The sequence below is a fragment of the Sminthopsis crassicaudata genome, chromosome 3, assembly GCF_048593235.1.
Source record: "Sminthopsis crassicaudata isolate SCR6 chromosome 3, ASM4859323v1, whole genome shotgun sequence".
Lineage (NCBI taxonomy): Eukaryota > Metazoa > Chordata > Mammalia > Dasyuromorphia > Dasyuridae > Sminthopsis > Sminthopsis crassicaudata.
Window position 1 is genome coordinate 172,549,755 of NC_133619.1, and position 273,963 is coordinate 172,823,717.

Sequence of the window (273,963 nt, forward strand, 5' to 3'; positions counted from 1 at the left end):
AATCTGCACTCACATCAAGGATGCTATTCCTGAATGCTAATCATTCATGTCAATTGAATGTGCCTTATGATAGCTATTTTATGTCTGCAGAAAAGAGATGTTTGTTACATTTTCTACATCTTTTGAATATGATCATATGGAAACCATCCTTATATCATGGACAGAAAAATACCTGATTTATTTAATTGAAATTCTGTTAAAAATTTTCACAGTAAATTTAGATTAAAATGTCAAAACCCAGTCCAGTTCAACCCATTAGGCATTTTAAAAGTACCTATTATGTATAAGGTACTATAATAGAAGTTGGTAATCCTAAGACAAAAGGAAAAAGTCACTGTCTTCAAGGAAATTATATTCTATGGAGAGAAGAAACAGTGGAAAGTGGGCAGAAAATAGTTATTCCTTCCACATTGCAGGGCTTAAGACTACAGTTCCATCCTCATCCCTTAGATCTAGAAAATCCACATAAATTCGAAACATTCATAACAGAGAAGTCTGAATTTTCCCTTCCCCCCAATGGGGTGTTTTACAATATTTTATTATAAAATTTGAGTTATTATTTGTCCATAGGCTCTGTGTCATCTGCTAGCCTTTGGGAGTTTGCAGCTTTCACAAAGCTCCCATTTAATTTCTTATGCTGACCTGTGGTACATAGAAACGGAGATGGGGAAAGTGAAATCTGGAAGGGATAGCTGAAGAATGAAGAGAACAAGGAGAATGTGATTCAATGAGTGAAGAGATTGCAAGGAGAATAGAAAGAGAGAGAGTGAAGGATGAGGAAAACACTGTTGCTAAATAAAAAGAGATTGCATTATCATTTGGGATAGGGAGGGAAGAGGATGTAATCTCATTTTTATTAGCTGTCTTTAGGGCAAAGTCAGAAAACCTAGGCTTATAGTTAAAAACCTGTGCACTTTCACACAGGTCTCTTAAATCTCCTTGGACCTCAGTTTTCCTACCTATAAAATGAGAGTGTACTCAATGGCCTCTTAGGTCACTTTATCTTTAGTCCTCTGATCTTATGAAATATTAGATGACTTTTGGGCTTGAATCTATGATACTATAACCAATCTCGTTACTCGATGGCTTCTCAGGTACTTTTCAGCTCTAAATCTGTTTCCTTCTACAAGATAGTGGTAAATAGAGAGTCTGAAAGAACAAGAGACTCAAATAGTTGGATTTTTAATTTTTTTTTTTGCAAAGGGGTTACTTTTAAAATGTTTTCTTTCACAGAAGAGCCATTGTATCAGCATAAACTCTGAAAGACAGGAACTAAAGGAGGATCAAACTTTTTGAGAAGAATTTCAAAAAAATTTCAAATAATAAACTGAAGCTTGTAAAAGGGGCCCTTTATTACTTTCTAAACTATTTAAAGAGAACAAAGTACAGTAGCTTTTCTGTATTCACACTGATTGTCTTTGAAAAGTTGTTTTTTGCTTCCTAGCTCTATTTTTTGGGGGTGGGGAGGAGTAAGCATATGGAATGGTTTTAAAATTGAGACCATTTCTCAAGGCTGTAGGAAAACCAGACTCTTTAGTTATAGGCATGTTTCAGATTGTAGAAGTTTACTGTAGAAAAGAAAATGAAAATTAAAGTTTATGTTCCTTCTTTTATTAATAATAATTACAATTAGCAATTATAGAATACTTTATAAATATCTCATTTTAGTCTCATACCACCCTGAGAAGGTAGGAGTCGTTATTATTCCCATTTTTCAGATGAGAAACTGAGCAAACAGAGGTTGTCTCTTGCCCAGAAACACACAGCTAATAAATGTCTGAGACTAGATTTAAATTTAAGACTTCCTGACTTCAGGCCCAATTCTCTATCCACTTGTAGCTGCCTCAGGTAAAATGTAAAGGTAGAAGGTAACATAGGCTGTTAATAGTAATCATCTCACCATCAGATAGTATTTCTTAATTTTTTTGGGGGGTGGGGTGGGGGAGGGGGTTGGGGGAGGAAGGGAAAAAATCTGAATAGAAGTAAGTGCAAGGAATAATGTTGTAAAAAAAATTACCCATGCATATGTACTGTCAAAAAAGTTATAATTATAAAATAAAATAAAAATTAAAAAAAATTTTTGGGGGGATGCACATTGTTTGTGTGTCAGAAAGTGCTTATAACAACAAAAAGTGTGTGTGTGTATGGATATAAATATAATATAGAGATGTATGTGTAATAGAGATGTATGTATAATAGGGTAGCTAGGTGGTACAGTAAAAGAGAGTGAGGAAGATAACCTCTTTATGAGCTCAAATCTAGCCTCAGGTACTAGCTGTGTGGAGCAAGTCAGTTAACCCTGTTTATCTCAATTTTCTCATCTATAAAATGAGGTAGAGGATATGGCAAATCACTCCAATATCTTTGCCTAGGAAACCCCAGATGGGATAACAACCACTCAGACCAGAATGAAAATGACTGAGCAAAAATATATCTAATAAAAATAAAAGAAATTCAACATAATCCACGAATGAAATTTCTAAAGTGAAATTGAGGATAGAACAATCATCTTATTATATATATATATATATATATATATATATATATATATATATATATATATATATATATATATATATATATATATATATATATATATATGTGTGTGTGTGTGTGTATATATATTTCCTTTCTTAAAGGATGCAAAAATTGAATGAGAATTTTCATTTTTGAAATTCTATAAAAGAAATCTATAATTTCTTGTCCAACTCATCTTATCTGGAAAATGGAGATTCCAGATTTTGATTTTTTAAAAATAAGCTCTATTCATTCTTTATGGAAAAACTTACAACTTCTATTATTGTTTGGTAGCCTTATCTGTAGTGCTGTTATTAATAGTGCTGCTCACCAGTGAATCATTCATTTATGCTCACAGAAACACTGGGTAGAATCTTAATGACTGAGTCTGGAGTTTCACCAACAAGACACAGAATCCATTACTAAATTGCCAGACAGAAGAGTAGTGTGGGAAGATTTACAACTTGAGATTCAAGATATAAATTATTATTGAAACTGCTGAATGCTTATTGCTAATGTACCAAAAAGAAAGCAAAAAAAGAGAAAAATTGTAAATTTGAACTATCCCTTCCAACATAGTTTCATTTTTAGTTTGGATTTAAGCAGCATATTAATAAATCTCCCAATTTAGCTTTGAATTAGAGGGCATATGTTTTACTTGTTCTTCACACTTAAAAAACAAAACAGCATGACATAGCCATAACATGGACTGAAGTGGAAGTTAAAAAAAACAAAAAACAAAAAAAAAACCCTTTAGGTTTTCAATTTTGTTGCTGATGCTGTGTGATCCTGGTCTAGTCATTTGACCTAAATTTTCTCATCTGTAAAATGTGGATAATATGCATACTTGCCAACAGCAGAGGAGATAACATATGAAGACTTCTATGTATATCTTATATAATACTGATATATACTACTCTAAGACTTGCAAAGCATTTTACTTATACAGGGTGTTCCAAAAGACTTTGTGTGGTTTAAAGCTTAAAACCAATTAAGACTTTTTTAGACCCTCTCTATTATCTCAATTGATTTTTGAAACCACCCAATTAAGTAAATACATGCGTGATTGCACATCTAATTAAGTTAGAGAAGCAGGCCTAGAATCAGGAAAGCTTCTCTTCTTGAATTCATATTCAACCTAAGATATTTACTAGCTGTGTGACTCAGCTTCTTCAGCTATAAAATGAGCTAGAGAAGGAAATGGCGATTTATAATATTGCCTCATGTGAAAATGTAGCTATTAAATTTTAGAAAATCTAATATCTTGAGTTATGATTTATTTGTATTATTCTTTTTATAATTTTCTCCCCCAAAAGCAACTGATAATAAAAGCCCACTCTACATAAAATCAGAACTTGGTACTCTAAAAACATGACATTTCTAGTTGTGATTCTTGTTTTTTTAATAGTATTTTTTCTAATTACATGTAAAGACAATTTTTGAATTTTATTTTTTTATAAAATTTTGTGTTCCAAATTTTTTCCTTCCATGATAATCAGTTTGCTATAAATTATATATGTGCAATCACAAAACATATTTCCATATGAGTCATATTGTGAAAGAAGTAACAGACCAAAAGGAAAAAGAAAAACAAGAACAAAAAACAAAGAAAGTGAAAATAGTATACTTCTATTTGCATTCAGACTCCATAGTTCTTTCTCTTGATATGGATGGCATTTTTCAACATGAGTCCTTTGGAATTGTGTTGCTGAGAAGAGTTAAGCCATTCATAGTTTGTCATTGTAAAATGTTGCTGATTGTGTATACAATGTTCTCCTGGTTATGCTTGCTCTACTTTGTATCAGTTCATGTAAGTATACTTGAATGATTTTTTCCTGGGTTAATAATATTAGAACTTGATAAGGGCCTTAGACTGTTTAGGCTTGAATGTGTTTTCCAACAAAAGGAAAATAGAAGTTTGTCTAGAATTTGCCACAGTTGGGATGAGGATTGTAGTCGGATGTAGGGGATATAGCATTGGACTTGCTCAGAAAGTCCGGATCCATATATTAGATCTGACATCCATTAGATATGACTTCCTCATCTATAACATGATCACAATAATACTTAACTAAGTATTGCACAGAGTTGGTAGGATTATTACAACATAGTTTATAAACTCTAAAATGAAATGTAAGTATGATTCACTATCTAAGCCAATTATCTAGTCTTTTGACTTTTTGATAACTAAGAAGTTTCCTTTCTGTGTTTAGCATCAAAATAATACCTATTAAGAACAAAAATTTACATGATTGCAATTCCTTTTTCTTTTGTACTGCTTCCAAAAGATTTTTAGATTAAATGCTTTTATATAAAAATTGGGCATAATAGCTGTGGCTAAATGATTTTTCTATAAAAGACAAAGTATTATATGAAGCTGAACAAATAAGAATGGCATGCTCTAGGAATCATGGGATCAAGAACCTTAGGAAATATCAAGTCTGATGGATGAGGAATCTAAGACCCAGATCAGCTGTGTGACCTAAGATGCCTCACAAAGAAGGGGCAGAGTAAGGCTTTAAACCAAAGTACTCTGACCTCAAATCCAATGTTCTTTCTAGCATGCTGGGCTGCCTTTATTTAGGGAGCTCCAAGAGTTTTATTCCATCTGGGAGTCTTCTTTTTTTTTTTTTTTTTCCCCTGAGGCTAGGGTTAAGTGACTTGCCCAGAGTCACACAGCTGGGAAATGTTAAGTGTCTGAGACCACATTTGAACTCCGATCCTCCTGAATTCAAGACTGGTGCTCTATCCACTGCGCCACCTAGCTGCCCCTGGGAGTCTTGACTTATCTTAAAATCCATACATGAGCATACCTTTATTTAGTACTTTCCATGTGCAAAGAACTTCCTTTGGGATAATGAGCCTGGTCTGATCCTTAGTCCATTTTTTTTCTGTGTGTTTTTTTTATTGGTTTCATTTCTGCTATCTACTGAAAAATACTTGTTTCCTTTGGGCAAGGATTCTTAGATTGAAAATGATCTAGATCTCTTAATTTGCTGCCGTTCATGCTTATAATTGAATATTGAATTCTAGATACATATTAGATCTAGAATCTGATATGCAGATACATTCTAGATACATAGTCTAGATCTAATTCTAAACACATGTAGAGTAGGTGAAGTGAAGAAGTACCATTTTGGGGTGTTCTAAGGTCTTTGATATTCCTATATTGCCTATGTATTTCACTAAAGATAGAAGTGGGATGGAAGATTCTAAAGGGACTAGTGTTTGTAATGTAGCAGACACATATTATTTTCATAACTCAACTCTCCACAACTGATTCCCTCTCTTCTCTGACTGCTTTTAACATCTCAATGCTCTTGTCATTGTTCCCTCAAATAAAGATAACAAAAGTACTCAATTTTAGTTTACACTATATCCCAACTGAAGGGTTACATGAAATGATTTTTAATCACACTTTAGGAAGATATTTGTCATTTAAAATTATTCCATTTATTGTGAATTATTAAATGAATATAGCAAATGAATTCAATACTAAGTCTTTCATACATGCATTCAGAGAAGATCCTTAAAATAGTAGTTGTTGTTTATCCTTTGTTCTTGAAGAGAGCCATGACATTAAATAATGCCATGACATGCAAGTGAATGGGATTTAAGTGAGGGAGGGTTGTGCAAGATCACCTGCCTCCCTTTCCTCTGCTGTCTGGATCCATTGGCAAGATCAAGACAACTGGAAGTGGTCCTTTACAAGATAGCATCATCATTGTCGATGTACTTAAGACCTGTTTTATGCTAGACACTGTGCTAAGCACTCGGTATACAAAACCAAATGCATAGATTCTGTTCTCCCTCACATTCTAATGGGACAGACATATATGACCTACATGTAAACAACTATGTACAATTGTTCAATCATTTTTTAATATTGTCGGACCTTTTGTCACCCCATTTGGGGTTTTCTTAGCAATGATACGATGGAATGCTTTGCCATTTCCTTCTCCAGCTCATTTTACAGATAGGGAAACTGAGGCAAAAAGGGTTAAATGACTTGCTTAGAGCGACACAGCTAGTAAGTATACTTAGCTGAGATCATGTTTGAACTTAGATTGCAGGCCAGTCATTCTGTACCCATTTTAACATTGCTCTCATGTTAAACACAAAAGATTTTTCTATTTGATCCTGGAGGTAAGAGGAGGACCCGAGTTCAAATCCAATATTCGACATTTACAACATATGTAATCCTGGGTAAGTCAAGTTACCCAAGTTGGACATGACTAAACAAACAAGGAAGAAAACAGCTTTCTGACTCTCCAGACAGACAAATCAATCTCTGACCCCTTCTTCCCAAAGATCTAAGTTGTCAAACATTTTTGTCTTCTGTGCTTTTCATTATATCTCTATTCACAACTGATTCTGCCTTTTACTTTGGGGTCATTGTGTAATCTTATCTTTCTTTTGTGTCCCTGTCTCACTTAGACTACTTAGAGGAACATCCACAATACCTCTTAACTTTCTGCTCCTTTGCCTTTATGTACTTCTCATACAATTTAAACTGTCCTGTATTTAGAATTACTTTTCATTGATGAAAAATTAATGAATATACCAGTTCAAAGTCAGTTGTCTTTTTGTACTTTCCATTTTTTTAGAACATAAAAATGGAAGAAACTGGGAGGTAATTTTTTTTTTTCCATATTTACTGACTGAAGTCAGAATTCCACTTTAAAAAAAAAAAAAACTTCCAATTCAGTGACTGCCTTTTATGTTCTTATAGATCTCTAGGGTTCAAGTCCAACCTCAAAAACATACTAGCTATGTGACTTTGAGCCAGTTATTTCTCTGTAGCAGCTACCTCAGGGCTATTTATTGTATGGGAATAGCTAGGTGGGAAAATGGAGAGATCTGGGTCTGAATTCAGGAAGACTCATTTTCCTGAGACAAAATCCTGCCTCAGACACTTACCAGCTGTGTGACCCTAAAAAAGTCATTTAAGGCTGTTTGACTCAATTTTTTAATAAAATGAGCTAGAGAAGAAAATGGGAAACCACTCCATTATCTTTGCCAAGACAAACCCTCAGTGGGTTCCCAAAGCTTTGGACATGACTGAAAATGACTAATAACATCAATTCAAATGAGATCTCTATGTGAATCTTAGCATTTGTCTGTTTGTCATGATTAGCCAAAGTCATCTAGGGACTCCCATTAACAAAGTAGGTTAGTACTTTCTTTTCAACTTTTCTTCTTAAAGAGTTATCTAGATCATTGAGAAGGAAGGTAAAGATTTCATTAAGTGGCTACTATGTGCCAAGCACTATGCTAAACCTTTCATAAACATTATCTCATTTGATCCTGAGGATAACCCTCAGAAAGTGAGGGCTATTATTATTCCTGTTTTACGACTGAGCAAACTGAGGCAGGCAGAAATTAAGTGATCTGCTCATATGTGCAAGGGACTAGATTTGAATTTCCTGACCCCACGCCCAGAACTATTCACTTTAGCCATTTAGATGTCTTTAAGAGCCCTGAGAAGTAAGGAACTTTCCCAGGGTTTCACTAATCATCATTTTCAATCTCTATCATCCTTTTTCCTTAGGTTCTTTAGGTACCCCAAGATTTTTTTTTACATATGCATGGGTAATTTTTTACAACATTATCCCTTGCACTTACTTCTGTTCAGATTTTTTCCCTTCCTCCCCCAACCCCCTCCCCCAGATGGCAGGCAGTCTTATACATGTTAAATATATTACAATATACTAGATACAAATTATGTGTGTAGTACCGAATTTCTTGTTGCACAGGAAGAATTGGATTCAGAAGGTAAAAATAACAGTTCACACTCATTTCCCAGTGTTCCTTTTCTGGATGTAGCTGATTCTGTCCATCATTGATCAATTGGAATTGGGTTAGCTCTTCTCTATGTTGAAGATATCCACTTCCATCAGAATACATCCTCGTACAGTATCATTGTTGAAGTGTACAATGATCTTCTGGTTCTGCTCGTTTCACTTAGCATCAGTTGATGTAAGTCTCTCCAAGCCTCTCTATATTCCTCCTGCTGCTCATTTCTTACAGAACAATAATATTCCATAACATTCATATACCATAATTTACCCAACCATTCTCCAATTGATGGACATCCATTCATCTTCCAGCTTCTAGCCACTACAAAAAGGGCTGCCACAAACATTTTGGCACATACAGGTCCCTTTCCCTTTTTTAGTATTTCCTTGGGATATAATCCCAGTAGTAGTATGGCTGGGTCAAAGGGTATGCACATTTTGATAACTTTTTGGGCATAATTCCAGATTGCTCTCCAGAATGGTTGGATTCTTTCACATAAATTTTGATTTTTAAAAAGTTTTTATTTTCTTTAAAATTCACTTAAATCTTTCTCTTTGATCCTTTTGCTCTCTGGACAGATGAAAAGTGAATTGGAATATATCTTGTGAACAGCTCTCTATTTGCTTGAAAAATGATGCTAAATGGTTCCCTCATCTTTCCTGTATTAAATGATCCTAAAAAAGAGATAAATGCTAAATAATAAATTGTCATGTCTTCATAAGATGGACATCTTTAGTTCCTGTTTTAGTATTTTCACTAGGGAGATAGTAGTGCTGAAGAAATTTTGGGAAGAAGAGGCCAAAGAATGTCTGGGAAGAAATCACGTATCCTAATTTTGTGGTGTTTGGGGGGGGGAATATAAACCTACTGCTGTTAGAGCTAAAACAAGATGTACACCAAGGTATCAAATTTAGAGTGTGCTGACAAGGCATGAAGGCAGGGCAGAAACAATATTAACTAACATTTACATAGCACTTTAGAAATATTAGTGGTAGCTAGATGATGTGATAGAGTCCTGGGCCTTGAGTTTAGAACATTCATCTTTCTGAGTTCAAATCTGACTTCAGATGCTTGTTATGTGACTTAACAAGTCATTTAACCTTTCTTGCCTCATCTGTAAAATGAACTGGAGGAATAAATGACAAACAACTCCAGGATCTTTGCCAAGAAAGCCTCAAATGGGGTCATAAAGAGTTAGACATCATTAAACAACAAGAAAAATTAGAAATATCATTATAGATATTTAGAGTTCAAGTCCAACCTCAGAAATATACCATCTGTGTGACACTGAGACTACTATTTCTCTCAGGTTCAGTTTACTCATCTTTAAAATGGGGATAATAGCAGCTATCTCAGGGATATTGTATAGGAATAGCTAGGTGGCAAAATGGGTAGACAGCTGGATCTGAATTCAGGAAGACTCATTTTCTGAGGTAAAATCTGGCCTCTGACATGAACTGTGTGACTCTAGAAAAGTCATTTAACTCTGTTAGTCTTAGTTTTTCATCTGCAAAATGAATTAGGGAGAAGAAAATAGAAAAACTATTCCAGTTTCTGCCAAAAAAAAAAAACCCAAAGGGGTCCCAAAACCATTGTACATGACTGAAAGTAACTAATAAGAGAGGTATGTACTATTATTAACACTTCCATTTTACAAATGAAGAAAATGAGGAAAATAGTGATAAAATGAGTCATACTGCTAATAATTGTCTGAGGTCATCTTGCTGATTGTAGATCCAGAATTCTATCCTCTGTACAATCCAGCTGCTTCTAGCAAAAGTTGATGCCTACTAGGATGAATTAAGAGTAGGAAAACTATCAGAGAAAAAGCTTCCTTCTATGTTACATATTCATCTTTCCACTCTTTACCCCTAAGCAGTAAACTTGGCTTTCTGCTAATGTCCCAGCTTCCCTATCTCCTCTACCTTACCTTAGTTGTGATAAATGACTTTGCTTTCTCTAGGTATAATCTTTAGGACTTGCCTCGAGAACACCAATTGCTCCTTACAACTCTGTCATTTTATCATAGAGGAGCAAGAAAGACCAGAATTTAATATCATGTAATGAGAAAAGAAAGCAGAGAAAACTACCTTTAAAAGAAGCATCTTTAAAACTTCATTAATTGGAACTATTCAGCCTATTCATTGCAACAAATATTAATTATTTTAATTGTAGAGTTTGGGTGAGTGATAACAGGTGAACCTATGCATTTATGGAAGGAGGGGGATTTTTGGAGATGAGATGCGATTCTGCTACTTAGGGAAATGGCATTTCCCATCTAAGTGTGTTCAGTCTACTTGGTGATGAGAGGGAAGTCAGGTGTCTGTCTACAGGGAGCTCCTAATTAGTGACCTAGGAATATTAAAGATACAGAAGAAGCTAATTTAACTGCTTAATGACTGATTTTATGTGTGGTACATTTCAGTGTATATTTTCATAGCTGCATTTCCAAATGAGAGTTTATAAGGTAAACAATGTCAGAGGAGTTTATTTTTCTGCATAATTTGAAGATGGCTTGCATTCTGAAAGGGTTGCATTACATTCTCCATCTGTTTCCTCCTGATTGTGTGTGGCTTACACCAAGGTTGTTATGATTGATTTATTTATTTGCAGCTTAGAAACCAATATGAAAATTCTAAGCTAACTTTTAGGGAAGGTAATTGAAGTGATAATTGTCATGTGTTTTTTGATAAGGGAAAATAATCATGATAGAACACAGAAATGGACCTTCAAGTGATTTCAATAACTCTTCTTTTACTTTGAAGTCTTTTAAAAGATTTAATTTGTTGGAGTTTTGATTCAGTTAATTCACTATTGTTCATATGAAAGCTGCCCAAAAGGATCCAGTTGTCAAGTTAGACAAGTGAGCCAAAGTGCTGTATGTGTAGCATGGGTTTAATGAGATGCTTCTTCCCACTCCCACCTATAAACTTTTTCTGAGTGAATTATATATTTTTGATACATATATGAACTATTAAGTATTCAGAAAATGAAACCTTCAAAGTAAATCTGGGTGTTTCTATCACCTAGCATTTATTAAATACCTACTAAGTGTCAGGTGGACAGTTAGGTAGCACAGTGGATACAGTGCTGACCTTGCAGTCAGGGAGAGCTAAGTTAAATCTTTCCTTGGTCACTAGCAGTGTGACCTGGGCAAGTTACTTAACCTGCCTTGCCTCAGTTTCCTCATTTATTAAACGCATTGGTGAAGGAAATGATAAACTACTTCAGCATCTTTGCCACGAAAATCCCAAATGGGGTCACAGAGTTGGACATGACTGAAACAACTCGGGAACAACCATGCCAGCAACAAAGCACTATGCTAAGTTCTAAGGATTCAAAGAAAGGCAAAAAATCCCAGACATTGTTATCAGGTAGCTCAGTGTCTTCCCATTGATATAGTAGAGATATACTGGAAAGCATCAGGTATGCAAAGAAGCTTTGGGAGTGGGTCATTCTTAAATTCTACGAGTCTAGTTTGTGAGTCAAGAAGAGATAAGTTTGGGGGCATTAAGGTGTATATAATGCTACACATGGAGTCAGGAAGTTCAGAGTTCAAATCCCATCTCAGAAATTTATTTAGCTCTGTGACTTGGGAAAGTCCCTCAGGCTCATTTTCCTCATCTATGAAACAGAGATAATAAAAGCACCTAGCTTTATAGGGTTGTTGCATTGATTAAATTATATATATATATATATATATATATATATATATATATATATATATATATATATATTTAAAAAATCAATTCATAGAATAGTTTCTTGGTTTCATGATGAATTCTAAATGAAAGTTAAGATGTTTTTTGTTTATTGGAAATCAAATTAAATAGGCTAATTTACAGTCAAATCTTATCTCATTCAAATGAAATACATATCCTTTTTTATTAAAGAAAAACAAGTTTGATTAGTAAGTAAATGTATTTTTTTTTTGAGGATTGCTTTTTAATTCATCTATGAGACTTGTGAGGTAGCAGGGAAGCATTGTGCATCATTAACATTCAGTGCTCTCTTAAACACCAACATGCCTGGGGACACAGTGGGGGTATTGGCAGAACTCTCTGCAAACCCGGGACATAGTTCAGCACATCTGAGTGGAAAGTGTTGCTTGCCAAGCAAAGCAGTGTTATCAGCTTCCTTTCTCCTCTACTCTAAAACAGACAGGGGGTAACAGACAGTATAGAATTTCCCGGTTTGCTTCAAGAAAGCCAGCATCCATTTCCCCTCCCTTCCTTCTGGTTGTAGTTTGTTTGAACTTGAAACTTCCTGAGATTTCATTAGGAAAAAAAAAAAAAAAAAAGAAGCTATACTTGAAAAGTGTATTTGCTTTCCACTGTCAGAGCTTGTCCATAAAGACCTACAGTCTCACTTGAGAACAAATCCTCCTTTAGGAAGGAAACCTCCTAGATTTAAAAACAAATCAGTAAAGAGAGAGGTACTTTTTTTTTTTTTTTCCAACAGCCCTTCCTCTTCTATTAATAATTTGCTTCTGTTCTCCTGGCCCCAGCACAGTGGTAGCCCTAGGGGAACACCGGATGGTGTAGTCACTGGAATGAGAAGCAAAGAGAACGAATATCAGCTTTAGATTTCTGCCTGGATGAATATTGATGTGTGAACTTGAGAACAAGAAACTCAAGCTTTTATTCTGGGATAGTAGCGTCCAAGAAGAACCAGGAGTGGGATGTGAATCAAGAGACACCACTGAAAGATAACTGATGTATGAAAGATATTTTGGGATCATCAGTTCCAGCTTTGGCAATGGATTCTCTTTTGATGTGGATTCTTCCCTTTCCTAGATTGCTGTCTAAAAATGCTTAGGTAACTATGGCTGTGAATGACATTGAGAAACCAATAGATATATTTGAACTTTGTTAGTAGGGTTTGTCCAAATCTGACCTGGTTCAGTGAGAAAGAAGTCTTTGACTTCTGGGTGATAGAAAGCAGTAAGTGTATTCAGATGAAAGAATCAATGGATTACTATCAGGTGTGAAGTGTGATTGCCACAGAAAGGACTGTTGTTATAACTTCGAAGTTATTTTTGCATGATTTGGTCAAATGGAGGCAATTACAGTATTTGTCTATCTCTCATTTTTGGAAAAGAAAAATATGAGGATCACTTTTTGAGGGGAAAACTAACAAGTAGCTAAAACAGCTAACTACATTTCCCCAATCACTGCTCCCTCCCTAAGTTTCTCCCCCTTTTTATTTTGTGTTTAAATGTCATAATTACTGAGATTACTGAAAAGGGAGGAAACTTTGTTGTCACCAGCACTGGAAATTTTTATTTGGATATTTCATGAACCCAGTCCTTGAAGAATCTTTCCCATTGAGTGACTCTGTGGAAAAGACAAACAAAAAAACCCGACTCATGTCTCAGCACGGGTCATCAAGAGAAGGCCAAGAGGGTCATCAGTACCGAATCTTAAGGAGAGTCAGTCAGGCTCTGCATGGTTTTTCATCAGCAATCCTTCGTCCTTTTCAAAAGAGAAACTGGAGAAACAGTTCAAGGCGTAGATGTTCTGGTGAGCTTATGAGTGTGTGTGTGTGTGTGTGTGTGTGTGTGTGTGTGTGTGTGTGTGTGTGTGTTGTTGCTATTCATGGGACTCTCAGGGTCAGATAATCAATTTTTGAATAGGTAAGAAAAAAGGGACCTCCTCACATCAGAGATATTTCAACAACTGGTTAATAAATAAATGTATACCATGTGCTAACATGAGAAAAGGAAGGAAAAATGATGGCTCTTTTATTGTGGGTGTTTCTTTAAGCCTAAGTGTTACTTTAAGATTTCTAGATTATCCCAAACCTGATTTCTGGTCACACATGTTTCTTTTGATATACTAACGAAATAATGTTACTGTGGTTTCTCTGATACTTGCAACTATACATTTGTTTGCTTCTGTGATTGAAATGTGGCTCGCCACAAATTAAGCTAAGTTCCTGTGATGGATAGGTATGTTTATACACAGACTCACAGACACACCCCTTCCCCCCTCACAAAAACCTTTGATTTATTTTGATTTGATTAAAGATGTTATTTATATTATACAAAGAGCTGTTCTACAGATGTCAGGGTGCTAATCTTAAAGTCAAATGCCCCCAGTATCTCGGTCTTACTCTGGTGTGAGGAGTCTGTTTCCCCTATGTGACATGTCAATAGCATGCCATGTATGTATATTATGACAATGTAATATGGATCAATATTGATGTCATTTAAAATTATATTTTATTCATGGGAGAATGTAGGAAGCAAAGAACTAAATATATATATATATATATATATATATATATATGTATATATATATATATGTATATATAGTCTTCATTGTATGAATTAGTTTACAATCAGAAGAGGTGGTACTGAAAATTTAACAATTCTTTTCATATTATTTAATTTTTTTAGTGCATTTAACAAATAATTTGGTTGTCTAAATTGATCCAAACAATGAATTTAATGGAATTGTTAAATTTCAGAAGAGATGATATTTTGATCTTTAATTATTGATCTAGGTACTATTTTTATTTGTTATTCCTTACTGGAGTGAGTGTTATTTTATAGATGAGCAAATCAGATCTATTGGTGAAGGTCACAGAGGGAGGACTCCTAATTGCTATGCCTGTTGTAATCTTTAGAGGCAGTACAAATCAGCTAGCTCTCCCTAAAGGAGAGTCCTGCATTTTCATCCTCAGGCATGTGATCCGAATCAAAGCTTTTCAACAGAATTTTGAAGGAATCCTCATTTGCAGAGCATCCTCTTTAATTAGATAACAGCATCTATTACTCTCCTAGCCACGGATAAAAATTAAATCATAGTTCAAGGAAGGGCTCATGTATGGAAAAGGTAATGTACCCTCTTTAAAATCAGATGAATTGATATCATGCTCTTAATTTGGCTCTTGGGTCTTAGATTTGTTTTTATCTTTGCTGCAGTAGCTAAATGTTGTGAGTTTGTGCTTGTCTTCCATATTGAATAATGCCCTTTAGGAGCAAAAAAGCTTTTCTCCATGATACTTTTTCTATAACTTAAACCAGCTGGTTAAAATCTGTTCCTTGAAAGGAGAAAAATAGCATGTTGGCAAGTGATAAATGAGACATTTGATTTTAGTTCATTGGAATTCCTTTTAATTTGATTTGATAAGGAATCCCCACTCAGTATATTTTAACAGAATGATGTTGAAGATAGGGATGTATTTTGCCACTAGCTTTCATCAAGATGCTGTGTTAGACTAGACTAGTCTAAATATTGTAGGATCTCTTGAGGAACTTCTTCCATCTGATTGTAATCTTTGCAACACTTGGGATATCTAATAAATTTTTTTTCCCTCTGGGTATGTGTGTGTGTGCACACATGTTTATCTATGTACAAACCTTTGTACTTGCATATGAGAGAGGAGCAGAACTTGGAGACACATGGAAAAATTATTCTAACAGATTTGCACTATATACAAAAAAGTTGGTAACATTCATTCCTAACTATATAAAATGCAATTATAATTTAGGCCAAGAATTAAAATCTTGGACCCAAGGATCAAGATTTCAGGTTGGTTGCTTTAATAATTAATTGAATATTAAATGTGGAAGAACATGAAATGAAAGGATTTCTTAAATAGTCTCTGTGATTACTCAATTCCAAATGTAAATTTTATGATCATTAGAAATAAATCCAAGTGGCTAATTGGTTGGGTTCCTTCAAAGTAGGACAGTTTTAAGATAATTTTAAATCCAGGGATAGATAAATAAAATGATCCTTCATTATTTTATAGCTTGTAATGCATAGCATTACTTTTAAGAGAGCTTCTGCATTTAGTATCTCATTTCCTTTTAATAATATTACCTTTTGGAAACTAGTGGTCTGTTTCTTTGATCATTTTTGTCAGATGAGTTTTTTGATGCTGTGCAAAGATCTCTCCTTAGATGTGAATTATTAAATTCTTATTGCTATCTGTTTCATTTCTTTAGGAAGTAACAGTTCATAAATACCTTCAGACTGGTCACCAGCATTTTTAGGAACTCTAGACCCCTTTCTTTACAAATGATTTTCCTGTCCTTCCTTTTTTTTTTTTTTTTTTTTTTTTGAAACCAAGACAGATGGAATCAAGGTTGCTTTCTTCATGTATTGCAACAGAATGCCCTAGAGTTGGACACTAAGATGATCACTGAATATTTTCTTAAAGCAAATAAGTTTTAAGAACATAGTCAGGGACAGTGAGGTGACACAGTGGATAAAGCACCAGCCCCTTAGGATAACCTGAGTTCAAGTCTGCCTTAGACACTAGCTGTGTAAGCTGGGAGAAATGTTTAACCCCCATTTGCTTCCAAAACCAAATGAAAAGAAACAAACAAACAAACAAACAAACAAACAAAAAAACCCACCCAAAGAACACACTCAGCAGGGGCAAATGAGAGTGGCAAGACTTATGAATATGCATTTTATTTATTTATTTATTTTTTAGCAGTCATCTCACCTTGTAAAGAGGATACCAAAATGGTGAGCATGGTTTTATACCTATGTCTATAAATATGTCTTATAAATATGTCTATTTGAGAGGATGACAAGGAGAAGGATTTCATGAAAAACTTAGCCCAAGGACTCTAATCAAAATCATCATCTCTGTTGACATGCAATGACTTTATTACAAATGTGGACCCTGGGGAAGAGCATTGCAAACTTTATTAGAATAGGTTTTAGAATTAAGAAATGAAATGTGTGCAACTCTTGGAACTGTCAGATGGGTAAATCATAAAAACTTTCCTTGAAAAGAAAATCAGAAGTTGTGGAATGTGGGCAATTTTGAATAGCATCATGAAAATATGACCAACTTAAGATAAAATATCTATGTAACATTGATCAATTCCATGTTACTTTCATTAGGTTGCTTCTAGCAAGGGTTCTATCTCATTTGTATGATACACTCTTTGTCTCTTAAAGCCTATGGACACATTCTGAGCATAACAATTTGTTGCCTTTCATGATCTATGAACTTAAATTCCACTGGCAAGATAAGATACCTCTGATGGCTGAAATGGTTTCTGGGCTCTTTTGGCTTCCTCATTTTGGAGGCTATTTTTAAGAAATGGAGACAGAATTCATGTTTTCTTTTGTTTGTAATGCTGCTATAATCTCACATATTGTCTTTTTATCTTTATTCCATCTCTGATGCTTACCACTTGTGTGACCTTAAACAAGCTACTTAACCCTTGTAGACCTCAGTTTTCTCTTGTGCAAATTGGGAGGTTATACTAGATGGTCTGCAGTCCCTTCCACATCTAAATCCCTGATCCTCTCCCTTCTAGAGTCATGGCTAGAATGGGTAGTCTGTGAACTTTGACAGACAAAATTTATATCTTCATTTTCATTCATCTTTGGCTACAGTTTGTCTTTAACTCCTAGTGCCTCCCATAGTATATAGCACATTTCATAAATTCTTGTTTAATTCAATCATATATAAATGAAATTAAGAAGACAGTAGGCATGAAATGAAAGAGATCTGATGGCTTTTTAGTAACAAGCTGTTTTCAATGGTGACCTTAGGGAAATAATCACATATATAATCTCTCTTCCTCTCCTTCCTCTTCCCCTCTTCTTTCTTCTCTTTCCTCCCCTTCTTCTCCCTGTCTCTCCTCGCCTGTACTTGCCCTTGTCCCTTCTTCCTCTTATCCCGCTCCCTATTACTGTCCCTCTTTCCCTCCTCTCTCTCTTCCTCTGTGTGTATTATATGTATATATACATATAAACATTTACATATATATATATATGCACTATATATGTGTATATACTATATATCACTATACAGCCTGGATACCTTAATTGAATTGAATGGATAGTTTTTTAAAAAACACACATTTTACATACTGATTTTTAGAAAAATAGCTAGTTGAGTTTAGAATATGTGTATGCATATACATGTGTATATATATCTATTTACACACATATATGTATATATTAGGTATATGTATGATTTAGTCTGGATATGTATATGCATACAGATCTGGATATTTTAGAGTGGTGATACAAGTGGACATAAAAGACCTAGACTCATCCTTGAATAGGAAGAAGCGTGACATCTGGAGGGCATTTGTGAAACTTCACACACTTTCAGGGATTTCTAACTGCACCCTCCCAACTTCACCCCAGAAGCCCATCTCTTTAACATCATTGCTTTCTGCCTAAAAATTATGAAACTCTACTCCTCTGAGAAATCATAATGACAAGGAATTCCAAGAATGATGGGAAAAGCTACAATCTTGGCCTATTACCAAGAGTGATTTACATGGGAGATATGTGACAAAACAAATTCAGGATTTAAATTAAATACTGCAAAAGGGGCATCTACACTTATGTAACATGAGAGATGATATGTATAGACCCAGATTATAACTCCAAGATATTGGAAATAATCAAAGACGAAAGCTTCCAGTATAGTTTGTGATTCTTCAATATTGTTGTCCTTCATTCTTGAATAGGATCAATGGCATCAGGAATGTGCTGTCTTGATTTGCAACAGATTCAGATTTAAGTGAGGGATAACTGTGCCAAATCATCAGTCTCTCACTCTCCTGCAAAGCCATCTGAGACCAGTGGCAAGATATAGATCAGAATGACTGGCGATGGGCCCTGCTCTTCTCTGTAGAATTTATGGAAAGACTCAGGTGATGATGATAATAAATATTTAATATTTATATTTATACGATGTTTTTATATATTTTATTTTATCACAACAATCTTGTAAAGTAGGTGCTATGATATCTCCATTTTATAGGTGAGAAATTTGAGGATGAGAGAGGTTCACACAGTAAATGTCTGAGATAAGAATCATATCCAGGTCTTCTGGACTCCATGGGCAGCATTCTATCCATGATACCACTACACTAATCTTTAAACTTCTATAGATTCAGTTATCTGTACTGATGATTCCAGGATCTATATATCTAGCTCTAATTTCACAATCCCATATTGCCAGTTATCTATTGGACATTTCAATCTAGATATGTTGATCTAGATCTCAAACTTGATATGTCCAAAGCAGAATTCATCTTTACCCCAACTCCCCCCTTTCTGTGTTGCTATTTTAAAATTAGTTTTTAATTGAAGTATTTTAAAAAACATTCCCTATTATTATTGGGGTTAGCAACATTCACTCATTTACTCATGTATGCAGTCTTGGTGTCTGTCATCCTCAATTCCTTAATCTCACCCACCTAATATAGGTAATCAATTGCCAAATCTTTTCTACTTCCGTAACATTTTTTTTTGTATATGTCTTTTACTCTAGCAGCTATAACTATGTTTTAGTCTCTTGTACCTCTTTCTGAATCTATTATAGCATTTTTATTGAAATCTATGCCCCAAATCTGTCTCCACTCAAATCCATCCTGTAAACTTCTGTGAACACGATCCAGTGTAATGACAATGTCTAATAATGTCACCTTTTTGTACAATAAATCCCTGTGACTTTTTATGACTTAGAAAATCAAGTATAAGCTTCCCACTTTAGTACTTAAAGCTCTTCATAATCTATACTATTGCTGTATTGCCTCTTCTCATACATAATTTTCCTTTATGGATTCTACAATTCACCTATATTGGTCCACTGGGATTTTGCTACACAGTGTTTCCTCATTTATCTTTAGACCTTTGCCTATCTGGCTTCCAGACCTAGAATGCTTCTTCCCCTCATCCTATTAGAATTCATGATTTCCTTCAAGATTTAATTCAAATGTCACCTTCTACAGGATACCCCTTTTCTCCAGCTGGTAAAGCTTTCACCTTTACTTTCTATCAACTCTTTATGTGTCTTGTATTGCCTATTTTCCATTTGCATAGAAACTCCTTGCAGTAAGTGGGCAGTTAGTAATTTGTGTCCCCTTTAGTTAACATCATGTCTGATCATTTAGAATAAATATCTGTATTGGTGAAATAATAATGCATATCAATAAAATGAATAGAAAATATCAATATGGTTTTTAATCTTTAGAGACTTCTGAAATATATTTTAATGGTATTTTATTTCCCCAAATATATGCAAAGATAATTTTCAGCATTCATCAATGCAAAACCTTTATGTTCCAAATTTTTCTCCCTCTCCTCTTTCCTCTCCCCCCTTAAAACAACAAGCAATCTGACAGAGGTTAAATGTGTACAATTTTTCTAAAGATTCTGAAATATCTTTTAAAGATATCATCAGCTTTCCATTTAGATAAGTCCTTTTTACACTTATTTTTTTTTATATTGGGTCTTCTTATTTTATCCAATCTAAAAGTATATCCGCATTCTCATTTACTAACCGCATAGCAATTTTGACATGGTCTTTCTGAGTATTTTGTTGCTCAGTAACCTGGTAGCCTCTCACTATCAAAAGTTCATTTTATATTGGTGCTAGACTTATAAAGTCTAGCAATGTGAAACAAATAGAAATGGAGCTACTATATTGTATGCATGTTGACCCAAGAAACCAAATTAACATTATGATCTGTTGAATTTTTATTTTGATAAATATTTTTAATTACATTTTTATCCAGCTTAGGCAGAAGTGTTGATAGCTATATTGGCCTGTGTGTTTTATGCATTTAGTGTAAAAGATCAATTGACTTCTCTACAACTCATAACTTCCTAACTCATGTGGTCTACTAGCCCCAGCATCCCCATTTTGGGGGATTACAGACAAGACCATAATGCACCATCATGCTTGTCTTTTGAACTTCATTTTCCAAGGTTATTCCTGATTTTGAGACTGTGTATATTGCCATATTTTTATGCAGTACTGATCCAACTGATGGGAAATATAAGATCTCTCTTCAGTGTTTTGAGACACAATGTGAACAACATTTCTTCCTAGGCAACTAAGATAATGGTACTGGTTCTGCTCTAAATTTCCCAATTCTCCCAAAATTTTTGTTCTGTTCATGTTCTATCATGTCTGATTCTTTGTGATCCCATTTGGGCTTTTCTTGGCTATTGGAGTGATTTGCTATTTATTTTTTCTTACTCATTTTACACATGAGGTAAACAGGGTTGTGACTTGCCCAGCTAGTAAGTAGCCGAGATCAGATTTGAAATCGGGTCTTTCTGATTCCTATAGCCAAAATGGATAGTCTTCCTTGGGAGATAGTATGTGATGTAGAAAATTTTCAGAGCTTACATTGTTATTTATACATGTTTTAGATTTCTAGCCTGTTCTCATTGCCTTAGCTCTTGAGTACAAGAAATAAAGCAAAATCCTTCCAAGTGTTCTGCCTTGCCCATTCATTTATAGTAGTATGTTTGATTTCCTGTGAAATACAGATTATTCAAATGTCAAAAGGACATTGAGTGGGTGATTTTCTTCACAATCAGGTAGAAGAACTTAGAATTGAACGTGAACACATAGAAGTAAAGCTGCAAGCTATACTTGCATATCTCAGTGATGGTGTATTCTGGGATCAAGTCAGTTCTGATTTATTCAAAGTTCCGTGAAACAAATCCATTCATCCTCCTTTCTAGGCAATATTTATTGGTTCTATCAGACTTTTATCCTCTGTTTAACCATTGGAAATAGAAAAGAAACAAGTAACCCAACCAAGAGGTACATTAGACACTATTGCCTGTTTTCTCTTTATTTGAAATAAATATGAAATAAATGAAATAAAAATTCAAAATAAAAATGATCCTTTCCTGAAGGTGATGTGTTAAGTGAAAGTTTCCCTTTTCTAACCATTGAGTTTTTAAAAGAGGTGGGGCCTGGGAGTCACACCTAATGTAATTCATGGGGTGTGCCAAGCTGAATACATCAATAAAACTGTAGATTGAGACAAAATTACCCTGAATTAAGGTTTGAGCCAAGCATTTCACAATGGGCTAGATGTTAAGTATATTTGGAGTATCATATGTCAATATTCTGGGTGGAGTGCAGAGGATGTTATCCTTTGAAAGAAAGATTAATTACTGTTGTAGTGTATGGTTTTCATTATTGGAGGAAAAGAAAGTGAAAAAAGTCAGCTGGTCCCACATGCAAATTGAGAGAGCAAAGTTCAGCCATAAATGAGCTAATAGGTAACCCAGGATAGGCTAGTGTGATTCTGGAGTAATTGTTTTCCTCTTCTGGTCCTGAGTCATGGAAGAAAGGAATATTATAAGAATTTCAGTTGCAGAAATGAAAAGATACTACTTTTATTCTGAATGGTGTTCATACTTGCTTTCAAAAGTTGAAGGTGAGTCTTTTTGTACAATTATTTTTATGAAAATTGTCAAACCTGTGCAAGTCTCATATTGAAGTGTTTTTGCATTGCCCAGGTTCCAGATGTAGGTGTGGTGTCCCTTTCTAAGCGGCTTGATATCTGCAGAAAGGATAATAAACATTTTGAGATATTGCTTTCATTGGTTGAAGATTCTTCTGGAAGTCACTGGTAATTTGCTCTCCGGAATTTTGACTAGCTCAGAATTTGGTAATAGTTACCTAAATTCTCAAGGTATCTTTAGCTCTTATCATTAAGTATAGGAAAGTGCATAATCTTCCTATAGATATTGATTTCACCGGTGGTCTCAGACATCAGAAAATAGCCACCTATTTCAGGCAGCACCAACCTGCCTATAAATGACTTAGAGATCTAATTTACTCTAAAGAAAAATGATATATTAATGTTCAGATTTATTTTGAAAATTATAGGTTATGGTATGATGGTTATTCCTTCTAGGAAAAAAAAAAGGATGTTTTGCTTAATGAAAAGATTTCCTATAGGAATTAAATTTCAGTTGACCCACAGCTCACATGTCAGTCAATCAGTGTACCAGCATTTATAGGTGCCTGCTGTGTGTCCATGTCTGTGCTAAAAGCTAGAGATATAAAGGGAGGCAAAAAATGGTCACTTTGACTCTGAAAGAGTTTGAGTCCTATCTAACCTCAAAGTACAGCTTGCTTAAGATTTTTCAGGGAAAAAAAAACTGTGTTTTTAATTTGCCAGCACACATGAACCACTTCTGTTTAACTACTGATCCACCGTAACTTCTCTCCATATAAGTGCTACCAGTTGTCATATCAACAGATATTTCAGGATACCTGAAAGAGCACTGGCCCTGGAATGACAGGACTTGGGTTCAAATTCTGCCTTTGATACTGATTGCCTTTATGACTTTGAGTTTCTTTGGGTCTCAATTTCCTCATCTTCCAAGTGAAAAGTTGGACTAGATTGCCTCTGAAATCTTTTGTAACTGTAGATCTATGAAATTAGTGATTCCAACTGAGACTGAATGGATACATTATATAATTAAATTTATGCAAATATGCCCATACATGGTTTCATGTTTTGCCCTATTGAAAATTTGGATATGCCTGCTTTTAAAAAAATGCTTTGTGCACTTAGAATATAATTAAATTTATGAAAACATCATCTATATATTATTTTTTGGCAAAAATTAGTTGTTTAAAGCATGGTCTGCTTGGAGAGGAGCTGAATAATGATCCCTTTTAAGGAGGGATTTTCTTCTAACTATTTGATGGCTAAGAATAATCCCCAAGGAAATCAGGAGCATCCTTTTATTAATAAAATCAGACTTGTGTAGATGGCATCTTTGGTGCTGTCCATTTAGTAGTTCTTTTTTTCTTTTTTCTCAATAGTATTTTATTTTTCTAAATACATATAATATAGTTTTCAACATTGATTTTTGTAAGACTATTTTCCAAAAATTTTCCCTCCCTCCCATACCTCCTCCCTTTTTTTCAAGACAGCAAGCAATCCGATAATAGGTTAAATATGTTTAATCCTCATTTGGTATCTTTCATAATCAATATGAGTGAACTTCTGGACACCAAATTTTGGAAACATGAATAAAAGTGGGAAATTTGATGTTTAATTAGTGTTTTCCTTAAAGGAGGTCAAAAGGAATAAGTCCATATTATTTTAATAAATTATTGTAAACATACTGTAGGCTGATGAAAAAAATGTTCATTTGTATCTAGCCTACACACAACACATTTCTTACTAGTTTTCTTGCTGATAAATGAAGGATACTTATTTATTATTCTAATTTCACATGTGAAGAGGTTGTTGACTTTTAGCTGTGATTTGGTCTGTGATTCTGAGGTCCTTTCCAGCTAAAGCAGCCTGCATCTGCTAGGAGGCATGGTTTGAATATTCATTCCTACACTCCAAAGAAAGATTCAGTGAAATAACCGTGAGGAGTTGAGTTTTGTGATACATTTTTTTAAAAAGAGCAATCAATTTTATTCTGAGCTGGGGAAAGTTTGGCATGGATCCCATGTTTTGCCATTACATTTACTGGGCTGGTATTTGCAAGGGAAAATAAATTATTACCTAACTTTACTGTACAGTTTAAGGTGCTAATTCCTACCACCATGGAGGTACCACTTACTATATTACATTCTTTTGCCAAAGGGCATTTTCAAAACTTTATGTCCAGCTTCTGCATGATAGCAGGGGATGGGGATGATATTCTGCAGGAAACTGTTTTATCAAGTCAAACTAAAAATCCAGTCTCTTCATTTTGCAAATGAGAAAACTATAAGGTCCAGAGAGGTTGTCATTTTTCTAAAGATTTCACATGTAAGACATGCTTCAGACTTCAGATTTAATACTCTTTTCATTTCTACTTAAAAAGTCTTAACAGTAAAACTTTAGTTTTTTTGTTTGGAGTCTGGGTGGACTTGAATTTGAGGCTTCTGTTGACACTGTTCATCCTGACAAGGAAGGAGTTGGCATGTGGGTGGTGTTATCCAATCCTGAGTATATCATAACATTGGGGTTATTAAATTGAATGATGGATTAAAAAAAAAAAAAAAGCTTAAATGTTGAAACCATGTGGATGAATTAGGACAAAACAATGCTTTGAATGGCTTGACATGTGAGAGAGGTCAGAGAGTGGCTGAGCGTATGAAAGACTGAATACAATCAAAAGTGGAAGAATTAGACCAAAAGGCCAGCAGTTCAGCTTGACTGGAGCGGAGGTACTGGTTAAAAGTGCAAGGACACACTCAAAATGGGGTGACTAAGACAATTTGGTGCCAGCAACAGCAGTGAAAGAGGAAAGACTATTTAGCAGGGGCATAAAATATGGACAGGACATTGGGATTGGAATTTAAGGGAATTAAGTATTGGCTCCATTTTTATCATCAACTGAATCCTTGAGCAATCTGCCTCTTCTCTCTGATTTGGTTTTTCAGTTTGTATGAATACTATCTTATTCTTATTCTGTCTGCTCAGAGTTAATACAATCATAGCCGTAGAAGTCTTTTTTTTTTTTTTTTTTTTATTGAGGGAAAGAGTGCTTAATTTTTGCTAACTGAAGATGGCATATGTTCTAAATACCATATGGAAAATGGTACATTCAAGGCTACCATTCCTTCTTGCCCTTTTCTTCTCTCAAAGAAATTAAAAACACACAAACATGTAACAAATTCATTTCAAATAATTATCTGAAAATTGTATTCATCTATATGAATTTCTTCTTTGGTAGTTTTTTAGGGACAAAATGTTTAGAAAACTGTTATCCCAAGGATGTGTGTATGGATCCTAAGATTTTTTTTCCAATTTTTGTTCAATCAGTCTTCAAAGAGTAGTAATAAGAATGCCAAAAACCTACAATGCTTACAGATGGTGATAGGAAAGCTTGGAAATGATCTGTGAAATTTGTAGAAAAGGGTAAGGTCTAACTTCATTCTTTGTCTTGCAAGATTTATTATGGGTATGTGTTGTTTTTGTAATGCTTATGATATGATTTCAAGTTGGTAAGGGTGGGAGGATTCTCTGAGCAAGGATGGGGTGATTTGAAAAAATATAGTCCATAGTGACAGATTATAGTAATAATATATTCTCTCATTCTAATAATTTTAACTCTTCCCAACATGGAAAAAGTATGTAATTAATAGCATATATTCTGTTATTTGGAGTTTATTTTTTTGTTTGTTTTATGACAAAAGTTCCCTTTCCCTACTCTCCAATTCTCCCCCCCCCCAAAAAAAATGTTCTCTTTGTTTCCCAGGACAAAAGAGTCACATAAAGAACTGCTACTGGAAAAATGGTCAAAGGCCATTATCTTTTTCTTCCCTTAAGTTAAAAATAGTTGCCTGGTAAAGAATTAAGACCGGGAGAAGAATAGGGAAGCAAAAATAAATATTGCTCTGAGTCTGTAAGCCTGGAATTAAGAAAGCCTTGTTTTGCAGTTCACAGTCCATGAGAGGTGAGTGGTATTCATAGTCTTGTTCTCTGATGATTCAAGGTAAGGAATGAAAGAACAGGAGGCAGTTGATGGATAACTGGACAAAATTTATGCCATTTTAATTTTACCAAATCATAAATTTTGGGATTACTCACAAAGGGCTGGTTTTTTGCTTTGTTTTTAATGTTATTGAAGTTGGTGGATGGGTATTGTTTGTGGGTTTGTTGTAAATATATTTTTAAAACACCTTTAATTTCCCTAAGAGAGTGAGAAAAGTTAGAATATAGAGACACAGAATAATGTATTTTTTAAATGAATTTTTTATTCTCTATAAGCATTCTTGCTCATTCGTGGAGTTGTTCAGAAGAAAAAATGCAAGGACCTGACAAAGGAATTAAAATACCTGGGTCCTAAACTCACTTCTAACAGTGTAGGGATGTGGTGGGGGCAAGAAGGAGGGCTGAGACACAAGGCTGCTTTACCAAGCTTGCTCATTTATAAAATTAGAACATCTTTTCTCTTTATCTCACAAGTTTCTTATGTGAACATTCACTCTTGATATATTCTCCAATTGTCCTTGATTTCTGTAATGTTCTCCCTTCTCCCAGCTCTGTCTACTAGCTTTCCTGGCTTCCTTTAAGTAACAACTAAAATCCCAATTGAGTGTGGGCCTGGAGTCAAGAAGCTCATCTGAAAGCATTTAAGTTCAGATCTGGCTTCAGACACTTTTTAGCTGTATGACTGTAATAAGTCATTTAACCCTGTTTGCCTCAGTTTCTTCATCTGTAAAATGAACTGAAGGGAAAAAATTTGGCAAACCTTGCCGGTATTTCTGCCCAAAAAACCCAATTATGGTCATGAAAAATTGGATATGACTGAACAACAAAATCCTATCATCTTTGGGGAAATCTTTCCCAACCTTTAATTCTAAATGCCTTTCTTGTTTTAATTATTTCCTATTTATCCTGTATGCAACTTGTTCATATATATTTATTTGCTTGCTCTCTCCCCCTTTAGACTGAGCTCCATGAGAGTAGTAACTGGCTTTTGCTTCTTTTTATATCATTAGGGCTCAGCATAGTGTCTGGCACATAGTAGGCACTTCATGAATATTTACTAACAAACCAGTGAATTGGGATAACATATAAGAGAGGACTTTGAAAACAATAAAATAATTGAAAAATATTTATAAAGATTGTAACTTCTCTCAGTGTGTTTGGTGAAATGCAAACTAGCCCAGCATACCTTCTTCCAGTGTGAGAGAAGTCTTTATGCTAAACTCTTCAATTCTGAATCCTACCATCAAGTCACCAGTTATTTGTGGATGAGTCTGTCACTACAGAGAAAGAACAGGATTAAGCTTGACAGTAAAAAGTTTTCTGATGACAGAGAAACCAAGTTAAGAAGAAAATGCCAGAAAATGACAATAGGAGGGGAAGAAAAAAATTATATTGTAGGAGGAAATGTATTCAATAGCAATACCCTATGCAGGGTGGAGACTCAATAAACAGCTGTTTATTTACTGGAAATTGGTCTCTGAGTAAATTATTTTATGAATAAAAATAATGAGTAACAGCTGATACACATTATACATACACATATATACATTATTTGCTATATGGGAGAGGCAAGTTCCAATTGGACAACTTGACACCGTCTCTATTCATTATCTGCTAGATTAACTGCTTTTCACATTAGTAAAAGCTAAATATTAGGTACCTTGAAATGTAATTTTCACATTCCTCCCCCCCCAAAAAAAATAATCAATCCCTCCTTAACTTATATGGCATATACAAAGAATTCAAAAGAGAAGCATTATCAAGAGCTCAGAATTAAATGTAAACATTCAAAATTCTCTGGTGTTCAAGAGCAGTTTCCTGTGTACAGTTTATGCTTGACCTCCCCCTTGTAATAAGCTGTCTTCATGGGGAAGTAAGTGTGAAAACTTGTATTTATTTTATCACTATCACCTTGTTACATTGGAAACTTTTCTGGCTAGATGATACCAATCAGCATTCATACAATCATTAATTTAGAGCTGAAAGGGACTCAGAGGTTACCTAGCCAAATATCTTCTTCTTAGGAAACTGAGATCCAGATTTGTCCAAGGTCATTCAGCAGCAGAACCAAGATTTAAACTGAAGACCCTTTGACTCTCAAGTAACTAAAAATCTAGTATTCTTCAGAACTGTAGAAAGTTGTTTTGTTTTTCCCTCAATGAGGAGTGGTGGAGATTAGATTTTTATTATTGTTCAGTTGTTTTAATCTTGTATGATTCTTAGTGATACCTTTTGGGGTTTTCTTGGCCAAAGATGTTGGAGTGAGTTTTCTATTTCCTTCTCCAGTTTATTTTCTAAATGAGAAAATAGAGGCAAACAATGATTTCTCCAGGATCACACAGCTCGTAAGTGTCTGAGACCAGATTTGAAGTCGGGAAACTAAGTCTTTCTGATCCCAAGCCCAGTGCTCTATCCAATGCCCCACTTAGCTGCCCCAAAGATGAGACTAGATGATCTCTTAGATTCTTTGATTCTAGGTATTATATGCAGAAAAACTGATGGTTTAAAGTCATATCTCACCACTTCCTTTAAGAGGCTTAGTTTCTCTACAAAGACATAGGGCAAGGTTAGTATGTCCATTCTTGTTTTTAAGAATTCTTGGAGCTTAAATGTAAGACCTTAATGGAAACACATTTCAAATATTCATTGTTGCATTTAGTTCCTAAGTCCTTCAGTTTCAGGTGGGAAAGATTCATTTTAGAACCTATTTTTTTCTAAGTCACTGGAGAAGGAACTGTTCTTTCAAGGTCAAAACAAAAATGGTATTAGGTTAACTAAACCAGCACCAACCCTCACACTGAACAGTGTTTGCCTCCAGAGGTGAAAAATGATAGGTCACTAAGCTCACATGAGAAAAGAGACCCTGGGTTTGAATAATGAAGAAGATTGATTTATGGGTTTGTTGAAAATATGCTTAAGCAATTGAAATTTTCTTTTCCTTTTCTTTTTCTTTTTTCCTCTTGCTATGAACCCTTTCTTTTCATGGCTTTTGTACATGGCTTGCAGTTTCACAGAATTGTCAAAGGAATAAGCTACAGACTGAGTCATCTCTCACTCAGTGGAAGAAATGAAACAATACACAAAGCCAAAAGGGACTGGTTTGCTTTCCCCTGTGGTGATCTGAGCTGTACTTGGGGCTGACAAACCTGCTGCCTAGGACAAAGCCTTTCACACAGTAGGTTCTTCATAAATGCTAGTTGGAGTGTATTAAGTTCAGAGACTGAAAGGGGAATTCAGTAAATAAGTCCTAAGTCTCAGTGAATTTTTAGGGTCTGTCATCAGACTGAAACCACCACAGAAGTGTAAAACAGTTCTTCTTGAAAAACACTTTATCCCTTTCCTGGATTTCTGACAAGTATCTGAATATAAACAAGGTCTATTGTGAAAAACTCACTTTTACCTAATGGAGACAAAGGAAAAACGAGGAAGGATAGGTTAAAGGGAAAGAGAAAACTAAAAGAATGGAAAGGCTGGGTGAGAAGGGCTGCTGGCTCCTGCTCAAAGCAGGTGTCAGAAGATCATATCCCTAGACAACAAGATGAATGTTTGGGTTGTTGCCAGCTCCCTGAATGGAGCAGGGAATCTGTCATTCTGACCTATTTATTTGGAGGATGGGTAATGGATTTCTCCCCCTCCTTAATAAAAACTGTTCTGACTGACCCTCCAAAATAAACCCAGTTTCCCTGACTTTAAGCTATAGGAGCAGCTAAGTGGCACCATGGATAGAGTTCTTATCCTGCGGCCAGGAGGACCTTCGTGAAAATCTGACCATAGACAGTAGCTGTGTGACTTTGCACAAGTCACTTAACTCCAATTGTCTTAAAAAATAAATTTATAAAAAAATTGATTCTATAGATCTATATAAAAATTGATAATGTAGTTACTTCCATATTATCTATTGCTAGACTATCCCGACTTGACCTTTGTGAAATGTTTTATCTGAGAATCATGTAAACATTAAGCAAATGTCCTGTACTTAAATTGTGTCCATTGGGGAAAAAAGGGGGTAGGGTAGAGAGATCCAATTGATTTTAATGTGCTTATAATTTTCTCTAGAAATGGGCATTTCAAAAATCCTTCTTTCTCCTTAACATTAGGAAAAGTCAGAAATCAAAGTAAAATATAAAGACTAAAAACATAATGTTAACTAGAATTAATTGGAAATTGATGTTTCCAATCAAAATGGCTTCTAACATTTCAGATTTCTAGCAGGCAAGATGTGTAAAGTATGGTATTACCTGCAAATAATGTACTATACCCTTTTACAAGAGTGGTGATTTAATTCTAACTCTGAAGACTATTTTCCAAGTATAAAATTTCCCAGAGCAGGTGGGTTTTTAGTCTTTTGGTAACCACATGCTGACTTGACACTTCTTAGTTTAGGAAAGCTGATATCACAGTCCAATTTATTTACAATTTCTGTTCATGGAGAGCACTAATAAGTTGTGGCTTTCTTTTGGTTTTCAGTTACAATTCCTATATTGTTTTAAAAGGGCATTTAGGACTAGAAGCTATGTAGGAGTGTGTGTGTGTGTGTGTGTGTGTGTGTGTGTGTGTGTATGTATTCTGTATTTAAATATGTATGCACTCTAGAACTGTACAATTATATCTGTTGCAGCATAAGGATGGCAGACATTGCTTTCATTTCAGTAAGTTCAGACAAATATTGATTGTATGACTTTGGACAAGTCACTTAACTTCTCATCTTGATAATTCTCTTGACTCTTATTAGAGAGCAGATGCTGACCTGAATTTTAAGAGTTTCATCACTGGGAGTTTCCTGTGTCAGTGAAACTACAGATGGTCTTTTAAAAAAAGATATAAATGTAATATCACTATTTTTGACAAACATATCAGAACTTCTGTGTTTGGGCATTGTCTTTTCATAAGTTACCTTATGAAGGTGGATATATTCTAATACTGTTGTCATTGCTCAGAAAATTCTAGGATTACTTCATTTGAAATAATTTTAATGCTTTGTCATGTTCTTTAGAACATCCTCAATGATGGCTTCCCTTGAGAGTATGTTAGATTTAAAAAAATGATCAGTGGTTACTCTGAAATAAACTTGGTTGACAATATTATACAGATGTGTAATTCTGATTCTGCCTAAAAAAGGAGGTATGGTTTCAAAGCGATAAGCTGTAGATTGTCTCTGAGTACACAGAAAGAAAATAACAAAAAGGGTTGGACAACCTGGAGACTGGAACAAAGATATAATCTCCCAGGTGAATGCTGTCAAGGATAGGACTAAAGGCTTTCTTTACCTAAAAATAAAAAGATTTATTATTTTTCAGTCACACTTAGCATGTTTTTCTTTATCTTTTTTAGGATATATGGCAGAAATGATCATTTGAGCCAGATAAATAATTGTTTTTAAGGGTTAGCATCTGTACATGAAAATAAGTGAGAATTGTCCTTCCCTTTCACATATTTGAATGGTTGCACACACTTTCTTGCTGTACTTGGTATGGTAACAAACTTTAACAAGTAGATGATTGTGAATAAGGTGATGTAGTCTATTCATGTGAAGAATAAAGATTTATTAGCTAGGGTTTTGACAGGAATAAGTATACAGAAGGATCTGGTCTCTAGAAGAATGAGAGAGAGTTTTAAGAGCCAAATTTGATCTAGAAAGAAAAGCAGAATTGGCTAAACTAAAGGAATAAAATCAGCTGGAAGAAAGTGGAAAGTATAAACAAATATGCAGGTAAATGGCCTTGGCTAAGAATTCACTGGATTCAATGCTTGGACAATTTCTCTCTAATACTAAGTCACTCAAATAAATGCTAGGCTATCTAGCTATAGTATGTTCCTCTGATTTCCTAACTTGTTAATAGCTAATAAAGTAGCTATTATGCTCAGTAAAACTATCTCAGATACGTATTATTCATGTGATAATCTATTATGGAGGTTTAGGAGTTCTGGAAAGTATAGTGACAAAGCAGAGCCCAGAAGTCCTTGGAGTTAGTGAAATCAGTGACAAAGTGGCTGCTTATACCAGGGCTTCTTAAACTTTTTTACTTACAATCCCTTTTTGCCTGACTAATTTTTACTCAAACCCAATTATATAGGTCTATAAAAAGGTATACAAATTAAAACATTTACTTATAATAATTATAAAGAAATTTATTTTAAAATAATTCTTTAGTAAATGCAATCTTATCATTTATTAAAGTATGTGACTTTGTTTACTCATAAAATGGATGTGCTTGTTTACTTTTACCTAAAGAATTAAATCTTGGAGAGTATTTAATATTGCAAGATGTTAAGCATATTCAGAAGCCCTTTATGTTGCCAAATTTTTCATGTTCAGTTACGTGATGCCATATGGGATTGTGATCTACAGTTTAAGAAGTTTTGGTTTATATTAACGCTACAAATTTTGGATAGCAACTCTCATGTTTCATCTTAATTCCTTACTGCTACAATTTTTTTATTGTTTCATATATGTATTTATACATATGTATATATTTGCATTGTGTATATCTGCTTGTTTCTGTCTGAATCAGTGCTTTCATCTGAGTAGGGGGATCCTGTGAGGAGGTTTTTCCTACCAGTGAAAATTAGTAAATCCCTTCTCTTGGAGAGTTGCCCAGGCTCAATGAAGGGTTCCGACTTCTCCAGGCTTCTCACCGTTAGTGTGTATCAGAAGCGATCTTCGAATCCTTGTCTTCTTGACTCCAAGGTCACCTCTCAGTCCATTAAACCATGCAGCCTCTTGTAGTACAAGTTTTATATCACTAACCTGGAGCAAAGAATAGTTAAATTTTTCTTTTCTATGATAAATTCTGTCTCACTGGGGAAATTCTTGCTTTAAAAATCCTTGTTCTTGTGATTCATCTCCATACCTATCTAGACATTTCCATGGTGATGGTTGCTAGAGAATCCTGGCTCTGGGAGAGAAGACATACAATCCAATAAAAACCAGAGCAAAGCTCTATTGAACTTTTTAAATCCTTTTTATAAGGAAGAGCATTTGTACATTTATTAGGAAAGAGTGATTTGTGGTGAAAGATTCTTTTTTACAAGTTAGGCCCACACTATGATAAAATCTGCCTTAATATTTATGGGGGATGGATTTTTAAATTATTTAATACTTCTACCAATAACATAAAAGCTCCCATATCTGATGGAGAGACAGACAAGTACAAAAAAAAAGAATTGAAATAAGGCAGAGATAAAAAAAATCTAGGCAAAGGATTATGGGAAACTAAATGGAGAAATCTGACCTAGTGATGAAAGGGACTGTCATTTAGCTTCCTAGAGGAAGTGGAACCTGAGTTTATTCTTGAAGGAAGTAACCTCTAATAAATCAGGGAAATGCATTCAGGCACAAGAGTCAATGTAAGCAAAAAACATGGAGATGAAGAGAAGAGAATGAGACAATAAATCAAAAAGGAGGCCAATCAGAATAGACATTAGAATGTTATGAATGGGAAATGTAGAAGATAAGGCTAGATAGATCAAATGGAGTTAAATTATGAGGGTTTTGCATTTTGGAGTTAGGAATTGGAATTTAAAAAGACAATAATGAAGAACAGAAGCATCTTTTGGGGTAGCAAAAAAATTTGTAAACAAAGTAGATTCCCATTGATGGAGAAATTAGATTAGAGAAGCAGAGAAGAGTTACAAAGGTTTGGAGTTACAAAGATTTGTTGTCTTATTTATTGTCTGTCTCTTGGCTAGTTTTAAAAATTCTTTGGACCTTGGTATTTGCACACACTAAAAATAAGCAAGTATGGCTAAATGATTTCTAAAGTGCCTTTTAGGACACATAAGTAGCACAATGGATAGAGTAGGGTACCTGGAGTCTGGAAAACTAATTCAAATCTGGCTTCAGACACTGTATTCCTTGAAAGTGTCACTTAACCCTGTTTTCTTACTTTTTGCAAAAATGAGCTGCAGAAGGAAAGAGCAAACTACTCCAGTAGTTTTGCCTAATGATCCTCTGAAATAACTCGGAAAAGTGTGGTACATGAATGGAATGTTATTGCATTGTGAGAGACAATGAGTCATGAAGACTTTTGAGAAGCTTGGGAAGACTTAGCTAAATTGATGTAAAAAGAAGTAAACAGAACCAGGAAAACAATATATGTGTCTAAAACAACAACTCAACAAAACTGAACACTGTGTTCCCACAGAAAAGGAAAAAATTCACTTCTCCTCTTCTTTGCAGAGATCAGGAATATTGCATATACTGGTCATTTTTTGTACCATGGCTAGTTTTGATAAATAGTCAGCCCCACCTTCCCTATTCTTTGCTACAAGTTATGGCCCACTGAATAGGGAAGAGAGGCAGAATATTCTCCAAAATAAACATGACATAAAACAAAAGATATCAAAATAGTTGAAGTTTTAAAAAACAATGATGAGTTTCAAGTAGAAGAGTGAAACAGTGATGGATGAGAGTTTTTTTCTTTTTTTCTCTCTTTAAAAAAAATATTCCTTGAATCAAATGACAGCGGACTGGGGAGCTTTTTGAGGCAAATGATGATTTGAACAAAACCATGAGAAATATTAGGTGGATGGAGTAAATATCTGAGTCTTACCCATTCTCAAAACACCTTCCTATATCTCTGTTCTTTTTTGTTGTTAAACTCCTTAAGAAGGACAATTAGTACAGAAGCCTCAATTTCCTTTCATCTTTCTCTCTCTCCTTAATTCTTGGTAGTTTAGCTTCTGACCTCATAACTCAACTGAAAGTATACTCTCAATTGTGGCCTTTTAACCTTTATCTTTTTTGATCTTCTCTGCTGCTTTTGACAGTGTTCGCTTCTTGACACTCTTTTCTGTTTTTGTGGCACTGCTCTTTCCTGGGTCTCCTATCTGCAATCAGTGTCCTTAGCTCTATGTTCTTCTGACCTCCTCAGAGTCCTCTATATTCCTTACCTAACAACTCTAGCAGAAATACCAAGAGCAGAACAGAGATATCTACACATTTGTCAATCTAACAATGCCTCTAATACTGTCAGTTATGAAGACTTGAGGAAAATTATGTGAGAATTTTGTTGCCCAGAGAAGTTCATCAATTTAGTGTCAGTTTCATGATGGCATCCTTGCCCAGATTCTGGACAGTGCTCTTGAGCTTTCCCAATCACCAGTGCAGTGAAACAAGTCTCAGTGCTTGCTCTCATGCTTTTTAGTATGACGTTTTTACCTTAAGTGAAGACAAACATGGTATCAATTCAACTACCACACTGATGGATGGTAATTTCTTCTATTTTTATTTTTTATTAAAGCTTTTTATTTTAAAAAACATATGCATAGATAATTTTTCAACATTAACCCTTGTAAAACCTTGTGTTCCGATTCCCCTCCCTTTACTTACACCCCAGATGGAAAGTAGTCAATATATGTTAAATGTGGTAGAAATATATGTTAAATCCAATTTATTTATAAATCCATATTTATACAATTATCTTGCTGTACAAAAAATCAGATTGAAAAAGGAGGGAAAATGAGAAAGAAAATAAAATTCAAGCAAACAACAACAAAAAAGTGAAAATGTAAATCACACTCAGTTTCTGTAGTCCTCTCTCTGAGTGTAGATGGCTCTTTTCATCACAAGATCATTGGAACTGGCCTGAATCATCTTGTTGTTGAGGAAAATCACATCTTCAACTTGCAAAGGGTACAAGCCAAGACTAAAGTTGAGGGAGTGTTAGTGTATGATTTTTTTTGTTTGCAGGTAATTGTACATTCAATGCAGCCTTCAAAGTTGAGATGCAACAGAGCATGGAGCATCCAAAAGAAAGTGTGAGAGAAAAGAAGCATTAGATTGCTTACCAAATTGAAGGTTTACAAATTAGTTCTGCTAACTGGGGCTCTGTCCTGGGGAGAAGAATCTCCCTCTATTTCACTTGATTTTATCAGCTTTCTTGGATTCAATTATTGTCTCTATGCTGATGATTCTCAAATCTATTTATCCAGCTCTAATTTCTGTATTCAACCCTATCCTCAGATCCCAAACTGTCTACTGAACATCTCAAATTGAATATTCCATAGACAACAAATTCAACTGAATCTCCAAAGTTGAACTCATTATTTTTCCATCTCAACTTCTCTCCTCTTCTTAAATTATCTATTACTATTGCAGGTACGGCTATCCTCTCTTTTATTAGGGTGTACAACCTAGGATTCACCTTCTATTCCTCCTATTCTTTTGCCTCCTCCATATCTAATATAGTGCCGAATCTTATTGATTTTTACTTTCACAACATCATTCATATTCTGCTTTGTTATATTCTTATATTTCCACTATCCTGGTGCAAACCTTGATCACCTCATGCCTAGACTATTCCAATAGTCTTCAGACTGGTTTTGTTGCCTCAAGTTCCTTCTCACTCTAAAATCCTACTTTGTACAGGTAATCTTTCCTGGTCCTCCTTCATTCTAGTGTCTGTCCTGTTGAGTATTTCAAATTTATCCTCTATATATACATATATATATATATATATAAGGATATATATGTATATATACATATATATATGTACATGTTATTTGCATCTTAGACTGTGAACTCGCTGAGAACTTGAACTATCTTTTGCTTTTTCATTGCTAATAACAATTCCTGGCACATAGTTGATATTCAATTTATTAACCAATGGATTGAGGAGGACAGTGCTCCCCAGGGTACATGCTGAAACTTTCTAAATTGCAGATCAGGGAAAACCTGTGGCTAAGGAGTCCCTCTACAGGAAGGGCTGATCTGAATCTAGAGAGAAGACTATGGAAACTGAATGTGGAACACAACATTGTATTTTCACATTTTTTGTTTTTATTGCTGTTTATTTGCTTGTTTTTTTTCTTTCTCATTTTCCCCCCTTTGATCTGATTTTTCTTGTGCAGCAAGATAAATGTGAAAATACATTTAGAAGATTTTCACATGTTTAACCTGTATTGGATTGCTTGCTGTATAGGAGATGGGGAAGGTGATAATAATATTTGGAAAAAAAATAAAGGAAGGACTACAAATAGATGCCACAATAGGCAGAAGCAAGGTGAAAACTCCAAGAGTCCAGGGACAGAAGTTATGGTTCAGGTCAGAAATGTTCCTTATGACCAGCAGATCAACAGAGTTCAAGGAGCAAATGAAGAAACATGTTCTAGGATGTCAGAAATTTCAAATACCAAATTAGCAGAGTCCAATTTTAACAACATCTGAAACAATTTGCCACACATCATGTCGAGGAACACTCATAGTTTTTATGCTCAAATATTACATGGTCTTTTCTGCTTTCCTTCCCTGAAGGATTCAGCTGGACAGCTCCTTGCTGCCACTGGCAGTACTTTATGGGCACTGGTCATATCTACATCACACAAAGTAACAATGACCTCAGTTCTAATTTTATTTGCACTACTGAAGACAATTTTTTTTCCAATTTGGTGATAGCTCTTAAAATAGCAGAGGAAATCTGGAAATTTTAGAGTAGTAATAACATATTACTTATGTAGTCCAAAAATACTCTTTCAAAACATCCTGATGTCACAAAATTGTCTAAAATTTGACAGATGTGGAAACTGAAGTGCCAAGAAGTTCATTGTCAAAAATTGTGTAGATAATTTACAGTTTTTTGTTGTCATTCAGTTGTATTTTACTCTTTGTGATCTAATTTGGGATGTTCTTGGCAAAGATATTGTAGTAGTTTGCCATTTCTTTTTCCAGCTCAAAGATGAAAACACTGAAGCAAGCAGAGTGAAGTGACTTGTTCAGGTACATCTTGTGTCCGAGGCTGGAGGCTGGATTTGAACTCTCGTCTTCCTGACTCCAGACCTGTCACTTGACCTATTGTGCCACCTACTTGCCCTAATTTATGGTGAAATTAGGTCCAGAGCCCAAGGTTCCTTATTCTCAATCCTTGGTTGGTTTTTGCTATGTTATGATGTATCTCTTGGTCTTCTAGGACCCTTCTGCCAAAACAGAACTTAATACAGAATTATAGAATTATAGAGTTGGAGGAAGTAAATTTATTATTATTATTATTTATTTATGGGGGTCATCTACTTTGTTTCAAATTCTTTTTTTTATAATAGCCTTTTATTTAAAAAAATTTCAAAAGAAATTCAAAGATCATTTTTAACATTCACCCTTGCAAATTTACTTTCTCCCTTCCCACCTCTCATCTCCCCTAAACAGCAAGTAATCCCAATATAAATTAAATATGTGCTATCCTTCTAAACCTATTTCCACAGTTATGCCGCACAAGGAAAATCAGATCAAAAGGGAAAAAATAAGGTAAAAAAACAAGCAAACAACAACAAAAAAGGTGAAAATACTACGTTGTGATCCATATTCAATCTCCATCGTCCTCTTTCTGGCTCTCTCCATGACAAGTCTATTGGAATTGGCCTGAATCACCTCATTGTTGAAAAGAGCCAAGTGGAAGGGAATCTTTTAAAAGATATTTGGTCCAATCCTCTCACTTTCTAGGAGGCCCAGAGGAGTAAAATGACCTGCTTCAAATCATAAAGCCCATTAATAATAGAATCAGTTGTAGAACCTAGGTCTTTCAAAAAGAAAAGACTCAGTCTATCCTGTGCCATCATCCCAACAATTCTGATGCCAGATGTGAACTAGTGCCACAATCCAGAAATTCTGTGGGGAAACTGATCACAACCACTTTTCTAAAAACCTGGCTTATTTTTGGCTCATAATTCTTTTTTTTTTTTTAACAGAGTGCTATGTAGATTTTGTGACTTGTGGCCACAGATGTCATCATTCATTTGCAAGGTCTGATGAAGTTCATAGAAATTTAATCATTTTTCTAACCAGACTTTGGTAACAGGTAAAAATGCTGTGGCAAATTCATTCATTTGGAATTAAAAAAAAAAAAAACAGACAGCAATCATTATAGTTACATGTGTGTTTCTCAGGTCTTTCTGTTAATAACATTCAACTACTTCTCCCCCGCCCCTCCACCCAAACATGGATGGCACAGATTTTTTTCTCATTTCATATTTGTTGAATTTCCTCCAAAAAAAGAAATTTAATTTTAACTTTTTAACAGTGATGTTTAGTGACTCCATCTTCCAGTAGCAATTTTTCTGAGGAGTATTCTTTGTTTTATATAGTAGAAAATCTCCTAAATGATGACAGATAAGGGTGAGGTAGCAATAAGTCTGGAAAATGGAAACAGGCTTGTGCCTTTTTAAAATTTTTAAAAATTGATTTTTTCCTTAAGGCAAAAACCCCAAAATGTCATTAATGACTTTTTTTTTCCCATTCCTAACTTCTATCTTTACCCCTCTAACAAAATTTTGGAGTTGGAGTCAACTATTTCTTTAACCATCTGTTTTAGGAAGTAAGGAAATAAGAAAACCCTTATTTTACAGTTGAGGAAGCTGAGTCGATCAGAAGTTAAGTGAGTTGCCCAGCTAGTAAGTGTCTGAGGCTAGATTTTAATTCAGGTCTTGCTGAATCCAGGTCCAATACTCTACCCACCAAAGATAGGTGCTTTAAAATTCTTTGTACTTTCAAAATTCTTTGGGACTGCTGACCATTAAATTAGAGAACTTCATGGTGACTTGCCAAACTTTAGAAGTGTTCTTTCACCATAAAAACCTGTACAATTTTTAAAATCCACTGTTTTTTACTTGGTCCAGGAATAGGGGCAGAAATGATGATAGACCAATCATATTGAGAGAGCAAAATGGTTGGCCTATAGGCTCCATTGTCATGCATATGACATAATGATAATTGGGTTATCCAGATGACACCATACTAGGTGAACTTAATGTCATGAGAGGATGTGGGAGAATCACTTAAGAATAGTAGGGCTGGATGAAATGTGATTGCTCTTATGAAGGTGTGTATACATAGAACCACTGGAGTATGTTCTGTTTTTTTCTGTACATTTATCATCTGTCTACTCTGTAACTTTAACAACATTGACATACACACAGGTTATTATATGTTTAAAAAAATTGTTGACTTGGGAGGGAGGAGGAAGGCCACTTCTCAGAAAAAGTCATTCTGTTGTCCAAAAAATGTCAATAATCCCATCCTTGGTTACTATTTTAGCCTGCCTGGGAATAAGAAAAGTAATTACACATGGAGCTGTGGTTAATGTAGAAAATCTAGGATCAAGTTCCTGCTAAGCCCTTTAGTTTCCAGGCTCCCTCACTGACCTGGTGTCAGGAAGTGCATAGGGAAATAGGAACAGAGCAAAAATGCTTATTGTTTAGTGAGATTAGATCTCTTGGATGGTGTGTCTGTTATTTCAATCAGGTAAGGGTGGTCTTCCTGTTTAGTTTGTAAAGAATGGGGAAAGGACATATTTGCATGTTGTGCAAATGTTATTGTGCATGTTATTGTGGTTTTGGAAGTTGCAAACAATTTGTGTTGATATAGAATGTGTTTATAGCAAAGAGAGTAGGTCCCTTAAATATGAGTCCAAAGGGAGATCATTCTCCAGGTTTCCACATGGTGGTCACTTTTGAGCTATGATGATTTATACTCCTAAGGACTGATCTTTTTGTTTTGAGAGAAGGAATGGTAATTCTGTCAGTATGAATATGTATCTAAGTGCTTTACAATTTGCTTCCTTGATGGCCTTCTTAACTATATGAAATGGTAAGCATTTTGAAGGCTAGACTGTATCAATGTTGATCTTTCTATCTCCAGTACTCAGCACAATGCCTTGCTCATAGTATGCCCATATTTAATAAATCTTTGTTAAATTGAATCAAATTGGTATTAAGTCAGTAAGTACTAATAATATATTAAGCACTATGCTAGTTGATGTAAGAATTAAGAATATGATGATGAGAAAGTTTGTCCCTTCAGGAAACTTTAATATTCTTATTGATAAGACAAAATTTATGAATGTGGAGCTAGCAACTCCACAAAATACTGCATAAAATAGCATATCAGTGCTAAGTCATGTGCTAGGCTCTCTGAGCATTTTATTCAGAGAAGAGAGAAATCAATGTTAGTTGTAGAAAATGAGGAAAGCATGGAGAAAAATAAACTTGATTTGATTTGAAGGACATATAGGATTTCAATAGATTGTTATAATTTAATAAATAATAATAACTAGCATTTTTAAAGTGCTTTAAGGTTTACAGTGGTCACTTTATATATTATCACATTTTATTCTTAAAATACTCCTGTGTAGGTGCTATTATCTCTCTTTTACAGATGAGGAAACTGAGATAGGCAATGAGTAATGATTTAAAGTTACTTAGTGTCTATGGCAGGATTAATCTTCAGATCTTCACAACCTGAAGACTGACACTCTTTTCTTCATTCCACCTGTCTAAAGAGAAAGATAATACTGGTCAAATGTTTGGTACATGGAGAAACAGGAATGTTGTGAAGTTTGTTTTAGTGGACAGTAGTGTGTACATCATTAGCACTTCATAAGTTTGGAAAGGTTGGTTGGGAATAGATTTTAGAAAACCTGAAATGTCAAGGTAAGGACTTTATCTTGAATATAAAAAAGAATCATTGAAGATTTTTTGAACAAGAGAGTAACTTAATGAAAATAATGTTTTTTTGATTATAGGTGGAGAAACCTGAGTATATTATTTTTGTTTTACTTAACTATTTTTATTGCTTATGAAGGAGAACAAGTGGTAGTAAAATTGGTGGGTAGGAAATTGCCTACGGTGTAAAAAATTTTAGGGAATGACTATGATGCAAACCTAAAAAGAATAAAAAATTATTTAAATACAAAAGAAATGTTTTAGGAGGTTGTCCTTTTGACAGTATAAAACAAAGAATGGAAAGGGAAGGTATTAGAGGGAAAAAGATCATTTGGAAGACAGGTGATCTTAATGTCTTTACCAACTCCTCTTTTCCTCTCTCCACCTGGCACATATCCCTTCCTTCACACACACACTCACACTTTCTGCTGTGTAGCTAGTACCTCCTTGTCATAAGGCTGCCTCTAAAGTTCTAAGTGAGGAAGTATATAAGACGTTTTGGTGATGGATTTTCAGTTTTGTTAAAGATTGGTTCTGGTGATTAGGTCTCTCTCTTTGTCACATTTGCAAAGGGTTTTCTTGTAGACAGAAAAGTGGGCCCTCCTTCTCTCATTCATAAATCCTTTAACTGTTTGGCTTAAATGACTGCGTGTAATGATGGACTCTCCACAAGGAAGAGAACATGATAAATAAGATACTGCCTAACAAATATGACTTGTTCATTTATTTGAAACAAGCATACTTTTATTCATCAAAACCTGCTCTGCCTGAATGCAACATTACTTGTACTGTTTATTACTAAACACAAGTGTGGCTGCAAAGACTGGCATGTGTTGGGCAGCCAGGAAAAAATTACAATATTAGGTCTATCTCTCAGATAATACTGCAGCTCTTTCCTTCAGGCACTGATACTGTTTACAACTGTATTCCAGCTTCATGGTCAGAATGTTCATTTAGTTTCCAGTTAAGGTTCCCTTCCCCCAGACAAATTTGATTTTTCGATATTGGCATGTTATGTATGGAATGACTGATAAAACCTTACAATGCTTCAGATTGTGCTGGACTGGAGCATTTCTTCTGTCTGCTGTGGCTAATGCTCCCTGCCTTGATTGTACTGATAAATACTGCTGTGATGTTTAAATGTCTGAACTCTTGATTAGAAATGAGAATAGAGGGAAAAATATTAATTTGCATTCTATTCTTTGACAAAATTCATAGAAATGTGAAAATTCTTATATCTTCCCATAACATCACAGGAATAGGGGATGCTTCTGAGCTATTCTAACCAGAGCCAATTTGGTCAGCTTTCATCAACAGTGGCTTTACTTCATCATTTGATTGGTGACATCTAAGTGGTTCTTTTTTCTTTTCATTTTTTAAAATTTCCGCATCAGTCATGTTCTGAAAGAAAAATCAGAACAAAAGGGAAAACCCCATAAGAAAGGAATAAAACAATGAAAATAGTGTGCTTCGATCTGCATTCAGACTCCATAGTTCTTTTTCTAGATGCGAATAGCATTTTCCATAATGAGTCCTTTGGAATTGTCTTGGATCATTGTATTATTGAGAAAAGCTAAGTCACTCATAGTTGATCATTGTACATTTCTAAAATCACCTATCTTCCAGTATTCTCCTGGTTCTGCTCATTTCACTCAACATCAATAGTAGATCTTTCTTCCATCATAGACTATTTCCTTTTCTGATCAATGTTCATTCTCCTAGGAATACAGAGAGGTAAAATACCTTTTTTTGACCCATACTTCTGAGTCTGGTAAAGAGATGATGGAAAGCTCTTTCATATCAACATTTGTTGACATTAGAGGTTTATATAAAAGGAGAATGATTCATCTCCCCAGTGAAGCCCAGCTTTCAAATTCCCATTCAATAACTTGTGTGAAATATATAGTTTTCACTTCTCTTATGAATTTATGTATTATTTCAGTATGTGTGAGCTTTGTGGAATCAGGAATATGCTATTTTTATATCCCTCACTGCCTTAGCACCTGTCCTAAACACATACAGGTACTTAGTAAATGTTTATTAAAGTTGAAACACTACACGTGATTCCAAGCCAGATGGGTCCCATGGCTTGCTAGCTGTTGTTGTGTTTGTTTTTTCCAAGTTTTAATGATGTCTTTTGTTTTTTTGTATGGTATAAATACAAAACCCTAGGGAGTCATTTTCTGATATACTTCTCCTCCTTCTGGGTTCTTCCTTGTAACAAATAACTAAACAAAGCAATCAACACAGTAAATATGTCCAGCAGAGTGCATGACAGTACTAATAATCTCCCCACCCCTTGATTTCTCTTCAGAGAAGAAGCAAATATATATATATATATTTCATTATCTGTTCTGGATCATGATCAGTCATTGCAATTTATGAAAGTCCAGTTGGCTTTTAGTGTGGTTTTATTTACATTAGGATAGTCATTTGGTATGTTTTTCACTTGGTTCCATTTACTTCATTCTGTATCTGTGTTCATACAACTTTTTCCATTCACCCTTGCCATCATGGACGTCTACTTGGTTTTGAAATTTTTGCTACCACAAAAACCAGCTGCTAGTTACTTTGGCCTTTGTGGAAGGGAAAATATGAAAAGAGGAACTTCTGTAAATGATTCTATGCTTTCACTACCCCCTAGGAGTATCTGCTACCTTTCTTCCATGTGGTTTTGCCTGAGGTCATGGAAGAGTGGTTTTGGCAAGTGCAAATTGTTTCTACTTTGAAATGGTGGGGATGAGAGTACAATAAAGTATAAGAGGAAGGGAGGGTGCTTCTTTAAATCTTTGCTTCCCTGTCTTTGCCTCTCATCTCTCAAGGAGATAAATTGCTTGCAGAAATCCCTCTTGCCCTTTCTTGGTTCCTGCATTTGTTGAATTTAGTCCCAAATTGGATTTAGCATCAGTAGTACAATTGATAAATAAATGGACCTCAGTGATTATGTGCTTATCAAACTTCTTGCAATTCAGTGCAAATACATTAGGATACCTATAGCTTCAATGAAAAATATCAATAGATGTAATTGGTGATTTTTCTTTTGCCATTTTATTCTTTATCCATTTTTATTTATTTAAAACTAAATACAAAATAAGAAAAAACAAAATAGTAACAGCAAAACAGAATTCCCATTTATCCTTTTAAAAATTCAAATAAAAAAAGACCTACAATGTAAACTATACTGATAAAGAAAATTTAGAAAGTAATCAAAGTTCAGGAAGAATGTCTACCATCCACTCAATTCTTAATTCTCCTCCATGAGCATTATTTAGGACCATTTTAGGTTAGCTTAAATAAAAATATCTATCTGTCCCTTTCTTCACATATGGCCACCATTCTGACTCAGAAGTTTGGTGGATAGAAGAGAAGGCCAAGAAAAACAGGTCTTCTTGCTATTTCTCACATGTGACATTCAATTTCCAGTCTCCTTGATATTGCATAACCTGTTCTTCTTGTCTGGGATATATTCTCTCCTCACTAGAATCCCTGGCTTTCTTCAAAGCTCTCAGATAAATTCCATCAGGCATTTCCTTATTAGCCCAGCTAGTTCTTCACTTTCTAATTTAAATTGCATCCTCACAATATATACTTTTTCTGTATGAGAGGCTACATGGTATAGTGTATTAAGAGCCAGCCTTATGCTAAAAAAAGCCCATGTTCAATTCTTACCTTTTAGCACATACTGACTATAACTCTGGTCAAGTCTCTTAACTCTGGGGGCTACAGATGACTCATTGGAACTACTCATCTGGAATCCACTGGTCACTCCTTTGACCAATTAAATAACAGATGTGGAGAATGTATATATACACATCAGAAGATATGGATTGTTAGTAACATAGGTATGTATAGATATATATGTGCATATGTCACTACACAAGTATATATATATGTATATATATATATATATATGTGTGTGTGTGTGTGTGTGTGTGTGTGTGTGTGTGTGTGTAAATACACAACACACTCATACATATATACTTATACAATATGTCCCCGATTAGAATGGACAAGGATAGTTTTGTATGTGATTTTGTATCCCCATTACTAGCACAGCGCCTGACATATTAATAACTAAGTGAATGCTTGTTGATTAATTTTAAAGGTAAACTTCTCTTAAATGCCAAACTAGATTCCTTGTTCACCAAAGGAAATGTGATATACAACACGATCTTTTTTTTTTTGTTAAATACACCCCACTGAAGCATGGTATGTCTACTTTGTCTCTGTTGGGTAGTAGAGAGAAGTGGGAGGTGGGAAGGATTGGACAATGGAATGCCTTAGCAGCAATAAGCACTTGGATGCTAAAAAGTGTTTTATACTAATAAGAAAATCTTTTTCCTGTTCTTTATATCTGCTTAAGAAATGAGCTGCAGTTAATTACATCTTTATAGAAATTGATGTTGATGGAATAGTATCATGACATGTCCCCTACCTATTCTTCTTCAGTATCTTCCCTTTGGGCTTCCTTATATTTCCACCCTGATTAGTGTTTGCTAAAGGCATACAGAGCTCTAAGATCATTTAGCCATAAGTCATAAGAGTTACGATAGTACTCCTCCCAAAATGGAAACAATTAGAGCATATCATACAGCATCATCATAAACATTATGAAAGATATTACTTAAATATGTGAATGAAATTAGGGGCCAACTATTTACTCCCTTCATTTTGAGACAAATAACACAAATTGGACTGTTACATAGCATCTTTCTGGGTAAAGCCATAGAATGAAGAATGCTTACCTAAATTAAATTCAGAGATAATTATTGTTCTAAATCATATTATATATGGCTTGCTAATTGTGTTTGTTTTACTTTGTATTAGTTCAGGCAGATTTTCTCTTGTTTTTCTGAGTTCCTCATGGAACTATGGGAAAGAAAGAAATGAACTGATGAAGAGCAAAATAAGCAAATAAGTGTTTACAATGATATAAATAAAAAGACCATTGAAAAGAAGGTGAAGTCAAAGAAATAGAAAATGAGTGAAGGTCCTGAATAAGACAAGGAAACATGTCTTCCCTCAGGACAAAAAAATAAAATGGAGGTTGGAATATTCTACCCATGGCTTGGAGGAGGTTTATCTCTACCTGCTTTTCTTGTCACAAGAAAGTTTTCAGCTTGAGGAATAGTGGAAATGAGCGATTTAAGACAAAAGGCAGGAATAAAATAAAACATTTAAAATTCAGAGGATGCATCTAGACTGCAGGGGTTTAGAAGAAAAACAGACATCCATTTCTGGAGCTCAGGAAAAACAGAAATAGAATGTAATATTTCAGCGCATACATCTAGGTTAGCTTTTAATGGTTTACAGAAAGGCTAGAAAGAGAAGGGAAAGTCATCTGGTCAACAATGAATAGATTCAAGAATTGATATTTAGTTGACCAACTGATGTGATAGATAAAAGGGACAAATGGGGTAGTTCTAAATTCTTTTGCTATGGCTTCTGCCACCACAATCCTAGACTTCTTCCTAAGGCCATTTTTAGTGCACATTTTTCAACACTTTCATGAAAATGACTTTTTGAGGCGAGCAGTAGAATCTTAAATCAAAAATTTTGTATTTCCAAAGACTGACACTCATAGAGTTGAAACCTGCTCACTGAATCACAGCTATTATGAGGAAGATCCATGACTCAAGCTGAGATCTTCTGACTAAAAATTCAATGTTCTTTCTTGTCTTCTCCTTGGATCATTTCAATAGCAAGTGATATGAGCAATTATCTTGTATTCATCCTTCAAACTATATTGCAACCAGATGCCAACTAGTGAAGAGATCATGGTGTTGAGGTTGGGGTCACAGATAGGTTTCATTGTCTCAAAAGAATTTGCAGGCTTGAACCCATTCCAAGTGAAGGGGCAAAGTTTATTGTAATTGTAACGCATTACAAGTGATCTAAATTCCAAGAGAATTTAGCAAAAAAACAAAAGCAAAGAGACATGTCTATCTAATTCTTCATGTTATAGGTATGCTAATTTTATGGCCATAAAATTAAGTAGGAAGAACCAAGGAGTAGTCTCTGGAATTTGGCTGTCATGACCACCAACCGTCAGTAATGCTTGTTGACATACAGATTGTTAGAACAATAGTATTCTTAGGTTGGGGAGGTGGGGGGCTTCAGGGTCAGAGAATCTAGAGCCAGGACTTTAGAATCAGATAGATTGTTATTCTTAGATGGGGTGTAGGGGTTCCCTGAGGCAAACTCCAAAGCCAGAAAATTTAGAAGTACTGACTTATTGTTAGAACAGAAGCCCCCTAAGGTCAAGGGTCCTCAAAATCATTGCTGTCTCCCCTAGAAGGTATATTACATCAATGGGATTTAGGGTCAGGAAGATCCCAATTCAACTATGACCTCAGATACAGCTATGTAACTTGAAGCCTCTATTTCCTCATTTGTAAAATTTTGAGGGATAATAATATTGTAGAACTCAAATGAGCTTGTAAAGTACTTTGTTTACCTTAAAGTATTATTTAAATACTAGTTGTTCTCTGAGGGGGTACCATGCTACACCTGTCAGATTGGCCAAAATTACAAGAAAAAATAATGATAAATGTTGGAGGGGAGGTAGGAAAACTAGGACACTGCATTATTGATGGAATTGTGAACTGATCCAACCATTCTGGAGAGCAATTTGAAATTATGCACAAAAGGCTATCAAAATGTACATATCCTTTGATCTAGCAAGCGTATCTACCCAAATAAATCACAAAAGAGGAAAAAGAACCCATATGTGCAAAAATGTTTGTGGCAGTCCTTTTTGTAGTGGAAGGAACTGGAAACTGAATGGATGCCTATCAATTGGTGAATGGCTGAATGAATTATGATATATGAATATAATGGAATTATTTTGTAAGAAATTATAAGCAGGCTGATTTCAGAAAAGCCTGGAAAAACTTACATGAACTGATGCTGAGTGAAGTGAGTAGAACCAAGAGAGCATTGCACATAGTAACAACAAAATTATATTGATCAATTCTGACAACTTGGCTTTTTTCAACAATGAGGTAATTTAAGGCAATTCCAATTGACTTGTGATGGAAGAAGCCATCTGCATTCAGAGAGAGAACTATGGAAACTGAATGTACTTTCACCTTTTTGTTGTTGTTGTTTGTTTTCTGATTTTTTCCCCCTTTTGATCTTATTTTCCTTGTACTGTTTAAGGAATATGGAAATATGGTTAGAAGAATTACTCCTGTTTACTCTGTATCTGATTACTTTCTGTATAGAAGAGGAGGAAAGGAGTGAGGAAGAAAAATTTGGAACTGCTAGGTAAATGTTGAAAACTATCTTTACATATATTTAGAAAAATAAAATACTATTAAATAGTTGTAGCTAGATTAAAATCACAAAAATATAGATTAAAAATAATTTTTAACATTCATTTAAAAAGAATTTTGAGCTCCATTTTTTTCCTTCCTTCTTTTATCTACTTCCTCCTAAAACAGTAAGAAATTTGATAAAAATTTTATTGTGCAATCATAAACATTGATTCTTGAATATATTTACTAATGACCAGGTGACTTTCCCTTCTTTTCCTTTTAGCCTGTTCTTTAAGAAGAATAAATTACAGCTTAAGTTAAATAATTTGCCTAATATCACACAGATAATTAGTGACTGAGTCAGGATTTGAACCCAGTATTCCTAATTCCAAATTAGTATTTTTATCTATAAATAATGTTGCGTTCCTTCTGTACTCCAATTTCTATTACATTTAAAATTAAGAAGTTGGGTTTGGTTACTTTTGAATTCTTCTACACTTTGTGCATCTGTGATCCTAATGAAAAACTTAGCTTCTGTTCTCTTTGAATCTGTGATTGAGTTTGGGGAGGTTTCAACCTACCTAATCATTCTCCAATGCTTTTCTTTTCCAATATTTCTCTATCTTTAACCAATAGCTCCCATGGTTATCAAAGAATTTTTGAAATTAAAAAGTTATTTAGCACAGATATGCAGAAGATGAAATTTTATCTTGTTCAAGTCATATTGGACTCCCCATGACCCCATGGATTTTGTCCATGCAATTTTCTTGGCAAAGATACTGGAATGGTTTGCCTTTTCCTTCTCCACTGTATCCCCATTTTACAGATGATAAATTGAGGCAAAAAGGTTATTATTTGCCCAGGATTACACAGCTAAAAAAGTGTCTGAGTCCAGATTTGAACTCAGATCTTCCTGATTCCAGGCCTGATGCTAAATCACCTTAGCTCTTCCTGATATTCTATCTAGCAATAGTTTAAAAGGTTTTCACAGTGGGAGATTTTTCTGTATAGTTTATCAACAAACTGAAAGACCAGGAAAAGAATAATAGGGATTCTGGGCTCTCAGATATATAAATCACATAATTTGCATTTTGCTGTATTTTCAAAATGGCAGGGCCAAAAGGAGGCACTTGGGCACTGGAGGCAAGATTTGAAGCTTGTCTCCCCTCACTTATGTTCTAAAATGGTAAACTCTATATATTATTATCAATGAGAGATTTTAATCCTTCAGTGTAAACCTCATTTAGCACAAATATAAAACAAATAAGAAAACTTTGCATAGTAGGGAACAGAATTAAAAAACATGTGTCTTCCCTATACCCCACCTCACCCTCCAAAATATTGCTCCTTTTTTGTTGGCCTACCTTGTGGTATCTTGGTCTCAGTTCTGGCCAGCAACATTTGCTCCTAAAGTTCTGAGGAAACTCACTCCTAAGAAAATAAGAGGCTTACAAGCTCCTTGACCTGCCAGTTCTAAAGGCTAGATAGTTATCACAGTTTGAAACTGGATTTCATTTCCTCTTTTTACTTCCCTTCCTGATTTTCAGGCCAGACACCATCTTTGCATGCTCTTAAAGCATGCTCTGGAGACAACGTGGCTTCCTACAACGTGAGGAATGACAAATAACTGTCTCAGGGGATTGGTAATGGGATGTGGTGCTTCTGGTTTCTGGTTCAGAATTTACCTTGGGGAATAGAAATGGTTTAGGGCACTTAGAACTGTCTGGCAGCCCCTGTGTTTCACGGGTAGTTGATTTTCATTTGGTGTCTATTGTTCAAATATCCACAGCATAAAAAACCATTACTGAAATTTATCGATTTAGGTGAAGGTGGAGTAACATTCCCATGCCATATGTACACTGTATTTGTGCATCATAATAGAGCAATTAATCACTCAAGAAACCCCAGACTGCCCACATCAGTGATGGGTTGTCACCTGATGAATGGAGCCGGAACTCTACATGTAGGAGACCAGGAGCAAACTTAGCCTTTGCCTGAGTATTTGTCTTTCTTTAAGCCATTGAAAGACACCTCCCACAGTTTCCATTTTACTTTAATATTGAGGGCATTATAGTTTATATTTTCCCCAACTTTGATTAAAAAAAATCATTTTTTAGTCTTCAAACTGGAATCTAAATTCCTCAGATAAGCTTTCATTCTGACCTTACTTTACCTATCCAATCTTAATTTTCCTCAATCAAAAAGTAAAATTGTGCCATTCTTAATCTGTATCAATCAGACTAATCCTTTTGCTATTCTCAAAGAACAGAATATTCCACTGGAGCTAGATATCTTTGCTCATACTTTTCTATTCATCTAGATTGCCTTTTCTTCCCTTTCTAGAATATTTTCTTTGAAAAGTCACCTCTTCCTTCGAATGTCACTCACATTCCATATCCTTGAAAATTTTCCTGATTCTTTCCATGTCTGCCATCCGCCAAAAGTAGTCTTTCCTTCTCATTGAACTTTACTTAGACTTTTTTCCCCCAAAGGTATTGCTCTTTCTGCCTTCTATGTATTTATACGTTTGTCTTCTCTTATACTAAGCTGTAATCTCCTTGAAGGCATGTTCTTTATGGATATCCAGTTGAATAAATATTTTGTACTGAATTGGAATGCTACCTCAGAAGTAGGAAAATGTAGGAAAATGCCCTCGTTGCCATCTGCAGAAATGAGAAAGATAACAAATGAAATGCCAAGAAAGCCTATCTGGTCCTACAGAGGACTTAGTTATTAAGAGCATGTGACTAGAAATTAAGAGTTTCTTTTCCTGGTTCTACCACCAATAATAGCATGCTCTTGTTTAAAGTAGGAATTAAATAAATGCTGGCAGAAAATGACTGCTTCAAATTCAATTTCCTAGCTTGTAAAATGAGATGGGAGTAGCTTGATGCAGTAGATAGATTATTGGACTTGAAGTCAAGACTCATTTTCCTGAATTCAAATCCAGTCTTAGATATTTACTAGAATATGACCCTAGGCAAGTCACTGAACCCCATTTGCCTTAGTTTTCTCATCTGTAAAATGAGCTAGAGAAGGAAATGACAAAAAAGTCCAGTATCTTTGCCAAGAAAACTCCTGGGGACACAAAGAGTTGGGCACTACTGAAAAATGACTAAAATAAAAATGGGAGGATTGGTCTAGCTAATTTTTAGGTCTGAAATTTATGATTCTCATATCTTCTTTATGGCTTTTAGCCCATGTGTACGTGGATAATGTGATTTTCAAGATTTAACAAATCAGGAAAAAAGACAAGGGATAGAGTTAGGAATTCTGAACTGAAATGAAACCAACAACCTTTGTTATGTTTACAATTTGACATTTTATTGTTTTTCAGTCATATTTGATAATTCATGACCCTGTATTAGTTTTTCTTAGGAAAATTGCTGGAGTGGTTTGCCATTCTAGGTTTTTTTTTTTTTTTTTTTTTTTTTTTTTTTTTTTTTTTTTTTTTACAAAAGGAGAAACTAAGGCAAATGGGGTTTAGTGATTTGCCCAGAATCACGTAGCCAGTAAATGTCTGAGGCCAGATTTGAACTCAAGTATTCCTGATGTCAGACCAGGCTATCTATTCCACTGCAGCATCACCTAGTCCTACTGTAGATTTAGATTTTCCTTGACTTTTCACTGCCTTAGCTACTGAAAGCTTATCCATACATATAATCAGATACCTTCTATTTTGTAAATTTGATTATTTTGGTAAAGTTACTGACAAAGTCAGTATTCTCTTGCCCTGAATGGCAGGGCAAGAAAAGCTGTCGGTTCTATGTTCTGTAAGAAGTGATTTTAAGCAAGGCTATATACTTAGTGTTCTGCTACCCAACTCTTCTGTCTTTAATGATGCAAGAAAAAAATTGAACTATAGCATAAAGCATCATTGACAGAAAGATGTCTCTTGAGCATTGTATAAGTCCTAAGTCACTGAATCAGTCATCTAGGCAGTTTTCTGTGCTTATAACTGTCCCCAATAGGGATGGAAGTAGCCATGATAATAAATGCTGCTGTTTTCTTCCCCTAAATCATCAAAATACTAGGGACTGTGAGATAAGTCTTGACATAATCCCACTGCAGATATCTCCAATTTTAAAATCACTATAGAATTTTTAACAGAATAGTAACATAAATTTCATTTAAAAAAAACAAAACATTGTAGCAAAAAGAAATAAAATTTTGGAGGTGTGATATTAAATTCTGACTGTACCAAGAGACAAAAACAGAATTCCTACTAAAAAAAAAAACATTTTCAAGATGATTTGGTCACATACTGTAAGGTTTTTTTGTTTGTTTTTTCTTTCTATTCCCTTTGCAAACAAGGAAATGAAGTGTTCAATCTGTCAAACACTGCTACCCTATGCTCATAAGCAACATATTATTTGTTGAACAGATTAGGCTTCTTTAGGTAAAACATGTCTTAAAATCATAGAATTGAATGGGATTTTAGTCATCAGTGTATCAATAGAACATAGGCTCCTTGAGAATAGGAATAGGTTTGTTTTCATCACTTCAAAGCAAGTCTTTATGTGTAGAGAACACTTAGTGTTGAATTGAATTAAATCTGGTCCATCTCTTAACCAAAAATCTCCTTTACAATGTCCCAAATAAGAAGTCATCCAGTTTTCTCTTAGACTACATCCAGAAGCAAGCCCTTCTACTTTTGGATAACTAATCATTTGAAAGTTTATCCTTTTGACAAGCCTAAATTAGCTTTTCAGTAACTCATCCACTAATCCTTGATTTGTCCTTGGGGGCAAACAAAACAAGTCTGAGTCCCCTTCTAGGGGAAAACTTTTTTAAAACTTGATTATAGCTATCACATTCTCTAGTCCTTTCTTTAAGCTAGATACCCCAAATCTCATGATTTCAATACATTATTTTTTTAAAAATCATTTTTGTGAATTCTGTAATCTTTTTCTTTCTGACTCTCTTTGAACCCATCTGGGGTTTTCTTGGCAAAGAAATGGTTTACTGTTTCCTTCTTTTGCTCATTTTACAGATGAGAAAACTGAGGCAAACAGGCAAGTGACTTCTCCAGGGTCACATAGCTAGTGTCTGTGGCCATATTTGAATTCAGGGAGATAATCTGAGTTTTTCTGACCTCAAAGCCTCAAAGTATGTATCCAATGTATCACTTAGCTTCTCTCACTTATCTTAATGGCAAGCTGTTTCATAATTCACTGTTGGGCTAGAAGTGAATATATTTTTGGATAAGCTGGCAGGAAGATGGCAAAGATTAACACTGGTTTGAAAAGCACATATCTTGTCTCTACTAGTAGGGAAGCCAGATCTTTGAAAAAAAAAAATAGAATTATGTTTGTCTTTGGAACAAAACTAGTAATATTATTATACTTGGTTTTTGATATGCAACAGAATGAATGGCTTTAAATGGGGGGGGTGGAATAGTGTCAAGTATTTTTATACATAAGGAGGCAGGTTTTGTGTTGGCCCTGATAAATCTAAGACTTCCTTGCTGTGGGATATATATCATAAAAGAAAGAATGTGGACTAGAAAAGTGGGAGGGCAAATACATTGTCTTAATTTAGCTTTTGCTCTTGTTTTTATTTGCATATCATTGGGAGTTTTTTTTTTGTTTTTGTTTTTGTTTTTGTTTTTTGCTCCATTTGATACACAGCCACTTTGTATAGTTTGTTTCATTTCAAAGTCCTCAATTTGTTTTGGGGGATACAAGATACCCAAATAAAGATTTATAAGAAGTTTCTAATCCTAAATCAGGTGGTTATCTTGTTATCTTGAACCACAAACTTAGTCTTAGATTTAAATAGTCAAAATAATAGATTGCAGAGTGTTCAGGATATTTATCTACTGCCCTTATCAATGTAGAGTAACTTGTAGCCATTGTTAGGAACTAAAGATATAGTAACCTGTCAAATAGAGGCTTTCTAGTCACTACACTTTGTAAATGAGTCAGTTGCCTAACAGATGGTCAATGAAGCTCAGAAGATATTTAGCAGCCATGAGACAAGTAGAGTGGAAATGTGGCAGCCACTGGGTAGTGATAGGGAGAGTGGGAAGGGAGAGAAAGGAAGAGACAGGGAGAGACAGAGCGAGACAGAACCACAGAGAGCGAGAGATGGAGAGAGAGCATATCATAAAGCAATGTGGTGATATCACCCAGCATATAAGCATAGGATTTGGAGTTATGATTTTGATGGGGAGCTAAATTGTAGATTGCTATGGTCCTTGTGTAGCTTTTCTGAAACCTTAAATATGAAAGAGCTTGTCCAAAGTGCCACAAGCACCATTCTTTAAGAAGAAAGAAGGAAAAAAGAGAAGGAGGAAGAAAGGAAGAAAAAGGGTGTATCTAGACAATGTGTGCTATTGCTGAACCCTAGGTAATCTAGTTATCAATCAATATTTATTAAGCATTTACTATGTGCCAGGTCAATGCCAACATCTGGAGATACAAAAAGAAACCAAACACAGCCTCTGCCTTCAAGCAGTTCACCTCTTAATGGGGGAGACAACATTCGACAGTATTCAAAGCAAACAATATAATAATATAAATTATTATTTATAATAATAGGATAAATAATAAATAGTAAAGAGAGAAGACACTGGAATTAAGAGTGGTTAGGAAAGGCTTTCTGTAGTAGGTAGGACTTTTAACTGAAATTACCTATGAAGCAGGGGCAGTTCAATAACACAGTGGACTTGGAATAAAGAAAACTCATCTTCATGAGTTTAAATCTGGCCTCCTTAAATAGCTGTATGACTTTGGGGCAAGTCACTGAACCCTATTTGCCTCAGTTTACCCATCTGTAAAATGAGAAGGAAAAGGCAGTATCTTTGCCAAGAAAACCCCAAGTGAGCTCATGTAGAGTTCTCTTTGACTAATCATTGACTATGTCCAAGATAGAAAAATTAAATGTGTATGTGTTTTAATTATAATGTGTGTGTGTGTGTGTGTGTGTGTGTGTGTGTTCAAATTAGTCTATTTCTTGACTCTAGGCATTTTGATTGGCTGCTTCACATGCCTGGAATGTTCCGTCTTCTAACATGGATTTTTCTCTGGCTACCCCAGCTTCTTCCAGAAGCTTTTCCCTGATCCCTGTAATGTGCCCTTCCCACCTAATTATTTGTTTTCTATATATCTTGTTTAGTAAATAGAAATTTGCTTGTTGCTTTTTACACTAGACTGTAAGCCACTAGTGGGAACTCAATGTTATCAGTGCAGATTGACACCTTCTATAATATATACAAGTTATAGGAATATATTTCATATAAACTAGTCTTGGTTTTTAAACCCCTTGAAGAAGATTTTAACACCTCTTTCAATTGCTACTGTCCACAAAACTGATAAAGGCAGTCCCTAAAAGAATATTTAATTTTCTGACTTCAGTGCTAAAGTTTAGGAAGAGAAAATAAATATTAAAAAGGTGGGGCAGGAGAAAGAAAAAAAATATGGATGGGGACAAAGATCAAATTGGACTTTTAGATACTAACCATGATAATAGTTTTCAGAGAACTTTGATTCACTAGCCAAAAGCCCCTTAAAAGCATTGATACTAATTCAAATCTTGCATCATCAGTGGAAAAAGGTAAGTTTTTTTTTCCCCCACTTGATGTCTATTTCATGTGGTTTCATAGAAGTGATAATACCCTGGGCATTTGAAATAGGAATGTTCCTGATTGTTGCCCACATGCTTTAGGAAGAATGAGGAAGATATTAACTGGTCTGAAGAAGAAATGGAAATGAAGATTTTTTTTTTTTAATGTGGAAGGAAAGCTGATGCTAAGTGTGCTCCCTCATTTATTACCTGGCTACAGAAGAGGGGATAATGAATTAGAAACAGCACTATTTCCTTTGCATTGCCTACTAGTTCTTTCCCCCAGCATTCATAAGACCTAGTTGGGAAAACAAGAAAAAGAAAATGGTTTGATCTGACTGGATTCAGCTCCTGTAGAAGATAAGATAGAACACATCTTTTAGGACATGCTGTCACTTTCAATGGTCAGAAAACTGGATGAGGAAGAAGCAAGGATCAAGAAGATAGTCTGGGGGGATGAGGAGTTTAGTTTCTGCTCTCTTAGTGGAGTAGTCCTTGCTGCTCCTCAAAGCAGGTAACATCACTTTGTTCTTCATTCCATCTAGGCTTCCTGGTCTTTAATGATAATAAAAGGGGAAATATTTTGAATCATGAGAAAGATATGGCACATAGAGAAGAGTCTAAGGAAGTTGTTCTCTTTCTGGATCTCCAGAATTTTTATTACTTTGCTGTATCTACTATCTTCTCTGCTCAGCTAGATTTGTCAAGCATAATCTCTCAAATCAACTGAGAGTTATAGATCACAATGAGAAACAAACATGGTACTTATTGTTTCCTCATGGTTATAGTGGACTAAGAGGAATTTGAGTTGATTCTATTCCTATCAGTTTCTCACCTCTTATTCATTATCCCATGTGCCCAATGGCTTCCTTTTCAGCACCAATTTCAGACTTAAGTCAAAGGTCCATTTCACCAGTGAGAACTTTTTGATGGTGAGGTATGGTGACATTCTGCCAGAAATCCTCACCACTTAGATCTTATCTTGCTACTATGGTGGTTCTTGTTCACTACACCTATTCCTATTGCCCTCCAATGAGACGACTTCAACTTAATTCAAATAGATCTCATCTGACTGCTGCATGTAAGGCGCTGGGTCCTGTCCTAGGTATATAAAGACAAAAATGAAACTATCCCTGCCCTGTCCTACTTAGAGCAAACAGAATGTATACATAGAAGTTAATTTGAAGAGGGAGAGAGTGGTTACACTGAGTGGATCAGAAAGGTAGCCTAGAATACATTTTGCAAGGAACCAAGGATTCTAAGAGGTAGAGGGAATTCTATCAACACTGTCTCCACCATGGTCTCATCCCATAACCTGAGGGGACCTATTATATTGCTGTACTGTTCACCCCTCCTATTTCTGATTGACTAAAAGGACAAGGTAACCATTTTTATGTTCACTTTAACCATAGTGTTACCAATACTATGTTACACCTGAAGTTTATTAAGGACGATACTTTACATTTACAAGTATGTTATGTTTTCCATAACAATCCTGTAAAGTTAGGCTTTTGAGGTAACATTGTACAGATGAGATGACTGAAGTGCAGACATACACACACATAAATTATCAGAAGCAAAATTTAAACCCAGAGCTTCTGTATTCAAAGTCCAATAAATTCCACAGAACTCCAAGTAAACTTGATCCTGCTCTGGTCCATTTACCTACCAGTTTGGGCTGGTTTTAAAGTCCAGTTCTATTCTTAGGCTGATGTCCAGGTGTTGCAATCTACAAAATTCATGCCCATCGGATTTGATTTTTCATCCACTTAATGGTGAAAGCACCAATCAGTGCTACTCTGTGGACAAGTCTCCTAAGAATTAAACCGTCACCTAAATAATATGGATGAAGCAATATTTTCCAGTGTATAGATGAGTAATGTTATGTGTAAGCAAATTGGAAGCTGCCTCCTGGGCAAAATGCATTATAGCTATTGCTCTCCTTAACCTGCCTCTTTCTAATCTGCTCCAACATTGAGCAAAAGAAATACCTTTGGAGAAAATGTCGAGTCAGTAATCTTTGGGGAAGAAAGCAGTCTGTTTTACTGTAGGTTTCCTGAACAGAGGCAGCGAGGAAATATGGCTTTACTTGAGAGGTTACCATTTGCTAAACGCAGGGCTCCTGCAGGGAGGTTTTTGACATCCAACAGCAAAAGATCCGGCAACGCTTGTCTAAAGGAGCATTTTTTCTGGTAGTATTTCAACAGTTAACGTGTCCATACGCTAAATAAATGAACTGCACTGAATATCGACTGGTTCTTCACGCCCCAAAGCAAAAATTAGCTCCTGATCTGAATGCCACTGACCCTTTCGAGGGAGCTCCGTCATGCTGGAAGGCACGCTTGCTTTTGTATGTAATTTGAAGAAAGGTATTGTATGCCCTGTGCTTGGCTTTGACTGAAAGATGGAGTTTTGCTCTCTCTTTGTGTGCTGAAGACAGGCTTACAGATAAATAGGTCACTGTCTGCCGAAATCCTCGAGCAAATTGAGTTGTGACAATATGACTTTAAGTCTGATCTCCCTGATGTACCGAGATATTGCAGAATTGTGGCTCTTCCTGAAGAGAAGTACAGGTGTGTCTGGCTCTTCTGTTTAGTTTGTTTGCTTCATTGTGTTTGCCTCGTTGTGCAGTTGTTTTGACGTATTTTATCAGGGCAATGAAAATGTAAGCTTAATGTCTAGAAAGGAGAAAGGAGAAAGTTTCACTTGGCTTTATTCTCTTTATTGGTAGAGTAAATAAAAATTCACTATATTGTTCAAATATCTGTATACTATATTTTTAAAAATGTAAGCTACATTCAAGTTGGAGATGATGAGATTGCTTGCCTGTTATTACAGATTGTGATTTTCTACATTTTTCAATATTCAGAAATTGCTATTCTTTTTCTCCAGTATTTCTGAACCCAAACCATTTCATTCTTCTTTTATTACTTATGTACAAGAAGGTTTGGGTTCCATTAGCTAGGATGTTGTCATTGTTTTGGCCCTACTTATACATATTTTAAAGCTCCAGCAGACACATTTCATGGTTGTTTTTAAATATAAAATTCAGTATCTATAAAATTATAATAGTGAGCATATAATAGTGGAGTTCCTTAAAGTTTTAAGAGAAACATTTCCATATGGAAAGAGAGAAAAAACAGAGGAAATATCTTTGCTATGGAGATTGCAGTTCACTTGTCCATGAAATCACAGATCATCCAGCAAGGTTTATAACAGAAATAATCTACTCTATAAGCTTTGCATGTTCTGTTTTTAGTTGCTCTTGGCTAGGTCAGAGCAATAGGTTTAATGAACTTCATTTGATGGCTGGGTTTCAGTATTTGGAGGTATTAGTTCTGGATTATTATATTTAAGTAAATTAGTTTAATTGATAGGGTTACTTTCTTTGCAATGGTTGATTAGCATCCCTACCTTAGACTTTAGTTCAGTGATTGTGTGTGTGTGTGTGTGTGTGTGTGTGTGTGTGTGTATGTGTATGCATTGCCCACTTGCTTACTATGAATGATTTATAAAGTGTCAGAGAATGTCAGAAGAAAAAGACAACAGAAGACCATACTGCTAAAGTTTAAAGAAAAGAAGTTGGGAAATTTGAGATTAGGAAATGGTGTATGTTTCCATTACCTATGCAGAGTCCAGTCAAAGCTGTAGACTTTTGTAGCACAAATGTTCCATTTACATGTAATCTAAATGCTGATCCCATTAATCCCTAATTCTGCCAACTACTGACAAATAATTCATGAAACAAGCACTTATGTGAATTTTAATGAACAAGCAAAGCCATAACCACAACCGGATACTATGAAATAAAGATTTTCCAGTTTCCAACTTAAAGATGATAAAATGGGGTAAACAGTGATTGGTGAGCAAATAAATTCTTTTAAAAGGTTAGATCCAAGACCTTGCTTCAGCAAATCATAATCTTACATAACATAAATGGAAGTGAATGATTTCATATTTGAAATCAGATTCTGACTCAAAATATCCTAGTCACTAGAGGATAAGGGGGTGGGGAAAAGCCATTTTAAAAAAAAGAGAAGAGTGGTTGAACAACAAAAAAAGGAATGAAATTTCAAACACATGCCTTGCTTTCTGGGATACTTAAGGGATTTATCATTCATACTGTAACTAGACTATGAAACTTTTTTGTTTTAGGGTATTTGGGAAAACAAATCCTCCATTTAGGATTTATTAGATGTGTATAGGACTTACTTAATATATTTTAGTGTTAATTCTTAACCAATATTCTTCAATTTTGCCATCTTTCATTTTATTAACCTATAGTTTATTTTTTGAAAGATTATCATGATATTGAATGAATATCCCAAGAGAATTTCTTATAATTAAAGAATGAATTTCCCTCCTACCTCTACAGAATCAATTTTCTGCTTTTCTCTTAAAATCCATATTTAAAAAGGGAAACATAATGGAGCTAATTAATAACAATAAATGTTTTCTTTGAATACATTTATTGTAGAGTAAGCTGAGTTGGGACAGAGAAAGTGTATTTTGTACTGGCATTCAAGGCTTTTTGTATAACAGGAGAATTAAAGATTGGAAACATCAGTGGTTTTTAAACATCTTTTGGCATGATTAGTAAGTAATGGTAAAGAAAATTGAAAAAAATCAATGTGATGTTATATTAGAAAGGTCAGGAATATATATGAATGTGAGCCATGAGGCATATAGTTGGAGGAGAAGGGAGGAAATTTGGACTAGGAGCCAAGTTCCAGTCTTGGTGTTGCTACTTACTCATTATGTGACATTAAGCAAATTATTTAGCTTTTGTGGGTTTCATTTTCTTTAGTCATCTTATTTTAAGATTGGGCTAGACCACAGGATCCCCAAAATCTTTCATCTCAAGAATTCTGATTCTGTGAAATTTTTCTTTTCATTAAAAAGAAGTATGACTAAGAAAATTTCACCTATGTCAGCAAACATGCAATCCATCAGTAGTTTCAGCCTTATTCCAAACAAGCCATTAAAATTGCTTTTATTTTTGTTTTTTTTCCCCAAAAGAAAATACTAATCTCACAAGTGAATCTTAGAAACTAAAACTTTCCCCTTAAAATATATTTTCATTTAAAAAGTGGTATTTTGATAAAAGTCTACTTGAGAAATATTTCTTCACTTATACTATAATCATAATTTAATACATAGGGCTTCCAAGTATGAATCCTACACCAAAACACTTGCCTGAAGACTTGCAAGTTTGAACCAAGTGCTTGTGATATTCTGACTTTGTGCTTACTGTATAAGGAAAGAGAAGCAAAAATTTATCAAACAAAATCAGTCTAAACAACTAGCCATATTTTTTTGGCTTAAATTATTTAGGTTTTTCCATTGATAATTGATGCCAATGAACAAGTGGATCTTCCATTCTATTCCCCATCTCACGTAGACCCATGAGCCACATTCAGACACCTCTACACACATATTTTATATTACACACTGTTGAATTTTTAGGAATCTTGTGTGATTTGGGCATAAACAATAGGAACCAAAAAGATGATGAAAAGTTCTATGTATACTCATAGCATCTAAAAGTACTAATTCTTCATTAATCTAATGTTATTTTCATAAAATCTTTTTTTTTCTCTAAACTGTCAAGGGCTGGAAGTGACTCTCATACCTTGTCTCTTTTATAATCAGTACCTTTGTTTAAAAGGTGCTAATTGTCCCAGCTGGGTATTGGATATGGCATCTTTGACCTCATCAGCACCATCATTTGTAGAAAGTCACTGAAGAGTAAAAAAGAAACAAAGAGAAAATGATACCTTCACATTATACCTTCATATTAAAGCTGACTTTAATTTCTGTTATGATGTGCCACTGGCTCATTGCTTAGGTTGTTTGGAAAAAATACTCAGTGCTTTAATTTACTCATGTAATTCATAATAATGGTATTTCTTGTCTTTCTCATATCTGTTAGGAAACATGGCTTGGTGTATCTTAAGAACATAAGCTTATTTGTAAGGTGACATTGTCCAGAAAAGACAGAGATTCTGAACTCAGGCACCTCTGTGTAAGCAGGTAGTCTAGATTTGTACACTGTGCTGATTCATTTGGTTTCTGGGACAAATTTTCAGGAATATTATGATACTTTACAGCATAATATGGTAGGGTCAAAGAGATCAGTGAAACATTGGAAAAGAGTCTTTTGACAACTGGCTCTCTAGCCAGGGAAGAATATTCAAAGCATTCCTAGACCTTCCAGTGATTTCCTGAAGAACACATTTTCTGGGGGTTCTAGTCACTCAGCATGGCAACCTAAACTTTAGCTTTATGCTTTTCTTTCTTTCCTTCTTCAATCAAATTTGAAATCATTTCGACATAGAGAAACATGAAAGTAGGGAAACATTTGATGATAGTCCATTCCAACAAATTAATGCTTCCTGTGTATGAGGGAAAACTCAAGTACTGACAGACTTAAATATAAAGTAAAAGAGGTAAAATTGAAAATTTAGCTTTGAAAACTGAAAGGGATCTTGAAGATCATAGAATAGAACTAGAAAGAAGTATCTTGGATTGCATTTAGTGCCAATCATTTTACAAATGAGGAAACCAGGATTCAGAGATTCAATGTATTCAGTGTCAGTTATTGAGTAGAGACCAATTTCAGCCCTAAGTCATCTGACTATCAATTTTGCTAGATGTTAGAGGACCTCTATGAAGTCCATTGGACCATATGGTAGAGGTGAAGAAAGTTTGATTCACACAGCCATTCACAGTAAAGTTGAAATGTGGTTCTAGCCTTACTAGTTGGAGGTAATAGAGTTCATCTGTTTAAAGTTTCAGAAATTCCTTATCCTTGAAAATTAAGGCCACCTTAAATTTTAGGATTTAGGATTATGCTCTACTTGGCTTAGTAAAAGATAATGCATGGCTCCTTTCAGTAGCCAGGTGAGCAGATACAATATTTCAGGTAAAATAGACAATGGCAAACATTATTGTATAATTGTGCTATCAGCCATGTGCCATAATGGGTAGGAGGTTGGATTTTCAGCCTGAGAGAGATATCGCTTATGTTTACTAAGTTTTTACTAAAGAATACAAAACCATGATCATGGGCAAATCAATTCTCTCATTCTCATTTTCTTCATTTGTAATGTTCACATTTGTTGTCGCAATAGTTGGGAATAAAAAAAATTTGCAATACTGATCTCATAAATTTATCGGGGGCCTCAGCTGAAATCCTGGACAGAAAACACTTTTCAGATTTCTAAAAGATCTATATGTTTTAGTTATTATACAAGTTATATTAGGCCCAAATGTTTTAATACATCTTTAAGATTTACTGTTAGCTAAGTGGTGGACATGGAGTCAGGAAGATGAGTTCAAATCCAGCCTTAGATACTAACCATGCGACCTTGGGATACTTAACCTCTACTTGCCTCAATTTCCTTCATTATGAAATGGGAATAATAAAGCACATATTTCCTAGGGTTGTTGTGAGGATTAAATGAGATAATATTTATTATTAGCATAGTGCCTGGAATATAGTAAATACTACATTAGTAATTTTTCCTTTCTCCATGCCTTAATATCTTAAAACTGCACTGATACTTTTGGGTCACCCTGAACTACTATTTTCAAACAAACTTTGTAGCAGTTTTTTTGAGAAAAGACAAATTTTAAGAGTCAAGTTAATAAAAATCTTAGAACTAAGAATGTATTCTTTGCCATTCCAAATACACTCCAGCCTATTTGCTTCCTTTAATTCAATTCTTAGTTTAGTTCATTGCTTATCTTCAGTATGTGTGTAAGCCTATAAGTAGATCTGGTATATGATATAATTATAAGGCAAAATTCTGGGAATATTTAATTTCCCACTATGTCTTCAGGAATCCTTGGCAAGAGGTGCTTGCTCTTAAGTGATAACTTCCCTCCAACCCTGGCCGGTGTGAAGGTCTTCTGAATTAGATTGAAAATGAAAATATGTGGTGTGAAAAAGAATTCATTTCTGCAAACTTTTATTAAAATATGCTTTAAAAAAGGTTTTTATTGATATTGCTTGTCTTTACAAACTATTTTTGTCAAAGTAATTTATACTACTATCCCTCTGAACTGAGTCCTAATCTAACAACAACAAAAAAAAAAAAAAACAAGTGAAAACATTCAGGACAATGATTCCATTTACTAGTGTATGCAGTATTCCCTATGGTGGCTAGTCTTTGACCTCTCTGCTATAAAGATGGAAATGGAGAAAGATTTGTCTCATTATTTGTTCTCCAAAATTATGTATACTTTTTATATTGACCAGAGCTTGTTTTCTCTGACTCTCAGTGATCATTTCATTTCCATTATTGTTGTGCTTGAAATTTGAATTTTTTCTCCCTGAAATCTGGATAGTTTGACAGCTTACAAAACATCCAAACTCATGTTAATAGTCCATCTGAAACCCTCTTCTTTCAGGTGATGCTCCATTAGTGTAGCCCAAGGGGAGTTTCTCAGGCTGTGAAACAAAGTTAACATCCCTTCCCCCTCTCCTCTTCTCTTTCTCTCCGTTCTTCCTTCCTTCTCCTCCCTCTATCCACCACCTTATCCCACCCCCACCCAGTGTTTAGGGATTGAAATAGATCCTGTGCTCTGTCTGGTCTGATTTTCAAAGGAACACTGGGTTTCAGTCAGGGTGCGTAAACTTTTCTGCTTTATTTCTTTGTCTGCCTCTTGTCCTTTCTCATCCTTTTATCCCTAAGGAATAGTAATCAGCCTCATGAGAGTATCTACAGGTATACTTTTCTTATTTAGATCCTGTCCTACATTCTTGCTGTGAATCTTCTGTTTTAGTAATAGGGAACATCTTCCCATAAAGTGTGCTAGGTGGCACATTTCTGTTTATTCACAGAAAGAAGGTATCAGGATGTCTTTCTAGTATTCAAAGTTTAGCAGAGAACACAATGAGAGAAGTAGGTGTTTCTTAATTGGATGCTAAGAAAAGGTGTTGAAAGAAGAAATAAAAACAGATTTGGTATCTTTCCTAGTGGGTCCTTGGTAAAAACAAATCCAAATGATTGACAAAACCCTAGATATTGCAGTACATTGACATGAAAGCAGGCTCCTTTCTCCAGTGACCTATAAACTTTAGCCAAGAGTGTGCATGCAGTTAATTGGACAGCATTCACATTGTGAGCTGGATTCTCTCAGGGTATGTTGACCTTTGAAGAAAGATGGCACACTTAAAAACTTTAAAAACTGCCTTGCCTTGCCAGGGTCACTGCTTAACATTTAGCAAGTTACAACTTGAACATACAGAATGATGTCTTAAGGGCTTGAAAGACTAAACAGCTTCCAGATGTACCTGGCTGACTCCTAGAGACTAGTTTACTCATCAGAGGAAGTTAGCTAATTGAAACTGTTCCCAAATCTGAAAATATGCTGGGTTATCCTCACATGAAGAGTTTTGACGGGAGAATTGTTTCAATAGAGGACTAATTTATAAAACTTGTCACTGAATTTCAGAGAGTCCCTTAGGTACCAATATCAGTTAATAAAATGCCTTCCAAGTAGACTGTGTGGTCAAAAGTACTCCTTCCTCTCCAATCTTCTGTGTCACGACTGGCATTGAGTCTAGGACATACCACATGCTTGAAAACAAGTGGAAGAATTTCCTTTTAGGAAGTAAGAGAGAAAGAAGTTTATCCATCCCTGAACTGGGAAGAAGCAACAGAAAGGTTTGGTTTTAGCTACAAAGGGAGAAGGAGTACATTGATTCTTATTTCTAAATGTATTAAGCATCTGTTCTATGCAATGCTCTGTATACTTCAGCTACAGATCCAGACAAAAATGAAATGAAGAAAAGTTCTTACACTACAAGGAGCTTCCATTATAGCAATGCATAGCTAAAGCTATTTCCTCACAGCAGTCCTGTGGAGGTATGATCTTTGTTTTATAGATTCTCATTTACAGAACTGAAGATCAGAGATAAGTGACATGCCTAAGAATATGCAGATCTCAGTGTAGATGAACTTAAACCCAGGTAGATCTATTAAAACAGCATGGCATAGGGGAAGACCCACCAAGTGGGCCAAGCATGATTGGTTCGTTTATTATGTATTATCTATCTTAACTACTTGTTCAAGATATACATAATTGATGGACTAAATGGACATCCATCCAAAGGCATGGCATACACTTGGCTTTTGGTAGTTGTCATCCATTTGATTGTTCCTATGTGGATTGTTAGGTTCTTTTCTTTTAAATGATCATCTCTCTTATTCTCATTGTTTTCTGATGCTTGATATAATCTGAACAAGTTCAGCAGCATCAGGAAGGACTTTATTATCTATAAGGAATCTAGTTTCTGTTTGATCTAAGTACAAGACATTTTCCACGACAAATGCTAACACCCTTGGCAAACACATACATAGCTTTTATAGATTGTTTGGAGTTAACAGAGGATCATGAAGATAATCATCTCTGTTGTGATTATCTCTATTAAGAATTCTTGCGTTATAATTTCTGCTTTGGGAGATTCTGAAATGCTTCAAGTGTTCATGAAGATATATAATTTTATTTTTTGTGCCGTTAAGTCTCTACCATATTCAATATTTCTTAAATTCTTGTAGAAAGTCTTTGAGATGTATGGGCTTGAGGTTTCTAACTTATTTTCAAGCTCTTATTCTTTTCCATGTCTTAATTCCAAACTATTTTCCAACATCTGCCTTCCACAGGAATTTAAAAATTCCATAACAAAAACTAATTTTGGACTGAGTTACCAGCATCTAGTTCCCATATGTATCCTGCTGTTTTTTCAATATCTCAATGAGATTTTTCTTGCTGCCTTCTTCAAGCCACCTAAAGAGACCTGCTGCTGTGTCTCTGTTGAGGTAACCATTTCACAATTATTCCCAACTGTGTGAGAGTCCATTATGCTGTGGTTGTGACAAGCCTTCCCCACTTTCACAGTGCAAAAATTAAGGACCCCCCCCAGCAGCAGAAAGCAACCTGTGCTTAGTCCTGTGGCACTTATAAAAACTATTAAGTCAAGCCAATAACATTTTAAAAATAAAATAGATGGCATTTGCCAGTGTGGGGAGCCTGGTAGGACCAGAGCCTTAGATGTTGGAATTATTCTTAGCAAGTATTTAGCACTCCCTGCCCGATTATGTGCTATTATTCCAAAATGTTCGTGTTAATAGATCTAGATATTTTAAAACATTTCTTTTTATATAGCATTTCCCAGACTAATTTGGTACACTTTGGACCTGAACTATATTAAAAGAAATTGCATATTCTGAAGTTGAGCTGAGAATTCACTGAGGATCAAAAGGGTAAGGGAAATTTTGGAATCAAGTAGAGGAAATGAGTCTATTTTCAAACTGAAGATTTGCTACAGGTAATGAGTACTTAGATACATAATTGAACAGTTTTATTATTTTAGGAAAAATATCTTTAATGTCAAAATTTTCTCCCATCACATCTATTTACAAAATATAAAATATCAGGGTTTTATAGAACCCATTTTGGAAAAAAAAAAAAAAAAGGTATTTTAAAGTTGAATTTAACCTTCTAATCCAATTTGTTAAACAAGTTTCTTTGGTGCTTCCTTGTTCCATGAGTAGCCTTGACTCACCTAGCTCATTAGCTCCACCTTTTGGAAAAATTAAATATTTTACTTTAATGCAGCAATGGCTTCATAATTTTTATCACTTCATAAAGATAGAAGTTGTTCTGACACAGGGAACTTGTGTATGAGAGCACTTAGTGTGGGGTCTACAATGGGATTTCAGTGCTGATTGCGAACTATTTCGCATGCTTATCAAAAAGTATTTTGTTTCTCCCAAAGTTAAATCCTGGCATTTCTGGAAAATGAACTTAAAAGCCTATGTTAAACTAGCCAACAGGGTAGGAATATCCTTGTGGGAGGTTGATTTGTAAAAATTTGATCTCTTAAAAAAATTCTCTTAAAGAAGACCCTTTAATTCAATCAGAGACTTTATAAACTTCCGTAAAGGAATCTAAATTGTACTAATTTGAGAAATGCCTTCCTTTTTTTAAACAACTCCCAGGAAATATTTTTTTAAGATTTCTGAATTTTTCTCACTGAATTAGGGTTCAACAGTTTCACATCACTTTAGGACATACTGTTTTCATAGTTTTGTTTTTAACCTGATGTTCTGAGATGAGAGCCCGTGGAAGGTAAATTTTCTCTAAACTGAATTCATACTAGTAGCATTTTCAAAAATACGAATTCCCCTTTATTCCACAAAGCATCTTTGGTATCAAACCATCCTCTTGTTTTTCTTTGTTGAACAGTTACTGATCAAGGCATCAAGCTATATATTAATGATTGTCCATCTAGAAAAGGCTCTGGCCCCCAACTTCACTGATTCTGTCTCTGAAGAAAATCAGTTCTTCTCTTGTGCTAATTTTGAATTAAATATGAAACAAGGGAGAATGATACAACAGGACAGAAGTTCTATTGACCTTGTATCTTTAAGATTCTTGGATATTTAAAATAAACCATTTTCAGCTACAATTAAATTTGACAAGAAAATAGCCTTTGTTGGTCTTCTTTCTTCATTCCCCAGTTCAAAAAGAGTGGACTCAATCCACAATCATTTGTTAAAACTAGACCATGAGCCAGGAACTTTGCTGGACCCTAGAGATACAAACACCAAAGTGATAGTGCCTGATTACTGGAAGCACACAGCATGTTCACAGATGCTTATACACATAAAGGATCTATACAAAATAAGTGAGTGTGGAAGGGGGCAGAGTACCAGCAGCTGGGCGAAACAGAAAAGGCCTGAGGTGGGGTCACTTGGGCTGAGCTTTAAAAGGGACCCCAGGATTCCAAGAGGTTGGGTTTGGAAGGGAGAGCAGTGATAGAAGAACAAAAGAATGGCCTCATGGTATGATGCAGGAGATAAAAGCCCACATATGGGATAGTAAATATGCCATTTTAGCTCAAGTTTTGAGTATGTGAGAGAAAATCGCATCTAATTAGCTTGGAAGCAAAGTAGATCCTGATTTCAGAGGACTTTACATGCTAAATAGAGGAGTTGGTATTTTTTGTTAAGGTCAGCAGGGAGTCTGTAAGGTTTCTTGAAGTGGGGCATGATTTGTTTAGACCTATATTTTAGGAATATGATTTGGGTAGCCGTGCAGAAAATTGATTGGAAAGGAGAGAGAGACTGGATGTAGGGAGACCAATTAAGAGGTTATTGCAGTAATCATTGTTATCTCTAAAAAGAGCTCCTCCTCATTGTCACAATCCATGATAAATCAGGAGGAAAAAATGGTTTGAATTATTAAGATAAATACACTGAATTGCAAAATTGAAGAATGGACTTCAAAGATTCTTAAATTTGTGGACACAACCTTATATGGAGTTGCATAACTGAATAAGGAGCAGTCACAATAAATCTGAAAGCAACAAAAGATGTCAAATATTCTGTCAAGATTTCATTTTTAATGTAAAAACATATAAGCAATCCATCTCTTTCATCTTCAATCATCCTTAATAAATGGTAAAATTTATTAGTATGCCAATGAATTCTTTTAAGACATATTTCAATTAATGTTTGATTTGTAATTAATTCTATTTTATGTACCTATATATTGGGGGTTGCATAAAAATTTCTTGGGCAAAAAGGAGTTGTGAGTGGAAGAAGTTTAAGAAATTTTATCTTGTTCTTAAAATACTTTCTAGGTTTATGACTTTCCCATTAAAATATAAGATTCTTGAGGTTTGGTACCATTTTCCCCCTTTTCTTTGCATCTCTAGAGCTTAGAACACTGCAGTCAGTCCACATTTATTAAGTGCTTACTCCATGCCAGGAACTAAACAAAGACAAACAGTCCCTGCCTCCATGGAGCTCATGAAGGGAAAAGACAACAGCAAGTGGAAGCTGCAGAGAAGGGTGAGAGGCAGTAGAAGAATTCAAGCAATAATGTAATAAATGAAAAATCTCGGAAGAGTTAACCTGTCGGAGGATATTTCCAAGTTATGGATTCCAAGGCTGGAGTGACCTTTCAAGATAAAGAGGTTTCTGGGGCATAGTAAAAAGGCTTTCATAACCTGGTTCTATAGACATTATAACTCAAAGAGATAAGGTGGACTCTTCTGGACTGTTGTCCCATGGACTACAATTCCCATAAGTTTATGTAGTGATGTTCTGGGGCCTGGTGATCTGATGACAGCTGCGGGTAATGAGTTTTTGAGCATGGTTGGGAAGATCCTTGAACAACAGACACATATTCCTGTATTTGAAGCTTATTAGATCTTGTTAGGAGCTTCTAGAGTTTGTGGAAATAGCCTCCCCAAAACTTTTCTAACCTCCATACCAAGATAAGGTGAAGGACATTTGCAGAGATTTCCATATTTTATTCCATATCTGATAGGTTGGAATTAGATTAAATTAGAAAGAATAGAAGTAGATATTGTTTGATTTTTTAAATAATCTGACATTCTAGTATTTTACTTCAAAATGTTCAGATTATTAACGAGTATCAAGTCATAAAGACAGTTTATGTTTTATCTGGTAATTAGGTGGCATTTTCCCCCTTGTCTGTCTGAAAGGAGTTTTAGATGAATATTTTAAGTCATTTCTTCTATCTAGAAAGAATTATACCAATATCTTAAATCCAAATTTCTGTTTACAAGCATAATATCTTGAGTGATATTACTTAATATGAATTAGGATTTGGGGCATCTAATAAACCTTAAATAATAGTGATGCCATTTGCTAACCAAACAAGTATATTTTCAACGTATTTCACTGTGTTTACCCTAAATGTTCTTAAAAATGCATTGTCTTCAGAATATCATTTGCTAGATGCCTGTGCCTTAATGTCAGAAAGTAATTTTAATGAGGGTATAAAAAAAATCAGAGCTGTCTTGAAACCATTCTTCTAAGAAATCCATGATATCCCATGAAACTGACAATGTCTGAGGTTTAACACTGGCAAAAGATAGGCACTTAATGGACACTTTATTCCTAACAGTCAATAAACATTTGTTAAGTACCTCAATGCTAATAACTGGAGATACCAAGAAAGGCAAAAGTTATCCCTGCTCATTAGCTAATGAGGCAACATGCAAACAACTATATACAGCATACATAGGAAATAATTGATGGAGAGTAAGTGCTAAAATTTAGAGCAATCTTTGATCATAACCTTGAACTCCTACTTTCATTGGTAGCTAGATATGAACTGGGAATTAAAATAACCAGAGTTTTGGGGAGCGTAATGTGTTCCTGCTGAAAGAGACTATAGCAAAACCCTTCTCTGTTTCCCCTGTTGCCAGCGTATTGTGGGTCAGTCCCTGCCAACAGGGTCAAGTTTTGCCTTGTGACCTTGGACTAGTTATTACATCAGCTCTCAGATTTCTAGCACAGTCACTGATTAAGTAGAAATGAATAGCCTCTATCCACTCTGTCTGTCTTGCACAAATGTTGGTCCCTGCCCTTTGAAAAAAATCTGACTGTCCTTGTACCACAATATTCAGTGAGGGAAAACATAATGACAACTGAAAATGAGAAGCAAACATTCTTAACAAAAATAAATGGAAAGAAAGACAAGAGTTTAATAAAATTTAAGATGAAAAAGAGTAGGTAGTTATTCTTTAGTGATACATACTTTTACTAATCCGTTTTTCATTTGTGTGCAGAGATTTAAAATAAAATCATGGCCATGGGGAGCAAGAGAGTCTGTGATCACTTCACTTTCTCCTCTGGGTAAAAGAGCACTTCTTGGTTTTGGAGACTGTCCTCAAGTTCCAAGGGAAGGGCTTATTCATTCTTCCAGGGGAAATCTAGGTGATCTTCAAGTTATGAGATTACTCATAAAACTAAATTATGACTCGATATCTTCGGTCACCCATGCCAACCAAGGTTTTTAACCTTCCTTTTTCTCGTGTATACAATGGGGATAATACTTGAGACACAGCCTAGCTGAGGCAAGGCAAATCCACTAAAAATGTTACTCTCCCTCCAGTCAGGATGTTTCAATCTGGTCTGTCTGCAATAAGGCTGGTTTGAAGGTGGAGAAGGACATTTCCTCAATGCTCTTTTACTTGCTCTCTGCCCTTGCTTCCTAGCTTCCCTGGCTGCTGGTTCTCAGCCATGCTGCTCTTCTGATACTCAGAATAGTGCTACCAAAATAGCTGATCTCATGTCCTCCAAAGCCTAGGCCAGGGTGGGATCATCCAGTCTGTAAGCCCTTTAAAGCCCATGAAATAATTTGGTTTGGCCCTGCCAAGGCAACCATGGATAATGGTGATCTGAAAGCTAAGTAAACAAACAACTTCCCATTGCTTGAGTTCTACGAGTTAATAATTATGTGGCCCATGAATGATGCTTTAAATGTCAAAATGACCTTTGGCAGAAAAAAGGTTCCCCCTTCGTGCAGTAGACCCTCTTCTCCACAGACTTATTGGTTTGTGGAAGCTTGTTGAATGATTAATATTACTTTCCTCATTGTCAATATTATTATTTTCTTTATGGACAGTATTAATCATATTCCTGACTTTTAGATATCATTGGAATGTTTTGTTTCAGAAAGTAATGACTGTCCTTCAGTAGGACTCCAGATCAGTTTATCCAGGATATCTGTGTTGTAATGACAGGAGACCAAAGTTTTAGAGAGAGATTAGATGTCCAGTGTCCCTTTCCACTCTAAGAGCGTCTCATTCTACCTAACCACTTATAATGAAAAAGGTACATGAATGAAACTGTTTCTGTCCATGATATCTCCTTTGATATTAGGGACTAGGTCTTAAGAATATCTTCTAGAATTCACTTTGACTAATATTGCATTCTTCTGTCTCACTGAAAATTTCAGCAGTCAAAATTTCAGGATCTGTTCTTCCTCTGATACATAACACCAAGTTCATCAACACCATCAACTTCCTGCATTTCCTCTGCTACAACCCAAAGAGCTTCCTCTGTGAGTTATCTGTTCACAGAGAGAAAAAATTGCGAAGGAAAAAGATGTCTCAAATAGGATTGAAATTAAATAACTGCAGACGTGAAAATTCAAGAAGATTGTTAATGTCAAATATTTGGGGAGAGAAAAGATGCTTATTACATAAAAAGTGGATGAATACCTCTAGTACAAAAAAAGGGAGAGGAATGAATAGAAGTCCTCTCCTGAGAGCCCTGTAACTCATAGCCTGTCATATAGTTATAACCAAATCATCCTAGAAAACTAGATGTAGGTTTTCATAAAATCATAGAAATGTGATCTCTACTCCATTGTTCAACATAACTGGCCATAAATTTGTTAAATAACCAGAGACCTAGATATTTCCATTTTGAACAGTTTTCTTAATCCACATACCTTCTCCTTTTGCAATATCTAGAGGTGAAAGAGGCCATTTTTTTCCTTCAATTTCTGCCTAACCTTAATCACTGATTGGGCTTTGTGTCAAACTAAAACCTGTTAAATAACTTAGTTTAAAAAGGTGAAGGTCTCTCATTGTATCCAGAACCATCTCCAGTCATTCTGATTTATATCTGGCCACAGGATCCAGACGGCTTAGAGGTGGGGGGGAGAGTTAGGCAGGTGACCTTGCACGGCCCTCCCTCACTTAAATCCTATTTACTTACATATCATGGTGTCACCTCCCTGATATCATAGATTCCTTTGAGAACAAAGGACAAATAACAACCCCCTATTCCAGCTTCTCCTCTCCAGACACTCCCATTGGTCTTTTGCTGACATACAATCTCTCCATAAGATATATTTGTCCTGCTCTATCCAATCTTATGTCTCTACTACGTATTTGCTCACTAGCAATATCACCTAAACTTTCCTGCTGTAGTCAGTGAAGTTTGTTTGCTGTTCTTACCTCTTCCTCATGCTACACTGCTCCAGGTTTTTATTCTTAATGTCCATTTTGCCTCCTCTCTGACTCCATCTTCCTAGATCCTTCCCATGTGTGCCACACAAAATCCTTTAATTTCCTAGATTTTAAAAAGTTTCCTTTTTTTTTTTTTAACAATAAGTTATTGTTTTGTGTATCATAATGGATAGAGATCCAGTCTTAAGTCTTGCCTGTGTATGTGATGCTGGGCAAGTCATTTAATCTCTAAGTGCTCTAGATAGCTATAAATTGCTATAAAAAACTGTAAATTACAGAGGAGGCACTATCTTGTATTGGGTTATGCTTTTTAAAAAATTTATGCAAGTATTCCATAACATAATAAAAAGAGATTATTGCACATGAAACTGCAAATCTATTAAGTGCAGTTTGCTATTCCTTTTATATAAAAAAGTTCTCATGTAAATTTCTTTTTTCTTCTCCCCCCTTTTTAAATCTCCCTTGTCCCCCTCTATATGGCTACTATTAAACATCCTGCATTGATTGGTAAAGGGAATTTCTTTGCTCTCAAGTTACCCACAATGAAACCACAGATCTAATAACATCCCCAGTTTTTCATGATTCTTAATTGTTCACTGTTTTGAGTTTTAAAACTGAATCCTTAGGTAATTAATGACTATACAGCTCTGGAGTTGAGGGCATGAGTTCAAATGCAGCCTCAGATACCAGCTGTATGTCCCTGGGAAAGTTACTTAACCCCAATTGCCTCCCCACTTCCAAAAAAAAAAAAACTACCATAAACTTTAAGTTGAAATAAAAATATCAGTAGGCAAAATGTCTAAAGGAAGTTAGTGGTTTGGAAAACCTTCTTCTAAAATTTCATTTCATGGGGCAGCTAGTTGGTGCAATGGGGATAGAGCACCAGCCCTGAAAGTAGGAGGACCTGAGTTCAAATCTTATCTCAGACACATAAAGAATCTAACAAAATTTAATTTCCTCCTGGTATACCTGCATTTTTAGAACCCTGTTCAAGCTGTACCTTCTTCCTGCAAACTTCTTTGATTTCTTGAGTTTCCTGAGTTCTGATTCAATGGCTATTGAATATCACAGCCTAGAATTTGTTCTCTCGTCTTTTCATGAACTTTAAGGTGTGTGTTCTCATCTAGTCTGCTGATTTCTTCAGGACAAATACCCTCTGCCTTGCTCCTCTTTTATCTCTTACACTTATGCGGTGTATAAGCAGGTGCTTATATAATACTTGCTGGAAGGCCCTACTATACCTTAGTTAATCTGTAAATTTAAGTAACCTGTGTGTTTTTTTGTTTTTTTGTTTTTTTCCTCCACTGGGTGCTAATGGGCTATTGAATCTCTTTAGAAGGCTCATTACCTTATAAAGATATTTTTTGAAGCCATGCCTTTCAACCTCTGGTAGCAGTGGTAGCAGTTGAAGTGTGGCAGATGGGTGCATTCTGGAAACAACCTCTCACATCCAGTGGGAGGGCAGCCACCCACTCCCGTCTCTAGATAAAGTCTGATTAGAGAGAGTAGGAGTAAATACTAATGGAAAAGTCATATTTCATAACATTGCCAGGAGGCAGCAGAGAAAAATTCCCATCAAGGGTGACACTAAGGTTATAGACAGTAAGAGATATATGAGAGGTCAGGGTGGAAAATCATACAAGAGATGGGAAAGTATTTCATGAATGCCCCTCCTGCCTTAAAGCACTTTAGATTTTGATGCGTTAAGTTGAAAGAAGGTATACATTTGACCTCTGTCTCTGGGAGCTCATTATTTATAGAGTTGTTTTAGTCACTGGCCATATAGTATTTGAGGGATTCTGTGAAATTCAGAAATGGAATACATAATATAGCGTCTTCTAATGCTGGTTATCTGTAGGGTAATCATCTTTATGATTTGATTTAAGAGTTTGAAATTAATTTGAATGTTGGAAAAAATGGATATTTCTCAGAAGAGCACAGGGACTTGATTTTCCAGGTGGCAAAGCTTGGTAGAGGTATCTGAGATACCATATCATTTTTTTTGATTTGTGATAGTTTTTGTCAGTTCATTATATGGTAAAGGGAGGAGGGAAAGCCATTTCTGTCAGCTTGAAAGAACTTTGTCCTTGAAAATAAAAATTAACAGGAATATACAAAATTCAACCAATTTGATAAAGTGTTTTTTAATTTTGAAAAAGGAGCGATCAGGGCTTCTTCAATTTGGAGCTATGCCCAAAGGGCCATCAAACTTCACATACTCTTTGATCTAGCAGAGTCTCTACTGGACCTGTATCCCAAAGAGATTATAAAAAAGGGAAAAGGACCTACATGTATAAAAATGTTTGTAACAGTCCTTTTTGTAGTGGCAATAAAGTGGAGATTGAGCAGATGCCCATCAGTTGGGGAATGGCTGAATAGGTTATGGTATATGAATGTTATGGAATATAATTTTTATAAGAAATAATTAACAGGATTATTTTTAAAAGGCTAGGAGAGACTTATATGAACTGATGCTCAAAATAAGTGAGAGAAGCAACAAGAAGATTATGCGATGATCAACTCTGAGGGACATGGCTCTTTTCAACAGTGAGGTGATTCAGGCCAATTCCAATAAACTTAAGAAGGAGAGAGCCATTTACATGCAGAGAGAAGTCGGTGGGGATTGAATGTGGATTACAACATGTGGATTTTCCCCTTTTTTGTTTTCTTTTTCATTTTTTCCCTTTTTGATCTGATTTTTCTTGTGTTGCATGATAAATGTGTAAATATGTATAGAAGAATTACACTTGGATTGCATATTGGATTGCTTGTTGTCTAAGGGAGAGGGTTGAGGGAAAGGAGATAGAAAAATATGAAGCACAAGATTTTGTGGCTGTGATGTTAAAAACTGTCTTTGCATATATTTTGAAAATAAAAAGCCAATTAAAAAAAAGATTCTTAAACTTTTTCCACTCATGATCCCTTTTTGCCCAAGAATTCTTGTGGGACTCCAGCCACTTTTATGTCAATTTCTAACAAAATTTCAGAGTTCAGAAAGTAATAGAATTAATTATCAGGAAAGGTCCCAAATCCTCAAAACTGCAGCCTTTTACCTCATCTGTTTGCCTATAATCTCTCTCCACTTTAGTCAGTCCTATATTCTGATTCATTCCTTTGTTACAGTCTTTAATAACTCTTCTCCTTCCCCCAATTGCCCATAGTATGAAAGTCAAGCTCCTCAGCTTGACTGTAGTTTGGTCCCCTCCCTTCTGATCCAATCTCTTTTCACCTCTTCAGAGCCTTCATGGTAAAGATCACATGCCACTTTCTTTATATATCTTTTCTCTTACACCTTTTGTCTGAACTCCTGTGGCATCTCTTGTCTATAAATATTTCATGTTTATAGACAAAATTGCAAATGCCTGTAGAGAGCTAATCTTATCAAATCTCTTATGTCTTTGCTCTTCTCAAAATAGATGGATATAAGATCTCAAAAAGGAGATATTGAATAAATGAACTTAACATAAAAAGACTAGCAGCAGGGAGTTCACCCTTCTATCCTTCATGGGAATCATTTCAATTTCAACTTCCTGGAGAGTGATTAATCTGAAGCTTAGACCCATCCTTGTGTTGAAATAAAAATGGAAAAGGCTACTCTCATCAGGTGGGTGTTTACCTCTGATTTTTATACTCGTAAAACCTTCAGTCTCCAGTGTGGGGAATCTTATGGAGAGGAATCTTTCTCCTTCTGACTTCAGATATTGGAGATCTGAATGTGTGTTCCCATAGATTATATACATAGCTAGTAAATGTTCAAATATTCCTAACTTGACAAGTGTCAGCCATTATATGAGTTTGGGATGATACTCTTGAGTACATTATGTTTTGAATAAACTTTGGTGCCCTGGAATGGGGCATCTAACCACAAAGCTCTAAGGTACATTATGAGTTCCAAATGACTGATCTACAAACAAGCTTTTGGAATGTAACCCATTTGTAAACTTTGAAACTCCATGCAAACAAGAATTACTTTTATTTTTGTAGGTGACTTCCTACATTGACTTCCAAGTTAAAGATTTGGATGACTTGTTCCATAATTTTTGGCTGTCGTAAGATGTTTACATTTTACAAACTGAAAAGAAATAGAAACACTGGATTTTAAAGATTAAAAAAAACAACACCCTAGTACTTGATTTTTTTTCCTGTCCTATAATTTGATAGTTTAGAGATATCAATGACAGAACATCATAAGAAACTTATGAATTGAATTCTTCAGCTTTTGTTTTTCAGAGAAGAAGATAGGGAAGTGACTTCTCTTTGCTAGACTTCCCTTCCCTCACTTCCAAAATAAATAGAAGGTTATTATTGAATTCATAACTTAACAAATAAAAAAATTGAGGGCATTAGATTAAGTCAGAGCTTCTTAAACTTTTTCTGCTCATAATCTCTTTTTGCCTGAGAAATTTTTACATGACCCCTGATTTATAGGTATATAAAATAGGCATACAAGTCAAACATTTACTGGTAATAAATCATAATTTTATGATCCTCATTCAGTTACAAAATGGAGTTATGCACTATAGTTGAAGAAGTTGGGGATTAAATGACCCCTAAAGTTTCTGTCAGTTCTCAAACACCATGAACTTCTTTTCCTACAATATAAACTAAAAAAATAAACTAAAATACCTTAATCACTGAGCAATGTGGCTGTTCTAGCAATGTGGCCTTGGTTAGAAGAATGTTATTCCTTGTCACCTGATAGGAAAAAGTAAAGAGATCCCCACTGACAGCTCCCCTAGGCTGAATTAACAATAGCAAGTAATCATTTTTCACTTGCAATGGGTCTACTAGATTTTTCTGGGTATTGAAAACAAACTGAAATCAAGTAAGAAAAATCTGGTTGTAACATCAAAGTTTCAAGGCTACTTAAAACTAAATAAGGAATATCAGCTTAGAACTTCATGGAAGCGTTTATAAAATAAAATTTTATAAACCACCCTCTTTCTCTTCCCCCCCAAAAATTCTAGATAGAAGAGAAAAACTAGATTGAAAATAAAGATTTTTAGGGAAAATATGATGAAATAATGCTGTTTTAAATGTTGACATAATGGAACAGACTGTGGAAAAAGGGATAACAATTTTTTGGCTTGGATTTATTGGCTTGATATTTTAAAATGTAGGCTCATGATTGAAGAATCATCTGTTTTATCCCTATGAATCCAAACATATATAAAACACAGCCTTCTAATTAAATACTATGGAAATAATAGATTTCTCTTTTTTAAAAGTTGTTTTCCATTATTGTAATGCGCAAAATTTGGCTTCAGAAGGCATGCATGAGCAATGGTGTGGGTCACAGATGTGCACTAAGGAAAAAAAAGAGAGAAATGAGATGAACAAGAAACGTGCAGAGTAAATAATAATGGAAAAAAATGCTGCTTTGTGTTGCTTATCTTAACATGTCTCCACAGTTAGATTATAAACATGTTAAGTGAGAGATATTCTTTTCTATATTTCTGTCTCCCAGGTACCAAGCAGTGCCTTACGTATAACCCAAAAAATTCTCAATAAAAGATTACTTGTCAGTCAATAAGGATTTGCACATGATAGTTACTTTGCTAAGGATTGGGAATTTAAAAAATAGTAGAAGATAGCCCCTGTTCCTAAGGAGTTTATAATACTAATGAATCTGCTATTTACCTTTTCCCCTCTTTTCAAAATTAATGCATTTATTTTAAGTGCTTCAGCCATATCTGTAGGCATATGACTTTCATTGCCATCATTAGGAATCTGAAAAAATGTCTTTATTCTTGTAAGTACATTCACTAGTAACTATAGCCAAGTTTTCTGTAATAAATTTTAAGACTTCAAGATTGTATTATGATTTTTTTCCTGTCACTTATGAGTTTTTCATGCTCTAATAACTCGTGTAAAATTTTAGGGTCATAATTCATTATGTCTCAAAAGTTACTAAACTATGCATAGCCTTTGATCTAACAATATATCTACTAGGTTTATATCCCCCCAAAAAAGTCAAAGAAAAAAGAAAAGGACCCATATGTACAAACGTATTTTTAATGGATCTTTTTGTAGTAGCCAAAATCTGGAAACTAAAGGGATGTCCATCAATTGGGCAATGGCCAAACATGTTATGTTATGGTAATATAATGGGATAATACTAATGTCTTGTAAAAATGATGAAAGAAACAGTTGTGTGTGTTTTTTTTTAATACCTACAAAGACATAGAGAATGAAATAAGCAGAACCAGAAGATTCTTTACATTGTAAAGATAAAGTGAAGAGCTCTAATCAGTACATTGATGAGCTGTGATTTCAAAAAAAAAACTGAGGTGAATTGCATTGTTGACTTGTTGAAGAGAAATGGATATAAAACAAATTTTTGAACATAGAAAATGTGGGAGTATGGTTTTGCTTGACTATGCATATTTATTACAAGGATTCCATTTTTTTTCTTTTTCTAATTGTGGGGAAGTGGGAGATAAAAACACATATATTTTTATTCTTTGAAAAAATTAAATTAAAAAAATTTAAAGACCATAGGATCATAAACCTAGAGCAGGAGGAAATCTCATAGGATCATCTAATCCATATCGACTTCCTTTTACACCTGAGGAAGAAGTTGAGAGAGATTAAAGTAAGAAGCATTGGGAGCAGAATTTGAACTCAGATTCTTCACCATAGTTATTTCTACTTCCTCTGTATCATCCTAGGCCTGAATCATCTTTACAAAGTGATTTTTAGTGAAATGTATAGCTCAAAAAACACCTAACCTTTTAAAGGAAAGATTCTGAAAGAAAAGTCATTACTTTGGGAAGGAGAATCTATTAATTACCACATGTATTTTTTGGTATGTGGTATGAACCTGATAGAATTCAGGATTTAAAATAAATGGCCTAAAACAACCACAAACCCTTAAACAGGTGTCTAGCTGATTAGGAAAACTATTCATTCCTTATTTTAAAATCCTGGTATCCTTTAAGACTCTGCTTAATTTTCTCTTTCTAAATGAAGCTTTTCCTGATCTCACCCAGTTAGCAGCATACCCATTCCCCCCAATTTTTTTTTTTTACTCTGTGTGTGTATGTATGTATGTGTATACATATATATATATATATGTCTGTATGTATGTGTATATGCATACATATACATATATTCTACATATGTAGAGCACAGAGTATGAAGACTTGTCTTCCTGAATTAAAATACAGCCTCAGACACTTAGCTGTGTGACCCTGGGCAAGTCACTTAATCCCATTTGCCTCAGTTTCCTCATCTGTAAAATAAGCTGATAAAGAAATGGCAAACCACTCTGTTATCTTTGCCAACAACCCCAGATGGGATCACAAAGAGTCAGTTATAATTTAAAAAGGTCTAAATAACAAAAACAAATTAGCATATACTTTTATGTATACATGTTGTCTCCTCCCCTAGAATATAAGCTTTCTGAGGCGAGGGTCTAATTTCACTTTGTCTTTTTATATGCTCAGTCACAGGACAGTGCTTCATACATAGTAAGGCTTAATAAATACTTATTGATTGATACCTATGTAAATTTAAAACATCTTTGTAGCTTAAATCAGATTTTTCAGTGTCCTGTAAAATTAACTATAAACATCTTTGCTTTCCATTTTAACTCTTTCAGTGACAGTTATTTACTGGATTGCTTGAGAGTATAATGGTACTTTGCTACAGGCTTAAAAAGTTAGGATGTTTGAAGCTGATTGATTTTGATAATATCCTCCTGTTTTGTTTTTCATTGATATTGTCTTTCTCTCCTTAATCATACCATGAGTCATAGTATAATAGCTCCTTAATAAAGATGGCAGCTCTACAACCACTGTAAGGCCTGAGGAATAATACTTGTTATTTTGATCACCATTTTTGCATTCTGGGCATATTTTAAACTTTTACTTTGTGGTACTTCAGTATTTACTCAATTGGTTTTGAATTTGGCACTTACTGATTTATAGTGTATTAACAATATAAAATTGTTTCCATTTATGAATATATTTTGTTGTATAATGATGTTCCTCTCAGAATATAAATACTACTTCCACTAGGCAAATTGCTGACTCCCACATAGTGCCCATCTCAATTTTTTTTTAAGCTTTTTGGTCAATACTGGGCAATCACACTAGAGGCAACCAGAATTAATGTTACTTCCATCAACTCTAGGAGACACTTTGTCCTTTAATCCCATCTTCCATTTTTGTTTTTAGTATATTCCAATGTTGCCTGTATTATGGAATGTGTCTGTATTTTCTGCTTTTTGGGAGACTGGTGAATTACTTGAGTTTGAGAATTTACAGGAGTAATAAAATTAAAGTTGATCTGGTGTCCATAGAAGTCTGATATCTGTAGCCCCTTGAAGACTTCCATGTAGCATAAGAAAGACATGAACCAGACCAGGTCAGAAACTTCCATCCTAATCAGCAGAGGGATAGGCTCCCCTGTAGTCTCTGATCTTTCTTCCTGGGCAAGATCCAGTCCCCCAAAACAAAATCCAGCAAAATCTGAAGAGTGTAGTGTGAGAAGCATAGCATAGTACCTCAGGCAAGAAAGCCCTTACTCCCTCATCATCTAACCTTTCAGCTCATACAAAGAATGGTTAACCTCTCTGAGTTTTCCTTTTTCTTAAATCAGATTTTTTTTTGATCACAAAATAACTTCCTTGTTTAGAATTCCCCATTAATTTCTGTGCTAAGACAGGAATGTTATTAAATTGCTTTATTATCTGTAATGTACTGTACTCAGACACAGAGACACACTGTGACTTGATGATGTCTTTCTTGAACCCTCTTATTAAATCAGTACGGCTAATTGACCCCATTTCCTGTTCTTGGAAATTTGACATGAGTTCAGTGAGACCCTGGAGATGTGAAAGGGGGATGGGATCTGTTACTTGTTATCCAAAGAACCCTTAAATTTGTAACCAATGCTTTTGTCTTCTTAGTTAACTTATTTTTTGTTTATCTTAACCAGATTCTTGCCCCCCATTTCAAATTCTCTTCTTTCCAGGGATTATTCAGAGCCCAATATAAAATGAAATTGATCAATTACTATTTAAAAAGAGGAAAAACACCCTTAAAAACTTGATTCCTAGTTTCTTTCAATGCTACTTGAAATGGTTTCTCGTTCTAAACTTTGAGTAAATAATTGAATTTTAGATTAAATAGTTCTATTCTGAAGCTGAATATGTTGAACCAACATACTTTTAATGACATTTGGGTGTTATTTTACTGTTAGATTTTTTTCAATGTTTCAGATTGTTGAATCATTCTTAATTCTGGGATAGACATGACAAAGGTGATTTAAATTATAATGATAAATAATAAAAATTACCCCCTTAAAGGATTACATGCTAAAATAATTATTTTTTTAAAAAATCCATCCTGCTGTATCTTTTTTCAGAAAAAAAAATTGAACAGCAATATGTCCTTTACATCATTGGGATCCAAACTGTAATAGAAAAGGATCCCTGCTCCTGAATACTGAGGAACAGCTAGGTTGTTTAGTGATTAAAACACTGGGATTGTAATCAGAAAGACTTTATGAGTTCAAATTTGGACTCAGATACTTATTAAACTGTGTGACCCTGAGCAAAAAAGCAAAAGCCTTAGTTCATCATCTATAAAATGAACTAGAGAAGGAAAGGGCAAATTACTCCAGTATTTTTGCCAAGAATATTCCAAATTGGGTCATGAAGAGTTGAACATGAAAGAAAAACTACTGAGCAAGTATAGTTATCCCTTCCACATTAGGGTGAGGGGCTTAGTGCCCCCACAATCTGGAAAAATTTACCTAAAATATTTTGGCCTTCCCTTCATACCAGAGAAGAAGTCTGAATTATTATGGTATTAAAGATAAAATACATTTATATTACACAATTATATATGTGTATCTATCTATCTATCTATCTATCTATCTATCTATCTATCTATCTATCTATATACACACACACACATATATATTATGCATTTTTGAGTTTCAAACCTTTTTTGCATCTTTTATTGGCCTTTGCATAGAGTATACAGCTTTGCAAAAGTCCCCCAAAATTTTCTTTTGATTCCTTATTACCAACCTGTGATATATCAATCTTGGTATGGAAGGGATAACTGGATACTGCTCACTAAGCTGGTTCTTGTTGCTGTTTTGCTTCCTTCTTGAAGGGTGGCTAAGAAAACAGAGAGGTGATGCCATAACATACAAGTGAATTGGATTGAAGTGATGAAGGGCTGTGCTAAAGTTCTCTAAGTTGATGATTTTGTATGGTTCAATTGATGTTATAAAAATCCAAATGGCCCTTGGCAGAAAAAAGGTTCCCTGCCCCTGTCTCTACAATTCCTCTCTTTCCTCTCTCCTTTATGAGTCTTGCAGATTAAAAACCTCTGCTCTAGACTCTAATTCTGTATTTCCCAGAAAAAGATACCAACACTAGCTTTTGGTCTGTTCTGGGCAAACCCAATGAAGAATTCTCAATTCCTTGACCATACAGTTTGAGTTCATAGGGTTATCATTCTAAAACCTAGGAAGCTATTTCATTTTATAGATAGAAAGTCCAGGGAAACTATACTTGCATCTGCAGTGGTCATTGTATTTAGACTAAGGTCACTTGCCTGTAATTAATAGATAATAGGCACCAAATCCTTTGACTCCAGAACCCACTTTTCCTCTGTCTATTTTATATTTGGCTATCATTTTTGGCTGTTAATTTACTTTGGCACCTACCTTAACAGATTATGATGGTAAAAGTTTCTGACCTTGAATCAAAAGGCCTCCAGCCTCTAAGAGCTGCAGAAGTAGGGGATACATAGTCTCATTTACCTATTTTAATGAGTTAGTAAAATGTAGTCACTCTTTCTTCTTCCCTGTGGAAAATAAAATCACTCTCATGGAAATCAACCTTATAAGATAATATCTTTTTTTTATTTATTAATTTAGACAGTGTTGTAGGGAAGGATCAAATGAGATAACTCCTGACCTTCATTTAATCTCCACTTTGATGTAGCTGTTGGAATTGCTTCATAATTGGATACTAGAGAAAGTGTGTAATCAGCAATTAAGCAGTTCCCATAGAACCCCTAGCAGAGGAATTTCCCTTCTAATTTAAGAGAAAGGGGTTGAGGGTGGGTACAAAATAATGGAGAGGACAGGAGAGTAAGAGAGGGAAAGAATGAGGGGGGTAGAGGAAAAGAGTGGGGTAAATAATAAATAAGAAAGGGGAGAAAGTGAGAAAGGGAAAGGAATATGGGGAATTAGAGAATGAGAGGGGGAAGAAATAATGGGGGAGAATAAGAGAAAAGGGGTGGGAATAAGAAAGGGAGGTAGAGAATTAGGGGTATGGATTAGGAGAGGGAGAATAGGAAAAAAGGGAGAATTAAAAAGAGAGAGGGTAGGAGGATAAGAGGAAAGAGGGAGAGAGGAAAAGAGAGAGAATAAGAATGAGTATTTACATAGAAAGGCTTTTCTTTTATTAAGAAAAATAGAGAGAAGGCTCCTGAAGTTTTGAGTCTCTGATGGCTATATCCCTCTTCTCACACATAACTCCACATGGTTATTAAAGCCTTGGGGAGATGCCAGGTTGTAGCTTCAGATCATTCAGACACAAAGGTTCCCCTGAGCTGGAAACTGAATTCCTTTTTTCCAGACACGTGACAATTCACCCTTAGGTGTTTTTAGACATGCGTGGCTCTGTGTGTGGTTGGCTAATCTGGACTTGGCATTTTATAGAGGATGAGGTAAAGTTTTCCATTAAATGACAGTGTGTGTGTGTTTTCTCTTTTCTCTTCAGATGAAATCATGCACCAAGATATCGCTCCTCTCTATGCTGCCGATATTGAAGATCAACTGAAAAAAGCAGTTTGCTTACCTGTCTGGTAAGTGTGGGAAAACCCACATTGGAGATCTGGTGGCCAAATGGGAGATGGGAGGGGAGAAAGGGGCAGCCTACTAAGAGTGTGAGTTCCTCAAGAGCCTTTCTGGTTATCCCAAGAGCTTAACATACTGCCTGCCATGTAGTAGATGCTTAATTGTTGCTTATTGACTACTAACTATATTTGTCACATCAAGAACTTTTGCTATTGGTTTTTCCATTTCTGACAACCCAACTTATGAGCATTCAGACCCAGTGCTTCATTAATTCCCAGTCAATCTATTCTGTAACCTCTGTAACTAGAATTTGTAACAGTAAAAAATGTACACAAACATCATTCCTGAAATTCAAGAAAGGAAGAGATCTAGAAACTTAATTTGGTTCTGATTAAGTTCTATTATAAAGACTGGGCAAGAGATGCAAACTCTTATTTTGTCTGATTCTATATCAAGATGGTAGGAAAAGCTTTGTCCAGGGAATTGGTGGTGGTGGGAACAAAACATAATGCACATCACAAAACATGCTGTCAAAGTAGAGGATAATTGGAAATGTAGTGCTTAATATACACCAGGCACATTTGATCCTTAGAACAACCCTGTGCGATAACTATTGTTATCTCCATTTTAGAGTTAAGGAATTTGAGACAAATGAAGGTTATTGACTTATCTGAGGTCACATAGCTAGTAAGGGTTAGATTTGAACTCAGATGTTCCTGACTCTAGCCCCAGAGCTCTATCTACTGTGTCATCTAGTTACCCTGAAAAAGAAGGGAAGAGGGACATGCAATTAAAGTCATTATCCAATTGGATTTTTTAATTCTATCTTAACTCAGCTTATGAATGTTGTCCCCATAACTCCTTAGTTCCTATAATGCCTCTGAGCCTTTCTGGCAGTGGCGCTCATATTTATCTGAGCAAAGTCAATAGGAGCTCATCTTATTCTCATGAGAAATATGGGAGGAACATTCTATTAAGTTAATCAACATGCATTAAGTACCTATTATGAGCCAGGCACTATGCTAACCAATGGTAGTACAAAGTGAGGCAAAAGACAGTTCCTGCTGCCAAGAAGCTCAGATTCTAACAGGTGAGACAATGTGAAAAAAATTGTGCAGAAACAACATGTAGACATAAATTGAAGGTCATCAATATAAGGATGGTACTATTGATGTCTAAAAAGTTAGAAACATAATTTCTGAGTAATTCATCATTTTATTAATTATGGCTAGTGAATAATTAATAAAAGGATGGTCATTTGGCCTCCTCTGATAAACCAAATGCCACTCATGGGGACCATCTTGGAAGATGGATGTTCCTAACAGGTGACAGTCAACTTTGATTAAAAAGTAATGAGAAAGTGAATATGATAATCAAATGTGGTCTTTTCTAATGAGGGGTTGGGGAACATGACTTTGAATATATCACTCTTATTCCTAAATCACCTTGCCCAGCCTTGAGCAATCTAGACATAAGGTCTACAGCTCCTTTCCCACCCATGCCTCAGGAAAAACACTGTGGCCTTCCCCAGTTGTGTGGTATCTGAACAAGATTGAGGAGAATGTTAAATCCAATCTTATATCAGTCCTATTCTTTAGAGGCTGATTTTGATCTGGTAGAGAAGGTGGAACTAGGAAGGGAAAAAATCTTGAATCTCTCCAATATTAATAATTGATTATTTAAAAATCATTTCTTTCAATGGTAAGTCTTCTGGTAAAAGGAAATCCTTTAAATTTCACTTTAAGGAAGCAAAGAATTAGAGAAAGAGTAGAATTCTAAACGTGGGGAAACAGCCAATGAAAACGTCTTCATTTGGGAGATGGAGCATCTTGTTTTAGGAACTGCTGAGGAACCATTGTCACTGGATTGTGCAGATGGCAGAGAGTGTGGAAAAGAGTAAGGTACAGGAAGATTGAAAAGCTAGGAAGAGGCCAGCTTGTAAAGGGCTTTAAAAGTCAGAGGATTTTGTATTTGAACTTCCGGGTGAAAGAGACCCTCTGGAGCTGACAGAATAAAGGGATGACATAATTAGCTCTGGCTCAAGGTTAGTGTGAGCCTTAGAGAGACTAATTTGATTGCTGAGTAGAGAATGAGGAGAAACTTGTGGTAGTATAGCCAACTACTAGGCTATTGCAGTGGTCCAGAGGTGATGGCTTAGACTTTAAAAAAAATTATTATTATATCTTTTTATTTACAAAAAATATACATGGGTAATTTTTTCAACATTGACCCTTGCAAACCCTTCTGTTCCCAAATTTTCCCCTCCTTCCCCCCACCTTCTCCCCTAGATGGCTGGCAGTCCATTACATATTAAATATGTTAAATCCAATATATGTATACCTATTATCTTGCTGCACAAGAAAAATCAGATCTAGAAAGAAAAAAAAAACACCTGAGAAGGCAAATAAATGCAAGCAAACAATAACAGAGTAAAAATGACCCGTTGTTGTTCACACTCAGTTCCCACAGTCCTCTCTCTGGGTGTAGACAGCTCTCTTCATTACTGGACAATTGGAACTGGTTTGAATCATCAGCCACATCCATCAGAATTTATATATAGTCTTGTTGCCATGTATAATGATCTCCTGGTCCTGCTCATTTCACTTAGCATCAGTTCATGTAAGTCTCTCCAAGCCTCTCTGAAATCATCCTGTTGGTTGTTTCTTACAGAACAATAATATTCCATAACATTCATATACCATTTCAGCCATTCTCCAATTGATGGACATCCATTTAGTTTCTAGTTTTTAGCCACTACAAAAAAAGCTGTTACAAACATTTTTGCACATGTAGGTCCTTTTCCCTCAAGTAAGATCTCTTTGAGACATAAGCCCAGGAGAAACACTGCTGGATCAAAGGGTATGCACAGTTTGATAACTTTTTGAGCATAGTTCCAAATTGCTCTTCAGAATGATTGGATCCATTCACACCTCCACCAATGATGTCCCAGTTTTCCACATCCCTGCCAACATTCATCATTATCTTTTCCTGTCATCTTAGCCAATCTGAGAGGTATGTAGTGGTATCTCAGAGTTGTCTTACTTTGTATTTCTCTGATCAATGGTGCTTTGAAGCACCTTTTCATATGACTAGAAATAGTTTCAATTTCTTCATCTGAAAATTGTCTGTACATATACTTTGACCATTTATCAATTGGAGAATGGCTTGATTTCTTAAAAATTTGAGTCAATTCTCTACATATTTTGGAACCTTTGAATATAAAAATGTTTTCCCAGTTTATTGCTTTCCTTCTAATCTTGTCTGCATTAGTTTTGTTTGTACAAAAACTTTTTAACTTAATATAATCAGAATTATCTATTTTGTGATCAATAGTGATCTCTAGTCCTTCTTTGGTCACAAATTCCTTCTCCTTCCACAGGTATGAGAGGTAAATTATCTTATGTTCTTCTAATTTATTTATAATATCATTTTTTATGTCTAGATCATGAACCCATTTTGACCTTAGCGTGGTATATGGTGTTAAGTGGGGGTCAGTGCCTTGTTTCTGCCAGACTAGTTTCCAATTTTCCCCAGCAGTTTTTGTCAAATAGTGAATTCTGATCCCAAAAGCTGGGGTCTTTGAGTTTGTCAGACACTAGATTGCTATAGTTATTGATTATTTTGTCCTGTGAACTTAACCTATTCCACTGATCAACTAGTCTTTTTCTTAGCCAGTACCAAATGGTTTTGATGACCACTGCTTTATAATATAGTTTTATATCTGGTACAGCTAGGCTAGATTAAATATAGGGATGAGAGAAAGTATTGAATCTAGGAAGAAACTTAGGTTTGGGGCCTGAATAACTGGGGGGTGGTGGTCATACTTTCAACTCTAAATGGGAAATTAGGAAGAGGGAAGGGGCTGAGGGAAAAATAACAAGCTCCACATTGAAGTTAAGATGTTTTTGGAATTTCTACTTTGAGATGTCCAATAAACAGATGGAAATGCAAAATTGGAGGTTAGGAGAAAGGTTAGGGTTGGATATTTTATAGATAAGGAAACTGAGGCAGACAGAGATTAAGGAACTTGCCCAGGATCGCATGGCTAGCAAGTTTCTGAAAAGAGATTTGACCTTAAGTCTTCCTAACTCTAGTTCTAGTGTTCTTTCAATTTTGATATCTGACTGAAAATTTCCAGATTATATGCCAAGAGGAGGTAATGCCTCAAAAGTTCAAGGATGTCTTCATTGTCCATACTACCTAGAGGAAGAGACTTCAATGGTCATATAGCTCAATGTCTCTGCCATTTTAAAAGATGCCATTTTAAAATGAGGCTCTGAGAAGTGAAGTAACCTAAGTAAGATGACACAGGTAGGGTTGTGATTTAAAACTAAATTAAAAACTAAAAGAGAGAGAGACAGAGACAGAGAAGGATTATAGAACCATAGATATTCTCAGATCCCATTGTCCTTTTTACCTTTTCCCTACCAGGGATGGCTGATACCTCTTGAACTGGAACTTTAGCCACCTTTCCACCACCTCTTCCTCCCTCCCTTCCATCCCACTAACTAGATATTAGATTCATATAACTAGTAGAGACCTGCAGCCTCCATTGTTACACAGTTGCTCCTGTTTATATCATGTTATGATCTCTTGTTTCCCAGCCTCTGGGAAAATGTTCATGCAATGAGGTTTTAAACGCCCTTCATTAGCAGAATACAATAAGAATATCTTCTCTAACAGCTCTGATAGCTGACTGTTAATGAATTGCTGTTTTATCTTGACTGATCCATCTGCCAAGAGTAAATGAGAAAAATATCCCTTTTTGTCCTTGATAGACGATTGAGGGCTGAGATGTAATTGTTTCAGCAGCTTGGGCTTCTGCCTTCCATTTTTTGTCACCCTCACTGCTTCTATTTTTCTTTGCCAATACAATGAGCCCTTCCTCCTCTCCCCAGCTGAATGATAGGAGTCAGTCTTACTCCCTTGTTCACATCTGTGAGGCACTAGAACCAAATTTTTACCCTCAACTAGAACACATTGGGCCCCACATCTCTACCCCTCTCTCTATAGTTAGAACTCTCCTAAGACTTAACTGTTCCTGCCTGGGATCTGCAATTATTCATACTACTTATAGGTGATTTTTGTTGTTTTTCAGTCATTTCAATGGTATATGACTCTTCTTGACCCCACTTAGAGTTTTCTTAGCAAATGTACTAGAATGATTTGCCATTTCCTTCTCCAGCTCATTTTACAGATGAGAAACTTAGGATTAAGTGACATAACTAGTATCTGAGGTCAGATTTGAATCTGGGAAGATGAGTCTTTCTGACTCCTGGCTAGTGCTCTAACCATTGGGCAGCCTAGTTGCTATGTAGGTAAAAACTTAGAACTAAATCTTAGAGCACCCATGTGTGGATCCTTGAAGTCCAGAGAGACCTGAGCATAAAGAAGCAATTCAAATCACAAACTGTAATAAATATATTAGAAGAGAATGCAAAAGAAAAAAAATACCAAAATATAAAGCAAAAATTAGACCCTGTCAGGAATAAGTTTGTCTAGAGGTGAGAACAACTTAATATTCAGATACTTGAAAGGGTAGCAATTAACTAATTTCTATCTATCACTGATAAAATAATAGAAAATGAGTGAGTATATAAACCACATGGATCAGTGATAAGTTACCATAGTGGATAGAGGTCTTACTCAGAGTTAGGAGGGACTAAGTTTGTGTTACCTGGGCCCATTCTGTCAAGGTGATGCTGTCCAAGTCACATCTATTTCAGGGCCCAAGGAGTTCTCTAAGACTATTTTAAAAACAATTGCCAATCTGCTTTTTTCCTTTTCTGAATTCTTTAGTTTTGCTAGCTATAAAATGGGAGTAATAATAGTACCTATCTCCCATTGAAATAATCATTGAATCATAGAGATAGTCAAGTGAGATAATTGTAAAGTGCTTAGCACAGTGCCTAGAATGTAATTGGTACTATCTAAATGTCTGTTCTTGTTGTTGTTGTTGTTGTTAGAGATGCAAAGGCGCATTGACATTTCACCAGTCTTCAGCTTAGTATCTATTTGTACGGAAAGTTTGTTAAAACTCTGGTTGAACTATGCAATCACATTATTATGTTACTTTTAATTTCTGGGCAGATGACATCAAGTCCTAGTGTTTTCTATACACATGGTTTATTAAAAGTGAACTTGCTACCTTTATATATGAATTCAAAAGCATTTATTAAGTACTTACTGTTTATCAAACACTGATACTTTTTTTCTGGGGGAAAAAATCATATGGTGCATGCACATACATAAAAAACCACTTTCCTTACAATGGTTTCTTTTATTTTCCCACTTAGAAATGCAGGGTTTTTTCACTTTAGTTCCACATCTGTTTGATCTGAGATAGACATTTTTTTCTTGAGCTTCTAATTAGATATATTTTCAAATCAATCTTTAGGTCATCACCCTATAAATATTTTTGAGCATCTGCTTTTTGTTACTGTGACAATCCCTGTTTCAAGGTGACTGACCCATGGATACCCTATTCCTTTCTTGATTTCAGGCCACTATTAAATAGAACCACATAAAATACATATTCTTTGATGTAAGTCTCTAAAATGTTTTAGAAAACAATATCAATGTAAGATGTATCTACTGCGATGCTATTGATGGTTAAATTCTGCAGTTATTACTACCTTAATTTAGTTTTTATGCAGCAGGTAATTTATTAAAGCATTTATTTGACTGAATTCCAGGAGCTCTGAGGAAGTTTCAAAACTAAGATTTAGAAATCTATTTAAAAAAAGGTCCACAAATAATTATAATGCAAAGTGTGTAAGGTACAATTAAGGGTAAAAACAGGTAAAGGCTGACTACTTTGGGATCTGAGAATCAATTAGTCAAGCAATAAGCCACCTATTATTTGCCAGGTAGGCTTTCTAAAAGTGGAATGTCAAGTGTCAGTAGGATTTCATAGACTCTAATGCATGAGTTAAGCAGGGGGAAGGGGGAAGGATATTTTGGACATAAAGCTAGTGAGGTAAGAGCAGATAACATATGCTGAGGAACAGTGAGCCATAAGTCAGTAAATGAGATGGGAGCCATACTATGATAAGTCTTGATAACTAGGCTAATAAATCTCAATTAGGAATAAATGAAGATTTTTGATCGGTGGAGATTGATGATCTGAACTATACATTACAAATATTACTACCTAGCAAAAGTGTGTGGCTTCCCCTGTTTTGCTAACCAATTCCAGCCTACTTGTTGATTAGGTAGTCATAAGAATTTAAGATTTAGGAACAGGTAATTTAAAAAATGGAGCTAAAATTCCAAACTTGGTCCTTTAATTGTAGTTACAGATCTCTGTAAATATCATGGTCCTATTTTTAATTAATTACTTAATATTTTTTATTATTTTTCTTGTGATTTTCCCTTAGACATTTCTTTGGTTTATGTGATTTTTAAAGCTATATTTTTGTTCTCCCTATCCTATGTATGCCTTCTTCCTTTTTATAAAGCATGTGGCCTAAAATTGCTTGTTCTTTTAAAATAACATTCTTTTCAGATTGTCATTTCCACAGAGATCTGTCAGGTTCTGTAATGTAGACCTGGTAGTATTCTACTAAATGTACTTGTCTAATTTTTTAACCCCCCACCCCCCAGGGTGTTCCATCCTTCTGGTTAATTCATCTCTGAGATTTGTATCTGGATATCACAGACAAGATGCAGTAAATCACTTTGTCCACAGAAATGAAATGTAATTCCTTAAGTTCCTCTTCTTTGGAGTGTTTTTCTGTAGTCTAAATCATGATAGTATAGGGACATAATGATTTCATTATATAATGAGAATCCTTGTCTTGCTGAGAGAAAAGAATCTAGCATGGAAGCTCTATGAAGGTGGTGACTGCCTTATTGAAATGTGATTTCCAATCTCTGTACACAGGAGACATTTAAGAGATATTTGATTGTATAAAATATTACAGACTTTGTGCTATATGTTACAATCTGTTTGTGGGGAGGGGTCAAAATGACTGGAACCTCTGTGTGAAACAGGACAGTGGCTTACAATAAGATTTTATTATGTTTATGCAATATGCCACCAAAAAAAAAATTGAAACTTTAAAAACTCATATTCCAAGTCTTGCATAACCCAATGAACGCTTATCCCTACAAATGGCTTACCTTGGGTAGCTATAAGTTTATTTCAATGGTATAGCCACTGATTAAACCAAAATTTGAAAAATTCATATTTTGAAAATGCCTTCAGACCAACATAGTGACCAACAAGGATCCTAGACTACTAAGTTCTTAGATAAACGATAAAGAAACATGCAACCCATATTTTGTGTGAGATGATAAACTTGGGTGCTGATTAAGTTGAAGATTTTTTGGACATGGCCAATTTGTTATTATGTAGATTTGTTAAAAGGTTTTTTTTTTCTTCTTTTTGTTTCTTCACTTTTTTTTCAAAGAAGGGAGAGATGTGAGAGGAAGGGAAAATAGATTTTTGTTTTGTTCAGCTAGGTTGTAAGTTTTATAAAAGAGTCTCATCACTTGATATTCAACTCTTTGTTTGTTTTTTTACTTTGATGATAATAGTGATATTTGAAAGCACTTTCAGATTTGCAAAGTGCTTTACATTTGAATATCACAACAACCCTATGAGGTAGGTGCTCTAAAGTATCACTACTCCCATTTTTCAGAAGAAAACATTTAGGCTCTGGGAAATGTCTTATATTAAGTTTTAGAGATAAGATTTGAACTTAGCTTTTCCTAACTCCAAGCCTAGCTTGGAAACACTGTGCTCTAATTTCCCCTTTCTTTCCCCCACCCCTTCCCCTAGATGGCAAGTAATCCAATGTATGTTAAACATTGTAAAAATATATATTAAATCCAATATAGCAAGCCTAGCTTTCTATCTTCTTTGTATGCTACTTCACCTTATTGCCTAGACTTTGCTCCAGTTGGCCTTTGCCTATTTTCTGAACATGAAATCCACCTTCAAAGGACAGAGATTTTGAGGGAAAGGGGGAAGAAAAAGATATACACCTAGAACGGTGAGGTGGTGCAGAATACAGAGCCTACTCATGTATAAAATGGGGATTAAAAAACCACCTATCCCCAGAATTGCTGTGATAATAAAATTATATAATATTTGTAAAATGATTTTTAAATGATAGGTAAAGGCTGACTACTTTGGGGTCCAAGAATCAATTAATTAATCAATAAGCCACCTATTATTTGCCAGGTAGGCTTTCTAAAAGTGGAGTGTCAAGAATCGGTAGGATTTATATAAATACTAGTTGTTATCTTTTTAAAAAAAGTAATTTAATCTTCATAGAACCATATTCAGTGGATATTCTACAAGTTAATAGGGATATAAAAAAATTGTGGGTTTTTTTGTTTTTTTTTTTTTTTAAGGCAGGAACCATGTCTTAAAAAAACAAACAAACAAACAAACAAAAAAAACCACCCAATTTTCTAATTCTTAGATCCAGCTTTTGAACCCAGGTCTTCTTACTGAAAACCAAACATTCATTCTACTACCCTACAGGGTTCAAATCTGTGGGAGACTATTTCCAAGTCTTCTTATGGCAGAGGTTCTTGACCTTTTGTCTATCATTGTCTCCATTGGCATTCCGGACTCCTCAGAAGATTTTTAAATGCATAAAGTAAAATATGATTGCAAAAGATACTGATGATATTGAAATAAAAATGAAATTTTTTCCTCCCCAAATGAAGGAAATCTAGCCACAAATTCCTTGGTGAATGAACCCCAAGCTGAGAATCCTAGTTCTCATTGCTTAGTGAATTTTCTGGCTGCCATGAGAGTTTTAGAAAGGTATTATTTCTCCCAAGATTACACAGTAATTTGTAAGAGCAGTTATTTGGATGTTTAAGTTGGGATATGTTTATTTATTCACTTTATGGACATACTCCTTGAGATATAAAAAATTAAAAAAAAACTAATTAAAAAACAGCTGTAGTATGGTAGGAAGAAATGTGGAGTCAGTGACATTGATGAATTTAAATCTCGCTAGAGATATGACCTTAGGGAGGTTGGAGTATCTCTCTTCCTCATATATAAAATAAAGATGATACTACTTACCTTAAACATATCATGAAAGAATTGTTGGGAGATTTTTATGTAAACTATACATATGTTGAATGTAATTATCATTCCTTAAAAAATAAAATTTTATTTCTCCAGTTCCTGTAAAGGTAATTTTTAATATTTATTTTAAACAAATTTAAAGTTCAAAAATTTTCTCTTCCTCCCTCATCTCTCCCTCCCTGAGAAGTAAGACAATTTATGCAGATTATATATGTTCAGTCATGCAAAACCTAATACCATGTTAGTCATATTGTAAAAGAAAATAAGAGAGCTAAAGGGGGGGGGAAACACATTAAAAAATGCGCAAAGTGAAAAATAATATGTTTAAGTCTGCATACAGATCCCATTAATTCTTTCTCTGAAGATGGATAGCATTTTTCATCATAAACTCTTTGGAGTTGTCTTAGATCATTGTATTGCTTTGAAAATACCTAAGTCATTCACAATTGATCACATAATATTTCTGTTACTATGCATAATATTCTCTTGTTCCTGCTCACTTCCCTTTACATTGTTTCACACAAATCTTTCCAGGTTTTTTTCTGAATTCTGCCCACTCCTCATATTTTATAGCACAGTAATATTCTATCACTATCATATGCCACAAATTCAGCCATTGAGCAATTAAGGGGCATTCTCTCACTTTCCAATTCTTTGTCACCACAAAAATAGCTGCAATAAATATTTTTGTACAAATAGGTCCTTTGCTCTTTTTTTTTTTTGGGGGGGGGAGAAGATTCTTTTTGGAATACAGACCCTTATAATGTTAAGTAGTTATCATTGCTATGGACTTTTCTAAGTCTCTCTAAAACTTATGGGACTTGGAGACTTGTTGGAAGATGTAAATGTGAACTATAGGAGATTATACAAATGTTGTGTGTAATTATTATCCTTATAACTAAAGGCCATCTTTTTTTTTTCCTGAGGCAATTGGGATTAAGTGACTTGCCCAGAGTCACACAGCTAGGAAGTAGTAAGTCTGAGTCACATTTGAATTCAGGTCCTCCTGACTTCAGGGCTACCCTAAAGGGCCTCTTCTAAATCTGTCTAAAATTTACCCTATTTATCAGCTTTTCTGGTTACCCAAACTGTGCGTGTGATGCTTTTAGGAGGACTAAAATGACTTTTATAGAAGGAACAATTTGAACGTCTAATGAAAACACAGTATTTTTGTTGATAGTAGAATGTGTTGATTGGTTGGAAAACTTGTAGTTATAAGAATGAAACTAAAGCTTTCTGTCTTAGGCATAGAAGTTTATGTTGGAGTTTAAGGAAAAGATGGAACAGCATCCTTGTTTGCATTTTTTAAAAGCATCCTATATATTCACAACAGATGAGTTATATACTCTCCCATACATCTCCCATTCAAGTCATTGGAGCTTGTTCAACATTGTCTGAAATTATTTGCTTTGCAACTAAGGATGACAAAACCTTTGGCAATATTATCTCAGAATTATTCAAAAGGTTTTTATTTTTTTTAGCATTACTTGGCATTAACTTTACTGTAAACTGCTTCACCCCTACCACAAATTATATAATTCTATAAAAAAAATCTATGAAGTATTTGCTTTATTTTGTCATGTCAATGAGGCTGTTTGAAGAGAGCCTTAGGCTTTTGAAATGACTCTTCACCTAAAAAATGTGTTGTAGTGGAAATGGAATCGATTCTGGAGGTCAGGGATACATCTTCAGTGCCCATTTTTTCTGCTTTACTATCTGTTTATCCTGGGGCAAAGCACTTAAGATTTCTGAGCCATATTGTTTTCATTTACAAAATAAGGCAATTTTTAACATTTCTTTCAGCTTTTCAATCCCCCTATTTTTGAATTTGGCACATCTAAGTTCTTAACAAAGCAAGTTAGAGAAACAGAACTTCTGACATAAAGTCCAAAACATACTAGTTATGGAAATGTTACTGGGAGGGTGAGTGCATCAGGGAGATCTTATGATTTTATAATGATTAAGTGAACATGATTAAGATTATTGGACATGAATCTTGCTTTAAAAGTGCATTGAGCATCACCCACTCAAAGTAAAAGCATTCCCACTGACTCTTTGGTAAGAAGACCCAGGAAACGTGACAATTGACTTGCTGAGATTCAGAAAGACAATTATAGGAGGATCTTCTATCTGTGGTCTTTAAGAGGAAGTTGACAAATGAGCCTGTATTCTTGTACTTCCTTTTAGCCTTTAGAAAACAGACTAGGATGCAGCAGAGCAGATTTAGTCCCTTTTGGAAGGTAGCCTATCTCATTCTTAAGGACTCAAAATGGCAGCCTTTGGGCATAGGCACATTGGAGATGTATGTGCTTGCAAAGCAGCCTGTGAAGTAGGAGAGAGATTGAGAGTGAATTTAACTATCTCATGAAATGATACCAGTTGAGTAGTGAAAGATATCCTGAAGACGCATATTGCAGAAGTAGATATGTACATGTCCGCTTCTCTCAAGAAGGGACAGATTTGAGAATTCCTAAGTTTTACTTGGATACCAGTCTTCTGAAAGTAGATTTTTCCCTAACTACATGCTTCTTGGAGAAAAATGAGACTTTCCAAGGTGATTCCTGAAGCCATATTAAAGAAGAGCTGTGGAATAGACTTGGACCTTCCCCCTTTTCACAAGTAAAACAGACAATCCAGTTGCAAAGGTATTGGGACTTTAATCAGTCCCCCCTAGATATTCTCATATTCTGGCAAGATTTTGCTATAGTATGGTATTAAGTCTTGGAAGAATTGTAAGACTATGTGAAAAGATATAACCAGAATTTCAGAATTTTCAAAGGTTACCAGAACAGCAACCCTATGTTCACTTCCCTTCTGGAGAAATTAATGGGTTATTCCAAAGTTTCTTAACTATTGAGATCACATAATTGAATATGGGAGTCACAAAGTTATTATTTATTATCAGTGAATTTTTTATTTGTATGCTTATTCTATACTCATATATCCAAAGTCACATAAAAATTTCTTAGATGAAAAGGGGTCATGAGTGGAAAAGTTTAAGAAACGCTGGACTATTTAATGTTTGACATTTTTTCTACCTGTGTATCTGTGGCCTTTTACATTTTTATGGAATGAAATATAAGTTGTCTCAAAGATGATTTAGCATGCTACCCTGAATCCATATTAGAGATTTAGGGTGCCCATTGACAAACATTAACATTTAAGGAAACATAGACATAGCCTATTACTATAAGTACATTATAAGATTTTCCTGGGGTGAATCTAAGTGGAGGCAGTGAAACAAAGATCCTCTTGGAATCAGCTCCCAGAGGTAGACCCAGTTCATGTGAGTCCAGAACCTTAGGAGGCCCTAAGCAACAAGTTATACCAAAAACATATATAACTCTGCAAGTTGGTTGCTTATTAAAGCTTTTATTTTATTTTATTTTATTTTATTTTATTTTATTTTATTTTATTATTATTATTTTTTTTTTTACTGTCCATAGACAAGGTTACTTGAGAGAGAGAAGGCCAGGATATATGATCTATCAGAAACACTCTAGCTTTGTAAATAATACTGCAGGATGAAAACTATGACCATGAAATAGCCAAAAAAGCAGAATCCTTCTATGGCCTCCATCGACAATGCATTTCTTCTGACTTCATTTGTTTTTCCCTTTGAAATAATCAACCAAGAGCACCTTAAACCACTGTTTGTGGTTGCAAAATGCTCAAATAAAATATTACTTAGATTATGTACAGATAAAAGTGAACAAGGGTTCCAAAAAATCAGAGAATTAGGAATTATAAATGAAGAATTAGTCAATGCACTTAAATTCTAGACTCAGCATAACACCCGATACATAGTAAATGTTTATTAAATGGCAGACTAAATGAGAATATTTATCCTTTCTCTTTCAATTAGGAATATAGATAATAATGATTAGACGCCAAAATGTTACCAGTTACAAATTGGAGAATAATTCAGCATATGATAATAAATAGTGGAAATCATAATAAGAATGATTGCATTAATAGTATACTTTATGATTTTAGCATATAATAAAACATCTTCTTAAAGGTGATAATGGAATTTCTACAGCTGAGAAGAAAAATCTGGAAGCCTGTGTGAGATAGTCATTATTCCCTACAATTAAATACCCAATTCTCTCTTTTATATTGTCTCTATTCCCACAGGTTAAGGAATCTTAATTAATATAATTAATTACAACTAATAATTAATAATTTTAAGGAACATCAGTTATCTCTTTTATAGTGTAACTTTACCAAAAGTGGTTTTGATATATTGCAAAATACTTATGTATTATGTAAATAAGAATTTAAATGGACAACATATAAAGGCCAAAAGGTGACAGCAAAAAATGTAGCAAATCAGAAATGCACAAAATATTTGTATAGTATTATATAATATTAACATATTTTATCTCTTAATACCATTATAATTCAGTCTTCTTTTCTGGAGTGAGTGGAGGACCAAATATTTTAATTAGATTTTCCATATCATGGCAGTACAGTACTCCACACCCCTGTGATGTGGAAGGGATAAGTGTAATTTATCTACAGGATTTGAATCAACTCTAAGGCCCCTTCCAACTTCAATATTCTGTGATCCCTTAAATGAATTGAAAAGAGCTTTTGTTTCTTTTCTTGTCTAGTTTTTTGAAGTCTCCTTGGCTTACGGACTTGCCTTATGCAGAATTTTTTTTATATTTTTCTAACTTTCATATTGAGCATCAATAGATGCTAAGGAACCAGGTTACTTGGTAGTTGAGCCAAGATGTCTGAAACTATACATAATGTAAAATCAATCAGGTTGACCAAAATTTCTGCATGCATAAGATAATCCTTTCTTATTGTGATTCATTACTTGGCAGAGTATACAGTGGGAGAATACAATAGTTTCATGATGTCCCATTTTTTCATACTGACATGAGGTTATTATTAATTCAAGTTTTTATATACAGTGATTAATTATTCCACATCCAGCAAATAGTTTTCTTTCATGAAAATGAATAATGAGGGAATTGTTTCCATATTTAAGCAATGCAGTGGGCTTTTTAAAAGGTATTAATGTTTTTGGATATAAAAGGCAAGATGGAATCTTGTTTACTCTAAGATTTTTTTTTAGTTCATATAAATATGGTTTCTAGACATAGGTATATTAGGAAAAATTAAGTCTAGTAATAGCAAGTAATATTTATAATTACGATCTCTACAAAATGTACTTTTAATAAAAATTGGACTTTTAATACATTTTAGTATAATTTTATTAGAGCATTTTTTATGTTATATTGTAACTTGTACATTTGACGGTTTAAGTTTTTCCAGCCACTGGCCTATAAACAGATACAAAGACAAATTTGTAAGGGGAAAGCACACAGGAAAATTTGAAAAAAGTCCATGATTTTGTATATATTTGACTTTAAAATTTCCTTAATTTTCTTTCTATAATTATACAGTCTCATATTTCTATCCATATAATTTCTCTCATTTCTGTTTCTTTGCAAGAATGGGAAACTTTTTTGAAAATTTTTCCTTTTATTACTGTATGTTTTAACTAAAGGGACTTTTGCTGTACTGACATATCCTTATTTCATTTTGGATTGTCATAGATCAGTCAAAACTTCTCAAGGAGTTATAGTCTTTAGTTCTTGAAATGATTAATTCTCAGCCACCACTATTTTAATCTCAGTGAGGGAAATAAGAGATCAGTGTTAGTCATTCTATTATTATTCTGATTAATTATCTTCAAACTTTGGTACTGTATTCCTTTAACAACAATAATAATAATTCTAAAAGATTCCTCAATGCTCGTATATTTAGTTACAAATTACATCCATTTGTTAAAAGGCTCATAGTTCTACATATTTTAAAACTTAGACAGAAATAGACATTTTTAAAAGGATAAGATTAAGATAAAACAACATTTGATCCTAGAATCAATAGGGAGCCATTCAATTTAGTTGAATAGTAGAGTATCATAGATTTTTGCTATTAAAATCATTTTGGCAGCTATTGATAGATGAATTGTGGAAAGAAGAGGCTTGTGGGAGGAAGAACAATGGGAAAGGCTCTTTCAGTAGTCTAGATGAAATGAAATGAAACCTATATTAATGGAGTGGCTATGTGAAAGATAAGTGGGAAGAGATGGTAGAGATGGGAAAGTACAAACAACTGATTGGATATGCAAGATGAAAGAATAAAGAAGACTTGAAAATAACAGAAGACAACACAAAGTTGTGAAACTGGGAAATTAGAAGGATAGTATTGTATTCAACATTAATTAGGGAAGTCTAAAAGAGAAAGTTTTAAGCAAAAGAAAATGAAATCTAAAATCTGTTGCAAGCCATCATTATCTATTCATCCTCTGTAACTGACTTCATTCCAATAGAAACAAAAAGGCAGTAGATAGTACATTTCCCCATCTTCTTTACTCTGAAGCATCAATGCTTCAGAGGAGGCTAACAACTGGCTAAACTGAAGGATTTGCTTGGGAATTTTTTCAATTACATCTTATAGATTTTGGCTTGAGGGTCTTCTAACAGTTAGGCTATAATTGTATGAAGAAACCAATTCCTGACTCGAGAGAAATTTGGAGCTTTCAAAAGAAGGAGAAGGTAGTATGGAACGTTGGGGGATGAATTGGATACAAACGCCATGATTGGATGTCATAAGAAAGGCATTTAGGCTAAATCATCTTTAAGTTCTCATTCATTGTGTTCTGAGCTTTAAAAGTTTTATCCGGTTCCTTTTATTTTCTGTTTATATATCTTAAAAGTCATCTAGTCAATGAAAATCCCATAAGCATTTATGGTAGGTATTAAAGACAGAAAAAATAGGCATCCCCTGCTGTCAAGGAGTTTATATTCTACTGGTGAAAAAAAGCATAAAGAGCATAGATTTGGAGATAGAAATTACCTTAGACATCATCAAGTCTATCCTCTTCATTTTACCCATGAGGAAATTGAGATCTCAAGAGAAATGACTTGCCCATTAAAAAGTGAGTGAAAAACTGGATTTGAACCTGTTTTTTTAAGGTCTAATTCTGTGCCCTTTCCAATCTACCACATGGTACCCAAATAAGTCCATAAATGATCTTTGTAAGACAAAGGTCATGAATAACCAGGGGGGTTGAGAAAGTTGCCTTTTAGCTTATATATATATATTTATATTACATATATTATATATTACAGTTTTAATTCCAAGTGGTTAAAAACAAGTAGTTGTTCTAAGTGAGTTCCTGAAATCAGCTTATTTACTGATCATCTTTTGCCTTTCTTGTGAAAGAATAAGGAAAAAAATTACTCTCCTTCCCCAATCTGATTTCAGCTTTTTTTTTTTTACTTGTTTGAATTCTGGGTGAACTGGAATTTGCTGTTTGTTTTGTTTCTTTGGTTCCTGATGAAAAGACTGAGAATGTACTCAAGACTAACAAGGAGGATTAAAGATCTATGCTTTTTGAAAAGCCTGGTGTCTTGAAATAGAAAAGGCAGCTATTTTTAACTGGGAAACCTTATTTAACTCTGTTGCTCAAGAACAGAAGGAGGCTACTGCTGTGTTCTCAGTCATTTGTGTCAGACAAACTACTTTTCCTAAATATGACTTTAAAATATAACTTCCTCAACATGACTGTTTGTAAAAGTCAGAGAGTTGGGAAAGGGAATGCAAAATTAGTACACTCTACCAAAGTAGAAGATAAAATACAAAAAATCTCCTTCCTCAGCTCCTCTGGGGTCAGTGGAAAGAATGGCAACTTGACATGATAATGTTTTTGTTGTTTTTTCCTGCTCAAGCACTTACATTTAGAGAAAATAATTCAATAAATATCTATTAAGGATTTATAGTACACAGGCACAATCCTAAATAATGGGAATATAACAATGAAAAATGGTTGTTCCCAGTCTCACATAGTGTATTATTTAGTGGGTTGGGAGGCCGAGAAGAAAAACATTTATAGAAATAAGTGGAATAGAAAGGAGAATGTGACTGGGGCTGGGGAGGGATCTTGCTAAAATACCACAAAAACGATAAAGGATCAGCTTCAACTAGAGTGTTATGTTAGATTTCATGGGGCAATTAGCACCTAAGCTAATTCTTGAGGGAAGACAGAGTTGCAGCATAGTGAAATGGAAAGTGATGAATCACAGGACATGGGTTCAAATTCTGGTCCTGCCACACTTTATATATCTTAACCTTTTGGGGCATTAGTTTAATCATATAAGGGGGACTTCTGAAGTCCCATTCAGCTCTAATTGGCAGAGAACTGCTAGATAATGCTAGGTTGGATAGGGCATTGGGTTTGGAATTAAGAAAACTTGAATTCAGATCTTGCTTCAGACATTTATTAACTGTTTTACCCTGAGCAAGTCACTTAATCCTGTTTGTTTCAGTTTTCTCATCTGTAAAATGATCTGGAGAAGAAGATGAATGGCAAACTTATCCCAGTATCTCTACCAATAAAAGTCCAAAAGGGGGTCATGAAGATTCAAACTCTAGTAAAATATCATCAAAATTAAGATACACCTGTGTAGGTCATATGATCCAAGCATGAGAAATGGTTTATACCAGTGGTATCAAACTTCAAATAGAAATGCAGGCCACCAAACTGTGTATATAGGGATCCCTGTAACCTGCATGAAGACTTAATTTTTAAAATGTAATATTATTTAGGGAGGGTTGTTTTTTATTTATTTTGTTAAATATTTCCCAATTACATTTTAATCTAGCTTGGGTCCATAGTGTTGCAGACCTGGCCTATCTTTGGCCCTTTTATTCAAAAGATCAGAAGAGAGCAGCAAAAGACAATCCTTCTAGTTTTGCTGGAATATAGAGCCTTGGATTTATTCATCCTGGTATTCTTATAGAAACAATTTTTTTTAAAATTGCTACCCTTGTTTCCATTTTCCTAATTACATTTAAGAGGCATGATGGACAGAGTCCTGTCCTTAAAGTCAAGAACATCTAAATGATAATCTGTCTCCCAGGGTTGTTGTGAACACCAAATGAGATAATCTGTCCACCATGTTTTGTAAATCTTAAAGCAAATATTAAAATGCTTATTCCTACCTTTTTGTGTATGTCATCTGGAAATATTAGTCAGCCATTTTTTGTGCATCCTTTTCTTTTTTTTTTTTTTTTTTTTTTTTTAGACAGCACCTCCTTTTCTTTATCATTGGAATTACTTGTGCTTGTTGCAAAATTCACCGTTTGAAAGGTCTCTTCTACATTTCTTTTTTTTATTATTATTATTCTTTCTTTCTTTTTTTTTTCCTGAGGCAATTGGGGTTAAGTGACTTGTTCAGGGTCACACAGCTAGGAAGTGTTAAGTGTCTGAGACCAGATTTGAACTTGGGTCCTCCTGACTTCAGGGCTGATACTCGACCCTCTGCACCACCTAGCTGCCCCTCTCTCCTGCCTTTCTTGAGCTAAATTTTCTTGGAAAAACTTAGGTAGTGAGATCCTGTCTCATCTCTGAAATAATACACTGTTCTAGAGCTTAGTGTTTGTCAGATGACTCAAATGTGTTAGCGACAAAGTAGAGTGGAATGCTTTGAGAAGTTCTCCCTCTTATTCAAAGTTTGTTTTCAAGTGGTGCCTAGATAGTTATTGGAGTGTTGAAAAAAGGAATTCTTGTATTTCTTGTACACTGGCCTCAAATGAGGTTCCTTTCAGCCTAAAGAGTTTGTGTTAATGAAATCAGGCATATAAATTTATCCAAGTTTATCCCAAAGTAGAGCTATAAGAAAGAGACCTTAGAAGCTATAATCTCCTCATTTTTACACAAAGGAAAATTGATTTCTCTCTAGCTTCTAGCATAGGGTGATAGTTATTAAATATTACATAAAATGTTATATTTTGTTATAGTATAAATTTTTCTTAAAATTTCTCTTTTTTAAATAATGGAAAACTACTTGGGAAAAGGAGGGGAATGAGATGCCAAAAGGAACAAATAGATAGGGAATACATTGGCATTTTGGAAGGAATTTAAGAGAGGGTTGGCAATACTGTGATACATTATAACTTTTTTTGTTTTCTTAAGATAAAATGTGTATAGCATTTTCACTCTGTTTGCATTTTGTTTTTCAGGTTTTTTTTACCTTCTTGATCCAATTTTTCTTGTGCAGCTAGATAAATCCAATATATGAATACATATCTATACAGTTAACATATATATTTAACATATTTTACATGTATTGGATTACCTGCTATCTAGGGGAGGCAGTAGGGGGAAATAGGGGAAAATTTGGAATAGAAGATTTTGCAAGGGTCAATGTTAAAAAAAATTACCCATGTATATGTTTTTTAAATAAAAAGTTTTAATAAAACTAAAAAATAAATGCACAAAATAAAGTATGTAAGATAACAAAGGGAAAGAAATGAAAAAAGAAAAATGCTATCCACCACCAAAGAGAGAACTAAAGAACTTTGTGTGGAGACTGAAGCATAATTTTATTACTTTATTTTACATGTGTAAAAGTCTTTTTTTTTTGCAACATTGAAATATATTTTGCATAACTTCATATATTTTCCATGCAAATGTGAAATATTTAACAAAAAGATAATTTTTTTTGCTGAGTTAATTGGGGTTAAGTGACTTGCCCAGGGTTACACAGCTAGGAAGTGTTAGGTGTTTGAGACCAGATTTGAACTCAGGTACTCCTGACTTCAAGGCTGGTGCCCTATCCACTGTGCCATCTAGCTGTACCAAGATAAATATTTTCAAAAGGAGAAATTGTGGGTGACAGGTAAATGTAAAGAGAAAAATAACTTCAATTAAAAGCTCCAGTATTAAACCTTTTAGCTTTGTCATTTATAAGCAAGTCATTTAATTAGAAAACTTCAAGGTTAAATTTATGATGATGCTCAGACTCATTATCCCACTAGTTGGGGGGGGGGAGAAGAAGGGAATTCCTTTCTTGAGTACAAATCATAGCCCTGCAGTGCCTTTAATAGATCTTTGGCCGTTGCTTGGTCAGTCTTCCAGTCAGTGAGTGACCTGTTGGAGTTTAGGGAAGATGGTCTCTGACAGGCATTCTACCTTTTGCTGGGCTGGTCCTCAAAGACTGACAACCATAGTTTTCTTTCCATTTGGCATCTCTTTATATATAGCAGAGGTCTCAGCTTAGTATTTTAGAGGAAAATTAGGAGAGTGTTTTCTTGGGCCAAATATTGAACCCCTTGAAAAGAAGTATTAGCTCTGTGGATGAACAGAAGATATCTTTTGAAAAGTACTACTCAATCTCTTGGAATGCTGTCACATTGGGAAGCTTGTATGAATGAGAGTTTGCTAGGATTTTTTTTGACAGTGGATACCATGTTCAAGACTATTTCTTATTGAAGTGAACTCAAGAAATAACATAGTTATCCCTTCCACTAGAGGATGTGGTGCCCCTGCAGCCTAGAAAATCCGTATAAAAAATTTTGACCCTCTCTTCATATCAGCACCGAAATGGGATATATCTTTATGGTATTAAAAGATAAAATATATCAGTATTATTCAATACTATATATATATTTTTTTTCATTTCTGAATTTTTAAACTTTCTGTGTCATCTGCTGGTCTTTGCATGTTATCTGCAGCTTCTACAAACCTCCCCCAAATTTCCATTTAATTTTGATGTCAATTTATCATATATGGAAACTGTGATGGAGATGATCAAGATGTGGAAAGGATAACTGTAATAGCTTTCCTAATGTTTCAGCATTTCTATTTTCATATCCAGATAAGAACACAAATAGCCAAGAAGCAGGAAAGAAATGCACCCAAAATGACCCATTATTACTCCCAGTGGATACAAAGAAAGCTCAGGAAAACTTGAGGAAAAAAATTTTATTATACCTTTTTATTTACAAGATATATGCACAGACAATTTTTCAGCATTGACAATTGCAAAACTTTTTGTTCCAACTTTTCCCTCCTTCCCCCAGATGGCAGATTGACTAATACATGTTAAATATATTAAAGTATAAGTTAAATACAATATATATATATATATACATGTCTATACAGTTATTTTGTTGTACAAAAAGAATCAGACTTTGAAACAGTGTACAATTAGTCTGTGAAGGAAATCAAAAATGCAGGCAGACAAAAATAGAGGGATTGGGAATTCTATGTAGTGGTTCATAGTCGTCTCCCAGAGTTCTTTGCTGGGTGTAGCTGGTTCAGTTCATTACTGCTCTATTGGAGCTGATTTGATTCATCTCATTGTTGAAGAGGGCCATGTCCATCAGAATTGATCATCGTATAGTATTGTTGTTGAAGTATATAATGATCCTCTTGGTCCTGTTCATTTCACTCAGTATCAGTTCATGTAAGTTTTTCCAGGCCTTTCTGAAATCATCCTGCTGGTCATTTCTTACAGAACAATAATATTCTATAATATTCATATACCACAATTTATTCAACCATTCTCCAATTGATGGACATCCACTCAGTTTCCAGTTTCTGGCCACTACAAAGAGGGCTGCCACAAATATTCTTGCACACACAAGTTCCTTTACCTTCTTTAAAGTCTCTTTAGGATATAATAACACTGCTGGATCAAAGGGTATGCATAATTTGATAACTTTTTGAGCATAGTTCCAAATCATTCTCCAGAATGGCTGGATGTATTCACACTTCTACCAACAATGTCCCAGTTTTCCCACATCCCCTCCAACATTCCGCATTATCTTTCCCTGTCATTCTAGCCAATCTGACAGATGTGCAGTATCTCAGAGTTGTCTTAATTTGTATTTCTCTGATTAATAATGACTTAGAGCATCTTTTCATATGGCTAGAAATAGTTTCAGTTTCTTTGTCTGAGAATTGTCTGTTCATATCCTTTGACCATTTATCAATTGGAGAATGGTTTGATTTCTTATAGAGTCAATTTTCTATATATTTTGGAAATGAGGCCTTTATCAGAACCTTTGACTGTAAAAATGTTTTCCCAGTTTATTGCTTCCCTTCTAATCTTGTCTGCATTAGTTTTGTTTGTACAAAAACTTTTCAATTTGATATAATCAAAATTTTTTATTTTGTGATCAATAATGATCTCTAGTTCTTCTTTGGTCATAAATTCCTTCCTCTTCCACAGGTCTGAGAGGTAAACTATCCTATGTTTTTCTAATTTATTTATTATCTCATTCTTTATGCCTAGGTCATGAACCCATTTTGATCTTATCTTGGTGTACGGTGTTAAGTGTGGGTCAGTGCCTAGTTTCTGCCATACTAATTTCCAATTTTCCCAGAAATTTTTGTCAAACAGTGAGTTCTTATCCCAAAAGCTAGGGTCTTTGGGTTTTTAAACACTAGATTACTAAAGTTATTGACTGTTTTGTCCTTTGAACCTAACCTATTCCACTGATCAATTAGTCTATTTTTTAGCCAATACCAAATAGTTTTTGGTATCCGCTGCTTTATAATATAATTTTAAATCTGGTACAGCTAGTTCACCTTCATTTGATTTTGTTTTCATTAATTCCCTTGAAATTCTTGACCTTTTGCTTCTTCATATGAACTTTGTTGTTATTTTTTCTAAGTCATTAAAATAGTTTCTTGGGAGTCTAATTGGTATAGCGCTAAATAAATAAATTAGTTTAGGTAGTATTGTCATCTTTATTATATTTGCTCACCCTATCCAAGAGCTTTTAATATTCTTCCAATTGCTTAGATCTGACTTTATTTGTGTGGAAAGTTTTGTAGTTTTGCTCATATAGTTTCTGATTTTCCCTTGGCAGATAGATTTCTAAATATTTTATATTATCAGTAGTTATTTTAAATAGAATTTCTCTTTGTAACTCTAACTGTTAGATTTTGTTAGTGATATATAAGAATGCTGATGACTCATGTGGGTTTATTTTGTATCCTGCAACTTTGCTAAAGGTGTGGATTATTTCTAATAGCTTTTTAGTAGAATCTCTGGGGTTCTCTAAATATACCATCATATCATCAGCAAAGAGTGATAATTTGATTTCCTCATTACCTACTCTAATTCCTTTAATCTCTTTCTCAACTCTTATTGCCAAAGGTAGCATTTCTAATACAATATTGAATAGTAATGGTGATAGTGGGCAACCTTGTTTCACTCCTGATCTTATTATTCCAGTTTATCCCCATTGATACTTATTGATGGTTTTAAACAGATGCTACTGATTATTTTAAGGAAAAGTCCATTTATTCCTATACTCTCAAGTGTTTTTTTAATAGGAATGGATGTTGAATTTTATCAAATGCTTTTTCAGCATCTATTGAGATGATCATATGGTTTTTGTTAATTTGGTTATTAATATGGTCAATTATACTAATAGTTTTCCTAATATTGAACCAGCCCTGCATTCCTGGTATAAATCCTACTTGATCATGATATATTATTCTGGGGATGATTTTCTGTAGTCTTTTTGCTAATATCTTATTTAAAATTTTAGCATCAATATTCATTAGGGAAATTGGTCTATAATTTTCTTTCTCTGTTTTCAACCTACCTGGTTTAGGTATCAGTACCATGTCTGCGTTATAAAAGGAATTTAGTAGGATTCCGTCATTCCCTATTTTTTCAAATACTTTATATAGCATTGGGGCTAATTGTTCTTTAAATGTTTGTTAGAATTCACATGTAAATCCATCTGGTCCTGGGGATTTTTTCTTAGGGAGTTGATTAATAGCTTGTTCTATTTCTTTTTCTAAAATGGGACTATTTAAGTGATTTACTTCCTTCTCTGTTAATCTAGGAAGCCAATGTTTTCGGAGGTAGTCATCCATTTCACTTAGATTATCAAATTTATTGGCATAAAGTTGGGCAAAGTAACTCCTTATGATTGCTCTAATTTCCTCTTCATTGGTGGAAAGTTTTCCCTTTTCATTTTTAAGACTAACAATTTGATTTTCCTCTTCCTTTTTCTAATCAAATTTACCAAAGATTTATCTATTTTGTTGTGTTTTTTTCATAAAACAACTTTTAGTTTCATTTATGAATTCAATAGTTTTTTTTTTTTACTTTCAATATTATTAATTTCTCCTTTTAATTTTAGCATTTCAAGTTTAGTGTTTGATTGGGTTTTTTAAAATTTGGTCTTTTTTTAACTTTTTAAGTTGCAAGCCCAATTCATTGATCTTCTCTTTCTCTATTTTATTCAACCCTTATTACCACTTTGGCTGCATCCCACAAATTTTGGCATGATGTCTTATTGTTGTCATTATCTTGAGTGAAATTGTGTCTATAATTTGCTGTTTCATCCAATCATTCTTTAAGATGAGATTATTTAGTTTCCAAATACTTTTTGGCCTATTTACACCTAACTTTTTGTTGAATGTAGTTTTTATTGCATTGTGATCTGAAAAGAAAGCCTTTACTATTTCTGCCTTCCTGCATTTAATTTTGAGGTCTTTATGTCCTAATATATGGTCTATTTTTGTATAGGTTCCATGAACTTCTGAGAAGAAAGTTTACTCCTTTCTGACACCATTCAGTTTTCTCCAAAGATCTATCATACTTAATTTTTCTAATATTCTATTTACCTCTTTAATTTCTTTCTTATGTGTTTTATCTAATTCTGAGAGTGCAAGGTTGAGATCTCCCACTATTATAGTTTTGCTGTTTATTTCTTCTTACAACTCTCTTAATTCTCCTTTAGCAAGTTAGATGCTATACCAGTTGGTGCATATATGTTTAATATTGATATTGCTTCATTGTCTATGCTAACCTTTAGCAAGATATAGTTTCCTTCCTTATCTCTTATAATTAGATCAACTTTTGCTTTTGCTTGATCTGAGATAAGAATGGCTACCCCTGCTTTTTTTGATTTCACCTGAAGCATAATAGTTTCTGCTCCAGCCTTTTACCTTTATTCTGTATGTATCTCCCTGCTTTAAATGTGTTTACTGTAAACAACATATTGTAGGGTTCTGACTTTTGATCCAGTCTGCTATCCACCTCCACTTTATGGGAGAGTTCATCCCATTCACATTTACAGTTAAAATTATTAATTCTGTATTTCCTGCCATCTTCTTATCCCCAGATTATGCTTTTGTTTTCCTTGCCCCCCCTTACCTCCTTTCCCAGTATTAAACTTATGGGCACCACTTGTGTCACACAGCTCTCCCTCTTTAGGATTCCTCCCTCCCCCCTTTGAATCCCTTATCCTTTCTTGTACCCTTCCCTTATTACTCTTTTCCTTTTCCCTTTTCCTCTCCCACTTTTTAATGGGGTGAAAGAAGTTTCTCTTTAAAACAAATATGTCAATTATTTTCTCTTTGAGCCAACTCTGATGAGAGTAATATTCACACAATGTTCCTTCCCCTCAGATATGATAGGTTTCCTTTGCCTTTTCATGGGATGTAGTTTCCCTCTTTATCCCCACTTTTCCCTTTTTCTGACACTTTCACCTTTCCCTTTCTACTTCCCTTTTTTATGTTATATCAGTAAAATCAAATTATACATGTACTCTTTATGTATATCCACAACAGAAATACAGTTCTCAAGAGTTCTTTTTACCTTTTTCTGCTTCTCTTGAGTCCTATGGTTGGAGATCAATTTTTTTGTTTAGATCTTTTTTTTTTTTTTTTTTCCTTAGAAACAAATGGAATTCATCTGTTTCATTAAATGATCATCTTCTTCCATGGAAGAAAATGCTCAGCTTAGCTGGGTAGCTTATTCTTGCCTGCATTCCAAGTACTTTTGCATTTCAGAATATCAGAATCCAGGCCCTTCAATTCCTTAATGTGGAAGCAGCCAGATCTTGAGTGATCCTTATTGTGGCACCTCAGTATTTGAATTTTTTTGTTCTGGCTGCTTGTAATTAGCCACAGTATTTCTTGGAGTTTTTATTTTAGGGTCTTTTTAAGAAGGTGTTCAATGAATTCTTTCAATGCCTATTTTACCTTCTGATTCTGTTACATCTGGTCAATTCTCTTTGATGATTTTCTCTAAAATAGTATCTACGCTCTTTTTTTCATCATAATTTTCAGGAAGTCCAATGATCCCCAGATTATTTCTCCTAGATCTATTTTCCAGGTCTGTTGTTTTTCCAAGCAGATATTTAACATTTTTTATAGTTTTCCACTTTTTTGGTTTTACTTGACTGATTCTTGATGTCTTAATGAATCATTCATTTCTATTTGTTCAGTTCTGATTTTTAATGAATTATTTTCTTCATTAGCTTTTTTACTTCTTTTTGTATATGTCCAATTGAACTTTCAAATGAATTGTTTTGCTCTATAGAATTTTTTTCCCATTTCACTAAATTTTTTCTTTACTGAGTTATTTTCTTTTTCCAATTCACAAATCCTGCTTTCCTGGGAGTTCTTTACCTTTTCCAATTCACAAATTATGTTTCCTTGCACTTCCTGTGAGTTATTTACTTTTTCCAATTCATATTTCAGGAAGTTGTTATTCTCTTGCATAACTTCTCTTTCCTTTCCCCATTTTTCTTCTAGTTCTTTTTTAAGCTTTTTTATAATTTCTTCAAGGAGAGCCTTTGTGTTGGGGACCAGGTTATATTCCCCTTTGGGATATTGTCTGGAGACTGTGCTATTAGTCTCCTTGGAATTGAAAACCTGCTCTTTTTCTGTATAGAAGCTATCAATCATCCTTTTGATTTTTTTATTCATTTTTTTAAAAAGCCTTTAGGTTCTTCCTTCAGGGCATGGAGGTTACCAGCTTCCTCTGCAGAGCAGGGATAAGTATATGGACAGTAGGTATCCTGTCACTGGGCTGTAAAGAGCAGCCAAGCTGCAAGAGTGCTGGAATTGACTAGGCCTGGGCATCACAGGCGGAGCTGGGGAAATGCCCTACAAGGAGCCCTGCTGTGAGGATTAGCAACTGCCTTGGGGCTAGAGGCTCAGCAGCTGAGAAAATTCTTTACCTATTCTGAAGTAAATAGACATCCCTCAAAAAAAAAAAAAAAATAACCACCAAAAACCTCAATAGCATATATGCTGCCCTTATTTTTTTTTTAAAAAGGATTTGGGTCTCGAGATAATTTTTTCTCTGCTGTTTCCAATCTGCTTGATTGGAATATACTGGATTTATTTTATTTTAACTGTTTTATATGGTCAATTTAATTTTTTTTCATTTTTAGGTGGACGGGGGCAAGATGGATGTCCAGTCATCACATTCCCAGATTACCCAGCTTTCAGCGAAATTCCAGAGAAAGAGTTTCAGAATGTCCTGACCTATCTTACCAGCATTCCCAGGTAGGTTTTTATTGCTTAGAATCCAGAATGTCAATGCCTTTCAATTAATGGTTTCATCTGCATGACGCAGGGAAAGCACGATAGATTGAGAGTTGAAGAACTTTGATTCAAATACTGACTTTATCATTTAATAGCTGTGTGTGATCTTGGACAGATTTTTGGGTTTCAATTTTCCCATCTCTAAAATCAGGACATGATGACCTCTTCATACTCTTCCAGAACAGTGTTTTAAGTTGATTCTTTCCCAAGAATTATCTCATTCAATTTCATGTCACCTCATCAGATTATCACCACTAGTACTGTTACCGTTTTGCCACTTAAAACCTTGAACAGTTTGAATAAGATGCAATATACGGGGCACTAAAGCCAAGCTATGCCCAAGGTTTCTTAAACTCCTCATGGAATTCTCTTTCCTCTGCCCCCAAATACCTCCAAAGCCCTGATTTTTCATGCTTTTATGCTTTATGTATAGTTTATATTACCTCAGTGATTTAGCACATCATGATATGACCTAAGTTGTCCTTCATAAAAATACTTTTCAACCTCCTTCATCCTTCATAAAATGTTGATGAGTGTTTAAATTAAAAGGAGGAATGTGAATACTAAAATTGTAATCCTTTTACATGAGTTGAAAGAAAACTAAAAGTTACTGTAAGTGTCTGATGAGTTTAAGGAGATGGAAATCAAATTTTATATCCAAGAAATTAACAGGACTACTTGTCTCAGTTCAAGTGAATGAGTGATTGAGTCATATACAGCTTTGTTATTCCGAAAGTGAATCCCAGTTCAGAATGTTTTTCTTTAGTCTCTGTCTAAGTACATAGAAGGGCAGGAGAACATGGAGAGCCACCCTCTTTTCTTCAGTTCAGAATTTTGTCATAAATACAGCTAATTGTCAAACCAGTTAAACAGGAGATGGCTCACCCACTCTTTGATGCTCTGTGTCACTGACTGCTAAGAGGCAGTAGTCTGTCATACAGTAAACTGAGATATTTGGAGTAAAATTTATTTTTGTCCTGTGGCAAGAAAAACAATGTCTTTTTGTTGGTTTATTTTTATATTTTTTAAAAAGTAGAATTATTGTGGTTTTTTTCCCTTGGGTTGCAAACAAAATAAGGTTAGTCTTTCAAGTTTCTCCCTGTCCTAAGAAATAACAAAAAAACAAGTTCTGTCAGTTACTTAAGATAACAAGTTTATTATGGTCTATAGCATTTTAAGTCCCTTGTGGGTTTCTTGGAGTGCACATTGGCCAATATGACCTACTTTCTAACTTGGGACACACTCTAGCACTCAACAGAAATATATAATATAGTGATTTCAAAAGTGCTTTGAAAGGAAGGGAGAGGTCAAGAAATAAGTAATCAGATTGCAAAATTGGAAAAAGTTTACTTTAAACAAACCTTCATGAATGTAACAGAATTTTAAATATAATTTAGAACAGAGATTCTTACAATTTTTTTCTTGGTATATCATAGATACTTGTTAGTCTGATAAAGCCTTAGGACTCCTCAGATTAATGTTTTTAAATTCATAAAACAAAAGATGTAGGATTACAAAAAAAATCAATTATATTGAAATAAGTTATCATATTATTTTTAAGCTTATATACCTAATTTAAGAATCCTTAATTAAGAAGGAGAGGTATAGGGCATAGTTAATAGTAGAAGAAATGTTCTTCTTTTTATGTGGTATAGTTTAAGCAGAGACTTTAAAATTAAAAAGCAAAGATGGAACATGAGGGCTCTTATATGATCTAGTTTAATTGGAATATGGCTGCATGATCAAATAGAGATGAGAAGATAGAATGAATTTAATTAACAGCAAATTTCAAAGTTAATTTGATCTAGAAGCCAATGGGATAACTCTAGAGTCATAGACTTAATTATTGATAGTGTTAGGTCAACAGTCCAGAAGATCTGAGTTCATACCCAACCTCAGACATTTCTTACCTGTGTAAACTTAGGCAAGCCACTTAACTTTTATTTTCCTTATATATAAAATGAGGGTGATAGTAGCACCCATCTACCTCCTACATTGTTGTGAGAATCAAATGAGATAATTTTAAAGCATTCATATAGGTTTACTATGTGTCACACACTTTGCACAGTGCCTGACACATAGTAAACACTATATGAATGTTGTATTATCTTTTGTTATTATTTTATTATTGTTATAGTAATGAATTGATAAGGTGACTCTGGCAGTGGTGAGTAGGACTTTTAAAAAATATTTTTCTTAATTATATATGAAACAATTTTAATATTCTTCTTTTTAAATTTTGAGTTTAAAATTCTCTCCTTCACTTCTCTTCTTTCTCCTTTCCTGAGATAGTAAGCAATTTAATATAGATTATACATGTACAATCATGCAGAGCATTTACATATTAGTCATGTTTTGAAAGAAAACATGGACCAAATAAAAAACTCCACAAAAAAGTGAAAATAATATGGTTTGATCTATATTCAGACTCCACCAACTCTTTCTTTGGAGGTGGTTGTTGTTTTACATCATGAGCCCTTGTGTGAGAATGAGTGTGTGTGTATGTGTGTGTGTGTGTGTGTGTGTGTGTATTGAATTATTGTATTATTGAGAATAACTAATCATTCACAATTGATCATCATATAGTATTGCTGTTACTGTGTATAATGTTCACCTGGTTTTGCTCTCTTCATTTTGCATCAGCTCATATCTTTCCAGGTTTTTCTGTCATTTCTTAGAAGTCACAATTATATTCACTATAATTACATAGTACAATTTGCTAGCCATGCCCTGATTGATTGACATCTTTGCTACCACAGAAAGAACTGTTATAATTTTTTAAATAAATAGTTCATTTTTCCTTCTATTTTAAATCTGTTTGGAATATACACTTAATAATGGTATTGCCAGATCAAAGGATAGGCACAGTTTTATAAGCCTTTTGGCATAATTCCAAATTGTAGCAGGAATATTTTGAAGTGGCCATAAGCCCAGCAAAAAAAAAAATTATAGTAGTCTGACCATGAAGTTACTACAAAGAGCTTGGATACAAAATGTTATTTATTTATTTTGTTTTAGAAGTGATTCGGTAAATTTAAGTCACACTACAGAAAAATAATTGACCCTGGCAAATAACTGACTAGACAAGGTTTTAAGAACAATATTTTCTCTCATTCTTTCCCTCTCTCCCTCTTACTCCTTCCCCTTCCCCCCTTTCCCCTTTTCCTTCTCCTCCCTTCCCTATTGCTCCCTTTTCCCCTCTTTCTCTTCCTCTCTTCTCTTCTGCATATATCTCTATCAGAGAAGGGAGAAATACTGTTCTTTTCATTTGGAAAAGTCTTCTAAACCAAGTAGTCTTCTCTGTAATGAAAGCATCTAGCAATTAGGTTCTTCTAAACAGAGTCTCCTGACTAAAATTCTTCCCAGAACCTCTTGTTGTAACAGTAAATTATTTTATGTGCTGCTCCATTTTGTGCCCCAATTGGTTTTCTTGGTTTATGATAGTACCAAAGCCTCTCTATTTGGAATCCAACTTGAAACAAGTCTCTGAATCTAGACATGCAACATATGGCAAAATGTATGATGTACTTAAAAAAAAATCATTATTATTTCATCAAATCACTTTACTTGTGAAGGAAATGGTGGAATCATCAGGATTCCTCTCAGAGGTATAGAACACATTGAAATTATTTTCATTGTTTTCCTTGAGTTGTATGGAATATTAAAATTATATGAAATAGGAAAGATTTTTAATATATTTCTTTTGGGACAATGTCATTCTTGCTACACACATGTTCTTTTATTTTTATTATTAGATGGAACCATTTGGATTCCTAGTTAGTGTGTTTCTAGAAATGTAAATTATCAGGAAGACACACACACAACCTTCCACAAAAAATTATATTTGGACTTTGCTTCATTTTCATTATCCTTGCTCAGTCTAACTCACTGTTTCTCAAACCATTTCATTCCATCTTCATAAAGCCCTTTTTTCTCCTATGCCACTCTAAAAACTTCAGGTGGGCAAGGGCCACATGGTGAAATAAACTGATTTATTGATTTCATGTAACCTACCACTTCCCAAAGCCATTGCCAAATAGTTGTTCAGAAATATGCAGCATTTCCCCTTTTAGGTCTTTTCACAACTGATACAGACTCCCATGTTATCCCAGCTTGAGGTAGTACTTTTAAGCCTAGGAGAACCTGATTTAGGGTTCTCCATTTCTTACCTGGTTGTGGCGTCAGATGGAGTAGTGACTTGATTGCATCAATCTTGTTTTACAGATAAGAGTAAATGAGACTAGATAAAGCCAAATTGGCAAGTATTACACTGACCCAAGGATAGAGATAGCACTGGGAACTTCATTCTTCTGTTTTTTTCCCCTTTAATCTGTCAAGTGTTTTTTTCAGTGCCAGCACTTGTCTTTGTGCTATAGATAGCCACAAAGGCCAGTGAAACCATTCCTGCTCTCAAGGAGCTTATTTAATTGAAAGTCAGCAACATGTACTCAGAGAAATAAACACAAAGCATACACAAACTTGTAAGGGAGGGAATCATTTATAAATATATATATATATATATGTATATGTGTATATACATATATATATATACATGTGACATATGTACATGTTGTATGATATATACCTAGAACCAACCCCTATAAATTATGGGTAGTAGTAATAATTTAATGACCTGTTTGAAAATCTGACGCATGAATAATAAGTTTCATTCTCTTGAAAGAAGAGACATGAAATATTCATTTAGATGGGTTATCTTTCATAAAACTTCCCTTTTTCTATTTAGTTTTTTTAAAGCAATGAGAGAATGGAGTAGGAAGCAAAGCACTTGGTATATTTTAATGATGGAGGGAAAAAAGAAGAGTTCCCCAAGTTGTTGGAGAACCTGGGATTCCAAGCTTCTGATTGAGAAAAAACAAAGTATACTGCCACCTGGTGGAACTAATTATTATAACCTATACTGTTTTCATGTATGTGAGTAATTTTTATAGTCAACTGGATGCAATAAATTATCCTTTAGGGGCCAGCTAAGGGAGCAAAGGTCTGGATATATGCTGTTATGTTTTCTAAATCTTGATGAGACTCTCTAGTATCAACAGAAATTGTTTTGTAACGTTAAAAAAGTACTTTAAGACTTTAAATATTATTTTTTTTAAATCTGAATTTAAATTTTAGATTTAAAAACCAAATAAATAAGGATTCTTCATGTAAAATAGAACCAAAATAAGAATTACACATAAAACTACAAATATAAAGTATGCAAAAATTTATTTTCCTTTTAAACATGTGATAAAGCAAACGTTCAAAACTCTTACTTGTCTGTTTCCTTAATGACATCTCTGTTCCCCTCTCTTTCCCCTTCTCCCTGCCATCCCCCTCTCTATTTGTCTCTCTTTTTTTCTTTCCCTTCTCTCCCTTCTTTCTCTGTCACTCACCCCTTTCCTCCCCAAATTCTTTCCTGTTGAAAAGAAAAAGAAACCCTTGCAGCAAATGTCCAGTCAAGTAAAACAAATTATCCCATTGTTCATATCTGAAAATATATCTTTCATACTGCACCTTGAATCCATCACCTCTTTTTCATCAGTGTATTAATCAGTTGTTTTTCTTTACAATTCTATTGTTATTTTGCTTAATTTTTTCTGGTTCTGTTTATTTTACATCAGTTCATATATAACTTTTTAAATTTTTCTGAAATTGTCTTTTTCATTGTTTCATGTGGCACAATAATATCTCATTACTGTAACATATCTTAATTTGTTTAGTCATTTCTCATTTGATGGGCACCTCTCCCTTTTGTTTGTAATTCTTTGCTCTGACAAAAAGAATTACTATGAATGTTTTTGTTCATATCTTGGTCCATTCTCTCTCTCTCTCTCTCTCTCTCTCTCTCTCTCTCTCTCTCTCTCTCTCTCTCTCTCTCTCTCTCTCTCTCTCTCTCTCTCTCTCTCTCTTTTTTTTGTTATCATCACTGAGAGATTAATTGCTGAGAATCACTTTGCCAATATGTCAGATGTCAAATTTGAACTTCTGTCTTAGATTAACTGTTTTTCTATACTTATTACCTTCCTAAGTATTATTGACATGTAGTCACATGAAAATAATTTTGTATAGAAACCATCATGTGGGAAGCAGGTCATCTTAAGCATAATTATATTTGGAGTTTTATTTTTCTTTCAAGTTAAGTACTAGTATTCCTCAAATAATCAGAAGATGAGATGAATACCCTAATCTAAAATGTAGTTGGATAGTTATGCATCCAAGGGAGAATGGAGATTGCATGTCTATTTTAAAAATGTGTATTTAAAATTCATATTCTCTCATTCTTTCTCCCTTTCCCTCTCCCTCTTCTTCTCTCTCTTTCCTCCCCCTCACTTTCTTCTCTTTCCTCTCCAATTCCTTTCCCTTTGAAAAGATAAGAAAAATGCATGTTTATTTAAAAATCACAGATTTGATGTACATTCTTTATAATGTAAATATCAATTATAAACCACTTTTCCCAAGGTATTTTTATTAAAAGAAACTAATTTTTTCATTCTTTACAAAGAATATATTTCAGCCATTAAAAATGAATGTTGGGTTCTAGTTTTAGCATTCCTACTTCTATAATCACATGCAAATGATAAAAGTACATATTTAAAACATCACTTCTGATTAGCAGCTGCAAGGTAATTAGGAAAGATTAAAGAGAATTAAAGAGGCAGATGATATGAAATTTTTAATCAGATGAATACTGTAGGTACGTATGTAAACGAAATTTTAGTCAAATGTATGATAATTATTGAGCACACTGCCTGGCACATAACAAGTGAATAATAAATATATTTTCATTTGTTCAGAGGAGCTAGGTGGCACACTAGATGGGAGTATTAAGCCTGGAGTTAGTAATATTTATCTTCTTGAGTTCAAATCTAACCTCAGACATTTACTCCCTGGGTGACTCTGGGCAAGTCACTTAACCTTGTTTATTTTCTCATGTGTAAAATAAGCTGGAGAAGGAAATGGAAAATCATTTTAGTTTCTTTGCCAGGAAAACACTAAATGGGATCACAAAGCCTCAGAAACAATTAACATGACTGAACAATAGCAACAAAAAGCTTCTAGGGTTTAGCACTGATCTAAGAAAATAAATGAAATCCACAGTGATAAGTGTAGACAAGTACCATCTCTCAAAGAGGCAATAGTAATAATCTGTTATTCAACTTCTAAGCATTCTCTCCTATTTCTGATCTTATGTCTTTCCATTCTTTCCTCTAACCCATACACTATTTTCTTTTTTTTCTAAATTGGAAGATAGCTCCCTTTATTAGGGGAAATGAGTGAAGATGACTTTTTTTGTGTGTGGGAAGAAGTTACCTGTAGGACTTTCCACTGAAATATGAATGCATTTCATTTGAACTATTTTGAACTTGGAGCTTGGCCAAGTATCATCAAATGTTAAGCTTTCTCTAGGGGATAGGGAGGACTTCAGATTTTTTTCCCAATAAATATTTTTTGAATTTCTTGAACAATGTCTTGTTAAGAATGACCCTCCCTCTTCACCCAATGGCAGATACTTCATGGCCTCAGGGACTGTCAATGAATAGAACAGGAAAGAAAAATACTGTGGGACCCTATGTCAGACCTAGAGAGGATAAGGCAACTGCTGCCCTTTAGCTTCCCACTGTCTGGAAAGGTAACTCTTCCAGTGAAGTCTCAAGAGCTAGGTTAACAATGCTATCTATCTGTTAGGTTCTTCAAACCCATCATTGCATCTATCTTCCTGGGTTCTTTAATAAGCAGCTACACAGTTTCCTTTTGGGGGAAAACCACAAGATTTCCTTCTCTTTTCCCTGCTTCCTAACAGCAACACAGTAACCTCTAAAAGTATCATAATGCTGTGGGAAAGCATCACTTCTGGAAATTATCTGTCTCTGATGTTTATCTATGTGATCTTGAGCCCACCAATTTACTTTAATAGGAATCAATTTCATATATATAATTTGCCACAATTGTACAGTGAAATAATTTGACTTTGAATATGAATTGAATGTGAAATTAAATGTTTATTGATCTGTAAAAACCTTTGTGTAAGTTAATTTATAATAATCTATAGGGGATCCACTGGCTCCTAGTAATAAAATTTAAAATACATATATGAGTTGGTGGATTTAGAAAAATATGAAAAGGAAAGACTTGGACTTAGGGTGATATTATTCATCTTCAGGGAAACAGAGGACTAGTATACAGAGTATAGTATTGCCTTACATAGATGAACAAATATATATACATATATATATATATGATTGTAGAAATCTATTGCATATGTTTGTATTTATGTATAAATATATCCCTGCTAAATTTTAATCTTCTTAGGGGAAATAACAACAGGGGAGGGGAAGTAAAAAGACCACAGCAGACAAAAAAAAAAAAAAAGAAAAAAGAAAAGAAAAAGAAAACCTAAAAGAAAACAAAGGAAAGATGGACACCTCTGACTACAATGTATAGTATTTGATGTATAGGTTTTCTTGAAATGGAAATTTGTTGTCTCATATTTTTAATCCTCTGCTATGTACCTGACAGGTTTTTTTTCTTTTCTTTTCTTTTCTTTTTTTTTTTTTTTTTTGGTTTTCCTTTTTCTATTTGTATTTAAATTTAAGTTTTAAATAAGTAAATATTTTAAAGACTATTTTTACATGGATATGGGTCGAATTAGGTGGTCTCTGAGAGTCATTCTACTTTTAGGTCAGTGATGTTAACTAAGGCAAGTTTTTAAAAGGAAATTGATTGTAAATCAGTAAAGGAAAAAAATAAAAAGAAGAAAGAAGGATATTAACATAATACAGAAAAGACATAAAGTTTACAGACTGTGAAAGTTAGTAAGGATTCATTTTGGTACTTACTGTTCACCAATTAGTAATCAAACTTTCTTCTGATTTCTTCTTCACTCCTACTTGACCTTCTTGCCAAGTTTTGTCCATTATGTAAGCAGAGTTTTAACTATTGTCTTGGGATCAGTTGGCAATACTTTTGGTGTCTCATCTTGCATGAAACTGGTCCTTAATGCTAGAGCCTGAGCCAGGTATTTATCCTGTAGTCCTCCAAGTCTGTCTGTATCAGAGTTAGATTGGAGATGGCCCTGAATGAAATTGGAGACCTTGGCATTTTTAAACTAAGGTTTTCAAATGGTCTCACTTTGGCTGAAGGCCAGGCCTGTATAGTGTTTAAAACTAGGTAGAAATTGAGGCAAATTATAAAAAGCAAAGAATTCTTGCCTTCAGGGAGTTTATATTTTATCAAGTAATACAATAGGCACATAACTAAGTATATTCAAAATACAAAGAAAGTAAATGTAAAATAACCCTAACACTTGGACAAAATCATAAAAGACTTCATGTAAAAAATGGAGTTGGAGCAGCATTTTTCAGGAAAAGAGATTCTGAGAAAGATAGGTAAACAAGAAGCGCTTTCTTAAACATGGGGGCAACCAGCCAGTACAAAGACACCAAGATAAGAAATAGAATGTCAAGTGTATAAGTAATAGCAAAAGAACAAGTTTGACTGGATTGTAGAATATGGGAAAGGGGAAAATATCTATGATTGGAAAAGGAGATTAGAATTGACTTTAAAAGCTGAACAAGTTTATATTCTATCTTAGAATATAACAACAGGCAACAGGGAGCTTCTTTTTATATAAAGGAGAGACATGATCAGATCTAGATTTCAGAAAAATTCCTTTGGCATCTGCATGTTAGAATTCACTGGTTAGAGGAAGATTTGAAAAGGGGAAGACCAATTAGAATAGTCCAAGCACGAGGTAATAAGGGATTGAATTCTTGGTCAAAATGGTAGCCATTTAAGTAGGAGATGATGAGGAAGATATTGTGGAGGTAGAAATGAATTTTGTAAATATTAATGATTCATCGTCCCTACCAGATCTGAGAAGAGTTACCCACAGCTACCACTTGTTTATGCTTTGGGGAAAAGTATGCCTCCCTTCACTTTCCTCTTCAAATATCATTTCTGCTTTCTTTGAAAGCTGTGTTCAGGTGCCACCTCCTACAAGAATATTGTCAATCCCTTCTAACAATTACTGTACGTATATGAATCTATGTACATTTTAACAGCTTCCTTCCCTGTCCCTGCCACTGTAGATGTAAGCTCCTTTAGGGTAGAGCCTTTCTCCCCAATTTTTTTCCTTTTTATTCTTAGCATCTTAGACATTATTTAACATGTAGTTACTATTTTTAAAATATTGGTTGAATTAAAATGATGACCAAAAAGATATAGTAGGAAGGTCAAACTTCGAATATTATGCTGGTCTGATCTCTACAAACAATGCACAAAATTTGCTATATGTGTGTGTGTGTACATATGCTGTACAAATATATATATAGCTTCCTATGTGCCCAAGTATTTTCTATGCACAGTCTTATTTTCCAGCCTATGCCAAGCTTCTGGGGCCATTACTCTCTCTAAGGAAACAGCTGTTTCTAAGCAGCAGCAGATTAAGGAAGCCCCAAGAGTCACAACACTACACAGACAGTTCTCATGGTGTGGGTAGGAAAGCCCTAAGTGAGATATATAAATTCTGAGCAAGTATCAAAGCCCAGAGTTAAAATTACTTTGCAGTTTGTACTAGATATTTAGGACATAGCAGATGTTGTTAGTTTCTTTTGCTTACCTTATATAGATTTTTTTAAAAGAAACAGCAATATTTATTACTGTTTCACATGCAGGTTGTTTGCCATTTCCAGGAATTATCCTTGAAGTAAAGAGGATGCACTTAGGTTCACAGCTCTAATTTCCAAGGAGGTATCTAGATAAATAGAAAAAAGGGATAGCTGATACTTGTTATAGGGATAGAGTCAGGAATTGGTTATATAATTTCATTAGTATAGGGAACTCCCAGATGAACATATTTCTATTAATGTAGGTTGGCACCTCCCCTTCAATTTAAGTATTAGCAAGTTTCTTGGAGTACTGAGAGGTTAAGTCACTTCTCCAGGATTACCCAGCCAATAACTTTGTTTTAGAGTCAGGACTCAAACCTAACTAGCACCAAGGCCAGCTCCCTATATAATCTGTTCCCCTCTTAATTGGTTGCCCTTTTCTATCTCAAGACTTCATTCCATGTTAATTTTAATATGATTTCATTAGATTGTCCCAATGATAGTCAAACTCACACTGACTGGTTTCAACTCCTCATCCTTCCTCATATTGTTTGGAACTGAGTTTCAAAGGGGTTAAGATTGGGCTCTTCTAGTAAGCATATCCTTCTAGCTTTGTATCTAACCTGCTTTGTTCCTTCTTCTTTCTTATGTGTATCTAGTAAAACATAACCTTTATTCTTATATTGTTCCATGTAGCTTAAGAAGAAAAAAATTATTGTATTTTAAGAACTACATAAAAGGGAAAATCTAGGTACCTTGTAAATGAAGGAATTGTAATGGAAATGAGTATGGATCTAATATACTATTAATCTAATAAAGAATAAGGGAGACTCCTAAAGGCTAGTCTAGGTTCAGAAATGACTATTGTACCCCCTTACTCCTAAGGCACTTCATAATAAGAATTATCTTGTTCTTTATAAGAATTCTATTAGATGAAAGTATGTTTACTTTTTTCCCTCAAGAGATTTTTTTCAGAATAATTTTAAGAAAACTATTTCAGTTTATGCAATAAAGGAAACTTCATGAAAATTGTAGTTGAAATAATTTATATTATTTCATAAATTTAATTCTTGAAAAGGAAACACTATCCTCATTTAGACTTTAAGAAGTTTCTTTGTTATTGGCAATTTACTTGCTATCTTCCTATGGATCAGCACATTTTCTCCTATCTCTTCATACTAGGAATCATAATTAAATCAATACTACCATTGCTTATGGAAAGGATATCTCATTTACCTCTCCCATAGGGCTATAGTGAATTATACTTGGTGCATAGGATTTAACAGATATTTTTCATTCATTAATTTAACATCTTTATATAGATATAAATTGCATAGCTACATATATTTTTGCTCTTGGAAAAATAAAGATAAATGAGAAATTTCCTTAAGCAAAATTTAGTTCTTTTTTTCTTTTTGGTGAGGCAATTGGGGTTAAGTGACTTGCCCAGGGTCAAGCTAGGAAGTGTTAAGTATCTGAGGCCAGATTCTAACTCAGGTCTTCCTGACTTCAGGGTTGGTGCTCTACTCTCTATTGTGCCACCTAGCTGCCCCCAAAATTTATTTTCTTGATGTAGCTTATTCTTTGTTGGATGTGAAAGTTGCTATAGATTCAAAGCAAGAGCTAAGCTTTGGAAATTAAATAGGACTTGAGGATTCATTGCATTCTCTTGGATTAAAATTCTAAAACTGGGATGATAGTAACAACTTTTTTTTTAACATATGAGAAAATAGAGGACTGAGAAGATTAAGTGACTTTTGTCCCTGATACCTCTTTCTGCCCAGGAAGAAATAATCATTTTTAAAATTAATTCTCCTCTTTTGTCAAAAACATTTCACCCTTATAACTCTTTTATTTAGGCAATCTTTTTTTATTCTCATCTGCAAATTATGTTAATATTTGCCTCTAAGCTTTCTCAATTGCTTTGTGTGTTTATATGTCTCCCCACAGCTGTCATTTAAACACACTGTTGGTTAAATTGCTAAAACACATCCCTCCTTAGAATATAAATTTAAAGTATAGGGTGCGATGGAAGCACATGCTTCTAAACAAATGCATAAATTACATAGTAGAGAGTCCAGGCAGGGTGCCTAAAGTCTGTGGCTTTGAAGGAGGCTGTTAGTAGGTTCTGTTGTAATCTGGCACTGCAGGAAGAAACAGGCAGGCAATCTGCTTGGTCCCAGCCCACAGTATTTCATCCTATTTCCACTGACTGGATTTTCCAAGTTATAGCCCTAGAACCTTTATGGTGAACTTTTTCCATCCCCTTTCATGTCTAGTGGAGTAAAAATAGGGCACAAATGTACTATCTTGGTCCCCCATTTTAGACATGGTAAAAGGAAATTGATTGTTTAGAGACCTTGTCGTTAGTTAATTGAAAGAACTGAAGACATTTAGATTGAAGAAATGAAGACTAAATCGAGGGTAGTAGAATATATAATGCCTGCTAGTATTTCCTAGGGTAGCTAGGCAGCACAGTGGCCAACCTGGAATCAGAAAGACTCAATTTCAAAATTCAAATATGGCCTGACATTTACTAGCAGTGTGACTCTAACTAAGTTACTTATCTCTATTTACCTCAGATTCATCATCTGAAATATGAATTGGAGAAAGAAATGGCATACTACTCCAATATCTTTGCCAGGAAAACTCCAAATGGGGCTATAAAGAATCAGACACAATTTAATAATGTATTTGAAAGACTGTCATCTGGAAGCCCTGTCATAGGACCTATTCATCTCAGCTACAAATGGCTGAACTTAGAGAACATGAGGTTTGTAGAAAGGCAAATAATAGAAAGGGAGAAATTCTTAACATTTAATCTTATGCAATAAAAGCTGGTTTATCACAGGATATGGGAAGTTGGTCCTCTTTAATAGTCCTCAGGAAGAGTTTGTAGAGGGGAATGTTGATCAGATATAGATTGAATGAGATTAACTCTAAGCTCCCTTTCTGTAGTATTCTATACAATATATGCAAATGATGGGATCATAGACTTATAGCTGGAAAGGACCTCGGTTATATTCTAGTTTCACCACATCATTTTGCTGATGAGGAACCTAAAGCTTAGAGAGATTGAACGAGTTATCACAGAGCTAGTAAGTATGTCTGGTGATATTTGAACCCAAATCTTCCTGATTCAAAAATCTAGACTTTAACTTGAATGGTTACTCCAGATTCTGAGATTATAAAAGAAATCTCTATGAAGCCAAGCAAATCCATGAGCAAGTAGAAAGGCTAAACCTAGAATGTTTTTTTGGTTTTTTTCATGCTCTTCCATGTGATATAAGAGGGAAGAGGGAGAATAATGGTTTTGGAGTCTAAAGGACTTGAATTAAAATCCAGACTGCTACTTGTTATCTGTGACTTTGGACATGTCTTGGAACCTCAGTTTCCTCTTCTACAAAATGGATAAGTTGAACTCAATAAGCTCCAAGACATCTTCCAGTTCATAATCATAAGTTGCTATTAGTTTTGAATAACAAAATGGTAGGTGGGCCTGAAGCATACGAGAAATAATGAAGTATAGATTTTGAAATTTACCTGAAAAAAATAAAAGGTACTATTTCTTGCTATTCTCATTGTTTCCTTTTTCAGATGTTTCATCCTTCTAGTTAACATTGATTCTAATCCTATCTCCTTGCTGGAGCCTTACTCTCTAATATGGAAACTCTCCAGTCATGAAATTTGTCAACTCAGCTACTATTTTTTGAGAGCCTTGTCAGTCTATTTTCTTGAGAGTTCTGGGAAGACAGAAGGCATTGGTGTGAGTTGAACATGAAGGGATAATAATTTTTTAATGATGAAGTTAAGGTATGACAGAAGAATGTACTGAAAGAAAGAGAAAAAAAATGGAATAATGCATATTATCTTCAAGAGGCAAGAAAAAGCTTTTACAGTGGAAGGAAAGAGAGGGAGGAGAAGGATGAGTGAGTGAACTAAGAATTGGCTTAAATAGAAAATAACATATTCAGTAGGGGTATAGAAATCTATCTTACTCTGCAGGAAAATAGGAGAGGAATGGGATATGGAAAGGAAAGGAGGGTGATAAAAGAGAGGGAATATTGGGGAAGGGAGTGGTCAGTAGTAAAACACTTTTAAGGAGGGACAGGGTGAAAGGAGAGAGAGAATAAATGGGGAAAAATACAATTAGCAATAGTAATTGTAAAAATAAATTTTTTCAAAGCAAGTTTCTCTGATGGAATATTATTGTTCTCTGGGAAATGATAAGCAGGATGTTCTCAGGAAAAAATAAATCTAGAAAGTCTTCCAAGAACAAAATGAAATCTACTATATAAAATAATAGCAATGTACTGAAATGACCAGTTGTAAATGACTTTGTCATGCTCAGTGACTCGGAACTACTCTGAAGGACTTATGATGAAAAATCCTATCCTCAGGGAAGAAACTGATCAAGTTTGAATCCAGATTGAAGCATTCTCTATTTCTCTTTCTAGCTCTATTTTTAAACAATTTTTCTTGAGAGTGTTTATTTTCATTAGAGTGGATCTGTTTTCTTTCATAACTAGCATAACTGTATATGTGGTTTCTTAATTGTGGATGGGGATAAGAAGGGAACCTAGAAGTAAAAAAAAAAATCTCAAACATATAAAAAATTTGTTTTCAATGTAACTGGGGAAAAATATTAAGTAAATAAAGTTTTAAAAGAGAGAAAGTTTTGGGGAGGTTTTTGTTGCTTTAGGTAGTTTGAACTCCCCCACCCTAACTTTGTCATGCACAGTGATGATAACTTTTCATCTAGTTGTAATGTAATTTTCTCTAAATTGTAATCATTCTCTTGGAGGAGCTCTCTTGGGGAGCTTCTGGAGGCAGCCTTGGCTTTAGTTCAGTTTCAATAATCATCTCAAATGCAGCCAGGAGTTAAAGTCCAAATCCTTTAGTCTCTTCCAAAATCTTATCTCCTTCACTTGGGACTCGGCCAGTTTTCTGGAGGCCTTCCTCTCTCCTTGGTTCCCAAGAGCTCTTGCTGCTAGTCCTTTGTCTCTTCCAGCTTCTGCCTGTTGTCCTCCCAATGTCTCCATCCAGCATAAAGATGGAAGTGGGAATGAATCTTGACTCTGAATCTCCTAGAGCTTCTAGTGGGCTTGTCCTTTTATATGCTCTTTTAAAGGTGTGAACTAGAGAACTGTTAAATACTATGTTAAATTAGACAATCCACTTAGCATTGTGTAAGAATCTTAACATTTAGTAATTAGTTTAGTTGGTTTAGCTCTACAGTTATATTGCTGAAAGTTTGGGAAAATTGTGGAGCTTTTTTTTTTCCAAGCAGCCAGGTTTTCACCAGATTCAAAAATGCTTTGATCTTATTTCAAGTAGGAAGAAAAAGGTACAAAGGAGCCTTTTCTTTTTTATCTTCTTTCTTTCTTTTTATTTTTCCAGTTTTAAAGTTAATCATTAAAATTACCTGGCTTGGTTGGTGGAATTGAACCCTCCTTTTGATTTTTTCATTATTACTCTTGGGAATTGGTAGTTGGATAATGATGACTGATGTTTTTGTTATCCAGATGAGTTAGAATTGACAATAACCATTTAGTTTCTTTTCTAAATTCTCCACCAAGAGTAAAAAACAGTTGAGATTTTTTTCCTAAGCCAGAAGAAAGGACTTAATAATACCAATGATAAAAATAAATTATAGAAAAATTGATTTTCTTGGCATTATATTGAAAGAGTACTAAAGCCTATATAATAACAGTGCTGGTAAAATCCACTAGTATAAAGGAAACTATTAGACTCAGCAACTATATTGTCATCTTTCTTCTCACCTGGAAAAATCTCTTAGTTACCACTTGAGGAAAAAGGAAAAAAGGAAACCTCCAAGTCAAAGATCACCCTTTGAAGAGAAACATAAAATATTAAAGACTATTTGAAAGGGCAGAATAATTGCATCCATGTCACTGCCACCTCAGCAGGGATTCTTTAAAAAAAAAAAGTGTGGGACTCACAAGCAGCTACTTAGGTTAAGTTCAAGTCACCCAACACTTCAGGGGCTAATTGAATTCTTCAGGTTAGTCTTGTTAAAGCTAAGTGCTATAATGAATAAAGGCTGGACTTCATTACGAGATTGCCTTATAATCACTACTGTAGCCATACCAGACTAGAGGATAATAATAAAAAAAATTAAAAAGTGGAAATATAATTTGTCTAATATTGTTGTTTGACTTCTAAGATTCCAAAGAAAAATTGTAGTATTAGATTCATTTAAAAAATACCAACATAGGGACAGATAGATAGATAGATCCACCAGTAAATAGTGGATAGAGCACCAGTGGATAGAATACCAGTCCTGAAGTCAGGAGGACCCGACTTCAAATCTGGTCTCAGGGCACTTAAGTATGACCCTGGGCAAGTCACTTAACTCTAATTGCCTCAGCAAAAAAAAAATGCCAACATAAACATTCTTCTAACATAAAGAAGCCTTTTACCCTTACATTTGTACTCTGGAGTCTACTTGAGATATAATATCTTCATTTGCATAGAAAATATAGTAATATATTAGATTCAAAAATTTAAAAAATAAGAACATACTTGATTCAAAAAAAACTTATTTGGAGTCTACTTTGAAAGAAAGAAACTTAAAATGCAGACATGGGAATCTTTTCCTACAGAAGAGAGGAGAACTAGAAACAGAATGAATTACAATTATTTCAATATCAGTCCTTGAAGATCATAGAGTCATAGATTAAGTCCTGGGAGGAACACTAGAAGCTAGTCAGTGCAAAATGTCATTTTATAGTTAATGTGACCAGGATAAAAGCTACTAAATATCTGATGATCTAGGACTTCTTGAGTAAGAATTCAATGCTCTCTGATGATACTATCTGACATTTATATTGCACTTAAGTGAGCTAACATAGAATCATAATGATTCTATGAGGGCATCTGTTCCTAGTTCACAAATCTGTTCCTAGTTCACAAATCCCCATCAGCCCCAATTCCCTCAAATATGTGGTTTTTCTAAAGTCATAGAGTAGTCAATTCAGAATTCAACCTCAAATCTTCCAAATTCTTTTAGCCACTCTATCATTTCTTCTGACACAGCTTATAGGACTTTCTATTAGGTGAATAGGAGAAAGAGATGGGGAAAGGGGGAATATCTAGAGTTTTGTAATTTGCCAGTTTTAGCTTCAAATAACCACGAGCAACCTGTCTGATCAGGTAGCAGCCAACTAAATAACTTGGCTTGCCAAATATGTGCAAATGGATAGCTTAAAAAGTAGATGGTTCTCTGTCCCCAATTCATTATTCTGGGAGAGGGCAATTGTTAAGAGAGGAAAGAAGACAGAAAAAGGCTGAGAAAATTACAGCTGAAAACCATAGTCAATGCTGATAACTCAAGGTATGTCAAGACACATAGATAAAAATATGAGTTTTTGGTGATTCCTCAATTTACTTGATTGTGTTATAATTTCAAAGGACCAATTTACTTTCTAGTAATTAATGAAGCAACAAAATGAATAGTGTTTTTTAAAAGTATATATTTTAGTCAGTGTAGGAATCTTAATATTTTTGAGGGTCATGATCTATTGAAGTGTGATATTTGTAAAAGCAGGTTTATTGTGTTTTCATTAGGGGGGAAATAAATATGTAGTGGATTCTGTTCGTGGAGAGATTGGATTTGATAATGACAGCAATTCTTCTAACTGTGATTCTGTCAGTCTAGGCTCTAGTCCTTAAAGTCTGTGTGACTTTGGACTCATTCTTCACCTTTCTCATCTATAAAATCAGGATAAATATACCTTATACTAGCTACTTCATAGAATAATTATGAAAAAAGTGTTTTATAAAACTTTAAAATATGAAATAGATGTCAGCTATAAATATGAATCTCTGCTTAACTATACCATTTAACATTTTATTAATGATTTTTTTAAAAAAGTGTAAAATAAAAATAATTACTGAAGTTGACTTTTGGTTTTATGTAGAAAATCTTGTGTATAGAAGTGGAGAGTTCTGAGTTTTGAATTAATGTTGAAAATGAGAATAGATTTATTAGGCCCCAACTGAAAAAGGATACCTCCATGGAAACAATTGTATCTCTTCATCTCTGCCTATGGATAACTCATTAGCAATAATGGAGCTTCTGTATGACTTTGAGAGGAAACAAGTTACAAGGCTTACTGGGAGACAGTTTTAGAATAATATATATATATATATATATATATATATTCACCACGAAGTTATTTATTAACCTGGAAAGATGCAGACGTTGGCTTGGGGAAGCTAAACTTACTGAATAATAATATAATGATTCTTAAAGTTGGTGAATTAAAGCAACTCTAGTAGAATAACCAGAAAAAATCTGAAATCATGAGCCAAGGTTTTCATGTCTAAAATTACCTCAATAACAATTGAGTAATGACTCAGCCCTTATTCAGGATAACCTTAGGAACATGGCTCATTATTTCTCCAAGGGTCATGTTCCTTTATATGCTCTACTCTCTCAGGCAGAAAGGCTCATAAAACTATTTATTTTTACTTAGCCTTTTAAAAGCACTTTATTTATACATGTTGTTTTGACCCAAAAAGATGCTTTTTGGCAAACACCTAAATATTCCAATTAAAAAAAACATTTCCCAAACATATGTAAGCCCAAAAAAAAGCCACTTTTCATTTCTGAGGTTTATCACTTATAAATGGAAAAAAGAATGTGCGATTTAACTTCAATAATACTGCCTCAATATTTTCTGCTATACTTGATTAAAGTTGCCTCCTTGTGTTTTATTTATAGCACTGCAATCAATTTGTATTTTCTTTAAGACCATTTAATAAGCTTAAAAAGTAGATGGTTTTCTGTCCCTGATTCATTACGCTGGGAGAGCACAATTGAAAAACATGTGTGTGTGTGTGTGTGTGTGTGTGTGTGTGTGTGTGTGTGTGTGTGTGTGTGTGTAGCAGCTCACTTTTCTAAAGATCTTGAAACCTCACTCATAAGACTTCTTGCCATATTCAGAGCTCTATTTTATTCCTTTTCCACTTAGGAATTTCAGTGAGGGACAATGTTTCCTAATAGTACTTTTTTCCTTCCCTTTGTCTTGCATATACTTGCACCTTCATGATTCCTGTTGCCCAGATTCTCTATAACAGTTCATATCTCCAGCTTCAATATCTCAAGAATATGGTTGGTTGACAAGGCCACCTCTTACCACATCAGGTATCCATACAAACCTAATAGAAATAGATAATAATTTTGCATGTCTAAATATCTGAGCAGCAGGGCCAAAGAAAAGCATCAAGATTAAGGGACCAGATGGGAGACATTGAGCTAGAGTGGAAAGACTATTAAATTTGGAGTTATATGACCTGGATTTAAATTCTGGTTGTGTCTTTTAAGGTCTCTTCTACATCTATGATTCTATGAAGCTAAGGATCCATGACTAGGTTCTCCATAATAGACAATACCACACAGTTCCATTCAAACTCTCTTGGAATCTAAGGGGGTAACCCTTTTGGAGAGAAATGTGCTTCTTCTACTTAATCATTCTAAGTCTTAAGGGTCCATACACTTTGCTTTCTACCTGCGCAGTCAACTACTGGGAGCTTCTGATGGTAATATGTGTCCTGTCTCAAGGCCTGCCTCCCCCCAACTGCCATTCTGAGATCTAGCCCAAGCTTCTATTTACTCCATAGTGCCTCTCTTCTAGTTACATTCCTTACACTCACTTCCAGCTTGGGAAAAAAATTCATATCAACTCCATTAATGATAAAAGAATGAGCAACTAAGGAAGAACTGTTAAGAAAAAAGAAAAAAATCCTGTCTACTCTAACACTTAAGTTCTAATGTAGTAACTACACAAAGCAATAGTTATATTCTACTATAAAGCTTCTTAAACTGTGGGTTATGACCTTATATGGGATTGTGTAACTAAATGGGGTAGTAAAATTATAATTTAGTAGTAAAATTATAATTTATTATCAGTAAATGTTTAATTTGTATATGTACTTTGTATACCTATATATTAGGAGTCATGTAAGAATTCCTCAGGCAAAAAGAGGTCATGAATAGAAGTTTAAGAAGCCCTGTATTAGTGGGGTCTAGTCACTATAGTTATTGAGGGAAATAAACACTCCTAGAATCATACTCAGGCCTCACACCTCTCATCTAAGTATATGAGACAGCCTCCTTCTCTCTGGGTTTGGCTCACTCCAATCTCTAGTGGTCTAGGCTCCCAAAGATAGGGAGCTGCTACATGGTTACCTTCAAATTTTCATGGGGCTAAAAGGAAATGTGTCTCCCTTATTCATCATTCTAAGCCTTCTCCCACCCCTATCACATTTTGATTTCTATTTACCCAATCAGTCACTTACAACAATCAACATTGTGTGGTCTTTGTACTCATAATAATGGCATGTATATGTTAAACATAAGCATTTATTTAGTAAGACAAAATAATATTAATATATTAATGCAGGTATGTAAATAGTAAAATACACTACAATATAAACATAAACCCAAATCATAGTTTCTAACCAATGCACTTAATAGCTAAAGTGAAGAGTGGGTGTACATATGAACTTGTCGTGGAAGTAAATGTAGAAGGAGAACTCAATGTCCTTTGGGTCTGCAGGTTTCATTGTTAATTAGATGATTCAGAAACATTAAGGCTACATCAAACTGCATCTCAGCTTCTTGTTTTGATTTTCACCACTCTGATACTAGGAAAATTCTCTTCTTTACTAGAAGATAACTTCAAATTAACTACTACTTTTTAAAATAAGTTTTTTTTCAAGATACATGCAAAGAATTTTCAACATTCACCCTTACAAAAACTTGTGTTATAATTTTTTTTCCCTTCTGTCTCCCCATTCCTCTTCCCTAGATCACAAGCAATCCACTACAGGTTAAATATTCTCTTGGTTCTACTCACTTGACTTAGTATCAGTTCATATAAGTCACTCCAAGCCTCTCTGAAATCATCCCGTTGGTCATTTCTTATAGAACAATATTCCATAACATTCATATACCATAATTTATTCAGCCATTTTCCAACTGATGGGCATCTACTCAGTTTCCAGTTTCTTGACATTACAAAAAGAGCCACTACAAACATTTTGCATATGTGGGTCCTTTTCCCTTTTTTAAAGATCTCTTTGGAATACAGACACTGCTGGATCAAAGGGTATATATAGTTTGATAACCTTTTCAGCCTAGTTCCAGTTGCCCTCCAGAATGGTTGGATCAGTTCACAACTCAACCAATAATGTTTTTGTGTCCCTTGGCAATCTGGTGAAACATGGGCTCCTCTAAATAATGATTACAAATTTAGAAAATACATAGGATTACAAAGAAAACAAGTTTTATTAAAATATTTAATTTTTTTCTCATCTAAATTTAGGTTGTTGTGGTTTAGTCATGTCTGACTTTTTGTGACTCTATTTGGGGGTTTACTTGGCAGGATACTAGAATATTTAGCCATTTTCTTCTCTAGCTCATTTTACAGATGAGGGAATTGAGATAAATAGTACTAAGTGATTTGCCCAAGGTCACACAACTAGTTAGTGTTTGAGGCTAGATTTGAATTCAGATCTTCCTCACTCCAGACCTAGAACTCCATCCACGGTGCCACCTAGTAGCTTCCTCCAAATTAATAAACTCTCCTAGAATCTAAAAATGGACCCAAGATTCAAAATCTTCCATCTAGTCTTGGCATATCATCTTGAGAGACAGTCACTTTGTGTTTCAATCAAAGTAGGTTCTCTCATGTCCTTTAGATGATTTTTCACTTCTGTCTTTGCACAGGCTGTATTTCCATAACTAAAATAGATTTCTTCCTTCCCTCCACTTCTTAGGATTCCTAGCTTTGAGGAAGCTTGTAGCTCAAGCACCATCTCTTATATATAATCTTTCCTGACTTCTCCAGCTGCTACTGCTTCCTATCTTGAAATTACCTTGAATTTACTTAATTTACATTTTGTATGTATGTTTATGTGCTTGTTGTTTATCTCAATAGGGAATAAACTCCTTGAGGGCAGTTCTATTTTATTTTTGTCTTTGTATCTCCAGCACAGTTCCTGTAGGATACATAGTAGGCACTTTATAACTGTTTTTTGGTTGACGATCCAGTAGAAAAGCACGTCGGCCCTAAAAGAATTTACAATTGGGTCAGATCGAATTCATCATGAAACAATAAGAGGAAATTTAAGTGCTAGTTATTATTATTCAATTGTGTGACAGTGTCCTTAAATGTATTGGGAGTTAGGATAAGGAAGAAAGTGTCCATATGAAACTATAAGTTTTAAAATAGGATTCTAAGCTCTCACCTGTTTTTTCTAACTACTTCTTATTCTCTTATTCTCAGTTTCAATGAGAAATAAGTTAATATGAAGACTTCTTGACTTTTTAGAGACCTGTTTACTTCTATTAATTCTCTAGAAAATTCTCCCTTAGAATCAAATGTCTTAATTTTAGCCACATAGTTTCTCTTCATGCCTGTATCCTATTTTGGGGATGGCAAGCATCTTTGACATTGCAGATCTCTCTACGGGATGGCAGAGAGGATCACTACCTCTTGCCTCTCCTCCTTTCTCCCCTCCCCCACATTTCCTGATTGCTAGCAAAATGGAGGGGAATGGCAATGCATACAAGTGGCCCCTTTTCTCAAATTTAGGAATTCTTCTATTTGGTGTCATGGCTTGAGGGAAGAATTTATATAAATATATATAATTTGTATAATATATAATATAATTATTACATATATATAATAAGTGAGACTCTAGAATATCAGAAAATAACAGTTAATAGATCTGGAGGATATTGATGAAGAAACTTGAATCATGAATTTAGTAATTTTGATGTAGTTCAAAGGATAGTTGGAAAATGTGAAGAAAAGCAAGTGGTCACTAAGTAAGGAAATAAGACAGTACTCCCAATTCAAGAGCCATCAGGGAAAGAAAATGAAAGATCAAAGATGTGCTCAGCCAGTTGTTAAGTTTTAAGCATGAGAATTTGCACTTTGGAAATCGGCAATTGCTATAAATCAGACCTTGTTTTATTATTTTATTGATTTTTAGACTTAGGAAAGTGATTGGGAAAATGGTGCAAATTGAATTTTTAAATGTATTGTGCATACATTTTGTTGTTGTTGAAGAAATGGTTGTTATGCCTTTGCCAGCACAATCCCAAGAGATCATTTACTTGACCTTCTTGTATATATACTTTGTCTGACTTGGCCTCTACTGAGTTATCGGTCAGTCCATCCCACTTCTCTCTAACCAGAAGACTTTTCACCATCACATAGTATTAACTTTGAGCCATCATGGCTGAAACAAGTTCATGAACATATGGAAATATGTTGGGTTGATGACAGACTAGACTATTGAACATACACTTTATAATCCACTACCAAGATCAAATCTGAGCATATTCAAAAGACTGGGTCCTCATTGTCCAGTCTCTTCATTATACTTTTACATCTACCTCTTGATTTCTGAGGACAATAGTTATTTTGTTTTTGTATCTGCCAGTGACTAGCACAGTTCTTGGTAGCTCATTGACTGTGAGTTTAAAATTAGTTGCCTTATCCCAAGTAGTGTTACTTAAAATTTTGACCCATTCTTTACCCTGAGATCAGATGTTTCTAAATATGTAACTTACTTCAGTTTTCCTTTTGTCTGTCCTTTTATCTATCCTGTGTCTCACAGCAGCACTTCAAATTTTGGAGGTAGAAAGGTAGAAGGAAATATTGGAGGTAGAGAGGTTAACATATGATAACCCAGCCCAGTACTCCACAAGCTACTGCTGTGACTTCTATATTGATTTCAATCAGCACATAGACATAGACATATATGTAGGTACACATACACACATTGTGAGATTCATTTGAATTGTAGTTATGGAAACAAGTGAAGTCATGAATAAACATAAAGCAGAAGATCAGCAAATAAAAAATTGAAAAAAATTTCCACATAATTAAGACATTTTATCAATGAAGCAAGTGTATTTTGATATTGGTCTCCACTTTGGATGGCCTTAAGTAGAATTTGGTAACTCATCACTTTGTAAGTGGATAGGGCTCTGACTTGGAGTTGGATTGGAGACCTTTACACGTAACTTGTGTGACTATAGAAACGTCTAAAGTTCCTTTGATACTTTTCCTATATGTGGATGTTTGTTAGAGGAACTTAAGTTGGAAGGACCATTTATCATCATTTTACAAATGAAGCATTTGCTGCCCACAGATACTGAGTAACTTTTCCTAGATCACACAAGAAAGCAAATGGCAGGATTAGGCTTTAAATCAGGGTCCCTGCATTGCAAACCTAGCATCCCTTCCACTACGCCACATTTCATCAAAACATGTTACCTATCTCTATTAAGATATGAAATCACAAGTCCTCAGAATTTAGAAAGAAGATGAACATGTTTGTGGCTGAAACATGATAACTTTGAAGAACATTAGTTCTGCGACCAAAGGACCTAAGTTTTTGTCCAAGTTCCAACCATTATTCTCAGATAAAGAAATTGTCTCTACCAACACAGGTTGATTTTTGTCTTTGTAACTAACTTAGAGAAGGGAGAGAAAACAAGCATTTATTAAGTGACTACTACATGCCAGGCACTGTGCTAAATACTTCTTACAAATATTTAATTGTCACAACAACTTTGTAAAGCAGGTCTTTTCATCATCCCCATAAAATAGTTGAGAAAACTGAAGTGAATAGACAGTAACTGACTTGTACAGAATCACACAGCTATTAAGCATTTGAGGCTGGTTTGATCCTCTTTACTCCAGGCCCAAGGTTCTCTCTATTGCACCCACTAAGTTGTCTTACAATTGCGTAGAACACTGCAGAGTTACGTGGCTTGACTGCTCCAGGGTCACAAAGATAGAAAGTGGACCAAAGTTTAGTTGACTCTGAAACCAGTTCTCTGTCTCCTGTTATAATGTCAGTCTAGGTAAATGTAAATTATTTTAAAGCCTGTCTTTAAGCTGTTTAAGTGTTGGAAGACAAGGTTTTGCAAAGATGAATGTTGAAAACTATCTTTGCATGTATTTGGTAAAATAAAAAGTTACTAAAATGGGGAAAAATAAAATGGAATAGAAATTTTAAGTGCTTTTAAAAGTTATTTAAGTGTCAGTTACTATTATCTTGCTAATAAAGCAGATGCTTGCACAGTTACATATAATGTATTATTTACAGCTTATTAGTTTAACTGGTCTCAAATTCAGCTCCAATATTGACTTATCTAAGTTTTAAAAAGAGGGAAAATGACAATAATAATAACTAGCATTATATATTATATGCCAGCATTGTACTAAGTGGTCTACAAATATTATCTTATTTGATCTGGCAAAGTCATTCCTATCACCACAGATTATATAGCTAGATCTTCAGCCAAACTTTTTTGCAAGTGTTAGTAACTTGGTTCAAAAGTAACTCAGTGAAATCCTGATTTGGGATAATATGGAAATACGGTTTACCTGATTTTACGTGTATACTATTTTACTTGCCTTTTCAATGGATGGAGGAGGTACTGGATGGAAGAAAAGAATGTGGATCTCAAAAAAAAAATTTTAATGAATGTGTAAAACAAATAAATGATGGATTAAAAAAAAAACTGAATCACAGCAAAAGGAAGAGAGAAAACCTGTTTGGATTAGCACCAGTCATCACAGTTAGAAAAACAGAAGCATATTGGCCATGTACAACAAAAGAAAGCAATTAATATTTTATATATGTAGTTTTCACCTTGCACCACAAGAGGGTAGTATTTACCCAAACAAAAATGAAATTTTCAACGGCCTTCCACCCTGTTTGTTTCCATTGTATTTTGGCATTTGCATTTTTCCCCCAGCTGTAATATATGATAAAAATAGTGATTTTTGAGGGAGATAGCACAGATGAGGCTGTTTGGTGAATCTCTAACCTCCTACCCTTACCCTTGTGCTCCTTTGGGGATGGAAATAAATAAAGGGCAGTCGGAGCCAGACATAATTTACATCATCTATATCTGGATCTCAGCTGCATTGTTTTTCAATTGTATATTCTGTATGGAGTTACTAGAGAAACCAGTTCTCGATGTAGACAAATTTCCATATTTTCCTATCCACAATAAAGCTATAATATAAGGAGATTTTGCCAAAGCAAAATGAACTGCCTTGTTATTGCCAGGGGCCTCTCAAGAGTTTCCTGGTCCTTCACATAGAGTAATGTACCACCCACCATAGTGCCCCACCCTTCATACTCCCCACGCTGAGGCTGGTCTCATGGTGATAACTTTACGCAGTTCAATTCAACTCAATAAAGGAAGAGCTAGGGATTCAAAAAAGAAGCAAAAAATAGCCCCTACCCTCAAGTAACTTAATATAGCTTATATCAATGCATCCGCATTTCCTAGACAATATCAAAGAATTGCAATCCATCTTCCCTACTCTCCTCTTTTAACTCCCCCAAGTCTTTCTCTCTGGCGGTAAAGAAGGCTGGGGAAAGAATCTTTCCTCATTGAATGACAATAGTATGAGATGGGAGAAAAGGAATGTGGCTTCTTTTTTTGCCCCCAGGGGAGAGACTGCCTAGCCTAGACTGCCAATGCCTTTCTTGAAGTTCATTCTTTGCTTTGTGTGGGGCTGCTGGGTTTGTATAGGAAAATGACCTGAAGATCTTTTCTGTTCATTTCCCAGAGGACTAAGGAATCCTTAGAGTTCCCCCAATTATTTCTTCTTCATTCTTTTCTTTTCAAGACTGGTCTGTCTGAAGCTGTAGTCAGTTATGTCCAAGTCTTTATGAACTCATTAGAGTTTCTTTCTCTATCCCTCTCCCTCTCTCTCCATCTTCCCCTTTCTCCCTTTTCTCCTCTTCCCTTCTCTCCCTCTCCTATTCTCTCCCTCTCTCTTCTTCCCCCCTCTTTCCTTCCCCCACCTTTTCTGGTAAAACAACCAGGATTAAGTGACATGCGCAGTAGCACAGCTAATAAATGTCAAGTGGCTGAGGGTGGATTTCAACTCAGGTCCTCCTGATCCCAGAGCCAGTGCTCTATCCACTGTGCTACCCCATTTTTTTCCATTTGGTTTTTTTTTTTTTTAAACAAAAGATGCTCTAGTGGTCTCCTTTTACAAATGAGAAAACAGAGGCAAGCAGGGTTAAGTGACTTGCCTAAGGTCATACAATTAGTAAGTATATGAGGCAAGATTTTAACTCAGGAAGATAAGCTTTCCTCCATACCTGGCATTCTATCCATTGTGCCACCTACTTATAATATAATGAAGACAAGAAAATATGAGGACTATAAAGAAATCTGGATAGACATATATGAAACAATTTAAAACAAAATAAAAAGAATCAGGATATAATATATACTGTGACAATGTATAAGGAAAAATGAACAGATGTTCCTGATAAAGGAGTGAATAAAATATTAAGGTGCTGTTGAAATTCATTTAAATTTATAAAATTTAGCAACCACCATTGCATTGATCTTCAATGATAAGTTTTTAATAAAAACATTTTTTTTCAAAGACAAAACTCTAATGAAGGGTCACTGACTATCTCCAGAATTAGATCTTTCCTTTATGTATTGCTTTAGTTGTTAGAAAATGTTTCCTTACACCAAACCTACATCTGCCTCTCTGTGACTTTTACTGTTGCTACTAATTATGTCCTCTGGGGCCAAGAAGAGCACATCTAATTCCCTTTTCTTAATGACAGCTCTTCAAATACTGACAGACAACTTTCATCTCCCAACTATGCTTTTTCTTATTTAAGACAAAATATTCGGAGAACATTTATAAAAGCTAAAAAAGCAGTTAACAAATAAAAAATAGAAAAAATTATTTTTGCATTTTTATAGTGACCTGTTCTCATTAATATCAGTGGAACTAGCACTTTTGTCTCTATTTCTTTCCTTTCTGTCCTTCCTAATTTTTTTTTCTTTAACTATCTTCTCCCAATGAAAGTGGGGAAGGAGCGGGAGGAAGGAGTGTCTCTGATACCAGAATATCATGGAATATGTAATCCAGAGTAGTTTCCCCAAAAGTATATGTTCCTGCTGTGAAGATTTCTGGAAATGTGGTACTTTTCCAAAGAATTACCTTAAAATTAATGTAAGAAGGACAAAATAAATGCAGGAAAAATTATTTTAAAAGAGATCTAGTTGAGATATAAAAAATGATCAATGAAACAAAGAACTAGACAGAATATGGGATCAGAGGTTGAAAGAAGAGTTAACTTTGGCTAGAAGGGAGTATAATTTAATGTGTGGAAGAAGAGATTTAAGAAAGGTCTTAAAGTATAATTTCAATTTTATTTCAATAAAGTAATCTTTTGAGTAATAAAAGGATGAGGGGAGATGAAGTTGGGTGCTTAAGGAGAGAGGAAAAAATTGGGAATGATTTATATAGAGACATGAAAGGAAGTCAAATAGAGAAAAATGATAGCATTGTTTCATGGTGGTAAGAACCCAGTTAAAGCAAAATGACATGTTTATAGTAAATCTAACTAGCATAGTTTTGTGATTTAATTTGTCAGTAGCCTACATGACATTATTAGCTTGGGAGCAAAATGTATGTTAATTTTTTGACTAAGTAACTGAAATGTGGAAGAGGAATGAGAGGATGGGTCTGCATTACAGAAGATGCCAAGGAAGGGGAGTGGTAACTTCAGAAGAATGTCATATTTCAGGGTAAAGAAGAAAATGAAAGATGTTAAGTGAGATTCTAGGAGTCATAACCTACTCTTCCCTCAAGAGTCCCTTCTGAGAGTGTTTTATTCTTTTTTTTTTAGTTATACTTTAATAGTATTTTATTTTATTAGTATTTTAATAGTATTTTATTAATAGTATTTTATTTTTCCAAATATGTGAAGACCAAGTTAGCACCCTGGATACTTTAGAATCAGCTGGAGTCCAGATAAGGAAAAGTCCTTGGTCTTAGGTGTAGAAGTGAATTGGATGACGCAGGATCTGTATGACCTCTCCTCTCCTTTTTTCTACCGCCCAAGATGACTCTGTCTTGTCTTACTCCACTCCTAATCCTCCCCACAATTCTTCTTATACACCAAAAGATTGAACTACCACAAAATAGTGGGAAAGGCCATTTTCCAAGCATATGCAAGTAGAGTATTGTCCAATCGGTAATTAGCCTTAAGTGGTTGGTTGTCCAACCTCAGTGCATCAACTCAGAGTTTCAGCCCTTTACACAAATATATGCAAAGATAGTTTTCAACATTCACCTCTGCAAAACTTTGTGTTACAAATTTTCTCCCTCCAGTAAGAAATTTCAGTAAGAAATCTGATACAGGTTAGTGTTTTATTTTCTTAACTGAGGATCCAAGTATTTTGGTGAATTAGGTAGAAAGAGAAAGTTCAGCATCAAACTGTTTTTTTGTTTTTGTTTTTGTTTTGTTTTTGTTTGTTTTTTTAGAGCAGAATAAATAGTGAGATTGATGAGTCTTTTTTTAAGGGCCCTTACAGAAAAACACTTAAAACCCTTAAAACTATTGGGAGAAGGGGATAGTCTTGTGGCCAAAAAAAAAAAAAAAAAAATCATTGCCAAGTAGAAACTCAGTCCGTATTTCATGATTGCACTAATGTGGTATCTTAGTTTTTCTGAACCTTTGCCCTTCGTGCAGTAGGAAAATTGATTAGAAGATCAGATTCATGAAACTGGTAAGAAGACAGTTACCCAGCCTGTCAAGAGGTTAAATTGTATGTTACCCAGTTGGGTTGTTAGACTAAAGATTAAATTAACCCTCAAAATGAAATGAGGACTGAATAGTTTATTGTCTTTGCAAAGTGGGGAGAGGAATGATAGTTTTTTTAGCTCTTGCTTACATATTCATTTTCATGAGCCAAAAATGAGGTAATCAGTCTCCAGTTCAGCTGTTGAAACAGCAAACTGTAGCCAGTCCCAAAGCCAGCTGTTGTAATGTGGAGGGCTACCAGTGTCTAGATCAGGAGGAAGATATGAAGTCTTCATGGAGCAACATATCAAGAAAGAGCTTCAGGGAAGATTTTGTGTGTGTGTGTGTGTGTGTGTGTGTGTGTATTTTTAGTTATTCACTCCCTGTTTCCTTCATTACTATAGCCCACACTACCAAGAGAAGCCTGGAGCTTTGATAAGACTAAGAGTGAATTCCTAGCACCCACCCTGGGAACATTTCTTTTCTGAAGCACCAAGAATTTTGAATACCCACCCTTTCCCTTAGGTATATGAGATCATCAGTTGCATGAAAGAAATGCAGAGAGAAGATACTGAATGGTTTCTGTGCAGAAGCTACAAGAAACAAAATCTAAAATTGCCAGCGTTGACCATCTTGGAAGTCCTTATCTAAGTGGCTATACACTCAATTCAATAATTATTTATTGGGTGCAAATGGGATACTAAGCTCAGTATGAGATACAAATCAGTATATATCATCCCTGCCCTTAGAGAGTTAACATTATCTTTGAATGTGATACTGTTAAATAAAAATATTATTTATTTAAAAGGCTATCATTTACAAAAAAGAGATTAAGAGAAATAGGATCAGAAGACCAGATTAACTGATTAAATATTAAATGGGCTATGGGCAAACAAACATTAACTCTTATAATTAAGTGATTGGGATGTGGCACAGTAAAAAGGTCACCAGACTTGGAATCAGAAGACCTGGATTCAAATCCTATTTGTTACTCACTAGCTTATTAGGAGGTGTTTTTCTACTTTTGGCATCAAATTCATCTAAAATAAAGATTTTTGGACTCAAATGATTTCTATGATACTTTTTTCTCTCTTTTTAAAAATCATACTTTTCTGTCTTTATCCTGAAATATGACATTCCCCTGAAATTACCACTCCCTTGCTTGGTACCCTTTGTAATGCTTGACCCATCCTCTCATCCCTCTTTCACATTTCAGTTAGTCAGAATTTAACACATAATGTTCTCCCTTCACATTTGTAGTTTTACTCATAAATCTCTCCTCTTTGAAGTTACATAATCTTATCACTCTTTCCAGATTCTTGTATCTTTCAATTACCCATCTCTAGGACAGGCTGCCATTTTTAAGTAGTAAATAGTATTTTATTTTTTCCAAATACATGTAAAGATAGTTTTCACCATTCATTTTTTATAAGATTTTGAGTTCCAAATTTTCCTCTCTCCCTTCAAACTCCCTCCCAAAGGAGCAAGCAGTCAGATACAGGCCATATATGTATGATCATGTTAAACATATTTTAATATTAATCATGTTTTGAAAGATGAAACAGAATAAAAGGGAAAAACATGGGGGAAAAAGTGAAAATAGTGTGCTTTAATCTGCATGTAGATTCCATAATTCTTTCTCTGGATATGGATAGCATTTTTTATCATGAGTCTTACACAAATTGTCTTAGATGATATTCAATATGATGGTATTACTGAGAAGATCTAAGTCTATCAAAATTGATCATTGCACAGTGTATAGTGTTGTCCTGGTTCTGCTCACTTCATTTTGCTTCAGTTTCTGCAGGCCTTTCCAAGTTTTTTCTGAAATCCACCTGCTTATTACTTCTTATAGTACTATATGTTTCATTATATTTATATATCACAACTTGTTTAGCAATTCCTCCCTTCATTTTCCTTTTTTTTTTTGCCATTTACTGTTCCTTTTAGTTTTATATTTATTATACTATCTATATTATGCTTATTATTATGAGCTGAATATATGAGGTCTTGTTGTTGAGTAATTTCAGTCATATCTGTTTATTCATGATTCCATTTGGGGTTTTCTTGGCAAAGCTAATATCCCTAAAATGTAATGTTAATATTATACCATAGTTTGTCCTGAAACAGAATGAATCTGAGAAAAACAAAATTCATGCTCAAACTACAAAGGACAATTGAAATAATAACTCAACATTCATAATAGTATTTTAAGGTTTGCAAAGCATTTCACTTATTACAAGGGTATTGCAAGAATCACCATCCCCATTTTGCAGATGATAAAATTGAGGCCCAATGATATGATATAGCATGTCCAGTCATAAAACTAAGAAGGTTAATATTAGCAATCAAATGCTGAATCTCACAAATATTTTAATCTCTCTCTTTGCTAATTCCAAGTGCAATTCTTTCCCTCTATACTGTACTTTCTTATAAGTGAAAAAAGCTGTAGTGAGCTTAAGAAAGGCTGAATTGTAGTTGTAAAGCTAGAAGGATTTTTACAAATCATCTATTTCCAATCCAGAGAGGTATTAAGGTGCAGAGCTGAGATATGAGCTTAGGTTCTTTGATTCCAAATTCAGTATTCTTTTTGTGATGTCACGACAGATTTTCATGTTCATAATGTTTACCTCATCTGAATAGCTGATCTCTGGTTCTGAATTTTGTTCTCTGCTAAGGTTTTCCACCTTGACTTTCCCATTGGTCCAAGGGAAACTAAATACGTTGTTCTTGTTTGGAAATCCCACTGTTTCCCTATTCAGAGTGCTGAGTTTACTGAGCTCTTTTAAGCCCCTTATTTGGGAAATGAGTCTTGAAGACTAGGAATTTTTAAAAAACCTAGACAATATGCAGATTTGTTTGACTTGACTATTTATTTGAGAGTTTAATGGATAGTGGTAGTAGAAGGAAAAAGAGAGAAGAGATAGAGGGAAAGAACATTTGGTATTTGTGAGGTTTGATAGCTTTCTTGAAATATTCAATTCATTTTCAGAAAACAGATGTAGTCAACCCTGTTCAACCAGCCCTTTTCATTTTCTAACAGATGGAACTTACTTTTTAGTTATTACCATAGGCTCCTTTCAGAAATGGTTGGCTAGGAATACAACAGAAGTTATCAACCACTTCCTCACTTCTCCCTGCCTTTCTTTTTACAAATAATGAAGCATGCAACCAGGAACAGGTAGGATTAATCTGTTATCCATATGGCATTACAGGTAATTAAAACTTAAGGTATAGATTTAACTTTAAAGAACCGGAAAGCTTTGGTACATGGATTCACCTATTTGGAGAGCAAGGAAAAAGGAAAATGTTATCACTGTTGATCTCAGCAGAATCAAGCAGTCACTATGGCTCTATTTTCAGTCTTGAGTGAAATATACATGGATTAGTCTCCTGATTTTCTTAGCAGCATCCAGCACTCCCTTCTTATCTTTACCTAACCAAAAGAAAAATCCTGAACCGCTTCGACATCCATGCCAGTGCTTAACTCAAACCTTCTGAAATGGAGAAATTCCTCATTTATTCCTTCCTTGATTCTCAAGATGTTTTGTCTCCAACATGAGGGGGAGAAAAAACAAAATTATCCTTTTAAAATTCACAACCCCTCTTCATCTGTAGCTCATGCCAAGCCAAGGGATTTTATTCGTGCTTGTAGGACTTCATTCTTTGTTGACAGAGATAGATACTGGTTAGAAATAATATATTTAAAATGTATACAGAAGAAAACAAAATGTTCAACAGGTGATCTAAACAGTGATTTTGTTACTACTTTATTAAGTAAAACATTGATTTTGATCGTGCATAATGTCTATAAATGAATTGAAAGCATTCTCAATGCCCCTGTTGGTGGGGAACAAGCAGAATTTCACAAACTTTGTTCAACAATGGATCACATCTTTACTATCTTACAATTGATTTATAGATTTTGACAATAAAAGATCCCATTATACTGTTTATTAATTACAATACCATATTCAACTTAGAACAACAAAATGCTGCTTTTTAGGCTCCTTCTCCTATCTTTACTTTGTTAGTCAAGATTCCTTGGAAGCTGTCACTACAGAAGAGCCTATTTAATACCCTCGGATAATAAACATTAGGCAGGGCATAACATAAAGATAGAGGCTCAGCTAAGTATTCTACTGTATGTTGGAGGAAACCATCACAGAGACTGAAGTTTGGGAGGTCTTTCAGATGCTCCTCTTTGCATATGATTTAGTGTATCAAATCCAGAAATATTTTAGAAAGTCTCAAAGAGATATGTAATTATTAAAAAAAAAAAAAGTTTGACCTATCCTAGTTACAGAGGAAAAATCAAATGGATAAAGATTGTGTATTGCCCTAGATTTCAATATAAATATAAATTGAAATCCTATAATGCTTATCAAATAGTATACATATCTGGTTTAGACATTATAGATGGACAAGGTTGGGCCTAGAATTTAAAGGAAGGAGAAAGATACATTGCTTTCAGAAAACTGTAAACTGGTTTTACCAATTCTGAGTTTTCCATGATAGTAAAAGCTTGTCTTTTCAAAATAACAATTTTTCTGTTATTATTGTGTATACCAATAAGACTTGAAAGGACTTTTATGTATTATGTTTTTTTATGTATTTAAATGCTTGTGTGTAGTAAGTTAATAATAAGAAAATCAAATTTGCATAAAATTTAAAATTTTTAATGTAAAATTAAAAAATAATTTAAATTTAAAGCATATATGTTAAAATAACTAGAGTATTTAAAATGTCATACAGAAAGAATATTTTCACTATTTCCCTACCCTAGGATTATTTCACCAAAGAAGATGAGACCCATTTACTAAATGGCATTAATAAAAGATCCCAGAGGATAGAAACCATATGTTTTTACATGATCTGTGTAATATTCAGAACAGCATATGCTAGAATAAGATTATATAATTTGGAGCTTTGAAGCAAGAGGTAAGGAATGCTAGTGAAATAAGGGATAGTAGAGATAATATTGTTCAATACCATCATCTTATAGATATCCTGAGACAAAATGATTTGTGGCAAAACTAGTCTAGAACCAAAGTTAGGTAATTTACCTAAATCCTAGGATTTTGTCCTTTCTTTCAAAATCTGCAATATGTGGCTTCTTTTTATACTCAACATTAGCCACTGATTGACTTTTTAAATTGTTTTAGTTGGTTATCATCAATCAAAACATTTGTTTACAAAATCATAATTGTCAGGTTTCAAGAATTTGAAGACAATCTGATGTCTTTAAATGTCTTTAAATGAGGCACAAAAAGCCTTTTATTCTCCCATAATCATGCTATCTTTCAATAGATCCTGAACTTTTTTTCCCAATTACTATCCAATGTGTTATGTTCACAAGACAAATCTATCCAAAGCTTTAATAAATAGTAATTTACTATTTAAAAAAAATTTAAGTGCTTATTTAAGCACTTAAGTTACCATATGAGATGCAATCAATTAACAAATATTTATTAAGCTGCTACTGTGTTCCAATTACTATAATAAGGAAAATTTAAAACAGTTAAATTGTTAAGTAGGGTATATCAGTCCTTTAGAATTCAGATTTAGATTTGATATAGATTTTGAGTTGGACTTCAAGGGGTAGATGGAATTTTAATAGGAGAGAGAAGTCCCAGGGAACAACGTATTCCTGAAGCCACTGAGGAGACTGTCCTGATGAGAACAGTGAGACTATATTTGATTCCCTTTGAATTAGGCTCTTGTCTAGCTAAGAGATGGGCTAGTTAGCAAATTAATTACAATCAGAATTTTCTTCTTAACCTTCCATTCCATACATTTTAAACAGTTCATTGGAGAATCATTTTAAAATGAAAAAAATCTAAAATAAAAATCTCAACAATTTATTGTAAAGCATTATTTTTCTCCTTGACTGAATAATTATTTTTCTCTATGAGAATATACTTCCATTATCTAACATTTTTCTCCTTTTTAGATTTTAAATGTATAGGTGCCCAAAGATGTATGATGAGTATTATAGGTATTTATTATAAAGATTTTTATAAAAGAAAAATGGAGGTTCACAGAGGCTGAATAGTTTCCAAGGCAAGATTTGAATCCAGTTGTCTCCTACCTCCAGTAATCTCTTCTTTGCTTCTCAAGAAAGTGAAAGTTTGCATAACAAAATAAATATTAGACCCTAATAACATACTAGCAATTTAGTGACTTTTTTCCAACAAGTATTTTCTTATAAGTGTACACGAATCCACTGAAACAACAAGAAAATTACACATTCTTGCAATATTAAAGTCAGTTGGCAAATAACCCCATTTTGCAAAGTAGAAGGACAAAGGTCTTGGAGAAAAATATTATTTTCAGTAACCTTGATTTGTTGAAGCAGTCCATAATTAGTAGAAATTAAAAATTATTAATTTAATCTAATATAGTAAATAAAGTTGGGGACTAAATGGCTATATATGAATAAAGAAAGGGGATCTATATTATATACTTCAACAACAACATTACATGAAGATCAATTCTGATGGACGTGGCCATCTTCAGCAATGAGATGAACCAAATCAGTTCCAATAGAGCAGTAAGGATCTGAACCACCCAGCGAAAGAACTCTGGGAGATGACTATGAACCACTACATAGAATTCCCAATCCCTCTATTTTTGTCCGCTTGCATTTTGGATTTCCTTCACAGGCTAATTGTACACTATTTCAAAGTCCAATTCTTTTTGTACAGCAAAACAACTGTTTAACTTATACTTTAACATATTTAACATGTATTGGTCAACCTGCCATTTGCGGGGGTGGGGGGAAGGAGGGGAAAAATTGAAACAAAAAATTTTGCAATTGTCAATGCTGAAAAATTATCCATTCATATATCTTGTAAATAAAAACTATAATTAAATTTTTAAAAAGAAAGGGGATCTAAAAATCATAGTTATCTATAACTAAAAGGGAAATCTGTTTTGCATTGTTTCACATGTATAATTGTTATCACATTGCTAACTTCTCAATGGGTGGTGGAAGGACAAGAGGGAGGGAAAGAATTTAGAACTCAAAGTTTTAAAAATAGAATGTTATAAGTGAATAATAACTTTTTAAAACTAAAAATATCAAAATCATAGTTATGCATATCCATAGAGTATGATTGCTCTATGTATTTAGAAATACACAAATATAAAATTAGGCATATGATATTTTGGGCATACAAAATGCTTCATCAACAAAACTAAGTAAAATCTGTTTAAAATTTTAAGGCCACTGTAGATTACCTGACTTAAGAAATTGTAGAGAAGGGGATAAAAGAGTGGATAAAAATAATTAAATAGGTGATTTTGTGAAAACTCTTTGTGAGAGACATGTATTTTTGAAAGAGAAGAAATAATTATTTCTTGGGAAGTGTCTGCTATACAAAACAAAATGTATCAATACATTTATTTATTTATTTGCTGAGGCAATTGGAGTTAAGTGACTTGCCCAAGGTAGTACATATATACATGTGTGTGTGTGTGTATATACATACATAATTATAGACAGCTAAGAAGTGTTAAGTATCTGAAGTCAGATTTGAATACATCATTGAATTTGATAGAATTACTTCATCTCGGAAGCTAGAAGAGACTTTAAAGAGTCTAATCTTCTCATTTTACAAATAAGGCATCTGAGATCCAGGAAGATCAAATGATTTGCCTAGATCATTAAGTCATACACACACGGGAAGGGCAGAAGTCAAAGTTTGGACCAGCTCTTCTAGCTCCACCTCCAGCATTCTTCCACTTATGTCATGTTTTCTCATCATTGCCTCATACTCGAAGTCTTACCAGTTTGTGTTCCATTTGGTGGGACCCTTGAGAACCTGAGTTCATGTGTTACAGTATAACCTAGATACAATATATGTGTGTAAATCCAATTTTCTTATTGCACATTAAGTATTAGATTCCGAAGGTATAAGTAACCTGGATAGATAGACAGTAGTGCAAACAGTTTATATTCAATTCCCAGTGTTCCTTCTCTGGGTATAGCCGTTTCTGTCCATCACTGATCAACTGGAAGTGAGTTGGATCTTCTTTACGTTGAAGATATCCACTTCCATCAGAATACATCTTCATACAGTATTATTGTTGAAGTGTATAGTGATCTTCTGGTTCTGGTCATTTCACTTAGCATCAGTTCATGCAAGTCTCTCCAAACCTCTCTGTATTCATCCTGCTGGTCATTTCTTACAGAGCAATAATATTCCATAACATTCATATACCATAATTTACCCACCCATTCTCCAATTGATGGACATCCATTCATTTTCCAGTTTCTAGCCACTACAAAAAGAGCTGCCACAAACATTTTGGCACATACAGGTCCCTTTCTCATCTTTAGTATTTCTTTGGGATATAAGCCCAGTAGTAGCACTGCTGGATCAAAGGGTATGCACAGTTTGATAACTTTTTGGGCATAGTTCCAAATTGCTCTCCAGAATGGCTGGATTCTTTCACAACTCCACGCATTAGTGTCCCAGTTTTCCCACATCCCCTCCAACATTCATCATTATTTTTTCCTGTCATCTTAGCTAATCTGACAGGTATGTAGTGGTATCTCAGAGTTGTCTTAATTTGCATTTCTCTGATCAGTAGTGATTTGGAACACTCTTTCATATGAATGGAAATAGTTTCAATTTCATCATCTGAGAATTGTCTGTTCATATCCTTTGACCATTTATCAATTGGAGAATGGCTTGATTTCTTATATAGTTTCCTATATATTTTGGAAATGAAGCCTTTATCAGAACCTTTAACTGTAAAAATATTTTCCCAATTTGTTACTTCCCTTCTAATCTTGTTTGCATTAGTTTTGTTTGTACAAAAGCTTTTTAATTTGATGTAATCAAAATCTTCTATTTTGTGATCAATAATGCTCTCTAGTTCTCCTTTGGTCATAAATTCCTTCCTTCTCCACAGGTCTGAGAAGTAGACTATCCTCTGTTCCTCTAATCTATTTATGATCTCATTCTTTATGCCTAAATCATGGACCCATCTTGATCTTATCTTGGTATATGGTGTTAAGTTTGAGTCCATATCTAATTTCTACCATACTAATTTCCAGTTTTCCCAAGTTTTTTTTCAAATAATGAAATCTTATCCCAAATGTTGATATCTTTAGGTTTGTCAAACACTAGATTGCTATAGTTGTACCCTATTTTGTCCTGTGTACCTAATCTGTTCCACTGATCGACTAGTCTATTTCTTAGCCAATACGAAATGGTTTTGGTGACTGCTGTTTTATAATATAGCTTTGGATCAGGTACAGCTAGACCACTTTCATCTGACTTTTTTTTTTCATTAATTCCCTTGAAATTCTCGATCTTTTATTCTTCCATATGAATTTTGTTGTTTTTTTTTCTAGGTCATTAAAATAGTTTTTGAGAGTCTGATTGGTATAGCACTAAATAAATAGATTAGTTTGGGGAGTATTGTCATCTTTATTATATTCGCTCAGCCTATCCACAAGCACTGAATGTCTTTCCAATTATTTAAATCTGACTTTATTTTTGTGGCAAGTATTTTGTAATTTTGCTCATATAATCCCTGACTTTTCTTTGGTAGATGGATTGCCAAATATTTTATACTCTCGACATTTGTTTTGAATGGAATTTCTCTTTGTATCTCTTGCTGTTGCATTTTATTGGTGATGTATAAAAATGCTGAGGATTTATGTGGATTTATTTTGTATCCAGCAACTTTGCTAAAGTTGTGAATTATTTCTAATAACTTTTTATTAGAATCTCTGGGCTTCTCTAAGTATACCATCATATCATCTGCAAAGAGTGACAGTTTGATTTCCTCATTACCTACTCTTATTCCTTTAATCTCTTTCTCGACTCTTATTGCCGAGGCTAGCATTTCTAATACAATATTGAATAGCAATGGTGATAGTGGGCAACCTTCTTTCACTCCTGATCTTACTGGGAAAGGTTCCAGTTTATCTCCATTACATATTATGCTTACTGATGGTCTTAAATATATGCTCCTGACTATTTTAAGGAATAGTCCATTTATTTCTATACTCTCAAGCATTTTTAGTAGGAATGGATGTTGTATTTTATCAAATGCTTTTTCTGCATCTATTGAGATGATCATATGATTTTTATTAATTTGATTATTAATATGGTCAATTATACTAATAGTTTTCCTAATATTAAACCAGCCCTGCATTCCTGGTATAAATCCTACTTGATCATAGTGTATTATCCTGGGGATGATTTTCTGAAGTCTTTTTGCTAATATCTTATTTAAGATTTTAGCATCAATATTCATTAAGGAGATTGGTCTATAGTTTTCTTTCTCTGTTTTCAACCTACCTGATTTAGGTATCAGTACCATGTCTGTGTCATATAAGGAGTTTGGTGTAGGACTCCTTCATCCCCTATTTTTTCAAATAGTTTATATAACATTGGGGCTAATTGTTCTTTAAATGTTTGGTAGAATTCACATGTAAATCCATCTGGTCCTGGGGATTTTTTCCTGGGGAGTTGATTAATAGCTTGTTCTATTTCTTTTTCTGAAATGGGACTACTTAAGCAAATATAGGAAGCCTATATTTTTGGAGATAGTCATCCATTTCATTTAAGTTATCAAATTTATTGGCATAAAGTTGGGCAAAGTAACTCCTTATTATTGCTCTAATTTCCTCTTCATTGGTGGAAAGATTCCCCTTTTTTATTTTTAAGACTAACAATTTGATTTTCCTCTTTCCTTTTTCTGATCAGATTTACCAAAGGTTTATCTATTTTATTGACTTTTTCATAAAACCAACTTAGTTTTATTTATTAATTCAATAGTTTTTTTTTACTTTCAATATTATTGATTTCTCCTTTTAATTTTAGAATTTCAAGTTTAGTTTTTGGTTAGGGATGGAAGTATCTTAAAGTAACTTTTCTTAATGAAAAATTAGAATTCTCCCCCCCCCCCAGTCTCATTATATATGTGACATAAAGAAACACCACCACCCCCCAAGTATTTTGATTTAGTTAGATAAAAGCTGGTTTATGAATCACAGGAATGATTATTTTGCTATTTAAAAAGAAAAGGGTATGAAGTTTATTTTTTGCTCAATAAACTGTCCTAATAATTGATCTGGTATATAAATCTGGCATAGACAACCATAGAAATATTAACTAGCAGGTGACAGAATTATTTTATTTTGTGTGTGTTTAAATTTACAGTTTAATAAATACTGTTACAAGATGATAGACCAAAATATTGTTTTTTGAATCAAACAAGAAATATTTTGCTGCTGATTAACTAAATTTTCACAAGCATTTAGGAGCCATCATCAAGTAATAGATGGAGATATATATATATATATATATATGTATGTATGTAAGTTATTGGTTCACTCTGCCCATCTGTTATATTATATTATATTTTACATATATAAGTATATATATTTGTATTATCCTTGTCATTAAATCTTATAGAAGAGATCTTTCTTGGAGATTCTCTATATGCATTTATCTGCTAGTGTTTGCTTCATATGCATCTCTGACCCAAATAGCCTAATTTGGGTGTAACCTTCCTCCATAATTCTTTTTTCTTACTTAAATCCAGCAATGCATCTCACTCAGATGTACTCCTCCAGATTCAGAAATTAGCAATTCAAGGCAGTCCATTCTGGGCTTGCCTGTCACGTTCCCTTCTGATTGGGATTGGCTGCCAGTCAGCTGCTGGCATTACCCAATTGGCTTGAATGTGGAATCACCCAACAGAGGCAGACCTTTTCATTTGTACTCGGTGACTGTAGCTCGTGCAGTTAAGCTGAGCTGAAGAGCAGAGGGCATCATTATACAAGAATTAAAGTGTCTGATCCCTCTCACAGATGTGGCTGTTTCAAAAATGCATATTCTGTGTCTTCTTTCGGACAGATGCTCGTGAGCCTTCCAAAGCCTTGGGTATTTTTTCCCAAAGTGATTGTAACAGCTTCATTGAGAGCAAATTTCTAACATGGAAGAACAAGGAAACCTCAGAGTCTAGGACTAATGTGATATTGGGATCATAAAACTTGTTTTGAAGGGGTTAAATAGCCAATGGACAGAGAAAGAGATTGCCATATTTTTCCCGATTGTGGAGTACCAGTATGTTTGGCTTCATGAGTGACAGTTTTACCAAGATCCTCAAAATGTGAGATGGTTGATACTGAGCTAAAAAAGGAAATGGATATTTGAGCTGTACAAAAATCTGTTTGTCTGTGGATAAGGACTGTTCCTGAACTGACTCAATGAGGCTGCATGGGAACCCTCTGGAAATGCTGCAGTCTTTTCGTGGGCATATTTTTCATGGAGTTATATGTTGCAATGCAGAATGGTAAAAGGTTTATTATATAAGAGGTGTCATTTTACTTTGAGGCTTTCTTAGAGATGTATTGAAAAAGGTTTGTCTTCCTGCCTAACTATAATAATAATAATGTGTCCTGTCTTCTTGTTTTAGTTTACAGGACACTGGAATTGGGTTTATCCTTGTCATAGATCGAAGACAAGACAAATGGACTTCTGTGAAAGCTTCTGTCCTTCGAATAGCAGTAAGTTCTAAAAGATTCCTAAAGGTTCTGTAGGCTGTGTTGGCTTGTATTGAAAGTGCCAGTCATTTTTTTTTCATGCAGGGCATTCTATTTTTTTTTATTTCTACTGCAGTAGTTTATTCTCCTACTTTAGCTCAGCAGATAAGGGCACAGAGCCATATACTCTGACAAGAACTTGCAACTTACACTCTGCAATACTGCTGAGGTAGTTAAGAAGATGAAATGTACATGAGCTGTAGGAAGTTAGGCAGTTATACAGTTTATGGACACTGTAGAAAGCTATTTTTTTTCCCCAAGCTATTTAGTGGCCCATTTTAACTCTTATTTTTCCTATACCTGTGAGTCCATTGGTGTCAGTAATTCCCTAAGCAGAAATGCCCTCCAGTAATGCAGCTCTGGCACTTGTCAGTAACTTGAGGTCCTAGAGAGCTGTTCAGGGGCACAGGAAAGATAAATGATAGACAAGTAGTATGGGTCAAAGATAGAACTTAAATAATAACCAAGTCTTCCTACTTCCAAGATAACTTTCTTTCCATTTTGTCATGATTGCCTTAGGGATCTATACAGATGGAGAATAATTTGAATTCACCTAGGCAACAGGGTAAATTGAGGAAAATAGGCAAATGCCTTTTTTAAATGATTATTTTCCTGACACTGCCAGAGTACCTTACCTGCAGAGTAAGTACTCAATAAAGGAATGAATTTAGTTTCTGGCTGGGGACAACTAAGTAAACTCAGAGAGATGAGAATATACTTTCTTTTTAAAGGCAGAAAGAGATGACCCAGCCTACCTTTGTAACTCGTTCCCATGTTCAATTACAGTGACAGCTACATATTTAGACTTATTGAAACTTTATTCCTTGCTGCTGCCTAGTATGGTTTCTTTCACCTAGTGAGCATTCAATTAATATTTGTGTGAACTAATGAATGATGAAGAACAATAGCAGGTCAGTTATTTGAATTGTTCTTTGTTGTTACTAAATAGATCTACAAAGATGAATAAAATTAGTAGAAAATATAAAAATTTTAATTGAATAGGAATTTTCTACTTCTCCTTCAAATAAACTTGTCATCAGAGTAAGAGAAGACAAATTTGAGAGATTTAAATTTTGCTTCTTTTTCCTTTATCTACCAACCTATTGAAGGAGTGGCTCTTATAGCAAAAAGAATGATCAGGCTGGATCTTAAATAAGAATAATAATAATTATTATGTATATAGCATTTTTAAGTTTTATAAAGCTCTGTGTGTGTATTTACTTATATGTGTATACTGAGACACACCCATGTATACACATATAAAATCTCATTTGAATAAGCAAGCGTAAACTATAATCCATCCTAGACCTGAATGCCTTTAAGTTATCCTAAAAACTTATGAACACCAGGTAAAATAATCAAAGTTCCTTTACCTTTCAGTTTGTCTTGTTTTCCAGTATTTGACTCCTGAATCTTTTTTGAGGGCTTCTTATTCTTTGAAAAATATGACATAATCTATATTTGCTTATCTCAGGGAAGGAAGAAGGAGGGAAGAAAGGACAGAGAGAAATTGGACCTCAAAACTTTCAAAAAAAAAAGTTTAAAAGTTATTTTAACATGTAACTGAGGAAAAAGTAAACTATATTAAAAAATAAAAATATAGTACCTCTAATTTAAGAGGTTTTGATGTAATGACACTCCTCTTGTTCAGCTTCTCTTTATAAACTTTGTCATTCAGTTTCCTTCAGCAGTCTGATGTGGTTAGATGTTATTCTAACCTGTTCATCTTTACCTAGAATTTCCTCAGGTTTCTTTCTTCCCTAACTTTTCTCCCTAGAGCTTCTTCACCAGTCTTTGGGGATTATTCTTCAAAGTAGCATTACTTTCCTATTCCAATGCTGCTTCCCAGTTTGGGAAGTAAACTTTGGTTTACAAAATATATCAGGCAGTGTTGAAAGGAGGTGATGTTCTTTATAATCAAATTTCATTTCTTTTTAATTAAAAAATTCAAAATAGAGATGCAAATATATTTTAAATTGTTTTGCATAGTTTAATTAATAAAATATTTTAACTTAAATATAGTTAAAATTCTTTAATATACATATAATATATATAAATCATATGCATACATATATGCATGTATCTATATTTGCTACCACTATCCTCATTAGATAATACTAGTACTGAGGTGATATTTAAATACCTATTTTTAAGTATTTTTCTGAATTCACTTTGTTAACTGGTTTCTTAGTATTAGGCCAGATGATAAATGAGAGAGAAAACAAACTGGCAAGTCAAGAATACCTGATTTTTATTCAATCAAAAACACTTACTAGCTGTCTGACCTTGAGTAATTAGCCTCTAGCTGTTTCAGTTTCCTCATCTGTAAAACAGGCATTTATAATATCTTCCTAAATTGTCATTAGAATGAAATGAGATAACAAATATAAAACCCTGGCAACCTTAAAGTATTATATAAATGTTCACTATAGTAAGTTATTGGGGCTGCCAGGTGATGTAGTAGATAAAGTTGGGTCCTAAAGTCAAGAAGACTCATCTTCCTGAGTTCAAATCTGGTCTCAGATACTTATTGGCAAAGTGACTAGACAAGTTATTTTATCCTGTTTATTTCAATTTATTCATTTATAAAATGGGATAGAGAAGGAATGATAAACTACCTTAAATATTTGTCTAGAAAAACCCCAAATTCGGTCAGGAAGAATTAGACACAGCTGAACAACATTGTAAACTATTATTATTTCCCTCTTCTCCAATCCGTATCTCTATGCATTGAAGTCTCTTCCAACTTGGATTGAAACTCTTCTATAAAGCTTTCTACAAATCCCTCCACATTGCACTCCCAAGTGAAACTGATCTCTTCCTCCTCAAATTTCTCCCATCTGTTTACCTGGAAAGCCATCTTCTTTGAATTGATCTCATTCTCTTTTGTATCCTAATTATATGTGTATAGATATCTCCTATTAAGTTCTTAAGAAGTGAAGGAACTATGTTATCTATCTCAGTATCCCCAGGGTCTTGCTACAAAAGTTGGTTTGTAAAATGATAATTAAATTAATGTCCTAGGGTAAATGGTAAAAGTATAAATGCAATCTCAATTATTCTTGATAGTTTAAGTCTGTTACAAGCTCTTTTAATTTCTACATTTTTACTTTCTTTTAATTCTAGACTTGTAGAATATGGGGCATATTACATTATTCTTCAACAACATGTAATTTCCTTAGTAGGAGTATTCTCCCGACATACTATATAGCAGGAATTCTTAACATGGTTTTTTTTTAAAATTATGATCCCCTTTTACACTCTGATGTTATACATTCCTCATGTAAATGCTTAAAATAAAGGAAATAAATTTTATTGAAAAACAGTTATAAAAGTATTTTTAAAATAATTTCATTGGCCCCAAGTTAAGAACCTTTTTTGATTAGTGCTTAAGTCCTTTGAGAAGGATGATAATAATGATGATGATGATGATAACAAACACTTATATAGAATTTGTGCTAAGCACTTTATCATTATTATTTAATTTGATGCTTACAACAACCCTAGAAGTTAGATGGGTGATTATATCATCCCCACTTTACAGATGAGGCAAATAGAGGCTAAATGACTTGCTCAGAATCACATAGCTAGTATATATGAGGTCAAATTTGAATCCGGATCTTCCCTACTTCAAGCTCAAAGTGTATTCTGTTGTGCCACTGAGCTGCATGTGCTATCCTTGCCTTATATTTTAAGCTCAAGCTAAGGGCAGTGCTTTTCATATACTGAGTTTAAATGCTTTTTTAAAATTTATTCATTCACTTAATGCAGACAACAGCTTTTCCCTAATTTAATATAAATGAAGGATAGAAAAAAAATATTATTATTTATTTTTAAATCTTTACTCTGTTCCAGGCAGAGTGCTATGTGCATGAATACAAAAATATGAGACACTTTTCTTGTCCTCAAAAACCTTCCATTGTCACAAAGGAAAACAATACATGTAGAAGAGTGATGGACAGGGTCTGAAAACTGATAGGATCAGTGAAAGGAACCATAAAGCAATTAAGTGACTCATCTTTTCTGGACATGTTTTATTTTTTTTATCATGGCTTTTTATTTTGTTAAATATTTCCTAATTAAATGAACAAAAAAAATTTTAACATTCATTCTTTAAAATTTTGACTTAAAATTCTCTCTGTTCTTTGTAACTTCCTCTTACTCCTTGAGAAAACAATTAATATAATGTCAATTATACATGTGCAATCAGACATACATGTTTCCATATTGGCATGTACACATAATTTCATCCCCCTTTAAATAGAAAGAAAGTGGAGAGGGAAAAATATGTTTCAATCTGCACTTAGGATTCATCTATAATCCTGGAGATAGCACTATTTGTCATCATGGTCCTTTGGAATTGTCTTAGATCATTGTCTTGGATCATTGTCTTGATCAGAGAAGCTAAATCTTTCACAGCTGATCATCCTTAAAATATAGCTTTTACCATGTACAATAGTCTCCTGGTGCTGCTCACTTTATCATTATTATTTAATTTGATGCATCACTTTGCATTATATAAATTGTATAAATCTTCCCAAGTTTTTCTGAAACTATTCTGCTTTTCAATGACTCATCTTTTTCATCAATAGTAAAGTTGATTTGATTCCTGTTCCTAGAAAGTGGACATCAAGGAATGGGGCCAACCAAAAAGGGGGGCTCAGCATGGGATGGAGATAGAAAACAACTTGGTTGGCCTTGATCTAAATTAGATATAGAGAAAAATCACTTACTAGAAAAGCAGTGTTCCAGACTGGGAAACCTGGGATTTGAGTTTGGGATGAAGAAGAATGGGATGAAGATAACCAGGGAAAAACTTGTATTAAAATTTTTGAGATCTGTTCCATATTTTTAAAAATGATCACTTTGTAGTGGTACTGATATTGTAGTCTCTCTGACAAGATATTCTATGATGAGAAGGCAGCTGAGTCATGGTGATATAGTTTTAAAAGGAAAACACAACCAGGAAAGGATTTTTTTTCCCTTAAAATAAATTTTATTAAGTATTTCTATCTAGATTGTAAGCTTATTTAAGTTAGAGGCTATCTTTTCTACTCACTTGCTAGCAGATTTACCCATGAATTAAATGTGGATGGTGGTAAAGAAACCTAGATAAAAGTGCAGGACTTCTTACTAGTGAGTCAGTGATACAGCTGTATCATCATTGTGGATAGTAATCACCTATCCAAAGGAAATTGGGCATAGCAAAAGGTTAATAAATGCTACAGTCATGTAGAAAACTGTAATTTGGGATAGAAACTGAGAAGTAAAACAAATGAAAAGCCCAAGAGACAGAGTTTCTGGGTAATTACTAATCAATTTATTAATTATGGATAGCAAATAATAAATTGAAGTCAGTGTTTCTCAGAAACCAGATCCAAATGTTGGTCACTTTAAATGTTTAAATACATTTGGAAATTGGGTTATCTCCAATGGATGGAAATCAACTCTAATTGGTTAAGAATAAGAAAATGAACATTATTATAAGAGGTGGGTTTATGCTAATGAGAAGCTGATGGAGGGTGGGGGGATGGACAAGACAGATCTTGTCACTTTTAGAGAAAGAGACTTGGCTCTACTCAGACCACTCCTGCCTGGGGCAGTGTAGACCACCTCAGTCCTACCTGAGTAAATTGGTGGAGTTGTAGTAATAATTCTACCTAAATAAAATGGTCTGGGTGAAGTGACTTCTTTGGGTAGGGTTAGACATGTCCTTGAGAGACTGGACTTTAAATAAGGGGAAGTAATTTTAAAAAATATCCTTGGGTCCAATATATAAAATTATTTATAATAAGAAAATAATCCTTTTTCTAACTAGGTATATCAGGGGGAGGATGGGAGAAGCGGTTATATTCAACAAAGAATCTTTGAAAAACTCAATTTTTCTACAGCCACAAAGAAAGCAGATCTGGCCTTGTTAGATTTCTAAAAGGATATTCACTGAATTTCTTCCTTAGAAAATCCATTCCCCAAACCTAAAAGTCAGTTTGCCTTATAGTGATGAAAAAAAAAAAAAAAAAAAAAACTTGGTGATAAATATTCTTAAGTTTATCAGTAAATATTTTTGGTAACTACAATGAAATTCAATACATAATGTGCTCTAATTTTAGAGTTATTTTTGGCATTATGGGTTGAATTGATAACAGAAGCTTCTATTGGGGGATACTTAGTATATTTGGTTTTGGGGGTTCTTAGGAATTTGACATCAAATTAACCAATAAGAGGCTCTGAGAACAAGAATTTAGAGTTACTAAAATCAGTAGTGTCTTTCATTCATTTTTCCTGGTCATGTTTCTAAAGTTTCTTGCTATCTCATCTATTTGTACCTGTACATCGAAGTCACAGGGTTGAAGTATAAATCTTGATTTAATTTGGAAATCTTATCAAGATCTTCATAGGATTTCCTTTTTTCTTTCCAAATAAATTTTTATATAAAATCTAGGAAACATAAATGAAGTTCTTACCTTTGGTGAAGCAAGATTTTACTGACTTCAGGTCCATTATATTAGTTGACTATATATAGAAATATAATGTAGAGTATTATATATCATATAATATAGAATATAATAGAATATAATTATAGAAATTTCTTGCTGCTGGATATATATTGTTTATTTTTCCATCTTAGGAATGATTATGGAAAATTTGGCTGAATTTGATTTATGGATTTAGAGCTAGGAGGGATCTTAAAACTATCTCCAGAGATTTTTAAACTATGGTCCATAAACTTTTTTTTAAATGTTTTTGGATAACTATTTCAATATAATTTGCATCTTTTAAATCTCTCTATATTTTATGCATATGAAAATATTATTCTGAACTTGTGTTCATAGGATTCACCAGTCAAAAGAAGCCATGAAACAAAAAGGGTTAAGAACCCCCAATCTAGTTCACTCTCATTTTATAGATGATGAAATTGATACTTAGGTTAACTAACTTTTTCAGTCATACAGATAATAAGTGTTATTTGAACTCAAATCCTTTGACTTGAAATCTATTGACATGGGCAATGTTTCTTAAACTATAGTGGGATTTATAAGAAATATTTTGTGAAAGTTCAAAAACTTTCAAAGAAGCTTGGTGGACTTTATGGATTACTATACAAGAGAAGTTCAATCTTAGATAGTGGTATGAAATTATATTTTTTAAAAGTGTATATTCCATATGTCAATTCTGTCTCAATTCAGTTCTTTTCTCTCTTACTGTAGATTACATTCATATTAGCAAATTGCATTTAGCACATTTAGAAGATGCCTTCTTTCTTAAAGGGTTAGTTTGATGATAAAAATATATTAACAAGGGAAGGGGGATAATAATATGCTCTCAAAGAACATTATATTCTCACCTCCACCTTACCCTCACCAACTTTGTGTCTGCCAATGAAGGCCTACATCCTAATTTCAGACTTAGAAGAAACTCTACGAGAATCTCTACTCAAAAGCAAATAATATAAATAGGGTTTCTATAGATAGAATGTGTTATATTGATCTTATTAATACCTAGAGAAAGCAAAACATAAAAAAAGACTGAAATGTTATTAAATTTTCAAACACACTGTCTTAATTTTATTTATCAATAGATAGACTAAATATTTTGTGGCTTTAGCAGTCAAAATTTAGTAAGTATATCATGAAGTTGCTACTGAGGGGGTGGGAATATGCTAGAAGATGAGTGAGCTCACCAGAAATGCAGCCAAAGCAGAAATTATTCTTGGTAACTGAATGCTAAACACAATTGTTGTATTCTATAAAAGGAATGCTAGTGTTGTCAGCACTCTAAATATTTGTACCCTGGCCTAAATCTTCATTACCTTAACTTGGTTATATCTCTGGTTTTGGTCTTGTTTGTTGTTGTTGTTGTTGTTGTTGTTTTTAATGAATGAAAAAGTCTATATTAAACACTTACTATTTCCCAGGCACTATGCTAAACTCTGGGTAAACAAAAATAAAAGGCATAACATTCCCTACTTTAAAGAATATTATATGTATGTGTGTGTTTAAATAGCTTGTATTGATTTTTTTTATTTTTATATTTCCCCTGCTTCCTGCTTCCCTCTTTCCCCCTGCTCCCACAGAGTCATAGTCATCTCTTATAATAATTTTTTGAAAAGTATGGGGATGGAGTGAAATTTCAGCAAAACTAATCAACATATTGGTAAAATGTGACATTATATATAGTGTTCCACATCTATGTAATACCACCTACCCATCGCTAACACTTTTTTAGATGTCTTCTCATATATCTCTTCTTTGGGACCAAGATTATTCTTTACACTTTTACAACCTTCATTTTTTTTTTTATTTTAGTGGTTCTTTCTATTTAATTTATTATAGCCACTGTGTACATTAATTTCCTTGCTCTGTTTACTTCACGTCTTATCAATCGTGTTCCCATACTTGTTTTTTCATTATAGTTATTGTTTCTTTTAGTATAGTAACAATATTACATGATATTAGTGCACTACAATTTGTGTAGCATTCTGTAATTTATGGGTAACTATTTTGTTTCTAGTTTCTTGCTGTTACCAAAAAGGCTACAAACATTTTGATGTTTATGGAGCTTTTCTTATTACAAATGACTTACTTTCTTATTATAAATTACAAATCTAAATATGTATGCCTGGTAATTGAATTTCTATGCCAAAGGATATATACATCTTAATCATTTTATTTGCATGATTCCAAATTGCTTTTCAGAACAAATAGTAATTCATAGCTCTACTAACACTATTAATATGCCTTTCTTTCCACAACCCCACTGACTTCCTTTCTTTGGCATTCTGTGTCACTTTAATGAGTGTGAAATAAGTCCTCAGGATCATTATTTGTTTTACATTTCTTTGATTTTTAGTGAATTAGAGTATTTTACTAGATTTTTCACTGTTTTCCAAACTCATTTCATCCTTTTCCACCTCTTTGCCTTTACTCATGGCATATCTTTGAAATTCTATCTGCCATCTTCCATTCAAGAGTAAAAAGTGGAATTTTCTTCCCCCCTAAACCACTCACTCTTTATCACTCTTTTTGTACTTCTCTTATATTCTCACACATATTTGTTCCCTACCATCTTTTCTTCCATACTATAAACACATTGAGTAAAAGGAATGTCTTATTTATTTTTGTTTCCCCAACACCTTCTCCATCCCAGATCAGTTGAATTTTCTAAATTTAAAAAAAAATGCAAAATCCTGACTTAGAAAATTAGAAAATATTTATAATGTTGCCAGCCACTGGTTTATCAAAAGATCTGCATAGAAAATAAAGTTGTTGATTTAATAATCCAGCTTTTTATTTTTTCTTGCCATTATCTAAAAATTTAGTTAAAGTAAGCTGCTTGGAACATTGAACATAGATCAGTGATGTCATATCTACTTAGGAAGAGAATAATAATAATGATTTAGCACTGTCTTTTCTCAGGAAGTTTGCTTTTTGAAACATGGCATCATTGCAGCCATTTAAGGTGTAATCATCTAGTGTGTCAATACTTTTATTTGTGGGCAGACATGATTCTGTATCACCTCACAAAATACGTCATTAACAATTCCTTTCCCTAAATAAATAGTGTTAGTTTTACAAATAAAGGTGTAAGTTTGCTCTTGATTCATTAAAAATGACCCAGAAATATTTTAAGTGTTCAGACATAAAACATGACTTTTGTGTTATGCACTGTGTACTTGGATCAAAATAACAAAACAGACAAAGCAGGCAAGAATTTTTCTCTTTACTGTTAATATTTTCTTTTCACTTGCTTGTTTTTGTAGTTTTTTTTTTCACTAAAAACTTTCACTTAAGGGTCTAGGTTTTAAATTTATGAATCTAATCAGTCCAGGGATAAACCAATGAATTTAGTCAGTCCAAAGATACTCACTAACTTGTATTTGGCATTGTGTGCATATTGGCTCCCAAAGAAAAGCATTTCATTTTTAACATTTTTTAATGTTAACTCTAAAACTTTAAAATTATTCTATCATGCATCTTTTATCTACATTTATGTATAGAATATATATGCTATACATACTGTATTAATATCTGATTGAGGTGAAAGTATGAATTGTGTTTTTATACTTTGTACTAGTATTACTTTAAGTTTTGTTTTCAGAAATAATTTACATGTTATCAATAACTGAATGTGATAAGGTCTAGATTTTGGGGTTCCAGTTCAGTCAGGGAGTTAAATGATAAGGTTAGTGGCAGGTTTGGAGTTCAGGGAACCAAATGAAAAGGTTTGGCTCCCTTAAATCCCCTTTAAGATTAGTGCAGGGTAAGGAGTTGTGGGAACCCCTGTGATGCAGAGATCCTTCATAAAGGAATTTATGAACCCAAAAAGCTAGACTGATAAAAAGAAGTTTATTATAGGTATTGGGAAGTCAGCCTTTGCTATGCATGAATAGAAAGGCTGAATTCCTTAATGGCAAGGTCCCAATAGGGGAATAAAGTCTTGTTAGGGAGGATATGTTATGAGGATAAAAAGAGGGTAACACTGAAAGAGAATATTCCAGCAGGAGAGTTTGCTGCTATGCCAGGAAGAGAGAGAGTTTACTTGGCATAGCATATTAGGTCCTCTGCAAAGATTGAGCCCCAAGTTGCCCTGTTTATAAGGAAATCTGAGACAGAAGTTTCAGTTGAATGAGATTCCCTCAATGCTGTCACTGCCCCCAAGCCTAGATGAGACCACTTACTGGGAGTCGTTTTGAGCCAACAATAGGAGTAGAAAATCTTGGAATTAAATACTTCAACTAGTCTCTCCAAGATAAACCACTTAATATCTTGATTCCTTGTGGCAGGTCTCCCAGAGAAGGATTCAAGGAGAATTTCTTGTTGAAGGAGTTTTCAGAGAGTTTCATCAAATGGAGGAATAATCTACTCAGTCTTTAGCTCAGATTTCTATGTAATATAAGACAACAGTAACTTTTCACTATGCTTTTTGAGCATAGCCAAATCAAACCCCTAAAACTTTTAGAATAAAGATTGATCACCCTGACAGTGAATTAGTTTGTTGTTGTTATTGGAGTTTTTTGTTTGTTTGTTTGTTTTGGTTTGGTTTGGTTTTTGGTGGCCATATCAACTAATATTAAAAAAAACCCTGAAACTTGATAAGTTAGGGTGGGGGTAGTTGGTGGTAATTGCCCCCAAGTTACCATTTAATAGGAGCTCCAATCAAATAATTTCATTTAAAAAGTATTTATTGAGAAAGTTACATTCACAGCATTGCTCTAGGTCACTTTAAAAGATGCTGAAAACCATATGAGAAATGGTTCTTGCATTCAGTGCCTTTATAATTTACATGAGAAAATAAGGTGCTTCATGAACATTTGAATAACAATACAAAGCAAAATATTAAAAACTGGATAAGTGGTACTAGTAGGAAAGTGAATTCTATAGGACTTTAGAGGAGGAAGAGATGATTGTCAATTGGAAAATTTGAGGAAGATTCAATTGGAGCCTTTCTGGGAAGAGTAAGGACCTGGTAGAAGTACAGAAGGACCAAAGGTATGAAGGCTTGAATGAATAAAATATGTAAATAGGTCAAATTGGAGGAAATATAGCTGAAACTACTGGTTAAAATGAGAATGTGGCAATTAGCTGTTAATTTTTTTTTTAATTTTTTCTGTTTCCTTTGTCACAGATAAGAGAGTTGTCTGAGTAAGGGAATCTTATTTTTGTTATTATTGTTGCCTTTGATGTTTTTTGCCTATATGTCTAGGATTGTACATTTCCATAAATGTATGGAAGGAAATATGTTTGAAGCAAAACAAAATGAAGGACATTTTAATTTGTGACCAAGGATTTGGGGAGGGAGTTGGTAAGCCTTTTTTTTTTTCCTTTTGGTAAAGTATTTTTACTTCTCTGTGCTTCTTGGCTCCAAAAGCACTTTCCTGCTTTAATTAGCAGAATTTTCCACATAGGCTGCCCTGATGCATAGGAACCCTTTGGGGAAACCTCAGATACTAATATCATGACGTCATCTACCAACCACGTTGTTGTCTTTTCTATTGCTCGTAGATTGAGACTGAACCTTATAGATTGGCTTTTCTATAGTAATTAAAGTTGCAATCAAATTATGCAGTTAATTGATTTCACTCGTAATTGTCATGTTCCTTAATTCTCTTGAAGAAATTGGGGAAGTAGGATAGAAGTGGGGTATTTTTCTTTGCCAGTCAGCTTTCAAGGAAGTGATCATTTCTTTAAGAAGAATTTCTTCATCCAACCCTGCTTTTGGCTACATCAAACATGCAAATACCTTGGGGATTGGGCTTGTTCAGTGAGGCAGCAGAAGAAGCAAAAGAGCGAGATAATGAGCTGAAATGGATTTCAGGTTTTCCCTGTTCTCTCTGTAGAAAATCAGTTTGTTGGCTTTTATGAATCCAAGTGGAGCCAGAAGGCATTCAGTCACAGTAAAACAATGAAATTTTTGCACTCCAAGAGGCATAGAACTTTCATTCTCACCATTACCACCCCCCACTCTTACCAAATCCTCCTCCCCCCCAATCCTAGCTTACCTTTGTGTGATTGGAAATGCTCAGCTAAACTACATTCATGTGAAAAACATGAGATTTTTTTATGGGACAATGAGCTTAATAGCTTCCCCCCTCAAAAAAAAAAAAAAAGTCAGTACTTGGCCCATTAATAAAAACTTAGGATTTATAATGAAGGAGGAAATAGTCTTCTGAACTCTGAACCAGACAGAGCCCACATAAGAGTACTGTATTCAATTTTAAGTGCTGTGTTTTAGCAGGGATGTCAATATACTAGAATATGTCCAGAGTGACTAGGATGCTGGTAAAACTTTAGGCCACATGAAAATCAGTGATAGAACCATGGTTATTTAGGCTCACAAAACAAAAGCATAAAAAAAGATGGGATAGTTCTTTTCAAATATTTGAAGAATTGTTGCTTAGAAGTATCAAACTTGTTTTCCTTAAACTAGTAGGTGTAACGTTATAGTATTTTCTGAGAAGTATATTTCAATTCAATATAAGAGAGAATTTCCAGAGATGTCTTAAAAAATAGAAGGGAGGCATTTAGGAAGACAATGAATTTTCCATCCCTGGGACACTTTAGAATGAAGGTTGTATGACCACTTGGTATGGCAATGGAAGATACAGCAGTTGATATAGATGCTTTCTAAAATCCTTTTTAATTTTAAAAGTTTACAATTCTACTCTTCTCTGTTGTTATTAAGAGAACTTATATATCTCTGTCTAGTGGTAATTTTGTATTTCAAAGTTGTATCCCTACAAACTAAAAAAAAGCTTTTCAGTCCATTTAATTTTCTAATAGATAACTGGTCACACTTGGAGTTGATATATAGATACTTCTAATAGTATCCACTAGTGAACTAAAGGACTCTGTGTCTTCTACTACAATATTTTAATGGACAGTGATCAAGAAAAACTTTTCTTGAGTTTATTGTATTCTGCTTACTATGCAGCCAATATGATGTATTTTCATTTGAATCACAAAAGTACAATATGACCGCTTACTCCAAATTACCTATTTGTATTGAGCCATGCAGAACTGTTGTTTAAACATGTAAATATCTGTGGTTGTTTGGTCATGTCAAGGTATCCAATTTTTCATGACTCCATTTGAATGTTTTTTTTTTTGTTTGTTTTTGGCAAAGATACAGAAGTGGTTTGCCTTTCCTTCTCCAGTTAATTTTATAGATGAGGAAATGGAAGCAAACAAGGTTAAGTGGCATAACTGGTAAGTGTCTGAGGTCAGATTTGAACTCAGAAAAATGAATCTTCATGATTCTAAGCCCAGTGCTCTATCCACTACACCTCCTAGCTGCCCCAAATATAAACATCAGCCCATTAAAATTAGTTTGCTCAAAATAACATCTAAATCATCTAATAATGAGGCTACTTAATATAATTTTTCTTTATTCAATTGTATGTTTACCACCCAAAACCTATAGTAAATTGTATGTCTCAGGCCTCTTTTGCTTAAACTAATGTTCCATTATTTATCCATGAGGAAATGTTTAATAAGCACTTAGTGTGAATCCATTGGGAAGCTACATGTTGCAATAAATAGAGTGCTAGGTCTGGAGTCAGGAATCCAGATTCATCTTCCTGAATTAAAATAAACTCTGGTCTAAGATACTTACTACTTGTGTGATCCTGAATAAGTCATTTACCTCTGTTTGCCTCAGTTTGCTCATCTGAGAAATGATCTGGAGAAGGAAAAAACAAATAACTTTGGCATTTATGTCAAGCAAACTCAAAATGGTGTCATGAATAGTTGGACATGACTGAATAACAACATGGATCAAATGCTGTGTTAGGGATTCTGGGGGAGGGGAACCAAAAAAGATACAACTTAAGTGCTTAGAAAATACTTTATGATATTTTCTGAATTGGTATTTTAAAAATTATTGTTGGAGTTTTAAATGTGCCCTAAAACTGCAGTAGCTTATATTGTTTACAAGCAATGTTTTCTTCTTATAGGCATCTTTCCCAGGGAACCTACAACTTGTCCTGGTTCTACGACCAACAGGATTTTTACAGCGGACTCTCTCAGACATAGCTTTCAAATTCAATAGAGATGAATTTAAAATGAAGGTACCTGTAAGTATTTCAATATTTGAGTTTTTCCCCTTAAAATGTGCTTGAGAGGAAAGGAATCTTTTCCTTCAACACCAATGGAAATTGCTTAAAGTATTAATTAACAATTATTATACATTGTTTTGAAAAGATTCTGGATACTTATTTTCCAAGGAGGATCCTAAGAATAACATAAAAGAGATTTGGAAAAGTGTTTGGAAATAGAACTGGAAAAAAAAAATGCTACCAAGTAAATACTACACAAAATCTTTATAAATAAAGGCATCTGACACTCTGGGATTTTTGTGAATAGTATGTTCTGTGTTTCTAGTATGAAAACAGCCTTAGAGTTAAATACCATAATATGTCTGGTATGGTAAACCTCATGAAAGCAAAAGCCTTTGCTTTAGATTTCCTATACATCATCATTTGGCATAATTTGAGTGGTTAGAGTTCATATTAATCAAATAGACAGATATCATTTCAAGGTACAAAGTTCCAGGTTCTTTAGAGTCTTCTATACTTCTTAGGCCCTATTGAGCAAGAACATTTTCATTTTTATAATCCTCATAATGAATAAAAAATCTTTTCTACCAGTAATTAGATTAAGCTCTGTTTAATATTTGACAAGTAAGCCACATCAAGAACTATTTTTACATGTGTACTTGTTCATGAGAAGGAACTGGTTTCCTTTACAAAATGACACTATTATGTCATATTAATTGGTAGTCAAGAGACAAGTCTCAAGTTATATTAACATTGAACTCACTGGCCTTTTTTTAACCTGCTGAGTCATCATTAAAATTTTTTTCTTTCTGGCTCATGTATAGATGTTACTTGAGACCCTGGTGACCAACAATTCACTTCCAAAATTTCCAGTGTATCTACAACTTTAGAAGGTGACACACTAGAAAGAAAATGATTAATAAATGGAATTGCTTCATGCTCATACTTAATTGTTGATAATGACTATTTTTATTAAGTATATACTGGGTGCTAGTGTTGACACAGAAAACTTAAGATTGGGATTCTAATTCATTGTTGATGAAACTGCAAACTAATCAAACATTTCTGGAGAGCAATATGGAATTATGCACAGAGAGTTATAAAACTAGATAAACCCTTTGATCCTGCAATACCATTATTAGTTCTGTTTTCCAGGGGAAAGAACTTCTATTTCTAAAATACTTATAGCAGAAAAAGAACTGGAAATCAAAAGGTTGCCCATCAGTTGGAGAATGCTTAAACAAGTTGTGGTATATAATTGTGATAGAACATTATTCTCCTGTAAGAAATGATAAGTAGATTGATTTTTATATAAACATGATTAGATTTACATGAAATGAGGAAGAGTGAAATGAACTGAACCAAGAGCATCTTGACAAAGTAACAGCAATATTGTTCTAAGAACAATTTAGCATGACTAAGTCATTTTGAGTATTATAAATGCTCAAATCAGCTAGAAAGGACGTATGAAAAAAAGATGCTATCCACATCCAGAGAAGGAATTGATAAATAGAAATATGCATAATGTGATTCTCTATCATGCTCACTTTTGCTCACACACACACATACACACTAGTAGCCTTCTCTAAGTAAGAGTGTGTGTGTGTGTGGGGGGGGAAGTGTTCAGCAGAGAACAAAAGAAAAATTTTAAGGTAGCACAGAAAAGCCAAGATAGCTTTAAAAATAATGTGTAGCATATATTATATAGTTTTTCTAATAAACAGTGTAAAATGGAAATTAATGGTTTTACATTGTATCATATTTTTATATTGTGCTAGTTGTCTTTTTTTCTTTTTGTATTTAAGTTCAAAATAAGTGAACAGTTTTAAGAAATCTAAAATAAAGGAATTTAGAAAAATTTCCACAAAAATGCATGAATGAGAAACAAAGGAAAGTTTCTTTGACTATTTTTCTCTGGGTTAAGTTTGCTTGAAGGACACTAAAGAATGGAGTAGAAGGACAAAAATGGAGGCTGACTAAATCTCTTTTAGAGAGTTCCATTCTTAAAATTAATGCATTTTCTTCTGATTTCCTAATATGAATTATGCTATTTTTAATCACAAGGAATAGTTAACAATAGCCAGGGTGGTAATACAGAACAGATGTGAAATAGAATTAAGGATCTATTTTGGAAGACTTGATATCTTACAGAGCAATGTTTTGTTTTGGTTTGATTTGGTTTTTTTATTTGAAATCTTGAGGTTTGATTAAATGGGAAAAAGAGAAAAAATTACACAGCAAAAACTGAAAATAAGCCATGGATAATTTGGTTCTGATTTTACTAATGAAAATCCTTCCTCTCTTAACTGTTTTTGTACAGAGAAATCATTTAAACATCACAATTTTAAATATTACATTTAAATACCACACATTTTTGATGTGTAGATTGGATATAAGTTCCTTGAGGACAGGAACTGTTCCAGTTTTGCATTTGTATCCTTAGCATGCTGCCTACTATATAGTAGATACTACTCTAGAATTGTAGATCTAGAACTGGAAGGGACCTCAAAAACTATTCACTCCAACTATCTAATATTACAGATGAGGAAACAGGTTAAAAGAAAATAGTTTTTCGCACAGATGATCCTTGTTGACTTGTTGAAATGTGAAAACTGCTAAAGCATTTGCTACATCTATTTTGCATTATTTAGCTCATATTTGGGGTGTTGTATAGATAATAATTGGTACCCGAAAAAATTGTACCATTTTCCTCTGCAAAGGGTATATGTAAATTGACCTTTTTCAAACTTAAGTTATTATTTTAATCTGTTTACTTTGCAACAATGAAGACATTTTCCATGATAGATTATTGTATCAGTTCTATAGATAGATGTTCTATTTGTGGGTTTTGCTTTGTTTTCTTTTTCTAGATCATAATGCTTAGTTCAGTACCAGAATTGCAGAGTTATATTGACAAAACACAGCTGACAGAAGATTTTGGTGGGACCTTGGACTATTGCCATAGCAGGTGGCTATCTCACCGCACAGTAAGTGACCTTTCTGATATGTTTTGGTGGTCTAGGGAGGAAAGGGTTTTTTCTTAATTACATGTTTACCATGTAGCCCCGCTTCTGTATCATGGTATTAACTTTTCCCAAACATGTTCATATTATTAATAAAAGTTTTACTTCCAAAAGAATGAGGAGATGGTCTCAATGGAACTTAGTCATCTTTAAAGAAATAACATGAGTAATATAACTTTGAGGAGTGGTTTTCTGCCAGGCTTACAGGCAAAAGGCATGTGTTGTTGTTTTGTGTGTGTGTGTGTGTGTGTGTGTGTGTGTGTGTGTGTGTATGTGTATGAGAGAGAGAGAGAGAGAGAGAGAGAGAGAGAGAGAGAATGAGAAGATTAGAGCTTAAGCACACGTGGTCATTCTGTTCCTAGCAGAGAGATGAGAGAGAGAAGTCAAGTACAGAATTTCTCTGAATTTTGATATATTATGTTAGAAGTGTGCGTGGTATGAATCTGGGAGGGAAAAAAAGCATGCAGTCAAGGAACGAATGGTGAAGGTACTTGTCTGTGAACATATTGTTGATCAGATTTTCCTTTTGGAATGAAGTGATGTTTAATTTGTTACTTATTATAAGATCTGTGTCTCATTTTAAAATAGAAGCCTTGTTGTGTGCATAGAATGTTTTATGATAGTCTTTTTATTTTCTTTATTTCAAAAGGCTATTGAAAATTTCGCCCTAATGGTTAAGCAAACAGCTCAAATGCTACAGTCCTTTGGGACAGAACTAGCCGAGACAGAATTACCTAATGATGTGCAATCAACTAACTCCATTCTTTCAGCACACACAGAGAAGAAAGGCAAAATGAAGGTAAGTGAAGGATGGGAAGGGGTAGGGCTTACTGAGGTTAAACACTAAAGGGCTCTGATCATTCAAAGAGAGCCATTCAAGAGGAAAGGAGCATGATTTTCTTGATTATATCAAGTATGAGGCTGAAACGTGTTTCAGAAAGCCACTGCTTATTAGCTTTCCACTCTTGGAGACTGAGGATTCATATTTATCTTTAACACAGAAAGCACACTTTTAAAATCTCTGATATAAAAAGGACAGCCTCAGTAGAATGTAGATTGAAACATGTTCTTGTGGTGGTATCAAATGGTAACAAATCCTTTGCATCAAGTAATGATGAAATCTGCAAAGAATTATATAGTAAGAATTACTTACAAATTCTTACAAAGAATTATAAGTAAGATTTGAAGAACTTTTTCCTCAAAAATGATTCATAGCGATAGTAACTGAGTCTATTGATTAATTTATGGACATCTAATGTTCACCAGTAAATTTTAAAGGTAATATTCCTATAGTACCTTAAGGTAGAGATAAGACTGGCAGGTAGGAGATGTGTTTTATGGCAATTTCAGAAATCCAAGGTTGCTTTCATCTCCCTTTGTTGTCTTCTTCCTATTTTGTATAAATTAATTTTTTGGCATAAGCTTACTGATATAACACTGGCTATGTTATTTGCTTTGAAATAGCAGTCATTGCTCTTGGTGTAGAGGCTTTTCTAAGGAAGATTCACTCATATATCACCAAATATGAAGCCATATCTAGCTTAAAGCAATATCTTACTCCACCTAGTAAGAAATTACTGAAGGCAGTGTGTTAGACAACCCAGATTCCTGCCCCCTTTTTTAACACTATGTGGTGTGTAATGGGTGAGTCAGTGTTAATAAATGAAAGTATTTCTTTTCAAGTATTTTGCATCAATAAAATCACAACCCAGGTTTAAAAGGTTGCTTGCATGAGCTCTACTTCACAGTATTGTTGTCAAGAAAGTACTTTGTAAATTTCAAAGCACTACATAAATGAGAACTGGTATTATCATCCAGATGTTTGCATAATTTCTTTCCCCCCCAATTTGTTTTTTAATGGAAATGTCGAGGGAAAATACTCCTTAGAGCTGAACTTGTGCTTAACTTCCTAGTAAATTTATGCTAGCTTTTGTTTGTTCACCAGAAAGAATTATGAGTGAGTTTTTATGCCAACCAGAGTTTCACATAGATTCCCAACAGACTTGGCTGATTTGCAATACCCAAGGGTCTTTCTAGACATGTAACTGTATTTTCTTTAGACTTGGATTCTTGTTCTAGCTTTGCCACTAAGAAGGAATAAAATAGTTTTTTATTAAGTACCTACTATGTGCAAGGTACTATGCTAAGTACTTCACAAATATTTCAGCCTCACAACCCATATAAAAGATAAGTTATTATTATCACTATTTTACAAGTAAGAAAACTACGGCAAACAAAAGATCAGTTCTTTTTGCCAGGGTCACAAAGTTAACTGAGGCTAGATTTGAACTCAGGTCTTCCTGACCAAGCCCAGTGCTTAACCAACTATGCCACGTAGCTGCTTAGCTAGTTGAATGACCTTGGTCAAGTAATGTTTTCTCCATAATAAAAATTTAAAGATTTCCTTAGATAATTTCTTTTAAAAATTTGTTTTATTTTTTTTTAATTATATTATTGATATGTATAGCCTGCAAACCACTAGGTGGTGCAGTGGATAGAAAACAGAGCTTGGAATCAGAAAGATTTATCTTCCTAAATTCAAATCTAGCCACAGACTAATTGTCTGACTTCACCTGTAAAATGAGCTGGAGAAGGAAATGGCAAACCACTCCAGTATCTTTACCAAGGAAATTCAAATGGAGTCACAAAGAGTTGTACAGTAGTGACAAAGACTGAAGAACAAAAAGAATCTGGCACATAGTAGGCACTTAATAAGTGCTTGTTGATTGATTGCTCTATAATATATTCCCAACTTTCCTCTTCACTTCTTGTATGATATTGAGCAATTCATCTTATTCCTCTGAGCTTGAAAGTTTCTGCATAAATAAATTGAAAAGTTAGGCCACTTGATCACTATAGTCTTTTCTGACTGAAAATTCAATGATTCCATAAAATTATTCAACTAGGTAATTTCTTTGTTAGTGTCAATACCACTAATATTGTCACAGTCCTTTATAATTTTTCCCTGCTTTCCATTCCATTCTTTAAATTGGCTCTTTCAGATTTGATTAGCTAATAGCTTAAGTTCTAATGATTAATTATATTTTAAATGCTGAATCTCTAAAACTCTGATGAACAAATTTGAATGAAATGATGTCTTTCCACAGGAAGATATGATGTTAGCATTAAAAGAGGGACACACTATCCTTGAAAGCATTAGAGAGCCACTGGCCAAGAATCCTGAGTACAATCTAAATCAAGATCAGCTTGACAATCAAACCACAGTGCAGAGGTGAGAGGAGCTGGGAAATGTTTATGGATGTTTTTCTTCCTTTTCTTTTTAAATAATTTTTATTTCAATTGACAAGTATTTAATCTCTTTTCTTTTTAACTCTTTTCTTGGATCAACTGGGGGTGGGGAATCTTATAACAAATATACATGGTCAAATTTTACTTAATTCAAGAGATTTTAGAAAGGTGTTCACATTTGCAAAGGAAACTAAATGCTGCTTGAGTAACCAGGTAGATAGAGGCCAAATTATACAGTGGCAAAGTGTAGCAAACTGGTTATGATCTGGAGAAATGGATTCTAGTCTCTGTGTTGAATGTATCTCTGAGTGACTGAGCAATTCACTGATTCTCTCTGAGCTTCAAGGCTTTCATTTGTAAAAAGAAGAGATTAGAAATTACTTCTAGCACTACAATCTATGCTTTTATGAAATTGTAGGCACATATCCCTCTGAATTCCAAAAGAAACATCCTTTTGTAATTCAGGATTTTCCTTGAAATGGAAACCACTAAATTATAAAACTGGGAGAATTATTTGTGATTCCAAACAACAATAAGAATAATGTCTTGGTTTACTGTCCTCCTGTTTCTTCCTCTTTCAAAGTATTTTTGCATTTACTTTCTCCTTTGAACTTATAGTATCCCTTTGGAGTAAGAGAATCATATTTTTTTTCAGTTAATAGAAAGGGAATCAATCACTTAGCAGATATTTCTAGGTGAGTTTCTAGGTCAGTAACCAACTCACATTTTTAAGTTAGATGTTTTAAATTGAAAAGCTACATGATGTATTAGACACTGGATCACTACATTTGATCTCCCAGCAATGCAACTGTAGGCAAATCATATAAGATAAATACTTTGGAAGCTATTAATTACTATTTATAAATTAGATTAGATTAGAGAAGTCAAACGTGTTCTAGCTGCAAAATCCCCAAATTTGGCCAGAACCCAGATTAAAATGTAATGGGAAAATTTTTAACAGAGTAAAATTTTAAAATATAATACAACATGAATAATGTTAATTTGTGGTTTTCTAAATCAGTCTGGAAATGCAGAGATCTATATCTTTTTGCTTTAAAATGAAAATGCTTTTGTACCCATATTTATAATTCATCCTTTTCATTATCACTCAGCATGAAATAAAACAAAAAACCAAAACCTTCATAGTAAACATGCATAATTTAGCAAAATAAATTCCCACATTGGGTATGTATTTTAAAGTCATCATCTCTCTGATGATGGTGAGTAACATTTGCCATCAGTTCTTTGGACTAATTATTTATCATTACCTTGACCAGAGTTCTCAGGCTTTCAAAGTTGTTTTTTCTACAAACTTGTCATAGTACAAATCCTTCTCCTTGTTCCAATCACTTTATTATGCATCAATTCATGAAGGTCTTCCCACTGTATTATGATATTGCTCTCCAAGTTCTTGGAACAAAGGTTCAAGGTCCTTCACCATATCATAACATGGTATAACACAATTTAAAATCATATAAATATAGTCTTATAATATGACATTATTTCTATGGTGCTTTAAGATTACAGTGCTTTACAAATATAATCTTACTTTTATTCTTAAAACAATACTGGAAAATAAGTGCTTATTATAATATTCTTTTTACAAGTGAGAAAATTAAGGCTAAGGGAATTATTTAGCTAATAAATTATATAGCTAATACTTCAGAGAGGCAGGATTTGAACACAGCTCCACCATGGTTTCAATGATTTCTAAAGTGACCAAGTTTTCATCTATGTAAATATATAAGTAATCTTATTAATCTGTTGCCAGCAGGGCCTAGAAGGGTTTTTTAAGTCTTAGATTTTTCTATGCCAGATCATTTGTATGCTTGTTCTGATTAGATTAGTTTCCCACAGTCATCAAAGTGGAGCCTAATGTCCTTTAAATAGAACCAAATGGTGGGTACCAGGGAAGAATGAAAACTGCTAACAGAGGGTTTTCCTGTGGTGTCCTAGAGACAATTCTTCCTAACCCAACAAGAGTCTATTAAGTACCTCACTTGATTAAGGCACTTTGTTAAATGTTAGGGATAAAAAATGCTTTCCTATGGGAACTTACATAATATTAAGGAGAATCTAGTATAACCAGAAATGTTTATACATAAAAACTTGAGAAAAGATATTAAGAAAGACTTGCTATAGAAAAAAACTGAATTTTGAAGGAAGCTAAGCATCCTCAGAAAAAAAAATTACATTCCAGACATAGAGGATGACCTGTATAAAGGCACACTGAGTCAAGAAAGCTATTTCTGACTTTAGGTAACAGGTGGAAGGAATATAGAGTATGTGAAGCAGAGGAATATGAAATATGTCAGGAAAAGTCATTCTGAGCTAGGTTGTGAAAGGAATTAAATGTCAAACTGAGGAGATTGCATTATCTTTAGGGCAATGGGAGAATACTAGAAGCTCCTTAATGCAGGATTAGTGGATGCTTTAGGAAGACTATTTTTGATAGCTATATGGAGGTTAGATGAGAGAAAGGAGAAGCTGAAAGCCAGCAGTCCAATTAGAAACAGCTTTCCAGTCCAGATGAAAGTGAATAGAGTTCAGTCATCCAGAGTAAAGGCTATGAGTGGCAAGAAGACAATTTCAAACATGAATGAAAAATGTTAAAGGAAGAGGGAAAATGAGAGAATGGCACTGGAAAAAATGTGAATTAGGGTGTCTAAGAGGATAGTGGTACCCTATACTTAAATAGACAAGTTAAGAAAAGAAATAATTATACTGGAAGATGGTGGAAGAAAGAATAAATTTGAATTTGGATGTGTTAAATATAGAATGCCTATAGGAAATTTATTGATTTTGAGCTCTTTAATCATTGATGATGCAGGCTAGAAATGAGAAGATGGAGCTGAATGAATATGTGTGTGTGTATTATATATACATATGTGGGAGGAGTTTGTGTGTATATAAATAGGAGATAGCACATGCTTAGGGGGCTTCATAAAGATTCATAAAGAAAAAAGAGAAGTTAGACAAATAGGAGAAAAACCAGAAGAACTAAAAGAAGAGAGAGTATACAGAAGGAAGAGGTGGTTAAGTAAGTCAATAAACATTTATTAAGTGCCTGCTATTCCCTAGTCATTGTGCTAAATTCTGGAGATTCAAAAAAAAGGGCAAAAGAAAGACTGTGAGATCACAGTATGATAGGAGACAGAATGTGAAGATAACAATGTGCAACCAAGATATATATGTAGGACAAATTAGAGATTATCTTGGAGAGAAGGCACTAATATTAAGAGAGATAAAGAAAATTTTCTTTCAGAAAGCAGAATTTTAAATTAGAGAAGCCAGAAAAGGCAGAGGTAGAGATAAAAAGAAAGATAATTCTAAGCATGGAGGACAGATTTAACAATGAAGTGAATATTTCTACTCTTGGAGAAAGCAGTTTCAATCAAGTGTTGAGATCAAGAGAGAGACTGCAAAGAACTGAGCAGTGAGTGGGAAGAGAGAAAAGTATTGGTCATGAGTATAGATAGTTTTGTGAGAGTGTGTGTGTGTGTGTGTGTGTGTGTGTGTGTGTGTGTATGTGTTTTCCTCCACCTGGGAATTTGATTGTAAAAGGGAAGTGAAAAGTGGGATAATAGTTTGAGGGAATGGTAAAATCAGGTGATGCCTTCTTCTGGATGGAGAAAATATTGGGCATATTTGTAGAAGAAAAGAGATAGAATGAGAAGACTGAAAATTAGAAAGGGAACAGAGATGATCAAAGGAGCTCTCAGAAGAAATAGAAGAGCATGGGACTAAGGGTACAAGGACAGAGGTTGACAATGGCATGAGGAAGGGCCCTTTTCTTTGTAAGAGAATGGAACAAAGAGAAAAAAATGTTAAAGGCATTATAGAGGCATTACAAAGTAAGATAAAGAATATATATGAGCTCTTTTCTCAGTAAAGTAGGAGGTATCTCAGCAGCAAAAAGGGCTGCTACAAACATTTTTGCATCTGTGGGACTCTTTCCCTCCTTTAAGATCTCTTTAGGATATAAACCCAGTATATCAAAGTGTATGCACAGTTTGATAACTTTTTGAGCATGGTTCCAAATTGCTCACCTGAATGGTTGGATCCATTCACAGTTCCACCAACAATATATCAATGTCCCAATTTTCCCACATCTCCTCCAATATCTGTCATTATTTTTTCATGTCATCTTAGCAAATCTGACACGTGTGTAGTGGTATCTCAAAGTTGCCTTAATTTGTATTTCTCTAATCAGTAGTAATTTGGAGCACCTTTTCATATGACTAGATATAGTTTCAATTTCTTCATCTGAAAATTGTCTGTTCATATCCTTTGACTATCAATTGGAGAATGGCTTGAATTCTTATAAATTTGAGTTAATTACATATTTTAGAAATGAGGCCTTTATCAGAGCCTTTAAATGTAAAAATGTTTTCCCAGTTTATTGCTTCTCTTCTAATCTTGTCTGTATTAGTTTTGTTTGTACAAAAATTTTATAACTTAACATAATTAAAATGATCTATTTTTGATCAATAATGATCTCTAATTCTTCTTTGGTTACAAATTATTTCCTCCTTCACAGATCTGAGAGGTAAACTATCCTATGTTCTTCTAATTTGTTTATAATAATATTCTTTATGTCTAGATCATAAACCCATTTCGACCTTATCTTGATGTATGGTGTTAGGTGTAGGTCAGTGCCTCATTTCTGCCATACTAGTTTTCAATTTTCCCCACAGTTTTTGTCAGATAGTGAATTCTTATCCCAAAGGCTGGGGTTTTACAAACACTAGATTGCTGTAGTCCTTGACTATTTTGTCCTATGAACCTAATCTATTCCACCGATCAGCTACTCTGTTTCTTAACCAATACCAAATGGTTTTGATGACCACTGCTTTATAATATAATTTTAGATCTGGTATAGCTAGGCCACCTTTATTTGCTTTCTCTCCCCCCCCCCATTAATTCCCTTGAAATTCTTGACCTTTTGTTCCTCCAAATGAATTTTGTTATTTTTTTTTAGGTCAGTAAAAGAGTTTCTTGAAAGTTTGATTGGCATAGCACTAAATAAATAGATTAGTTGAGGTAGTATTGTCATCTTTATTATATTTGCTTGACCTATCCAAGAGCACTTGATGTTTTTCCAGTTGTTTTTTGCGTAAAGTATTTTGTAGTTTTGTTATATAATTCCTGACTTTCCCTTGACAAATAGATTCCCAAATATTTTATACTATCTACAGCTATTTTAAATGGAATTTTTCTTTCTATCTCTTGCTATTGGATTTTGTTAGTGATATATAAGATTGCTGATGATTTATGTGGATTTATTTTGTATCCTGCAACTTTGCTGGATTGGTTTTTCATAAAACCAACTTTTATTTTTATTAATTCAATAGTTTTTTTTTTACTTTCAATTTTATTAATCTCTCCTTTTATTTTTAGAATTTCAAGTTTAGTATTGGGGCAGGGCTAATTTGTTATTTTTCTAGCTTTTTTAGTTGCAAGCCCAACTCATTGATTTTTTTTCTTTCTCTATTTTATGCAAGTAGGCATTTTGAGATATAAAATTTCCTTTTTATCTCTTTGGCTGCATCCCACAAATTTTAGTATGTTGTCTTATTATTGTCATTCTCTTGGATGAAATTATTGTGTCTATGATTTACTGTTTCACCCATTCATTCTTTAGGATGAGATTGTTTAGTTTCCAATTACTTTTTGGTCTATTTTCTCTTGGCCTTATATTGCATGTGATTTTTATTGCATCATGATCTGAAAAAAAATGCATTTACTATTTCTACCTTTCTGCATTTGATTTTGGTAGGTTTTTATGCCCAAATACATGGTCAATTTTTGTATAAGTTCCATGAATCTCTAAGAAAAAAGTAATCTCCTTTCTGCCTCCATTTAATTTTCTCCAAAGCTCTATCATACCTTTTCTTTTTTATTTATTTGTTTGTTTTTATTTACAAAATATATGCAAGGATAATTTTTCAACATTGACCCTTGCAAACCTTCTGTTCCAACTTTCTCCCTCCTTCCCCCCACCCCCTCCCCCAGATGGCAGGTAGTTCAATACGTGTTAAATATATTAAAGTATATGTTAAATCCAAAATATGTATACATACTTATATAATTATCTTACTGCACAAGAAAAATCTGATTTAGAAAAAGAAAAAAAAACCTGAGAAGGAAAACAAAAATGCAAGCAAATAATAACAGAAAAGAGTAGAAATGCTATATTGTGGTCCACACTCATTTCCCCTAGTTTTCTCTCTGGGTGTAGCTGATTCTCTTCATTACTGCACAATTGGAACTGGTTTGAATCATCTCATTGTTGAAGAGAGCCATGTTCATCACAGTTGATCACTGTATAATCTTGTTGTTCCCCTGGCTCTGCTCATTTTGTTTAGCATCAGTTCATGTAAGTCTCTCCAAGCTTCTCTGAAATCATCCTGCTGGTCATTTCTTACAGAACAATAATATTCCATAACATTAGTATACCACAATTTATTCAGCCATTCTTCAATGGATGGGCATTCATTCAATTTCTAGTTTCTAGCTACTACAAAAAGGGCTGCCACAAACATTTTTGCACATGTGGGTCCCTTTCCCTTCTTTAAGATCTCTTTGGGATATAAGCCCATTAGTAAGACTGCTGGATCAAAGAGTATGCACAGTTTGATAACTTTTTGAGCATAGTTCCAAATTGCTCTCTAGAATAGCTAGATCTGTAGATAGTTCCACCAACAATGTATCAGTGTCCCAGTTTTCCCACATCCCCTCCAACATTTGTTATTATCTTTTTCTGTCATTTTAGCCAATCTGAGAGGTGTGTAGTGCATATCTAACTTTTCGAACACTTTGTTTATCTCCTCCACTTTTCTTATTTATTTTGTGATTCGATTTATCCAGTTTTGAAAGAGCAAGGTTGAGATCTCCCACTAGTATAGTTTTTCTGTCTTTTTCCTTCTTGCATCTTCTTAACTTCTCCTCTAGGAATTTCCGTGCTATACCACTTGGTGCATATATGTTTAGTATTGATATTGCTTTCTTATTTCTGGTACCTTTTAGTAAGATATAGTTTCCTTCCTTATCTCTTTTAATTAGATATATCTTCGCTTTCACTTGATTTGATTTTTTCTTCACCTGAAGCATAAGTGCTTCTGCTGTAGCCCTTTATCTTCACTTTATATGTATCACTATGCTTTAAATGTGTTTCTTAAACAATATTTTGTGTTAATCCAGTCTTCTATGCACTTCCGTTTTATGGTGGTGTTTATTACATTCACAGTTAAAAAAAACTTATTCTGTGTTTGCTTCCATCTTATTTACCCTAGGTTTTTCTTTTCTCTTTCCTATTCCCTCTTCCCTCTCTCAAATAGTCTTTCCCCTTTAGAATCCCTCCCCCTTTTTTAAACCTTTCCTCTAATTCTTCTGTTTTCCTTTCTATTAGTCTTTCCCTTAGAAAGTGATCTTTAAAGTCTTTCCCAAATTGAAACCTATGTTGTTGTTTTGGATAAATTGTATTTTTTCAAATTATATGTACAAACAATTTTTGTCATTAATTTAAAAAAAAATTTTCTCCCTCACTCTCTTCTTCCTAAAATGGTAAGCAATTTTACATAGATTATGTATGTGTAATCATATAAAATATATTTCTATATTTCCTAGTTGTTAAGAAGAAACAGACCAAAAGGAAAAAAAAGAAAAATTAGAGAAGGTGAAAAATGTATGCTTTGATCTATATTCAGAATCCATCTGTTCTTTCTCTGGATGTGGTATCATTTTTCATTAATTAATCCTTTGTAATTGTTTTGGATCATTGTATTTCTAAGAAAAGATAGGTTGTCCATAGTTGATCATACAATGTGGCTGTTACTGTGAAGAATGTTCTTTTGGTTCTGTTCTTTTCATTTTGCATTGGTTTACTAAATCTATGTTATTTTGTGACTAAATTAAAACCTTAGGGGAACTCTCAGAAGCCATGTAATAAAAATAAAATAGTTGCCATTTATATGACAAGTCAAATATGTTATTTTGGTAGGATTTATTTCTCCTTGGTAAGGTCTTCTATCTCCTGATGTCAAATGAAAAGGAAAGCAAATGATTTACCTCTGAGGGACAATTTATCATGGTCTGATATGTATATATCTTAACCTTTCTCTTAGGCTTTTGGATCATCTGGGTGAAACAGAAGCTGCTTTTGATGAATTTTGGGCTAAACATCAGCAGAAACTTGAGCAGTGTCTACAGCTCCGGAATTTTGAACAGAACTTTAGAGAGGTGAGTGGTCACAAGACTCCAGTAAAACTTGAGGTATGCTCCTAAATATTGCAGTTGTCAAGCAATGATTGTCATCAGAAGGAGAAATCCTCTAAGTTCCTAGATTGTCCATCCATAAGCTTGACATTCTCTACACATTAGTAGGCAGTCTTCATGAGTCATTGTGCTCTCCCTACTCACAAACACACAAAAAATTATCCCTTCTGATAGTGACACCTTCCACACTTAGCTAGGCTAGTCCTAGCATAATAGATATATAGTCTGTTACAATGCCTTTAATCAATTTTCACTTTTTTAGGACTTGCAGAGGTAGGGCACTGCTGATATAGCCTTTAAGAGTCCTAAAGTTACAACAGAGTAGGTCTTTAGCAGGAGAATGGAATTAAAAAGAGCCAAAAAAAAAAAACCCTCCTATAATACAATGTAATACCTCATGTGATAAGACTGCTAGAAAGGGATATCAGGATTTAGAAGACAGAGCATATTTGATCAAACCAGAAAACCAGGGATGCTATATATGGACTGAGTACATGTTATATAGACAGTAAATTATTTAAGAATTCTAAGGAGGAAAGTAACAAAGGAAGGATTTATAAAAGAAGTGGGCAGAAGGAAGGAGAGAGAGAGAAGGAGAAGGAGAGGGAAGAAAGGAGGCAAGGAGGGAGAGATAGGAAGGGGAGAAAGGAGGAAAAAAAAGAAAAAAATTATAGGTCTTCAAAACTAAATCATAGTGGACAAATTTGCATAAGGCTTTAAAACCAATTTTGAATAAAAAATATCAGTTTTATTTGATGCTTATTAAAAACAATGTTAAATTTGGTAAGGAAAAAGAGAATATTAGAATTCAGTTGTGTTATTTTTTGGTTACCTTTTGAGAATACACTTATATAATATGTGTTGTAGACATATCAGCAATTTATATAATATGTGTTGTAGACATATCAGCAATTTTATTTCCTACAGGATACTCTTCATTTGTTAACATATATAATAGAGGTCTAATTCCTATTATTTGTGAGATCTTCTCCAGGCAAGAAGCAGAAAATAGCAAGACTAACCATTTACTAGCTCTGTGATGTTGGTTAAGTCCCCTAACTTCTCTGTTTTCTCATCTGTAAACCTGTTTCCTCATCTATAAAATAAAGGAGTTTGACTACATGGCCTCTAAGCTCCTTTCTGGTTCTAGATCTATGTTCCTCAGCTTTTATAACCACAACCCAGAGTGTTCATTGATAAAGATCTACAGAAAACATAAGATTAAGCAGCATCATTAGGTGACTAATTAGGTATCTAATATGACCAAAAACTAAAGCACCAGAAACTCAGAATTCAATTCACTGCCAAGCTCTGTGCTAGTTCCTGGGGATACAAAGACAGAAATAAACATTTCTATCCTCAGGGAGGGTACACAGGGAAGAAGCAGCACATACATATAATTCAAAACAAAGTATATACACAATGAATACAAAGTGAGGAAAAGCATCAGTAACTGTGGGGGAAAGAAGGGGTCAAGCTATGCCTTGTGAAAGGGGAGGTATTTGAGCTGAGCTTTGAAAGGAACCAGGGGTTCCAAGAGACTTTAAGTGAAGAATAGACTCATCCAGCATCCTTAATAAGTCCAAATGAAAATACAAAATGAAAACAAAAGTTGTTTGATTTAAAAGGAATGTCAGCTCAGAATTTTTACTTTAGCCCCTGATTTCATCCTTTAGCTGTCTCATGAATCACTACATTCTAGTGGCTAACTCTTGATTCTACTAAGTTTCCCATGCTTATCCCTACCACCAGAAATGCTTAAGTATTAAAAAGTCGAATCTCCTGGGGCTTAGAAGTGCTTAACAGCACTGCAGCAGGCTTTCATGTCTTTATCCCAAGAGGTTTTTTAAAACTCTGCCAGCTCCTTTGTTTGTTCTGCAGGATTGGGCAGATCTCAAGAGAAAACAAAATCATTCTCTCAGCATCTTAATCTAGCTTTTCTGTGCTTGTAAACTTTTCTTCATGAAGATAAAAAACAAAATGAAAATTGAGTTAATTAAAATATAACAGGTTCTAAAATCAACCTCATATTTTTGGTGACATCATGATGCAATGAATCTATAGACTTGGGTTTTATGCTCTGACCCCTTAGAAAGTCATGTGACTTAGAACATGGCACTGTTCTCCTATAAAATGAGAGTGATAATCATCCTTGTAGTGCCCATTTCACAGAGTTGTTTTTGTGAAACAAACTTTCTAAATTGATATGTAAATACTCTCTTGGATCAGTGATTGCAAGCAACAATCCATATCCATACCTATTTACTGAATACCTTCTCTGTGCTGCGCACCCTTATTGGTGTTTAATTGATATATGGGTAGTAAGTGACAGAGCCAGGATTTGAACACCTTTTGACTCCATATTCAGTTATCTTTCTAGTATACTGAACTAAATTCTTATTGTCACAGTTTTTTATTTTTTTTTAAATCTTCCTGTAATATATGAATGCACTACATAACCTTAGGAATATCACTTAACCTCAGTTCCCCATCTGTCAAATTTTTTTGTTCAATCGCATCTAACTCTTTGTGACCTCATTTGAGGTTTTTCTTGGAAGAGATACTGGAGTAGCTTGCCATTTTCTTCTCCAGCTCATTTTACAAATGAGGAAACCAAGGCAAACATGGTTGAGTGACTTGCCCGGGGTCACACCAGCTAATAAGTGTCTGAGGGCAAATATGAGCTTAGGAAGATGAGTCTTCCTCACTTCAGGCTAGGTGCTCTGTTTTCTTTATCAGCCTGCAGCACAGAAGGCAAGTAAATTAAATGGCCTCAAAGGAACCTTCCAATGTCATGTCTAAGTACATTCCTCTGCAAATAGTTTTTAAATCACTTTTTTTTGTTAAATAATAAATTTTTACTTAACTTTTTTCAGGTAAGAATTTTTGAAAAATCCTACCTTCTGGCACACTCACATTACTAGCTTGATCTTTTTTCAGCTTGATGACATGATATCACTAGGCAGATTTTGGATTCTTTTTCTTTGCCTTGATCTTTAAATATTATATCTTAATTTTCCACAGAAAGGAATGCCTTCATGTGAGTACTGCCAAATGTGTTGATAGTGGATGTTTCTCTATCCCAACCCTCATTGACAATGGTGTTGCTCTCTCTTCCCATTCCCTTCTCTTTCTCCTAGGTGAAAGCCATCCTAGACGTTGTATCAGAGAGGTTATCAGCCTTTACTGATGTGGGAAATAGTTATGCTCATGTGGAACACATGTTGAAAGACCTTACTAGCTTTGAAGAAAAATCCAATGTAAGTCATCTGATGTGTCAATTCCACAATTAACATTTACTATTTAAGTTGTAAGATGGTATCTAATTATTGGAAAAGGTTTCTTTCTAGTACCTAATGTCTCAAGTTCACTTAAGAGAGACAGAGATGCCTATGATATAGTCATTTGGCTTTCATGTTCATCATTTCTACAATGATACAGTAAGATTTTATAACTTAAAAGTTTTATTATAAAACCATAATTGTTATAAATATAATTAATGACAAGTTCATCTTGCCAGAGAAACTGAACAAGCTAGAAAATGGTTTGCTTTAAGTATTCTCCATCCATTCTGAATTCTTCATCCAGAGTTTTTCAACACTACTAAATTATCAATATAAAAACTTAGCAGTATCATGTGCAGTTATACATGATGATCCCTCTTACCTTTCTTAGATACAAATCTCGTTGAGCTACTGATTTTTTCAAGTTCCCTTTTTGCCATATAGGTTCCCTATATTTTGCTCTCATAGCTGTAGGGTGTTGTGTGTGTGTGTGTGTGTGTGTGTGTGTGTGTGTGTGTGTGTGTGTGTGTGTGAATAATTTTGTATTGATACATTTAAAATTTTTATTTATAAAGCATTGAGTGAGGAAAAAAAGAGGTTCCACCAGAACAATGTGGAAATACCCCAAATGAATGGATTTTTGGTGTTGTTCTAGCCTTTCCCATCATGGCTAGTTTGCTAGCCAGCTCCATGATTTGAGTAGTGTGTGAATAATTACAATAATAAGCAAAGAAAATAGCATCCTCATAACACCTTGGCCAATAACACCTTAATTACAGTGCTTTCCATTGCCCTGAAAATAGCTTCCAAGTTGCATATAACCCAACTAAGCCCCAATCAATTTTTAAATGATGTCTTTCTTTTTCAGGAAGCAGTAGAGAAGGCTAGGGCTTTGTCTTTTGGAAGGTAACCAGTTGATCCAAAGCAAGCATTATGCTGTGGACTCTATCTCACCAAAATGCAATGAACTCCAGCATCTCTGTGATGAATTTTCTAGCTGAAATGAGTAAAAGAAAGAATCTTCTCCATCAGTCACTGGAACTTCATAAGCTTCTTGAAAAGGTAGTTTTGGAAATGAAAGTCTCTCCTTGCCTTTCTCCACTGTGTTTCTCTTACTTTTAAAACAGCCAGTCATGTGATCCCATGTCTCCAGTTTCTTCCTCATCTGCGTGGTATCAATAATATTTCTCGAGGTTTCCTATAGTCCTTTATTTTTCTCTTGGGATCTAGCAAATGTGTTGGTATATTTTATGTGTCTGTATAATTTAGTTGTGTGTGTTTATGAAATCTGGTTGTGGCACCTGATAAAGAAATGGCAACTTACCCACCCATACTGATCTTTTATTCTATTTGATGTTTGGGCTTAGTTTATTTTTCTTTCAGTAGATATAACACTGAAGAAAATCCAATTAACTTCAAATTATGATTTTCCATTCTGGGGAATATATAATATGTAGTGGCAAAAGTATAAAGATTCAGTGTTTTGAGTCATATTTCTAAAACTGAAGTATTCCATGGGCTATGTGTTTATCAGAGAAGAATTGCTTTTAGCAAAAAAATGACAAGTTACACAATTTGGCAAATTTATAATTTATAAAAATGACAAATTTCACAATCTTCCAGTGCATTTCCTGATGTCTTCTTTTCTTTTACTTCTCCTGTGTTTTATGTATCTAGTCTATGAAATGGTGTGATGAAGGTATTTACTTGCTAGCTTCCCAGCCAGTGGACAAATGCCAATCCCAGGATGGAGCTGAGTCAGCCCTACAAGAGATCGAGAAGTTTTTAGACACTGGTGCAAAAAACAAAATCCAGGAGTTAAATAAAGTTTACAAAGAATATGAATGTATTCTCAATCCAGATCTAAAGGTAATATTAACATGTGACCATGGGTAAAATAAATTTTTGCGGATGGTTATTTTCATAATTAAAAAAAATTTTACCCTACTGAATAGAGATTTCCCAACTCTTAAAGTTTTAAAATTTAAATTACAATTAATTATGCATTTATTTTTAAATTTGGAACTTAAACACTACCAAAAAAACTATTTTTATACACATGACAGAACCACAAAAAAGTATATTATTTGAAATTGTCAAGCTTCCCTTCATACTGCTTGATTATGGATATGTATGTATATATATATATATATATATATATATATATATATATATACATACATACATATATGTGTATGAAATAAATTTTACCCATTATTTTCATAACTGTTCTATTCTAAACTTTTATTAAAAAAAAAAAAAAAACTTCAGATGTTATCAAATCCAGTCTTCTTCTCAATGGCCGATTGTCTTCTGCAACATTTCTGGATAGATCACTATCTAACCAGACTCTGCTTGAATGTTTCCAGTAATGGGAAGCTCACTACTTTATGAATTCCTCTTAACCCATTCTTGGTCAGCTCTATTTGGCAACAAAAATTCCTTACATTCATTCAAAATCTACCTCACAACAGCTTTTCCCTGGCTCTACTCTCTAAACTCAACACAGAATAAATTTCTCTTCTTCATAACAGTCCTTCAGATATTTAAAGGCTGTTTGTTTTGGCCCTTTTCTTCTCCAGAAGGAACAATATACAGTTATCAGCCCTTCATAACACAACATCATTTCCAGAACTCTCACTCTTTCCACCACAGTCCTCTATATGCACCTTGGTTATCAATGTATTTAATCAGGCATATCACCCTGAACTGAATCACAAGAATTACTACAGTGCTAATAGAAATGTTTAAAAATACAATTTTTAAGGAGTTTATTTTGGAGCAACTACTCTGCTTTCATGATCTAATTGTGATTTCTTTTTTCACTTTAATGAGACATTAATCCTTAGAATCCAATCATTAGAAAGCAAGTACATAAAGTTCATAATTGTTACACTCTCATTTCAGGAGCATGTACAAAAGGTATTTCAGAAACAAGAGAGCATGGAAGAAATGTTCCAGAAGAGACAGGTGAGCCTGAAGAAATTGGCTGCAAAGCAGACCCGGCCAGTGCAGCCAGTAGCACCAAGACCTGAAGCATTTACAAAATCTCCTTGCACTTCTCCAGGTAAACTATATAAGTACTGTTCATTCAATAAGTGTACTGAATCCCCAGTGTCACTTAAAGTGTATTGGGGTGCATGTGAGACAATAGAAAATATAAAGCAACATTGAAGCACTAGTCTCTGGTATCTGCCTGCTCTTTTCCATTGAAATAAGAGTTCTGCTGACACTTATTTCAAGTCAGTCAGTATTTATTAACACCTGCTATGTTTCAGGCACTGAGCTTGGATTCTAGGGATTTGAAGACAGGCATAAACAGTCCCTTTTCTCAAGGACCTCACATTTTAAACAATATTTAATCAATTTTGTACAAATGAAAAAACACATACTGGTTAATTTAGGGATAATCAGCTGAGGAAATGTACAAAACTCACAAGGTTTAGCTATAGCTTCACTTGTTTGGAATGAGTTAATCTTGACCTAAGAAAAAAGGACTTCTAGTTCTACCTATTCCATCCTTCCTTCCTTTGCCCTAGAATGCCTGATGGAAAATAAGCCAAGAACCTAAAGGCAACTAGGACCCTTCCTTCCCTATCATGTCTAAGATAGAATCTGGTTTAGAGGTCATAGAAGGAATCTGACCTTTCTCTTCCCCATCCTTCCATGTCAGTAATGGAACTGCTATAATCCCCAAATGCACAAATGTTCAATCATTAGTGGTGATCTTAGCTTAAACAGCAATAAATTAACAATAGCAAAGACATCAGTATTTCTGATTCACAGAATATGTTGGACATGTAGGAAAACTGGATGGGAAAATAGGACAGCAGGTACAGTTTATTAAGGTAGGTGGAAGGAAAAGGCCTGAGGATCCTAGTCCTCAAAGCTCTCCAATCAAATCATAGTTTCATGCATTGTTTTTCCATTCCAGGTCTTCGAAGAGGTTCTGAGAACTCTTCTGAAAGCAACATGCCAAGAAGAGGAAATTACAGAAGAGCAAAGGTAGTGAATGATGATTTTCCTTCAAAATTGTATTTTTCCACCTTCCCTCTCAACTTCTCTGGCTACAATTCCCCTGATATGTATTGTTTTATCTTAATAGAATATAAACTTCTAAGTATAAGATCTGACATATGTATGTATGCTCCTAGACTTACCACATTACTCAGCACATATTAATGGCTTTTCATTCATTCATTCATCCACCTTTAAACTCTTTTTATCTAGAAGTTAGTCTGCTCTGGAACTTCCTAATAAACTAAGTGGTTATCATAAGTAATGATAAATAATGATGATGATGATATAACAAATAATAATAGCAAGCCCCACTGAAGTTTGGATTTCCCTTACCTCAGGAAACTTCTTTTGCTTTGTTGAGATTTCTGGGTCCTTATTGCATTTTCATCCAGTCTGGTTCAAGGAACAATCAGTATTATTATAAAATCATGATAATACTTCCTCTTTTCAAAGCTACCAATCACCCAAATTTAGTCAATTTTCAATGAGATTTCATGACAGAGTTGCCTACTAACTAGTGGCTTTTTTTTCCATTCTAAGTAAAGAGAACATGAATATTCCAGATTTAATCATTTGGGAAGGAGAACAGTGAGCCATTGACACTGGTGTCTTTAAAAAAAAAATACAAGAAAAGCAAAAGCAATATGAAGACCCTTGTTAAATATCTTTTTGTTTAAATTTTATGTTGTTCCAGTTCCTATGTAATTCTTAGCACATAATAGACATTTTATAAATCCTTATTGGTTGATTTTTTTTCTTTTCCTAATGCAGAGTGAAATGAGTGATATACAACAGGGCAGAAGTGGCTCAATGATGGATGATGAAGAAAATCTGGCAATATTGCGAAGGTGGGTTTTGCTTCAGTCAGTACTGATTGCCTCTGAGTGGTTCCATATCCAGGAAGATCATAATCTTGGTCCCAGCAGAATTTCATAATTCTAAGTTGCTAAATCAAAAGAGAATTAAGACCTAGGTCTCTGAAGAGTGCTGACAAAACTTAGAGGCCAGTGTGGAAATGGAATACAAACAGCTAAGGTGGAGCCTCAGTCGAAGGTCTTACCCAATTAATGACCAAACTAAAAAGAGGGTAAAAAAAATAACACTTTATTACTCAATTCTGACAAGCAGACTGTTGTCTGGGACCCTTGATTTAAAAATTGCTTTATTTTTGTAACTTCTAGATCCATAATTTCCTTCCTATTTTTGCAACATTGATGTATATTCTTTGACTAATTCAGTAGTTTACCCATTCTCTGGCTTGGTGTTTTGCATTTGGCTAGATATCAAATCAACCTCTGTAAGAAGATATCTTGGATTGAAATTACCCTAAATTTTAGCCAGAATTCACAAGGACTAATAGGAAGCTCTTTCTGGAAAAGTCAGTAGTAAAGAATGGATTAATGGATAAAGTAATGTGCTTTTGCAGAAGTTGGTCCCACAAGGACCAGCTTCAAACAAAATACAATGAAGAAAATTTCCAAGAATCCAATACATTGCTACCAGATCTTGAGAGGAAAAAAGCCTAAATTTACAGAGGCCCTATTGGCATTCTTCTATAAGACATATAGTCTTTATATTAAGTTCTTAATAAGTTTTTAAAAAAATTTAAATAGTATTTTATTTTTCCAAATACATGCAAAGATAGTTTTCAACATTCACCTTTGCAAAACCTTGTGTTGCAAATCTTTCTCCCCCCTGCCTCAAGAGAGCAAGCAATGTGATATAGATTAAATATGTGCAATTATTCTAAACATTTATATTTCCATTTTCATCATTCTGAACAAGAAAAATCAGATCAAAAAGGGAAAAACATGAGATAAAAAAAAACCCAAGCAAACAACAAGGTGAAAATACTGTGCTTTGATCCACATTCAGTCTCCATAGTTGTCTTTCGGGATCTAAATAGCACTTTCTACCACAAATCCATTGGAATTGTCTTGAATCATCTCATTGTTGAAAAGAACCAAGTCCATCACAATTGATCATCATGTAATGTATACAATCTTCTTTTGGTTTTGCAGTTCTTAGTAATTTACAGATCTGCCAAGTTGATTTTGCTTTTGGGTTTTGGAGTGTTAGGCCCCAGTCCTCATGGTAGGCCTGTGAAAACTTTTGGAGAAGCCTCTAAAAATCAAAAGTTTTCTGTCCCTATGTTTCTAATTAAGCAAAAATCATAGATTTAAATTTAGAAAAGACCTCAGAGGTTGAGTCTATTCCTTATTTACAAGGAGGAAGCCTAGAAGTTTGTGGCTTAACTAAGAATTCACAGATAATAATTTGCAGAGCTGGGATTTGAACAATGGTTCTGTGATTCCAAATATAACACTTGTTCCATTTATCCATTCTGTTTCTGAATCCTTCAGATGGGATGGAGTTAGAGCTAAAGACTCCTCAGTATCCCCATGCAATTAGGAAATGGGAAGATTCCACAGATCTCCAAGGTTTAAGAGTCATGCATTGACATCATCCCTTCTGTTCCTGACCACTTGTCTCTTCACAATTTGGAAGCCTTTATGAACATTATGAACTACCTGCCTTAGGGCTCTCCTGCTGTTTAGGTATAGGATGGTCAAGGGCTTACCAGTCTTAGTCCTCAGACAACTGTCTTACATGTATTTTCAAAGGATATTCCTATAAGGAGTTAACATCTTTCCTTATTTCCAGGCATGTCATGAATGAGCTTATTGAAACAGAGAGAGCATATGTGGAAGAGCTGCTTTGTGTCCTTGAGGTAGGTATATGAGAAGGGAAGGGAAGGGAATATGTATATGTATCAAGTGTCCACATGTCCAAGAATTAAGGTAGGTTTAGAATTTTAGATAATGAAAATATGGCCTTTTTGTTTATTAGTTTTATCTTTTTGAATTAAGAAATTATGGAAATGGTTCCTATTCTGTATATCACATATATACCTCCAGGGTCAATCATAGATTAAATGTAAAGTACATTAGCTTTAGAAAAGACACTCCAGAAATGGTGGTACCATGCTCTCTCCTGATCTACTATTAGAAAAGGTTGAGACTGGTAGTTTGCTTGGGCTCAGAAGATCTGAACTGCAGAAGGGTTAAACCAATCAGGTGTCCATACTAAGTCTGGCACCAATTTAGCAAACCCTCTGGAAGTAAGAGACCACCAGGCTAGGTAAGTGGTGGCTCACTGGCCAAGAAAGGAGAGTTGAATCACTTCTTTATCCCCATTGCCACTTCCAGGGTTTCTTCCCTATTTTCATCACTCAGGAGCCCCTCTCCTTTTAAGATTCGTGCTATTCATGTCTACCACTCAATTAAATCCTGGTAGTTACTGTTTATAGCTTTACTTCTTAGACTTTTTCTATTCAAGACTTTTTTACCCAAGAAAGTTTTGACTCCAGTTATATAAAATAACTATACAAATCAAACATTTACTGATAATAAAGAAATTTATTTTAAAAACAATTCTTTAATATACATGTAATTTTACCGTTTATTAATTTGCCTGTTTATGAGGTAGGTGTGCTTATTTATTTTTACATAAAGGACTAAATCTTGGTAGAATATCACTGAGACCTTTCCTCCTTTGAGATTCATAGTATTTCTTTCTATCGCCCAATTAAATCCTGGTTGCCAAATTTTTCATGTCCCCCACATTGTTATGTCATCCCATGTGAGTCACAACCCACAGTTTAAAAAGCTTTGGTATATAGACCCCCCAGATCATTTTCCTTCTTTCCTCAATGAATTCAGTACTTGGCTCACAATTTTTTCTCTCTGCTTCAACATGCATTTTGACTTTCCCCTCAAAAATCCCAAACAGTTTCTTAACCTATTTATTTCACATGACCTTTACCTCCACATAAAGATAATCATATGCTTCATCTTGCCTTCACCCACAAATGTACTACTTCCATGTTCAAGAATTTTGAAATCCCCTTATCCAACCACAATTTATTATTTCACCTCTCCTCCTACCTCCTCTTACCAAACTTCTTTCTTTCACCATAGTGACTACCAATCCTTGACACCCCCTCCCCCAACCCTTAGTTCTCTCCAAGACATTTCCCCTGTACTAACCATTCTTTCCTCTTCTCCCCATCTTGACCTCTTGGTAAACTAATTCGACCCTACACTGTTATCTTTCTCTTTTATCTTCTGCAGGAAGCCTTTTTTATATTTCTCTTAATTTCAGTGCCTTCTCCATTTATTTCCTAGTTATCCTGTATATAGCTTTTTTGGTACACATTTGTTTGCTCATTGTCTCCCCATTAGATTGCCAGCTCTATGCAGAGAAGGACTGTCTTTTGCTTTTTATATATATATATATACCCATCACTTAACACAATGCCTGATACATTTTTAACCTAGATGAAAAAAGGAGATTCGATATCAAAAATAAAACAGAAAGCAAACAAAATAAAATATCTCATTATATTAACTCTTTGTTGACCATCTATACACATACCCCCAAATGACTTTGCACAGGTGGCCTAAGACTTGTTGATCTGTTTGCCAATTGAGTTTCATGAGTCAAATAACAACTGGAAGTAAGAGTCATTCATTCTCTTCTTTCTGCACCATAGGGATATGCTGCAGAGATGGATAATCCACTAATGATGCATCTCATTTCACCAGCCCTCCAAAATAAGAAGGATGTTCTATTTGGGAATATGGAGGAGATTTATCACTTCCATAACAGGTAAAGGGCATTGTTCTTCTGTGTTTGAGAAAGTACATTGTATCTTCTCCTTAAAGTAAGTAATGTATCTTAATGCACTTTTCCATTAAAAGGATTTGAAGTTCAAATCAGCTACCCTGGATCATATCATGTCCTGAATTTTTAAATTATGTATTGTTTTCTATTGAGAGATTACAAAGTTACAGAACCTAGTAATGGATGCATATCTATTTTGAAACATAGTCAACTAGAAGTGATTAAAATTTGAGGATGGTTCTGGATTTAAATGAAAATCCAAGAAGACAAGCACATTTTTAGTTGTTGAATGTCCAGTGGGTATTAATGACTGGTAGGATAGACAGACATTCCAGTGGTCTTGTATTATGTCTTGAGAAAAAAAAAAGTCATGTCACTACTAAACCATGCTGGCAATTCAGTAAGTGGGACTTGTCTTTCCCCAAATCATCATCCTTTCTTTCAGTCTTATTGGTAAGGAGAAATCCTCCTTCTCATTACCTTCTCAATTTGGCATTTTGGGGAAACTTTCAGTGTTAACAATAACAAAATCTATCAGCATGGATAATGTTTTTGACCCTATGGCACACAGATCAAGGGCCATCTGTTTTCCTGGACATGGCTAAAGAAGAACAAATTAATATGGGAAGTTTATTGCTTTTCTCTTTTTCTCCTCCTGGGGCTGGGTGTGGGATCTTTGTTCTGAGATGATCATTTTTGCCTCTTCCAGGTTTATGGGGAGTAGTATGGATAATTTCTTCAGCATTCCCTATCATAGGGGCATAATGTGTGTTTCTATATTTTCCTTCAGGGGATAAGAAAAGGACAGTTCAAAATAGAAGTTGTAGTGATAATAATCAGAGGATAAATTTATTGGAAATTATTTTATCCTGTGTAATGAAAAACAAATCATAGTTGAATCTTCCCCAGGAGTCAGCTGTGATGGCTGGAGTAGATGGATGCCCCACCTTGGGACTTGGGAAAGCCAACAGACCATGGGAATCTACATTACCCACCCTGCTCTAATATTTGGGAGGAGAGCTTTAAGGGAGTTTGGGGCTTTCTATTTCTTCATATCCTTTTTTCCCTTCTGTCATCTATATCTCACCCCATCCAGTTGTAGAGGATTTAACCCCAATTAACCCCAATTCTTGATATTTTACTTCCTAAAGACACAAGGCACCTTGTATTAGGAGGTAAATCAAGTGGATATGCTCCAGCTTACTCCTTGTTAGTCACTTCATAGATTCAGAGTATGCAGAAGTCACTGGTATATTTTAAATTATTACAATAAAGTTAAAGTTAATGATTTTTTTTCACATGAAGCTCAAATATGCTTTCTAATGACACTGATTACCCAGAACTCTATCCACTCTATCCAACCCAGCAGCCTCCAATTTGATCTGACAAGGTAGGGAGATTGCATGAGGCAATTCACTGAGTCCCAATATGGAGAAGGGGGCAGCTAAGTGGAATAGTAAATATAGTGCTGGGTCTTAGTTAAGACTAAGTTGAAATCTGGCCTCAAATATGTGTGACTCTGGACAAGGCGCCTAACCCTATTTGCCTCAGTTTCTTCATCTGTAAAATGAGCTGGAGAAATGGAGAAACCATTCCAGTATCTTTGCCAAGAAAACATCAAATGGGGTCAGGAAGAATCACATGCAACTGAAAACAACTGAAAAACAACATGAGTAATACGTTAAATTACCCTTGGGGTTTATGTTACATTTAATTTTTTGTTAAAAGGAATTTGTAGAACAAAGTGTAGAGAGAGGATCAAAGCATTTGGAGTAAGAAAACCTGAGTTTAAATCTCCTTTCTTATTAGCTGTGTATCTTTAGTCAAGTAATTTAAGCTTTATGGGACTCAAAATCCTTATCACTACAACTAAGAAAGTTAGGTTGTATCAATTCCCAAAGTCCTGTCCAATTTTCTATCCTAAGATACAAAGTCCCTGTCTCTTCATCTGCCACATGAGGGGACTGGCTTGAATAATTTTTGAGCAATCAGATTCTATGATTGTAAATTTCCTTCCACCTACATTTATAAATCAAAGATTTTGAAGGGAACTTTGCATGTCAACTAGATATATATTAAAAGAGGTCCAAAGGTGTAACCCATTTCTTTAGTCTACAAGTTCAGGCCCCTGGTTATTTAAGTCAGACAGGATTGCTACCATAATATATTTCTGTAACTTTTTTTTAATCATAAAAATATCTCAAAGATTTTTTTCAGAGGGAGGGATTGAAAAAGGTCTTCTGGGGGAAAAAGTAGTTATTGGAAATAGTTTCCTTTTTAGATTTTTTTTTTCCATAAAGTCTAATAAAAACTTCCTCTGTTTAGAATATTCCTGAGAGAACTTGAAAACTACATAGACTACCCAGAACTGGTAGGAAGGTGTTTTCTAGAAAGGGTATGTATGTATTATAAACCAGTAACAATAGATATGCTACCTCATACTGTGTTTTTTAACTTTCTATTTCTAGCTAAAATGACTAAATCATTGTGATCTTAATCCCCATTGGTTTTCCTCATTCTCACCACATAAATTGCAAGTCTGGTGAAAATGACCCTTTAAAGCTCATTTTAAAAAAAAATTGAAGGGGATAAAATAATATTCTTAATTCCTTTGCCATTGATCATGAGCAACTAATTTTCCTAAAAGGGAAACATTAATTTGTTGCAAAACTGAGTAGTTCCTATGAAACAAAGTAGCCAGTGATCAAAAGAAAAATATTGTTTGGGGGCCTGAAGGAACTGAGAATGTTAATCAGTTGGCCCAGTCTACTTCATGGAAAACTCTTGGTTACATTTTGAGGATTAAAAAACTCTGTTGAAAAAAGAAAGAAAGAAAATAAGTTGCTACTCTTGAAATATGTTTATCTCTGGAGAGCTGATATTTAAGTAAAATAAATGAATAAATGGTCTCTTTGCAGTTTGTTTTAAAACTTGCCCAAGAAAAAAAGAAAAAAGGCCAAATCCATTGAGTTAAATTTAAGCAAGGAAAAAGGTGTTCTGACTACAAACAGTATTGAAATTGCTAGAGACAAAGTTATCACATGACTTCCTTATTTATAAACTAATAGGTCATATAAATGACCTATGCCAGGCCAAAAAAGAACTTCCTAGAAGTATAAGACAAACTGCTATACCACATTTTACCAAAAGGCAGAGCAGTGGAATCAGAAGACTTGTATTCAAATCTATATCAGATACTGTGTGATGCTGAGCAAATCATTTAATTTCTTTGTGCCTTAGTTTCTCTTCTGTTCCCTTCTTTCTAGCTCTAAACTTATGATCCATGTCAGGTACATTTGATAGTATATTTGTCCTAAGTTGGATTTAAATGCCAAGGAAGCCATATGGCAAGTTTTTTTCAAGGACCATTCTATTTTCCTGTTTGCCTTCTCAGATAATGGTTATTAGAAATATTTTGTTTTGATTGTGTATATCATCCAGAAACAATTTTAGGGAATATTGACTGTTGTCATGGCTCAATTCTAACGGATAAAACATACCCAAACTACCTTGCTTGAAGTCAGTTTCATCTCCATGGTATCAGCTCCCACATACTGCAAAGTTTTAAATGATACAAATCATGCCAGTGTGGGGAAAAACCAGAGACTCCTTTGGAAAATGATCTTTCTTGTGCTCTTTAGCTGATCCAACTGATAACTTTTTTAATTCCTACATACAGATGGAAGATTTTCAGATTTATGAGAAGTATTGTCAAAATAAACCCAGATCAGAAAGTCTATGGAGGCAGTGCTCAGATTGTGTATTTTTCCAGGTATATTTCCATATGCTTCTTTGGGCTCATTTCATGTGCTGATTTAATTGGTCACTAATAATGACCATTGAATAATCCAATATTTCTGACTTCATCACAGGAATGCCAGAAAAAACTTGATCACAAACTCAGCTTGGATTCTTATTTGCTGAAACCTGTTCAAAGAATAACTAAGTATCAGTTGTTATTAAAGGTAGGAATGATGTTTGCAATTTTTTTTTATCAGTGGCCAATTTTTGACTTTGTTGTTGTTGTTGTTTGCTAAAAACTTAATAGAATAACATAGCCAAAATAATAAAAGTCAGAATAATTTAAGCTATAGGTTTACCATTTTGACCAAATGTGACCAACCTTTCAATGACAGTTCTACTTATGGAGAAAGTCCTAGCCACAGCTTTACTGCTTCCTGAAGAAAAAGACCATGTGGTTCCCTAAAACTCCCATATTGCTGGTGAAAGCAGCCTGTATTCTTTTTTTATTAAAGCTTTTTATTTACAAGATATATGCATGGGTAATTTTTCAGCAATGCCCCTTGCAAAACCTTCTGTTCCATCTTTTCCCCTCCTTCTCCCCACCCCCTCCCCCAGATGGAAGGTAGACCAATACATGTTAAATATGTTAAAGTATATGTTACATATCCATACAGTTATTTTGCTGCACAAGAAAAATCAGACTTAGAAATAAGGTAAAATTAACCTGAGAAAGAAATCAAAAATGCAAGCGGACAAAAACATATATATGGACTTTATTGTGTGTAAGGGAGATAGAATATATGTATGGCACCCCAGCTCAAGAAGCATGGAAGTGACAATGTAGGTAAGACTCTTTACTAGGTGGTAGAACTATAAAGACAAAACAAAGAACTCTCCATGTCCTCAAAGCATTTCTATTCTACTAGAGAGATACGTATATAAATATAAACATGATAAATTGAGGCGATAGAGATCACTAGCAAATAGGGGGATTCAGGAAATGGCTTCTTAGGAGAGAGCTCATAAACTGAACCTTAGGTGAAACTCAGGAATCTACCAAGCAGTGGAGCCATGTTTGTCTAGGCACAAGAAGCCCTCCTAATGATTCTAAAGGTCACTCTTTGGGAAGCATCTTAAAGGTAAAACATAGTTTGAATAATATTAATCAGAGCACAAGAAATTAGCCTCTTTTTTTCTGCAAGCATCTGGATGTATATTTCCCAAAGATACTGATATGTTTTTGGTGATGGTTGTATAATCCTAAGAACATTTATTTTTGTGCACCCTGCCCTTCAGGAAATGCTGAAATATAGTAAAAATTGTGAAGGAGCCGAAGATCTACAAGAAGCATTGACTTCTATCCTTGGAATTCTCAAAGCTGTCAATGATTCCATGCATCTGATTGCCATCACTGGCTATGATGTAAGTAACAGTCATTTAAGTGGAAGATGCTCTAATTGAAGAATGGAACCTAATCCCTGTCAAAGGGAACCGCCATTTACTTTCCTTCAATGATCTCATCAGTGTGATATTATGATATATGATAAAATGATATATTATATGACATATATTATGATAGAAGGCTGCAGAGTTTTAAGGTGAAAAGAAGTCATACTTCCAAAGTCCTAAATGACTTTCTCATATGCTAGGTGAGTTATGGCAGCCTTAGAAACTTATTTATATATTCTATGATTCACCTACTACATGAGAAGTATTACTGCATGGTATGTGATATAAAGTTGCCCTTAAAGCCAGAAATACCTGGATTCCAGTCCTACCGCTAATATAAACTTTCTGTATGACCTTGGAAGTCACTTAATTACTGAAAGCTCTATGCCAGTAGGACCAAAATCAAATAGCAAGGGAGATCCCTATCAGCAACATACCAATTTAGTTTTAAAATATGATGTTATCTAGTAACCAGATGGTATGATGGATCAAATGTCAGGCCTGGAGTTAGCAAGATTCATCTTCCTTAGTACAAATCCAGCCTCAATCCCTTACTAGCTGTGTGTCTCTGGGCAAGTCACTTAACTTTGCCTTAGTTTCCTCATCTGTAAAATGAGTTGGAGAAGGAAATGGAGTGTTTACTCCAGTATCTTTGCCAAGGAAACTTCATGAAAAGTCAGTACTGAATAGCCACAACTGAGTGACCATGCATTATTGTATTTTTATTTATTTTAGAAAATATTTCCCAATTATAATTTAATTGAGTTGGGGCTGCATGTTGGTAGCTCTGTTTCGGGCAGCTTTCTAAGACTATAAAGTTGCACAGAAGTTGCTAAGCCTCATCCAGGTGTTTCCTGTAAGATAGAAATCATAAGGGTCCAGACAACTCTTTTCTTGTAAAGAGAGCCAAAGCCAGCCTTGTATATAGGCTTCCCATCAACTTCAGTAAGTGGCATTAATCTGTGTACTATGGCACCTTCTAGCACTGAATACATTAAGAACCAACTCAGTTGTCATTTTGACGGAGCAATTTAGACCCCATTCACAGGAACTATTGTTTATTGTTGTTCAGGAGTGTCCAACTCTTCCTAATTCCATTTGAGGTTTTCTTGGCAAAAATACTAGAGTAGTTTGTCATTTCCTTTTCCAACTCATTTTATAGATGAGGAAATTGATCCAATCAGAGTTAAGGCTCTAAGGTTTGCCATATAGCAAGTAAGTGTCTGGATTCAAATTTGAACTCCAGAAGATGAGTCTTCCTAATTCCAGACCTGGCACTCTATTCACTATCATCACATAGCTGCCCTTGCTAGTAAATGTCTAAGGTTGGATTTGGTTCTGGTCTTCCAGATTCCTCACTCAGCATTTTGTTCACTCCAGAGTTTTATGTCTATAATTTTTAAAAATGTAATTTTAAAATATAATTGATTCTCTCTTTTTCTTTTTTAAGGGAAACTTAAATGAACTAGGCAAGCTCTTAATGCAAGGCTCCTTCAGTGTTTGGACAGATCACAAAAAGGGTCATGCCAAAGTGAAAGACCTGGCCCGATTTAAGCCAATGCAGAGACATCTGTTCCTCCATGAGAAAGCGGTTTTGTTCTGTAAAAAGAGGGAAGAGAACGGAGAAGGATATGAAAAAGCCCCTTCATACAGTTACAAGCAATCCTTAAATGTAAGTAAACATTTAGACTAAAGCAATGAAATTTTAGTTTTTGCCAAAAGTACTCCTCTCTATCTTTCAGTATGAAAAATCTAATCTACAAAGAAAAAAAAATATCAAGAATATATCTGATTATAATTTATCTGAATTCAAATCCAGTTTCAGATACCAACTAGTTGTATGTTTCCTCATCTATAAAATTGGAATTATAATAGCACCTACCTACCTTTCAGGATTATTGTGAGGACCAAATGAGTGCTTCACACATAGTCCTAGCACACAGTAGTTGCTTAATAATGCTTGTTTCTTGGTAACTAAAAAAAAATCTAGTTACCTCCAAGTCCCAAGGGTGTATAAGAATAGGACTTTAAAAAATGGTAGGGACTCTTTTAAGACCTGGAAGTGCTCTTTGGAATATTTTTAATAAAAATTGGTTTCCTGCATGTATTTATGCCTTTTCTTTGTGTCTTGTGTTTGCCAGATGACTGCTGTTGGAATAACAGAGAATGTTAAAGGGGATGTTAAGAAATTTGAAATCTGGTATAATGCAAGGGAAGAGGTTTACATAATACAGGTACGGGTGGCATGCCAATTACTATTTTTCAAACAAGGTTTTCATTTCCTTTGTTGTTACCGTGTAGAATTTTGTAATGTTTCCTTAGGCCTATGCACCCAAATTCAGCAAGATTAACCATGTCATTCTAATAGGAACTTGGCAGGACAAGGAAATGTGTTTGAGGTAGATGGAAAATGAAAATGTAGGCTGTAATCACTTTCCTAATGCAAGTCTGAGGAGATTCAACGTTGTATTAATAGCTGCCAGGAAAAAAAGCCTTAAAAAGAACGGACATTTTGCCTTTTTTGTAAAGTTACAAGTCTGTGAGCTAAAAGACACAGTGGGCATTTTAAAAAGGAATATATAAAAATAAAAAATGTTATTTGAACATGGAGTAAAAAAAATGAAAAATCAGCTTTAAGAAGACAGAAATCCTTGAGTTTTACTTGGGCTCCCTATTGCTCCCCAGATGAACCTGGTGAGGGGAACAGCTGACTCTATACAGTGTTTATCCTGATGTATCTTGGGCCAAATTATTCATTTCTGCACACTGCAACATGAAAACAATGGAACCACCCTTAGAAACTACATGACCATTTTTGAAAACGTCTAGACCTATTTTGTGACTGAATCCTGCAGTTTATTTATTCAAAATTAGGGTTTTTTTTAAACCCTGGAGGCTAGGGCTCCATGGTCAAAGAGTTATATGCTGCCTCCAACTCACAGATTCCTTCCCCACCTTCTTATTTACTCAGAATGTGACCTGCTTTGTAAACTCTTCAGGAGTCCCCAGGCCAGTATGCCTCTTTTTTTAGCACTAAGTCATGTTCCTCATCTTTTATCCAAACCAGCAACTCCAATATGGCTGTGCTATTATGATGGAAACCTAATTTAGTCTTTACATAATCTTTTCACCCCCGAGGAGAGAAAGCATAATTAAAGAGCCAGGGGAGGGGTATTATAATGTAATGCAATGCTGCTTTAGGTTCTTTTAGAACCTATAATTGGGCTACAAATGAAGAGGATGGATGTCCCCTTGAAGTGAGCTATGGCAACACCACAGGCAGAAGAAAGGAACAATAGTTACATCCAACTCTGCCTTTTCACTGACTGCCATCCTGTGTGTAGGTCCATCCCTCCCCGTATTAATTACAGAAGTCCCAGAGATGAATTCAATCAATGATGAGTCAACTATATGAGCTCAGTCTAAAAGGATCATGAAGACTTTGGGTTTCTAGATAAAGGCAAGTAGTAGCAATCACAAAAATTATTTCCTGTGTGTCCCAATCCTTCCTGATTCAAGCTGTCTGGGACTTCTGGAATTAATTGAGATAGGAATGGGAATCTTAATACCTTAACACCTGGAATACCCTCCCTCCTCACTTCCACATAGTAGAATGTCTTGGCTCAAGTAAAACCTCCTACATGAATTCTCTTAGCCCCTAAATAACTTCAAATTTACTTTGAATATATTTTTATTTACATATTTCTTCATAATAGAATGTAGGCTCTTTGAGAACAGGGATTGTTTAGTTTCTTTCTTTTTATCTTCAACTACCACAGTATTTGGTACATAAGTAATTAATGAATATTTGTTGAATCATTGATTTGACGAGTTTCTTGTACTAATCCCTCTCTTGACCAAATCTTCATGGCACAGGAGACTCCTTAAGGAGGCTGAATTCAGAGGATTATAAGAATAGAACCACAGAATTTTAGTAGAGGACAGGCTCTTGACTTCAGCTTCCCCAATGATTCATTTATCATGAGAGTAGTTTATGTAGAATATAAATACAATTAGAACTGAGACATTGTATGGACCCTGAGGGAGAGACCATGGAGTGATAAGGATTAGTTTGGAAATCAGGAACACCTGGATTCAATTCCCACCTATGACATATACTAACTGTGTGACTCTGAGAAATACAATTATGTTCTCATTTCCCAGTAACTCTTTTCAAAAACTATTAAAGAAGAGTAAAGATGCAACCTGTATTGGTAGAAAGTTCCTGCTCCAAAGAAATCACAGATCCAGTTTATTTTTTTTTAAATAAAATCCTTATTGAACTGCTGTTTTGAGGTGCAAAGTAAAGGTGTTCTAAAAATTCTTGAGCTTCACCACAATTTATTATTTTTTCTTCTTTTCCCCAGTAAGAAACTTGGATGAAAAGCAGTTGAATAATCTGTCCCGGGCCTATCAATTTCTAGCATTCATTTGAAATGAACAAAAGAGATGGTATCATTTCCTATAGGAAAAAAAAATACTAGCTAGTACCCTGGAATCAAACCACTAACTCAGACCGACCAGTCCTATCACACTCTTTTTAGTCTGGTGTGTGGCATTCCATTCAGATGACCTAAGAAGTACTAAAGTTACATCTTTGTGCATGGAGTTGGATGAATAAAATACACATTTATTGTACAAAGGAGATTCGTTGCTTGTTTGCTGACTTTTCACTTTTTTGGCAGGCTCCAACTCCTGAAATTAAAGCAACCTGGGTAAATGAAATCCGAAAAGTCTTAACCAGTCAGCTGCAGGCTTGTAGAGGTAAATAATTTTTTCTCCAGAATTCTGTACACCCAACTGATTTCTACTTAGAGGGAAAAAAATCTTTAAACTTCTACCTGTTTAAAAAAAAATGTCAAGCTCCAAAAGTCTTTCTTATATACAAATACATCCTGCCTTGTGTTTGTCCTTTCTTACAGAGGCTAGTCAGCACCGAGCATTGGAACAGACTCAGAGCCTGCCATTACCTACATCCTCTAACACAAGGTGGGTGGCCATAAATATAGCATGTGAAGCATGGTAGGCTTTTTGGCTCCAGAGTGTAGTCTCATTTTCTTTATCTGACACTTTCCCTCTTAGCCTCCTCCTTCTCTGAGGGGGTTGAATGGCTTCTAACATTGCTTCCAACTCCAAAAATGCCCCTAGTATTCTTTATACATTATACATGTACTATCTCTACACTGACAACACCCTTTGAATCTGATCTCTCTACTCACACAACAATTACCTTTAATACTTCATCTCAACTACATCATGACAGTCTCTGAATTGATCTCTCTACCTCCCCATCCATCTTATACACCATTTCCAGAATAACCAATTCTAGCAGCATCCAATTACCTCTGGAGTAAAATATAAAATGTGGCTTCTAAATCCCTATACAACCTTTTCTAATCTATCTATCCAGTCTAATTGAGCATTATTCCTGTTCCTGTTTTTTTTTGTGATTCAGCCTTTCTCTGTTCTACACTAACAGCTCTCCTTTTTATTCTTTTGCATTGCCCATTCCCTAGCATATACTTTCTCCTTATCTCTAACTGGGTTTTTCTTGGCAAAGATACTGGAATGTTTTGCCATTTTCTTCTTCAGCTCATTTTGTCGATGAAAAACTGAGGCAACTTGCCCAGAGTCACATAGCTTGTGAGAGTCTGAGACCAAATTTGAATTCATGTATATGAGTCTCCCTAACTCCAGGCCTGGTTCTTTAATGACTAGGCTACTTGATTTTCCCAAATGTCCACATTGTTATGTGTAACTATTTTATGTTTATGCTATGTGTATAGAGTATCCCAAAAGTTTCATTGTAGTTTTAAGCCATTAAAGCTTGAGCTATTTAATTGTATCTATTAGTTATTAAGGCTTAAAACTACAGTTAAAATTTTGGGATGCTATATATATTTTTATGTTTGTTTTCCTCACAAGAATGTATGATTCTTGCAAGTTAGAACTTGTTCATTCTTTGAACGAGCATAGTGTCTATTACTATAGCTACTTATAAATATTTGTTGATTACATACATGTTGGATTGATGTTATTCTGTCAGCTTACAAAGAAAAACATCTCTCTCCCCATATACCACCAATACCTTAAAAAAAGAAAAAGAAAGAAAAAACCTAGGCATCAACCTGGATTTTTGTATGTATCAAGCATTCATTGCCAACATCTAAATGGCAAATGATTAATTATAGGACTGCTACATGTTGTCACTTAATATTGGAAGATCAAATCACTTATATCTGCGTTTTAATTTCCTCACTGATAAAATACAAGATTTGGGGTTGACTTGATGACTTCTTAAGTCATCTTGAGCCAGTTCTATGGCTCAGTAGGGAGTGTTTGGGCTAGTGCCAGGCCCTATAAAGTTATCTTCCAACTATTCTGTATTTATCTTGTAAATTCTGACCCATCTATATTGTCACCCCCTAAGCTTCTTGAGGTAAAGACCATTTTTTGATTTTTCTTTGTATACCCAATGCCTATTAACATCTTATCTGGCATGTAATTGCTTAATAAATGATTCTTGATTGATTGATTAAGTTGTATATAAATAAAATGTAATTTTATATTCTAACTCATTTTCATTTGTTTTTTTTACTGGAACAAAATCATTTTCTATCACCTTGTTACAGGCCAGTGCCTTCAATGTTTTTAAACCTTTTTAAACCTTCTGACTTCCCATGCTAAAAAGAGGATGCTTGTGACAGAAACCACGCTTACTCTACAAACCAAAGCTTCAACCTTTGCAGCATTTATCCAAAAAAATAATGTTTCTTGAGAGGAGGAGGGAGACCCTATTAGCTAGTAGTATTTTTATGTACTTTATAAACAGAAGCATTCCCTCACTCAAAGCAGGGTTCAACAGGAAAATATTGCCAAGGTTGTAAAATAGAGAAGAATCAAGAACCTCCATATATACCAAGATCCCTGAAAAATTGTGAACGTGACTGTAAAATGATATCATTAAACATTGTTATTTGCTTCATCCCTTAGTCCCTCAAAAAACCAAACAAAGAACATTAAAAAATTAGAAGAAAGAAAAACTGATCCTGCAACCTTGGAGGGATATGTCAGTTCAGCATCAGTGCCGAAGAACCCAGACAAAAGCAAAGGTGAGGCTGCATGCATGCATTTTGTGGACTCACAGGTAGACAAACATCTATACCCAGTTACTGAATTAAATGTAACATATAAATTAGAAATTCACTCTTTTTTATTACAAGGTAGTGTTTATAAAGATAACTCTCAGGCTTCTATTGTTCCTGGTCTCCTTTTGTTAAGTCAATTAATATTGTCTTTTTTTCCCTCTCAGTAGTATTTTATTTCTTCAAATACAAGCAAATAATATTGCCTTTAACCCTATGACAGAAAGAAGCTTTCCTGAAACATGATGCTCCCCTGGAGACGGGTTTACAGTCCAGCTTGAATCTAGCCCTGATACTGCTTTGAGTATAGAGAGACATCTATGACAATAAGCTACAGTTCTCATTTTCCTCTAAATACATATCTGCTGTCTCTATTACTGTCTCCAAATGCTACCTCTGAGGTCTCTCTTTTCCTTGGAGTTTTTGTGTATTCTGTGTATATTCCCCATTTTCTTTGTCTTTCTTTTCCTTTATAGATGACACAGTAACTAGTTCTACCTCAGAGGGCTCTGCACTGTCCAAAAAGCGTTTTACACTGCAGGGTTTTGCTAACCTCAAAAGTCAGAAAGGTAAACACAACTCACTTTGGACTCTTTTTCACTTGTGTCCATCATTGTGATATTGTGTCATTGTATTTGTATGGCAACTCACTGGTGTGTTGTGTACAAATGTTGCTTTGTCTTCCCTGTTCTTGACTAGCATATGAGACTTAAAAAGAAGTTTTAAGCCCAATTACATATGCCCAAAGCATATCAACATTAAATAATAACTCACAATTTTTTTAAATTTTAACTTCTCCTTTGAGAAAGGAAAGTTTTTCCAAAGAAAACTTGCCCAGAAATTATTGCTGTCATTTTGCTTTTTGAAACGTAAATTCCTTTTTTCCCCTGTCATATCTTTTGTTAACCTTCCCTGCCATAATTGTTTTTTTTCTGAAAAATGTTGAGCCTCATGTTACAGTGTAGTCACATGGCTCTGTTTACTGGGAAATTTAACCCCTCTTGATTTTTTCCTGTGTATTCTGGGTAATGTAATTCTATACATATCCTTAGGTTATAGAGAGGCAAATAGCACTAGTGTTGCACGCTTGCCTTTGCAGAAACTCCATGTCCTGCTGCTAAGAGACAGAAGATGGCAGTAATCCTTCTACCAAGAGCAGGTTTCCATGGTGTTGATGTCTTCTCAGGGACAGCTAGCTGTTGTAGTAAACAGAGAGCTTTGTGACCCTGGGCAAGTCATATAACCCTATTTGTCTCAGTTTCCTCATGTATAAAAAGAGCTGGAGAAGGAAATGGCAAACCACTCCAGTATCTTTGCCAAGAAAACCCAAATGGGATCACAACCAAAATGACTCAACAATAACAAAGTTCCTCCTGAACAACAACAAAAAAATAGTAACAACTTAAAAATTCTATTAATCTTGCTTCCTTTTTAAAATTTTTTTCATTATTGAACCTTTTTATTTTCAAAACATATGCATAGATAATTTTCAATATTCATTTTTACAAAACCTTTTTCCTCCTTTTCCCCCTACCCCCTCTCTTTGATAGCAAATAATCCAATTTATGTTAAACATGTGCAGTTCTTCTATACCTATTTCCACAATTATCATGCTGCACAAGAAAGCTCAAATCAAAAAGGAATATTGAGAAAGAAAACAAAATGCATTGCTTCCTTTTGAAAACACAAATGTTTCATTTTTTTTACTCTATCTTATGAAGAATTATATCATATGGTTTCCATAAAATGTAGACTCATTTCCATGAGCTGCCTTCAGAAACTGTTTCATTTAAGAAAATATATTAGGCACTTGTTTTGTGCCAGGCACCAGGAGTACAAAATAGTCCCTGCTCTCAAGGAGCTTATACTGTGCTGAAAATCAACTCCTTCCTTTATAACTAGATTACATTTACTATGTTTACAATGTTTATTCTCATAACAGTTTTGCAATTACATCTATTTCTTGGAATCATTTTCCAGATCTTTCTCAATCCATAATTTAGATGCTCAGGGGTGTGACTATTTCATTGACCAAAACATATTGCAACCCCCTCTGCACCTTAGTAAATCTTTTTGAGATGCAGTAGTCAAGAAAATTAATCCCACAGAGGTAAACCTCTCTATAAACTCAGTGAGGCAAATGCACTGGCCCCTGCTTAGAAATCTTTCTTAGCTTAGTCAGACCTGCCACAGTGTATGCATCATTTTCTCTCCAGCAGAACCTTTAAGAATCGGGAGTGTCCTGTGCCATAGAGAAGCATCAGAGCAGGAAAAAATCAGAGCAGTGGAAAGAAAAGCCACAAGAAAATCTATATCCCACTCTAAAACAAACTCACTTATATTTCTCCCTCCTATTCTTCATTATCTCTCTTCTGTGTTTTTTTTCCTTTGCCTTTTCATCTTTCTGCAGCTTCTCCTACCAGTCCTGACAAAAAAGCTAAGCGACATGAAGTTAAGAGTGATCCAACTCCTTTTGGTTTAAGAGGTAGAGTGTTGCAACTTTTTGTACACAAAATGACAATCCACTTTCCAATCCCACCAGAAAAGCCTTTGGGGCACTTCAGAGATGCCATCTGTATTGCTGTTGGCTATTGATTTGTGTGAACTTAACACTTTCTTCCTTGTCAGAAAAAAACTTCACATGTTTATAACCATAAAGTTATGGTTATGTCATTCAAAAAATCATATGATAACAGTTCCATCAGGATCATCAGTCCTGTTATTAAGCCAAGTTTTTCTTTAGTACTTGAGTCTGGCCCATTCCTTTCCCAAAGTGAGACATTCTTAGCCTCCAGAGACTCTACAGGGTTCAGGCTGGTTCTTTCGACTTACTTCTGAGTAAAAAAACATCCCAGCTTTCCTAAGCACTTAAAACGAATTGTCACAAAAACACAAGCACTAGGGAAATATAAAAAAAAAATCCATTCAAATCCTTCTGTTTTCCCATGCATGTCTATTTATGATATAAATAATAATAACAATAAATTTATTAAATTAATTAAATGTTTATTTAATAATTTTTATTAAGTTATTTGGAAAAAAATTTTTATTCCAAGTATAAGGCTGGGATACACATTAACTATAAGCTTTATCACTTAGGCTTTTCTAACTAAGACATGAGCCCAGTCAGAGCCCTTCACATCCAATCTGCTTCTTCCATTTGTCCCTTAAAGAGATTTTTTTACAGAAATTAAAGCTGATGCATATCTATTTGGTTCCTTTATATAACATACTGTTTTATCAAAAAGTTCCCTAGAATAAATACATAAATCATAGGATTTTAGTGCTTTATAGCTAAAACTAATCCCAGGAATGTAGTATTGTTATATTCTTCCATATTTATTACTTTCTAGGGACTTTCGAATTTCAAGTTTTACATGTTTGTTTCCTTGCCTTCTCTATTTTAATGCAATAATAGTTTCCAGGGCCTGTTAAAGAATCTTTGTCCAGAGGACATTTGGCAGATATTTTCAAGCCCAGTAAAATAATGTGCTACAGCCAGGGGCTCTGCTTTAGGCCCAACCACTGTTTTTATCTTTGGCAAATGCTATCACACTCCTCTAGACTTTAGCATAAAAAAGATTAGTAACAATTTCAGCATCCAGTCCTCTTTGCCCAGGGTTTTATAGGTAGAGTGTTAGAAAGCACAATTAAGGAGGAATTGGCGGCTAGTGATAGATTTCCACTTAATATTTTGTCTAGGCATTTCAGAAATTGTTTCAGTTCCCAAAGGTAGAACCCCCCCAAAGCATGCTAAATTACAGTGAGAGTTAACATAGAAAAACTCACAATTCCTAGTTCTTTCACAGATGCAAGCTCAGTGGTAACACTGACCAGGGCCAGGTGGTTCAGCTCATCTAACTTGGCCCCCACAGCCCAGCACAGGAAAGGTAAAGTCCAAGACTGGCCTGGCCCTGACTTGCTCCCCAATCTTGCTGTAATTTAGAGTGAATCCTAATCTTGGTGTGCAATAGAACTGCACTGAAAATGGCTATGGCTCTTTCTGGCTATAACTAGTCTATTTAGAATGCTTCTTGCTGAGTTAAGACACTCTGCTGACTAATGGCAAACTGAAAGGAGAGAGAGTAAACAGGAATGAAGCTCCTTTTTCTCCCCATCTTATCTGTTTCCTCTTTACTTGCACAAAGTGGTCTTTTGACCCCTTTTTAAAGCCAGGCTTTTCACTGAGATTAAAAGCAATTGACATTTATGGGGTAAATTGAGCTTCAGTCAACTCTACCCCTACCACCTTTCCAAAAATATTTGTGTTTGGCTATTTTTAGTTGCTTGGATCCAGTGAAAATCAGGCTGCCCACCGTACTGGATTATAATTTGGGAAATGCATGCTGTGTATTCTGGTTGGGTCAGAACCAGAAAAGAAATTAGAATGGCTTTGTTCTCATTTCTGCTTGTCCCTAATCATAAGCAGCATGGCCCTGTGGACACAGTATGGCTTTTACTCCCATGTGAATTAAGCTTAAATTTGTTAACCAATAGAGTGTATTTTAAAAGGTTATTTGGATTTTTTAATGTCTATTCACATTAACAGTTTTACAGTCCTAAAACAAAATTGAAGTCTCAGCAACAAAAAGGAAATATCTAGATATATCTGTATGTGTATATATGCACATATATACACACACCTTTGTATATTGTCTATTTAGGGGTATGTTATCTCATTATAGAGGCAGAATAGTATGGTATTGCAATTCTCAAACTTTTTTGGCCTTTACATACCAACAAATTATCAAAGACCCAAAAAGCTTTTGTTTATTATATCCATTGCTATTTACTGTCTTTGAAATTTAAACTGATAAATTTTTAAAATATTTATTAATTCATTGAAAAATACTGCTAAACTCAATATATAGTAACATCATTAAACTATTATTTTTCCAAAAAACATTTAGTGGCTTTGTTTTACATGTTTTTGCAAATCTGGCTTAATAAAAGACAGCTATATTTAATTTATTGAATTTATCATAATATAGTGCTTTGGTCGAAACATATGAAGAAAATCTGATCTCAGATAAGTAGTTAAAAAAGAAGAGGTATATTCTAATAGGCAAATAGTATATTTGTCTGTGGACCACACTTTGAGAACTACTGGTGTAATTAATAGAAAACAGCTTTGGATTTAAGAGTTTCTGAGTTCAAGTTTTGTCTCTGACACATACCAGCTATATGATTCTGGATAAATCACTTAACCACTTATTGCCCAGGATATGCTGATTTTCCTTAGTAGTTTCCAACTTCAGTGAAATCACAGATCCAATCTGAAAAGAACTCCGCCCCCAAAAAAGCATAAATACTTTTTCTTCCTTTGATATTTTAAAAATTAATCTAGTGAATTAGAAAATTTGTTCTTTTTTTCCCCCTAATTCTGGATGATATGATGGTTTGTAAAAGCAGAGGCACCAAAAAAGTTCTTTTTTTTTTTAAGTGATCATCTCTGATGTGAGGCAGAAGTATAGTTATCTCAAGTGTTCCTAGTGAGTTCCCACTGGAGTGTTCACCAAAGCAGACTAATAGAGAAATACCTTTTGCTAGAGAAGAAATCTCCTTTCTTTCTTGTAGAGGGCAAGTACAATTTTGAAAGGTCTCCAGATAGATAGATAGTATGAAATGAAGAAGAGATCTGGAATTAATTGCTTTTCATTGTGTTTGCTTGGCAGATGGTAGCATTTGTCAACTTTCAATCCTTATTATTGCAGTATTTAATTTTACAACTAGACTTTGAACAGCTTATGCTAGGTATTTCTGAAATCTAAGGAAATAGTAGAATTCGGAAAATATATGATATATGGGCAAAAATTTTTGCCTTTAAATTCCAAAGTTTTGCTCATAAATGCTATTTACATATATCTATATATTAAATGTTATTTATATATATCTAGATATGGCACATCTTGGATCAAATATTTAAGATTTTCATATTATGGCTCTGACACTTTGTAGTTGCATGACCTTGGGCATATATCCCTTTATCCAAATGTTAGTTTTTTCATATGTAAAATAGAGATGATAATATTTGAACTACTTATTTCAAAAGTGGTTGTATGGAAAATATTGTGTATTACTTGAAGTCCTTGGAAATATGAGCTCATATTTATCTAACTTATTCAGGACTCTAAAATTCTGTATTTTTGCCTCAAAGTTGGTGCCTTTGATTAAGATATTAATTCTAATTAATTTCTTACTTCTTTATCAGGTTGGACTAAAAATTCCTATTCGCTTGATGCCTCTGAAGACAATGATGGCTGGTCAAGCACTGAGGAACCCCTCAATTCATCAGATGCAGAGGAAGAAGGTGGAGCAGGACCCAGGAAACTGGTGAGCCCTTTAAAGCATTTTCATTCTGACTATGACATGTTACAAGTGTATCCTGCTATATTTTGAAGATATTCTTCTTTTAAAAATTCACTTAAACCAGATTTCATCTTCTGAATCTGATCTCCTTATTGGCAATCTGGTAATCTCACAAATATCTAATCCTTCCTTCTGTGATTTGAGTCTAATTGGAAGTGTCCCCTCGTACTGAAAATCAGACTTTCTCAGTTCTCTTAGGAGTCTCTCTGCTAAATAATTATTTAAACAAAACCCCTCAATTCCATTATTTTGTAATGTTAATTACACTATTTTCTCTTATTGGGGAGAGGGAGGATAAATTAGAAGGTTCCTGAGTTTTTCTAAAGCAGGGAACATCTATACAAGCTCATGAAGTTGGTTTGGAGTAAAGTTGTGTAAAATTCATGAAAATATATGTACATTTTTTGTGTAGTAATGCGTTTGAACCAAAGAAGTCTTCAAATGTGACATTAGTGCCTCATGGCAAGAAATTATATAAACAACAGCTAACATTTACATAGTTCTTGCTCTGTGTCAGGCACTATACAAAGCCCTTTATAGTTATTATCTCATTTGATTATGTGATTGACATTCACAAGTAGGGGCAGATTCCATCCTCTTGCATTTCCTCATAGGGACTTCAACTTCCTCACCCCCACAAACTCCCCTTTATTCACCCCCATTCTAGGCACCTATAGAATTTACACCAAAAATTTTGACATTGCCTTATAGTGAGTTGTCATTGTTTCATGTTAAAAATCCAACCCTTATTCTACTGTCTATGAAGCCCAGAACCATGTCTCAAAGTCTGTTCTGTTTCTATACTCAGTCAGAGCTAGGTAAAGCTGTTCACAGCTACCTGATTGCTTCTCAGTATACACTAGTGTATATATATATATGTGTGTGTGTGTGTGTGTGTGTGTGTGTGTGTGTGTGTATAAGCATATATGTAAGTATATAATATATAATATAAGCATATAATATATATAAATATATATTATAAATTGTCAACAAAGCCCCATTAAAAAAGTTCATATTCAAAAGAACATTCCCAATACTAGAATTTTTTGTTGTTGCTACCCTTTGTTCATTCCTTTTTTATCCTTCTTTCCCAAACATTAGGCTCCTGGCAAATATACAGTTGTGGCTGACCATGATGAAAAAGGAGGTCCAGAATCCCTTGCTGTGAAAAGTGGAGATACAGTAGAATTGCTACAGGAGGGAGAAGAGGGACTTTGGTAAGGGAGAAAATCATCTGAGCTTCTTAGCTTTTTTAAGATTTATTTTTTAAATGCATGGAATAGAACCATTTGACAGACACCACCTTTCTTAGGTTTGTAAAGAACCTGACCACCAGCAAGGAAGGCTGGGTACCAGCCAACAACCTGTTAGCATTGATTAGCAACTCAAAATCAGCTCAGTCTTTGAGCAGCTCAGGTAAGACCATTGCCTATATATCCACGGTTGCCTGCTTTCCCATTCCCAAGTATGCATCCATCTATGTGTTTAAAAGCAAAGTTACAATATTTGTTTATTCTCCTAATCATTTTCCCTCTTCTTTAGAATCTGGCACGGGTTCCACCTTTCTGAGCTCCTCTTCAAGCTGCAGTGAGAGTTGCAATGCTACCTTCTCAGACATCAAGGGTTAACAACTAAGAGCTTACCTATTAAAATTCCTGAAATAAGAACACCACGTGCAAAATTCTGATGGCCAAATTGCAAGGGTGAAAATCATCACATACATCTGACAGTTTTGTCTTACTTGGAATTTCCTTAGTTTAGAGAAGGGAAAGTTTCTTTTAAAAATAAAAAGTAATCAGAAGATGACTCTGACAAACTGAAAATAATTTACTGGAAAAACTCTTTTGCTGTACATAGAACAACATAAGGTGCAAAGATAAAAGGAAATGATCTGCAGTGGAACACTCCAGAAGTTTCTCATCTCTAATTGTGATTCCAGAACCCACTCCCTAATGTATAATATTCCAGTTTTTACAGAAAGATACCCGTTCAATCAAGCCACATTGGAAGAAATGAACAGTGGAGAATGGCCTGGTAAAAACAAGGCTTTGTACAATGTATGACTAAGCAAACTTACTCTACTAATCACTCTCGATGAACATTTTTTCCAAGACATTTATGGGTTAATAGTATCTCATTATAAATAACTAGAAATCATGTTTTGGTCCAATTATTCTGCTTTTGTTTTCTTCTGAAAGAATGTGCATCCCTTTGAAGTTGGTTGCTAAAGAAATGAACAATTCATTGACCCAACAGCTTGGAGACAGGACTATTTTATCTTCTACAACTTTTTTTTTGAGGGAATTATTTGCTGGCCATTTTTTTTCTCTGTGTGTGGTATTTTGGCCTCTTACCAAGTTCTTTACCAAGAATCACTGTGTTTACAATGAAACAAAACACAATTTGATACCACCTTTGATACAGAACTATTTTTTGTTACTAAGGTTCACATTTAAACATATTTGTAAAAATTAAATGCTATCTTACCTGTCTATAACACCAAGACAAATTGATTTGGCTAAAGCTCTTTGGTTGTTGGTGAATGAAATTGGGCTGGTTTTGATTGCCAGAAGAAAATACAAACTATAAATATTCATCCTTTTTTCTACCAAAAAAAAAAGGTGTGGAGAAACTTTCCATTTTTTAAATAACTTCTCTACATTATATATCTTTTTTACTGTTTTTAAAGAAATGGTGAAGATGCAATTTATGCAGGCCATTAGCCCAAACAGTGCTTTTTCTTATAGCCTGAGATTCAGCCTTCAACTATGCAGGCTTAGACCTTAACTGGTCTATTCCAATCCAGAACTTTCCTCTTCTTAAGAAACAAAGGTTTGGCCATCCATGTAATGTTATTTTACAGTTCTATGAACATATCAATATTAATGCATAGAATTTTTTTTTGCTCAAAGCAGAAAACTGAAATGTCTTTGTGTGTGTTTCAGAAAAAAACCTCTTGTTCTACTGATTGTTGAAACACACTGTACCTGATTGGGGCAAATATTTTTTATATGTATGTATATATGTTAATGTTTGTATATATGTATATATAAATATTGATGTAAAGTATGTATTTATAGTCTCCTGCTGCTGAGAGTATGTCACTTTACAATCCATAAATACAAGTCTTCCTAATGTCCTAAAACATGAGATGGATCAAGGTTTTTGTTTTTTAGTCTGCCTCCCATATGCTCTATCCGAAGGAAATCACTCCACCTTTTCCATGGTCTGTGAATCTCTCCTTAGCCAGAAATCTCTTGCCTCAAGTGCGGTATTAAAAATGGAACATGGAAAGAGGCATGATGATGTTTCTTCAGGTTTGTAAATTATTTGTAAATGCCATGTAACATAATTTACTTGTCTATTGTTCAAATGCTTTCCTCAAGACCGACTTGCTATTTTGTGATTGCCTCATCTTAGCACTTTAAACCTCACATTTCATTCACTGTTACTTTTTTCTACTGCTAATGTAAATGGCGTACAAAATTAGAATTCTTTATTGTATGTATTATGGTTGAAATGTATGTATTATGGATGAATAAACCTCAGCAGCTCTTTGCTGTATGCATATCTCTCATTTTATAAAGAGAATCATAGCATTATCTATGTGTCTTATTATATCAGAGTACAATATGGTGGGGGGGTTTTTTCCCTCCCTCTTGAAGTATATAAATCTAATCTTAAATAGGATTGTTCAGCTTCCTTTGCTTTTTTGTCTTAAAGTTGTTGGTCTTTAGAAGGACTCAGCCTATCATTGTGTGACTGGAGAGATCATTTATCTGTTATGGTCTTTTAGTTGTAGTTACCTGAAGGTGACTTCACTTTCATCCACCACTAATGAAGAAAATGAGAGAACAATTTAAAATTGTGAAGGGATTTTATCATCTCATTTCTATGGAATGTGGTATTCTGGGTCATACATGGAAACATAAAACTGCACAATCTAACATGGTTATGTTGCTAAGGTGGAAGTATTATGCATCCTTATTACCATCTTCCTATTTACTTTACTCAACTTGTTCAAGAAATACTTAGCAAGAACCTACTAAGGTAAGTATTCTGTTAAATATTTGCAAAAAGAAAATTTAAAAATCCTTAAAACATTTCAAATAGAGACATTATATTATCCCTGTTTTCTGAAAGAAGAAACTATGACTCAGTAAGTTTAATTTATTTTCTCAAGAGCATAAATGAGGTTTCCATTTATGATGATGAAATTTATTATGATGAAAATGTGACTAGGACAGAGACTTGGAGCTGAAAACAACTCAGAGATGATCTAGTCTAACCCTCCTATATTGTGCTTATGAGGATGCCAAAGCTGATAGAGAGATTTGTGTGATTTGCCTAAAGTCACAAATCCACAAAGTATCAGAAATGGAATTAGAATTCATAAATCTTTCTACCAAGCCACCTCTATACAGAATATTTAATTTAATTAATCACTGAAATTACTATTGATCCAGGGATGGATATGAGTTTCTTAATTTCTTAAGAAATCTGCATGGGAGGTAAACAAGCATAAAAAAAATAACATGAGTTTTTCTTTTTCATTAAAGAAGTTTTTTCTTTTCTTTTTTTTAATTTTATTTATAATTTTTTGACATTATATATGCATGACTAATTTTTTTTATATAAGATTATCCCTTGTATTCATTTTTCCAAATTATCCCCTCCCTCCCTCTTCTCCCTCCCCTTGATGACAGGCAATCCCATATATTTTACATGTGTTACAATATAACCTAGATACAATATATGTGTGTAAATACCATTTAAAGAAGCTTTTTATTTTCAAAACATATGCAAGAATTACTTTTCAACATTGACTCTTGCAAAACCTCATGTTCCAATTTTTCCTCCCTTCTTCCCACCTCCTCCCCTAGATAAAAACATGAGTTTTTCTTAAATGATAATGGATATAAAGAGAAGGGAAGAAAACATGAAACAAAATGGAGATGGCATTATGGAGTATTGGGAAAAAAGTACTACAAAACTCCACTTATTAATTATCTTGCATTAACCTTTCTGGGATGCCATGTTCTCACCTTATTTAAATAAAGACATTGAATTAGATATCTCTAAAGTCCTTTCTGGTTGGAATAGTCTGAGTCTTTATTTTTACATTTTACTTCAAACTTTCAAAGATCTATGATTTTGTTTGGCTAACTCCCTTGCTCTATAAGGATTACAACTCCTCCACATTTTTCATGGGTTACTTTGGCCAAAAAAGTTCATCATCTAGTATCTTTCTGAACAAGCCAGGACTCCACAGTGTTTATGTTCCACTGGCATAACATTTTAGGACCCAGGGCCACCTCACCTTGATGAAAAATTAGGGTGAGCCAGGGTACTACATTTGGTTTTTTTTAATTAACAGAAATTAAACAAGTGTTGCAGTTGAAGGTTGTGGACTTGGAGACTAAGAAAGAAATCTTTGTAGGAAAGGATTTGAAAGTATTGGAAAAATTGGAATGCTGACATTTGCTAGCTTTTTGCAGGTAAACAAGTCCAACTGACCAGAAGGAAGGGGATGTGTGAATAACAGAAACCCCAGGTCATGGATCTCTGCTGGGAAGCTATTTTTAAAATAGCCCAAGCACACAGTGTGATGCCCTCCAAGCAACAGGATAGGATGGCAACCAGCTGCTCTCACTGCCTCATCTACTCTGGGAGATAAGCTCTTGAGCATCAGCCAATGACACTGGGCCTCTTCTGTTTGTTTGAGGATGCAAAAATGTGACAAAAACAACAAAACTTTTAAAAATGTTTTTCCTTGATACCAATTCGCAAATGACCTAAAAAGAATGGAGAATTTATTATGTGAAATAAAAGGCATTTTAAAACCAAAGTCTGAAGAAAATTTAATTTTCCATAAAGTTTGCTTTCAATATCTTATGGAAGCATGTAGACAATGGAAAAAAAGAGTATTTGCCTACATTCCTAGGTTCAAATCCTATCTGTGTGACCTTTAGCAAGTCTCAACCACTCTATGTTTCAATTTCCTTACTTATAACTAGACTAGATGGTCTCAGAGTTCCATTCAGTTCCAAATCTGTGATCTTATGAATCCTAGAACCTCAAAGACTATCTAGTCCAACCTGGGCTTGAACCAAAATTCCTTTTACAATAACCCTAAAAAGCAGTCTTCCAATCTCAGTTTGCATGCCTCTAGTGAGAGGACAGAAGTCTGTTGTTGTTCAATCCTTTCCAAATCTTTGTGATCTCTTTTGGGGGATTTCTTAGCAAAGATACTTTCCTTTTCAAGCTCATTTTACAGAAGAGAAAACTGAGGCAAACATAATTAAGTAACTTGCCCAAGGCCATATGGCTAGTAAATGTCTGAAGCTGGATTTGAACTTAGGAAGATGAGTCTTCCTGATCACATGTTGGACATTAATATGCCATCCAGTTGCCTAAAGATAGATGCATCTAAAACAGAAGACATTTTTGAACTACAACCTTTTGTTTGTTTTATTTTAAATTTAATTATTTAATATTTTCTCCAATTAACATTTAAAACAATTTTTTACATTTGTTTTTAAAATTTTTGAGCTCTAGATTCTCTCCCTTATCCTCCTCCTCGTCCCCATTAAGAAATCACATGCAAGTAATGAACTGAACCGGCTACACCCAGCAAAAGAACTCTGGGAGATGACTATGAACCACTACATAGAATTCCCAATCCCTCTATTTTTGCCCACCTGCATTTTTTATTTCCTTCACAGGCTAATTGTACACTATTTCAAAGTCCGATTCTTTTTGTACAGCAAAACAACTGTTTGGACATGTATACGTATATTGTATTTAATTTATACTTTAACATATCTGACATGTATTGGTTAACCTGCCATCTGGGGGGGGGGGGAACAAGAGGTTTGGCAATTGTCAATTGTAAAATTACCCATGCTTATATCTGGTAAATAAAAACTATAAAAAAAATCACATGTAAAATTATGCAAAACATTTCCATTAAAATCATGTTGTGAAAGAAAACATAGATCTCTCACTCTAATTTAAAAAAAAAAAAAACCTTTGAAAAAAATATAAAGTTAAAATGAGCGAGAGAGTATGCTTCAAGCTATATTCTGACATAATCTGTTCCTTCTCTTGGTATGTATAGGATTTTTCATCATGTCCTTTAGAGTAGTCATAGTTCATTGTACTGCTGAAAATAGCAAAATTATTTTCATCTAGTCATCCCAGAACATTGCTATTATTTTCTATACAATACATTTCACTTTGAATTCATGGGGGACTTTCCAGGTTTTTCTCCGAGAGCATTCTGTTCATCACTTCTCATAGAACAACAATAGTCCAATCACATACCACAATTTATTGAGCCATTCCGCAGTGATGGGCATCCTTTTAATTTCCAATCTTTTGCCCTAAGAAGAAAGCTGATACAAATATTTTAATACATAGAAGTCCTTTTCCTTTTTAAAAAAAAATCTCTTTGATAGTCATGCCTACTAGTGGTATTGTTAGATCAGAGGATATGCATGAGTTTATATAGCTTTTTGTACAGAGATCATTTCTTCTGATCATTTATCAATTGGGAAATAGCTCATATTGTTTTTATAAATTTGACTCATTTCCCTCTACGTTTGAAAAATAAGGCTTATCAGAGAAACTTACTTCAAAATTCTTTTTACATTTACTATTGCTAACTAAATTTTCCCCCATTCTATTCTCACTCTCCTTTTACCCTAATTCCTCCTCAAAAGTACTTTGCTACTGACTACTCCCTCTCCCAATATTCTCTTTCTTTTATCACCCTTCCTTCTTCCCATATCTTATTCCCTTACTATTTTCTCTTATTTATTTCTGTACCCATATTGAAAAATGTTATTTCCTCTTTGAGTCGGTCAATTTTGATGAAAGTAGGGTTACTCACCTTCTCCTCTCTCTCTTTTCTTTCACTGCAAAAGCTTTTTCTTGCCTATTTTTTATGGCAGAAAATTTACACCATTCCATTTTTCCCTTTCCCTTTCTCCCAGTACATTCCTCTTTTACCCCTTAATTTCATCATATAAAAAAAAAAGATATCCCTTCATATTCAACCCAAACCTGTGTTGTCTGTCTACATATACTCCTTCAAACTCCCATAAAAATCAAAAAATTTTGAGTTTCAAGTATCATTCTACCATGTAGAAATATAATTTTCTTATGAAAACTTTTTCCTGGTTACCTCCTCATGCTTCTCCTCAATCTTGTACTGAAAATCAAATTTTTGATTAACCTTTGGTCTTTTCATCAAAATGTTTGAAAATCCTCTATTTCATTGAATGAATATCTTTCCCCTAAAGGAGTATATTCATTTTAGCTGGGCAAGTGATTCTTGGTTGTAATCCTAGCTTCATTGTCTCAAAGTGTGGCTCAAATAACTGTGGACTTCTGATGAAAACTCCTATACATACCCAGAGAAGGAACAAGTTATGTCTGAATATATTCCAAGCCTACGGGTCCTAAGAAGCTGCTAAACCTTGTATTATCTTGACTATGGCTCCACTCACTTGAATTGTTTCTTTCCGGATGCTTGCAATATTTTCTCCTTGATCTGGGAGTTCCAGAATTTGGCTATAATATTTCTGAGAGTTTTCATTTTGGGAGGCAATCAGTGGATTCTTTCAATTTCTGTTTTACCTTCTGGTTCTAGAATATCTGGCAATTTTCCTTAATAATTTCTTAAAAGATAATGTCCATGCTCTTTTTTTGATTATGACTTTCAGTTAGACCAATAATTTTAAAATTCTCTCTCCTGGATCTATTTTCCAGGTCATTTTTTTTCCAATGAAATATTTCTCACTTTTTTCCTATTTTTATTTTCTTTTTGTTTTTGTTTTGCTTTAATTGTATCTTGATTTCTCATAAGGTCATTAGTTTTCATTTATTTAATCCTAATTTTTTAAGGAATTATTTTCCTTAGTGAGATTTTGCACCTCTTGTCATCATAGAACTCCAAGAGAATCTCTTTTATCCAAGTTCCCTTTATTGTATTGTAGATCAAACTAAACAAATTTCTTGGGGCAGCTAGGTGCAGTGAATAGAGCACCAACCCTGAATTCAGGAGGATCTGAGTTCAAATCTGGTCTCAGACACTTAACACTTTCTAGCTGTGTGATCCTGGGCAAATCACTTAACCCCAGCCTCAGGGGAAAAAAAAATTTCCTTTTTACACCAGAAAGTTTTTTATATTTTATCAATTTTTTTCATAAGATAAACATGCAAGATTCCTTGGATTATTGATATGCAAGAAAACAAGGAGTAATTCTTGTTTGTACTAATTGTAGTGCTAATTACTAATTGTAAGCATCAGAAAACTACAGGATGTCCTCAGAAAGAGATGTAAGCATCCAAAAGGAATTAGTTTAACAAGATACACAAGAAAAACCAAGTGGACAAAGAAGATGTGGTCATAAATTGTGATATATTTGATATGTGATAATATTTGAATGAGTAGCCCATTGAATTAGTCCAGCAATACATATATCTTACATAAGCCCTTGAAATGGACAAAGGTGATTAGAGAATTGAATAAAAGAGCAAACTATCACTTATTTGGGACACTGTGTTTCACTTTCAGCAATTTCAAACTGCTTCCTGAAATAGACCATCTTTTTAATGCAAATAGTCTCCCAGTAATCCTTGATAGCTGCAATTCATGGAGCACCATGATGTCCAAAGGATGAGAACTACAAATGATCCAAAGGCCAGTGGAGAAACTCAAGATTCTTATAAAGTAAGCCTAATACCAATGGTATTTGTATACAAAAGGTGATTTAAAAGACATAATTGAGGAGGGACTAAGTAACTAATTGGACAAGAGTTTGGTAAGATCATGGGATAGACAATGGGACACTGCTCAAGTACCAATGAAAAGTTTAAACACCTAAAGATCCTTTTGCACCTCCTCTTGGTTGATTCTCTTAGAAAGATTTCTTAGGGGCTTCATATAAAATGTAAAGATTAAAAGATATGGAGCAGTATTATGAAGAATAAAAAAACATGGAAGGGTTATATCTCCTTCCATGGAGAGAGTATCAGCACTTCCAAAGCTTCATTAACATATACTCCAGATGCAGGGGCAGATCCAAGATGGTGGAGAGCAGGCACAGCTTTCTGTGACCTCCTCTGATCTTCTCTCAAACCAACAGCAGATTCAGCTCTGAACTCGTTTTGGAGTGACAGAACCCAGAAATATTTGGAATACAACACATTTCCAAAAGAAGATACTTTGGAAGGACTTCAGGACAGGTATGTTTCAACTAGGCAGAGGGACAGTCTACTGAGCCCAGACCACAGCACAGAAAGCCTAGGGCAAGGTAGGGAGCCATATTGTTGCTACTTACACACACCGGGGAATCTTCTGTGAGGCTACTCTGTCCTGGTTGCAAGTGGGTGATTTAGCAGATTTGCTGTAAAATACCCAAAAGCCAATACAAAGGACAAATTGTAAGCCACAGAGCCCCAGAAGAACTTGGGACCTGGTTGCAATTACCCAAAGGCAATCAGAAACACTGGCTCCAGGGCAAACTAAAGCAGCTGTTACCTCTTTGCCTTAAGAGGAGATCTCAACTCTTTTAAAAAAAAAAAAAAAAAAAAAAAAAAACAGAAAGAACTCTGACCACAGACAACTTTTATGGAGAAAGAGAACAGACCTCAAACTCTGAGGTTCCTAAAGGAAAGTCATCTCCAAATGAAGGCCCAAAGGGGAAATATGAGCTGGTCCCCATTTCACAAGACTTTCTTGGAAGATTTCAAAAAGGATCTTAAAAGAGAGAAGAAAAACGGGGAAAGGAAGTGAGATCTTTGCAAGAGGGTATGTAAAAGGAAAAACAGGAATTATCTGAAGAAAACTTCTTTTAAAATAGATGAAATGGGAAAAGCAAATAACTCCCTACAAAATAGATTTGATGAAATGGAAAAAGCATATAACTCCTTACAAAGTAGACATGAAAAAGATACCAATTCATTGAAAAACAGAATTTGTAAAATGGAAAAAATTGCAATGAACAAAACAATTCAATTGGCCAAATACAAAAGTAGCTAAAAAAATGTGACTGAAGAAAATAATACACTTAAAATTAGAATTGAACAAATGGAAGTGAATGACTCAATAAAACTTCAAGAATCAAACAAAACCAAAAAAGTGAAAAAATAGGAAAAAAATATGAAATATCTCTTAGAAAAAAAATATATATATGTACCTGGAAAATAGATCTAGGAGAGACAATCTAAGGATTATTGGATTTCCTGAAAGCCATGATGAAAAAAAAGAACCTAAACATTATCTTTCAGGAAATCATAAAGGAAAACTGCCTTGATGTCCTAGAATCACAAGATAAAATAGCCATCGAAAGGATTCACCAATCACTTCCTGAAAGAGACCCCAAAATGAAAACTCCAAAGAATATCATGGCTAAATTTCAGAACTATTGGACTAAGAAAAAAGTATTACAAGCAGCCAGAAAGAAACGGTTCAAATATGGAGGAGCCACAATCAGGATTACCCAGGATCTAGCAGCTTCCACCTTAAAGGATTAAAGAACCTGTAATCTCATATTCCAAAAGGTAAAGGAACTTGTATTATAGCCAAGAATAAACTATCCAGCTAAATTGAGCATTATCTTTCAGGGAAGAAGATGGATATTCAATGATACAAGTAAATTTCATTTATTTCTGATGAAAAGACTAGAGCTGAACAAAAAAAATTTGATCTCTAAATACTGAACTCAAGAGAAGCATAAAAAAGTAAAAAGGAAAAAACTCTTGAGAACTAGATTTCTGTTATGGGTATACTTAGAGAGTACGAGTATAATTTGATTTTATTATGATAGTATGAAAAAGAAACTATAGGTAGAAAAGGTATTGTACTGCAAAAAGAGGGAAATAGAGGTATGTTAGGATTCTTACAAGGTGCTAAATAAGTGAAATTGAGGAGACAGTGGTTAAATCTAGTTTGGCATTGATTTAATCCTACAACAAATAAAGATTTCCTAGTGATATAATGATTGGGGTATACTCAGTGTGGAGCACATAAGGAGGAGCTGTCAGGGCCAGAAAGGACAAGCCCACTAGAAGCTCTTGGAGCCTCAGCCAGGATTCAGTTGAGGAGATTCAGAAGCCAGAGAAGTTCTCAGAACCAAAACTAGAGAAGGCCTCCAGAAAAACTAGCTGAGCCCCAAGTGAAGGAAGCAAGACTTTGAAAGAAATAATAAAGGATTTGGACTTTAACTCCTGGCTGCATTTGGGGATATTACTGAACTGAAATGAAGGCTGCTCCCAGAAGCCCCCCAGGAAACCTACTCCCAGAGAACCTTACATTTTAGAGAAGAATATTACAGAGGTAAAATAAGGGAAATTACATCTTATGAAAAGGCAAGGCAGACCTATTATAAGTAAGGGAAAGAAGGGAAAGGGATGAGCAAAAATCTTATTCTTACTCTCATCAGAATTTTACTGAATCTTACTCTCATCAGATTTGACTCTAAAAGAAAATATCAGGCATATTTGGTTTCACAAAGAAACTTTTCTCACTTTATAGGGAAGTGGGAGGGGAAAGAGGAAAAGAAAAGGGGAAGGCTAATAGAAGGGAACACAGAAGTAGTAGGGGAAAGGGGTAAGAAAGGGGAGAGGCTCTAAAGGAGGAGGGCTGTTTGACAGAGGTGGTAGACAAAAGCAATATGGGAGGGGAGAAGGGGGAAAGGAAAGAGAAAAAACATAACTTAGGGTAAATAAGATACCAGGAAATACAGAATTAGTTATTTTAACTGTGGATGTGATGAACTCTCCCATAAAGTAGCCTCATGTTTGATAAACTTTATTGGGACAAGAATTCACTGTTTGACAAAAACAGTTAGAAAAACTAGAAAGCAGTCTGACAAAAACATTCTGTATCAACCTTTCTCATTGTAAACCAAAATAAGCTCCAAATGCATACATGATTTAGACACAGGATGATATAATCAACAAATTAAAAGAATTTGCCTGTCAGATCTATGAATAGAAGAATTCATGATCAATAACAAGAAACATAGAGGTTCACAGGAGATAAAATGAACAATATGAAATAAAACTTAAAAGTTTTTATACAAACAAAACTATTAAGAGCTAAAATTTAGAAGAGAAGCATGAAATTGCAAGGAAAACAATCTTTGAACAAGTTTCTTTGATAAAGTAAGTCATTTCTAAGACACATAGGAAACTGAATTAAATTTATAAGAATAAAAGCTATTCCCTAATTGATAAATTATAAAAGCATATGACTAAGCCAGTTTCATAGGCCATCAATAGTCATATAAAAAAATACTCCAGATCATTAATAATTAGAGGAATGTTATTTAAAACAACTCTGAAGTACCACTTCCCATAAAAAGACTAGGAAAGTTGACTTAAAAAAAAAAGACAATCTTGGGACTGTGGGAAAACTAGTACATTGATGCACTGTTGATGGAACTGTGAACTGGTCCAGTCATTTTGCTAAGCAATTTGGATTTATGTACAGACAGTGCGAAAATCTTCCTGACTCCTGGCCCACTACTTTGCCACCTATTATCCATTATCTTTTTCCTACAGTCATTACTTATAGCATCCAGTGGTTGAATTTGGGCATATTCATGCTAAAAAAGATCACTAGTATAGAGGAATATTTTATTTAAATAAACAACTAGTTAAAATAAGTATTATATAAAGAAAAAAATGATGAGGATGTTATATGCAAAATGCTAAGGAGATATAGGGAGATAATAGTCTTTCTTGAGGGGATCAAAGGAGATAAGATTTAAATTAGGATTGAATTTGGCATATGAAAAAGGGGAAAGACCAGCCATTCAGATAGAGAAATAAATTTTCTCTTAGAACTTTGTATGTTCATAATAGTAACATGAGAGACTAGTTAATAGGAAAATTGCTGGTCTTGGCATCAGGAAAGATCTGACTTTGAAATTTATTGTTTTGAATTTTGAATTTAGGATCTGATGAATTATGAAGTTATTAACCCATTGTTTGAGAGCTAAATTGGCTAAAGTAGGATTGTTATTATATAGCTGGTTATCAACTAGCCCTCAAACGGAGGCCTGAATAATCAATGTGCCTGTTTTTTCCTTTCATAGCAAATTTCTATAATCTATTATCTGTAATTGGTTAATAGAAGTCATACAGATCAAGTATGTAATATTTTGCTGTTTTTTGATCTGAAAATATGAAGTAACTATATCTTGTAATTAGGCAAATGAATATTTGGCTTGGTCATCTATCTGTTGCTAGATGTATGTGTCTGAATGAAATAAGGTCCTTTAAGGATCTTATGTAAATGTAAAAACAATTAATACAACTGTCTCTAGGACCTGCTATTTTACTGATTATGGAAACTGAAGCTGAAATAATTTTTGTATGATTTAGAAAAGAGGATTTTAGTGTACTCAAGTTTTCTTAGAGGGCTGTGACTTAAGGAATATTTTGCTTCATCAATAGGAAAATCACTTTTATTTAAGCTTGTTACTGATATGGGAACAAAAAGCAATTTCTATGTCTGTGCTACAGGGGTTGTCCTATGCCCAGATAATACTATTCCTTTGGTATGGAAAAACATAAGAGTGAACTCCTCCTGTTCCCAAAATAACATTCCTTGGGGAGAATTGCTTTACACTAGTCCCTTATCTCTGGAGATCAATCAGCTTGTCTCTCATGGCAGGGTAGAAGATTCCAAAACCCTAGGTACTATAAGTGGTATGTATCCAAATCTGGAAGTAACTGAGGGTAGCTCTGGCAATTTCTTTTCTTTTCTTTTTTGCTGAGGCAATTGGGGTGAAGTGACTTGCCCAGGATCACACAGCTAGGAAGTATTAAGTGTCTGAAGCCAGATTTGAATTCAGGTCCTCCTGACTTAAGGGCTGGTGCTCTATGCACTGCTCTAGCAATTTCTTGATGAGCATACGTCAAGCAAACCTTTGGTAGTACTGTGGAGGCAGCACTCCCAAACTTGCTTTGCCCAGGAACTGAGTGGGCACCTATGCGCTATTCCTTTTACCTTGGCATTCAATGAAGTAAGAAAGATTGAATGAGAAAGAATTAAGTCAAGGATGTAACTGATGAATTCAAGACTAGAAATTTAGTCCTAGAGTTTTGGGTCATTCCTACTTTGGTGAGTAAATATTACTGGATAAGTTTACACCAGAGAAGTAGTGAAGGGAGTAACAGAATAGTTAGATGCCACTAGCAGAATGGCATGCATAACTCTAGAAAGATTATTAACAGGAAGAAGAAGGCAAAAGAGACCTATTGCTTTTCTGTCCAAAATATTGGATCTGGTGACTCAGGACTGGCCTGAATTCAGGCCTTCACAGCTATGGTCCCTCTAGTAGTACTCTTACAAAAGCATTCAACACTGTCTACACACACACACACACACACACACACACACACACACACACACACATACACCCATATACATACACAGAGACACAGACATGCATGTCTTATAATGTATATCTTTAAGTACAGTATAACATTTTGAAGTAGAAATAAAGGTGAGTAAAAGATGAAATCATTTTTAAAATAATATTTATTCATTAGTGGTATAAGATATATTTTTGCATTTCCCAAAATATTATTAATGATCTGTTAGAGCAATGTTGCTAAATATGCTTCATTAGGTTGAAAAGCCTTGCTATATCATATATTCATTTGGAGATTATCTTTGAGGTGTTGCTCTATATCTATTTCTTTTATATTATTATCTAATTTCCTCAGTATTTTTGATGAAATATGGAGTCCTACTTTAAATATAAAAGATCACATTGTAAATAATTTTTTTAAAAAGATAACTATCAAATCGATAGACAGGGAGGAATTCAAGAATAAACAAAGAAATAAGATATAATGCATAATTTAGATGACAAAAACATTTTTAATGTTTTTGCAAAGCTAATACAAGAAAGGAATTGTTAATTGGAAAGGGGGAAAAAATCCTTGAAGCAAAATTCTTTGATAAAGAGTACATTCTAAGCCTTACTGATTTTTTCTGCACTATTGGGGACTCTGTTCAGGAATTGATTCCCATTTATAAGAATAAGAGCTACTGATGAAATTGATAAATATTTTTCTCAGTGGAAGAAATCCAAACTATATACAATTACATGACAAATAATCCAAAAAGATGCAAATTAACTTCTACTTCTTATCCATCAAATTAGCAAAGTCAGCAATAAAAGAAAAATGATTAATGTTGGAGGGGCTTTGGGAAAATAGACACACTAATGTGGAAAATTTTGATAGATTGTGAATAGGTACAATCTTTATGGAAAGCAATTTGTAACTATGCCTCAGAAGTTACTAAATTGTTTGTATCATTTGGCCCAATGATACTATAAGTAGACCTATACCCCCCCAAAAAAAAAGTCAAAGAGGAAAACATTCTATATATACAAAAATACTTATAATAGTTCCTTTTTGTGATGTTAAAAAAAATAAAAATTAAGGGGATTCTCATCAATTGAGAAATGACTGGACAAAATATGGTGCAACAAAAGATCACAGGGACACATTTTTCGAGCCTTAGACAACTTAAGCAGTCTGCAGGAGAGGTGTGTATTACTTCCCAGAATACATTAGGAGCAATAGCAATGGGTTTTGGAGGAGGCCTAAAAGCAACAATTTTGGGAGCTCTTATCCCAGAGACCCAGTAGGCTAACTGGTCTGAAAAAAGAATATAGGGAGACCTTTGATGGGCCTCAGTGCATCTGGTGCTGATTGGCAATTCTACTACCCATAAGTCATCAAGTTGCAATTCCAGGGATGAGAGGAACACTTGTGATTGGTCATAAGGAAGCAGGGGCTTGGTCATAGTTTCAGGACCAAGTAGTACTTGTGGCTGCAAAGGAGCAGAGACCCTTCCTGGTTAAAGACCAAAGCACAGACCTACACAGAACATCTCTCCCAGGATAACACAACCTTGCAGGAAAATCAAAAAATTGCAAATATCAGATAGCACACACACACACACACACACACACACACACACACACACACAAAAGCCTGAAGCTTATTTAGCAAAGTCTTATCACTCCCAAGTGAGCAAAATCAACTTTAACATAAAGTTCAAAGTCAAGAAATAGGCTAAATAATGAGTTAACAATGACAAAAAGAACTTGAGTATTAAAAACTAATCAGGTAGGGGCACAGTTGATAGAGCACCAGCCTTGAATTCAGAAGGACCAGAGTTCAAATTTGATCTCAGACACTTAACACTTCCTAGCTGTGTGACCCTGGGCAAGTCACTTAACCCCAGACTAAAAAAAAAAAAAAAAAAACTAATCAGGTGTCAGGAAAGATAAAAACAAACTTTGACAAAGACAACAATGCAAAAATGCTGCATCAGAGACAGATGCTAATTGGATCTAAAAGCAACAAAAATTCCTGGAAGAGTTAAAGAAAAAGATAAGAGTAACAGAGGAAAAATTGGGGAAAGAAATGGGAGAATTGCAAGAAAATTATGAAAAGAGAATTAACAAATTGGTAAAAGAGGCACATGCACACACACTACTAAAGAAAACAAAAACTTAAATAGAATTGGCCTAATGGTAAAAGGAGGCCAAAAAAGAACTCATTTGAAAGCAGAACAGAATAAATTTTTAAAAAGGTACAAAATTCACTGAAGAAAAGAACTTCTTTAAAACTAGAACTAGTCAAATGGAGAAACAAAAATTGGACAACTGAAAGCTATTGACTCCATGAGACATAAAGAAACAACAAAATAATGCCAAACAGAAGAACAAAAACAAGGAAGAGAAAAAAAAGGAGAAAGAGGAGAAAAAGGAAAAGGATGAGGAGGAGGAAGAGAAGTAGGAGAGGGAAGAGTGAAATACCTCATGAAAAAAGTTGACCTAGAAACTAGATTGAAAAGAAATAATTTAAGAATTATTGTACGACATGAAGTATATGATTTTTTTTAAGAGCCTAGACACCGTATTTCAAGAAATTTTTTTTTAATCAGAATACATATTTTAAATGAATCTCATACATTGAGTGGTATAATGACTGAAAAGGATGATAAAATAGTAGAAGAAACCATTATATCTTAGATACAGAGAGTAAAATAGGAATTAAAATAATCCAATAATCATCTCCTATAAGATCCCAATATGGAAATTCCCACGAATGTTATAGCCAAATTCCATATCTCCGAGGTCAAAGAGAAAGTATTGCAATCATCCAGAAACGATTCGAATATGATGGACCCACAGTCAGGATCACATAAGATTTAGTGCCTTCCATGTAAAAGAAGTGGAGGGCTTCTAATATGATATTCCAGAAAGCAAAGGAGCTAAGATTACAATCAAGAATAACTTATCCAGCAAAAGTGAATGTAATCCTTGGGGGAGGGGGGAGTGAATATTTAATGAAATAGAGGACTTTTAAGCATTCTTGAAAATTTTGATTCTCAAGCAGAAGACTCGTGAGAAATGTAAAAAGGCAAACATGAAAGAGTAATCATAATGGAATACCATTGTGAAATAAGCAGGCAGATTTCAGAAAAAACTTGGAAAGACTTACATAAAACTGATACTGAGTGAAGTGAGCAGAACCAGAAGAAAGAACATTGTACAAACTAACAGAAACGTTGTACGATGATTAACTTTGATAGACTTTGCTCCTCTCAGTAACACAATAATCCAAGACATTTCCAAAAGACTCATGATGGAAAATATTATCCATATCCAGAAAAAGAACTATTTTTCTTTCTCACTGTTTTCCCTTTTTATTCTGAGTTATTCTTTCATAGCATGACCATGAAAATATGTTTAATATGATGGTACATGTGTAACCTTTATCAAATTGCTTGTCATTCTGGGGATGGGGGAATGGAAGGAGGGAGGGAAGGCATGAGGGAGAAAAAAATTGGGGGATTCAAAATCTCATAAAAATAAATGTTGAAAACTATCTTTATATGTAGTTGGAAAAAAATGCTCAATGAAATTAAACTCTTTACATTCTTATATTAAAAATATGATCTATGTTGTTAGAGCATTTGGAAGTCTACATAAACAGAGAGCACAGGTATGTGTCAATTATGTTGAGATGATCTAAAGATGAAAAAATGCATGGGAGAAGGGGAAAGGGAAAGATAGAATGGGGAATTTTTTTTCACATAAAAAAGGCAAGCAAAAAAGCTTTTATAGTGGAAGGGGAAATGGTAGGGGAGGATAGCAGGCAATGCTTGAACCTCATTCTCACTGGAATTGGTTCAAAGGGGGAAAAATATATTTCTCTGTGTGTGTGTGTGTGTGTGTGTTAAAACAGATTTGAAGAGGGACAAGATAGAGAGAGAAAGATAAAAGAAGATAAGAAATGAAATATAATTAGTATCAAAATTGTGAAAGTGAAAATTTTAACCCATAAAATGGAAGCAAATTGTAGAATGGATGAGAGACCAGAATCCAACAACATATTGTATACAGAAAACACACTTGAAACAGAAATACACAGAGAGTTAAATAAAGGACTAGAACAGAATCTGTTTCAGCTAAAATAGGAAAAGGTAGGGGTGGCAATAATCTCAAAGCAGAAGCAAAAATAGACCTAATTAAAAGAGATAATCAGGAAAAGTACATTTTACTAAAAAGCACTATAAACAGTGAAGTAATTTCCAAAACAAAAATTTATAAGTTTCTTTGATAAAGATCTCATTTCTCAAATATGTAAAGAAGTAGGTCAGAGAGGGTCTGGAGAAACTTATATGAACTGATGTAAAGTGAAATGAGCAGAACCAGGAAATCATTGTACATGGCAACAAGATTATATGATGATCAATTCTGACGGACGTGGCCATTTTCAACAATGAGACGATTCAAATCAGTTCCAGTTATGCAATGATAAAGAGAGCCATCTATACCCAGAGAAGGGACTGTGGGAACCAAGTGTGGGCTACAACATAACATTTTCACTCTTTTTGTTGTTATTTGTTTGCATTTTATTTTCTTTCCCAGTTTTTTTTCCTTCCTTCTTGATCTGATTTTTCTCATGCAGCAAGATAACTGTATAACTATATATACATATATTGGATTTAACATATATTTTAACATATTTAACATGTATTGGACTACCTGCCATCTAGGGGAGGGAATGGGGAGAAGGAGGAGATAATTTGGAACAGAAGGCTTTGCAAGGGTCAATGTTGGAAAAATTACCCATACATATGTTTTATAAATAAAAAGCTTTAATTAATAAAAAGAAAAAAGAAAAAGATCTCTGCTAGAGTGGAGGAAGAGAAGGAAAGGGACAAGACATGTGTCTGGATTTGAAATAAGAGTTCAATACCCTACCTTAAACCTCCACTCCTTCCAAACTTCCAATGACAGAAATCTGATTGCAGTGCTATGAATTGGCTGCCCAGAGGACCGAGAAACAGAGAATAAGATAGTACTTATGAGAATTCTAGGTCCTTAGAGGTGAATACTTTTGATTTCATTTGGACTAAGAAAAATAGTGATTTGCATTTGCACCTCCACATTAATGTTAGATAATATCTCCACATAATTTTATTAAGATCTTACCACTCTGAAGAAGTTGTGAGAACTAAGCTACTCAATATCTTAAGAGAATGTTGTGTTCTCAGAAGTGCAGCTCCCAATTCTGTGTTTGTAAAGCTCCCCTATCTCCCCAGCAGTCCTTTATCCTATACACACACACAACACGCTTTGAAGTGGAGAACTTTGGCCCAACAGTTCTGTCTGGAATGTCAACAGATACTCGCCTAACGTTGAGATCTTCATCATGGTTTCCACGTCCTACGTGATCTATTTTCTTGGCTTTACACTCGTGCTTCAGGAGTCTCTGACTGCAGGTATGTTGGGGGAGACATTTTTATTACTAATAAACTTATTTCTTTCTCTGCTTGCCATATAATTATTGAATGAAGGAGAGCCCACTACGAGAATCAAATTCTGGGCATTTGTCCCTCAGCACCTTCCAAAAGTTAATCTTTATTCTGTGTATTGATATCCACCCACTAGAAACATTTGCTTACAGGAATGTGTATCCAAATGTACCCACAGAGGAAAAACAAACAACCTTAAATGAAGTACTTTTTTTTTCCTTTTTAACTCTAAATGATGCAGCATACCTGATTAATTTGTGGCAATTTTTCAATGAGAAAACAGAACAAAATTGCAACAATCAAAAAAAAATCATCTGTTCTGGTGCCTTTTTCTGAGAAAACTGAGAAGTCAGTCCTAAACTGCCAAATATATAATGGAGAACAAATTAACCAATGGCTGTGTTCAGAGCTCCTGATCTTTCATCACCAGATCTGGAAAGAAAATAGGATTTGTCAATGCTGAGTGCCTAAGTCATGGTTCCTTTGGCGTGGAAACAACCCAGCATACTGACTTTCTTAAAATAGTGGGTTTTATATTTCTTTAAGTTTCATTAAAGGAAGCTCTAGAAATAATCACACAACCTTAAGGTATACAAAGTACTTTTTGTGTAAGAAACTAGGTCTGTGATTTCACGGATGTAAGAAACTTCTGAGTAAAGTCCCACTACAATGAAAGTCAGCAGTTCCAAGTTTGGTATTTGCATACTTCTGGTGCCAATAGGTGATAGAGCATTTATTTCTCATGGTGAAGTTGATACCTCAAATTTTACTTCCTTGAAAACAGCAAACACCAAGTCTTTGGTGTTTGCTGTTTTCAAGGAAGTAAAATTTGATACTAGTTAGAAGCTGTAGACAACATGTCTCATCAATGATAGCAAGTTAGTCAATAAATATCAATCAGCTTCTCTCTGCCAAACACTTTGCTGAGTGTCATAAGGGACAAAAAAGAAGTGTGGCATATAACACAAATAGCACTAGACACAGTATCGATTAGTAGGTAGTTTGAATTTTATCCAGGGTTTGCCATAATTAGAGTGATTTCATTTATCTTTCTGTGTCTTTATTTCTTTGTCTATAAAATTTAAAATTAAAATAAATATAAAATTTTATATATATATATATATATGTATATATATATTATAAAATTAAAGATTTCAACTTGATGTCTAAAATCTCCTTTCCTCTTCCTCTGATGACCTATAATTCTTTTGAAATAATATTTTATTTTTCCAATTAGTGGAAAGATAATTTTTACCATTTTGATTTCCCAAATTTCCCCCTCCCTCTTATCCTCCTTGAGATGATAAGCACTTTGATATAGGTTACACATGTGCAATTATGCAAAATATATTTCCAAGTTAGAGTGAGCTATATGAAGTCTTTTGTTCCTTTATCTTCAAAGAGCATTCTACCTAGTTGGGAAGACAAAGGGAGCACAGTCTCACTATACCATTGTATATCAGGAGGTATGTGAATTTAGCAAAAGAACAAAGCAGAGAAACAATGAACTTTAAAGAAAGTAGAAAAGCTCTCTAGTACACTTGGCCAAATGATGTGCTTTTCTATAAAAAAAAAATCCTATCAATGCCTCAAACAATTTTTCCAGCTTTAGTTCACATTGCTATGCCAACTAAAATAATTAGGAGCAACACAGTTTAGAGTACAAGTTCATTTGCAAAATAGACAATAGGATGAAAAATTATAAGAAATGATATCTCAAAAAACAATAAACAAGGAACTCTGAGAAAAACAAACGTGCAGAAAGCTTGGTGTACATGCTAAGTCAGAGTAGGTCAAGAGAGTCATAAATAAAACTAGAAGAACAACAAAGGACAAAACAGAAAAGTTCTGATAGCTTTAGAATAATGGGTTTAGAACTTTAGGGATCAGGTGCAACCCTCTCAGTTTACAAATGAGGGCATTGTGGCCCAAAGTTGTTGAATTATCCAGGATCACATGGGTAATTGAGGCAGGATTGGAACTCTGGTCTTCTTGACACCAGATCTAATATTCTCTCTTTTTTTATGCTGTGATGAATAGTGCTTAAGACATAGGAATTACACAATCAATATCTATCGATTGATTGAAAAAAACTGTTAAAATGTTTTTCTAGGCCTTCATTTGTAGGAGTTAGGTCCTGACTAGCCAAGGGGCAGTGTAAGGACATAGAACTTAGGAGTATCCTGCTGGAATGTTAGAGGGAGGTAAAAAGCAAACAAAATCTATTTTACCATTCTGAGGAAAGCTAACCCTGAGTCAACACTGGCTAATAAGGAACAAAACTGACCTGAACAGTACTTACTTATACACCAATGAAACTTTTGATTGCTTAGGGAAAGGGCAATAACAATAATATCTCACCTTTATATAGCTCTTTGGAGCTTGCATTTATTTATAAAGTGCTTTCTTTATTGTAATCCTGTGAGATATGGAATATGAAACAACTAAGTGATGTAATAGATAGAGCACTGGACCTGAAATTCAAATCCAGCCTGAGACACTGAGTGACCCTGGACAAGTCACTCAACCTGAGTTTACCTCAGTTAACTGAATTGTATAATGGATTTAATAATATCTTCTTTGCAGGGTTGTTATAAGACTCAAATGAGTTAATATTTTCTTAACAAAGTGTAGGTGCCATATTAATGCTCATTCTCATTTCACCTCCCTTATATAATCATTTTAGAAAATGAAGGAACTAGTCTCAGAAAAATCAAGTGACTTCCTCCCCATGTCACATGCTGAATTCAGTAGAATTAGAAACTTTCTTTAGTTTTTATTCATTTATTTCTTTAGCTTCTTCTCCCATCTAATTGGAAGGATAGAGTAGCAAACTCTTCCAAATGATTTTCTTTATACAGGGGAGAAACTGAACTTTGGAGTTCACTTTACCTACCCTGCCTCTGTAGTGTTTTTTTTCCAAATGCATAGAACAAGATACTGTCATATCAGGTTGTACACATGTACACACACACACACACACACACACACACACACACACCTCCTGCCCAGCTGTCTTTTTATTAATTGTATTCCCAGAACCTGGTGCATAGTGGGTGCTTAATGAATATTTATTGTATTAGATCAGATTCCAAAAAAAATGGTGATTTTTGCGTACTATAGGCACATTCCATAAATTTCTCCAGCATGTTGGTATAATAAGGAGGCAAGCCATTCATAGAATTTTCATTTCTCAGTCTTCCTAAATCAGGAGGAAGCCAATGATGTCTTGAAAAGAGAAAGAAGAGCTAACTCTTTCCTTGAAGAGTTGAGATCAGGCTCTCTGGAGAGAGAATGTATTGAAGAAAAATGTTCTTTTGAGGAAGCCAGGGAAATCTTCAAGAACAATGAAAGAACTGTAAGTGAATAATCATTCTGTTTAAATTATTTTTTTTGGCTTTTTTTCCTGCTTTTCTGTTTTGCTTAGTTTTATCTATTTACCATTGCGTAGATGCTAGAAGTTTGTCTTCGTGAAATTTTGATTATTATTTTAGTTCTCCATGTCTGGATATCAGAAAGAAAAGACTATTTAATACCTTTCCAACACACCCAACTCTACCTTGGCTGCAACAGTTTTTCCTGCAAGGAATTATTGTGTTTTACTTGATCATAAATAGAAGGCACATTTTGATTTACCAAATGAGATCCCACCCTGCAAGGCTGCAAACCAAAAATAACAAGTGTCACCAAAAGTGAGCACAAAAGATTCTGTGTATATATGAAAAATAAGTAACATTCAATTATGATAAGTAATGATGATAAGGAGCCTGGAGTGACCAGAATTTCCCAACCTTAGAAGTAGACCAAAACCAGGGGACTTCTGTTAGGGTAGAATTTTATGAGGAACTTTTACCATTATTTACAAATTTTCAAAACTATTTTCTATTTTTTTTTCTAATAGAGATATTTACATTTTAGAATGCATCTTTGTCCCTCAGGGAAAATGAACCTTTTCTTTGATGTTTGGTGGACAGAAAGAGTAATCCTATGGGATATAATAGCAAGATGTAGTAACTTCATAATCAGTTAATCCCCAACTCCCTAATTAGAAGATGGGTATAAATGTTGGGAATTTATTCAGCATTTGTCATCTTTGGACAGATTTCAGAAACCTTTCTTTGCTTGTTAGAAAAGTTAGTAACTATCTATAGTTTGGTATCCTTTTTGTAATGACAAAATAGACTATTTCTAAAGGGTGTTATATCTTGTACTAATACTAATACATTTTATAACACATGTTTACAATGGGTCAGCAGACTTTCTCTTAGTTATTTTTTTTTCCTGAGGCTATTGGGGTTAAGTAACTTGCCCAGGGTCACACAGCCAGGAGATATTAGTTGTTCTTTAATAAACATATGGGAATCTCCTAAATGTTAGCATGTCATTATCTGTTGAATCATAGCCATAAGTGATCATGATGCTCCTGGCAAAATAATCACATAAAAATGGCATTAAGAAATGTTTTTAAAGAAAACGTATTAATTAATTTGAAATCAATAGCCTTGTTTCTTATTATCCATATTGTTGATTTATTTTAGATTTGTTTCTTCATCAGCTGTGCTTTATGCTATGTAGGCATTCATACATATAGTGATTTTGTAAAGGAAAGAAATAGTTTCCTTTTCAAAGCTTTTATATAAAAGTTTTCTACATACACATATGCAATATTTTTATATCTATGATCTCATTAGTACCTTTGCTATTCCTAATTAACTCAGAAGAACTAGAACCAATAGTTAATAAAAGATAAATTTGGGTTCAATATAAGAGAATTTTTCTTAATAATTAGAGTATTACAAAATGGAATGAGATGCTTGGTATGATAATGAGTTTTTGTCACTTAATTTAAGGGTATTATAAATAGAATTCATGCATTGAGCAGGCATCAGAGTAGGTAATCTCTAAAATTTCTTTTGACTCCAGGATTCTGGTATTCTGTGATATATTTAGTAATTCTGTGGTATAGGGAAGGCAGATTTTTTTATTCTGGGTTTCTAGGTGAGATTGACAAACATCTACATATTCAATGACTCAATATCTCCCAGCTCCCTAGAGACAGAATTAGGACTAACCAGCCTTTCTCTTTCATGTGTTCTCTAGTAGACAACAAGGACTTGGGAGGAGCATTCAAATCAATTTAATAAATCATTATTAAGTGCCTACTCTGTAGAAGGTACTGTGCACTTAGACTGTATAGCTATAAAGGTGAATAACATACAGTTCTTACTCTCAAGGAGATTATAGTCTACTAAAATAGAAGATAAACTGTCCACTTACCTTCTGGAAAGCAATATACTTTACACACATGTGTGCACACCCACACACCCACAACACCCCTCTTTTCCATCTCTCTGTGCAAGAAAAACTTATTAATGTGTCAAAAATTATCCCTAAATCTCTATGGCAGCCAGTGTGAACAAAAATTCTTATGTGGCCAGACTAAGCATTTCTCTATGTAAAAATGATAATATCCAGTGGACCTCTCCCTTACAAGGTATCTTCTCTTCTTTTCTCAGAAACATTTTTGGATTCAATACACTGGTAAGTTGGTCAATGGAATGTCTTTATGTCTTACATCTCTCTCTTATCTACAACCTCCTTCTTAACGAATTCTCTCATGCTCCCTGTTTCTACAGATGAAAACCAGTGTGCTTCAAATCCCTGCCAGAATGGTGGAACCTGTGTTGACAACTTCCAGAACTACATATGCTTGTGCCTTATGGAGTTTGAGGGCAGGAACTGTGAAACAAGTCAGGCCTTATTACCCTAAATCATTGTCCCCTAGTATGCTCTTCCTTATTTACAGGCATTACCACCATGTACTGTCCCTTAGAAGGTTGCTTTCAGTGACCATTATAAGACAAGGACAGGATAAAGACTCTGCCAGATGGGGAAAGGAATTTCCTCTTCTGAGATACTAAAGCTAAAGCAAACAATTGTTTCCCATTTGTTCCTGTCAAAACACTGAGGTGTAGTGGGGAAAGAGGCTTTGACTTAAGGACTAGAGACTTGGATTTGAATCTTTTAACTAAATGGATGACAATTGTTAAATAATTTAATGGCTCTAAGACTCATCTGTTAAATGGGGAAAATAATAATTGTACTATGTAACTGGTTATAAGGATCAGATGAGGTATATAAAGTACTAAATAAGCATCGACTATTATTATTAATAGTATTATTATCAAGGGAAAAAGACATTATTGTAGATCATTATATCTGGATAAATCAGACTCTCTTCTATACATAGTGAGGTGGACAGTACCCCTCCCACAACCTAAACAATCCACATAAAAATTTTTGACCCTCTCTTTGAATCAAAGAATAAGTCAGATTTTTTTCTTTGTTTGTTTTATAGCACATTTACAGTACTTACTGTTAAAATTTGGGTTATGTTTTGGTCATAGGTTTTATCATCTGCTGGCCATTGCATATCATCTGTAGCTCCACAAAACTTTCCAAAATTCCCATTTAATTTCTCTTGCCAACCCATGATATCAAAACCACAAATGGGGAAAGTTGTGATGTAGAAGGGATAGTTGTATAAGCAATCTTTTCTCTAAAGAATCTCTTGAATCCCTCGGTCAAACTAGAACATTCAGATTTGGAGTCATCCACCTGTTGGAGAGCTGTAGCACACTAAGCTGATTCCCCACCTTGACACCCCTTTCCAGCTGTGCTCCCATGGCTAGGGAAATAATTTTGATCTCTTTCTAGTCAACTTACCATATGTCTGGATCTTACCTGGGCTTCATCAGTGCAAATAGTTCAGAGTGTGTTTGTAAATGTCTAACATTTGTTGGAAGGGGTAGAGTGGAAATAAGAGATACAAGACACACCTTGTGTGCTAAGTTTAGCTGGTATTATTAACATTTCATCCATTCCTTGTTAAGTCTAAACAAATAAAGCAATAAATTATGTCCTGATGAGTAGCCTTTGATGCTCTCTGAGATAATCAATGCTCACATTGAAAATTTAACAGCCAGCTCTTGACCAGCTGTGGTTGTAGTCAACAAATTCTCAGAGGATAATAACAGTAAATCAGTTCCTTAAAGGGAGATCCATGTACCTTTTGCCACAAAAGCTTTAGAAGTGACCAAGATTGCTTCTCTTTGACCCATAGTGGTGTTCTGAACTTACATATTCCCTTCATGTTCTCAGGCAAAGCCAGCCAGCTCATCTGTGACTTTGACAATGGGGGCTGTCACCAGTACTGCAATGACAACTCTGAAAGCATACGCTACTGCTATTGTGAGCGGGGCTATGCTCTGGCTCCAGATGGAGTAACCTGCAATCCAGTAGGTACGAATCCATTTTCAGCTTCCTCAGAGCGTTGTTTCTGCCATTCATCCCTTCACCTAGTCATATTCCCCTTATGAGCAGGTCACTTGCTGCTTTATCTATTAGAACCTAAGAAATGTCTTTGGGTCTGAAAATCTGAAAGGGAGCTGAAGCTGTAAATAAATGCAGGTAATTTTAGAGAGTTGTCTAGGGGCATGGAGATATAAAGTGACTACTCAGGATCACATAGTATGTGTCAGAAGCAAGATTTGAATCCAGGACCTTCCATCTCTGAGGCTGGACTACCTCTCACTTCCTTTGTCTTGCTTGAAATTTGGAACTTAGAATGACTGGACTTTTGAGGTTGATAAATACCAACAGCTGTCATGTCTTCTTGATGTCTGGCCTATCCTATCACCTCAGGAAGCCCAGCTCCCTGAACAACTCTCTGCTGTGTTGAATGATCTATTGTGATGCCATGAGAGTACCCCACTTGTCAAGTCATCACCCAAGCTTTTTGTCTCCTCTACCCGCTGCAAAAAAAGCCAGAGGTTCAACTTGGCAGAATTGGGTCTCAGAAGTACCAAGGCAGGATTTAGCAGATAGGTGGCAAAGTGAAGTGTTTAACATCAGAAAGACCCAAATTCAAATCCCACCTCTGATGTTTACTAGCTGAGTAACCCGAAGCAAGATGCTTAACTTCTCCCAGTTTCAGTTTCCTTATCTATCATATTGAGGTAAAAATAACACTTATTTACAGAAAAGGTTGCTGTGAGGATCAAATGAGATTTTATATATAAAAATGTGTTCACACATATACACACACACAATGCTTTGCAATCCAAAATGCTAGCTAGAAGTGGTATTATATTTTCTATAAATAATTATGACATGCTATAAAAATTAGAATTGGCATTTCAACTACGTTAAAGCTTAAATTGGCATTTTGGTAGGTTAAATGTGGCTAGCCTGCTCATCTAATATTCTAAGTTCCATGTAACAGATTAACACAAATCACTCATAGACCTTCACTGATGAGGTGAAAGGGCAAACCAATCCATCAGAATAGCACTATAATTTTATTGTACTAGTGATTATCTGTATCAAGTATTGTGCATTTCTCAGATTTCTGCCTAATTTAAAGATGTTTTATCAAAGTTTCAAGCATTGCTTTCTTAGGTAAAAAAGAAATAGTTTTCCTAGGGGAAAAAATGGTAGGGCCCAGACTCAGAGATTAGAGAGGAGCACTCCAACCACTTCTTACCCCGGTTTGGTTCTACCAAAAAATTCAATGGTGTCCCCAATACATTTCTACCAGCATTGCACCTGCCAAAGCTATCAGAACACAGCCAGCTCTAGTATCAAGAGACTGGCTCCAACAGGAGTGATAGCACAGGAATAGCTCTGTATCTTTCTACTACTCTCTCAATAAATCCTTGGTGCCATCACCTGTTGCCCTTTCCTCAAGCACAATAGAGGAAATAGTTCTTTCCTTCTGCTCCCCTAGGTTCTACTCACCATCCCTGCAAACCCAAAGCAAAATATATCCCTCCCTGGCCACCATTTCCCTATATACTTACATATATACATATATGGAGAGACAGAGGGAGGGAGAGAAAGAGAGAGAGAGGAGAGAGGGAGGGAGAAGGAGGGAAGGAGGGAGGGAGGGAGGGAAAGAGGAAGGGGGAGAGGGAGGAGGGAGGGAGAGGGAGAGGAGGGGAAGAGGGGGAGGGAGAGATTGCTTCATTAAAATATATCCTTGGGGCAGCTAGGTGATGTAGTAAGTAGAGCACCAGCCCTGAAGTCAGGGAGACCTGAGTTCAAATGTGGCTCAGACATTTAATACTCCCTAGCTGCGTGATCCTGGGCAAGGACTCATCTTTCTGAGTTCAAATTCAGCCTCAGACACTTGCTGGTTGTGTAATAAATACTAGGTAAGTCATTTCTTGCCTCAGTTTTGTCATCTGTGAAATCCAAAAAAAAAAAAAAAAAAAAAAAAAGATCCTCCAAAAGAGATCACAAAAAGTTAGATATGACCCCAAACTACCAAACAACAATAAATGTCATTGCTTCATTGTTTCATATAGTTGACTATCCCTGTGGAAGAATGCCAGTTTTGGAAAAGAGAAATAGAAGTATTCCTGAAGGCAGAATTGTAGGTGGTTATGCATGTCCTAAAGGAGAATGTCCATGGCAGGTAAGATCACTAATTTAATCCAAGATTTATTCCTTGATCTAAGACATCATTCCTCATTGCAAGCCCTTTTTATAGATTCCGTAGTGTTTGATTAATCAGGGGTTTGTTTTTTTTTATACAAAGCAAATAAATCTCTTTCTCCATCATTCCAACTCTATATCCTTTTGTATAAGTCCATGATCCCAAGTCCCATAATAAAATCAGGCATTTTATTCAGGGATGAGTCATTCTCCTAACTTGCCTTGCTATTACTTAACCTCCTCCCATCTATGGATCCATCCATAGTCTTCTTCTCTTTCCCTTTGTTTCCCTGTCTGCCTATCTCTCCCCCTCCTTTATTTCTTTATAAATTTTGGAGGGTGCTATGCTCTTCATAGTATATATGTAGTGTTGTCTAATTAACCCATTTCCGAAATGTGAGTGGGTTTTCAGAACCACAAGCCTTTCTCTCCCCTTTAATGCCTTGGTGTCTCTTCTTTCCTCTGTACCTCATTTGTATGACATAATTAGTATTTTGACCTTAACTCTGCCCCAATCTTTCTTTTGAGCTGCCCTATTGTTTATATCAATCTTCATATACTATAAATCTCCCATGTAAAAAGCAAATAAACAATTAATCCATTGATATGTTTTCCACAAAGGATCTCATTGAGGTGGTGATCAGTGGATTTTTTCTCTCTACTTTCCCCTCATGTTTACTCCAGGACAATTTCCTTGGATTATTTCTTTCACTATTGTGTCAAGGTTCTTTTTTGGTCATAACTTTCAGGCAGTCCAATTATTTTTATATTTTCTCTTCTTGAGCTATTCTCCAAATTTGTCATTTTTCTTAAGATATTTCACATTATGTTGCACTTTTTTATTCTTTATAATCTGTTTTGTTATTTCTTGGTCTCTCGTAGCTTCACTGGCTTCCCCTTGCTGAATTCTACTTTTCAAAGAGTTATTTTCATCTTTGAGATTCTGTATCTCTTTTTCTAGTTAACATTTTTTCTTAATCTTCTTGCTTTTCTTTCATTTATTTATTCATTTTTAATTTCTCTTCAATGTTTCTCATTTGATTTTTAAATTCTTTTTTGAGTTCTTCTATAAATTCTCTCTGGGCAGAGAGCCATTTCACATTCTTTGGGGTAGAAGCTTTTTTTACTTCAGTGTCCTCCTCTGACGATGAACCCCAGTCTTTCCTGTTCCCATAATATGTTTCTATGGTGGACTTCTTCCTTTTTTGCTGATTCATTTTTAAAATAAAAAGTATTAGTGTAAACCCCTCTAATCCTGGGACAGAGAGGATGGTGTCTCTGGCTTCACTTCAGCTCTTCTCTCTGACCAAGAACCCCAAATCACGAGCTCCACCCTCCAGCAAGTGCCTGCAGCATCATTTCCCCACTTACTCTGCACTCATAGGTGTGCTGCTTCCTTCTCATCCAGGGCCTAGTGTCAGCAGCACAGCTGGACTTGGTGATCCTAATTAGCCAAAATTTCCTCAATATTCCTGGATCAGACTTGGATTCCATAGTCAGGGAGGTAAAAGTTTCTGTGGTTCCTGCTGAGGCTTCAACCACACTCAGCTAGCCCCAGGGTTCCCCATTTGGTGTTTCTGTGGAGTTAGCCCAGCGGTGCTTACAGTTAACACCAGCTAATCCTGACCCTAAATTTTATCTTCCAGGATTGTATCAAGAGGATCCTCTTCTATCCCAGGTCTTCTTAATTTTTCATGAATCTATGTTTGCCTTGAAGTACAAATCTATTCTGTTTGTGGGAGAAATCGGGGAGAGCTTTAAATTTACCAACCTACTGCATCATCTTCTCAGAATCCTCCCTTTGGTCTTCTTTCAAGATAAGAATGGCCCTATAAAAAGACAGCACCCAATGGCCCTTTAATAATGTTTGTTATCTAACAAATGTTCATCTGCATGTTTGAACTCTAAGTTCATGGTTCTCTCTCTTTTTTTGGAAATAGTATTTTTCCCCAATTACATATAAAGATAGCTTTCAACATTCATTTTTTTTGAACTGCACTTTTAAAATTAATTTTTATAATTATAACATTTTCTTTGACAGTACATATGCATAGGTAATTTTTTTTTACAACATATCCCTTGTACTCCCTTCTGTTCTGAATTTTCCCCTCCTTCCCTCCACCCCCTCCCCCAGACGGCAGGCATTCCCATATATATTAAATATCTTATAGTATATCCTAGGTACAATATATATGTGCAGAACCACATTTTGTTGTTGTTGTTGTTGCAAAAGAAGGATTGTATTCACAAGGTAAAAATAATCTGGAAAGAGAAACAAAACAAAACAAAACACCAATGCTCTCAGTTTACACTCATTTCCCAGTGTTCCTTTTCTGGGTGTAGAACATTCATTTTTTATAAGATTTTTAAATTCCTTTTTTTTCCCCTTCCCTTCTTCCTACTTCCCAAGGCAGTTAGCAATTTATTACAAGTTATACATGTACAATTATGTTAAACATATTTCCGGGGCAACTAGGTGGCACAGTGGATAGAGCACCAGCCTTGAACTCAGAAGGACCCGAGTTCAAATCAGATACTTAACACTTCCTAGCTGTGTGATCCTGGGCAAGTCACTTAATCCCAGCCTAAAAAAAAAAAAAAAAAAAAAAAAAAAATTTCCATATTGGTCATGTTGTGAAAGAAAACAAAAAAGGAAAAAGCAATGAAAAACAAAAACAAATAAAAATAATATGCTTCAATCTACATTTAAACTTCATACTTCTTTCTCTGAATCTCATTTTCCAACATAAGTCTTTTGGAATTGTCTTGGATCTCTGTACTGCTGAGAAGAAGAACTAAGTCAATCATGAGTGATCATCACGCAATCTTGCTGTTACTGTGTTCAATATTCTGGTTCTGCTCACTTTATTCAGCATCAATTCACATAAGTCTTTTTGAAATATGCCTGCTCATCATTTCTCACAGCACAGTAAGTAGTACATTCAAATATTATTCAGCCATTCTCCAATTTCCAATTCTTTGCCATCTCTACAGAAAACCACTATATTTTTGTACATGTAGGTCCTTTTCCCTTTTATGATATTTTTGGGATACAGACCTAACAATGCTTTTGCTAAATCAAAGGGTATACTCAGTTTAATTGCCCTTTGACCATGATTCTAAATTGCTCTCTAGAACGGTTGGATTAATTCACAACTCCCCCAACAATGCATTAGTGTCCCAATTTTCCCACATCTCCAACATTTATCATTTTCCTTTTCTGTCATATTGGGCAATCTGATAGGTATAAAATGACACCTCATAACTGTTTTAAATTTCATTTCTTTAACGAGTAATGATTTAAAGCATTCTTTCATATGACTATAGATAGCTTTACTTTCTTTGTCTAAAAACTGCCTGTTCATATCCTTTAATCATTTGTCTATTGGGGAATGACTAGGATTCTTATAAATTTGTCTCACTTCTCTATATATGTGAGAAATGAGGCCAGAGATATTTGATGTAAAGATTTTTTAATCATCTTTCTCCTTTCCTTTTCATCTTGATTGCATTGGTTTTGTTTGTGCAAAACCTTTTTAATTTAATATAAACAAAATTATCCAGTTTGTATTTCATAATGTTCTCATCTCTTGTTTGGTCATAAATTCTTTCCTTCTCTATATATCTGACATGTAAACTATTCTTTGCTCTCCTAATTTACTTATGGTAGTACCTTTTATGTCTAAACCATATATCCATTTTGATCTTATTTTTGTATACATTGTGAGATGTTAGTCTATGCTTACTTTCTATCATATTCTTTTCCCAGAAGTTTTTGTTATATTAGCTTGGCCTACCCTTGAGCAATCTATATTCTTCCAAATGTTTAAATCTAACTTTATTTTCTATCCCATAATTTTCCTAAGTTTTTAGTTATTTCAAGTAGTCTCTTAATTGATTCTCGAGGATTCTTTAAGTATACCATATCATTTGCAAAGAGTGGGTTTTATTTCCTCATTGCCTATTCTAATTCCTTTGATTTATTTTTCTCCTCTTATTGCCAAAGCTAATATTTCTAGTACAATATTAAGAAATAATGTTGATAATGAGAATTCTTATTTCACTTCTGATGTTACTGGGAAGGTTTCTAGTTTATGCCCATTATAGTTAATACTTGCTGATGGTTTTAGATAGATGCTATTTATCATTTTAAGGAAAACTCCATTTATTCCTATGCTCTCTAGGGATTTTAATAGGAATAAATACTGTATTTTGCAAAAAAGCTTTTTCTGCATCTATTGAGATAATCATATGATTTCGATGGTTTCATTATTGATGTGATCAATTATGCTGATAGTTTTCTTAATATTAGATCAGGCCTGAAATCCTAGTATAAATCCAACTCACTCATATATGTTGTCCTAATGATAAATTGTGTAATCTCTTTGCTAATATTTTATTTAAAATGTTTACAATGATAATTCATTAGGGAAATTGATCTATCATTTTCTCTCTGTTTTTCTTTTCCTGGTTTAGGAAAAAGAACTTGGTAGGATTCCTTCAAATATTGGAATTAATTTTTCTTTAAATGTTTGGTAGATTCATTTATAAATCTATCTAGCCCTGCTGAATTTTCCTTAGGGAGTTCATTAATAGCTTTTCTAATTTCTTTTTCTTTTCTTTTTTTTTTTCATTTTCTTTTTTTAATGGGGCTAAATATTTAATTCTTCTGTTTATCTGGCCAATTTATATTTTATAAATAATCATCCATTTTACTCAGATTGTCAGATTTATTAAAATAGCTCCTAATTATTGCTTTAATTTCCTTTTCATTGGTGGTGAATTTACCCTTTTTATTTTTGATACTGGCAATTTTGTTTTCTTCTTTCTTTTTAATCAAATTAATCAAAGACTTATCCATTTTATTGGTTTGTTTTTCCCCATAAAATCAACTCTTACTTTTATTTATTCGTTCAATGGTTTTTCTTTTAATTTTATTATCTCTCCTTTGATTTTCAGAGTTTCTAATTCTGTATTTAATTGGAGATTTTTAATTTGCTCTTTTTTAAGCTTTTTAATTGTATTCCCAATTTATTGATTTGTTCTTTCTCTATTTTATTAATATAAGTATTTAGAAATATAAAATTTCCCATAACAACTGCTTTCACTGCATCCCATAAAATTTTGGCATGTTGTCTCATTATTATCAATCTCTAGGATGAAATTATTGATTTTCTTTGATTTGTTGTTTCCCACTCATTCTTTAGCTTTAGATCAACTTTCAATTTTTAATCTATCTTTCCACTACCCTTTTATTACATGCAATTTTTATTGCATCATGATCTCAAAAGGATACATTAAATATTTGTGCCTTTTTGCATTTAATTGTAAGTTTTTGTGTAGGTGCATGTGCTGGTGAGAAAAGATATATTCCTTTATATTCCCATTTATAGTTCCATTCAGAGGAGGGGAAGAAGAAAAAAAAAGAAGAGGACTGATAGAAGGAAGGGCAGATTGAGAAAAGCAGAGATCAGAAGCAAAACTCTGGTGATGAGAAATAGGATGAAAGAAGAGAGGATAACAGTATGAATGGGGGGAAAAAGGATGGAGGGAAATATACACTTAGTAATAATAGTTGTGAATGGAATGAGTTCTCCCATAAAATTGAAGTGGATAGTAGAGTGAATTAAAAATCTGAATCCTATAAACTTCAGCTGCACTAAAAAAAATAAAAATAAAAATAAATAGATAGATAAACAAACAAACAAATAAATAAATAAATAAATGAAATTATATTAAAAAAAAAATTCAGGGGTACAAATCCTGATCTCAAAGCAAAAAAGACAAAGCAAAAGCAAAAATAGATCTAATTTAAGGAAAGAAATTACATTTTGATAAAAGATACCATAGATAATGAAATAATATCACTAAACATATATGTGCCAAGTAATACAACATCCAAATTCTTAGAGAAATTAACTGAGTTGCAGAAAGAAATAGACAGCAAAATTATACTAGTGAGAGGAATCCCAACCTCCCTCTCACAGAGCTAGATAAAATAAATAAGAAGTTAAGGATTCGAAAATTTAAATATGAAAGAACTCTGGAGAAAATTAAATGGACATAGTAATTTTTTTCATTTTTCTTATTTTGTTCAACTGATTCTCGATGACTCATAAGGTCATTAGCTTTCATTTGCCTAATCCAAATTTTTAAGGAACTCTTTTGTTTTTTCAGTTAACTTTCATACCTCTTTTTCAATTTGGCCAATTCTACTTTTAAAAGAGTTGTTTTCTTCCGTGAATTTTTTCCCATTTGGCCAATTCTATTTTTTAAGGAGTTATTTTCTTCATTCGCTTTTTGGGATTTCTTTTTCAAGCTGTTGATTCTTTTTAAAAAATTCTTTTGCATAACTTATTTCTTTTCCCAATTTTTCTTTAACTTCTCTTACTTGATTTTTAAAATTATTCTTTGAGCTCTTCCGAGAGGACTTTTTGAACTTGATACCAATTAATATTTCCTTTTACAGCTTCAAATGTAAACAATTTGATAGTGGTGTTCTCTTTGGAATTTTTGTTTTGATTGTTTCCTGTCATCATAGTAGATTTTTATGGTCAGGGCTCTTTTTTTTTTTAAGTTAAGCTCTGTTTCTTGGCACAGAGGGAACAGTCCCAAACTTTCTTGCACTGGGGGCCAGGGGTTTGGTCACTGGCTTTCTGCATTAGGTCCTCTGGAATTGGCAGCTTGATCACTGCAGTAGGGTGGTCTAGCCTAGACACTCCTGTTGTGCCCTGAATCTTAGAATTGGCAGTTTATCTGCTTGTACTGGGACTAGAGGTCTCACCAGGACAAAAGGGGATCTTGTGTGTTGATCTGTGTTGTGGCTAAAAGCCTTCCACTGGCTTGCCTGGACACTGCCTGTATTGGGCTGCATTTCCCTTTTACCCAAGTGAGACAGATATTTCCTAAAGTCTTTCTAAGTTATCTCTGTCTTTTGATGGACTTTACCACTCTAAAATTCTTTTACAGGCTTGATTTAATGTTGTTTCCTTGGGGAACTGGGAAGAGTTCAGGCAACTTCCCAGCTTCTCTCTGCCATCTTGAATGGTTCTCATACTTGCGTAATCCTAATGGCATTTCCCTACTAGATTTTGTGATACCACATTCTCTTTTCCTAAAAATTCTAGATGGCAAATATTTGAGGTGAAAATGATTAAAATTAAGAAGAATTTGATAATTTAAAGATGCCCCTTGAAAACAGGGGGATTCTCTGGGATGACAAACCAGAGCTGAGAAAAGTTGGGTGTTGCAAAGTAATCACTATTGAAAAGGATATTCCATTTTTCTCTTTTCTTAGAAAAAGGGTCATTCTTCTTTCACAAAATAACTAATATGGAAGTATATTTACATGACTGCATATAACTTATGTCAAACTGCTTACTCTGTCAGAAAGGAGGAGAAAGAATTAAAATTAAAATTTATCTTTAAAAATTTAATAATAAAATTTATTTTTCAATTTAAATTTTTTAAATGAATGTTTAAAATTGTCCTTATTTGTAATTGGGAAATATATAAAATTATTTTAAAAAATTAAAAATACCCCCTTCTTCAAATGGGGCATAATTTTAATTTACTATAGTTTCTTCTTTACCTCAAAATCAAATTCATTCTAATGCCTGCATTTTGGGCATCTGTACTGATCTTGAACTTGTCTTTTTTCTTTTTTACTAATTTTATAATTATAACATTTTTTGACAGTACATATGCATAGGTAATTTTTTTTACATTATCCCTTGTACTCCCTTCCGTTGTGAATTTTTCCCCTCCTTCCCTCCACCCCCCCCTAGATGGCAGGCATTCCCACACACTTGTCTTTTTTCTAATCCATCTCACACTGGACAAAAAATGAAGCCTTTATGTCACCCTCAAAAAGAACCCTTTGATCACGTGTCCATAGTGACAAGAAAATGAGTTTAGATTCAAAGAACCATTTTGTTTCATCTTAATGCAATTTTTCATTTCAGATGGGCAGTTAATCGGCAAAATAAGTATTACTATAACGCCATCACATCTTATAGTTTGAGATAAACATGTAAAAAATTATTGCTTGTTATATCCGTCACCATCAAGACGATCTTTGGCTCTGCCCCAATTGAAGGTTCCTTTCATTACTTTTATTGCCTCCTTCTGGCCTTCTATGGCATAGATTTATAGCTAGAAGAAACTTTATAATTTTCTAGTTGGATGCCTTCTTTTTTTCAGAAAAGGTAACTGAGGCCTATGGAGGCCAAGTGTCTTGTTCAAGCTCAGCCATGTATGAAGTATCGAGAGCTAGAATTTAAATCTTTCTCATCTGATCCTCAATCATCTAATATTCTTTCCAAAACACCATAAGACTTCAGCATGGGCAACACATTTCTTTTCACCTTGGTCTACATTCTCCATCAGAATGAACCCATATGTGCATTTTATCCTCAGCTTTGTGAAAGATTTATTTCTACTGGGTCCAAGGAAAAATTGGGATCAAGCTCTGAATCAATGAGTTTTTGAACCAATTTAGGAGCATGTCAAATCTTTTTGCAGATCTGATGCTGATCTCTCCATTATCTCTACTACTTAAAATATTACTCTCATCTGTCAACCTTTCTGTGTGATGAAGACTTTCCCCCACACTTCCAAAGTTGTTCCTGACATCATTTTCTACCTCATTGAAATGAAAGCTGGCTATAGCTAGCCAGACATCCTAGGCTTCCATCTTTCACAGTTTGCTTTTATTGTTTACTGCCAACATGTATTTCCAGAAGACTATTCATTAATTCTGAGAAAGATCTGTTGCTTATGGCAGGGTTGATGCTAAATTAAAGTGTACTGTACAGAATTTGGACAAAATAGAGATTGATGGGGACAGCCATACAAATCAAGTCCCATTTTTTTCATAAAAAAAAAGCTAATAAACTCTAAGAGCATTCTAGAGGTTCCTAGGTAAGGAAAAAATAATATAATTTAAAAAAAATTTTTGGTCTTTGAGCAGGCTCTGATACTGATGAAAAATGAATTGCTGTGTGGTGGCACTCTGCTTACTGATACATGGGTCGTCTCTGCAGCTCACTGCTTTGATAAAGTATCTCGGTTTTGGGGAAGCCTAACAGTGGTTCTTGGTAGGTATTTCCATTATTTTTATTTGATATTTGTTTAAAATCTTAAATTAATTTTTAGTTTGCTGTAACAAGTAGGATTGTGTACACAATTCACTTTTAGTGATAATTACAGCATAATGGTGTTTACCTTATAAATATATGGATTAGGTAGTAGAACTGTCCATCTCTTGCTGCCTTCTTTAGGAATCAGATAGGATTAGCAGTAGAATCAACATGGTTCTAATTGTCAGCAATAATACTTTTAATTTTCTTGACATAATTAATTATACACAAAGAATATCACATCTATCACAGCATTCTAATGAAGCAGATAAGTCATAATAGTCCCATTTTATAGATAAGAAACTGGGATGCTTGGAATTTATATAGGAGTTCCCCACAATGTTTTATGTAATAACTGGAACAGATCTCCACTTAGTACCCCTAAGAAGTGTACTGTTTGTTCAGTGACAAAGGGGATCTAGTATTAAGTGATTTGAAGTGCAAGTAATGAGCTCAGATCCAAGAGGCCTTAGGTATAGGATTTAGGGATGCCAAGAGACAAGGTCGGTATGTCAAAGCAAGCAAGTAGGAAGGCCAGAGACTCTTGTTGCTTTAATACTGGTTTGAAGCTGCCTGGAAATTTATATTGCAGTGATTATTTGTTACATCAGCCCCTATAAGGACTTCTAGGGTTTAAAGTGCCAGCTGAATATTTATGGAAATTAGGCCCCTCTGACTGCTAGGTGGAGAGAGTGCTGGGCCTGCAGATAGGAAAAGTCATCTTGGGTTCAAATCTAGCCTCAGGTATTTACCAGGTAGATGACCCTGAGCAAATCACTTAACCCTATTTGTTTTGGTTCCTCATCTGTGAAATAAACTGGAGAAGTAAATGACAAACCATTCCAGTATTTTTGCCAAGAAAACCCCAAATGGGATCCCTAAGAGTTGGAACTGAAAATGATATAACAATAACTATACATGTGCAGTAATACAAAACATATCCATAATAGTCATGTTGCAAAAGAAAACACAAACAAAAAAGGGGAAAAAAAACAATTTAAGAAATTTTTTAAAAGTATGTTTCAATGTGCATTTAGACTCCATCAATTCTTTCTCTGAAGGTTGATAACACTTTTCATCAAAATCCTTTTTAGATCATTAATTACATTGCTAAGAATAGCTGTCATTCACATTTGATCCTTGTGCAATATTACTGTTAATGTGTACAACATTTTCCTGGTTCTTTTCACTTCACTTTGCCTTGCCAGGTTTTCTAAAACTATACTGCTTGTTATTTCTTATAGCACAATAATATATGATAAACTTTCAATAGAGAGGTAAAAAGATTCACTCCATTAAGAATCATTTTCCTTCCTTTTTGCTACTAACAGAACCTTGAAGATAGTTTGGGCAAAAATATATAAAAATGGTCAGATCAATAGCAGAGCCACTATTTAAAGATATTGTCTGTGCCCAAAAATTTTCATGATTTTTCTTTTCTTCTTTTTAATTAATCAATTAGATTTAAAAAGGTATTGTCTCCAAAAGGTTACCATTAAAGTGAGTACATATAATATGTAGGCATATGTGTATACACACACTAATATATATATATACATATATGTATATATTATTGCATGCATATATGGGTATATTTATATATATATATATATATACATCCTATACATAATTTATTTATATAAACAATTGTATACATATATATATATATATATGCATGTAAACATACAAAATATAAAGTATTTTTTAAATTATTTAAATAAATTTTATAAAATAAATATATATTTTATAACCATATAAAATATAAAGTATATTTTTAAATTATATAAATAAAATCCTGTTAGTACAGATCAGCTCATTAGATTACCCAGAAATAGGCATGTAGAAAGGCTTGAAGACAAAATTTGTCTACTTTGCATCTAAAGAATGAGCTAATTTTTTTTTTTTATTTCTTGCCTTCTGAACTGGGGAGAGGGATAAGGAGAGTAGTTGACAGACAAAATCTAGAACTGAAAATTTAAAAATTAATATTATTTGATTAATTTTTTTTGAAAGAATATATCAAAATTCTCCTGTGAGCTTTGGGCTGACTGTAAATACATATAAAAAGGCCCAGAATACAGTTAGGCAGATAGAAAAGATATTTGATTGAGTAAATATGATTTTCATGTGTATATGTATATATGAATAAGATATATTTGTATATGTATGTATGTATAAAATTAAGAATAGCGATGGGTGTTTAGGAAATAGGCTTGTGATTTTTTTAGGTTAGTGAGGGACCTCCCGTCAGTTTAAGTCAGCACCTTCTCTGCAAACTTATAGTGCGTAGAACACTGAGATATCAATCTAATGACTTGCTCAGTCACACATTCAGTACATATCTGAGGCCAGGACATGAATCTAGGCCTTCCTGGTTCTAGCTCTCTCTCCAGTACACCATAGCCTCTGAGCATATATAATTTTATGCAAAATATATACAAATTCAATTCAACAAGCATTTTAAATAGGATTTTTCTAATTACTTATAAAGATAATTTTTAACGTTCATGTTTATAAAATTTTGAATTCCAAAATTTTCTCTTTCCCTTCTTCTTCAAAGGGATTTGATTTGGTTTAGGTTATTTATGTGCAATCATGTAAAACATAAAATGCTTACTTTGTTCTAGAAATAAACATAAAATGATTTTGAGGGAGAGGGAATTTGATTAACTAATCATACAAAGGTATCTGAAACTTTTTCCCAGAAAAGAATATATAAAATTACTCTAATGTTCTCGAAAGAGATCCTTTCCAATTCATCCATTGTCTAAAACCTATTTAAGTTAAGGAATGTGTCAAGCTATAGAAATAGAGACTTCTGGCAGAGAAACTTATGAGGATGCTATAGCGGTCATTTTATTCTCTCCCAGGTAAGCATGAAATAAATAAAGAAGAAGGAACAGAACAAGAGAGTCACGTTGCTGAAATCATTGTTCACGAGCAGTACATTCGATCAAAAACCAACCATGATATTGCCCTGATACGTCTACAAAAGTCCGTAAACTTCACAGACTATGTGGTCCCCCTCTGCTTACCGGAGAAGAAATTCTCTGAAAACCAACTGACCCTTATCAGGTTTTCCTCAGTGACTGGCTGGGGCCGGCTCCTGGACATGGGGGCCACAGCTTTAGAGCTCATGAGGATCGAGGTACCCCGGGTAAAGACCCAGGACTGTCTCCAGGAAATGAAGAAAACATCCAAAACACCTGAAATTACCGAGAACATGTTCTGTGCAGGCTTCCTGAATGGAACAAAGGATTCCTGCAAGGGGGACAGTGGAGGGCCCCATGCCACCAACTATAAGGGCACTTGGTTTCTAACGGGAATTGTCAGCTGGGGGGAGGGCTGTGCATCTGTGGGCCACTATGGGATTTACACAAGGGTCTCCAAATATATTGACTGGCTGAATAAACACATAAATCCCTAAGTCTTAATTTCAATTAGTTGACACAAATTCTCTCCTAGTCCAATAGTCACTAATAAACTATCTTTAGTATCTTTGGCATTATCTTACCTGGAATAAAGTATTTACTGTTCGAATTTTTTTTTTTTTTTTTTTTGCAATAAGCCCACTTGAATTATTGTATGTGGGGATGGGGGATGTTTTTGTTACTTCAGACCTTTATCCCACTTAGAAATGGTGGCTAGGATTCTTAGGACTGGATCAGGTACTCAATATCACAGACACAAACCAGAAAACCTTGAGACCCCCCATCCTTTGGGTAACTTTTGGGTTAATAGTTAACTATTAATACCAATAAACTGATAAGATTGAGATTACAAGTGTTTTATTCGTGAATATGCATGGGAAAAAGGCTCTATTCATAAAATACAATTGCCCCATATTTATTTTAATTTAAAATGATAAATAACTTTTAAAAAGCATAAAATAAAAACATAAAAATATAAAGCACAAAATAAAAACATTAAAACAATTAAATAAAAAATATAAATAAAACATTGATTTATTGTAATATGTAATACCACATTTCCATGACCCTGATAAATTTGTGGATAAGGAACTGCTATTTACTCCAAGTGACAAAAAATGGCTAAATTTCAGTCAAGGGAGCCATTTATTAGTAGCCTAAGAGTCACCTATGATCATACTTCTTGAAGTCATCACAAATCTTGTATATGAGGCAGTACATAGGAAGAAATAACTGTATTGTTAAGACCAACCCCTATGATCCTACTAAAATAAGAGGCAAAAACACAAGACCTTTGTCCGGCTGAGAATAGGTCTACACTTGATTTCACAGCCACAAACCAGAATAGATTGAGACTCCATCTGCTAGTTAAACATTCCTGATAATTGTGCGGTTCCCAGTAAACTCGTAAGGTTGAGACAACAGGAGGTAAGTTTTATCTACGGGGAAGTGGGAATCTCTAGGGAGCGTAACAGTAGACAAGGTAGAAACAAACAAAAAACAACACACACAAAAAAAATTCAGGTACTTACCATTTTCTAAGAGTAAAAGAAAGGTGGACAGTACAATGGACAGAAATCTGAAGCTGGAGTTAAAAGATCTGAGTTCAAATCCTTCTTTACTAGCTATGTGACCTCTTATTAACTATTTAATCTCTGCCTATCTCAGATTCCTTAACTATCTATCGATAAACATTAAGTGCCAAATACTGAAGATACCAAAAGAGGCCAAAGATATACTCTCTTCTCATGGAGCTCACAATCTAATGAGAAAGACAAGAAAACTCATATTTTTAAACAAACTTTAGGTAAGACAAACAGGAAAGGGAAAAAAAAAAACAGAAGAAAGGCATTGGCATTAAAAAGGGGGTCTGTAGCTTTGCATGCCAAACAGGATTTGGTCTTTTAATTTAATTTAATTAATTTTAATTAAATTTAAAATTTAATTTTAATTAAGATTAAAATCACTTTGACTAGAAGATAGATTGGAATGGGGAGAAAACATGCAAATAGGAGTGTTCATTAAATGGATGAAGGATGCATGATTGGGGGAGGAAGGTGAGAAGGAGAATAGGGGGAAAGGAGGGAGACAAAAAGGAGGGGAAGAAGGGAAAGGGAGAAAAATCCTTTTACACAAAGTATTCTTAAAGGAAGTTGAGAAAGCTAAGTGTCAGAGATGAAGAGGAATAACTTTCCTACACACATGGATAACCAATGCAAATGCACAGAGTTGGAAGATCTTATTGTGTGTGAACCAGTAGACCACTGTAAGATATGGAGAGAAATAAAACACGAGAAGACTGGAAAAAAAATGGGAAGAAGTCATTTATGAAAGACTTTAAATACCAAAGAGAACACTATAATTTACGTGTTTTGTCCCCATTCCAATCTCTCTTCTAGTCAAAGTGATTTTCCCAAAGCATAGGTTTTATTAAGACAATCACCATCATCATCATCACCACAACATAAACTTTAATAAGCTCCAGTGGCTCCAGAATCAAATAACAAAATCCTTTGTTTGGCATGCAAAGCTCTTCACAAGCTACAGATCCCCTCTAATTCCCATCCCTTTCTTCTGTTTTTTTCCCATTTGTCTTGTCTATAACTTGTTTATATTAGATTCTAGAAGTAATTAGGGAGCCACAGGAGTTTGAGTAGGGGGATGAGTTGCTCTTTTAGGAAAAATCACTTTGGCAACTTAGAGGAGAATAGATTGGAGTGAGGAGAAACTTGAGACAAGAAGGACCTAGCTTCCAGGAAAAGGAAGCTGATAGTACTTCCCTCATCTGACCTCGTTTGGAGTATTGTATTTGGAGTTGTTTAGGAAAGACTAAATGAGAGGGTGTCCAGAAGAAGTCAATCAGATTTGAGAAAAGCCTCCAGTTATTGACAGATGACAATCACTGGAAGGAACTGGGCTTGCTTAGCTAGCAAAAGAACAAACTTTGGCTGGGATATGGTGGAAGGATATGATTCCTTGGCTGTGTGATGGGATAGTTACATGAAGAAGGGATTAGTATTTGCCTCAGAAACAGCGGTAGAAGCTGCAAAGAAGCTAATTTAGGCTTGATGTCTGGCAGGGAGAAAAAAAAATCTTCCTAAAACTTAGAACTGTCTAAAAGAGTGTCTCAAAGGGTAGCAGAATCCTTCTCTTTCCACATCTTCAATTCAAGTGGTTGAATGTCCACTTGTTAGATGTTTTGATGGGGATTTCTTTCATTTATGGATTGGACTAACTGACTAAGGTTCCTTCCAACTTTCAAATTCTGTGATTTTTCTATGAATTTGAAGATTTTATGTTCTTTTTTCCCTCTAAATTATCACAATACTTTGTTATTCAGGTCAAATAAATAGGTAAGTACCTCCTATACCTCAAAGAGACCCCCCCCAAAAAAAGAATACATATATATAAAAGCTTATATTGTCTCTTTTCATAGTAGCCCCAAATGTGAATTTAAGTGGAAAATAAATAAATTACAGTGTATGAAATATTATTGCACCATAAGAAATGGGGAAAAAGAACAGTTTCAGGAGAAACAAATCTGCATTAGTAACCTTTCCCAAAGTTTCCTATTCCAATGAAATCATGAGTCCTTGGTCTTCCTTTCAAGTTGATAGAACCATTAATGACTATTATTTGAATCTGGGCAGTCAACCTGTTCCAAATCTATTTTATTATATATCTTGTCCACAAGAATAATTTAAGGTACTTTATTAATATTTTGATTACATTTAGATAAATAATAATAATAGCTAGCTTTTAAATAACACCTTAAGGTTTACAAAGTGTTTTTATATATTCTCATTTTATCCTCACAAGGAGGATAAATCCTTATCAGCTCTCATCACTATGAGAACTGATCCAGCTAGAGTTGTTTAAGGATATGAGAGAGGACATAGGTTTGGGTGAGAAAGAGAGGATGAGGAAGGGAAAAAAATAGAGAAGTGAGGGTATATTGGCCAGAAGAATTAAAAGGAGAGAAACAGGAAAAAGGAGAGATGTTATTAATATCACCATTTAACAGAGTCAGACAGTGGTTACACAATGACACTTATCTAAAGTTGGGTTTGAATTAAGATCTAAGATCCTTGACTGCACTGTACCACCTAGCTGCCTAGTAATTTACCTAGGTAAACTATATCTTCCACATTTTCCATGTCTACTAGTTTAATAATTCTTTGGAAGGAAAAATGGAATAATAACATCAGTCTGGTATGGTCTGTATGGTAAAGAAAGCCATCCCTTAAACTCAAATTTGTAATTTCATGTCTTCTTCTATTGTCAGCCCACCTTGACTTCTGCACCCTTTCTGTGGTTGCAATTACACTCTCTATCTAACCTCGAGCTTTGAAAAATAAGAATTGACTGTCTTTTAGGGCAACTCGGTCCAGTGAAACTGGAATTAATGTCTCATGATCAGACATTTAATAGCTTAACAACTCTGTGAGTTGGGTAAATTTTCTTTCACAACTATGAAACCCAATTTTATCTGTAGCCTAGGAATTATTCTATCTTCTCTGATTACTTCAAAGTGGGTATCATAAGGATTAAATGAAATAGTGTGGAATAGTCTCTTGTAACCATAATTATTTATGTGATTAAATGTGATTATGCTATATAATATATAACATAATATATGATTATGTGATTATAATTCTTTTTTCTGTGTAGGTTCCATGCTCTGCTTCTGCTTAAAGCAGTTTTATAAAGAAATATAAAGAAATCACTATGCCATGAAGATGATTCCTGCATGAACTGCTCTTCCTGTACTTCATTAATACCAGATGGTGTCACATACCAACACACAAACTACCTGGTATATGTCATTGCACCAGAGGGCTACCTCACATCCCAGTGATCTTTGGGGAGTGTCCTGAGACACCAAGCCCTCTCCAGGGTCTTAGAACATAGCCTTGATCTAAAACAGAAGTATATGGAGACCTAGACAAAACAGGAATCTTCCCTCTCTTCTTTTTCTGAAATATTTGATGGGAAAAAACCATTCCTTTGGGGTCCTCTACTTCTAGATTAGATTCAGCCTTGGTCTGAATTCAGTCTTCTTTTCTTCCTTTCTTTCTTTTTCTCTTTTTCCTTTTCCTCCTTTACTTCTATCCCAGATTTAGTCCTATAGAAATTCCTTTACCTCTTTGCTCTCCCCTCTTTTTTATGTCCTTTCTCCTTTCTTTTTAATTTATCCCTGGATAGTGTACCCCTCTTCTCTACTTTCTTTTCTTCCTCTTCTCTCATGCCCCTAAACAACTCTAGCTGGATCAGATCACTCAAACTTCATTGATATTAATAAGAAGAGGTGGGGAATCCTGCACTTCAGGGATTGACGGTGGATACCATTAAAATCAAACTTAAAAAGCAAATTATTTACTTAAATAATCAGCAGATATATATGTATGTTTATGTATATATGATCAAAAGATTGATAGCTATATAGAGAGATATTATAGATATCAACAGTACCCACATTAAATCTGAATAGTATTCTTCAATATGTATTTTTAAATATTCAACAAAATATGTATTAGGGAACTACCATTCTTATTCAGACTGAAAACCTTGTTCCCTATCCCTCTTTTTTCTTCTCTCCCTTGACTCTCCCTCTCCCTCTTCCTTTCACTCTCCTTCTCCCTTCCTCTCTCCCTCTCTGTTCTGTCCCACATACAATCATCATTTTTCCCCTTCTCTTCACTAATTTAGATCTACACATTGGAGTTCAGTCTCTTATCATATCACTTTTAAAATTCTAATTTTGTTTATTTAATATTTTTCTCAATTACATTCAAAACATTTTTTCCATTTGTTTTTAAGATTTTTGAGCTCTAGATTCTCTGCCTTATCCCCATCCACAATTAAGAAACTACATGTGAAGCTATGTAAAACAATTCCATAAAACTCAATTTGTGAAAGTAAACATAGATTTCCTACCCTAATGAAAATAAAAACCCTCAAGAAAAATTAAGTTAAAAATAAAGAGAGAGATGGAAATAGAAATAAAGAATACTTTTATCTGTATTCAAATTCAATCAGTTCCTTCTCTGGGTGTGGATAGGATTTTTCATCGTAAGTTCAGAGTAATTGCAGATGATTGTGTTACTGAGAATCTCCTCATATGATGTGGCTCATATGATCTTGTTAAACAGCTGTAATAGCTAAATTGTTTCCCCATTTTATAGTACCTCTCCTCTCCAAATCATCCTCTACAAAACTACCAAAATAACTGATTTAAGGAACAGTTCTGATCATGTTCCTTTCTTTCTCAAAAATCTTCGGTGGCTCCCTGTTGCCTCTAGTACAAAACAAACTCCTTAGCCTGAAATTGAAAATCCTCTACAATTTGCCTCTAACTTACCTTTCCAAACTTATTTAACATAACTCCTCTTCATGTGCTCTGCTCTAGTCAAACTATTTTCCAAAAACAAAATGCCATCTCTCACCCACATGGATTTACACAAGTTATATCCATGTTTGCAATGTATCATCTCTTCATCTCACCTGTAAACAACCTTTTATCTTTTTAAGGTTAATATCAGGTTGAATCTCTTCTGAGAAGACTTTCTCCCCCACCCCATAAAAGTGTTTTTCTTCCTTTTCAAATTTTCCTAGAGTACTTTGTGGACCTCTCCTTGCTCCTAACCCATTCTGTTTTGTAATGTACAAAACTTTATTTACATTTCTTTCCCTAGGGTATAAACTCCTTAAGAACAAGAATTATTCCATTTTTTTCATCCTAATGTGGGTATGCATATGCTTTGTCCATGTAGATGTGTTCATATGGATCTATTCTGATGTGGTTCCACAAAGAAACATGAAGAGAAGCTGTTTTTCTCAGTCTCTAATAGTCCATAAAAGCAATTTTCAATATAAAAAGGGTCTTATGCAAATAAGTTTTGAGCCACAGGATGCTGTAATATCCATAGTTATTTGTATTTTATAAATAGCAGGAATTTCCTAAATGTTGAATTACATTTAAATGAAAATTGCTTTTATGGACTATTAGAGACTGAGAAAAACAGCTTCTTCCAATGTCATCCACAGAACCTATTTAGAAATAACAGAAAAATTCTGTAGAAATGCCAAGATCATGAATCCTGCAATTCAAAGATGAATTCAGCACTGATCACTGTCACAGCAGAGAAAGAAAAATATGCAATATCATTTCTTTTTTTTTGTGGGGGGGGGGAATTCTGTTCCCTCTCAAGCAGAATATAATTAATTTTACCTTTTTTTTGCAGTTGCAGTTTTCTGTGAATTTAGCATCCACTTTCTAACTATAGTGTATTATTAACATACCTCAGTCCTCCCAAAATTGTCCATGTTCTCCAGCTCAAGCAGAATCCTCAAGAAACAACAGCTTGTAGTAAGATCCTTAAATTAGAAGATGTCAGAGAGTAATTTCAAGAGATAACCCCAGACTTTGATATCCCTACAGTGCATGGGTTTGCCCTCCTCCCCTGATCCTAGAGATCCCAAGTATTTTTTTTTAAGAGAATGGCTCTCCTTTCAGAAACTTATATATTAGAGGATCTCCAAAGGAAAAGAAACAAGTCAGACTAAGAGCTCTAAAAACCCCTCTCAGAGACTGAATGAATGGAATGAACAAATATATAAGGAAATGCATGAATGAATGAGCATTTATTAAGTACTTACTATGTGCACAGAAATAGAACTAAGGATTCAAAATGCAGGAAAGATGCTCTCATTTGATGATGTCCCAAGACTAAAAACTGAGGGCACAGGGTATAAGCTCACCTCTGAAGTTAGGTGGCAGAGTGAATAGAGTACTTCATGGAATCGGAAATATTTGTCTTGGTAACTTCAAATCTAGCTTCAGATACTTAGCCAGTTAACCTGGACAAGTCACTTAATCCTATTTACCTTTTCCTCATATGTAAAATGTGTTGGAAAAGGAAATGGCAAACCACTCCAGTAACTTTGCCAAGAAAACCCTAAATGGGTCATGAAGAGTCAGACACTATTGAAAAACAACTAAACAACAAAACAGGCATATTTAAGGCATCACAAAAAATCCCAGAGTAGGAAGAGATTTAAGAGGCCATCTGTTCAAACCCATACTTGTGCAACCATTCTCTTAAAAAGATTACCATAAATAGTTGTCCAATCTTTAAATGAAATTTTAAATTAATCATATGATATTTAAAATAATTTTTAAGATACATAAATTCATTTAAATTGACTTTTAATTTAACCCCCCTCTGATGATGGGGAGCCAAACCAGTCATTCAAAATACGGGCAAACCCAAGAATGTTGAAGTTGACTATAGTGTACACTCTAGATTCAACTAGGTGTTTTGTCCCTGCCCCTTGCTCTGACTTGCCAGATATTCTGGAAATTTTTAATGTGGTTTTTACTGAAATGAGAAACAGCTGAATTATCTAATCTCCAACCCAGACGAACATTTCACAAGTCAGGTCCCTCATTCATCCCGGAAAGTGATTCATCATGACTCATAAATATGATAAATTCAGAGTATTCATACTCTTCATCTCCTCACCAGAATGATTTTATTTCAACCATTGCCATCCTTAGTTATAGCCACCAGAGGGAAATTTTTCATACCTTTCCATTGGCTTTTTTGGGGGAGAAGGGGGCATCTTTGTTTTCTGAAACATTATTACTTGGACATATAAGTCTGTACTTTTAAGAAAATTTAGTTTTGTACTTGTGCCTTGCTTTCCATTTTCCTAAATTGGTAGTAAATTAAAATAGAAACCAAATCTTTGGACTCCAAAATAAGTTTTTAAAACTTTTTTTTTCACAACACAGTTTTTGATTTCCTATCTGTGTGAGCATGGACAAATCATTTTAACTTTTTTGATCTTAGTGCCTATATATGTAAAATGGGGCTTATAAAGACACTTGTACAAACTACCTTACAGGATTGCTATGAGAAGATAGTATGTATGAAGTTTTTTATCATTATTAATAAAAATCAAACCAGTTTTTCCTAGTACCAAAAAAATTAGTTTTGGTTGTGGCATTTTTTTTTTAGATTATACATGTACATTATTTTTTTTTACATATTTCCATATGAGTCATGTTGGGAGAGAAAAATCAGAACAAAAGAGGGAAAAACTACCAAAAAAAGAAAAAAAAAGGTATTCTCTCTCTGGACGCAGATGATATTTTCCTATTAAAGTTTATTGGAGCTGCTGAGAAGAACCAAGTCTATCAGAGTTGATCATCACACAGTGTTATTGTTGTTGTGTACAATGTTTTCCTGGTTCTGCTTGCATCACTTAACATCAGTAATGAATGTAATTTTTTATCCAAGAGTGAGGTTTGTTACTGAAACAAATCCATTTCCATCTGGACAGATAAATCCAGCCTTTAGACAAAGGAGAAATAAACAACCACCTATATGATGTAATTTCAAAGGTCAACAAGATCCAAGACAGCATTCTCTACAGTTCTTTCACCTCGACCAAGCTAATTAATTAGAATTTAAAACTCCATTGCTTTTCTGAATTCTTTTATTCCTGTTACAATGAAAACAAATTCCCCTCAGAGAGCTTCTGTTTCAGTCCTATACACTTCTGTGTGATTGAGTTTGGGATCCTTTTCTGACATGTTTTGATGCAGGCAAAAGCCCCAAGAGATATGAGGGAAAAAACAGTGATAAAATCACCTTAAATTTCTATAGTGTTCTTATTATCTTATTTAATAATCCGAAAAATCCCGTAAGACAAGGAGGACAAATATTATCCCCATTTTAAAGATAAGAAAATAAAGCCTCAAAAAAAAAAAAAAAAACAATTGAATGGGAGCCAGTTAGCCTAGGTTTGAATGTAAACTCTGCCATGACTAGTCATGAGACTTTGGGTATTTGATGTCATCTCTCCTGGGACTCAGTGTCTTCATCTATAAAATGAAAAATTCAAAAAAAAATTACTAGAAAGTACAATAAAGATTATCTAGATCTAATCCAATAAAGAAAATTGTTAAATCTCTTTGCAAGACACTTTGCTAGGTGCTAGAGACACAAACAAATGAAAAATAATCCTTACTTTCAAGAAACTTACATTCTATTGGGAGAGTATAAATAAATCTATATTATATATAATTTAAATATATGATATAAATATTTGCCATAATATGAAGGGGGAAAGAGATAAGGGAATCAAGAAAAGCTTTCTGTAGGAGATTTCATATGATCTGAGCCTTAAAGGCATTCCAGGGATTGGGTACTGCCTGTGCAAGAAGATGCAGCTAATAAAACAGTGCATACCCTTTGATCTAACAGTGTCTCTACCAGGTTTATATCCCAAAGAGATCATAAAAAAGGGAAAAGAATCCACATGTGTAAAAATGTTTGTAGCAACTCTTTTGTGGTGGCAAGAAACTGGAAACTGGGTGAGTGGATGCCCATCAACTGGGGAATGGCTGAATAAGTTATGGTTTATGAATGTTATGGAATATTGTTGTTCTATAAGAAATGATTAGCAGGAGGATTTCACAAAAGCCTGGAGAGACTTGCATGAACTGATTGATGCTAAATGAAGTGAAATGGGTAGAACCAAGAGAATATTGTACATAACAACAAGATTATGTGATGATCAACTGTAATGGAACTGGCTCTTTTCAACAATGAGGTGATTCAGACCAATTCCAATGAACTTGTGATGGAAAGAAACATCTACATCCAGAGAGAGGACCATGGGGAATATATGTAGATCAACAACAACAAAAATGAAAGTACTATGTTTTGATCTACATGCTTGCTTGTTTTTTCTTTTTCATTTTTCCCTTTGATTTGATTTTTCTTGTGCAGCATGATAAATGTGGAAATATGTATAGAAGAATTGGATGTATTTAACCCATATTGGATTACTTACTGTCTCGGGAATGGGAGGAGGGAGAGGGAAGGAGAAAATTTTGGAACACAAGGTTTTTGCAAGGGTGAATGTTGAAAACTATCTTTGCATGTATTTTAAAAAATAAAAAACCTATTATTATTTTTAAAAAAAGAGATGAAGCCAAATTTAGGAAACACAAACAGGTTGCATTGACTGGAAGATAGGAAGCTTAATTCTATGTCCTGTGTTCATATTTTGTATAAGGTGAGTATATACATACAAACATAGATATATGTGTATATGTCTACACACACACACACACACACACACACACACACACACACACACACAAAGTTTTTGCCTGGAATGCAATTCCATTTTATTCCCACTTCTTAAAATGCCTTGTTTCCTTAAAAATCATGCTCAACAACACTTTTTACATGAAGTCTTTCCTGATTCTTTATTCCTTTCCCCCACTCCACCTCCACACAAAATGTGCTTTGTATTAATTTTGCAACAACCTATTTAACTATATGTTATTTCCTTCAATAGAATATTAAGCTCCTTGAAAGCTGGGACTATTGATTCTTTTTGTACAGCAAAATAACTGTTTGTACATATATATATATATATATATATATATATATATATATATATATCATATTTAACTTATACTTTAACATATTTAACATGTATTAGTCAACCTGCCATCTAGGGGAGGGGGTGAGGGGAAGGAGGGGAAAAGTTGGAACAAAAGGTTTTGCAATTGTCAGTGCTGAAAAATTACCTATACATATATCTTGTAAATAAAAAGCTATAATTAAAAAAAGAAGAAGAAAAGAAAAGAACCAGAAAAAGTTACTGGATCTAAAGACAAGCAAAAAAAAACAAAAAAAAACTGGGACTATTAACCAGTAATTTAGAATTTAGTACAAGTATATTTAATTTTTGTTGTTCTATCATTTAAATCATGTCTGACTCTTTATTTTGTTTTGTTTTGTTTTTTTCCACTGAGGCAATCAGGGTTAAGTGACTTGCCCAGGGTCACATAGCTAGGAAGTGTTAAGTGTCTGAGGCCAGATTTGAACGTGGGTCCTCCTGAATTCAGGGCTGGTGCTCTATCCACTGCGCCACCTAGCTGCCCCATGTCTGATTCTTTGTGATCCTATTTCAGATTTTCTTGGCAAAGATACTTGAGAGGTTTGCATTTCCTTCCCAATTCATTTTACAGATGAGGAAATTGAGGCAAACAGTTAGTGTTTTGCCCAGGTTCACACAGCTAATAAGTGTCTGAGACCAGACCTGGCACTTTATCCACTGTACCACCTATCTATCCCAATATTTAATAAATATGTTTAATAAATATTTATTTAATTCTTGTTTGTGTGATTGATGAAATAATATATGATAAACTTGGAGAGGACATCAAGAGTCAGATTATGGAGGATTTTACATTTCAACCATAAATTCCGAGAGGTCAAGGGCCTTGGTCAAAGTCACATAGCCAATGTCAACTGTAGATTTAGTGCATAAAACAAATGAGAACAAAAAAAAAACTTTAGTTTTCTTAAGCCCTCACCCTGAGTTTCACAAGAGCAGAAAAAGCAAAGATGCTGTGTGGAACATTTGATAACTCTTAATTTACCTTGTTTTTCTTTCTTTGGCTGCTTTCTATTTTTACCAATACCTGGCTTGGAATTCAACTTTCCTCAAACACTGTATATAAGTCCCAAATCTAAAATAAAGCAGTTTTGACTTACAAAAAATGAGCTGGCGAAAAAGAACAAATTTTATAAAAAATTGAAAACATGACTCACAGAACTTCAGACTGTCAACAAAGACAGCCCTGATTTTAACCCTAATGAGGGAAAAGAAAAGTTTTCGAACTGTTTCCATTTAAAACAAGAATTCTCTCCGAGAGAGTTTATACTCTAGAATCCCTAGAAATCCAGTCAGTTGAGAGAGCTCAACCTTCGTCCCTCATACTCTCCCAAGCTCCCTTATGCCCTCCCCCAATTTTCATGAAGTTCAGACCCAGGGAGTACTAACTGGAGAGGGAGCAGCACAGATCAGACCCTCCCTCTCCCCAATCTCTGCAGTCCACCTCCTCCTCCCCAGCTCTTACATGAGTTGGAGGTGAGAGAGCCATGAAGCATGAGAACAACACTTTCTGGTCTGAGGAGTTAAGGAGGAAGTGCATCCCAACTGAACCAGAATTAGCACATACCTCCAAACATATTAGGGGGATCAGGAAAGCCACAATTTCCCTGCCCTAGCTGCAGCTCTGATGATAATGCTATCTGCTTTTCTGTACACATTTCCCAGAAGAACTAAAAATGACATCTGTAAATTGAGGGGGTTGGGACTCTTACATCCAGAAATGCCTTGAAAGAGGTTGATTCCTAAGTCCCTGAGCATAAACTTGGGCTTCTATGTTTTACACATACCCTGCCCCACTATATATATATATATATATATATATATATATATATATATATATATATATATATATATATATATAAGCGTATGTATATACACATATATATATATTATTTTTCAAAATTTATTTTGTGGAACACTCACATAGGGCAAGCGCTCACACGGTGGTCCAGAACAGTGATACAAAGACACTCTCAAGGTCTCTCTGGGAGACTGACACAGGACTACCCAGCATGGTATGTCCTTATCAAAGAAGGTGCTGTGCTCTATGAACAACTGAATTACCGAAGAAACTGAAGAAACACAAGATGCTCAAAGTCAGAGAATCCAATCCAAATATTTGTAGGGACTAGCTATATCTGACCTGTGGCAGAGCATTATGAACTTGTATTGGTCTGATCAGCCACAGTTGGATGTGCTACTGTAAGCTGACTCTAACATAATGATGTAATTTTGGTCCTCTTCCAAGCAACCAATTGTGTGTGTGTGTGTGTGTGTGTGTGTGTGTGTGTGTGTGTGTGTGTGTGTGTGTGTGCAGATATCTATTTATACTGTGTGTATATATATGAACATAAATCAAACATATCCATCTTCATTCTGCACTATAACGCTCAAAGTAGAAGGAAAGGTGAAGACATACCTGAAGTACTAAGGAAGTAGATTTTCCATTGTCAGGTAGCTTTTATAACATAAGGAGGAAAATGAGGAAATGAAGTGTCAAAGAAAAAACTAATTGAATGGGAGCCAGTTAGCCTGGGTTTGAATGTAAATCCTAATGAGACTATTGTTCTCGGTCATGTAACATCAATTCTATGGGCCTCTCACCCATAATTTTAAAATAAAATAAAATAGAAGATTCAAAAAAAATCATACTAGAAGGTATATTAGAGATCATTTAGACTTAATTTAATAGGTAATTATTAAATCCCTACTATGTAGATGCTAGAGATACAAAGATAAATGAAAATAATCCTTATCCTCAGAGGG

General features: G+C 34.4%; 2 protein-coding genes across 2 annotated transcripts; both read left to right on the top strand.

The window, feature by feature from the left end:
* Positions 1-12,648: 12,648 nt before the first annotated feature.
* Positions 12,649-220,831, top strand: MCF2L (MCF.2 cell line derived transforming sequence like). Its single transcript, XM_074299566.1, is given in 35 exon segments — positions 12,649-13,838; positions 86,340-86,398; positions 86,400-86,424; positions 114,498-114,612; positions 157,341-157,431; positions 171,920-172,039; positions 174,892-175,008; positions 175,694-175,843; positions 178,152-178,276; positions 186,420-186,534; positions 189,711-189,830; positions 190,723-190,752; positions 190,754-190,849; positions 190,851-190,916; positions 191,532-191,723; positions 192,762-192,921; positions 193,789-193,859; positions 194,646-194,722; positions 196,539-196,605; positions 198,430-198,545; positions 200,886-200,955; positions 202,240-202,332; positions 202,433-202,525; positions 203,601-203,726; positions 205,204-205,425; positions 205,895-205,987; positions 208,439-208,517; positions 208,676-208,742; positions 210,747-210,865; positions 211,375-211,467; positions 213,309-213,383; positions 217,110-217,231; positions 218,369-218,484; positions 218,580-218,683; positions 218,810-220,831. Coding segments are annotated over 35 exon segments (3,696 nt in total). The 5' UTR covers positions 12,649-13,612; the 3' UTR covers positions 218,896-220,831.
* A 17,134-nt stretch (positions 220,832-237,965) lies between these two features.
* Positions 237,966-260,555, top strand: F7 (coagulation factor VII). Its single transcript, XM_074297305.1, has 8 exons — positions 237,966-238,109; positions 241,340-241,500; positions 243,659-243,683; positions 243,779-243,892; positions 245,304-245,444; positions 247,511-247,620; positions 256,612-256,738; positions 259,651-260,555. The coding sequence occupies exons 1-8, from the start codon at positions 238,040-238,042 to the stop codon at positions 260,205-260,207; spliced, it is 1,305 nt and encodes a 434-aa protein (XP_074153406.1). The 5' UTR covers positions 237,966-238,039; the 3' UTR covers positions 260,208-260,555.
* The last annotated feature ends 13,408 nt before the right edge of the window (positions 260,556-273,963 follow it).

What these genes read in the sequence shown, in the direction of transcription:
- F7 (XM_074297305.1), top strand. Translation starts at nt 238,040, where the DNA reads ATGGTTTCCACGTCCTACGTGATCTATTTTCTTGGCTTTACACTCGTG. An exon ending in TCAGGAGTCTCTGACTGCAG is followed by an intron (nt 238,110 to 241,339) that starts GTATGTTGGGGG and finishes TTCATTTCTCAG; the next exon opens with TCTTCCTAAATCAGGAGGAA. An exon ending in AAGCCTAACAGTGGTTCTTG is followed by an intron (nt 256,739 to 259,650) that starts GTAGGTATTTCC and finishes ATTCTCTCCCAG; the next exon opens with GTAAGCATGAAATAAATAAA.